The sequence below is a fragment of the Lepidochelys kempii genome, chromosome 3, assembly GCF_965140285.1.
Source record: "Lepidochelys kempii isolate rLepKem1 chromosome 3, rLepKem1.hap1, whole genome shotgun sequence".
Lineage (NCBI taxonomy): Eukaryota > Metazoa > Chordata > Testudines > Cheloniidae > Lepidochelys > Lepidochelys kempii.
This window is the reverse complement of record NC_136382.1, coordinates 81,553,508-81,841,865: the sequence shown is the minus strand read 5'-3', so window position 1 is coordinate 81,841,865 and position 288,358 is coordinate 81,553,508. Positions and strand designations below refer to the sequence as shown.

The window sequence follows — 288,358 nt, the reverse complement described above, 5'->3', positions numbered from 1 at the left end:
ATACTTTATAAATGACCTAGTTGTGGAGACAAGCTGTTATATTAATCTGTCCTATCCTTCACCTCATATCAAGGCAGTTAATTTTAAAAAGCGTATTTGTGGGAATAACAGGATTAACACAACAGCCATAAATAATCTCCTTGTCAGAACTCCGTGTCATTGCAGAGCATGATTTCTTTCTACCAAACCCCAGGTTTTTTGTCACGTCATTGTTAAATCACACATCTTTGACTCATGGGCTCATTGGAAATTATTTAGTTTATTAATGAATTTAAAACCATTTAACAGTTTGGGATTATTTTTATGTTATTTCGACATCTCCTTCTAAAGGTCTTATTCTCACAGATATTACAATTCGTTCTTCTAATATAAACCAAACAGGGTGATATCCTGGCTCCATTGAAGTCAGTGGCAAACCTCCAATTGGCTTTAATGAGGCCAGGATTTTGCCCATAAAATTCAACTTGAAAAAAACGTTCAAATAGGACACAGCAGCATACTCCATGATCATAAATTCACGCCATATCCTGCCATTCATACTGAGGCAAAAGTGCCTTTGAAATGACTGAATCAAGTCTGACTAAGAATGACAGGATTATATCCTTAAATTGTTGAAGGTTCATGTGCATAACTGAAGAACATTTCCTTTGAAAGCTAGAAGAAACCCCTTCTAAAGTTAAAAAAGTGAATCTGAATTGTGTATGTTTCTGAGGTCTGTATCAGAGCCTGCAGTTTTTGCCTTGGGTCTTGTTTTTAGAAACTCAGACTTTTGGATGTGGTCCAAAACTTTTTCAGCACTTCATCATTATTAACTCAGTGTTTCTGTGTGAGTGTAAATTTTCCAGGCCTCATTGACTAGACAGACTGACAAAGCTAAATCAGTCAGGGCATGTTTGACACATCTACTGCTACAAAGAGAAAATAGAGGGAGAGCTTTAAAAATAATATATCAAAGCACAAAGGAACTATAATGAATGCATTCTCCTTATATACTGGTGTCAGAGGATCAACTACAATGGTGCTTAACAAGACTCCATAGGAAGCAACAGTGAAAACAGCAAGTTTAAAGGAGAATGAGTTTGCTATAAAACTAGCACCTCGGTTTACCAGCAGCCATGAGAATTGAAACAAGAATGCTATTCATCTAAATAGGCTGTTTACCTAGAGTTTTATTAACCAGCCAGGATTTTTCTGTATTTATTGTTGCTCTGCAACAGCCACACGGTTTCTGACTAGAGCATCAAATAAGTGAACTCTAATCCACAAAAAGAGATATTCACCATCCATTTGTGATTTATTGACCCAGACAGATTTAGTTCAGCATCTGGTTTCTTTTTCACTTCCACATCTTACCCAGACTTCAAGCTTGGTGGGCTGAGGCACAAGGAGCTCAACTGACTTGACCAGTCACACAGTGAGTCAGCGGTTTAGGTGGGATGAGAGTCTAGAACTCTTCAGGTTCCCAGTGGTTTGCACTAACCACCAGACACTACAGTCTACCATTAGGGAGAAGTCTGTATCACTTAGTAGGGATGGTAACCATAGAAATTACTTAAAACATTTATCGTTTAAGAGAGAATGACAACTTTGATACAGTATTTTTAAAATCATTCTATTGAATTTAATAGATAATTATATTCTTGCTACAGCCTATTTTAAAGTTCTCATTATCAGTTTGGGTGTGATGCAAAGTCAATTGAAGTTAATAGAAAGAATCCCATACAAGCCCTCAAATTATGTAGGACTTTTCTGTAAGGGTCCTGGTCTTTACTGAGAAAAATCTCCAGATTGTGCTGTCTTAGTTGTAGAGATTCCATGTCACCTGTAGCAGTTGCCTCTCATCTTAAGAAAGACCCATGAAACAGCTTTACGTAATTATTTATTTAAAATGTATATTGCAGTAGCATCTAGAAGCCACCTAGATCAGGACCCAGTTGTGCTAAAAACTATACGAGCATATAGTGAATGACAGTCCATGCCCCAGAGTGTTTATAGCCTAAAAGAGAAGACATGGCAGATGGATGATACAAAAGGGGCCTGATTTTTATTTACAAATTACAATAAGGTCCCTGTGCACTGTTCTGGGTCATTTACGTATGCACTCATTTGAAGGCCCCTTTATTCTAAGACGAGGAGCATAAAGGGACCTGAGTATGAATAAGCAGCTAGTATCCAGAGCTCAGCCATGGCACTTGCACTATTGTGGATCAGCAAAACAACTCCAGCCCAGCCCAGCCTAGCCCAAGTCAATGAAGAGTGGCATATACATAAGCATCCATATATACTGACTGAATGAAAATAATGACAGTAAGGAACAGTTCTTGGAGGACTACTCCTTTTTATTATTTTTTTCCTATTGCTGATATTCTTTTCACTCCTTGTGCTCAGATAAGATCTGGTGGTTCACCATAGTCTAACCTCTATGCAGGGACTGACTGAAACAGAACCAGATGATCTGTAAGTATATACCGGGGTCTTGAGTAATAACTTAGCTATAATTCCTTAATATATGTTCTAATTGTCAATGCCGTTGGTCTTCCTGCTTATCTGAGGTTGCCACACCACTATTTAAGAAAAGATCCCTATTTCATTTCCTGTCTTTGTTTTCACCTATTTCTAGCCCATCTGTGTGCTCTGTGTTCCAGCATTGTCACTCACTGAGATTGGAAATGAAATACAAAAACACACCTCACACCTTCAAGAATTAAAAGATGGAAGAAAATCTATTAGGTCATATGGCGCAACTCTCTGATGATGCAGGATTGCCCCTACTTACTAGTGTTTGGTCAGATCTAATTCTACATGTCCTAAGGTACGGGCTTTTCACCACTTCTCTTGGAAGACTATTCCGCAGCTTAATAGATCTCACTGTTGGGAAATTTTCTGTGATATTCAGCTTAATTTTTCCCTTCTAATCTCATTCCATTATTTCTAGTTTTACCTTGCATTACCTGAAATAATTCTTCCTCCTTAATAGTTACACTTTCAAATATTTGTAGTGAAATATCAAAAGCTTTCCTCCTTTAGTAGGTGAACTATACATATTTAACTCTTTTAGTCTTCTCTCATATATCAATCCATTCAAACTCATAACAGTTTACCTTGTTGTTCTCTGAACTCATTCCAATGTATCAACAACTTTCTGGCAATGAGGTACCTATGCACATAAAAAAAGGGAATATTTTTGTGTGATGTTCTGTGGATGCAGCCTATAATGGTGTTGGCCTCAGCTGTAGCCGTACTGCCTTGCAAACTCATGCCTAATTTATTGTCCAGAAGAGCTGGTCAAAAATGTTAAGCATGTTTTGTGAAAAATTCTGGGGAAAATAAATTGGTTTTTTTTTTGTCAAACTGCCTACAATACACTCAAATAAAAAAGCTATGCCAATTCTTTATCATATCATTTGCTTGCATACTGTAACCTTATCTCCAACCTTTCATCGGTTTCTGTCTTTAGATTGTAAGGCATTCAGAGCAAGGATGGTCTCTTTTCTATATTGATATGGGGTCTAGCACAATGAGACCTCATTCTCAATTGGGGCCTTTGGATGCTACCCATATATTTACTACTACTACCGCTACTACTACTAATTATTAATTATCAGTACCTATATTCAGCATACCTAGACATTCCTCTTGCAGTCTTCATTAGCGATGGTATTATTCACTAACTGCTTTAAACTGCATTGCTGTGTACAGTAAAACAACTGATGTGTAGTCATTGACACCAGTGCAAAGTGAATGTAAGACATGATTATTCTGAAAGGGTAGCATTGTATCAATGTAAATGACTACACAAGGTGCTGGCAACAGAGGAGTATGTAAGGCCTGATATAAAACCAAAATCTGTTCTTTCTAAGGCACTCCTAGAATGGTGTCAAATAAGAAGCCCGATTGATAAAGGTGAAATGCCTTTTTCTGGTGAACTCTCCCCTGCCTGTGGCAGAAATGTGTGTTGCTACCACTGAGCAGTGACCCTAAACAAATAGTTTCTGCATGGAGACTACTGGGACTAGAATGGGCTAGTGATGGGTTTTGGGGTGGTCTGGTTGGTGGCCCTTTACTCCACCTGCAAACAAAGGAATATCACTCAAGAAATAAATGAATTTGTTTTTCAGTTTATACTTTAGAAAGTCAGGAGCTGAAATTAATATTTTAAAACATGACAAAATAAACTCTACAGATATGTAGTGATGTCCTTTAAAAACTACAGATTTCAAAAACACACATTTGTGAGAATTGTAACCCAGTACCAAGAAACATCCAGTGTTCAAAAAATGTCTATGTTTATAAACAAATGACTTCACCCATATTTTAGAACTACAAAGTGAAACTTGTCCCTAAATGACATTTTTGAAAACAACTGTGAACCATAATGTTTCACATATTTTAGACTTGGCATAGTTCTGTCAAAGAATTAGAATTCAGATCCTAGCACTAGGAATGGCTGGATCCTTAAAGTATTAGGGACATCTCTTTTTTCTGACCTCCCATTGCAGAGCTTTTTCTTAAACTATTGGAATCAAGGCTGATATAATTCTAGAACTGCTCTGAGAATTATCAGTGTAACTAGGGCTTTGACAACATTGGGAAAGGGAGCAGTGGCTGCCAAACGTTATTGTACCTGATGACTCATCTCAGTGAGCTCCAACGTGTCTAGGCAGGTATTTACCCTGTTATCCAGTGACTAATTGACCCTTGAATTCCTGTTCTGAAAAACAGGTGATCCAAGTGTAACAGAACCAAGTTTCACAACATTATGGGTACATCTATGTTTAAAAAGGCACGGTGTATCAATCACAACTCCCCAAGTACCTTCCTCAACGATGGTTGAACACAGTCTGGCCACTAGGGCCAAACTACATTCAACACCCTTGATAGAATCATGATCAACCAGATGGAACAAATAGTTGATCACATTTTCTGTTGGCCTAATTCTAACTCCAATGGAACCTGGATTTGATCCGTTAAGATATGTTCAGCCAAAATCTAGCAGCCAAATATATAACCACTATGCAGGGGGCCTTCAGAAACACTGACACTTGTTGCTGTCCATAATTGTAAATTTTAATGCAAACCCAAGTGTGAAACTTTATTTTGTTAAATTAGGCCTGATGTTTCTTTCCAGGGATGACGTGGCCAATCACTTTGCTTGGAAAGAAAGATAAACACACCTCTGGAGATTGGAAATTGGAAGTATGGGTCTTCATATCTGGTATAGGTAGTTGGAGATTATGACAGTTTGAAGAATGCAGTTTGCAGTTACAGCAGCCTAAACAGTGTGAAGCTGTAAAGTTTGATTTACATGTCACTTCTTTAGTGAGTCTTATGAAAATCGTTGTTTGGGTGGTATAAGCTTGTTCAACAATTGAAAGGTTTAAAGTTGAACTATGAAAGAACTGAGAGTGTCTCAGGGGTATATATAAAGAAAAGTAGAATTAGGAGGAATAAAAACAAAAGAGGAAATCCTTTCTGACAAACAGCCTTAGGTGAAGGAATAGGTGTTGTTTCTCTGAGAGCTTGGAGGGCCTTTTCCTCATCTCGCATTCCCAGTTTGAAAAGCCTGTGTTTTTGTTTGGTAGCATTATCATTCTTTAGGGGTAAAATAAACGGTAACTTCCATTGAAATGCTGATCTCAAGGGAATTTTGAAAGGTCCCTCTTTAGAACCATTGAGGTGAGTGAAATGAATCACAGACAGGTTCAGGCTTTTTTTGATTGGGATATTAAGCTAAACATTACCATTATTTCTGTCACTGTGCTATGTGTTCTGGAGATAGATGTGCAGGAAGCTGAGGGGTAGAGAAGAGAATAAAGAATAATATACTTCATGCCATTTTCTTTATTCCCTTCCCTAATTTTTACATATGAAAAATTTAGGGAATAATGGGGATTTCTTAAACAGACTTTAATCTTTAAGTAAAAGGAAGAAACCTCTTTGAAATGTGCTTTGTATTAGAGTTATCTGGTCAGTCACCAAGGAGCGTGAAAGGTTTAAACACAGAGAAAACTCAAAGAAGTTCAGTTTCCAGTGTGAAGGGAAATATGTGAATTTACAGTCTGAAGGTTCATCTGAAAATTAAATAAGTAACACAGGCTGCAAGGCTGTAGCTGGCAGCTTTTAAGAATATGCAATTTTCTGTTTCAATACAATTGAGATCTGTTAAATGCAGTGCCTCAGTGTAGAATAAATCCCTCATTTCAACAGGGTTATTCCTTACAGATACCTTGGGTTCACTCAGCTGAAACATTGACTTAAATTGTTGCAGAGCAGATTGATTTATGTAACATGGTGTTTCACAGAAGGTTTTGTGCTAATTATTGGATTTGGCATGCAGTATTACACTATCTGAGCAGATATTTTATTTTCCTTTCAAATATACTCATTAAGAGTCTGATGCAGAACAATCAACTTATTCATTTGGCAGGTTTACGTATCATGTTTGATTGCTGATGGCCAGAGATTCTGCACCAGTAAAACAGCTAAATCTGAACTACAGTACCATTTTAATGTAAATGATAAATTAAATAAGAGAAAGTGAATGCTAACATGGCCACCTTTCACCCCAAACATTGGTGCTCTGAACTGGGGAGGAGGCCTATATTAACCCCTTTAGTTAAATCGGTGCAACTTCTGTACGTTGACAAGCCCTAGATGCAGCCATTAAGCAGATCAGGTGTGCTATTTGTCCATTGTTTAGTCTTTGAAATGCATTGTGTTTTGCACTGAATCTGTTTCTTCAAAATCATCCCATTCCCAATCAAGTATCTGTGCAACTTTTGTCAGGGCATTAAATAAATTCTACTGTATCACATAAGTAAGAAACAGCTCCATGATATTTAGCATTACAAAATAAAATGTTATCCAAACTTAGGAGAGAGGCTTCTGGAAATGTCTTTCTCTGAATTTGAAATTTCCATTATGGGGCTATGGAAAGACTGTATGTATTAGTCATTATTTATTAGGCATATGGTTCTCAGGACATCACTTTTTTTTTATCCCACATTTTTATTTCGCTCTACAGCATTTAATTCCTCCTAAATTTTGACTTTGTTTTCTAATACATTGTCAGTGAAAGCAAAGTCTGTTTCTGATACCCAACATACGGTACTTTAACTATTTACAGTTACTGCATTTCCCAAGGGCTGCCAGGGTCTGAGGGCCTGATCCGAAGCCTATTGAAGTTGGTGGGACTTCCATTGACTTCAGTGAGCTTTCGGTCAGGCCCATAAGGCTTTAGAAAAACAGAGAATGTTATCAGTTTGAATCAAATCACAGCTCAACCAAATAAATGCAAAATATCTGTCAGTTTTCACTAATTGCAGCACATGGAGAAATCCATTTATGCCCATAAAGGTCAGATTGAATTGAATCCAAGCAATTTTTCTTTTCCTCATATGTTAACATCTCCAGTTTCACTCTGTTACTCACTTTTGAGAAATAAGTTGATTGCCTTCCTATGAAAAGAATAGCTTAGTACCGTAAGAGCCAAAAAAGGAACTGATATTTATGTTTCCAGAACAGAAATTCAACCTCACTTGTGGTATTGTCATAGCTATGAGTGTGTTCCCTTGTACAGAAATGAAAACAGAATCAACAATAAATACCAGATATTCTTTTCACATCGAACAACTTATTTGCCTTTGTTTGAACTCTCTATGCTCCTCCCCTCAGTTTACTTTCTGTTATGGAAGGGCTGCACAATGCTATATCAGTGGCACAGTGACACCAGCTGGTAATAAGAAAGACTGTAACTAGACAGGTTTCAGAGTAACAGCCGTGTTAGTCTGTATTCGCAAAAAGAAAAGGAGGACTTGTGGCACCTTAGAGACTAGCCAATTTATTTGAGCATAAGCTTTCGTGAGCTACAGCTCACTTCATCGGATGCATACTGTGGATAATCCATTGTCAATGCTCCTCATTCACCTTGGAGCAGGAACACAAAGAGGTTCTTGTTAATGCTTTCAGCTGCATCACTTTCTGAACGCAGGAGAAAGAGTATTGCCTTGCACAGTAAAATGCGGTCCTTCTGAAATCCTATCTAAAGGAACCAACTCTATGCGCAGTTACATTGTTTTAAATTGAATTGTATTAGAATAACTAAGATAAATATTTGGCCCTTGTTTCTTAAATGCCACACTGGTAAGCCTAAACGAAGTGATTTGTAAGGAAAATAAAATGACTGTGCAGGTGGGTGGCTGAGTATGTGTGTGTGTGGATGAATAGATGTGTAGCTATGTGTATATATATTCAGATAGAGAAAATTACTGTGTTAACTTTAAGGAACAACACACATAAAAGTAGCACTTGAAAATGAGTATAAATTTACCCCTTGGAAAATAAATGAACAAAACTCATTTATATCCAACAGGCCAGATCCTCAGCTCATGCAAAGCGGCATCGCTGGATCTATCATCTACCCTACTCTGCCTTAACAAAATTACTGAAGCAATCCACAAGACACATCCTGCCATTCTCTTGTATTTACTACAGAGGGAGTGGAGTGGAAATATAACGTATGAGACGACTGTGCGGGATTTAGGGTGCCCTTTTAACAGACCATGTTTCAACAAGTGTTTTGATGCACAGCCACATTCCAGAATTTCCCTTATGAAAGGGAAACATGCAGCAGCACATCCTTCTGAACGTTTACCGTAAAGCTGCAGCAAGCTCTTTGTCAGGGACTGAGGCAAGGGAGGGGGGAAATTGTTTTGCCTCATTTCAAACCCACTTGACCGTCATGGGTTTTAAAGTTCAACTCAAATGGTTCTTCGCTTTGCATTCTTCTTCGGTGAGACTGTGAGGGTGGTGGAGAGGAGGAGAGAGGTATAAGAATATGTAAGATTAAAAAATGGGTCAGAGAGTGGGAAGAGAGACAAACAAATTCAGCAAAACAATGAAAAAGGAGCAACGAGGAGGAAAGAGAAAATAGAGAGAGTAAAAAATATGCAGTACAGTATATTTATACCTTCTATAGCACACCTCTTTGCTGATTGCTCTTCAAAGCCTATCATTGTAACAAAATGTGTTTACTATGGTCGTGTCCACAGCACAACAGAAAATGCGACCTTGTGCTAGAATAATGTAGAAACATAGAATAAGAGACAGCCCCTGTTCTAAAGAGCTTACAATCAAAGGCCTTGTCTACACGGGCAAGTTTCTGTGCAATAAAGCAGCTTTCTGCGCTGTAACTCCCGAGGTGTACACACTGCCACGCCACTTAGCGCGCAGAAACTGCACAGTTTCAGGACTTTAAAAAACCCACCCCAACGAGAGGTGTAAAACTTCCTGCGCCGGGGTACAGTGCTGCAGTGCCAGTGTAGACACCCTGGTTGATTACAGTGTTGCAATTTGCCTCCGGGAGGCGTCCCGCAATGCCTGTTCTCACCTCTCTGGTCATCGGTTTGAACTCTACTGCCCTGCCCTCAGGTGGCCAACTGTGAGCCCAATCCCTTAAATTCCTTGGTAATTTTGAAAGTCCCCTTCCTGTTTGCTCGGTGATGCGTGCAGTAGTCTCAGTGCATCTTTCCAGGTGACCATGCCTACTCCACGCACCAGGCGATCCCTCACTTGGAGCAATGCCGAGCTTTTGGACCTCATCAGCATTTGGGGAGAGGAGGCTGTCCAGTCCCAGCTGCGCTCCAACTGTAGGAATTATGATACCCACGGACAGATTTCATGATGCATGACAGAAAGGGGCCATGACCAGGACACACTGCAGTGCAGGGTCAAAGTGAAGGAGCTGTGGAACGCCTACCACAAGGTGGGGGAGGCAAACCGCCGCTCCAATGCTGCACTCACAAGCAGCCAGTTCTACAAAGAGCTGGACGCGATACTCAGTGGCAACTTCACCTCCACTGCAAAAGCCACTGTGGATACTTAGGTGGCTCACGTGCCAGTCAAGAGTGGACCGAGCCAGGAGGAGGAGGAAATCTTGGATGAGGATGCGGAGTGGGAGGGGGAACCAGAGGCAGAGGATGACTCGGAGGTCAGATGCATGCAGCCAGGAGCTCTTTTCTACCCGGAGGAGGCTAGCCAGTCACAGCTGTCAGAGTTTGGTGAAGTGCAAACAGGAGAGGAGGCCCCTGGTAAGTGACTTTGATTTTGGGAATTGCTGAAGTGAGTTGTTGGGGGCAGGAGGGCTGCAGAAAGCAGGCTTGTGTCTGTTGAATGCACGTACCACCACATGCCTAGTCTGAGCAGTGGAAGAGGGTGTTGTTTGACTCCCTCACTTCATGGGAATCTGCCCATAGATCTCCACGAAACTCTCATGGAGATACTGGGCAATCCGTTGCCGCAGGTTCTTTGACAGAACTGCTTTGTTTCTTGCCCCATTAAGGGTAACTTTCCCGTGCCACTCTGCCATCATGTGGGGAGTAGGGGGACCATTGCTGCATGCACACGAGCTGCATAAGGGCCAGGGCGGAAGCCGCAGTCTTGGAGACGACCCTCCTTTGATTCTCTGCTCACCCTCAGCAGTGAGATCTCTTCTATAATGAAAACAGCTTGTGGAAAATTGTGGGGACAGTAATGGTTATAAGCAACGCTGGCTCTCCCCAAGCCCTATGTGCCCAGTGTACAGTATGGTCCTGGAACACTGATTACCCAGCATTTTTGGAGTCTTGTGGCTCATGTGGCCGTGCCTGGGGTCAGCCAGTTAGTGACAGGTATGTAAATAGTGGCTGTGTTTTAAATCACTGAATCAGTGGTCTGTGTGTTACAAATGATATTGCTTCTGTAAAATGTTGCATTTTGGCTTCACAGAGATGACCTTGGGAGCCCAGCCTCCATCTTTGTTATCGCTAGCTGAATGGCTGTGCAGAATTAGAAAGCGGCCACGAAGAACTGAATTCTGTGTAATGTCATGATACACTCTGTGGCCGAAAAACAAGAATTGAAGGAGTGGCGGGACAGCGAGAAGAGGGGCTGAAAGGAGAATGCGGCATACCAGAAAGAAGCCATGGAGCAGGTAGGCGGCGTCTCCTAGGATCACAATGGGCATTTCGACTTCCCCTACAGTGATCTTCTGGTCTGGGAAGAAAGTCCCTGCTTGCAGCTTCCTGAACAGGCCAGTGTTGCGAAAAATGCATGTGTCACGCACCTTTACAGCCTGTGTTAATGTCTGTGAAACGCCCACGGTGATCCACAAGCACCTGGAGAACCATTGAAAAATACCCCTTCCGATTAATGTACTTGGTGGCTAGGTGGTCTGGTGCCAGAATTGCAATATGCATGCCATATATTCCCCCTCCACAGTCTGGGAAACCCATTTGTGCAAAGCCATCCACAATGTCACACGTTGCCCAGAGTCACAGTCTTTCAGAGCAGGATGCGATTAATGGCCCTGCACACTTCCGTCAACACAAGTCCAACGGTCGACTTTCCCAATGCACACTGGTTAGCGACTGATCAGTAGCAGTCTGGAGTAGCCAGCTTCCACAGTGCAATCGCCACGCGCTTCTCCAATGGCAAGGCAGCTCTCATTCTCATGTCCTTGCCCCACAGGGCTAGGGCGAGCTCATCACCCAGTCCCATGAACGTGGCTTTCCTCATCTGAAAGTTCTGCAGCCACTGCTCATCATCCCAGACGTGCATAATGATGTGATCCCACCACTCAGTGCTTGTTTCCCCAACCCAAAAGTGGCATTCCACTGTGGTCCTCTGTAAATGCCATAAGCAATCTCGTGTCGTAACAACTACGCGTGGCGAGATCAATGTCGCGCTCCTCTTGCCTTTGTAGTTTTAGGAATAACTCCACTGCCACTTGTGACGTGTTAGTGAGAGTGAGCAGGATATTGGTCAACATTATCCAACAGGATCCATTCCTGCAGACCGAAGAGGCAGAGCGTGCAGTACACAAACCGTTGAAAGATGGCACCAAATGCGGATGGAAGCACAGGGATTGCTGGGATGCAAAGCAATGCATCGGGGGCATTGGGACAGGACCCAGCATGCCCCGTGACCCCCTCTGCTTTCCCACAACTCTTAGCGGCAGAAGAGGAAGAGATGCTCTGTGGGATAGCTCCCCAGAGTGCACCGCTCTGAATACTGCTGCAAGTGCCGCAAGTGTGAACACGCTATTGTGCAGGCAGCTGACAGTGTGAACACACAACAGCAGTTTCCCTTCAGGACTCTCTGAGAGGCGCTGTAACTGCCGGCGCTGTAACTCTGCCAGTGTAGACATACCCTAAGATGCAGGGTAGGGAAAAGAAATATAACATACAAGCAGAGTGAACAGAGTAATGTGGGACAGACGAAAAGGGAGGGAGCTCTAGAAGGAAGACAGGTGAGGGGGATATGAATGGAGAGAAAAGGAAAGGAGCATGGAGGGCAGGCAGAAGTGAGTTTCAGATAAAGTCACTGTGAAGGAGGGAACTGGAGGCAGGGGTGGAGCAAACAGCCAATCAGCACAGGACAGAGAATGTCCAGTTAAATTTATAGAAAGCAGTGGTATCGTCAATGTCCTCTAGTACCTACTGCAAAATCTGTTGGGCCTGTCTCTCTGCTGACTTGAAAGGTTCTCTAGCTCCAAAGCTGGCTCCTCCCTGGAATATTGCTTCCCAAAGTACAGGGTGGGGGGAGAACAGAGGCTTGTCTTTAGCTGGATAAACATGTTGTTATTATTAAATTACCCATGAAGAAATATGGTTTTAAATTATAACTAGTTTGCTTGAGCCCACCAGCCAGTATCAGAGCTTCACAAGAAGTCTTGTCATCACCACACAGCCCACATGAAGGCACAGTTCAAGTCCATAACTTTGGAAGAGCACAAATATTTCTTCCTCTCTATTCCCATGGGGGAACAAAGAGGATCAAATGGAGCAGGGAAGAATGGGGAGAAGGCAGGGCCATGATCCTACTCTCTTTCACATTGGCTTACAAAGCAGGACCAGAGCAGTGGATGGGAAGGAAAAGACTGCTGCACTCCCTAAAGTGGGTGCAGACACAGTTCCTCCCTCCCTTCCTGCACCTCAGGGAGCTGATGGCAGAATTCCTTCTCTGATACAGAATTCTTCCAAGCTGCCCCAAGGGTCATGTGGTTCTGCATCACCCTCATGCTGGCCTGTGCTTTAATAGTGCATTGAGTTCATACTTATTAAAGAAGGGGAATGCGGGATGCAGTGTATATCAAAGAACAAGTGCATTGTACTAGATCACCTTCTTTAGATAGAAGGAGTGACGTGCGACTGGACTAGTGGTATGGGTATCTTGTGTTGAAAAAGGAGGATCAGGCTCTTGCTGCTCTCTTCTTGTAATTCTTGCATGATATTCTCTCATCCTAGGCACTTGTCAATCCACACATCAGTTCAAACTGACATCCAGTCATCTCGGCCTTTCTTCACAACTCCATATATGGCAGAACTAGTGATGTAAAATTTCCAGAAATTTTGAAGGCCTGGGAAAACAAAGGGTGGGGGAGGGGGGTTTCTACTGGGTTTTTTTTCCTGGAAAAAAATGGAAATTTTGGGGAAAATGGAAATATGTGCAGCAGTTACTTGCTCATTGAAACTAAATGCTAGGTATATTTATGAAATAAATAAAATACTAAAGTAAAGAATTTATACTTATCTAGTATTGGAGACGGAGTTGCACATTAAGGTACTTACATGTATTTTTTATACCTGTTGACATGTCTGTAGACACCATTAATGATTACTTCTTGGAGCAGCTAGTCTAGAACCCAGAAGAGGAGAGGCAATTCCTGATTTAGTCCTGAGTGGAGCACAGGATCTTATCCAAGAGGGGAATATAGCTGAATCGCTCGGTAGTAGCGACCATAATTTAATTAAATTTAATATTCTTGTGCGGAGGAGAAATACCAAAGAAACCCACCACAGTAGCACTTAACTTCAAAAAGGGGAATGACACAAAAATGAGGAAGCTAATTAAAAGTCACAAGAGTGAAATGCCTGCAAGCTGCATGGAAATTTTTTAAAAAGACCATAAGAGAAGGTCATACTAAAAGAATATATTCCAAATTAATAAAAAAAAAAATAAGAGAACCAAAAACATGCCACCATAGGTAAGCAACAGAGTAAAAGAGATTGTTAGAGACAAAAAAAAGTCTTTAAAAATTGGAAGTCAAATATTATTGAGGAAAAGAGAAAGGAACATAAACTCTGGCAAGCTAAGTGTAAAAGCATAATTAGGCAGGCCAAAAAAAAAGGGGGGTGGATTTGAAGAGCAACTAGCAAACAACACAAAAAATTAACAGCAACATTTTTCTAAATACATGGGAAGCAGGAAGACTGCCAAACAATCAGTAAGTCCACAGGACAACCGAGGTGGTAAAGGAGCATTCAAGGAGGACAAGGCCATTGTGGAGAAATTCCATTAATTCTTTGCATTAGTCTTCACTGTAGAGGATGTGAGGGAGATTCCCACAGTTGAGCTATTCTTTTTAGGTGACAAATCTGAGGAACTGTCCCAGATTGAGGTGTCAGTAGAAGAGGTTTTGGAACAAATTGATAAATTAAATAGTAATAAGTCATCAGGACCAGATGGAATTCATCCAAGAGTTCTGAAGGAACTCAGATATAAAATTGCAGAACTATGTGATATGTAACCTATTGCTTAAATCAGCCTCAGTACCAGATGACTGGCAGAGAGTTAATGTAACTCCAATTTTTTTAAAAGGCTCCAGAAGTGATCCTGGTAATTACAGGCTTTCAACTTAGAAAAAAGACAGTTAAGGGGGGATATAATAGAGGTCTATAGAATCATGAATGGTCTGGAGAAAGTGAATAAGGAACTGTTATTTACCCTTCACATAACACAAGAACTAGAGGTTACACAATGAAATTAATAGGCAGCAGATTTAAAATATACATACGTAAGCACTTCTTTACACAACGTTCAGTCAACCTGTGGAATTTGCTGCCATAGGGTGTTATGAAGTCCAAAAGTATAACTGTGTTAAAAAAATTAGTTAAGTTCATGGAGGATGCTCAGGGACACAACCCCATGCTCTAGGTGTCCCTAAGCCTCTGGCTGCCAGAAGCTGGGACTAGACAACAGCGGGTGGATCACTTGATAATTGCTCTGTTCTGTTAAGTCCCTCAGCATCATCTGGCATCTGCCACTGCTAGAAGACAGGATACTGGCACAGTTGCCAAGTTTCATGCAGTAAATAAGCACCTCGACTTTCACAATAAGCCAAAAATCAAGCTAATCCCATTTCAAAACAAGGCCAAAACAAGCCAATCCGTAAGAACCTATGTGACTAGATCCCCCTAGTGTGCATGCAGTCTGGGACTGTGGTGGGCCAACGGTGCACCCATGACTCTCTCCCCACCCTTGGCCCTGCTTGCCCCTTGCCTCTGCTTGCTGGGAGCCGATCAAAAAAAAAAGAAGCAACAAGTTACAACAAGCAGCAAGCTACAAGCCAAAAACTAGCCAACAAGCAACTCACAAGACAATTAAGTCGAAAACAAGCTAAATTTCTGCGTTTTTTTTCACAGGTTTGGCATGTCTGGATACTGGGTGAGATGGACCATTGGTCTCACCCAGTATGGCCTTTCTTATGTTCTTATGTTCTAAAATCGGGAGGGAAATAAAATGTTGAAAATAGAAGATATCAATATTGTCGGCTTGTAAACAAAAAGGAAGGTTATATCCATGGGGTCAGAAATATTCTGTAGATAGAAACCAGATGTTACAATGCACATACAGAAAAAACTTATGTTTCTTGAGAAAAAGTTCAAAAAATGAACATCCCTATATATATTTGTTATAATGGAGTTAACACAGCACAATATTAAGGACCAACAGTAAATATGGGTATACAGCCAAACTTTATCATAAACACCAGACTCTTTAATAGTGCATTATCACCATAGAATCATAGAATATCAGGGTTGGAAGGGACCTCAGGAGATCATCAAGTCCAACCCCCTGCTCAAAGCAGGCACAATCCCCAATTTCTTTTTTCTTTTTCTTTTGCCCCAGATCCCTAAATGGCCCCCTCAAGGATTGAACTCACAACCATGGGTTCAGCAGGCTAATGCTCAAACCACTGAGCTCCCTCCCCCCCATATATAGAGTAAGTTTCATAACTGTAGGCAAAACTAGCCATCCTATACAATTTGAGCAGTTTAGTTACCAATATCATCTTGGAAATGCTAACATAATTCAAATTTTTCCTTGTGACTTATCTAGTCAGAATCGATGTGTGAAAGATTTACAACTTCTGATTCTTAACTTTCATTATGATCTTGGTGAGTTCACTTAATTAAACTGAAGACAGGTTTCTCAACTCTTTTACGTTAGCCTGTTTTTTTGATTTTGTGTATGTATTTCCAATCATTGACCAGTTTCTTTCGCATGCTACAGAAACTGGAGGAGTCTGAAGCAGATGAGAAGCAAAAGGAGTCAAAGGATCTTTTGAACAAAGGCTTTGCCACTATGTTGTAGAAAAAGCAGCTTCTCAGATTGTTCTCTAGGACCAAATACCTGAAGAGGTTCTGTATTCTGCAACATTTGAAAGCACTTGTCAGCATTTGGTTCTCAGTTTGTGACTTGTTTAGTAATCCAGTCAAATGCTGTAACAGTGCTATCATTACTAAGGCCTTGTCTATATTAATGCTAGGTTTCAGAGTAACAGCCGTGTTAGTCTGTATTCGCAAAAAGAAAAGGAGTACTTGTGGCACCTTAGAGACTAACCAATTTATTTGAGCATGAGCTTTCATGAGCTACAGCTCACTTCATCGGATGCATATCATGGAAACTGCAGAAGACATTATATACACAGGGAACATGAAACAATACCTCCTCCCACCCCACTCTCCTGCTGGTAATAGCTTATCTAAAGTGATCGTCAAGGCCCAACTTGATGATCACCTTAGATAAGCTATTACCAGCAGGAGAGTGGGGTGGAAGGAGGTATTGTTTCATGGTCCCTGTGTATATAATGTCTTCTGCAGTTTCCACGGGATGCATCCGATGAAGTGAGCTGTAGCTCATGAAAGCTCATGCTCAAATAAATTGGTTAGTCTCTAAGGTGCCACAAGTACTCCTTTTCTTATCTAAAGTGATCACTCTCCTTACAATGTGTATGATAATCAAGGTGGGCCATTTCCAGCACAAATCCAGGGTTTAACAAGAACGTCTGAGGAAGGGGGGGGTAGGAAAAAACAAGGGGAAATAGGTTACCTTGCATAATGACTTAGCCACTCCCAGTCTCTATTCAAGCCTAAGTTAATTGTATCCAATTTGCCAATGAATTCCAATTCAGCAGTCTCTCGCTGGAGTCTGGATTTGAAGTTTTTCTGTTGTAATATCGCAACTTTCATGTCTGTAATCGCGTGACCAGAGAGATTGAAGTGTTCTCCGACTGGTTTATGAATGTTATAATTCTTGACATCTGATTTGTGTCCATTTATTCTTTTACGTAGAGACTGTCCAGTCTGACCAATGTACATGGCAGAGGGGCATTGCTGGCACATGATGGCATATATCACATTGGTGGATGTGCAGGTGAACGAGCCTCTGATAGTGTGGCTGATGTTATTAGGCCCTGTGATGGTGTCCCCTGAATAGATATGTGGGCACAGTTGGCAACGGGCTTTGTTGCAAGGATAAGTTCCTGGGTTAGTGGTTCTGTTGTGTGGTATGTGGTTGTTGGTGAGTATTTGCTTCAGGTTGCGGGGCTGTCTGTAGGCAAGGACTGGCCTGTCTCCCAAGATTTGTGAGAGTGTTGGGTCGTCCTTCAGGATAAGTTGTAGATCCTTGATAATGCGTTGGAGGGGTTTTAGTTGGGGGTTGAAGGTGACGGCTAGTGGTATTCTGTTTTTTTTGTTGTTAGGCCTGTCCTGTAGTAGGTAACATCTGGGAACTCTTCTGGCTCTATCAATCTGTTTCTTCACTTCTGCAGGTGGGTATTGTAGTTGTAAGAATGCTTGATAGAGATCTTGTAGTGTTTGTCTCTGTCTGAGGAGTTGGAGCAAATGTGGTTGTATCACTGAGCTTGGCTGTAGACAATGGATATGTGGTGTGGTCAGGGTGAAAGCTGGAGGCATGTAGGTAGGAATAGCGGTCAGTAGGTTTCCGGTATAGGGTGGTGTTTATGTGACCATCGTTTATTAGCACTGTAGTGTCCAGGAAGTGGATCGCTTGTGTGGACTGGACCAGGCTGAGGTTGAGGGTGGGATGGAAATTGTTGAAATCATGGTGGAATTCCTCAAGGGCTTCTTTTCCATGGGTCCAAATGATGAAGATGTCATCAATATAGCACAAGTAGAGTAGACATGAAAGTTGCGATATTACAACAGAAAAACTTCAAATCCAGACTCCAGCGAGAGACTGCTGAATTGGAATTCATTTGCAAATTGGATACAATTAACTTAGGTTACCTTGCATAATGACTTAGCCACTCCCAGTCTCTATTCAAGCCTATTTCCCCTTGTTTTTTCCTACCCCCCCTTCCTCAGACGTTCTTGTTAAACCCTGGATTTGTGCTGGAAATGGCCCACCTTGATTATCATACACATTGTAAGGAGAGTGATCACTTTAGATAAGCTATTACCAGCAGGAGAGTGGGGTGGGGGAGAGAAAACCTTTTGTAGTGATAATCACCCATTTTTTCATGGTTTGTGTGTATAAAAACGTCTTCTGTACTTTCCACAGTATGCATCCGATGAAGTGAGCTGTAGCTCATGAAAGCTTATGCTCAAATAAATTGGTTAGCCTCTAAGGTGCCACAAGTACTCCTTTTCTTTTTATATTAACGCTGTAAGTCGATCTAAGTTACAGCTGGTTAAGTTACGTAAGTTATGTAACTTATATAGACTTAAAGCAGTGTCTACTCTCCTGTCAACATAGCTTCCGTCTCTCATTGAGGTTGAGTACTGAAGTCAATGGGAGAGCGCTCTCCCGTCGACTTAGCTCACCTTCACCAGACTTGCTAAATCGACGCCGGTTCATCAATGGCAGTGACACCGATTTAGCCCAGTAGTGAGGACAAGCCTTAACATTACTACCTCCAAACCCTGGATCTAAGAGGTTTGCATGTATGGGTTTGCAGCAAAAATATTCCCGTCTCTGAATAAACTCCTTAACTTTTACTCCTTCCTGACTTGTGAGTGGAGATGCACTTAGATTCTCAAAACCAGTTGACTTTATCTTGGCCATAAGCTGAGTAATGTCTGACAAAAGTACTTTGTCTGGTTCAGGTGAAGTGATTGCAGAAGCAATTGGGTGTTGAACTTCAGAGAGTTCTGCAGGTGAACCTGGAAGATCCTCCTCATCAGCTACAATGGATCATACACTTTTAACTACTTCAGTATCTTCAAATATCACTGTTTCTTGAAAAGCTACTTGGTTTTTTAATAAACTTTCAAAGGACATCACCACACTTCCCCATCTTGTTTTGCTAGAAAGTTTCAGTGTTACCATTTTATTCATACCATACTTTTCTTCCTACTTCTTCTTAAATACCGCATCTTCAATATGAATAGTTTTTCACATATTTTAGAACTTTTTTTCAGGGCTAAAATTCAGACAGAACTGTCCAGAGCGGAGCTCAACTAAATATTTTCAATGCCCCTGGAGTTCTCATAGCATGTTGGGACAAGGGAGGGTCTGAGGGGGCTCTGGGAAATATTCTATAACATTGGATCTCAACCTATTTAACTAAGTGTTACCTGGGCCACAGGTTGAGAACCACAGTGCCCCCCCACCTAACTCCCCCCATAAACCCCTATGCACAGTGTCCTCCATCCAAAGACCTCTCCATAGAGTGGGGTGTGGAGCGGGGCGCAGGGTGGACAGCAGGGACCTCAATTGTGGGCCCTGCTGCGTGGGGACCCCTGACCCCACCAGGCAGGGCTGGGGGGCAGCCAGACCCTGGCCTAACCCTGGACTCCGTGACCCTGTACCCCAACCCTGCTGTATGGGGCTAGGCAGCAGCCGCACCCCAGACCCCGATTCTGCTGTGTGGGGCTGGACAGCAGCCTGGAGCCCTCAGCCTGACCCTGCCATGCAGGTCCATGTGGCATCCCAGAGTCTGCAGCCTGACCTTGATGTGTGGGGCCGGGCAGCAGCCTGGAGCCCACAACCTGGAGCCTAGAGTGTGGGACCAGGTGGCAGCCTGCAGCCCACCATGCAGCGGGACCCAGACCTGCGGCCTTTAGCACAAAGCTGTTCTGGGCTACATCTGTGTGCTAATTGGGCCACCTGCTAATTGGTCTTTTATAGATCTTTTACAGTGTGCCCCATTTCATGAAATCATTAAGAAGCAACTTTAGGCCATGGGAAGATTATCCTACTGTTGTAATATGTGGATATTTGTCCACTATGATATCCCATGCTGCTTTCATATTACTGGCATTATCAATCAGTATAGCAAACACCTTCCCATTTCCAATCTTCTCTAGTACTTCACATATTTCACTACTAATATACTCTGCGGTATGTCTGTTCTCTCCTGTTTCAATGCTCTTGTAATAAACTGGTAAAAGTATTGTTATCACAAAGTTTATGATTTTTTTCCCCCTAAACATCTGTTCAACCATCTGTAAGTACTGCCAGACAAAGTGATTCATTGGCGTTTTTCTTGCACAGTTTGCATTGCGCATTCATACTCTGATTACATAAGAGGCTTGCTTGAAGAATGTCTGCTGGGTAACTGGTATAATGATTGTTAGGGGGGCTTATTCCTTCACCTGCTTCCTTCCCTGGTCCTTCTCGCATGAACAGAGAGCAACAATACCCAAAGTCCAAAGGTGCAAACAATTCATTGTTTATTGGGGTGAACTTCCAGCAAGCATGATTCCAGTTTCTTTCCTTAATGTCCTCCTTCCCAGCTTTGACATCACAGAGCCTTACACCTGTGTCCTTGTTTCCATTCCTGCCCTAAGCCAAACATGATTCTAATTTCCTTACCCCTGTTCCCATTTCCCCCTTTAGCAAAACATGATTCCAATTTTCTTACCCACATTCCCTGTTCCCATTTTCCCCCCACACACCCACCCACTCACTTTTTGATTGACTGCAGGCTATATAGTAAAACTTGAGTTCTGCTTTGCTATACCTTAACCAATCATTTTCCTGAAATTTAACTAACCAATCCTAACATATTGTAACATGATTATGTAACCAATTATATGCCACCACCTTAACTAGTTTACACCCAGGAAAATTAATTATACAGCAGACAGGAACAATCACAGAACCAGACAGAGATTATACAGACAGATGTAAGCAGTGTCAGGATGAGCTCCACCTTGACATCTGGTGGTGAGGTGTGGCAAGTTGTGGAAAAGAACTTCAGGGGCTGATCTCATTTGCATAGGCACACCCACCCCGCCTAGAATGAAGCCATAGCTGCCCAAATGGTCACTTTGGCTGCTGTGGGATCCCCAGTGTCTCTGTTATTGGGGCAGGAAGAATAAATTGTTATTACCCTGATTATGGGAACTGTGCTTGGAACTGTACTTGGCCTTTTGTTATGATGGAGGGACTCTCCATCAACTAAGTGGCACTCGCTAGGCCAGGGTCATGGGTTCCAAAACTCTGTGAATTGAGAGAGGCTGGGGACAAATATTAATACTTGGTAGCATGGGCCCCTTGGTGAGGGCCTTACATGCTAATTGCACTTCCTCCTTTCTCCACTGTGGAATATCAGAGCTAATTTTGATTTCATTAGAAGTCTAGTTACAGGTGCTAAGCTCACTTGGGGCTAACAGTGCACCAGCACTGAGGCTCCCCTACTAAAAGCTGAATTCACCAAAGAGCTGAACTGACTAAAAGCTGAAATCACTGAGCGTTGTGTTAAGTAGTGGAGGAGCCTGAAGATATAGTGTGGAGCAGTTTGCGGGATGGCTGGAGTGCCTTGCGGACAGGCTGGTGGAGCAGGTCGTGGGACGGCGGGAGCTACTTGTGGGCCGCGGAGCGGAGCTGAGCGAAGGAGTTCGTGGGGCGGCTGGCAGAGCGAAGGCCTATGGAGCTGTGGGGCGGTCAGCTTCAGATCATGTAAGGTGCCTCTTACCCCGGTCCCATCTCCACCCAGGTTGGGAGGTAAAGCTCTGCAGATAAACTTTCGAACTCTGGGGCTGCCCTGACCAGGGACAGAGACTTTTGGGTCATTGGACTTTTAGGACTTCGGGTGATTTGGGGTTGCTGGACTCAAGAACCAAAGGGAAAGGGGCATGCCCCAATTTGCTTGGGGTGGGATTTTTTGCTCATGGGTTGTGTTATGAATCCTGTTGGTGGTGTTTCCCCAACATAATGCCACATTGTTTCTCTCTGTTATTAAAAGGCTTTTTGCTACACTCAGACTACGTGCTCGCGAGAGGGGAAGTATTACCTCTTGGAGGCGCCCAGCGGGGGTGGTATATATTTGTCCCAGGTCACTGGATGGGGGCTCGAGCCGGTTTGCATTGTGTTATTGGAATGGATCCCCTAGATATTGAACCCGGCCCTTGTTGCTGCCAACTCTGACGGGCAGAAGGGTTACACAAACAATAGCAAAGTTGGAACTATAATGACAAGACAATACAGAAGTGAGGATTTCACATCCCAGCTATTGATAAGTGAGTTCTTCCCAGACAGGGTGCTATCAGACTAAGTTTCCTTTTACATTTTCTAGGCACTTCCCTTTCTCTGGAGGTGATAGGCACTATCAGGACAGGATTGTATTCCTAACAGCCCAATAGCACCTTATTTCAATGTGACTAGTTTGGAATGTGAGGATGTGACCGTTCGCTTCCTAGCTTATGGCTGCCTCTGCTGCTTAGCCAAAGGCCTTAGCCTAAGAACAGGGCCTCAGACTGTCACAGTAAGAGAAGGCCCTTACACCAGCAGACAGTGATTTTGATTCTTTCTTTTATACCTCAAGAACTAGCCAAGTGATAAGAATACACCTAAATTCTTAAAGTACAGGCCTTTGCAGACAGGCCTGAATATCTATATCCTAACACTCCACCCCTTTTTTTTCTTTTGGAATCCTCCTGCCCAGGTATCCCTGGAAAAGCATAGGACATATGGCGACACATTTCCTGAAAAGGCCAGGCATCAAGGTGGAAGGTGTCGATATTCCATTTGTCCCACTGCCCCTTGTGTAGTATAGCGCACTGCACCTTCTCTCGTACGGGCATAGCACACCTATTCCGATTAGTGTTCCAGACTTCCCATTATAGCGGGCCCGAGAAGGTTGGGTCCGGGTTGTCTAGTACACTGTAGGGTTTGGAGGGCTTACTACATTACTTATAGGTTATCTCCCTATGCAACGTAACACAAGTACAGTTAACAATACAAAATCCACAGCAACACCGAGTCCTGACCACTGCAGTATGGTCCAACATCCGAGACACCCCCAAAACACTGCCTCTCCTCCTTCAACAGGGTCACGATCTTATGTGTCCAGTTGCTGGCAGTTGCAACAAGCTGCCCTTGCAGGTTTTGCTTGCTTTTGTCCATATCATAAGTCCACTGAATGTTCACAGAGAAATGGGATATTGTCCAAACCAGCTTGACCACTTGGTATGGAATCAGGCAGTAGGCCCTGGCTTATTCACAGCGATAAGATTCACAGATCCATTTGTGCACCAAGTCCAGATAGCAGCATGTAGATGTGTGTAGTTTGGTTATGGGCTGGTATAATTGTGCCCCCAGTAATATGTACATTCCCAGCAAAACACCTTATACACAGTACATCCAATTGTCCACCACTTGCATAGGCCATTGATCCTGCTCCTCTATAGTCATAGGAGAGGGGCACATCCAAACATCTTCTATTGATTTACACTATTTTACACACCCCTCCATTGATTCCCAGTGAGCTCCTCCCCTTCTCATTATTTCCACAGGGCTTGTGGGGACCACCTTAGTTGCAGTTCCATTTCCAGGTACCATGGTAGCTATTACACAGGTGCTGGCCTTCTAGTTGAGCATTTTGCATTCCCATACACATCTTCCCCCCCAAGGTCAGCCTTTTGAAGCCATCCCCCACCCACGTCATGAGGTTTTCTGTTCATTAAAACACAACAATGCTAGCAACAAGACAAACACCACAGACAAACAACACAAAACACAGATCCATGGTATTCTGAGTTATTCTTCCGCTGGCACCAGCTTGCTTGTAGAGTGTCTGAAAAACAAAAGAAACAAACAATTTCCACCCCCCTGGTGGGGACAGATTATTGCTTAATAGTAATAATACCACTTTCTTTTACAAATTTCCTTGCTAATTGCAGGAAAAACAGAAGAATTACCTCCAGGCTGTCCTTATTTTGTTCTATAGTCATAGAATCATAGATCCAAAGATCTATGGATCCAAAGCTGTTAGCAGCTCAGACACTGTCTTAAAAGGGAAGCATTTTACTTCCGCCAGAGTTCTGATTACTTTCATCTCCTGCTCCTGTCACACAAAGATCTGAAAAAGAAAGCACAACCTATTGTGGCCTCTTTTGAAGTGCTAATAGGATTTTAATTAAGTACCATGTTTTATTTGCATTTCTTTTACCCCTTCTCCAATATACACTGCACATGTCCTGGGAAAATGCACATTCCTTCCATATAGTTTAACCTCCATAACATTATATTAGCAATATTAATTTTACACAAGGTGTAACTGCCTCCCCCATGCCCACAGAGTTTTCATGCACACCCACCAAAGCAACAATCTGATCCACCAGAGCCACCCCAAGGCTCAGTGTTCCCATAATTCCTCCCCTTTTCCTTTTCTTTTACGACACAGAGTTCTCTTTTGCCTAACATTTCTTGCACTGTGATTACTCTTTTTTACACAACTGTACCCCGATTACACTTCCATCTTGTACAACTAGACACAACCAGGGGCAGCCAAGTTAAGTTCCAATAGAAACCGCTTCCATCCTTTAGTGATTTTGATTACATTACCCAATAGTCAAATAATTTTGATCAGATTGTCTCTCTGCCTTCTGCCTGCAGCAGTCCCTTATAGACCATTTCTGTGGGAAAAGGGCCCATTTTCCCTCAGAATAGCTGTAAAGGCTTCTGGGGACAGAAGCGTAGTGGTGGTAGTAGCCACTCTACCTGACCCCCTTGGAAAATTTAATTACCAAGCTTCCATCCAATGTGACTGCACAGAGTTGCACATACAGTTACATTTATATAACTGGGTTTTACCATTAAACAAAAACTTCCTTCTTGACATTGCACATAAGTATCCAAAGTACCCTCCATTAAAACTTCAGAAAAACAAAAGAGTGTGGAAAGGCAGGTTGCACTTTGAAAGTTTTTTTTTTTTTCCTCTCCACTCCCCCAGGACCAAGTCCCAGCTCCAGTCTCTAAAGGTAGTCTGTTAACTCTGCTTTTGACTTTAAACCCTGTTGTGCCAAATCATCTTTAACTACCCCTAACTAATTTACAACCCTTCAGCAACCCTTGCTGAAGCAGCACCAAACTTGAAAGATTACTGGCAGCTTACCATAATGCTGCCCTTACTTGAAACCTCTCACAAGCAGACAGAAGTGCCTCATTTCCCTGGAAGGCATTCAGTCCCCATGGGCAGGGACCTTCTTCCACTACCCATATACCAAGGAGGGTGGGCTCCTCAGCCACCCCCCCATCCCTCTGGGTCCCCTAACACTTTCTCCATTTCCTTTTTAATCTCATCCCAGGTTGACCCCTGCATCTGTATGGGCCCTGGTTCTTCCTTATCCATTTATCCAAAAAATCCTTTATCCTGGCTTGCCAGAACCCGCAACTACCATCATGAGAGTTCACGATACACCCTCCGAGCAGCTGCGTGGACTGTTGGTGAGGGGGACTTACAGGCTGCCACTCATCTATCCAATGTGATGCATCCAAGTCACAGCACCAAGATGTTAGGGGGCTTATTCCTTCACCCGGTTCCTTCCCTGGTCCTTCTCACATGAACAGAGAGCAACAATACCCGAAGTCCAAAGGTGCAAACAATTCAATGTTTATTGGGGTGAACTTCCAGCAAACATGATTCCAGTTTCCTTCCTTAGTGTCCTCCTTCCGAGCTCTGACACCACAGAGCCTTACACCTGTGTCCTTGTTCCCATTCCTGCCCTTAGCCAAACATGATTCCAATTTCCTTACCCCATTCCCTGTTCCCGTCTTCCCCTTTAGCAAAACATGATTCCAATTTCCTTACCCACATTCCCTGTTCCCATCTCCCCCTTTAGCAAAACATGATTCCACTTTCCTTACCCGCATTCCCTGTTCCCATTTTCCCCCCACACACCCACCCACTCACTTTTTGATTGACTGCAGGCTATATAGTAAAACTTGAGTTCTGCTTTGCTATACCTTAACCAATCATTTTCCTGAAATTTAACTAACCAATCCTAACATATTGTAACATGATTATGTAACCAATTATATGCCACCACCTTAATTAGTTTACACCCAGGAAAATTAATTATACAGCAGACAGGAACAATCACAGAACCAGACAGAGATTATACAGACAAACAATAGCAAAGTGAGAACTATAATGACAAGACAATACAGAAGTGAGGATTTCACATCCCAGCTATTGGTAAGTGAGTTCTTCCCAGACAGGATGCTATCAAACTAAGTTTCCTTTTACATTTTCTAGGCACTTCCCTTTCTCTGGAAGTGATAGGCACTATCAGGACAGGATTGTATTCCTAACAGCCCAATAGCACCTTATTTCAATGTGACTAGTGTGGAATGTGAGGATGTGACTGTTCGCTTCCTAGCTTATGGCTGCCTCTGCTGCTTAGCCAAAGGCCTTAGCCTAAGAACAGGGCCTCAGACTGTCACAGTAAGAGAAGGCCCTTACACCAGCAGACAGTGATTTTGATTCTTTCTTTTATACCTCAAGAACTAGCCAAGTGATAAGAATACACCTAAATTCTTAAAGTACAGGCCTTTGCAGACAGGCCTGAATATCTATATCCTAACAATGATCTTAATAGTTTAAATGATATCTGCCAAGAACTATTTTCAGTAACTGATAATGGAGTGCTAGAGGTGAATATTGCTCTTGAGAGAGCTTGGTCAATTTTTTATTGATGTTCAGGTGTCATCCTGTCTATAAGTGAAGTAATTGCTGGTAGTATTTTGGATATAGTTGGTTGAGATGCCCGTTTTCCTGATGACTGAAGAGCTGAAAACTTGAGTGTACAACACTTCCAGATGGTGATGTCACAGAAGCAGAAGGACGTCTGTATCAAAAAAGTTTATTGTTATGTGCAACCACTGTCAGAGTCATTTACCTCATGCTCTTCTTCTTGCCCTTCATTTCCACTCAGAAAGGATTTATTAATGTCTGCAGGACATTTCATGCTGTCACGGAGTCACCGGGTGATGCTCTGGAACTACTCCATATGAAGCCAGTCAGGACTCTGGAGAAGCCTTCCCAGGGCAAGAAGCTTACCCAACTTCGACCTTTCTGGGGCTGACCTCGGAGCATTCAGCATCCCCGTCCACACCATGTGCTTCCCACAGCGAGTCCGCACAGGCGGGGCTCCTGGGGAAGCCAGTGGGTCCTGCACCGCAATTCCACAGTCAGATGTGAATGTCAGCCAGCCAGTAAAACAGAAGGTTTATTAGACGACAGGAACATGGTCTAAAAGAGAGCTTGTAGGTAAAGAGAACAGGACCCCTCAGTCAGGTCTGTCTTGGGGGACAGGAAGGCCAGAGCCCCATCTGAGCCTCCCCCCATTTTCCCAGCCAGCTCCAAACTGAAACTCTCCAGCCCCTCCTCTCCTTTGTCTCTTTTCCAGGCCAGGAGGCCATCTGATCTCTTTGTTCTCCAACACCTTCAGTTGGCATCTTTGCAGAGGAAGGGCCCAAGCCATCAGTTGCCAGGAGACAGGGTGTCAGCCATTCTTTGTGCAGACACCATCACACTGGCCCCCTAGGGCTCTGCCAAGTGAATTCTCCAGGGATACAAATGAAATCTGTGGCAGAACCAGAAATGTAAGCCTGGTCTCCTGAGTCCCATTCCAATGCATTTATCAACAAGACCATCCTTCTCTATTCTTCTCCTATTCAACATAATTTCTATGACTACACCATTATTGGCAGTGGTATCAGGAGGACTGTAGTGATGCAGAGTGGCCTCCCTCCAATGCGATGGGGAGGAACCACTCTCCAGCCCCTGGTGGGCAGTCAGGCCAGCCCCACCCCCCATTCTGGAGGCAGAGAGCCAGGAAGGGAAGTATAAGAGGTGGGGCCTCCATCTCAGTTGGATGAGAGCCAGGGAAGGAGACAGATGCCCCCTCCTCGCTGCTGAACCCTGAACTGAATTGTGCAGCGCCCAGGCCAGTGGGGGAGACTGATGGTGGGGAGGAGCTGCTGGGACTGCCGTCAGCTGAATACCCAGAGGAGCTGCTGGGACTGTCGTCTGGTGAGTACCCTGAGGAGACAGAGGACTCGCGGATGATGGAACCCTATGACTGTACTGGGGTAGGAAGTAGCTCAGGGAAATCAGACATTAGTATGGTTAAGTTAGTGGGAGTTGAGTCAGAGTGTTGCAGTGGGATCCCTGCTGACCCAGTGGCAGGATGACTCATCACTGCTAGTGCCCTGGGCTGGGACCTGGTGGACTAGGTTGGGCCTGGATCCCCCTCCCCCTTGCTGCCAACCCCACCCTTGGGGGGTAGCCTATCCCCCTGAAGCCAGAAGGCCTGTGTGTGCTTGCTGTCTTCCCAAGCTAGGAAGCTGGGCTAGACTGCTAACTGCTCTGCCCTGCCCAGCGGGCTAGAGCCTGACTGTGTTTGCCATCTACTCAAGCAAGGGAACTTGGGTGACAGTCTGCTGGTTACTCAGCCTAGCCCTAAGGGGCCAGGGCCCTTGACCATTAACAGATGCTATACCTTTCTAATCTCCTGTCAATTGACTATCAATAGCTAGGTGGCATAGTGAGACAGAGTGGCCTCCCTTCGCGGCTGACTGGGAAGAATCACTCAAAGCCACTATGCGCACCCACAGCTGTGTCACCACCAAACCTCCTGAGATGAAGGCCAAGGACAGGGTAGGCCACTTACTCAATAAGCAGGGAGGGGGGGGAACAATAACATAAAATATGGAAATGGCAGAAGTACTAAAAAAAATTTTTTCTTTCAGTAGCTATCTGATAGTGATATCGGATAATGAATGCCAGTGACAATAAGATAGGATCTGAGGCGCAAACAGGGAAAGAACAAGTTAAAAATTACTTAGAAAAGTGAGATGTCTTCAAGTTGCCAGGGCCTGACAAACTATATCCTAGAATACTCAAGGAGCTGACTGAGGAGATATTTGAGCTGTTAGTGATTATTTTCAAAAAGTCATGGAGGATTTTAGGGGACTGGAAAACAGCAAATATAGTGCTAATCGATCATAAAGGGGAATAAGGACAACCCGGGAAATTACAGACTAGTCAGCTTAACTTCAGTACCTGGAAAGATAATGGAGCAAATAATCAAGTAATCAATTTGCAAACACCTATAAGATAATAAGGTGATAAGTAACAGTCAGCATGGATTTGTCAAGAACAAATCATGTCAAATCAACCTAATAGCTTTCTTTGACAGGGTAGCAAGCCTTGTGGATGGGTGGAAATGGTAGATGTGGTATGTCTTGACTTTAGTAAGGCTTTTGATATGGTCTTGCATGACCTTCTCATAAACCAACTAGAGAAATATAGCCTACATGAGGGGGAGGGATAGCTCAGTGGTTTGAGCTTTGGCCTTTTGAACCCAGGGTTGTGAGCTCAATCCTTGAGTGGGGCCATTTAAGGATCTGGGGCAAAAATTGGGGATTGGTCCTCCTTTGAGCAGGGGATTGGACTAGACCTCCTGAGGTCCCTTCTAACCCTGATATTCTATTATTCTACATGGAACTACTGTAAGATGGATGTATAACTAGTTGGAAAACCCTTCCCAGAGAGCAGTTATCAGTGGTTCACAGTCAAGCTGGAAGGACCTATCAAGTGGAGTCCCACAGGGATCTGTCCTCAGTCCAGTTCTGTTCAATATCTTCATCAACAATTTAGATAATGAAATAGAGAGTACACTTATAAAGTTTGCAGATGATACAAAGCTAGGAGGGCTTGCAAGTGTTTTGGAGGACAGGATTAAAATTCAAAATGATCTGAATAAACTGGAGAAAGGGTCTGAAGTCGATAGGATGAAACTGAATTAGGACATATGCAAAGTACTCCACTTAGGAAGGAACAATCAATTGCACACATTCTGACTGCTTAGGAAGGAGTACTGCAGAAAGGGATCTTGGGTCATAGTGGATCACAAGCTAAATATGAGTCAACAGTGTAGCACTGTTACAAAAAAAGCAAACCTTATTCTGGGATGTATTAGCAGTATTGTTGTAAGCAAGACACGAAAAGTAATTCTTCCGCTCTACTCTGCGCTGATTAGGCCTCAACTAGAGTATTGTGCCCAGTTCTGGGCGCCACATTTTAGGAAAGATGTGGACAAATTGGAGAAAGTCCAGAGAAGAGCAACAAAAATTATTAAAGGTCTAGAAAATGACCTATGAGGAAAATTGAAAAAATGGGGCTTGTTTAGCCTGGAGAAGAGAAAACTGAAGGGGGACATGATAACAGTTTTCAAGTACATAAAAGGTTGTTACAAGGAGGAGGGAGAAAATTTTTTCTCCTTAACCTCTAAGGATAGGATGAGAAGCAATGGGCTGAAATTGAAGCAAGGGAGGTTAGGTTGGACATTAGGACAAATTACCTAACTGTCAGGGTGATTAAGCACTGGAATAAATTGCCTAGGGAGGTTGTGGAATCTCCATCATTGCAGATTTTTAAGAGCAGGTTAGACAAACACATCTCAGAGATGGTCTAAATAATACTTAGTCCTGCCTTGAGTGCAGGGGACTGGACTAGATGACCTCTGGAGGTCCCTTCCAGTCCTACGCTTCTATGATTCTATGAATTTTGGGGACTGATACAAGAAATTAAGTTGCATTTAGGCAATCATGCATTCTCAGCATAAAGAAACAGCTAATTTTTTGACCAAATGCATTTCAATGTACAGTTATAGGACCAAATACAACCAGTATTCAGATGCCCAAGTTAGAAGAGCCCACTTATTTTCTATCGTCTCATCAGGAAAAGTGCTGAGGCTCATTATTGTACCATCAGGATTTGTGTGTGGCATCATTCTAACACTGGAAGCAACACTAGACAATTTAGGAAGACCAGAATGATCACCTACGTCTTTCTCTTTCATTGTGTTAACAATGGAACCGCCCAATGCTTGTTTCCTCCAAATAACTGCCCAGTAATTGTTTCCTCTTGTCTAGCACATTTTTAGAACTATATTAATTTCTCCTCCTATTGTTGACCCTGTTAGTTTAGTCTATAATGTATATTTATTGCACACACATGGCACCACCTAACTTTCTGCCCTCCATTAGCTTCAAGTGCAACTTCAGGGTAACAAACGTAAGTAATTTAAAAAGAACTGTTTTGACCCATGTTACTATTTATCATGCCAATTTAGATTATTATTAAAATTCAAATGCACTGTTCATCACTTATGCCATTTGCTTGTTTTATGCATTTCACTTAGACAATGAGACTAGACTGACCAATTTCATTTTGTGATTCTGCTCAAGGATACAAATGTTGCCATATTTTGGTTACAAACACTGTAGTGTATTTACTATTATTATTATTTTTCATCCAAGCAAAATCTCTTTTCAATTAACTCTTTTTAAAAAAAGATCCTGAAATATTCTACAAATATTAGGATTTTATAATACTTAAATGCCGAGCCTAATACCTGATAGTGTCCCCTTTAAATGTTCTCTTGCCTCTGTCTTTGGGAAGAGCTCGGCACCTCCATTTTTTTATTTATTTATTGATCCCCCCCACCCCCCATTTTGAATTCAGTTTGCTTCAAGGAGATTGATACAAAGGAGAGCAGCTAGAATGGTGAAAGTTCTAATATCAAGATTTTCTCTGTTTCTCTCTATTCTCTATTTTTGTCATATCTTTTAATGTTTTCATAATGTACTGGCTTAGTGTTTCTCTCTAGTAGGTGGCCTGCACCGATGATAAGAGCCTGCTGCTTTCATGAAGCTAAGGGAGTTACTTCTTTAGCTGAAATGATCGGGGTTGTGCTTTTGAGGACTGCTCCAACACCAACTGACATCAGTGGAAAATTTCCCATTGAAGTCAGTTGGCTTTGGATCAGCTTCTGGATGATAATGAGGAATCCAGTGGCACTTTAAAGACTAACAGATTTATTTGGGCATAAGCTTTCATGGGTCAAAAAATATTTTCACATGCACGGAGAGAAAATTACAGATACAGGCATAGATATACTGGCCCATGAAGAGGTGGGAGTTACCTTACAAGTGGAGAACCAGCGATGTTGCTGACAAAAAAAATAATTTTACTGTCAAGAATAACTGTCATGATTCATAACCTTAATGACTCCTCTCATATATACTAGGGTGACAAGAACAAATACAGGAAACCCTGACCTCTGGTTTTCTGTATGTATGTCTCCTTTTAGCTTTTGTTCTCCTATTTCATTACTAAAACCATGAAACATTCAGACATTTTAAACAATGTTTTCTCTATTCTATTTTATTGCTTTAAATTCTTTCTAAATTTATGTATATTATTTTAAAGCAACACAGTTAGAAATATATATATGTATACACACACACATGCATGCACAAAAATTAGGACTGTAATTAGGGCTGTAGGGCTAAAAATAGCAGTGTAAACCTTCCTGCTTGGGCTGAAACCTGGGCTCCAAGACCCTCCCCCCTCACCGAGGATCAGAGCACAGGCTCCAGCCCAAGCCTGAACATCTACACTGTTATTTTTATCCCCACAGCCAGAGCCCTATGAGCGTGAGTCAGTTGACCCAGGCTCTGACAGTGACACTCAACCTCACATGCTTTTCTTTGCAGCATAGATACACCTCCACTTTCCCACAGGCTCTGTGCCAGGCAGGCAAACTAGCTATCTCCATTCAGCTCCTTCAGCTACAAGCTGTTTTGTATTTTCAAAGTTAGAAACCAGGACACTTTAGCATAAGCTTTCATGGGTAAAAAAACCACTTCTTCAGATGCATGGAGTCTTGTAAGGTAACTTCTTCAGTTACCTTACAAGACTCCCTTCTCTTCATGTGCCAAAATATATTTATGCCTGTATCTGTAATTTTCACTCCATACATCTGGAGAAGTGGGTTTTTTACCCATGAAAGCTTATGCCCAAATAAATCTGTTAGTCTTTCAGGTGCCAACTCCTCGTTGTTTTTGTGGATACAGACTAACATGGCTACCCTTCTGATACAGGACACTTTAGGGTGATGAAAGTCTCATTCAAAAGACACTTTTTTCAGTTTTCAGAGTAGCAGCCGTGCTAGTCTGTATCCGCAAAAAGAACAGGAGTCCTTGTGGCACCTTAGAGACTAACCCATTTATTTGAGCGTGAGCTTTCGTGAGCTACAGCTCAGTGTAGGCTGGTGTTCTACTGCCAGCCTCTGACTCAACACTAGCTAAGACATATTTCTCAGAACCAAGGATTTTTTCCTCTAGCAATTTAATGTTCTGAATTAGGTATTATGAAACCTGTGCCATTAATATGCAACAGGGAGTAACACAACAACTCTGATAGTATCTACGTACACTCATTCAGCTTTTCTCATCATTTCAAACACTGTTCATCACGCTGATGACTTATTCTACAGCAGGGGCTCTCAACCTTTTTCTTTCTGAGGCCCCCCCAACATGCTATAAAAACTCCACTAATTGAACAGACTAATAACAACTGCTGCACCAACTGGTTTTCTGCATTTAAAAGCCAGGGCTGGTGTTAGCAAGCAGGACAATTGCTTGGGGCCGCACACCACAAGCCCCCTCCCCCAAGTTGCTCACGCTTCAGCTCCATGCAGTGGGGCTATGGCTTTCTGCCCTGAACCCCACCAAGTCTAATGCTGGCCCTGCTTGGTGGACCCCTGAAACCTGCTCGCAGCCCCCATCCCCCCCAGGGGGCCTTGGACCCCTGGCTAAGAACTACTGTTCTACAGGACTGTTTGTTCAAAGCAACCTCTGTTCAGTATAGCACTATGCTTTGAACAAACATTTTGCTGTTATCAGAAAGCAACAACAAGCATTTATACTGATGAAATGAAAAACTGGATTTTTTAGGAATTCTAAAAGAAGTTCCTGGGACATCATATTTAAAGCCAGGACATGTGATCTCTCTAACCATTAGATAGGCTCCTATCCCCAGGGCAGTTATTGTACTTAAAGGAATCACTTAGCCATGACTAGTAACAATTAAAATATCCTGTTGAGATTTCCATAGAAAGAATTTAAAATAGACACAAATTTTGTACCTCATGTCCCTTGATATGTAATGTGTGTAGCATTTCTATGCTTTACTGTATCACCAGAGGTTTTTAAAATGGCAAGCATTGGCTTATATATGATCATTTTAAGGATTCCTTAAACTCCAGTAAGCTTTGGATAGCCTCCTAAAGAACAGAAGTGATACATTAGCTAGACTTGAGTGACAGAGTTTGCTAACATTTCCATTCATACAAAACAAGAGGAAACCTAACCTTAGGAAGACCCTGCCAATGCTTGTTGCCAGACATTTTAATCATGAAGGAAGGGACAGCTACTGGGTGTTAAATTGCGTGAGCCTGTGTACTGCTGTTTAGATTTGTCTGCAGTTTTCAAGCATGAGGGAAAATCCATTTATCAAGATATTTGCTATATTTCAGTTTGCCCTTAAAGCAAAGATATGGCATCTCCTCACTTACCTGGGAGCAAGTATTTGCACTGGAATATTGTTTGTTTCTGATGAGTTGAGCCCTGCTTGCACATGGCTCAACACGTTACATTGCACTGTGTTATGATATTAAAATAAAGGTGATGCTGTGTCACTTGAATGCTTTTTAGTGCATCGAATGACACAACGAAATGAAGCAGAAAGAATGCTGTGACATTTCTCAATAGGAAACATTTAACTCTGCTTCATCAGTGTTTAATTGACTTGCAAACCACTCAGGACTTCATGAATGTTAAGTGAACAGATCCTTAGCAGACAGTAACACTTTATATTAAGTGTCTCTAAGTACACTTGTTTATAGTGTAAATGTTCTATAAATAACTCATCTTAAATAACACCTTTCTGCATGTTAGTGACTATGTGTAGCTTGAGCTCTGTCCCCCCTGAAGTGTGCAGGGGTTTCATGTTTGGTACTCTAATAATTATTTTGTGAGTTACACAAGATCCCTGCTTATGTGTACCTGCTTGCATGATCTTTCTATCATTCAACAATTGTTACAAGAAGCCTGAAAGTCCATTAGCAGCAAACTGTGACAATTTTAAAAGCAACTTTCAAATAATAACTAACTTACCATGCAAGTTAGGGCCTGATTCCTTGGACTCAGTAGAAGTCTGGGGTGTATGAGAAATCTAGGATCAGGGCCTTCCCTGCCTTCTTTACTTGTAATATAATTTATTTTGAGATCCTGTTGAACAATTTATGCAAACCCTGGGGGAATTTAATTATAATGTCTGTGTAATTTTCTACACCACTTCATGCCATTTAAACTGTGACAATAATCTTCACCTCCTTGTTATTCCTCTATGTTTTGTGCATTTCTGGTTGCCTGTTCTGTTATTTCAAGTTTGAAATATTCTTTGGGCTATCATAAGCTACCCAGAATGTAACCCATTTCTAGGAAATGAGTTATTGATTAAATATTGACAGATTTCTTCCCTCTTTACAGACTGGTCACGATCAATATGCTGCTCCAGAACAGGGAAGGGGGCGGGAGGGTAGGACTCAATCCTTCCTAGCCATCTTTCTGTGAGGGGAGTAGTAGTCTTAGTGGGGAGAGAGAGGGATTTTAAGTCCTCGACCTTACAGGACTGGCCTCTCTGTGGATGACAATTCAGTTTTAGACCTTTCAGGCAAGACTGCTTTCTGTGAGCTGCAAAGGCCTTTTCGTCCCTCTATCTGTCAGTCATCTGGGCTAGAGCTTCATTCCTGGCTAGGATGGCCGGGAGCACTGACTGCTCTCATATCATTATCCCCCAACAGCTCCTAAAAGCTCTATGCATGGAAGTGATGTTGCCAAGGATTTTGGCCCTAAAAGCACATTGCAATTGGCTTTTATAAATTATCATGCTTGAAAGAAGTTAGATTTACAGGTTTGTCAAATTCCTTGGCACAAATGGTTTTTCCTAAACCTCGAGGTACTGGGTAAACACAGTTCCATCTGAAATTGCATGCTATAATTTCTATATAGGAACTTCAAGAATAAGTTGCATTCCAAATGTAAAGAGCTGCTTCTGCTACTTAATTATTTTAAACACTCCTCTTAACTTTCTGTGCCACAGTGACAACAAAATGGCCTCAAACAAAAGTCCCGGTATGAGAGATGAATGAAGGGTCATGAATCCTCAAAAACAACAATGCGACAGGTCTATTTTGGTAACTATCTTGGCAGACTAATATGGAAGCTTTTTGTTAAGTGAACTACTTCCAAGTTTCAAGGGAGTGGGTCATAAATAGATTCTTCAGGAAATTCACAAAGCTAGGGTCTGACATTGAGACATGAAATGATTTGGTTAAAGGCACATGTTTGCATTTACCCATCTGACTGAATTACTACAACTGTGAAAGTGTTTTTGTAGGACTCTGGAGCTTTTCTTCTTGGCATCTTATTTAGATTTTTTTTAAAATTAAACTCCCCTCCCTTTTTTAAAGGAGAATTTAAATGATCATGGAAGACAGCGATAGCCTTTGAGCAAGGTTAGGGGAACATAGTACAATAAAACACACAGAGGTCTGTGTGATGACAGCAGGAAAAGCGCAAGAAAAGAAAAGAGAGTGCTGCTGAAGGATATGTGCCAGAGAAGGAATGGAGAGCTGCAAGGGAGGGAGGAAGTGGGGGTCAGAGAGTGAAGAAGATGAAGGAGTCCTGGAAGTAACTGTTATTTCAAGAGATGGCACTGATAGGCACAGTGTAGACTATATAGCATGGCCACTGACCTTTAACTAGATTCATGTTACAGCAGCTGTCAATCTCTAACAATGACAGAGTTGGTCCCATCTTCAGTATTCTCCTGAAACACTCATACACTGTATTGCACCTAATTCTCCCAACAGTTACTTTCCACTGTGTGTTGTATTTAAGCCACTCATAAATACCTCAGCTAGTCAAGCAGACTGTGCTTTTCTGCAGATTAGAGATGGTAAAAAAAAAAAAAATTATCCAAACAAAATTATTAGGGGGAAAAAAGGGCATTGTGAAAAAATCAAAATGTTTCTTTGAAGGACTTGATTTCTTCACACACAAAAAGAATAAAAATTTCAAAATGAAAAAAATTGAAATATTCCAAATTTTTCTTTGATTTCAGTGAATATTTTTAAAAAAATAAAAAATATTTTTAAACCTTTTTAAAACACATTCTTTTACTTTTTTCCCCCACTAGAAAAACATTAAAATAAATAAGTCACAGAAAATGTGTGAGAGAAACCCTTCCTCTTACCTTTTTATTTTATTTTTTTCCACTGGAAAAAGATTCTCTCTCTCCCTCTTCTACCCACACTGACACACACACACTCACTCACACACAAACACTTTTTCACTATCTTTTAAAAAAGAAAATAGATTAGGGTACTTCCAAACTTATGTTTTGATTTTGGCTTAAAATATTTGGTTTTCAATTTTTTATTGAAAAATTAAAATTTTCCACAGACGGGGAAAAATATTTTCTGACCAGCTTTCCATGGAAAGCAAGCAAAATAGAAATGAATAGGCATAAAATCACTGGTGAATATAAAAGTTTTCAAATGATCACTAAAAGAAAACTAAGTTCAACCCATCCTTTATTATTAATAGGAAAAACTTACATTTATATAACACATTCCTCTCAAAGGATCCCAAAATACATTAGAAAGACATCTGAAGTACAAACTATACACAGGGATCACATAAGGTTACTGTCATGCCACTGCTCTGTGATGAAACTCAGCAAATAGTTAACACAGGAAGTGAAAAATATCTAATTGTAGGTGGAATAAATTTATGTTGACAATATAATATTTTACTTTTGTACCTGAGCATGTCACCACATTTAACAACTCTGTTGTGATAAGTGTTATGAAATCTTTAATGGCTCAAATGATCAATTGCATTTCACCTGCATGATGTCAACCCCAGGAGCATAGTACTGCCATAAGAATAGTGAGGACATTCCTGCCTGCTAAATCATGAACATCATTTTCTACAGCACTTGTGAGTCTCATGGACATCTCCTGCCCAAATACTATTCTGGCTTGACCCTGTTCATATTATGAGAGCTGAGGGGTATTGCAGCACATAGTGGCATGGAAGCTTAATATAAAGGGTTCACTCAGACTTACCACTCATCCTGAATTTTGTGAGACAATCCTGATTTAGGCAGCTCAGTCCTGGGGCCTTCAAACAGCACAAGACAAAAATTCTCAGTTTAGATTTTGTAGGAAACAAGATCTCTGCACAAATTTTGTTGTAAGCCCCTAAAGAAACTTGATTGAAATCCAAGTTTGCCCAACATTTTACTGAATTTTCTTCCTTTAAATCATGGGACAAATACAAGTTAAAACTGGTAGTTAGAACTTGTTCAACCTTTTATGCAATTATTTCCAGTGAACATACATACCTGCAGGTATCATGCCAAGCAAGTACAATCCAAATTCCTGGGTACTAAATAAAGGTGTGCATTCTATTTGTTGTTTTGAAACCTTGAATATCCTTTGATCAGCCTGCCATACCGGAACTGCTTTCTGAGGTATGTGGAGAGGAATGGCCTCTTAGTTACCCCCTGTTTTGTGAGAGTAAGACAAGTTAATTGGGCTTGACAATACAGATGACCCTTTCAAGTCATGTAAAATGAGACTCCTTTGCTTATCACAGATAGATAACCATTAATATTACTTGTACTGTCTATGGGAAGAGAAAGGGTCTTGTTTGTTTTAAATGTTTTCAAAGGCAGGTAACAAAGGGGTAGTAAGGGGGTACCAGTATGGAGGAGACAGTGCAGCCATACAAATAGCTCAAAAGAAATTAACAGACAGGATCCTTCAATAAAAATTGATCATTACTCCTAAAGATCTGGCTATTTTTTTACCATTGGATTAAGCCTGTTCATTGAGAAGAACAAATATTCGGAAACAGAATAACTTTATATTTTATTCAAGAGGAACTACTGGGCAGAGATTCCACTTGGTAAACCAAATCCTGAAATTTTTATCCACTTTTTACTCAATCCTTATTTATGCAAAACCCTTATTGCCCGTGATCTGCACCACTCAGGATTTGGACCAATAGAAATTTTGCCTGAGTAAGTGACTGAGTACAATGTGAGTAAGGACTTGAGGATTTACTACCTTACTAGCATGAGCATTTAATAGCAAACATCATAGCTCATTAAATGGGCATATATTTTGCAAATCTAAGCAATGCTCAACTATCTAACATAAAATGGAGGGGGAAACTAGTCAGTAGGGTAAGTGACAGGAGAATTTACAAGTGCAGTCAGTAGCCAGCCCAGACAAAGAGGGAAATTTTGCAAATACTGTAGCTGGCCAAATATTTTGTTCCCATAGCACTAGTTATAGACCTGATTCAAAGTCTATTAAAGTCAGTTGAAATTTCCACTAAGAAAAGGAGAGACACCTCCCTACAAAAACTGAAAGCACAATGTACATATTTCTTTGTTACATGTGGCTGTAATGCACCTTATGCAGTATCAGTCTGTTGAAGTCAATGAAAAGACTCCCATTGATTTGAACTGGCTTGGGATCAGGCCCTAGTAGATTTTTTTCAGAAAGATTCTTTGTATCTGATGGTAGAAGCTTATTTCAGCTCAAAAGTTAATGTTACAATCTAAAGATAGTGTAACCGGAGAGCATATGAGCTGCTGTATGAACTTGTAGTAAAATAATATGAAAAAGACTACTCTGGTGTTTATTTCCCATCAAATATATCACACAATGATCATTTTTGTATTATTTTAGGGACACCATTGTAAAATATACAAAGACAACTTCCCAAAACGGCAGCCAGGCATAGAGCTCATTGTTGAAAAGGAACTCAGCGGAGACGAGATATTTCAAGCATTACTGAAGATGCCAAACCCCCAATGGGCTAGAGTTCTTAGTTACCCATTTATTAAGGGTCGGGACACCATTTTGATTTCTGAACTTTTTAATGAACATCCCCAAAACAGAAACAACAAAACAAAAAGAAAAATTTTGCCTCCTCTAATAGGTAAATTTTCTTTAAAGAAATAAATGCATAATTTTTTTGCTTCAACTGAATAATGAATTAAAATACACAAAGTGACTTTGTACAAGAACAAACAAGAAGTTGGGTGCATCAGTAAAAAAGCCAGCAATTTCAAAATACCTTTTTAAAAACTTTTAAACTTTTAAAAAATAAATTCTATGAAAACTAGTAGAGTTGTTCAAAGAAACAGAGTTTCATTCTGCAGTAAATTATAACATTTTGAATTGGAATGAAAAGTCTAAACTTTGAAATTTCTCAAAAAAAATTGATTTGGAAACATTGAAGCATTTCATTTTGATAATGTCAAAATATTATAACGTAATATAAAATTTAAAATAAAATACAATCTTAAACAGAATATACACATGTAATACAATAACATTGATATTTTAATATAATATTAAAGACTAAACTAAATTAATTGAAACACTTAAGTTGAAACAAAATGATAAAGGCAAAATGATTCATTGAGAAATTTTTCTGGAAAAAAATTCTTTGAAATCTACACATTCTTTTGAAATGTTTTGATTTTGACAAAACTTCATTGGCAATGGAAAGCTGTGTGTTCCATCAAAAAAATTTTGATGAGCTCTAGAACATACCCTTCAGCATCAACTTCATCTGGGTATTTACAGTACTTTCTGTGTTCATCATTTGAGATATTCCAGTTTACACTCCTTGATGGAATGGCTATTTACAGAGAGATGGCACAAAAGAGATAATGAAGTTGAACAGTCACACTATATTATACCTCAAGGCGTATACTATAAAATATTTTAACAGTTTTTTTTCAGTGAACATATTTATAAAAGCTGCCAGTGCACAAATCAAATTAAGCACTTGTTAATGGGCAATGAATTTTTCCATCAGCAGATTTAAGTAGGATTTTATTTCAACAACTCTCTTACTCAGAGATCACAAAGTACTTTACAAAGCTGTGGAGTTAAATTTTGCTAGTACAGCAGCCATACGTACTGAGCTATAGCTCATATACAGTACTGGACAGTAGACCCTAGCTTGAGAGAGAATGATGCCAAGATACATTGAAGTTATTCTTTGTCCTTTGCAAGAAACATTATATGTTCTTTTGACTTCAGTAGCTAGCTGAGATTATCAGAAGAGAACTCTGTATAAAATCTCAAATGAAGGATTTATCCTCTTTGTAAAAGTCTTTCCATCGTAAGAATAATGCTCCTTGTCGACACTACAAAGTGTTGCTGACAGAGCTATGTCAGCTAGGAGTGTGAAAAAATCACATACCCCTAGCCAACACAGAAATGCCGACAAAACCCTCGGTGTAGATGCAGTTAGGTCGATCAAAGCGTGCTTATGCTGTCTTAGCTAACATCATTCAAGGAGGTGGTGTTAATATGCCGGCAGAAGAACTCTTTCTGTTGGCATATGCTGCATCTACAGTAGGGGGGTTACATTGACACACCTAGACCAGCATAGGGTCTGTAGTGGACATTTGGACTTCAGAACGCCAATAACTCCCTTCAACCTGGTTTCAGAGTAGCAGCCATTTTAGTTTGTATCCGCAAAAAGAAAAGGAGTACTTGTGGCACCTTAGAGACTAACAAATTTATTTGAGCATAAGCTTTCGTGAACTACAGCTCACTTCATCGGATGCATGTCCCTTCAACCACTAACCCCCTACCAAACCAAACCAAATCAACAAACTACTCTAAGAAGAGCTCTGACCCCATAATGGGAGAAGTGGCAGAGACTCCATGAAGTCCTCTAGGTCCTTCACTATAGCTATGATTTCATATAGATGGTACTCAGATACTTCAGTGTTGGTCGGTCAGATAAAACCCTAAGATTAGCTAGCTAGCTAGGATTGTGTCTCTAAATCCTCCTTCTCATACTAAGAGTTGAACAACTGCTATGGATAGTAGTACAGTAACAGGCTCCCCTGAGCCATTATTGAAAATAGTTTTAGCCCTCATGTAACCCTTCATTTTAATTACTTGAGAATCCATTCCCCAGACAATTTGTTTTGTCCTTTGGAAAGGCAAAGATTTTGTTTGCTTTCTATAATTTCTGCATGAGAAGTAATTTGCAAGGACAACACGATGTGCATACATTTTGAAGCAGGCCATAAAACCTCATGCACTGGACAAATGAGGCTATATTCTATAGAAAAAATGGACTCTGTCCATAGAGTTATCAGTTGGTCACTAGTTAATAAGTAACAGTCAATCTACAAACCCCAAGAAATGAACTCTTCATAATTCTACATCACCTGGGAAACTGTGCAGATATGCTTGCCTTCCATGATCTCATAAAATTTCCATTTGTTGTGTTAGCTTCATGCATACTAGCTTTAACAAAAATTAGTTATTGTCAATACTTTACTTGCTACAATGCAGTTTATAATGCAATAATACCCAGACAGAGGTAGCTATTAACGTAGAGAAATGAATTTGGAATATTTTATAAATAATACATGGAATTATTAAACCCTGAAGATATAGCTCTAAATTCAGTTAGTTTATGCAGGATCATATAACATAAAATATTTTGTAGGTTATTCAAAAAATCTGTAGGTTATTCACAAAAAGTCAAGCAAGTAGTTATTTATTTATTAAATCTTGATAAGTTTTTGCTCTGTTGAAAACATATCAGCTTTTTATAGGCGGTAAACAGAAATGGAGATGTTCAGGTTCTGTCTTGTTAGAACTAAATTTCAATCAAAAAGCCTTGGAATAAGTTTATCTCTGGTATAACTCATTGGTCCAGATCCTAAATTGATACATATTTGCATAACTCTAGCGTCTTATTCAGCTATTCTGATTTTAAATCTATTAAGATCGCTCAATCAGCTCTTCTGATTTCATCTGCTGAGGATCTGGCCCAATATTGACTTCAACACCAAGCTTAAATTTAGCCCATTCTTTTTTCCTTTCAAACGATGTTACAGGCACTTGAAGCTCTAAGGCATACAGAGATCAGCAAAACTGGGCTCACCCCACCATTGATGCTGAACCATTCGAGTTCCCCTGGAGTTCCACAAAAGCACCCTGGAATTGGGTAAGAATTATCCTTGCTATGAAGATGGTTATAGTACTCTCCCTCAACACAAAACATGCACACAACAAAATTGTACACGGACACCCAAACTGAGAACATTCCCATCCCTCAAACACACACACAAAGTTTTAAGGGGATGCTGTGTTCCCAGCTCCTAATATGCCCCTGGTAGAGCCTGATTCAAAAATACAGAGATTATTAAACTTTCATTGAACCTTAAAAATGTTTTGGCTCATCCCTTGGGCAATGGTTTGCATTGATTCTTATTTATATCCCTAATTAAAACATTCAGCTTGATTCTTGAGTTTGCTGTCAAATTTAGGAGAGAGCTGTTTTAACCACACATAGAATGTCTCAATTGTTTGCTAAAGGCTCCACAGGTTGTGGTCAGGGTCAAATACCCTTGCTTTCAACAGATTTTAACTTTGCATAACACTGAGTCCTGAGTTCATGATAAGGAGGTAAAGCAAACCAAGAATGAAATCTTCACACTGTATCTGAAGGAAATGCTGAATGTGCAGGGCCAGATGTGCAAAGCATTTGGGGTGGGGAAAGGGAACAGAGTACAAGGAGAGTGATCTTCCTTTGTATCTCTATGGAGGGGCCAGGCACATGATACCATGATAATGGCTGCAGTACAAATGCCCAGATAGACAGGTGTTTGGTGCTTGCACTTCAGTGAGCACAAAGACTCCACAAGATTAGTGGTACCAGTAGTGCACACCTTTCCAAGGGTATGTCTTCACTGCAGAGTTAACTGGGGCTCTTACTAGGTGTTGCCCCTAACCCACCTCCTGTCCATACACAAACCCTTCTCACCCGAGTTTGGCAGTGCTTTCAATCTGGGCTAGCTGGCTAGCTGGGCTAGCTTCCCTCAATTCCCCCCAAGTGCCCAGAAAGACAGGCAAGTTATCCCACAATTCACTGGGAAAGAATACTAGAGTGACCCAGTTTATTGCAGCACAAAGAACCATGGAATATGCCCCCAGAAGTTCTAGTGCTGCACATGGGTGAAACACAACACAATAACTTGAGTGTGGCTTTTGCAGTGTGTTTGCTCACACCTAAGCTAGGTGAATGTGGGTGCTCAGAACCAGGTGCCAATCACTTGAGTTAACTTTGCAATGAAGGCACATTCCAAGTGGGTGGGAGGGAAAACCATGGCTCAGGGGAGTAAAAGCAACAGAGAGTATTTTACTACCTTCATCACTGTGGTGTCTCTGCATAGATGTGTGTCTGTTCTCTGCCCTTGCATTCAGGGCCAGACTGTGATAGTCTCTTGTGTGGTTGCATGGGAATAGGAGGCCACAGCATCATCCTTTATATGGCCTACAACAAGGAATGATCATAATAGCAGTCCCTCTGATCAGGGATTGCTCATCCTTGTTCCCATAACGGACCAAATTACCCAGAAAGAGGGAAGAGGTAGGGGTTCGGATGCAGAGCCCCAACTCCACTCTACGTTGGCCTGGAGAGTAGGAATGGCACACTGAGAGAAGCAATCTGTTCCATTTTATTGACTTGCCCACAGTGTATAGCCTGACATGCCCACCAGGCAGCCCCACAAGAGCTTGAGCCCTCTGAGAGGAGAGGCATTATTTTAACCCAATCAAAGAAGAGTGCATCTTTCCAGTAAGAGAAGGCAATATTCTCTTGATATATGCTTGGAACAAATGGACCAATTCTGTTTATTTTCCCTTGGAAAAGAGGGATTGCCAGTTCGTTTCCATTGCCAGGAAGAAGGGGACTATCTTTGTTTATTTTCAGCACCCTCCAGGAAATTAGATTATTAGGTGCATTATCCTGAAGTTGGAAGACCAGTTTGCTTTCTTAAGTGGGTGTAAGAGCCTGGGTACTGAACTTGATGAAACTTTGCCAGAAGGTGGAAACTTAAAGCAACCCTATTATCTCTCCTGACTGCTTGGTGCCAGGATGTGCCTTGGCTGAGCTTGCCAAATTCAAACTCAATCTGCCAATCCTCTGCAGAGGTCCTAAACATGCAGTAACCTTCTTTTCAATTCACTCAAAACAGCTCTCCATAAAATTATCAGGAGCTTGGTGAAAATGTATGTCCTCACATAAGTCATAGTTGTGTTTGTGGCAACATTATCCAGAAGCTGCCAGCTTTGTATTAAACTTGAAATTCAGTGTAGTCATCTTACCAGAGAAAAAGAAAATCCAGGTAACATTACACAAGAGAAAGGTACGTTTCTTTATAGGATCGCTTTATTGCTAATGAGGTTTAGATAACATGCTTATCTTTAAACAAATCAAGATATTTTGCAAGTCTGACTTGGTGTGGTAACAACTATTACACTTTATACCTTAGTAAATATTGTGAAATTCACAACAGCAAGGGCACAAATAAAGTTAGCAAACAGATCCTAACTCTGAACATCTCTTGCCTTTTAACATGCATATTTAATTAAGTGTTGAAAATTAATGTTTGGAAATTTTGGTAATAAGACAAAAAACTCAGGTGACCAGAAAAAATTCCCATAAAAGATTTTATCATTTTTTGAAGTTTTTGATAAGAAATAATGAAAAATTTGAAGGGAAGTAATGAATGAATTCAGTGAAAGGCTGTCTACAGCATTAGCAAAATCATAATAGGTAGAGATGGAAAACACTTACTAGATAATCAAGACCATCCCTCTGGAAAAGTAGGAGATATAGCCCCCAATGTATAGTACTTGCATGTTTCCTTTAAAATATGAAAATGAGATATATTAATTAATTTATTATTATTATTATCCCTCAATATTACAGCTTGGGGATCATTTAAAAAAACAAAAAACAAATAGCCTTCACAACATATAAGATCTTTAAGCATAAAAAGGGAAAAGCTATTGTCTAAAATTTATCCTCATGAGTCACTAATAAATCTGGACCACCAACTGTCTCCTTTGAGTTGGGTAATCGGGAGTTTTGTTAAACCATCCGCAGAATTCCTACATTTTAGGTGCTCAAATGCACTTGCTCCTTAAAATTCTTGCAGTGCCTAAGAGCAATGTCTTCTGGAGGTCACTGATCATGATGTCTGGCATGCTGAATGTGTTTTTGAGCTGCTCATACACCCTCACAGATCACTCTGAGTGGTCCAAAAATCACTGGGCTCACCTTTGTTCTAGTTTTCCGTAATCATTCCACCTCGTGGCGAAGTTCTCCATACTTCACTTCTTGTTTCTTTTTTATGTGTCTTTCAGCCGGTATGACAATATCTCATTTAACGTGGTATTAATGATGATGATGATGTACTGGATTATCATAAAGAAACTGTGTTGCACAGACAGAAAATTTGATATTAGTGCCCTGAAGTTATAAAATGGAAAAATATGGGTTCTGATTAAGTAGTAACACTGACAAATGAAAAACGAATTAAAACACTCAGGACCAGCTCCTCAACTGAACTATGCTGATGTACCTCATCTGAGGAGGTGGCCCATGATTTCCTTTTCTCTGCCCTCCAGCTCTAAAAATCCTTGGGAAGCACCAATTGTTTCAGGCTGTTGATTAGGCTCCATTCAAATCTGACCCCAAAATTTTGGAGTATGTGAATTATGGGAGGGAAGGAAGCAATCTAATCATTCTTATTAGAATGTCTCTTATAAGAACACTCCCAAATAGTTTAGCTCTGAAATTCAGACTAAAAAAAGAAAAAAGAACTAAGAATTTGTTAGGATGTATTTATTGATTTTCAAAATTTATTTCAATAAAACTTTTTTTAGTTTTAAACCTTCCCAACAAGTATAGAAATCAAAACTCAAGACTATAGTAGAAGTACAGAAATGGAAACAGAGCAGTCTAATTTCACTGTCAAAGCTGAACAAAATGGAAAAGGTAAACCGTATAAATGGTTAAAAAGGAAATTAGATTTTTAAAAATATTTCAGTTCTAATAACCCAGCTGTTATTTGTTACACTTCAAAGGACAATTTCTTTAAATAGGATTATCTTGAAAATGCTCCTCTAGCCCTTTTGGAAGTTTTAGACATATACACATTTTATTAAGCCACAGTTAACTGATAGTGTGGAAGGTGCTAGTGTTTTCCAGGCTAAACAAAGTCCTTTATACCTCAGAGAAACTTTTGATACCAGTTAACTTTCCTGCTGAAGGACCTTTACTTAAGTGGCATAAACTGGGGTGCCCCTTTTCAGTCCTAACTTGGGGCAGAGGGAAAGGAGGATGGATGGCCCTGAATCACAACTGGCTCAGAGTGAAGAATCAAAACCTCAAATTCTGCTTCAAAGTAATTTTATTTACTATAATATATTTGTCATGGATCCTGTTATCAGTTTCCATTGGAGCTGTGCTGTCAGGGAACAGACAGGGTTGTTGAATGCTCAAAGCTAGTAAAGAGGCACTGATTGCCCTATTCCCTCTGGGATGCTCAGGGTTTAAGGGTGGCACTTTCTCTCTGAATGATTTGGGTGCAATTCTGTGGAGTTCCTCTTGTGGAGTTTTCCTCCCCCTGAACTCTGTCATGGGGGTATTTCTGCAAATACCATGGGTATTTCTGCAAATGGGCACAATCCAGTCTGAGGAACCTTGACCTAGGTTGACCAGATAGCAAGTGTGAAAAATCAGGCCAGGGGGCAGGGGGTAATTGGTGACTATATAAGAAAAAGCTCCAAATATCAGGACTGTCCCTATAAAATCAGGACATCTGGTCACCCTACCTTGAGCTGTGTCATTCTTCTTTTCACAATGTTGAGGAATTCCTTTCCATCAATAACAAAAAGAGTTTCCACTTTATGGAGTGCAGTTTCGCACCTGCCAGTTGAAAATCACCTAATGAAGCTAATAACTATATATATATATATATCAATCATTTAATTGAAATGCAAAATTTCCCTCCAAAATTATTTCCACCAGATGTGAAGATAGTAAAAATAAATAAATAGAAATATTAAAAAATTGTGAAAATTACATTAAAAAATTTAAAATTTGAAAACAATTGGGCTTGTCTAGTATCCAACACATCCTGCAATCTTTATGCAGGAGAAATTCCACACCCCTATAGTAAGGCAAACACAACCAATCATCTGCTATAAAAAAATGCATAATTGACATTGGATTTCAGCAAGTTTATCGTGTCTTCAGAAGCATAAAATTCATATCCATAAGAGGTAACTAATTTAGTAAATCATGTGGGGATTTAATTAGTTTAAATGCTAACCATTTAAAATTAATTAGCTTTTATTAACAATGAAATGCACTTTAGAATAGGAAAATAATGTCTCCATGTCTTCTCCAAATTTCTGTGGGAGATCCCTCTTGGTCCTCTTCCCGTCTCCCTCTACACCTTATATTGGGGTAATCTCAGGGTAATCTGATCTGCAATCATAAATTCAACTACCATCTTACTATCAGTGACTCACAGATCTATCTCTCTCTTCCAGAGCTGTCTCCTTCTGTTCAAATTAAAATCTTAGTCTGTCTCTCTGACATCATCTCCTTGTGGATGTCTAGCCATCAGCTCAAACGCTACATGGCTAAAACAGAGCTTTTAATCTTCATCCCAAGCACTCCCCGTTACCTCCTTTCTTAAACACTGTCAACAACACCACCATCCGGCCTGTCACTCAGGCCCATAACCTGGGTGTCATCTTCAACTCAGAGCCCTCTCTATGTTTTCACATCAAGGCTATGTCTAACCCGTGAAGATTATTTTTTCATAATATCTCTAAAATACGGCCTTTCCTATCTAGTCACACCGAAGGCACTGTGGTCAAGCAGCAAAGAGCAGGCTGGCCTGGAATTCAAGGCCGTGGAAGGGAGCTCGGGGCAATGGGTGGGGAGGCAGTGCAGCTTGGGAGCAATGAGGGGGGAAGGAAGTTTGGGGAAGCAATGGGGAACAGAGGGGATGGGAGGGTGAGGGACGGGGGAAGGCAATTGGGGACAGAGGTGGTGGGGATGGACCTGGGGAGGCAGCAGGGGTCAGGGATGCCAAAATACAAGTTAGCCCAAGGCACCATTTTTCCTAAGGCTGGCCCTGGCTCGTGGGAACTGCAATAATAAATAATAATAAATAAATAATTATTAATATAATGAATGTCAAGTACAATTATGAAAATATTGGACATTTCTAATTTAATTACAAAATTGTGTTTAGATTGTTTTCATTTAGAAGAGAATCAAACACTATAGAAATTATCCAAACCTATAAAAATCAATTTTGAATTCTTTATGAATGCACTATTTTTATTCTGAGGTTACCTTGTTTTTCTTAATATACATATTCAGATATTTATTTTGGAACAGAAATTCTTGTCTCCTTCTTATCATTTTCTCCCTTATGAAATGCCAATGATAATATTTAAAATAAATTGTTTTAAAAAGTGGGTAGAGAAATTTAACATGCAAAATCCTAGCACATTTCTTGATGTAGCACAGGGGTTGGCAACCTTTCAGAAGTGGTGTGCCGAGTCTTCATTTATTCACTCTAATTTAAGGTTTCGTTTGCCAGTAATAAATTTAAATGTTTTTAGAAGGTCTCTTTCTATAAGTCTATAATATATAACTAAACTATTGTTGTATGTAAAGTAAATAAGGTTTTTAAAATGTTTAAGAAGCTTCATTTAAAATTAAATAAAAATTCAGATCTTATCAGTTTAGTGTGATCCTTGCCCTTGCTTTTCCTTGCTGAGTTTTCCAATGTCTGGCATGTATTTGGATACTTTCAGCTGCACTTCTGACAGGCTTTGAGTGATCAGTTGTTAACCGGCTCCGAGAGGGACAGAGGACAGATTTCATGTGTGAAAATACCTGTTCACACAGGTATGTGGATCCAAATGCTGAAAGCATTGCAAATGCAATTTTCTTCAAACAGTTAAATTTCAGTGGCAGGGATGTCCAGCAAGTCGCCCCATGATCTCTCTCGGTAGCTTCAAGTGCATTGCACAGATCTCCAAACTTTGATGCCCAGAATTCTGAGCTTTTTAACTGAATGAGCTGCATTTCGAAATCTTCAACACCCATTCACTGAAATACAGACAAATCCAAGTCGCTTTCGTTGAACTTTTCAGGTTTAATTAGAAAAGAAAACATTGGGCCAAATCATTGGAAATCTTGAAATCTGTCAGAAAATTCTGATTCCAGTTCTTGCATGTACATTCTAATCTCAATGTCAAATGCAGTGTGCTGTTCCACGTGGCGTGATAGTGATGTAAGCAGGACTTAAAAATATCCCAGTACAGTGGCGCTGGAACAACTTTTAAGGTGGCTGTGCCCCCTCTTATCCCTGTCTGCACCCCTCACTGCCCCAGGCTGGGGCCAGTAGGCCACAGCTGCGAGTGACTGCAGAGCCACAGGCTGGTGGCCGGGACCCCAGGCTGGCAGCAGAGTCCCCCGGACTGGCGGCCGGGACCTGGGGCTGGCGGACGGAACCCCAGCTGGCAGGGGGCTGGCAGCCAGTACCTCAGGCCAGCAGCGGAGCCCCTGGGGCTGGTGGCCAGAACCCGAGCAGTGTGAGTTCCACTGAAAATCAGCTCGCATGCCGCCTTTGGCACACATGCCATAGGTTGCCTATCCCTGATGTAACATATCAGCTGTACTGATTCAGCAGTCACTGAACTGTGCTGGGTTGAGGTTGGGTTAGGTTTTTCACTTTTTTAATTGGTTGGTTTGGTTTGGGGGGGGTTATGTTAAGAAGTTCTTTTCAAAGATATTCAGTTGGCACTCATACAAGTTGAGCTTGGGATGGCTTTTCTGGTGTTTTTTATTCAAAAGTCTCTACTCTTCCTACAGAAATCTGGGGCATTGTATGAAATTATAATGCAAAATCAAGCATGTGGTGGTAGAGTGGGGTGTTGTCATAATGTATGTATGTAACAGAAGTCATTTATTTCTAAGACAGTTTGATAAATGCAAGCAAAGTGTGTATATATGCAACATATAAAATTAGACAATGACTTCCTGAAAAAGATCTTTCATGCTGAGAACTCTTGTAAACAAGACAAAGCAAAGAGAGAAGATTGTTTTTCTTTCCCAGGAAAATATATCAATTTTTCTATATTTAGTATATTCCAAACTCTGTCAACAAGTCACAACTTGTGAAAAGAAAGTTGACTTCTACGTTGCCTGCTAAAATTAGGGTTGAAATTCTGGCCCCATTGAACTCGATGGCAAAACTTCCTGGATATCATCCAAAACAACTAAATGTTTATTGTTAGCTTTTGAAGATTGAAAAGAACCCCCCCCCCCCATTCACACTTATCTACATTTCCAAGGACTGCATATTTAAAAGCAATTCATAGTCTGATCATTTTCAATAAAAAGGTTATTTTTATAGATATTGATGTTTGAAGATAGAATAGAGTTAAGCAAAAATAATAGCAAACATATGTAAAAATAAACACATCTGTACTCCCTTTAATATTTTTGTTCTGTATATATTTCTATAGAAAATCTGTGTTTACAGACATTTTCTTGTTTTTACAGAGTGATATTTGCTGAGCTAGGGTGTGATCCAAACACCACTTAAGTCAATGAAAAGACTCTCATTGCTGCCATGAGGCTATGTGTCAGGACCAGATGCAGTGTAAGACACGGCAGAGCAATATAATATAAACAGTTCCAGCTGCTCTGCAATAATTTTCTTTACAAAGAGCAGAAAATTTGTGTTTTGTTCATGATGTCATAGCTGAATTAAACTATTTAAGGGTTTAAAAAAGTACTGCTTTGAATTAGAGTGGGATAAGTTTCCAGAAATGCTGCAGGAAGTATAATTGTTCTAATGGCATACGTATATTGAGGGACCAGTCCAGCAAAGTGCTTGGCTCTTCATGGGAAGTAACGATTGTGCTCAACCACACTGAATTTTTCAGTGGGAGTGGAAAGTGTTCAGCAGCTCCTCAGAGGCACTGAGGCCCAATTTTTCATAAATGGCCTCTAGTTTTTGGCACCTCTATTTTTCAGTGCCCAAGTCTGGTAGAGTTGGGCATTTAAAAATTGAAGGACCAAAATTAGAGGCCCCTTATGAAAATTTGGTTGTAAGTGTCTTGCCAGATTGGGCTCTAGACTATTTTCTTGTTGAAAGAATATCCTATATTTCATTGCAAAAGAAAAGGAACAGATTAGGCCTTGTCTACACAAAAAGTTTTACCACTTTAACTAAAAGTACGTTTCTAAACCAAGTTAGTTAAACTTGTACAACTTTTTGTGTGGATATTTTTATATCAATTTAAACTTGGTTCATATTGCTTTAGCTTGTACCTGTGTGGAAACTAAACTGATATAAGATGCCAACAAGTTTGAATCAGTTTAATGAAATTGTTTTCTTAACCAGTTTAAGTTAAACCAGTGCAATTTCTATGTGTAGACAAACCATAAGCACTTCACAGGGTGACGGAAGTTCCACAGTTTATCTATATGGACACCAAAACTATCCAAAGTTATATTAAATACTAAAAATCCAGTTTTGGAAGAGATATACAACTTCATAATTCAAGGATTAAGCCAGTCTCCTGCTTTAGGAGAAGATTTTTCTGAGGGACAGTTTATCCTACTTCTACTTACTTTGAGGCTTTCCCCACCTTCCTTGGAAGCATGTAGTGCTGGCCACTGTCAGACAGAGACTACATGGACCATGAGTCTGATCCAGTGTAGCAATTACTATGTATGAGCACCTTTTTTAAAGAGAAGCATTTATTTTTAATTTAATGTATTACAAAATAAAAATTGGACAATTTCTTTCTGTTTGAGTTTTAGAAAAGTATTTTGCTCATAGAACTTCAGTAATTTCTGAGTCTAAACAAACAGCAAGTTAAAGTAAAAAGAATGAAACATTATTTTACCAATTACTTCCATTTTTAAACAATTGATATTATTGGGGATTTGTTGTGTACCAAATAATATTTATTTAATATGCTGTTGTACTATATGATACTAAAGACATATATAGAGATATGAATTTCATATTTCATCTCTACAGCCATGCAAGCTACCAATTATCCATAAATGATTTCAATGCTAATAAAATCTAAAATGTATATAGTGGGTAAACATGATTTAGGAGCTTAAGTCTCATTGGAAAACAATGGGATTTGGGCTCATAACTCATTTAGGCATGTTTGAAAATTTACACATTATACTATATATTTTCAGAGGCATATTTCCCCCGAACAACATTTTTCTGATATTATTAGATGAATTTCGAAACATTCAGCAAACCCCGATACAGATAAGAAGCTTGGACATTTAGCTGCTATTTGTGAGAATGTGAAAGACTGAGGGTTTGCTGCCATCTGTTGGTAAATATCTGAAAAGCAGGATCTGTGTTTTGCAATAATGAAAAAACACAAAAGTTGAGAAAAGCAAGAGTGAGGGTAGAAAGTTGACATCTGGCTTTGGGAGAGAAAAGTTTCAAGTTATTAAGTCATAATGATCAAATGGGGTGGGGAAAAGGTGAAAAAGGAAGGTAAAAACTGAATTCACAGGATTTTTTTCACATCTTTCTTTACAGAAGCAATGAGGTCATTTCCTACTGAGTCAATATACTACTGGAAGTGAGTCAGTGTGGATATGCTGAGTAAGTTGAAAGAATGTAGCTAATGACTGTATGATAGCCAGAAATATAATTATTAAAAGAACACAATGAACCAAAATATATTTTTGAAATGAACAAACTAGTACTAAAATGGGAGTGCAATGGAGAGTATAAACCACATGCAGTGTTTGACATTCAGCGGTTAAAAACCTTTTTTGACGTAAAGGAGAAGAGCCTTCCTTCACCCACTAAAAATAGAGTATTGTCTTCCATTTAAAAACTCAGGAACCATCTTGCAGGAACTGTTGTGTTGATAAAGGGGTTTCAGGCCCAACAGAAAATAATAATAATACCTAGCTCTTCTATATCATATTTTGTCAGTTGATCTCGAAGCACTTTACAAAGGAGGTCAGCTTCCTTATCGTCCAGGGGAAACAGAGATGGAGTGATTTGCCCAAGGTCACCCAGAAGGGAATAAAACCCACATCTCCTAAATCTCAGCCCAGTGTTCTATCCTCTAGGCAGCACCCTTCTTTACTTTTGCAACACTAAGGCCTGAGCTACACTACAAAGTTACGTCCACGTAAGCCACCACATGTCCACCTAGTTATGGCATGTGTCTACATTTGTCTCCTATTGATGTGTCCAGTTATAGTGATGCTGTAAAACCATCCCCACCCACCTTGGCATTGAGCCATGGTCAATTTACTGAAGTTGACTCAAAGCTAGTGTAAACACTGCATTACCTGTTTCAACCCTAACAGTCCTCCAGTAGCTGATCCGCAAGGCCCAACACTGACCACTGTAATTACAATTGTGAGTGCCACACTGCCCGGGGTCATGGAGACTAGAAGCCCCCTCTCTCCTTTAAAGCCCTGCAAATTTTTGAAGTGCCTTTTTCTGACTGCCCAGCTTGGCAAGCACACCTAGCAGCTCTCCATTGTTGTGTGCAATTGCCCAGCTGACTATGCCAGCTAAAGTTTCATTCAACCAAGCAATTCCCTCCTCAATTCCATTTCCCTGGTGCCACACTCACCATGGCTGATGCTGTGAGTGGCATTAAGCAGCTGCAGTCAGTGTATAGCTTATGAGCATGCATACTTGGCTCCTTGCATGAGAACTGCGCATTCTCCCCAGGATTGTGTTGATGCAGTGTGGCACACCATGGGTAGGGATCCCAGTGTGTAAAACCACCACTGTCCAGCGCACTGTCTTTTCGGAAGTTTTGGCGATGCATGATGGGACAGAAACAAGTCGCACAGGGTGACTGAGAGCAAAAGGTCAACTTCACAGCATGCAATTTTCTCCGTCCCCTACTGTCATCTATGTCCCATAATTTTTGTGCCTTTTTAAAAATCCCGTGAACCAGCAGAGCCCTCCTTGCTGTCCACCATCTCTGACAGAAACCTGGACATTGCTCTGCATTATTGTCATAAGCGTTGTAAGCACAGGACACACAATCCTCCGGTATTTGCAGAGCCACAAGAAGAAGCGAATCAGCAGGGAACATACCCTTAGTTTAGATAGTATAGAACTATTGTTGCCATGCTTGCTGAACTCTGATCCTGTTTTCTTTAAGACAAAACAAGACAAACACATGAAAAAGCAGAGGAAAATTAATGGCTAGTCTACACTGGCAACGCTAAAGGACTCCCGTGGCAGGCTTTAATGTGCCTCGTGTGGTCACTACGCAGCGCGGGGAGAGAGCTCTCCCAGCGCTCTAAAAAAACCCACCTCCACGAGGGGCGCGGCTCCCAGCGCTGAGAGTGCACTGTCTACACTGGCACTTTACAGCGCTGAATCTTGCTGCGCTCAGGCGTGTGCTTTTTCAGACCCTTGAGCCAGAAAGCTGCAGCGCTGTAAATTGCCAGTGTAGGGACAAGCCCTTAGCTTCTGTCTCTGGTGCTGACTTTCAAAAGTAACCTCACTACTGTAGAATTTCAGGCTCAGCGCATGGTCTTAATCAGCCTGACTCTGACACCAGACAAACTATAGGCTGTTTAAGGCATTGCTTTTAGTTGTCTTTCTGGTCAAGTGCTCGCAGCACAATAGCAAAAGCTGCAGTTGTCTTGGTGGCTAACACAGAAGAGGGCTATTAGAAGACAAAAAGAGAAAGATAGAACAGATTAGAAATAAAGTGGAGAAGGAAAATGACACACAAAGGAAAGAATGACCGAAGGAATACAAGTCTCACGTTTCAGGTGTTGTTCAAGATTTAGCTAAAGCTGGTGGAGGTGGTGATGTCACTTGGTTCTCTCTCTGTGGCCCAGTGTGGTCAGAACATCTTTCAGGATCAGAATGATGAAGGCCCAACCTTGTTATGGTAGATCTCAAAGTCCCAGAAAACTGTGCTGGTAGCAGCCACCTTGGCAAAGCTTGCTCCCTCCAAACCACCTGTTGCCCTGCTCCCTTTTGGTGCCTCCCACGGCCAGTTAAACAGTGTCCAGAATAGGTGGCAACTTCATCTCATTAAAATTAACCAGTCAAAGCACATTTCAGTGATTTCTACTATAAACATTCCCTCCCACTTCTAGAATCTTTCAGCAAATTGTCCTGTCAACCTGTGACAGGAGCCCCTTATCACCGTTCTTTAAACTTAATTCATCTTGTACCAGTTATTAGTTTCCAACTTTTGCTGATTTTTACAAACAATTTTATATTGCAGGCTGAGTTGAACTTCTGTTATCTTGGACAACTTAGATCTCTGCTCAACAGAACCTTGGTTGTGTGTGGGGCTAACACTGGTAATCCTCAACCAATAGCGATACCATGGCCAGAAATCAAAGCACCCTTTGTGTGTGGTCCTGCCTCCCATGGTGTGAGAATCCAGCTAATGGTGATTTGTAAGGCATCTCTTTCCACTTTGGAGCTGCTCCTCCTCCCACTTATACTGATTCAAATCACAAGTCACTCTGGTTAAATGGCTGGGACAATTGAAGGTAAGACTCAGGTGGCTGAGAAGGGAACTGGGCCCACTATCCTAATAGTTCAGGGCTGAATAATGTTACCAGATGCCCACTAACTAATTAAACAAACTAGCTACTACTTAAGAAAATTGGGTGTTGGGAGACACATACACAAGGTTCAAAGATAATAGCCTGATGAGAAGTCCAGCACTCCTGCCATGCCCAGCAACTGGGAATGGGAAGAGTCACAGTACTGGGTTTTCTACCAGATTTCTCCACCTTGTGCATCAGATGGAGGGCTTGTCTACACACAGAAGTTATTCCTGAATAAGGTAGGGTGTGAATTTAAAGGGGGGCCAGCTTTCAGAACTCCATATGTGGACACTCCTCAGTGCCTTGGTCTGGTTGAGTTCTATCCCCTTCCAAATAGCTCAAACTAATTTGGAAAAAAAGACAGGGTTATTCCGGGTTTGGTGCCCACACTTAGGAGCTGTTCCAGAGCAGCTCACCGTGGAGCTCAGGGGCTTAGTGCATGTGCAGCTCCACCTCCCATGCTGGAAGGGAAAGAGGTCGTCAGTGTTTTCTTCCTCCCCTCCCAGCCGCTTCTGCTGTGTGCACTCCGTGCACTGCCCCCTGCCCGGTAGCCGCGGGCGGCGCCCTGCGCAAGGATGCTACAGCGCCACCACGCGGGCAGTATCCCCGCAGCCCCCAGGCGAGCCGCGGCGGCCAGGGACCGTGCCGCCCCTTGCCTGCAGAGGGCGCTGTGCTCGCTGCGCTGCCGGCTCCCCGGCACGCGCAGCCCTCTTGGCTGCGGGCGGCGCTGCCAGCGCAGCCGCTTCTTGTCACCTGGGCGGGCCTTGGCTCTCCCCTCTCCCCCCTCTGCTTACGGCTACAGAGCCAGCCCCGAGCTACCCCTCTCGCCGGCCGCGCGCCCGCCCGCCCGCCTGCCTCTTGCGCGCCACGCACCATGCGGAGCTTCCAGTACCCGGAGGCCTATCGCGACGAGGCTGCGGTGAGTTCAGCCCTGACCCCGCTCTCTCCGCCTTTGTCTGCCGTGGGCGGGTGCCCCCCCCCCCCGAGCAGCGGCCCAGCCCCTGGCCGGCACGTGGGGCGCGTCTCCCGGCCGGCCCCGGGCTCTGCGCCTGACCCGGTGGGGCAGCGGCGGTCTCTGCTGCTGGTGCCCACGGAGGGGAGCGGGGCACAGGCCGGAGCCGTCGTTCCCTTGGGGTGAGGTGGCGGGGCAGTGCCCTGTGTTTTCGGCCACTCCGGTAGGGCCTTCCAGCTGGGGAGCCCCAAAGGGCTTGTAATCCGGAATGTCCCCTCCCCACGCTGTCAGTTAGGAGAGTATTAGCAACCCCATTTGACAGCTGTAGACATTGAGGCTCTCCCTTCAGCGGGAGGCTAAGTGACCTGCCTGGCATGCTGGTTAGCAGTGCTTGCTCTGAGCTAGCTGGACAAGGGTCTCTCCTTCGTTTTTGTTTTCTTTCAGGAAACTTTGTTAGCATGATGTTATAGAACTGTGCTGATTACTTTGGTTGGTAATCACAGTCTGTATTGTGTGTTGTGGTGCAATTTGTAGCACAGGTGTCCGTGAAAGGCAAACCCTGTCAGTAAGGGGTGTACTTCACAGTTCTGAACTGTGAGCTTCATCCCAAACTTGAAAATGTTTTCTCACAACCCACACCATATTTTTCAGCTAAGCAGGTAGTAATGCTTTGGGTTTCACACCCTTGATAAATAAAAGCATAATCTTTGTCCAGTAAATGGCACTTACATTTTGTTTTAGTTTTATAGAACTCAAGAGGTACTCGTGCTGGAATTCTGCACCACTGCGCAATGCAGAATTGTGAAGATTAGTGTTCCCCTGTGCTGCTGCGGCTGACTAGCAGGAGTGAGATTATATTGTATTATTTCTAGGGTTGTCAAGTGACTAAAAAATCATTAATTGTGTAATTAAACAATAAGAGAATACCATTTATTTAAATATTTTTGGATGTTTTCTACATTTTCAAATATATTGATTTCAGTTACAACACAGAACACGAAGTGTACAGTGCTCACTTTGTTTATTTTTTATTACAAATATTTATACTGTAAAAAACAAATAGTATTTTTCAGTTCACCTCATACAAGTGCTGTAGTGCAATCTTTTTATCATGAAAGTTGAACTTACAAATGTAGAATTATGTACAAAAAGTAACTGCATTCAAAATTAAAACCATGTAAAACTTTAGAACCTGTAAGTCCACTCGCCCAGTCGCTCAGATAAACAGGTTTGGTTACAATTTGCAGGAGATAATGCTACCTGCTTCTTGTTTACAATGTCACCTAAAAGTGAGAACAGGCGTTCACATGACATTGTTGTAACGTGTGTCACAAGATATTTACGTGCCAGATGTGCTAATGATTCATATGTCCCTTCATGCTTCAACCACCATTCCAGAGGACATGTGTCCATGATGATGACAGTTTCTGCTTGATAACAATCCAAAGCAATGCAGACCGACACATTCATTTTCATCATCAGAGGCTGTCTGCACTACAGCTGGGATCAACGCTCTGAGATTGATCCACTGGTGGTCGATTTAGCTGGTCTAGAGAAGACCTGCCAAATCGACAGCAGATCACTCTCCAGTTGACCCCTATACTCTACCCCCAACGGGAAGAGTAAGGTAAGTCAACGGGAGAGTTTCTCCCGTCGACCACCCCCTGCAATGTAGACCCTGCAGTAACTCGACCTAAGGTATGTAGACTCCAGTTATTCATGTAGCTGGAGTTGCGTAGCGTAGGTCAACTCACTGCGGTAGTGTAGGCACAGCCTGAGTCAGATGCCACCAGCAGAAGGTTGATTTTCTTTTTTGGTGGTTCGGGTCCTGTAGTTCTGCATCTGAGTGTTGCCCTTTTAAGACTTCTGAAAGAATGCTCCACAGCTTGTCCCTTTGTGGACAGCACTTCATATTCTTAAACTTTGGGTCGAGTGCTGTAGCTATTTTTAGAAATCTCACATTGGTACCTTCTTTGCATTTTGTCAAATCTGCAGTGAAAGTGTTCTTAAAACAAACATGTGCTGGGTCATCATTCGAGACTACTACAACATGAAATATATGGCAGAATGCGGGTAAAACAGAACAGGAGACATACAATTCTCCCCCAAGGAGTTCAGTCATAAATCTAATTAACAGATTATTTTTTTAATGATCATTATTAGCATAGAAGCATGTCTGGAATGGTGGCCGAAGCATGAAGAGGCGTACGATTTTTTAGCATATCTGGCATGTAAATACCTTGCAACGCTGGCTTCAAAAGTACCACGCGAATGACTGTTCTCACTTACTGGTGCCTGCTTCTTATTTACGTCACCTGAATCTCCCATCAGTGTAAACAAACTTGTTTGTCTTAGCGATTGACAGAATAAGAAGTATGACTGAGTGGACTTGTAGGCTCTAAAATTTTACTCTGTTTTGTTGTTTAGTGCAGTTATGTAACCAAAAAAAAATCTGCATTTATAAATTACACTTTCAGGATAAAGAGATTGTACTACAGTACTTGTATGAGGTGAACTGAAAAATACTATTTTTTTATCATTTTTACAGTGCAAATATTTGTAATAAAAATAATATAAAGTGAGCACTGTACACTTTGTATATTGTGTTGTAATAGAAATCAATATATTTGAAAATGTAGAAAAACATCCAAAATATTTAATAAATTTCAATTGGTATTTTATTGTTTAATAGTGTGATTAATCACTGTTGGGTTTTTTTGAGTTAATCACGTGAGTTAAGTGCTATTAATCAACAGACCTAGTTATTTTGATAAATAAAATATTTAGAATTTTGCAGAATTTTAAAATATTGTGCACAGAACTTTTAATTTTTTTTTTTTTTGTGCAGAATTCTCCCAGGGGTATAGAGGGTAACAGTGTTGTGTTAATATAATCATAGGACACATAAAGAAAGGAATCACTTTTGGCATTTTCCCCAAATGGTAATGTCACTGTTTGGGTACAAGAAATAAAAGCTAAACTAAATCTTAAATTTATGTCAACTTTTTTGAAGTTTACATATATAACATCTGTAGAAAAAACATAGATTTAAATTTTCCGAAAGTGACTAGTGTATTGCGTGTTTTTGGATCACCAACTTGAGACTTCTTAAAATAGCCTGACTCCCATAGTGCAGGTGCTCAGTGTGTCCAAATATCAGACCCTTTTGAGGGATCTCAAGCTTAGCATCCAAAAATGGAGGTCTCCAAAATCTCCAGTCTCTCTTGGAAAATTAAGGCCTTAATCTAAATGATGAAAGATGCAGAAAATTAGAAAGTTTATCTTATATGATGATGTATTTCTAAGACTCTCACTTCGCTTTCTGTACATCAACATTCAGAATATATATTTTGAAAACTAAACATCTCTGTGTTCAAATGGAGAAACTGATGTCCATTAAAAATAACCATGTAGGTTCTATTAAAACTGGTTGGTAGTTTCCCCCCCCCCACCCCCCCACTTCCTGCCCCACAAAGGCAGTGATTTAGGCCCTAATCCTGTAATACTAGGTATGTGTTTAATGTCACTCATGAGAAGTATTTGCAGAATTGGAGTCTTAGCTGACACTGCCAAAAAGATCAGCTTGATTTTCTACTTTTAAAGCTGAGTGAACTATAAAACTTGAAATGTCTGAACTAAATTCACACCCTGGCTTGCCATGCAGTAACTTGTCATGTAGACAAGTGGAGAGTGTTTGGTTTGTTTTTTTTTTTATGTTATTCACATTGTGCTTTTTTCTTCCCAGCTCTGTTGTTCCATAGAGCCTTCATCTTGATGTGGATCATTTGCTAATTTCAAAACAAAACAAAGTTTGCTTTTGTGTTTGTTAAAGCAATGTCTCTCTCTTAAATTCAGGTACATGATTACCATGGGTGTAAAATATGTGACCCGTATAGCTGGCTGGAAGACCCTGATAGTGAACAAACAAAGGTAACTTTTTATCTATAAAATTGGAAGTTTTGACATTCATCTCTTTGTAGGCCTGAGACATGCTTCCCCGTCTGCAAAATATTGGTAACTTTGTAAAACTAGCATATTATGTCCAAGGTAACAGTACTCTTTGATATCAATGAAACAATGGTATTAAGACACCACATCTTGTGACTTTGTTAATGTAGAGATAAAGATATTAAACAATTTAGATAGTTCACATCTTATTTATAGTGCAGCCCACATATGGGTGTTGAGGGTGTGGCAGTAGTAACAACAACAAAATAATGGCTTTTGCTTTCAGCACCCCCACTATAAAACTTGTTCCAGCACTCTTGCCCCATATCGACAGATGATTCCTGAATATCAAGGGTCACCGAACTCAAGTTTCTGTTTCAAAATATTCTAACACCTAAAATTACTGTAGCCAAAATAGTAGAAGGAGATTCTCTTTTCTTTGGTTTTACTTTGTGTATTTGACAGCACTTTGTGTAAAGTTTCATTTTTCCTCCCCTGTGTCACCAAGATAGCCGTTGATTTTGGGATTACCCTTGTGAATAAGGTTACACACGTGTATAAGTGTTTGCAGGGTTGATCCAAAAGTAGTTAGTCTATCATGTTAGAGTGGGTTTTTCATGTAGCACCAGGAGGGAGAAAACTATTTGATTAAAAATAAGAAATTGTCATAGGAACTCGGGGAGGATGGGACAGAAGTAGTGTCTGAAATGGCTCTTAACTTTTTTCCTTTAAGGTGACTGTTGTCACAGTTCAGGGCAACTGCACTGGTATTCACACCTCTGTGGTCCAACAAGGGCACATGCTCTCAGGCTTGCGGCTTCCCAGCTGTCACCTGTCTTGAGGGAAAGAGACACATCTTCATCCAAGACCAGGATTTTTGCAGATTGCTCAATTCCCTGCCTACACTGAATTCCCCAGCAAGTCAGACTGCCTCAGCAGGCCTGCTTTGCTTTTCTTCTCAGAGGCTGTAAACAGCGTAATTGACCATAGATTTAAGTTACAGCACAGCTTTTCCTAAGCAAGCACACTTATGCTTAAGATAAAAGCATTAGAGAGAATATTTTAAAATAATAAAAAAAATCCACACGCATGCTAATAATCTTACCAGATCACCCAAATTCTGTATAAGGGCTTTGACAGATGTACCGTCCTTTAAACAGCACCAAGGATTTTTTTGTGCGGTCACAAATTCACAACAGCTGTTAACTCAGAACAAGTAGGCCCATGAATCTGTGATTATTATTATTTTATTTTATTATTATTTTTTAAAAGGTTGGGTCTTTGACCCTTAGAAACAATGAATAAGTAATCCATCAGACAATGCGTTTTCCTCAAGATGTAGCTTTAATAGGTTGGGCCCAGAAGTGGGGAATTTGCATTCCCTCCCCCCAGGTATTTCTCTAGGTATCCCACTAAAATTTGATTATCCCAAAAGTTCCTTCTTTGTGGCCCGTTATTTTAAAATAGAGCTTTGAAGCTCATAATGCTTCCCAGCTTTTACATTAGTCATGTCTCCCTCCTAGAGATGTTACATTCAGTCCCCCAGTAATACGTAAATATTTGCATTTTTAATATAATGAACTCCTAAAATGCTTAATTCAATAAGGTTTAATTTAATTCAGTAAGGCTTAACTTAATTCAAGTAAAAGTATAAAAAGCAACTAGTTAAAGAGACAAAACCTAACAGCAAAATTTTTTTAAAGTACATCAGAAGCAGAAAGCCTGCCAAATAGTCTGTGGGGCCACAGGCTGATAGAGGTGCTAAAGGAGTACTCAAGGAAGAAAGGCCATTGTGGAGAAGCTAAATGAATTCTTTGCCTCTGTCTTCACTGCAGAGGATATGGGGGAGATCTGCACACCCAAGACATTCTTTTTAGGTGGTAGATCTGAGGAACTGTCCCAGATTGAGGTGTCGAGAGGAAGATTTGGAACAAATTGATAAATTAAACAGTAATAAATCACCAGATGGTATTCACCAAAGAGTTCTGAAGGAACTCTAACATAAAATTGCAGAACTATTAATTGTGGTATATAACCTATTGCTTAAATCAGCCTCTGTACCAGATGACTGGATGGTAGCTAATATAACACCTATTTTTAATTAAGGGTCTGGAGGCAATCCTGGCAATTACAGGCCAGTAAGCCTAACTTCAGTACCAAGCAAATTGTTTGAAACTATATTAAAGAACATAATTATCAGACATAGATGAAAATGATATACTGGGAAAGAGTCAACACTGCTTTTGTAAAGGTATCATCAATATTTTAGAATTCTTTAAGGGAGTCAACAAAAATGTGTACCAGGGTGATCCAGTGGATATAGGGTACTTAGACTTTCAAAAAACTTTGACAAGGTCCCTCACCAAAGGCTCTTAAGCAAAGTAAGCTGTCATGGGATAAGAGGGAAAGTCCTCTCATGGGTCAGTAAGTGCTTAAAAGGTAGGAATAAATGTTGTTTTTCACAATTGAGAAGGGTAAATAGGGTGTTTCCCCCAGCGATCTGTATTGAGACCTGTGATGTTCAGTATATTCATAATGATCTGGAAAAGGGGGTAAGCAGCATGGTGGCAAAATTTGCAGATATTAAATTATTTAATATAGTTAAGGCCAAAGCTGACTGAAGAATTACAAAGGGATCTCATAACTGGGTGACTGGTCAATAAAAAGGCAGGTAAATTCAGTGTTAAGTGCACTGTAATGCGTGTTGGAAAAAATAATCCCAACTATACATACAAAATGATGGGGTCTAAATTAGCTGTTACCATGAAAAATATCTGGGGTCATTGGAGATAGTTCTCTGAATACACCCGCTCAATGTGCAGCCGCAGTCAAAAAAGCTAACAATGTTAGGAACCATTAAGAAAGGGATAGGAAATAGGGACACAAAACATCAAATTGTCACTACATAAATCCATTGTATGCCAACACCTTGAATACTGCATGGAGTTCTGGTCACCTCATCTCAAAAAGGACATATTAGAATTGGAAAAGCTACAGTAAAGGACAACAGAAATGATTGGGGTATGGAGGAGCTTCCATACAAGGAGAGATTAAAAAAGACTGTTACTGTTCATCTTAGAAAAGAGATGGGTGCGGGGAGTTAAGATAGAAGTCTATAAAATCATGAATGGTGTGGAGGAAGTGAGGGAAGTGTTGTTTACCTCTTCACATAACACAATATCTAGTGGTCATACGATGAAATTAGTCGGTAGCAGGTATAAACACTTCTTCACTCAATTTGGAAGTGTTGGCAGAGTATGTTGTGAAAGCCAAAAGTATAACTGGGTTCAAAAAGAAATTAGATAAATAAGCAAGCAGGAGGCTCTGGGGAGCAGCTCCAAGGCAGAGGGCAGGAGCAGCACATGGCAGTGGGGGGAGGAACAGCTGAACTGCTGGCAATTGATAGCCTGCTGGGCGGCTGCTGCACAGGGAACTTAGGGCAATGGGGGGGCGGGCTGCCGGTCCACCCTGGTTCCAAGCCCCCACCAGCTAGCTCCAATGGGCTGCTCTTCCTGCAAACCATGGACAAAGCAGGCAGCTGCCAGATGTTGTAAGGGAGCATTGCACAACTTTAAACGAACATGTTCCGTAATTGATCAGCAACCTAACAACAAAACAATGTTAACTGGGACGACTTTAAGTGAGGAGTTCCTGTAGTTGTCTACCTACATTCCTCACTGGCTTTTTGCTCTGCAGCAGAGGGAAGAAGGCATGGGTCTGCTTTCTCTCTCCTATGGGGAGCAGCGAATTTGATACTCCTGTCTTCCTCCTCATCAAAAGGGGTAGGGCGGAAGAGGAGGGACAGCCACACTTCCAGTAGCAGAACAAATAAGCAGGGACTGAGATTGTAAGAAGTTTGGACTACCCAGGGTGCTTCAGGAAGTACCAGGGCTGGTTTCAGTGCAGCCCTAAGGTTTTCAGCATTGAGACCTGTGCCCATCCCTCCCCTTCTCCCAAAAGCTTTCCATTTCTCAACACTCCCAGGCCCCCAGGTATCTTGGGGGGAAATGGTATAAAATCTCATTCAGCTGGCTCCATAGATCACTTTTATGTCTTCTGCTTTGCTTTGAAGGAGCATCCTGTGTCATTTGTCTCCATAGAGTCAGTGTTGCCTGCTGCTGATGCTGCCACCCCTCCTTTTGATGGAGTGAGCAACCCCGGCAGGGAGGCTTAGTGTCCTTCCTAGAAACAGGAAGGAAAGAGGGACTCTTGAGTTGAGGGTAAGGTGGGGCAAGAACCTAATGTTAACTTTAAACAAACAAGATCAAAATTAGTCTCTTATCCAAATAGACCTTCTGTTATTTAAGTGGGTGCTAATGTGTATATATAGGTGACCTCTAAAAATTGTTTTTTTTTTTAACAGTGGTACTTACCCCTTCCATACCTCATTCTCCAATCCTGTTGTGCCTTTGTATGTTGTTTAGAAATGCTGCAACGTGTATCTAGACATATCTGAATCCTAGAATATCTTCTCTTTTTTTCTATATGATTTTCAAATTCTACTTGGGTCAGGCATGCTTATCCTTATTGAGGGTGGGGAACCTAACATTTCATCCAACCAACTCCGTAGATAATCTTCGCTGTCTTCTTTTTACACTTTGTACCCATTTAAGAGATATTGCTTTGAACTCTCCACCTTGGTGCTACCAGGCTATTATTGCTAATGCGGATTGGCTGAAAATACTGAGGTCAAATTATGTGAAGAGCCTACTTTAAATTCACAAGAGTAAAGAAATTCCAAGGTAAAACTGAAAACTCTGACCTTCTCTCCTACTAGTGCGACCAAAGCAGTCACCATTAAAATGAGGTCATGATTAAAATATTGATATCTACATCAGATATTGAATTATGTTCTTGTGAACACAGACATTACTGTGGTTGAATTTAGCAAAAGCGTAATGATGTGCTAAGGTGATCCTGAGTGCTTATACATCAATTCATAACATGCATGAAACTCTTACCCAGTGACTGGGTCAGGGAGATTATACTAAATGACTCACCCTTTATGTGGGCAGTTGCACCTTTTCTGAGCTTCCTTTGTAAAACAGCTGCACAACGAGGGTTGATGCCCAGGTTGTCTTGTTGTGGCCATTTCATCCCAGAGAAGGAACTCTGAACAGGGGGTAGAGATGGGCTGTTGATGGAAGGAACAGTTATCCTCTGTGCATTGAGAGACAGTTCTGAGGCTGCTGCTGCTTGGTGATGAGGCAATGGTGCCGTACCTGAGGTTTGCAGGAGGGACTTGCCTGTGAGCAATTTGAGACCATCTCTGTTCAAGAAACCAGGACTCATGTACACTTCTTAAGTAAATATAGTAGTAATACATTAACTCCATGTCACTGATTTCACCTCTGACACGAAACTGATCAGCAAGGTCTGAAATCTGCTACTGCTTGGCAAAGGGGCAAAAGTAATCGTGCATCTGGTATAGCAATACTGTGATTTTTAGACCAATACCCTTAGGAAATAGCTGAATACTAAGCTTAACCTAGTGGGTGTTGTCTTTGAAGGTGAATTGCAAGTGGTTTCTCCTGTTGGTTGGCTGGCTTTAAAGACCTAGCTTCAGCATTAGATGCTGAGTGCCCCAGGAATAGTTGGTGTATGAGCAGACATGTAACTTTAATTTATTTTCTACCTATGTTGTTGCAAACTGAAGCCTTATCGATCGCTTCTTGCTGTGGAATGCCTCAATATGTAGTCTGCTAGTAATATAACCACCACAAAACAGGACAGAAGAATACCCTACCCAAGGAAGGAAGGTCCTTCCCTTTCCAGCTCCAATATTTAGATAGTGCATGCAGGACATGAAATAACAGTAATAAAGGAAACCATATAGAATTGCTGAATAGTGGAGCCAGGGAGAAATGATACTTACTCCTTTGTTGTACTCCACTTTCCAGTCTGTTTATACAGCAGCTTTGACAACAGCAATAGAGCATGTGCTGGAACAAGTAATTGGATTGAGATTTGTGATCAGACTTTGCAGCTTAGGAAAAACAAATTAATTTACACACTTCCGATAATCCTTTCAAGTGTACATTTTAGGGACATTTTGCACTGTTGATAAACAAATTAAAATCACTTCATCAGCCTTCAGAATTTGAAGAACAATTACAGTTAATTCTTACTAATCCTGGTGATCTTCCAAATGTCTGTTGTTTATTGCTTGTGGGTTTTTTCCTCTTTTTTATTTATGGATAAGCTATGTACTCATGAAAATAATGGGCTAGTTGCTGTGTACTGTATCCACTTCTGTGCAATCATATGCCCACAAGCTTAAATCCTAACCTTCAATATGCCTTTTTTCTCCTGAAGCTTTTTTGATCACACCATATCCTATTTTATAGTATGATACCTTCATTTATGACATTGTAGTATGTTTTAGAGTTCAAAAAAAAAATCTGATTTATGTTACGGCATAATATATGGTCGGTGACTAATAATGTACTGGGTGGCATTGAGCTAAAATTTGTCACTTCATCACAGGGCTAGAACATCTTTATAATCCGGCATAAAAAAAGGCAGGAAGAGCGCTTCTCAACTTTATGGCTCCTTTTCTTATTTATCCCTCTGTTTCTACTGTATGAATTATAGTCTATGTACACATGAGGTTTGCTCATTATCTTTTGAAGGACAACAGAAGAAATACTATACATCTTATTTTTATGTAGTGGCTTTGATACCCAGTATTGCAAAATGTGTCACCAAGAATGTCTGTCTGTCATAAACTAAAGAGAAAAAGAGGATTGAAGGTGAAATTTAAAGTGAGGCTCCCGAGCCTCAGTCTGCATATCCCTGCGATAAGAAGGTTTTTGCCCACCTAAGTCGGTTAGGCTGGATTTGTCTCTAATTTTTTATTTATTTTTAAGTGTGGGCCAGGCCTAAGCCATGCTGGCAGAAGTCCAGTTTTGCCAGTGTAACTCCACTAGGGGCTTTTGCCAGGACAGCATTGTCATCACACCCTTAACTAATGTAGCTATGTTGGCAAAAGTTTGTATTGTTGATCGGGGCTGAGAGCAGACTGGGAATAAAAAGGACAGAGATCAAGCAGCAAGAGCAGTTAACTTGGGGCGATGGAAATATAATTTAGTTATAAGCAGAAGGTATGCTTGGAATAATAAACTAGAAGTGAAACTATTTTAAAAGAAAAGGAGTACTTGTGGCACCTTAGAGACTAACCAATTTATTTGAGCATAAGCTTTTGTGAGCTACAGCTCACTTCATCGGATGCATTCAGTGGAAAATACAGTGAGGAGTTTTATATACACACAGAACATAAAAAAAAATGAGTCTTTATCATGCACACTGTAAGGAGAGTGATCACTTAAGATGAGCTATTGTGGGGGGGGAGGGGGGGACCTTTTGTAGTGAATTAAGGTGGGCCATTACCAGTAGTTAACAAGAAGGTCTGAGGAACAGTGGGGGGGAATAAACAAGGGGAAATACATTTACTTCGTGTGATGACTCAACCACTCCCAGTTTCTATTCAAGTCTAAGTTAATTGTATCCAATTTGCAAATTAATTCCAATTCAGCAGTTTCTCTGAGAGTGGTTAGTCTCTAAGGTGCCACAAGTACTCCTTTTCTTTTTGCGAATACAGACTAACACGGCTGCTACTCTGAAACCTATTATAAAAGGACGCATTCAAATAGGTTTGTAGTAATATCTGATTGATCCTTCTCCAGTTGCACTTTGACTTGTCTCTTTCCCCTTAGAACTCTGTTTAGTTTTACACTATAATATTTAACTCCATCAGTGATACCAGCTCTGTTCTGGGGGATGGGTTTTGTTAGATTGATCGCCCTTTTAATGGTAGGATATATGTTTCTGTTTTACTGCTGAACAAATAGAACTCGGTATAGTTCACTTACAGAAACTCTCAGACCGCTGCTGAACACTTTCAAAAATTCCACCCCAACTCTGCTCTCACAGAAGCCAAAGATAAATCCCTCTCTGACTTCAGTGGGAACAGAATTAGGCCAGTGCTGCACACTTCTGAAAACCCCATCCTGTGTATGGGGAAATTATTATCCTGTTGAGAGAATAGCATACCTCTACCCAGAGAACTGGTGGGTCTGACAAAGGATTGGTAAATAACTTAACAAACTTTGCTGCATAATTATTTGAATACTGTTCAACCTGCTCTGGAGTGAGTCAAATATTTTATTAATAAACTATCAAAAATACATCCAGAATTGCTGAATATTTTTACCAGTTGAATATTCAAACCGCTACACACATTGTTTCTGATATATTTCGCATTTAGCCATTCAGCAAAAACTTCAGCATAAAGCCCATGACAAAATAAAATTTAAGTTGAGTTAATTAAAATAAAATTTAATTAACTCAACTTAAATTAATTAAGTTAATCAATTAATTGAGTTAATCAAAATAAAATTTAAGTTGAGTTAATTGCTTGAGTTAGCTGTGATAGACAGCCATAGTAAAATAAATATATATATACATTCAGTATGTTGAATGAATATTTTAAAACACAACTGTTGAATGTGTGTATATGTATATGTGTGTGTGTATATAAAAATATAAATAAATACAATTTTTTATGCTGGTTTTCATCAAACCCAGAAATTCTGAAATCTTCATTTTAAATTTTTTTCCCCATTCCTCCCTCCCCTCCCCTTTTTTCCCTGTTTTCCTTAATTATTTTTTGCCACTCAATGCAGTAGGATAAATTGTCTAGATTTTTTTCACCTTTTCTTTAATTGCTCTGTAATTTCTCAAAGCTTCCTCAAATTTGGAAATGATAGTTGCAAAAGGAGAAATGAAACTCTTTAACTGTTACTCTGTAACTCGTCATTGGAGAAGTTTTGAGAAATGTATAAAGAACTGAGAGAGGGAGGGAAAGGGGAAGGAATCGGGAAATAATTCCCAATCCCTGTGAGATGAAAGCTTTTTATTATTTTTTTGGGGTGGGGGGGATTTTGCTTCTTTTTTAACCAGATTTAGCAGTTCTCTTAACTACTGTTCAATTCCTGCCAGCAGATGATCTAGAACTGCCCCTTGTATCCTCTTGTGGTGGTTTGCAGACACTTGGGGATGTTCCGTAGCTCTGTAAGGAATTGTAAATTCACTCAGATCTGAGGGGACTGTCCCCCTGCAGAATGGCTGCTGTTACGCCCACCTTTTTCAGGGCAATTGGTAGAGTGCAGAGGAGCGTTGTTTTCCTCTCACTGTGCATTTATTGCATTCATGTTTGCCCTGCATCAGGTCAGTTGAGCGCTGACATGCAAATAGAATGAAGGCACTTCAACTCCCTTTAGATTTATGTAACAAACAAGAGATGGCAAAGCCAGCAGAGAGCAATAAATTTTATTTTTCTCTGGGTAACTTTTTTAATGCAGCTAGCACAGATTGCTTTATTCTTTTTTCCTCTTGACTTTCCTTGAAATTGGAGCTTCTTGGGGGTTTTTTGGGTGGCGATGGTTGTTTTTATTTTTAATAACTTCTTCCCCCCCCCCCCTTAGATGTCCCTTCTGTGTCTTGCACAGAAAAATTGTTTCCTCCAGTCATACTTCTGAGTAGATCCGTGGTAGAAGAGTATACTGGTGTGGCTTCCTTTTCTCTTGCTGCAGTACTGTAAACACCCTATTGCTGAGCCCTTTCTTTGCTGTCCGCCATCCTATAACTGTTTTTAGTGAACAGCTCACCTCTACAGAAGTGAGATATTGAACATTTGGTAGAGCAGGGCGCCAGGATACTCGGGTGGAAGTTGAGAGTTGATGTTGGTAGGGGGACAGAAGGAGGGGGCTGAATAAGGAGGAAGGTTGCTGGGAGGGTAGTCTAGTGTATTTAACTGATATGTAATTTTTAACAAGACACCTGCCACCATATTGTGTTTGCTTATATGTCATATCCCCAGCCTTCATCTGATTTTTGTCTTAATAGAATGTGTGCTTTTTGGGCAAGGACTATGCCTTCTTCGGTGTTTGGAAAGTGCCTAACGTGCTTTGGGCATTAACACAATATAATTAATTATAAAAACAGTATATCCTTCATTTAAGTTGCTGATATGAAACTGTGGAAAAATACATAAATACATTTGGACTTTTTGTGCTCTGACACATAAAGAAATGTGGCTATTGCTGTAATCTAACTGGATTTAAGATTAAACAAATAAGGAAAAATTATGTTTTTTTGGTGGGCACTGTGGTAAGTAGCAGAAGTGCTAGCAAACGAGTTATACTATTTTGAGGTTGAACACAGATACTTTTTTATATCTACTTATCTACCTACCTACCTACATATTCCACTACTGGATTAGTGAAGAAGATAACTGTAATAGCTTTCTGTATAGTGTCTCTTTTTCTATATCAAAAGGCAATCTAGTATGTTAGAAAAAGATTGTCAAATATTTAACCACACCTTCCATTTTTGTGTACATATGTAGAAGACACATGATGGGGTGGTACAATATTATTTATAAGACCTCAGTGCTATATGGGGATATGCTAGCACAGGTCTCTACCTACTCAGCCCTGACCTACACTGGAGGGGGGGGAGGGTGTTTTGATCTAAGTTACGCAACTTCAGCTACATGAATAACGTAGCTGAAATTGACGTACTTAGATCGACTTACTGTGGTGTCTTCACTGCGGTGAGTCGACTGCTGCCGCTCCCTCGTCGACTCTGCCTGCGCCTCTCGTGGTGCTGGGGTACAGGAGTCAACGGGAGAGTGCTTGGGGGTCGATTTATTGTGTCAAGACTAGATGTGATAAATCCATCCCCGCTGGATTGATCACTGCCCGCCAATCCAGCGGGTAGTGAAGACATACCCTCAGGGTCCCAGACCTGGAAGACTCTGCTCTGCCCTTTCCTTCATAAGCATTGGGATTCCTCTGATCAGAAACCAGAGGCCGGGACTGAATATTTCTTAAGTACAATGTGAGTTTGACTTGAGGTTCTAGCTAAAGAAAGAGAGGGATGGCAAGTGGAATATAAGTTAGAGGATCTGTTCAAACTAATGTTCTGAAAGAGAAAATTCAGACAAATTTAGTATGAATTCTGTAGTCCTACGATGTGATCAGCAGAGAATGAAGCTTGCTATTATGAATGCATTTGCTACAGTCTTTAAACATATGGCTGTTTCCCATTTTCTCCTCACTAACTGTGAAGCTTCACTTTGAGTCCTTCTACTGTACAAATCAATAACTTAAAATGGCTTTGTCATTTCACTTTTATTCAGGGCTTTGCGCTTGACTAAAGTAGTGCACTCTATGGTGACATCTTCATAAGAAACTGGCTTTCTTTTTTTCCCTTAAGCGCTAACTTGAAAAAAAGCCAGGTTGTTTGTATGAAAGACACAAATATTTTGTCTCCTCTTAACCTTTTTATTGTCTCCTTCTCTGCTATCACTCAATTCTGTACTTCTCCAAATCTAATGATGTGACATTTGTCGGTTGTGAATTTCAACAAAAAATACAGGATCCTTCTCTGTAGGCTCATGAAAGGAGGGGGAGGGTATAGAATAATGTTGCTGGTCTTTTATATATCTGTCCTGAATGGACTCTGGGTTGGAAGGAAAGTAAGCATTCTATTTAGTTCCTTTCGTTTGGATGTGGCTATTTAGTATTAATGTTTCTGTTGGCAAATTTAACGTGTTCAGTGTATGTTTTGTAGAGCAGTGCCTCATTTGCGTGCAGTCTTTTGGAAAGTCAGGGTTTTTTTTAATTCTTGAGGGTAATTGTCTGGATGTTCTCAACAAAACTCTTGCAGAACTTATTCATTCTTTAAACTCTGATAATATCCCATTTATAAATATTTTTGTAACTTCTGCGACATACTTGGTGATTGAGCAGAGGCAGGGGGAAATATAGTAAAGTATTCCATAATGGTAAAGTTGGTCTAATCCAGAGGTTCTCAAACTGGGGGTGGGTGGGTCCTCTTGTGTGGGAGGGGGTTGTGGAATGTATTCTGTGGGGCATGAGAAACTTTAGGGAGGAAAAAACCTCACTGCACACATTTTACCCCACAACAACAAATAATTAGCAGAGCTGATTCCTCCAGATATGTCAGGTCCTTAGATGGCGCTGTGTGTTTTGATGGATTTCTGTTAAGCTTGCATAGCATTATACAGAGTCTTTGCCATCTGTACCTTAGTCCGTTTTCTACAACACAACGTGCACAATTAATTGTAAGCATGCATCACAATCACAGTTTTGCTCTTATTAGAATGGCTCATTGGCTCATTCGTGCAACAGAAAAAAACTCAACTCAAGTAAAAAACCCAGAAGCCGAAACGGATTCAAGTGAAGTGCCTCTGCCGCTTTTATCAGTATATGTACTTGTGTTGCGGGAGGGATGCGGGGGGCGTGAACTACTACAGACACAAAGGAGGGGGGCGCGATCAAATAAATTTGAGAACCACTGGTCTAATCTGACAGTGAGCAGAACAGGTAATGTATAAGTATTACTCTCTTCAACACACCCTATAGAACATAAGAAGGGTCCTAAAGTGTTTACCCTGTTTCTGATATAGCAGTACAATTCAGGATAGCAAGTGGACTAAGTGTGTGGCTATTTATAATAATTTGCACATTTATGTTGTCCCTTTGATCTGAGAATCTTAAGCGTTTTGCAAACATTAATTAAATGAGTAGTCAGCGTGTTTGCTATCTACAGTCTCATGATTGGGTAATTGAAATAATCAGTTTGTTTTCCCTGAATTAATTTTTTTGTTGGGCATTTATAGCTCCTAAGTTAATACTCTTGGCTAGATTTGGTTAGTGCCTGTACTAGCAGACCAGGGGCTTATGTGAGTTCCTTAGCCATATGCAAGGTTAGAATGGTACTTTTTACTCCATTGCACAAGAGGTAAATGAGTACTCAAGGTACAAGGCAATGGACAGCTAGGATCCATTATGTTTGTATAGCACCTTGCTTTCTGAAGAATTGTAAGGTATTTTAGACTATGTAAGCTATAAAGGGCTCGTTTCATCTGCTGCTGAAAAGAAATCAACTTTGGAATAAAATACAGCACCTACTTAACAGCTCCCAGACACCCTACATAACAGTTTTAGGATGTGAAATGGAAGAATATCATTTCTAATTGAAACTGCAGAAGGAATTTAAATAGGCAAAAGATAATTGAGTTGGAATTTGGCCTTGAGATGTGGTTGACATTACTACTCTTTTGTGACACTGAAATTTGAACGTCCACAAGTGATCAGGGACTTGATCATGTATCTCTCAAGAACAGAGACCCAGCTCAGAACGTACCTTTATGCATCATTCGAGTCTTCTTCACATATGTGAATCTCACCTGCTGTCATGAGGATTTGGCTCAGTGCATTCTGAGAAGGGAAGAAGTGCTGTCTTCAGAACTAACAAAGCCAATTCCTGTTTGTACCTTGGACTTCCTGGGTTTACTGTCCAGACCAGTTCTATATAGCTTGTGAGATGTGATGGATTCACACAGCTCAAAGTGTTACGTATGTCTGCCAGTCACACGCTGCCATATAAATACTATTCTTATTGGGGTGAAATACTCTTTTTATTTTTCCTTATGAATTTTCCAGTTTTAGTCGTTGTAGAGTACCGGAGGCACACTGTACTGCAGCTCTATATACTTCTTGTGATGCAAGTGAAGCTAACACTATTTATATACACATTATAATCTGATTTTTACCCAAGCCTCTTGGACAAATATGAGAAGATTTCTTAAATGCTTCTTTTTGGGGGATGGGAGGAAATCTAGTTTTTGGTGGCTGTAATTTTAATTACACAAGTGAGCATCTGAGAGTCAAAATTGAGATCTACTATTTTATCTTGAATACTTTATTTTCTATCACTTTATCCTGATATTTTGGAGGTTGGCATTGAGACTCTTCATGGGTGACTCTACACATCATATACATAGAACAATTCTTTCTGTGCTACTTGTGTCAGATAGATAGTATTTCTTGTAGGACATATAGGTATGTTTGACTCAGCATGTGCATTTTTTTTTTTACCTTCAGGCTTTTGTGGAGGCCCAGAATAAGATTACAGTGCCCTTTCTTGAGCAGTGTCCTGTCAGAGGGTTATTCAAAGAACGAATGACTGAGCTCTATGACTATCCCAAGTACAGTTGCCACTTCAAGAAAGGAAAAAGGTATGTAAAGAAAGCCGTTGGGTGCTTTTTAGATCATAAAGCTGAATTCTCAGCCCTGGAAATTCAAAATAACTATTAACTTGATCTGTTCCATTCACTTTACAAATTATCAAATGTAGTAAATTAGGAAGAATGTGATTGTGTGGTCCAGTAGATAGGATCCTAGTCCTAGAGACCTGAGTTCTATTCCCATTACTCCTGATGCCCTTTTTTTGTGACCATGGACAAAACAGTTTTCCCTTCTGTGCCTCGGATCCTTTGGTAATAAATGCCATTTAATGATAAAATTCTTTCAGAGCTTGGTATGGTCATTATATTTAAATGGACATCCAACTTGAAAAATCACATTTTTTGACTGAATATTTTGTTTCTATTATAGTTATAAGTAATACCTAGGATTACTAAACTGGAAAGGTTGGGGGGCTGGAGGAAATTATGCTATTTTTTGGTTGGTTTACTTGGTGCAATTGACAGGACTTTACATAGTCATTTTCATTTTCTTTCTATGGATATTCTTATTCTAGGCAAGGAATTCCCCTATCCCTTCCATGCTGCTTCACAGAGTTCGGGAAATGAGGACTACTCAGAAAGTGGGGTTTTGCTACACAAAGCCACGGAGAGGAGCTGTAGCTCCTCATATTTCAGATAGGGATGCTATAGGTATTCACTATCCATTAGTAATGATCAACCTCATGTGAGAGACTAACTTCAAAAAAACTCTGATTGTTGTACCACTTCTAATCATATTTATCCAGATCTAGAGATTACATGATCTAAAAAAGGCTTTCTCATGTACATCTTACTCAGTTGAAATAAGGCCTATAAACTTCTTATGGTTATAATGTTTAGAAATTAATAAATCCTATCATTTCAACTATAAGATAAGAAATAGCAGCTGCAACTAAGCATCTCTGAAACAGCAGGTATTACAAATACTCTTTAAAAAGCTCAGGGAGCACAAAAAGTTTTCTGGGAAACAGTGGTCCAGTCATGCTAATTTAGTAAACTAGGAAGTGAAAATACCTGGCAACACAGAAGTGAAACTAACTAAAAAAAAAAAAAAAAAATGCAGTCAGATGGAAAAAATACACATAATTTACTTTTAAAAAATACCCTTCAACTTTCATAATCTAAACTGCATATTTTGCAACAGGGTGGGTGAGATAGTATTTTTTTTATTGAACCAACTTCTGTTGGTGAGAAACATAGGCGCTGACTCTGTGGGTGCTCCAGCACTGGAGCAGCTATGGAAAAATTTAGTGGGTGCTTAGCACCCACCGGCAGCCAGCTCCCTCCCTCCCTCCCAAGTGCCTCCCACCCATGTGATCAACTGTTCCGCGGCATGTAGGAGGCGCTGGATGGGAAGGGATGGAGAGGGGACGGTGAAGAGATGGGGTGTGGGTGAGGGGTTGGGAGAAGAGGTCCAGTGGGGGTGGGGCTTGGGGCGGAATGGGGAGTTGAGCACCCTTGGGACCCTGAGAAAGCCAGCACCTGTGGTGAGAGAGACAAGCTTTCAAGCTGATACCGAGCTCTTCTTCAGGACCTGTGTAAACTCGAAAGCTTCTCTCTCTCACCAACAGAAGTTGGTCCACTAAAAGATATTAGCTCACCCACTTTGTGTCTCTAATATCCTGGGATCAACATGGCTACAACAACGTTGCATACAATCTTGTGCAACAGTCAGTTCTGTCGGCTGAGGGTATTTACAAGCCCATTGTCTAAGTAGTTTCTAATCTCAGGGCTTTACTTTCATCACTGCTCCTAGAGTAACACAATAGTATATAACTGTTGGATTCCGAATTGTTTTAATTCATTGATGTCTGGAAGCAATGGAGAACCCCTCCCCCGAGAAGTTGTAGATTTGACTTGACCTCACTGGCAACTTAGTAATAAACTGCAGAGTCCTATACAATGAAACGAAGACACACACAGCCTTTGCAGGTTAGCTAGGTCCTTACTAGTTTGGAATAGTTTCACAATCGGCCTAAAGAAAACTGAAGTACTGTACCAACCTGTGCTGTGGGATGTACATGTCTAACTTCTTATTAAGATCAACAGTGCTCCGCTCAAGTCACTGGAGAAGTTCTGCAGCTTAGGGAGTATGTTGTCACAAAATGCCACAATTGATAATGAAGTTGCTCATTGCTTTCCCAAGGCCAGCTCTACATTTGGAATGCGGTCACACTGGCTGTGGAACAATAAGGGCATCAAAACAAGCCTTGCTTACAGTGCTTCTATATGGTTGTGAGATGTGGACAACATATCGCTGCCACATTGGGAAAACGTGTCCCACTATTTGACCCTGCAAACAGACTGAAGACAGCACATATGGAACAAGATTCCCAGTATCAAATTCCTTAATAGTTGTGGGATGTCTGGCATTCAGAGTATGTTCATAAAAGCGCAGCTGTGTTGATCTGGCTATGTTGTTTGTATGGCTGACTTGAGAATGCCCTAGGCTAGTGGCTTTCAAACTTTTTTTCTGGCTACCCAGTTGAAGAAAATTTGTGATGCTCATGATGCAGCGGAGCTGAGGATGAGGGATTTGGGGTGTGGAGGGGCTCAGAGCTGGAGCAGAGGGTTGTGGTGCGGGGGTGAGGGCTACGGAGTAGGGCCAGGAATGAGGGGTTCAGGATGTGGGAGGAAGCTTTGGACTAGGGGTGCAAGGGTTTGGAGTGCAGGAGGGGGTCAGGGCTCTGGACTGGGGGTGCAGGCTCTGGGGTGGCGCCGGGGATGAGGGATTTGGGCTGCAGGAAGGGGCTCTGGGTGGGGAGGTGGAGGGGCTCAAGGCTGGGGCAGGGGATTGGGGTGCAGGATTGGAGTATGGACTTGCCTCCAGTGGCTCCCGGTCAGCGGCGCAGCCAGGGTGCAGAGGCAGGCTTCCTGTCTGTCCTGGCGCTGCGGACCGGAAGAGGCCAGAAGCAGGTCTGGATCCTAGGTGGAGGTATGCAAGCAGCTTTCGTGGCTCTCGCCCACAGGCACCGGACCCCCCAGCTCCCACTGGCCAGTTCCCGGCCAACAGGAGTGCGGGGCAGGGGCAGCACGCAGAGCCCTGTGGTCCCCCCGCCTAGGAGACGGACCTGCTTCTGGCCGCTTCCGGGGCGCAGCGTAGTGTCAGAACAGGTAGGGACTAGCCTGCCTTAGCCGGGCAGCACTGCTGATCGGACTTTTAACGGCCTGGTCGGCAGTGTTGACCAGAGCCACGGTGACCCAGTGCCTTACATTCCAGTACTGGCTCATGACCCACAGTTTGAAAACCACTGCCCTAGGCCATACTGTGTGGTCAGCTAAAGCAAGGCACCTATTCTCATGGTGGCCAGTAAAAAGGGATATAAAGACGTGCTTCAATGTGCCAGGGTGACAAATGGGAAGCAACATCCCATGACAAAGCAAGATTTGTCATGTCGCCACTAACTGCTTTGAATCAAGGTGCATTAACATCTTGTGTGAAAAATGTGAACTGAGTAAAGCAAAGATGCGACAGTCTTCTGTCCCACATGCAATCGTGTTTGCAGTTCTTATCGTGGTCTGAACTTGCATACGCATCTTCACCTATATTGTTTGCTGAATCCTCGTACATGAGATTCTATCATCATCACTAATTTACGAAGACGAGATCAATTTCTTGGTTGAATTTATTAATTTCTAAGCACGCACTTCTAATACCCATTCCTCAGGTGGACAGCACCACTAATATAATTTTGTAACTCTTGGTTCATGCAGCTATCTCCTGACACTTATTACTGTTCTAGACCTTAGCAAGGAAATGCAGGGAAACAGTTTCAAATGCAGTTTCTTGTATTTAAAACTTACTTATCAGCCCCCAGATACAGTACTCAGGATGGAAGGAAAAATAAAGGAGTCATTCCCTCTAGGAAGCATATGAGGGGAAAAGTTTAGAGAATGAAAATTCTGAATTATTATTTTTAAAACTTAGAAAACCTTTGCACTCAGTATTACTGCTTCAAAGGTAAACAGTCCTGTGAAGCTTCCCTAACTTGCTAACATGTCAAGGTTGTCAAACGGTTCAGTGTCATGTTGTAGTGTGGAAGTTACTTCATCCTCTATTGTATATAGTTAGTCTGTGTGTGTTTGGGGTTTTTTGGTAGAGGGTGGCTTAGATGAATTCCACATTCCTCTATTCCAGAAGCATTTGGATACTCTTTTGTAAAGATGTTACTACTGTATGGCTTCTGTTTCTTTTATGGCTTCTTATCAATCTTTCACACCCTATTCTTCTTCTTCTTTTTTTTTTTTTTTTTTTTTTTTTTAAAAGTTGATCTGGAAAATTTAAAATAGTTCCTTTTTACTTATTCAGTTTGTGTTTTCCAGGTATTTTCACTTTTACAATACTGGACTGCAGAACCAACGAGTATTATATGTGCAAGAATCCTTGGATGCTGATGCCAAAATATTTCTTGATCCAAATAAGCTTTCTGATGATGGCACTGTGGCTTTACGAGGTCAGTGAGGCAGGAGATTTTTAAAAAACAGAGGCTACAAAAACTATAAAAGTTAGGGGGTTTTGTTTACATCAAAACATAATGTTCATAAGTATTTTTATGGGGAAAGCTGTGGTGTCTGATAGGGGTTTTGTCTACTCAAAATAAAAAAGCAAAAGATAAAAAGGTGAGTGCGAGGAATTCTCATTACTTAAAAAAATTCCTAATGATTATTAGTTTCTTATGTGTCTGCGGAAAGAATATCTAATGTCACTTGCTAACCTTGGGTAATCTTTCCTCGGTCTCTCTCTCAGCACAGGCTGTTGGCTTTCTGGATTGTTTATAATCCTCATATGCATTTGTGTGATGGACACCTCTAATACTCAGGTGCCTCAGCACTTTCTAGTGTAACTTCTTTCAAATGTCAGTTCAAAGTATTTGTCCAGCTTTATGCCAGAAATGGTAATTATTGGGCAAGGCAGAGTGGGAGTTCTACAGAGTAGTGCTTTGCCTCTCCACTGATTGTCTGTCCAGTACAGAGTCTAGTTAAAGATGCTGATCTACCTTTTACAAAAGTTTTTGTATGTTAATTAAGCTGTACCTGTGGCACTGTCATGTCAGCCTCATGCTACATCCATGCACAGCCCAGCTGCCTTGAACAAGCAACGAATGCCTCTCACTTGAGGCAGAATCCTAGTGAAGGCCAGACAGTATGTAGCTTTTACATGAGCTAGCAGGTTGAGTTAAAGAGTGTGTGAGGGAGCTATGGGCTTACCTTAACCTACTAACTCATGTGAAATGTACAAGCTGCCTCTGTAGGCTGAACTGTTTGGCAGTAGTGACCATAATGTAATTAAATTTAATATCCTTGTAGGAGGTGAAAATATCAAAACCTCCACCACAGTAACATTTAACTTTTAAAAAGGGGAACTACACAAGAATAAGGATGCTAGTTACATGGAAATTGAAAAGAGCAGTCACAAAGGTAAAATGCCTGCAACCAACATGGAGACAACTTAAAAACACTATAACAGGCTCAGACTAAATGTATACCCCAGATAACAAAAGACTGTAGAAGGATCAAAAGAATGCCACCGTGGCTAAACAGTGGAGGATGGTAGAGACAAAACGGCATCCTTTAAAATATGGAAGTCAAATCCTAATGAGGAAAATAGGAAGGAACATAGACACTGACAAGTAAATTTAAAAAAAATTTAGTAAGGCAGACCAAGAAAGCATTTGAGAAGAACTTGCTAAAGATGCCGAAACTAACAGTAACCTTTGGTTTTTTTTAAAAAAAAAAAATACATCAGAAGCAGGAAGCTTGCCAAACAGGAGTGGGGCCACTGGATGATAGAGGTGCTAAAGGAGCACTCAAAGAAGACGAGGCCATTGTAGAGAAGCTAAATGAATTCTTTGCATTCGTCTTCACTGTAGAGGATGTGGGGGATATACATCAGAGCTGATCTTTGGTAGTGACAAAATTTGAACTGCTGTCCAACTTGATGTGTCAGTAGAAAAATTTCGGAACAAATTGATCAATAAACTGTAGTAAGTCACCAGGACCAGATGGTATTCCCCCAAGAGTTCTGAAAGAATTTAAGTATAACATTACAGAACTACTATCACTGAAATCAGCCTCTGTACCAGATAACTGGAAGGTACTGAATGTAATGCTGTCTTTTTAAAAGAGGCAATCCTGGCAATTACAAGCAGGTGAGCCCAAATTAAGTACTGAGCACCAGTACTTTTGTAAAGGGAAGTCATGCCTCATTGATTCATTAGAGTTCCTTGAGGGAGCCAACAAGAATACAACCTAATATCTTTATCAGTTTAACAAGCCTCGTGGATAAGGGAGAAGCAGTAGATGTGACATATCTCAAGTTTAGTAAAAGGCTTTTGATACTGTCTCACATGACCCTCTTATAAGCAAACTATGGAAATATAGCTTAGAGAAACCTACTATAAGGTGGGTGCACAACTGGTTAGAAAACTGAACTCAGAGAAGTTATCATTGGTTCGCTCTTATCCCATGGCTACTTAGGATATGTCTACACTCCAATTAAACACCTGCAGCTGTCCCATCTCAGTGCAGGGGACTGGATTAGATGATCTATTGAGGTCCCTTCCAGTCCTACATTTCTATAATTCTGTGTGGAAAAGGGTGATCCAGTTGATACAGTATACTTGGATTTTCAGAAAGCCTTTGACAAGGTCCCTTTGAGGAAACTGAGGGCATGTCTACACTGTGATGAAACACTGGCAACTGGCCTTTGTCAGCTGACTCAGGCTCCTGGGACTCAGGCTATGGGGCTGTTTAATTGCAGTATAGAGATGCTTGGGCCTGGGCTCTGGAACCCTTCCCCTCCCGAGGTCCTCAAGCCAGAATCTGAACATTACACTGCAATTAAACAGCCCCATAGCACGAGCCCGAGTCAGCTGAGATGGGACAGCTGCAGGTGTTTAATTGCAGTGTAGACATATCCTAAGTAGCCATGGAATAAGAGTGAAGGTCCTTTTGTAGATCAGTAACTGGTTGCAAGGGAGGAAACAAAGGGTAGGAATAAATAGTCAGTTTTCACAATGGAGAGGGATGAACAGTGCAGTCCTCCAAGGATCTGTACTGGGACCGGTACTGTTCAGTATATTCATTAATTATCTGGAAAAGGGCACAAACAGTGAAGTGGTGAAGTTTGCAGATGATACAAAATTATTCAAGATAGTTAACTCCTCACAGTATGCTTTGGACTTAGAGGGATCTCACAAAACTGGGTAACGGAGCAACAATGTCAGATGTAATTCAACATAGATAGGCGCAAAATAATGCACATGGGGGGAAAAATAATCCCAACTATCCATATACAATAGATTCTAAATTAACTGTTATCACCCAAGAAAGTGATCATGGAGTTACCATGGATAGTTCTCTGAAAACGTCATCTCAATGCACCGCAGCAGTCTAAAAGGCTAACAGTACGTTTGGAACTATTAGAAAAGGGATAGAAACTAAGACGAAAATCATAATGCCAATATATAAATCCATGGAGCACCAATGCCTTGAATACTGTATCCAGTTCTAGTTGCCCCATCTCAAAAACGTTATAGTGGAACTGGAAAAAGTTCAGAGAAAGGCAAGAAAGATGACCACAGGTAAGGAATGGTTTCCACATGAGCAGGGACTAAAAAGATTTGGGCTGTTCAACTTAAAAAAAGAGACAACTAAGGGGGGATATGATACAGGTCTATAAAATTGTAAGAGGTGTGGAAAAAGTAAATAACACTTCGCTGTTTACCCTGTTTATTTACCTTTTCACATGATACAAAAACCAGGAGTTACCTGATTAAATTAAGAGGCAGCAGGTTTAATACAAACAAGAAAGTCCTTCTCTCACAAAGCACAACTAACCTGTGGAACTCATTGTCATGACATATGATGGCCAAAAGTATAACTAGTTTAAAAAAAGACCTGGGTATGTTCATGAAGGATAAGTCCATCAGTGACTATTAGCCAAGGTGGTGAGTGATCTCCGGCAACCCTAAACCTTTGACTAGCAGGGAGTGGAAGACTGATGGATCATTCCATAATTGCCCTGTTCTGTATACTCCCCCTGAAGCTCTGTTGGGAGACAGGATACTGGGCAAAGTTGACGATAGTCTGGCTCAGCAAGGCAGCTCTTATGTTCTTGCCTCAAGTGAGTTAACACTTTTTTTCCTATTGAAGACAAGGCCTTATGAGCTATAAAGGTAGGTGCATGTGCACAGTGGTGGAGGAAGGCTTTAAAAAAAAATCATAATCATTTAACTTGTAATTATATTGCTAGTTGAAACACCAGGCCAAATTCAGGCTTGGTGTAATCCATTTTTTTCAGTAGAGTTGAGCTTGTTTATAACCAGACTGAATTTGTCCCTGCGTGCCTGGGCCAACATCCATCTAAGGCCCTCCTGAAAGATGTTGCAGAATCTTGTTTTCCTCCCATGATTCAGATAGAAGTACATAAATCTCGGGTCTTTTCCAACTAATTCTATTAGGTCATATAATCTGTCCATCTGGTGGTGCAGAGTTTTTTCCAGTATATTTCTCTCTATTTTCTATTGCTTTGCAGAGTCTAACTTGAAATGACTCTCAGGAATGGCAATCGCTTTCTTTGAGGAAGTTTGTCTTTTGTCAGCCCACCTCTACTTCTTTAACTTCCTGTTAATTTAATTATAAGCCTGCCCCTCTGCTTTCCACCAGCATCTACAGGCAATTGAGGAAGAGGCTCACAGTTCAGATACTTGTTAGTAGATTGTCCTCAGCATTTGTCATGTGCCAGTCTTTCTTTGTGTAAAAAGGATGGTATGCTAAGCTAAACTCTCAGTCAGTTAGCTGTGAACTTGTGGAATCTCCAGAAACTCCAGAAAAGTGAATACCATGTGTTTGGGAACAGTTGATTGTACTAAAGATCCCTTCATATCCCCAGAACGAATTACCAACCAGTGGTCGTTAACTAATACTTGAATATTCTGAGTGAAGTAGTGTCTTTTACTGGAGCAAGTTCTGTTGGTGAAAGAGATGAGCTTTTGAGCTACACAGAGCTGTGTGTAGGGACTCTAATAAATTATAGATTTATTATAGGGTCAAACAGTGGGAATGTTGAAAGCCCCATTTGGAAAAAAAAGTGTTTAAAGATGTGTGCGCCCCTTCCCAATTAACAGACAGGTTTTTAGGAAGGAGCGACTTGAACACTGCAGGGCCCACCAGTCAAGTGTGATGCCGCCTCACTTCAGCTGTGGTTTACGCTAAGGCTTAGAGTCTAAGCATGGATTAGAAGTGATAGAAACACTAAATAGTTGCATCGGTGGCAGCTCTGGGAGTAGAAATTAACAGTCCTGCCTCTCTGTCTTTTGGGATAACCACTAGACAGCACTCCTTCTAGTTACTACATATGTGTATAAATAACTTGCGTCACCACTTCATGTTGAAAGATGGTAAGACGCTTCCAACCTAAAGATGTGCAGTAGGTGAGAGACGGCCAGCAACCAAAGATCACTGGTACTGCCAGTGCATTCGCTACTAGTTGCTGGCGGAGCGAGCCACATCCTACTTCGGTAGTTTAAAACAAACAAAAGAAAGTGTGCTCCAAACATTTATTTAAAAGTGAAAGTTATTTTTTTTAAATGCTTCAACTTTAAACTGGTAACATGCTCCTTCATTTCCTTTTTTCCTTTTCTTTCAAGTCGAAATAAACTAGCAATCTAAAATGTACTGGAGAAACATTTCTGTTAAGTGAACACAGTTATTGCATATATTTTAACTTTCCCTGGTTCAGATTTGGTTAATGTGTGGCAAATGTTAGAAAGTTGTGCAGCCAAATAGAAAGAGTGACCCGGGCATTTGTTTGGCTTTATCTGTAGGCTATGCGTTCAGTGAAGATGGTGAATACTTTGCTTACGGTCTGAGTTCCAGTGGCTCAGACTGGGTAACTATCAAGTTTATGAAAGTGGATGGTCCTGAAGAGCTTCCAGATATGCTGGAAAGGGTTAAATTCAGTTGCATGGCTTGGACCCATGACGGAAAAGGCATGTTCTACAACAGCTATCCAAAACAAGATGGGAAAAGTGACGGTAAGTATGTCTCGCATCAGTGGAGAAAAGTAACCCCTTTTTTCAACAGGTGGGTGTAATAGTGGCTAGAAAATTGTTTTACTCGAGCACTATTTAACCACATCCATGGTGAGTTGCCCCAGGAAATTTCCTTGGGCAGTTGAGATGTGTAGAGTATTGATTGACCTCTTGATACTCCTCACTCCCCTCTGAGATTGCTACTTCTATAACTACTGTACACTGCACTCTCCATTCCTGAAAAGACTTAACAAACATATGTGTTCCCCGATAATAGTGGGAAAGGTGTGTAAGTCTTTGAATGATCAGGGTCTAAATCCATATACATTATTTTTCTTTATAAGTATGTTTTTTTTCCTGTCTCTCTTGTTCTGGTTTTTTTGTGTTTTTGGTTTTTTTGAACAGTTTACTCATCTTTCTTTCCACAGTGAGGTTTTTGAAGATCTTGTACCAAGCACTTTTTGGTAAATATACTGGGAGCAAGTCTTTTATTTTTACACATTCAACTGCTATGGAACTATAATTTGGACAAACTTCCAAATTTGGTACCTTGTCTTGTCCTTTTTGCATTGAAATAATGCTCCTAGTTCAGAAGTTAAAAAATTACGTAGCAGTGCTGTACAGTAAATCTAGAAATATTTGGTAAGGATTGAGTTACTGACTAAACTGCATCTGTCCGTCACTCCTGAACATTTAAAACAAACAAATGTTTAATGAGAAAAAAATCAGGAAATGCAGCCTAAATGTTGCATGCCCAAAAATTACTGGGCCAATATTCTTTTTTTACCTTGATTTGATTAAACAAAATCTGATGGCATGGATTCCTATTTTCCTATCACAAGCTTCATCTAGCACTTCATGCAAAGCCTTAAAATATCACTTCTTGATTTTTAGCAACTATTATTATATGAACACTAACTGATAATATCCTAGTGATACCAATGTTATCTTACTTAGTTACTGTAAATTTACTAAATAGAATGACTATCAATGGCATCTCATGTTACATGATGCCAAAACCTACTCCGATATTTTGGACTCCTTGAATAATGTTTTCAGTTGCTGATGGTTTCCAGAAAATGGAGCATGAAACAATGCGTCCTGAAATTAGTAATATTTGTCATATGTGCATCTCCCTCAAATACACACCCTTCTTACTTGTGTAGTGAGAATAAGAATGGCTGCTGGCCGTTTCCGGCTGCAATCCTTGAATAACTCCTTTCACCACAAGTGTGTGTACGGAGGCAGAGAAGCTTGCAAAAAGTTTATGGTGTACATAAAAGTTGTCTTTGAAAATGAAATAATTCCCTTCTAATTATACCAGGCACTGAGACCTCCACTAATGTGCATCAGAAGCTGTTTTACCACTTCCTTGGGACTGACCAGTCAAAAGATGTTTTATGTGCCGAATTTCCTGATGAGCCAAAATGGATGGGTGGAGCTGAGGTAAATTACACACTTTATTTATCTTTATGCATGTTCAGCCTCTTTGATTAAGCCAAACTGTAATATTTATTACAAACAAAAAAATCTGAGAGACCATTATTAAGGTTGCAAAGTCAAAGGCTCAGAAGTTAGGAAGTGCCATTATTAAAGCTACTTGTGCAATTTTAATTCGGTCATTCAGTGCATCTGCATTATTATACAGACTTTAATTGCATGATCACATACTATTTTTTTTCCTTGAGACCCTGTGTCCTTCAGCACAAAGTTTGGACAAGCTCTGGGGATGAAACAGGGTAGTGTAGTGAAGGAGGCGGTTGTCTATAGGCTCCCTGGCTCATTTGTTGTGGAAGTTGGAAGGTGCACTACGAAAGAGGCAGATGATTGCAGGAAAAGAAGGGGGCGTTTCAGGGATAAAGCAGGTGAATGCTGTCCTGGAGAATTGGATTTTATCCTTCCCTGCCACAGGGAATGATGCTGGACATGTCATGTAAGTCACACTTTTTACAGGTGATCACTAATTGTGACTGCCTCATTGTCTGGAGCCTGACATGAGACCCGGAGGTCTGTCTTGCAGCGGTGCTGAGCACTCACAGCTGCAACTGAAGTCAATGGAATCTGTGATTTGAACATTAAGTATATGTAACATATAATGCTAAATACTCTGAAAAATCAGGTCCTAGATGTCTTAAGTTGGGTACACAATTAGTTAATACTTTTGACCTTGAACTCTGTGTCTCAGTTCCCATCTATAAAATGGGGATAATAATATCCTTCATCTCATAGCTGCCTTGTGAAGATAGATTAATGTTTGTGAAGCACTCAGATGCTATAGTGATGAGTACTCTAGAAAAGCCTGCAAGGAAATTAATAGTTGTCTTCAAGGTGGGATTTTAATAGTGTGAAGCAAATAAGCAGAGGGCCACACACTGAACAATAAATATAAAACAAAACATTGAATAGCTGCTTACTTAGTGAGCAGCATTCTATGGTACATGGAATGAGGCAAGGTTTTTGTAGAAAAAACTACGTGTGATTAAGTTAAAGACACTATCATAATTAAGGCTAAGATTTTGTTATGGATATTTTTAGTAAAAGTACAGACAGGTCACGAACAAAAAAGAAAAATTCACGGAGCTATGACCTGTCCGTGACTTTTACTAAACCTGACAAAATGGGTCTTTGGATCCCCACACTGTCTGAAGTGGGGCTAGGAGCCACCTGCAGCAGCTGGGGGCAGTGGGGAACCTGCGCCACCTGCAGCTGCGGGGGTCCTCTGTTGCCCATGGGGGCTGGGAGATGTGGGGTGTCCTGCTGCCCATGGGGGCCGGGAGTTGCAGCTGTGGGGTTCACGGATTCTGTGACTTCCATGACTAAATCGTAGCCTTAATCATCATGCATATTCAGAAGGTGCCTGAATTAAGGTTGCATAGGTAGGAACTGCCAGAATTAAAGTAAACTTTTGAGTGCTTAACTTTGCAATCGTAATGTTCTTTTAACATAGCTCTGTTGTAACTTTCTGGGTTGTGTGTGTGGAGGGAGAGGTGTGGAGGGGGCTTTTTTTGTTTGTTTGCTTTTTTAATTTTTTAAGGCACACGGAAAAAGCAAATGCCATCATGTGGCAGCATGTTGACACTCACATAGGTCATCAGCAGGGTTGGAAACTTGAGACCAACTAAACAGACCTCAGCCACATGAACAAACAGAATAACTGATAGCAGTAGTAGATTGTCATCCTCTATGTGGACCAACACCCGAGGGGGATAGAACACTGCCAATGGATTTCAGATACTTACTGACTGTAGAGTAGTGGTGAGACTTGGGATTCTTGGGTTCCATTCCATGCTCTGGTGAGGAGTATGGTCTAGTAGGCACAGATTCTTCTTCTAGCTCCACAAACTTGACTCCAACCTGTTCATGTCCCAGTCCTGTCTCTTCGCCACTCCAGCTCCCATTCTCCTCACCTAGCCAGTCCTAGGCTTCAGTCCTCAGGTTTCTTATCTATCTTACTGCCTAGCCAGTAGTTCCTGCCCCTGGGTGGATGGGTGTTATCTCAGTCTCTTCTCCTTTTCCTTCCCCCCCCACCCCTGTTTCCCTCCATGGCTCAGGCTATGTCTACGCTACCATGATAAGTTGACCAACGCTACGCAACAACAGGTACGTGAATAACATAGCTGAAGTCAACCTACCTTAGGTCAAGTTGCCGTGGGTCTATGCTGCGGGGGGTTTGATGGGAGAAATTCTCCTGTTGACTTACCTTACTCTTCTTGTCAGGGGTAGAGTACAGGGATCGACTGGAGAACGGTCTGCTGTCGATTTCGCAGGTCTTCACTAGACCCACTAAATCAACCGCCTGTGGATTGATCTCAGAGCGTCAATCCCATCTGTAGTGTAGATGTAGCCTTAGTTTCCTTGCCCAACGAGTTCCAGTCTTCTCTACCCATCCAGTCCCATTGTTCCATTCCCCACCCCTTAGTCCAGCTCTTACCCCTCCTGCATTCCAGTCAGGAATAGGGGAGATCATTTGAGAGCACTGGGGAGACAGGTTCCCATGCTCTCAGTTTAGGTGACCAGGCTTGGCACCACCAGGGCCTACAGTAGCCCAGAGCTGAAAGTGTGGGGGAAAGTCCTGCTATATGAGCAGGAGTGGAGTCTCTGATGAGTATGTGTAAAGTCTAACTTAAAAAAAAAAAAGTGGAAGAAAGCATATCCCTGGCACAAAGGCCACCCCTGCCAAATTTCAAGTTCCTACTCCAAAGCATAGCAAAACACTTCCCTGTCCTTCCACCCCCCAGTCTCCTCTAAAACAGCTGAACCATTTTGACTGAAATTTTCCAAAACAATTCTGCATAGACAGATGGCAGACACGGAAAATCAGTCCAAACAGTTGGAAAAGTTTTAAATACAACCTTTTAGTGGGATTATGACTGCTTGGGTCAGAGACCCCCTTGGGACTGCCACCTGGTGTGCTGAGACTATCTCTGAGCCTGTTTTCCCTGCCAGCTTGGGGCTTCAGTGCCCTGTCTTGTTGACCCAGACACGCTAGCCTGCTGCAAACACAGGGCCAGGTCTGAATCATGTCCCTCCAAAGCTACAGACTTAACTGGAAACAGCTTAAGAAGTGGTCTTGTCTCTAGCACCCAGACGCCCAGTTCCCAATGCGATCCAAACCTCAAATAAATCCGTTTTACTCTGTATAAAGCTTATACAAGGTAAACTCATAAATTGTTCGCTCTCTATAACACTGATAGAGCGAGAGATGCACAGCTGTTTGCTCCTCCAGGTATTAATTACTTGCACTGGGTTAATTAATAAGCAAAAAGTGATTTTATGAAGTATAAAAAGTAGGATTTAAGTGGTTCCAAGGAATGACAGAACAAAGTAAATTACCAAGCAAAATAAAACAAAACCATGCAAGTCTAAGCCTAATACAGTAGGAAACTGATTACAAGTAAAATCTCACCCTCAGAGGTGTTCCAATAAGCTTCTTTCACATGTTATACCAATAAAATAAAAACCAGCAGGATCTTATTAAAGGGGAAAAGGTAAAATGCCACATTTATTGTGAATACAGAAATAATCATAGTAAGCAGTTAGTTATAGCTATAACATTCCATTCAATTTCATATTTATTCACACACACACACACACACACACACACACACACGTTCTGCAAGATTGTTATCATAGTTACCAGGCTTAGAGTTGCTCATGCCAAGCCACTGGCCAGGTGGCCTGGACATGAGGAGGGAGCAGGGCCTTGTCAGATGCTCATCTGATGCTCCTGGAAGTTGGTTTGCAGAATCAGACCCCAAAGTTCTCACTTTCTAGAGTCCATTTTTATAGGAATTTCTTCCTATGCCAGTCTATGGGAATTGCTTCATGCTGTTGCTGAATCAATCAGCAGATGGCACATTCCTGACAGCTCTGTGCTGCCAGATGTTATCTTCTCTTTGGTTCTCCCATTCTTGAGGCTGTTGGGTGGATTCCAGTCTGCCCTCCCGGGGGTCCTCTGGTTATTTCCACTTGACGCCTTCTTCAGCCGATGGACATTGGATTCTTAGGCTGGCACCTCCCTGATCATTCAGTTGTTATCCACACCAAGCATCCATCCACATACATCCTCTATCTCTGTTTTAATCACAATTGTTAACAAAGCGAGATGAATACAACAAAAGGGCGGGGAGTCTCTGGGTGCTGTTTCTGTTGTTACAGAGTATTGCTTTGAGTCTCACTCTCTCTGAAGAAAAGGAGTACTTGTGGCACCTTAGACTAACCAGTTTATTTGAGCATAAGCTTTCATGAGCTACACGAAAGCTTATGCTCAAATAAATTCGTTAGTCTCTAAGGTGCCACAAGTACTCTTTTTCTTTTTGCGAATACAGACTAACACGGCTGTTACTCTGAAATCTCTCTGTGTGAATAGTTGTTGTTACAAAGAATTGCTTTGAGAAAAGACTCTGTCTTAGAATGTACTAGCACAATTAGCAGCTTGCAAGTTTCACACATACAGGGAGAGAAACAGTACCAAAAACCAAGAGACCTCTTAATTAGTAATACCCTGGAATTTAAACGATGGGGAATCAAACTCATTTGTGATTTTAATACAGAACTTCTTTAATATGATCCAACACACAGACTAGACTCCTTTCTAGTCTGTGCCCAATCCTTTCCCTGGTACAGTCCTTGTTACAGCTCAGGTGGTAGTTAGGGGATTTCTCATGACTGCAGCCCCCTTTGTTCTGTTCCACCCCCTTATATACCTGTGACACAAGGCAGAAATCTTTTGTCTCTTTGTGTTCCCACCCCTCCTTCTAACTGGAAAAGCACCAGGTTAAAGATGGATTCCAGTACCAGGTGACATGGTCACATGTCCTGTGAGACCCCCAAGCCTTCATTCTTCCCAGCCTGACTCACAGGAAGGCTTGCAAGTAAACAGAGCCATCTATAGTCAATTGTCCTAGTTGATGGGAGCCATCAAGATTCTAAACCACCATTAATGACCCACACTTTGCATAATTACAGTAGGCCCTGAGAGTTGTATCTGAAACTAGGAATATAAAATATAAGAATGATACATTCATACAAATAGAATGAACACACTCAGTAGATTATAAGCTTTATAATGATACCTTACAGGAGACCTTTTGCATGAAGCATATTCCAGTTACATTATATTCACACTCATTAGCATATTTTCATAACCTCATATGGAGTGCAGCGTCACAGGGATGTGTTGGGCAATCTTAATATTAGGTTGCACTACCAGTCTCACCTACAACAATTTAATAAAGAGCCACAGGCTTTTGTGGGTTGAAAATAGCAATGCATTGGCCACAGAGTAACTCCTACCTTGCATATAAATTGGCAGACAGAATCGGTGAAAATAGCAGTCATTCAGGTAATCATAGAACTGATCTTCTTAATAGTTGATATTCTCTTGGAATTTTCAGATCTACTCCAGCTACTGTGCTTAACCACTGTGCTCTACTGCTATTTATGATCTTTTTATTATTTTTATTTTTATCTCCTTTGTGATTAATAATACTACTTTTGTCCTACTTAATGTACTCAGCGCATGAAACTACAGTAGTTAAATATTTTTTAAAAATAGCAAGTCACTGTGAACAGAAAAGCTGGAACTGTTGGAAGACCAATAGTTTCTATCAAAGAATTTAAAAAATCAATTTAAGAAAAAGGCAGTGATCCAGATTTAGATCCCTCATTTGTGAAATTCCTTGGGAAGAAAAACATCCGTGAAGCAGGGTTGTTTTTTTGTTTTTGTTTTTAAATTAGAGCACATATGAATCATAAAATCTATAGATGGCAAAGACCTCTTAAGCTACTGGTTTCTCAACCAGGGGTCTGGAGGCCCCTGGGGGTGGGGGGCGTGAGCAGGTTTCAAGGGGTCCGCCAAGCAGGGCCAGTGTTAGATTTGCTGGGGCTCAGGGCAGAAAGCTGAAATCCCACTGCATGGTGGTGAAGCGTGAGGCCCTGAGCCCTGCCACCTGGGGCTGAAGCAGAAGCCTGAGCAATTTAGCTTCATGGTGCCCCCGTGGTATGGGGCACTGGGCAACTGCCCTGCTTGCTACCCCTTAATGCCGGCCATGGCTTTTAGATTCAGAAAACCAGTTATTGTGGCACAGGTTGGCCATGTCATTTTTATAGCCTGTTTGGGGCCCTCAGAAAGAAAAAGGTTTCAGAGTAACAGCCGTGTTAGTCTGCATTCGCAAAAAGAAAAGGAGTACTTGTGGCACCTTAGAGACTAACCAATTTATCTGCATCCGATGAAGTGAGCTATAGCTCACGAAAGCTTATGCTCAAATAAATCGGAAAGAAAAAGGTTGAGAACCCCTTTCTTAGGCCACGCAGTCCGTCCATGAAGTAGTTGTTATTCACTAGATCACATACTGTAAACTTTAATCTGTCACTGAAAATTAGACAAATAGTAAAAACGAGAAAGTTTATGGAGTTAAATTGATAAGAAAGGGATGTAACTTGAAAACTGTTGTCCTTATTTTCTCACTCTTGTAAATAAACTGATTCCTCTCAGTCTGTTGGTGACAGATGTCTTGTAGTGATGAACCCACTGATTCACACTGGTGACGCACGTTATTAGAGTACACATGTTGTTGTGAAAGCTAATTCATTTTCCTTTTGAGCACTGTGTTCTGATTTACCAATATGTACAAAACCTACGGGATCTTTTTATGCTAGCTAGGACAATAATATAAGGGGTGATGGTGTGCTCTCTTGAGGGAAATCTTGCCTCCAAACTCATAGTAGGAGCCTGTTGAATGATCTCTTGTGGGTTAATGGAGGGGAAACCTGCAACAGAGGCTTTTTCTATTCAAGTGGAAGAAGCAGGGCAGACATGTCTTGATTTCAGAAATGTGGAGCTGAGTGTGAGGAGAACTCATTGTAGAATCTTCATGATGAAAGGCAAAGAGTTTGCCATGCCAGGCTCAGTGTCGCTGTCACATCTTTGGCCTCTGAAGGCCATGTCCGTGTCAGTTCTGTACCTAGTGGTTCTACCACCGAGACAGGGAGCTTGGGGAAGATTTACATTAATGAAAGAAGTCGCTTTTTTTCTAAAATTTGCCTTCCGTGACATTTTGTATGTGATAATGACACAGTATGGTTGTTATGCTGACTGAGCAAACCACCTCTCTGTTTTGTAGCAAGAATTTATCTTTGTACAGCATGAAAACTAATATTAAGAGTGTAGGGACGCTGCCAGATCCCTTAGGGCCTGCAGATATTGAAAGGGGTTGCTGCTGTGAACCTTGGGGAAAGTAATGAAAAGAGAAATTTCTGGATAATGAATTAGTACTGCTTCCCTGGGATCTAGGAAGATTAATCCACCTGAAATTCTGATCCCATGGAGGGAGTGAGAGGACCTAATGGAGCTTGATTTGTTTTACAGATTTGAGGGTAGCCTCCCTGATTTTACTGAAGAGACAAATAGCTATGTACTAATCTAATAAAGATGCTTGAACTGGTGTAAATTCTAGGAGTGCCCTGGGCTCCTGTTGTGAAAGACTTTGCACTTGTATGTATTAAATGAAAAAAACAAGCTAATAAAAAAATGAGGACTCTTACAGGGAGGGTGGGGGTGGGACAGTGTGTGGAGCTTGCCCATCAGTTTTAGTATCTTTAATTGTAGTGTTTTCCCAAAGTCCCTTCATGGTAAAAGAGAAATTGCTGTGTGTAAAGGGTGGGAAAATAGATCAGAATTTCTCTTTATAATGAACTTTGTTTGTAAGACTTGACTGAATCTTGTCTGGCAAACTTTTGAAGGGGTATGTGAGAAAAATGGACCATACAAAGTTAATTGGAAAAATTCAAGAGACTTTGTACACCCATGGCATCTGTTATTAATTAAAATGTTTACTGGCTTTGCTGCACTCTTTAAATATTTTTGGCTGATTATTTTCTCTTAAGGTGCTGATATCCTATGAAATGTAACCATCTGCAATTGAACATCTTTTTATTAAGCAGATTTGTTGTGTATATCCAGAGTCTTATCTACTTCCTTAAGTGACAAAAAGTTTACGTAGCGCTTAGCTGTGTTGGCCTTGGAAGGCTGAGAGAGCTGGGTTCTCTTCCATTTTATACAGTTATAGCAGTGTAAACCCAAATAAATCCATTGGGTATACCAGGTGTAATTGAAAAGCTTAATCTGGCCTATAGAACCTTGCTTGTTGCTGGTGATACGTGAGATGGAAAGAACTCCTTTTGATTCTTGTATCCAAGGCTGAGTTTGCAGGGCTGACTCATGGAGGGTGGGGTGAATACCCTTCTATTTGCAAATGTCACACTTGAAAAGGAAATCCTTGGGATGACAGAGTAAAGCCACTGTACTTTAAAAATTCTCTATGGAAGATATAGACCTGATTAGGTATATATTTTCAAAGGAAAAAAATGAAAATAGGACAGTGACTTGGGAAAAGCAAAGTAGAAGAAATTTGGTCAGTTTAATACCTTTGAGAGACAATATACAATAAAAAGCTTCAATTCCCTGACTCATTACTCATTCAACTCTGGGGCTTGCATGTCTATCTGATACGATAGCTGTTTGATTTAAACATAATTGCTGATGCTGCAAATGGTATTGAAAGATTGCTTTGAAAGATTGATAGAAACAATTTAGTTTATTTCCAGTCTGTGTGTTAAAAATAATCCAGCTATAAATATAAAGATGATGGCATCAAGTCTCTTCAGTACTCCAGAATATTTTTGTATTGAATTTAAGATGGGAAGGGGCAAAAATCAGTTTGACTAACTTCCCAGTAGAGGGCAGTGTGGAATGAAGATTTCTGAAACAAATACAGTATTGTAGGCTATCTTCAAAAGAACAACAAATGCATTGTCTTAATTAATACTGATCTTTGTGTATTATGGCGTATTTTTACAAACTACTGCAGCATATATTCCTGTAGCATCCAGATTCATATTTTCAAAGTTAAACAATAAGTTATGTATAGCCTTTCACAGCTGGTAGAGTTGAAGAATCACTGTGTATTAGGAAAGCAAGCCAAACAAAAATTTGAAACCAAACCATTGTTTCCCAGATTTGCCAATGCTGCATCTTATAACATCATATATTGTTCTCTAATGCATTAGACTTGGTCTCAGGACTGCCATGGGGAATGTATTCCAAAGGCTAGGTGTGTAAGGTGAAGCTTTGTTTGCACTAAACAATTTTTTCCTAAGACTTGCCATTGTTGCTACCAGTGGTGGAGCTGAACTTGTGATAGGAGTAGGTGAGGAAACTCTGTGGGCTGCTGGAAAATAAGTTACATACAGCCTGGGAGGGCTCCGCCAATGTTTCTGGGGTGTTTTAACAGTGAGATCCACCTACGTGGATATAGAATAAGAGGTGGCTCTCAAGGCCAGGTCCTAGACTATTCAGGGTTTAAACAACTTTTAGTGTACTCAAAGGCAAACAGGAAGAAAGTGCAACATGCACATGCCAGTGCTAGAGCTCCAGGATGGGGTGTGGGAGGGAGTTTGGGATGCAGGCTGTGGCCGGGCGGCGCTTACCTCAGGCGGCTCCCGGAAGCGGCTGACGTGTCTGGCTCCTAGGCAGAGGTGTCAGGGATCTCTGTGTGTTTGTCCATGGCTACAGGCACTGCCCCTGCAACTCCCATTGGCCATGGTTCCTGGTTCCCTGCAGGGGCGGCGCTCAGGGCGGGAGAAGCGCACAGCGTCCCCGGGACCGCCCCTGCACCTAGGAGCTGGACATGCCGGCTGCTTCCAAGAGCTGCATGAAGCCAGGGCTGGCAGGGAGCCTACCTTTGTCCCACTGCACTGCTGACTGGACTTTTAGCAGCCTGGTCAGTGGTGCTCACCAGAGCCACCCAGGTCCCTTTTTGACTGGGTGTTCCGGTCGAAAACCGGACGCCTGGCAACCCTAATGACTGGGGGTGGGGTGGGGGTCCTAGGTGCTATAATGCAAATACTATGATAATGCAAATACTTATGATTTAATTACATTAACAAATTTTAGCCAAGCATTCATTTCAAGAGTATACCAGATCATTACCATAGAACCTCACTCCTGATGGGTCTTAGACTGTTACACAAAACATAGCATGTAGTGCAAAACAGTACTGATGTCATTTGAAAGGTGAAATAGTTTTGCTTTGTCCTTTCTGTTTGTCAGTTCAGCAACAGTCTTCCTCCTTCGTGCCTGCACTCTTTCTTTTGGTAATAGTGCTGGAAAATAACTCACTGTTGCTGTTGACATCACTACGGTTGCTGAGCCCCTGAGTATTGGTACCATGCTCGGCGCAGCTGGATCTCTGTTGCCACCAACTCTTCCTTCTCCGGAAGGTCTAACCTTCCCCTGCCTGGTTTACAGGAACATTGAGTCCAGTTCCTAACTCAGCCACTTGGCTCCACTTGAGTGCTTTGTTGAGTTTGTTCTGTTTCATTAGGAATGCATTATGTGATAATGACCATTATCCTCTTTGGAATGCAAAGAAAGCTAGTGTTTGAGGAAGAGCAGCAGTTTGTAAAAATAATGATCAGGGTTTCTTAATGACTTCAGGGTGAGAATTATAACAGCATTAAAAATGTTTGGTGTTACAGGCAAAGTGAATGTATCTTCCCTCGGACACCAATGTGTTCTCTAATCCCTGAAGTTTTCTGCATCGAAATATTTATTTATTTTTTTCATAGCTTGTCAGGCAAAATAATTTCTGAACTGATTACTTTTCCCTTGTAGTAGTACAACTAGACAAGATGAAGGGGGGTAAATAGGCTTGCTGGCTTGTATAGGAGTAAAATACATAGTTGCTTGATACAATGTGGCAAACTCTAAGGGCTGTCATTTGTGAAATAAAGAGAAAGTAAGAATACATCCATCTGGAGTGTTGCTGCAGTAACTATCAAAGTGATTTTAAAAGCACTATTTGTACTGTTGATGAAATCTTGGGCACTATCAATACTACTACTAAATTATTTTTTTTTGTTTCAGGTTAAAATCACTTTTATAGATGTTATAGCTGTGGAGAAATACATAAAGCCAAAAAAGTATGAAATTCTCAATCACTGGTAATTTGAAACACAAGATTGGATGATTTTCCAAAAGATCTATACTCCAGCCCCAACAGTAATTATTTTAGGGAAGTTCTGTGGCTTGTGTTATGCAGAAGGTCAGACTAGATGATCACAGTAGTCCCTGCTAGTCTTACAATCTATGCAAATCCTGCATTCTTCTTGTATTTTATTTTTTTCACACACACACACACACACACACACACACTAAATTATGTATGAAAATCTTGGTATTTTCTAAGCAATACACCTGGATTGAACTCTGTGGCCCTTACATAACATTTTTTGATTAAATTCAGTTTTGCCAGTGGATATGATAAACCATAACTGCTATATGTATTGCATTCATAAAAGTCCATCCACTTCTTTGGATTACTAATATAATAACAGAACTAATCTTTTCCTCTAGCAAATAACGTGTAGCCTGTTGGAGAATATATTTCACTGATACTGAAAGTTTTGAGTTCAAATGTTTTTTTCTCCTTGGATATTAATTCATCTGTGTTTCATGGGTAGTCTCATCTACCTCGTAACTATCTTCCTATATAGGCAATATCTGTATTTCCAAGAAACAAAGTTAGTGTGAACAAAAGAAAACAAAACAAAAATATCCACCAAATCCTAAATTAGAAAATGGAAAAACTCAGCCATCAAAAATGTAATGGCAAGAGCAAACAAAATAAATGTTTACTTTTGTCAAAAGGTGGGGTGCAGAGGAATTTGTGTGTTTGGGTTTGGGGGGGTAGCCAGCCCCTTGCAGGGGAAAGAGGCAGGGCTAACTCAGGGGCAGCAAGCAGGATTGCAGTGAACAGCAACAGCCTCTTGCGGGGGCGGCAGGTAAGGTTCCTGTAACCCCAGCCTCTTGGGTGGGGCAGGATTCCAGCAACCTGAGCCTTGTGGGGGAAGGAGGGGCAGGCAGGGTTACAGTGACCTAAGCCTCACGTTGGGGCGGGGCGGAAGGGCAGGCAGGGTTCCAGTGATCCCAGCCTGGTGGCGGGGAGGGAGGGGGCCTGGGACCAGCCCCACATGGTGTCCCGTTTTTCCCTTTGGGAAATATGGTTACCCTAGTGATTGTGAATGCAGAAGAAAGGAAGTCACACCTGTTCAGTCCAGACAGAAATTGCTTATTTCATTTAAACCCTAATGAATTTTCCACCTTAATTCCAGTCTCTCTCTCTCTCTCTCTCTCTCGTGGATTAAGCCTAGCTTTCATCCAGGGCCTCCCTTGACAGACCCTACACAAATATTGAGTTAGATATTGACAGTGCAGTGTCATGTGTTGGTAAATGTGGCTGTCACTAAGGGTTTTAGGAGTACAAATCACATTGATAGACAATGGGATTTATGCCCCTAAACTTCTTAGGCCCTACTGCCTTTCAATAGGACTCCTGCTCCTAAAATCCTATTAGATGCTTTTGTTAAATCTCCCCCTTAATACTCATCAATGGGTCTTACTGCTTTGAACATCAGGAATTTTTACTGAGAAAGGTTTGCCTTGACCCGCAATCCAGAGCTCTCTCAGAAATTGCCAGGAGATCTTTTAATTTCCACTCAGACTGATAGAGGACACTGGGAAAATTTACCTCCAATTTAAAATCTTATATAAATTGTCACCTCTTACAGTGCGGACTCCCCTGATTGTACTTGTGTTTCAGCATAAGATTTGAACCCAGATCCTAGTGTGAAACTTAAACTTTGTGGGCTAGCTGTGAGTTACTAATTGGTTTTTTCTTTAACAAGATTTGGCCTCCTGAAGAAAATCCAAATGTGGGTGTGGAGAATGCTACTTCACTTTTTTTCTTTTGGAAATCACACCCAATCGGTTTACAACACAAATTGCCAATGGCATTTTGAGAAATGGATGTCTGCCTCTCCAGTAGAACATTTGTTAGCGTTTTAGTGTGCTGCAGCCAACAGTGACTTGTCCTATTGCTGTTAAATTACTTTGGGTTACAGAACTCACTGATGTCACAGCAATTAGAGTGATGCAGACAGACCTAATTGGCATCCCACCAGCAATATGCTTTGGGAATTCCTGACTCAAACTAAACCTAAGCTGCTATCAGCTCTTCATCAGTCCATCTGGGAAATGCTGAAGGAAAATTCATTAGGTATGCTCAAATCCGCCGTCATCGGCAGTCCGAAATTACCCTTTCCAAAATAACTTGTTCGCACCATTTTTTTTTTATTTTCTATCAAGCATTAACTCACAACATAACTTCAAAAAGTAGGCTGGTGTCAGTGACCCTGTTCTTGATTGAAGAATCACAAAGCACCCTATCACTGAGTCAAAAAATTTTAATTTAAATATACACTAGTCCTATTAATACCTTTATGATTCTCTGAAAAGAAGAAAGCCAAATATTAGGCAAACTAGTTTATATTCATTAAGGCAAACATTAAATATGTAAAATATGAGCAGTAATCAAAAGTGTATAATTTTTTGTTTCAGTTGACTGCAGTGCACTTGTCTCTTACACCTTAAACATGCTCATCTCTGCAACAGATAATTTTGATTTCCATCTCTCTATGTAACCTTGACTTGAAATGGATGAATTTACCTGCTGTGGATAAAGACAGCTTGAATTAATTCATCTGTTTCAGTGTACTGATGTTAATGCAAAAATAAAGCATGTTGCCCTTTGCTGTACCTCTCCCCCTCTATCTCCAAAGGTGTTGCAACCTGTTAGAGTAGAATCAAAGATGGGATTTAGATATTCTTAAACTTATTGTGTAGCATCAGTTGCAAATATTAACGATTCTTATATCGAAGAAAGGATTAACATATTTGATCAAGAAATGTAGGGCCACATGAAACTCTTCTGTCACAAAGAATCACATTTCATAACTACAGAGCAAAGTTTGCTTTAGATAAGAGATTCTCAACTGTGGTCGGCGGATAGTTCCTTCTAACGTGCGCGCCCACACACGAGAGAAAGGAGGGCCACCAACCTAATTAGTGGAGCCAGTAAGTTTAAGTGAACTTAAAGCAAAAAGGTTTTGTCTTACCATATGTTTACAAAAAGAAAAGGAGTACTTGTGGCACCTTAGAGACTAACCAATTTATTTGAGCATGAGCTTTCGTGAGCTACAGCTCACTTCATCAGATGTTTACCGTGGAAACTGCAGCAGACTTTATATACACACAGAAATCATGAAACAATACCTCCTCCCACCCCACTGTCCTGCTGGTAATAGCTTATCTAAAGTGATCAACAGGTGGGCCATTTCCAGCACAAATCCAGGTTTTCTCACCCTCCACCCCCCCACACAAATTCACTCTCCTGCTGGTGCTAGCCCATCCAAAGTGACAACTCTTTACATAATCAAGTCGGGCTATTTCCTGCATAGATCAAGGTTTTCTCACATCCCCCCACCCCCATACACACACAAACTCACTCTCCTGCTGGTAATAGCTCATCTATTATAATAATAGCTATTACCAGCAGGAGAGTGAGTGTGTGTGTGTATGGGGGTGGGGGGATGTGAGAAAACCTTGATCTATGCAGGAAATAGCCCGACTTGATTATGTAAAGAGTTGTCACTTTGGATGGGCTAGCACCAGCAGGAGAGTGAATTTGTGTGGAGGGGTGGAGGGTGAGAAAACCTGGATTTGTGCTGGAAATGGCCCACCTGTTGATCACTTTAGATAAGCTATTACCAGCAGGACAGTGGGGTGGGAGGAGGTATTGTTTCATGATTTCTGTGTGTATATAAAGTCTGCTGCAGTTTCCACGGTAAACATCTGATGAAGTGAGCTGTAGCTCACGAAAGCTCATGCTCAAATAAATTGGTTAGTCTCTAAGGTGCCACAAGTACTCCTTTTCTTTTTGCGAATACAGACTAACACGGCTGTTCCTCTGAAACCTGTCATATGTTTACAGCAGTCTGTACTGACTGAAAAGCCTTCTAGTCAGTACCACCTCTCTGCTAGTTCAATGATGCTTTATTTGTGTTTCGAGAGCTGCCGTGAGCAGAGATGTAGGGAGAGAGGGGTGATTTGGAGGCCACTGTCTCTCATTCTTATACCACTTTCCCCTCCTTGAGGATTACCTCTAGCTGGGGTTCAGGCAACAGGCAATCTGTTTACACAGGAACACCCTTTCCCCCCTTTCCATTTTGTCAATATGTAAAGTCCTTGCTCACATCCTTCTTTCTGCCAAGGAATGGCTGTTTAACTAGGTAATAGTCCTTTAAGACCTGGCTGGATGTTGGTCTGTCCTTTGTTTCTGAGAAACTGGTTTGGACCTGCTGTTCTTAAACTTGGAGCAGGTTATGGCAGTGATACATAATAGAATCTTATAACTTCACATAGAATGTTGATAAGCATATTGTACCAAGACAATAATATTCAGAAGATTGACATTTCAACTGATACCTCACAAGGCAGACTGCACAAAATGTATCATAGTCTTGTCAAAGTGGTGAACGTAATAGTGTAGACCATCACAATCGGTTTCTAATGTGACTTCCAATTCCAGTGATTTTTGGAAGACTAAAAGTGTACAACGGCTCACTTAAACAGGAAAACTTTAAATTGATTACTTCCCACCACAAAAGCTTTAGGCGAAGGACTAAATATAGTTTTTTTTCTTCCCACTGATCAAGTTAATAAATACATTTTCTCTTACTACATTGGTACATGTTACCATGTGTCAAGGCTGAATCCCCACTCTGGCACCTTGAGTGCAGGAAGTGGGGGCCTGCAAGGATTTTAAAAATTAATACTTGCACTCCAGACTTGTATTAAACTCCCAAGGTTACAGCTTCTCTCTGACCTTGGCTTGGTAAACGCTGCCACCACCCAAATTTAAAAAAAACCCTTTGAACCCAGGATGGAGCACTTGGGAATTCCTCCCTGTGGGGTACCCTCAAGCCCTTTTACCCCACCCTCCGGGGAAGACCTGAGAGAGAAAACAAAGGAAATTAGCTGTGGCTATCAGCTAATCAAACATGTACAAATCTCTTAGGACAACAAAAATCCAATCCTGTTCTTAAAAAAGGTAAATTTTATTAAAAACGAAAAGGGAAAAAATACATCTGGAACTTAGGCTTTTTGTTAGATCTTAAAAGAAACCATTACAAAAATTAGGCACCCAAAATAGCTTTCTTGGGAGTTCATTTTAAAGATTACAAGCAAACAAAAGCATCTGGGGTTAGCACAGAGGAGATTCACAAGCCAAAATAAGAAATAAACCTGATAACGTCTTAACTAAAAATTCCCTATCCAAATTATTTCTTCAAGGTATGGAAAATACAGCAGCCCAGAGAACAACAGGCAAAGGGAAAGTTTTTTTCCCATTTTTTAAAAGTTCTAGCCTTCCCATTGGCTCTTTTGGTCAGGCACCCACTCCTTTTCTTTACCTGTGGGCTTGTTAACCCTTTTCAGGTAAAGCAAGCAGAGAACAGCTACCAAGAGGGATTTTATAGCTAACTGGCTGTCTGGTTGTCCATCAGAGGGAGCTACCCACCACTTGATTTATCACACCATAGCAACAGTTACCAGGAAACAGGACACCTATGAGAAGCCTGGATACAAAAGAGGACTTATTGGTGGCTTCAGTTATGCTTTCCCATTAGAGCAGCAGGTGTTGGAGGAGAAAGCCTCAGCTGGATATTATGATGCAGCTGTTGCTCCATAAGGTTGTAACAGAGTTCAGTTTTAATAGGAACTTTAAACCTTTATTTTGTGTAAATCTCATTGAAATGGCAAAAACTAAAACATAGAATGTAAACTTTGAGGTCTACTTAAGTTTTTCATGTTTGTTTGATGAAAAATGAATTCATAGAATAATAAGAGTTCAAAAATTTCTGCTGTGGGTGACTTTGCTTCTTGTAACATTTTAGCCATCCTGGAAAACCTATGTGCCAACTTGAATGAGTTCATTTTTAATATGAGGGCAAATCTGCTGTGGTGCAAGTGATGTCTGTCACTCCCAGAGATGCTAAAAATACACCTACAACCCTTCACTAATTCTCCCTACAGCCTAAAGCAAAGTTTCCTGAGCTGGTAAAGGAGCCCAAATTTCACCTCTGAGTTCTGTTTAAATTCCAGTGCTATTCATGCTACCATTATTAACTAAGGCCATGAACCCCCACCTAGAAGACAGTTAGGTAACAGCTGCTGACCACTTCTCCCTGCTCTACCTGCTTTTTATTTTATTTATTTATTTATTTTAATTTATTTTAAACACATTTGGCAGAGAGCTTTTGCAATATCATGGCAGACACAGAATGTAGGTCTCTAATGTGACAAACACCAGTCTTACCCGCTGCACCACACTGTCTGTCTTTCAGAGTGATCCAACCAGTTTGGTTCACCATGTATTGTCTGTAACTACTAAAAACCACACTCCTCTCCCAGAGTCAGTGATAGAATCTAGGATTCCTGGTCACTGATCGTCTGCTGCTGACTAGTTAATAGTTGTGTAACCCACTAGAAAAGTGTGTGTCCAGGAAGAGGCTCCAGTCTCTGCTCTGCATAGTGAATAGCAATTATTCCTGTAACTCTAAAGTCGGAATCGAAAAATCAGGGGGTTCAAACCCTGCTGCTGATCTGAGGGGATGGTGTGGTTGAATGTGAGTCTCTCAGTGAAAAGACCTCTTTAATACAGGTTTTGCACTGAAATTTGTATGATGATATGTAAATTATTGTGTGAATTGCCAAATACACGTTTCAGTAATATGTCACACATTTTGCTTTGGGTAAACCAGGTTGGGGAGGGGTGTATATATGGTGTCCCTCACTAATCTATAGCGGATCTGTCCTCATCTTGGGAACCTGCCTTTTTTGCACAAGGTTTAAAGACTCATGCTTTTAGTTCTGGAGGTCATCAGTTTAATTCCCAATGTTGGCTGAGATGGCAGATGTACACTTGCTGATGCAGGGCATCTGCATGTTTATAGATGAAGAGACATACTTGTATGATGCATCTGAAGAAGTGAGTTTTTTACCCACGAAAGCTTATGCCCAAATAAATCTGTTTAGTCTTTAAGGTGCCACTGGACTCCTCGTTGTTTTTGTGGATACAGACTAACACGGCTACCCCACTGATGCTTGTATACTTGAAGTTTGGCATGGGGTGCCCAGAGGAAGGATCAGCACAATAAGCAGAACTGCTTGTATAATAGAGGCACATGCCTCTTGTTTCTGCTGCAGCTTCTGTCTGTATCCAATTTCCACAAGTCCATGAAAGGCTATGGAGTGTTGTGGGAAGTGAGTCTTGACAGAATCAACTTCACAGAGGTTCTTTCCAGCTGACAAGTTATGTTGCTAATTCTAAACACAGAAGATTGCTCTTGATGGACCTTTTTTGCCCAGTAACTTTTAAACAGGGATAATCTTCTCTCTATCCCATGGTTATGGCCATGTTCAGCCCTTCTTAAAATATCTTTCCTGATTCACTATCTTATTACAATTCAAGTTTCTCCTTCTGAAATCAGCCTCTGTATCAAGTGACTAGAGGTTAACTAATGTAATGCTGATTTTTTTTTTTTTTTTTTTTTTTTTAAAAAAGGCTCCAGAGGCCATCCTGGCAATTACAGGCCAATAAGCCTAACTTCAGTATGTGGCAGATTGTTCTTTGCTATAGTTTTTACCAGAATTATCAGACACATAGATGACCATGATATGTTGGGAAGAGTTAACATGTTTTTTTATAGAAAAATCATGCCGCCTCTAATCTGTTAGAATTCTTTGAGGGGGTCAACAAGCATGTGGATAAGGGTGATCAAGTGATATGATGTACTTGGATTTTCAGAAAGCCTTTGGCACAGTTCCTCATCAAAATCTCTTAAGCAAAGTAGGCTGTCATGGGATAAGAGGGAAGGTCCTCTCATGGATCAGTAACTAGATAAGAGATAAGAAACAAAGGGTAGGAATACAGAGTTTTCACAGTGGAGAGGTAAATAGCAGGGTCCAAGGATCTGTACTGGGACCAGTGTGTTCAACATATTGATAAACAATCTGGAAAAAGTGGTGAACAGTGAGGTGGTAAAGTTTGCAGATGATACAAAATTACTCAAAATCCAAAACAGACTGCAGAGTTATGGAGGGATCTCTCAAAACTGGGTGACTGGGCAACAAAATGGCAGATGAAATTCATTGTTGATAAATGCAAAGTAATGCACATTGGAAAAAATCCCAACTATACATACAAAGTGATTAGGTTCTAAATTAGCTGTTACTACTCAAAAAAGAGATCTTGGAGTCATCATGGATATTTGTCTGAAAACATTTGCTCAATGTGGCATGGCAGTCAAAAAAGCTCACAAAATTAGGAACTATTAGGAAAGAGGTAATAAGACAAAAAATATAATGCCACTATAAAAATCCATGGGATGCCCACATCTTGAATATTGCATGCAGTTCTCGTCACCCCCTCTCAAAAAATGTATGTTATAATTGGAAAAGGTACAGAGAATGGCAACAGAAATGAAAAGGTGTCTGGAACGACTTCCATACTAGGAGAGATTAAAGAGAGCGGGACTGTTTAGCTTAGAAAAGAGACAACTAAGAGGGATATAATAGAGATCTATAAAACCTTGAATAGAGAAGTGGTATTTGCCTCTTCTGATAACACAAGAATCAGGGGTCACCAAATTAAATTAATAGGCAGCAAGTTTAAAACAAACAAAAGGAAGTACTATTTCACACAATGCACAGTCAGCCTGTGGAACTTGTTGCCAGAGGATGTTGTGAAGGCCAAAAGTATAACTTTGTTCAAAAAAGAACAGGGAATGGCTCAGTTGATAATTGCCCTCTTCTGCTTTCTTCTGATGCATCTGGCACTAGCCACTGTCAGAAGACAGGATACTGGGCTGGATGAACCATTGGTCTGACCCAGTATGGCCATTCTTATGTTCTTCTTTATACCTAGCTCTCGTCTTCCTTTCTGCTCTTACCTCCTTAAATTCTTCCTCACCATGCTCTCTTTTCTCAACGCATACTGCTCATGCTGAGGCTCTCCCTGTGACCTTTACTCATGATCACCTCCATGCCTGCTTTTATCCTGCGCACTCTTCCTAGAACTCCCTTGTGGACCATGTCTACCTTGCCTTCTCCCTGTCCTTCCTAAGCCCATTTTAAAAACCTCCTTCTTCAAGGCTCCCCATAGCCTCTTTTGTGTGTATATACATACATACACACACACACGTGTGTACGTACGTACGTGAATGTGTGTGTACGTACTTGTATATCTAATGCTTTCATATATACTAAATATATAAATCCTTTTTCACTTCCATCCAGATGTGAGCATTAGTCTACCAAGCAACAGAAATATCATATTTGTCCTCATTCTTCCCTCTACTGCCTTTCTACCTTTTTTGTTATTCTCGTCTAAAGTTTTCATTTCCTCTCTATGTTGAGTTTCAAGCAAGCTGATGGAGCAGTAATGAGAAAGCACTCATTGACTGTGAGGTGTATATTCTGTGGCTATGTGGAGGGCATCTGCCTCCTGTCCCATCAAATAAGTGCCTTTCAAGAGCACCAAAACTTGTTTGTTTAAAGTGTAAGATTATATATTCAATGAAAGGTGCAGATCTTATACCTAGAAGATATAGTTGCATGCTTTAATATTTAAAGTCTGTTAGAAACTGAACTCAGTATCTGCAGACTTGCCTTTTAATTTTTTTAAGAAGATGAGTAGTCGGTCTCCCATCTTTATTGTGTTGGGAAGCTAACCCTGATGGTGTATTAGCACAGATGACTATGAGAAGATGAAGTGTAGAGAGGAGAGTGTAAATGAGTGAATACTACCAAGGATAGTCATGGCTAGACTTTAACAAAAATAAGCCCAGCATTCTTTGTCTTTTCCATTATGTCTCTGTTGTAGTTCGAATGCTCTATAACCAGTATAAAGCTACTGGATCCTATACTGTCAGTAGAAAATGAGGACACAACAGAAGTATCTATTCTTGTTCAAATAGCACATATTAAACAGCCTTTCTTTTCAGTAAAAAAACAGAAAAATAATCCCATCACATTTTAATGGTGAATTTTATGTGCTCGTCTTACTTCCTAGTAAAGTTTAAAAAAAAAAATTGTGTTCCTTTTTAAATAATTATCTTGAATGTCTTAAATGTACATGTCACTGATTTTCCTATTCAGAAGTATCTCTCAAAATAATGTGTTGTCCTAATTTTCTGTCATTTCTTGCAGGTATCTGATGATGGTCGGTATGTCTTACTATCCATACGAGAAGGATGTGATCCAGTGAACAGGCTGTGGTACTGTGATCTACAAAAGGAATCAAATGGTATAACAGGTAATTTTTTCTTTTTCTTTCATCCTTCCCTTCTTTAGGTTGTTTTTCTATATCCTCTACATAAAAAGATACATAGCTAACATTCAGCTTCTTCTGCTTAACATCAAGGACGGTCATCATGTATACATCCCATTTTTGATTTATATGTCTAAAAGGATGATATGCATGAATGTATGTTTAATGTTTATGATTTGGTTTTACAGACTAACTTTTTTTTCCAGTGTTTAAAGACAATTGGAATATTTCTTCATGCCAGAATTCTGTGGTGCATTTAAACTCAGACTATCATGTTCATTTTCAAAAGTGCCTGACTTGGATATAACTTAGATTTTCTTTGTACATTATCAGTAAAAGAGTGAAATATTTTAATTCTTTAGACCTGTAGGTATAGTCACAAAAAATTTACTTTGTAGTATTGTTTCATCTCCAAAGGTAATTTTAGTAATTGTTATTCCATCAGAACTTCGAATATAGTTATATGCATTACTGTTCTAAGGGATAGTTCTCATACATTATAGCTGGATTAACATAGTTATTGTTTATGTAATAGCAGACTTATTTATCTTACTTTCTAACCACACAAATGAGGTGTAAAAAGGGCACAGTATGTCCCTGTGCTTTTTATGCCCATTGTGTGTGTAGCTGTAAGGTCTAATATCTCCATGTTGGTAGTTTTATTGACCAGTATTTTTGATACTTCCAGAGCATTAGGCTAGAGAAATCTCCTCATAATACGCTCTCTACTCAGAGCATAACAGGCACATCTTTGCTCTGTTGGATTCTTGTTGTGTTGAATTAGAAATTTAATGACAAACTGAATAAAATCTACAACAGCTGCCACATCAAATGTCAGAGAGTAAGGAAAATTGCATTCGTGCATGTAAACAGAGTACTAGGGGGATATTTTGGTGATTGGTACTGTTCAGAAACAACGGTGCATGGGATGGATTTTGATTTTGGTTCCTTAGTTACTGCGATTGTTACCCGGGGTTCTTTCAACCCAAAGCTCTTGGTAACTTTTACTCTGTGAGAGATAGTGTCAGGAAATAAATCGGGGAAGACACGGCCGTCCGACTGATAGATGGCTGGAACAAATAGGACAACACGAGTGCTTTCGCTTAAAGCTAAACTTTACTTAGTCTCAAGCACTTACACACACGTCCACAACAGGTTAGTAAAACACCCCCAACCCTTGATAATTACCAAAGCTGAGTGTGGCTCTCGAGTGGCACAGCGGCAGCCTGTCTGCTAGTGGGGAAAACAAGATGCATCCAGAGGGAAAGTCCAGTTCTGAAGAGTCCCCCTACCTCAAACTTTCCCCCCTTATTTATACATTAGTAATAGAATGACATGTCCCTTAAAGAAAACTTGTTAAGCAAGCAGTTCCAATGGGCAAGCAAGAGGTTCCTTCTGATTATCGATTAACCAGGTGTGGGTTTTTCCAGAGTTTGCAGCCTTGAGGCCCCAATAGACATTCCTGGGGGCACATCCTGCTCTTCTAAGATGCATGTATCAGCAACTTCAACACAATCCGTATCAGGAAGGACAGGGTGTCAAGCTGCCCTTTCTGTGGCACCCAAAACACCCCCTCCCCTTCTGCCTTGGTTAAGCTAAGCCTGCTGACTTGGCTGCTTTTAGCAATAAGCCATAGTGGTTTCAGGCACTTTACTGGTTTTCCAAAGTCTCCCCGTACACGACTACTATGCTATATGATTCCTGGGACATCCCTTAATTGATGCACATGTTGTTCAGCTTAGCTGGTAAACAAAACTGAATCATTTGAACTTTGAGTATTGCTGGAATTTGTTCCACTTTGGATACTTCATGTGCTTGTGCTAAACAATGCTAAGGTAAATGGGGTAGTTAACTCTTAACAGCTCCTTTCCAAGAGGAATACTCACTTAAGATGTGGGCACTCTTTCTGGAAGCAATGCGTTCTAACTGCTGTCAGTGTGCCCTTGTAATACCGTTTTGGACAGCTTAGTAACTGTTTAATGAGCTCTTATAGTTGTGATAACTATAGGATAGCAGGCCCAATGAAAACAAAGTGGAACAGCACAGAAAGGTTCTTTAGAAACATAAAGACAATGTAGAAGACTCTGAAAATGAAAGTGTTGAGTATAGTGGAGACCTATTTTGCTAAATAGAAAACCGTATGGTTTGTCATTTGAGTTCAAGAAGCTGAAGACGGAGGGATTCTGAAACTACATGCAAAACACCTTTCTTTCTCTCCCCCACATCATCCCTCCCACCACAAATGAATCTAACACACAGCTTACAGAGAGTACTGCTGTGGCATCTCAGAAGACCACATGGGCTAATGAAGTCTGTGTTATGTATAGCTAAGGCCACAATTTAGTCACGGAGGTCACAGAAGTAACGGAATCTGTGACTTCTAGTGACGTCAGCCTGCGGTGGTTGGGAGCTGCTGGGTCCCCCACCTCCAGCAGGGGCAGGGAGCTGCGGGGTACCCTGGTGCCTCTGGCAGCCCCTGGAGATCCAAGCTGTTGTGAGCAGCGGGGGAATCCCTGAGCCCCCACCGGCAGAGGACCCCTGAACCCCTGGCTACAGTTGGGAGACACCCTGAGCTCCCAGCGGTGGTGGAGGAACCCCTGAGCTCCGAGGGAATCCCTGAGCCGCAGCCGGCAGGGAACCCCTGGGCCACGGGTGAAGAAACCCCCGAGCTCCCAGTTCGTAGAGGAACCCTGAGCTCCTGGCAGTGGCGGGAGAATCCCCAAGCCCTTGCCCGCAGAGGAACCCTGGGCCACAGGCAGGGGAACCTTGAACTCCCGGTGGGGGAATTCCCGAGGCCCTAGTTGTCGCAGGCGAGGGGGGAATCCCCCAGCCCCTGGAGGGGAACCCCACAGTTTTCTCGGCAGCAGCGGCTGGGTACCCCGCAGCTCCCAGTGGACATGGGAAGCGGGAGCATCCACAGCTTCTGGACCCCACAGGCAGCAAGGGACCCCCAGAGCTGCAGGTGGCAGGGGTACCCCCCAGCTGCTGCAAGCAGCTCCTAGCCCTGCACAGCTACCCCGCTTCAGGTGGTTTGGGGATCAGCAGATCCCCATTTTGTCAGGTATATTTTTAGTAAAAGTCAGGGACAGTACCAGGCTTCCCGTGAAATTTTTTTTTCCAGTGACCTGTCTGTGACTTTTACTAAAAATATCCATGACAAAATCTTAGCCTTATGTATAGCTCAGTGTGAAGTAAAACTTACATATACTGAAGTTTAACCGTTTATAGCCTCTTCCTTAGAGTCAGGTTGAACACATGCTTACATGCTAGCAATAACATATATAATCCTGCTTTGCTTGACTAAGTTACAAGATATAAAAATAACAATTTAAACTCATAAATGAGAACTTCTAGAATAATAAAAGTATCATTTGTTAATGGGGGTCACAGTAATTGTGCATGCTGAGTGTGCCCTATTCTCACTAAACCTGCTTGAACCTGACTACCACAATGTTGCAGGGACTTCCATTCCTTTCATGTTAGTTTCTGGGGAAAGGCAGGATTTGAAAATGCTACTTTTCCTCTGGATTAGTGCTGCAATACTGATATGAAGCAGTAGCAAGCTTTATACCAGCTTTGGGAATACTATTTGAGTCCTAATCATCCCCTTGCTTTTTATTCTGACTGTATCACTTCACTCCTGTAATCACCATGCTGGCGTCTGTTTCTCCTTGTCAAGTCTAAGGTCCTGTCTACGCTGGCAAGTTTCTTCTCAGTATAGCAGCTTTCTGCATTGTAGCTCCCGAGGTGTGCACAGATACTGCGCAGTTGCAGCGCTGTAAAAAAACCCACCCCAACGAGAGGCATACACCTGTCTGCGCCGGGGTACAGCGCCGCAGTGCCAGTGTAGACACCCTGGTCGATTACAGGGTGCAATTGGCCTCCGGGAGGCGTCCCACAATGCCTGTTCTCACCTCTCTGGTCATCGGTTTGAACTCTACTGCCCTGCCTTCAGGTGACCAACCGTCATTCCTGCCCCGTACGTTCCTTTGGAATTTTGAAAGTCCCCTTTCTGTTTGCTTGTTGACATGGGCAGTGGTCTCAGTGCATCTTTCCAGGTGACCATGCCTGCTTCACACACCAGGCGATCCCTCACTTGGAGCAATACCGAGCTGTTGGACCTCATCAGCATTTGGGGAGAGGAGGCTGTCCAGTCCCAGCTGTGCTCCAACTGTAGGAATTATTATACCTATGGACAGATTTCACGATGCATGACAGAAGGGGGCCATGACTGGGACACACTGCAGTGCAGGGTCAAAGTGAAAAAGCTGCGGAACGCCTACCATAAGGTGGGGGAGGCAAACCACTGCTCCGATGCTGCGCCCACAAGCTGTCGGTTCTACAAAGAGCTGGATGCAGTACACGGTAGCAACCCCACCTCCACTGCAAAGGCCACTGTGGATTCTTTGGTGGATCGTGTGCCAGCAGAGGGTGGACGGAGCCAGGAGGAGGAGGAAATCTTGGACGAGGATGTGGAGTGGGAAGGGGACCCGAAGGCAGAGGATGACTAGGAGGTCAGAGATGCATGCAGCCAGGAGCTCTTTTCTACCTGGAGGAGGCTAGCCAGTCACAGCTGTTGGAGCTTGGTGAAGCGCAAACAGGAGAAGAGGCCCCTGGTAAGTGGCTTTGATTTTTGTGAATCACTGAAGTGAGTTGTTGGGGGCAGGAGGGTTGCAGGAAATAGGCTTGTGTTTGTATGATGTGCGGACCACCATATGCCTAGTCTGAGCGGCAGAATAGGCTGTTGATTGACTCCCTCACTTCACGGGAATCTACCTCAGATCTCCATGAAACTCTCATGGAGATACTGGGGAATCTGCTGCTGCAGGTTCTTTTGCAGAGCTGCTTTGTTTCTTGTCCCATTAACGGTAACTTTCCTGCACCACTCTGCCGTCACAGGAGGGGGGGGGGGGGACCATTGCTGCACACAGACAAGCCGCATAAGGGCCAGGGTGGAAGCCACAGTCTTGAAGACCCTCCCTTGATTCCCTGCTCACCTCAGCAGCGAGAGATCTTCCGTAATGGACACAGTACCCGCTGCACTCCAAAGGAGAAGGTTGGATATAATCCCTGGACATACACAAATCTGTAACCATCCTGGGACCTCCCCATCCCCCACAGTGCAATCGCCACATGCTTCTCCAAGGACAGGGCAGCTCTCGTTCTCATGCCTTTGCACCGTGGGGCTGGGGCGAGCTCATCACACAGTCCCATGAATGTGGCTTTCCTCATCTGAAACTTCTACAGCCAGTGCTCGTTATCCCAGACGTGCATGACTATGTGGTCCCACCACTCAGTGCTTGTTTCCCAAGCCCAAAAGCTGCGTTCCACTGTGGTCAGCTTCTCCGTGCCTGCAACAAGCAATCTCATGTCGTAGCTACTAAGCGTGGCAAGATCAATGTCACACTCCTCTTGCCTTTGTAGTTTAAGGAATAACTCCACTGCTACTTGTGACGTGTTAGTCCAAGCGAGCAGCATACTGGTCGACAATTGGGGATCCATTCCTGCATACCGAAGAGGCAGGGCATGCAGTACACAAACTGTTGAAAGATGGCGCCAAATGTGGACAGAAGCACAGGAATTGCTGGGATGCGAAGCAATGCATCACGGGGCATTGGGACAGAAGCCGGGGTGCCCCGCGACCCTCCCTCCGCCTTCCCATAAATCTTAGCGGCAGAGGAGGAAGAGATGCTTTATGAGATAGCTGCCTAGAGTGCAGCTCTGAATACCACTGCAAGTGCCACAAGAGTGAACATGCTCTTGCGCAGGCAGCTTACGGTGTGAACACACAACAGCAGTTTCCCTTCAGGGCTCTCTGAGCGGTGCTGTAACTGTTGGCGCTTTAACTCTGCCAGTGTAGACATATCCATAGCTGCTTGTTCTTACTTTGAAGACTCTGCATAGCTTTGCATCTCCCTCCCTTCTTATGCAGCCTTGTCTCTAATTGTATTGCTCCTCCAATCCTTCCACTTCATCAGTGCTGCCAGTCTCAGCACCCCAGTTGTCCTCTTCTGAAAATTGTTCCTGCGCTTTTCCCCATGCTGCCTGTGCCCCGTAGTATGCTCTACCTGAGCTGACCAGGAAGGCTACTACTGCTGCCTTCTCATTGAAATTCCTTTCTAAAACCTCCCTCTGCTGTGATGTGTACACACAATTAAGCAGGTAAAGATTAGCTAGAGAGGGAGTAGCAATTGGTCATTATAGAAGGACAGTCTGCCCCTTTAAAGGGCTAGCATGCCTTGGGCCAGTCAGCTCTGTTCAGTGAGCCTTGCCCTACCCCACTAGGGCAGGATGGGTGTAGGACCAAAGGAGGAAAGCCCGGCAGTTGAAGGCTGACTGGGGAGGAGAACAGATGGGCTGCTCCAACATGTGGCAAGAAGCCAGGCTTAAGCAAGGAACTGGCAGAAGACCACAGCCTGCCAGACGCCTTTGGACGGATGGGAGACCTGACCCAGATGGTGGTTTAACTGGAGCCCAGGAGCTTGTAGTTAGACAGTGGGAGTCCACCTATAAGGAAGAGGGCTGAAGTCTGACTGCAGCAGGACCAAGGACTCTGTTGTTTTGATGTTGTGTTAGACTTGGACTAACAGATTCTGTTAACCCAGAAGGGGTTGAACACTTTAAAGTGCAAACACATGTCTTAACAAAACCTTAATATTGTATATTGTAAGGCATGTTCCTTCATTTACTGAATGTAATGCTTTTCTACTTTGAGTAGTAATAGAAACTATACTTTACATCCCAGCAGGACTGAGCCTATATTTATTAAAGTATCTATATATTAAAAATATACAATATTCAGAGGAGGGGGACTCCCCCGCCAGCTAAGCAGAATCTCCAGCCTGCTTCTTTGAATGTTATCCTGATCCCTGAGTAAGTAATGTACAATGTAGTATGTTAATGTTTTACTGTAACTTTAAGTTAATAAAAAATTTGAAATTAAATATATATATAAACACGCACAACATTTGCTGTCCTCTGAATCAGTGGCTGTTTTAATGAGATAATTTGCATATTTTTATCATCTCAGTCACTTCATGCTTAAGTTCCTTCAGGACTCTTGGATGTATACCATCTGGGTTAGTGACTTATTGCTTTTTAAATTATCCTTGCTGCAGAATCTCCTTCTGGCACCTCAGTCTCTTGAGAGTAGCTCATCTTTATTACCAGGGAAAAAAAACAGGTCAGAGATAAATATCTTCCCCAACATCCTTGGTGGTGAGTGAAGACTGCTGTGGAGGGGAAAAAGAGCTTCTCAGCAACATTCTTACCTTTTTCAATTGCTCCTTTTAACCCATGGTGATCCAGCAAATCCACCAGTAGTTTTGCAAGCTTTGTGCTTTTCATCGATTTAGAAAATCTTAAGTTTCAGAAATGTCTTTAGACTTCATATTCAGAGTGTTAAATCATTCTGTGAGTATTTTTGTAGGGCAGAGAGGTTAGATGGTATTATTTCAAGTGATCTCCATAATCTATAAGGATTTTTCTGCCTGTAACTAAAACTAAATTCTAGAATACACAATGGATGAAATTCTGACCTCATTGGAGTTGATGGCAAAACTTCCACTCACTTCAGTGGGGCCAAAATTTCACTTTTTTTTCTATACCCTTCAAGTTGGAACACTGAATGGCAAGGATCTGAAAAGGAGTATTGGTAGATGTTAGTCTGTAGTGAACATAAGCTTATGCAAATAGCCTTTAAGGTATGAGAGAGAGATGATTCCCAAAGTAATTCATATTAAACAAGTTTATAGATCACTTTGTTTACAACCCTGTATGTACTACTTTGACGTTTTACAATCTACAAACTTAGTTGCAAATATGTTTACATGAACTATTTTAACTCTTTTCTTTGAATATTTGCTTTCTAAATAACTTTTTAGAGTTGAAAATCTAGAAGTTATGCCATGTGGTAAAGAATAATTATTTGAAACTAAAGAAATCAAGTGCTAAAGTGCTTTGAAATTCAGTATGTCAAGCTGTGAGAGAGAATTTGCTGTCTTTGCTTTTATGGCACACTACAGAAATACCAAGAACTGATTCTAATCTATGATTGATCTCTACAAAACCTGTTTTAAATATAATTAATTTAAAGTTACCTTAATTAATTTTTATTCACAGTGGTGTCCAATATGGTGAACATTTATGCTGGCTTTTCCTCCTTTTCCTAGGACAGGAAATACTCACATTCTTGAGCCATGTGTGGCAATTTTGTTTCAGCAGTAGATGTTCCGATAGTCAGGAGATATGATCATCACCAGTGGGTTTGTTTATTTTTTGGTATACTGAGCGCCTTGTCGAGCTAATTGTAGTGCTGTCACTGTTTCTTTGGACTTGATGATAAATGCAGCCTTCACGTCCTGAGTTCTTCACAAATGGTTATGAAGAAATATCATGAAGTTTAGTCAGCATGTTAGAATTTGAGGCTTAAGTGACACTATCATGGATTGTAGTCTGTACAGACACTTTGGTAAAACATGTCATTTGTAAACCCCCATAGTTACAGAAAAATCTTCTCTTCACAAGGTGAAGAAACTTAGCTTTCATTAGGACCTAACTTGAGAAATCTTTCCAAAACGTATGATTCAGAGAAGATAACCCATAGGCATTGATTTTTTTAGGAATACATTGTGTTGATTCATTGTAAGTTGAAATGATTTTGGAAAAGAGTTTCCCGTTACAGATTATTTTGGGGTGCCACAGTGAAGTAAAAAAAATACTAATTTTGTGAATAAAAACAAAAATTCACAGATGCTTTGACTGAGATTCTCAGTTCCTTAAACATCTCTGATTAAAATATTCCTTTGCCCTCTTGTTATTGGCAGCTGAAATAGCCAAAAACCCTGGCGAAAGGTTGGTGCTGCCGTCTGGGTGGAGCAGGCATGGCTGCTTAAGTGGAAGTTGAGGCAGGGGTAAATTCAAGGCATGTCTTTTCTCTGCAGTGCTGTTTTCTTCTAAAGCTGTGAAAAAACTCCGCAAGGGGAAATCCTGCAGAAAATCTGGGGGCTGGGGGTGGAAACAACAAATACAGCCACAAATTCAAATTCAAATGAGTATCTACAGAACATCCGTGTTATTTCAGGTTTGTTTAACTCATTTCTTCATATTTAATGTACTTCAAATATTGTAATCACTTTCTTGTAGTGTTTATAACAAGTCACGTTAGTTTCCTTCAAAGTAGTATCTCAAAAATATGAATGGCTAACTTCTTGCATGCACAATTTTATTACAGTGAGGCATGCTATTTGCAACTCCTTTGTAACTGCTTGCTTACTATATTATCATTCAGTATCTAGTCCAGTGTGATTGACTGTGTAGGTGAAGTATCCAAGGCTATCTTAATTAATAAAACTAGGAATAATATGTAAAAGTAGAGGTCGCACTCATTCTTCATTTCTGTTACGTTAGTGCCTCAGGACCCCCACAAGGGATCTAACTGTAAAGGCATTGTACAAACAGCTCAGTCTTTCTTTCCCCAGAGAGCTCCTAGCCTTAGATCTGCAGGAACCTTAAATAAGCCAAATATGAAATAGCCCAACTTGATTATCATGCACATTGTGTAAAGAGTTGTCACTTTGGATGGGCTATCACCAGCAGGAGAGTGAATTTGTGTGGGGGTGTCAAGGTTCCTCCCCCACTCTGAACTCTAGGGTACAGATGTGGGGACCTGCATGAAAAACCTCCTAAGCTTACTTTTACCAGCTTAGGTCAAAACTTCCCCAAGGTACAAAATATTACCCCCGTTATCCTTAGACTGGCCGCTACCACCACCAAACTAATACTGGTTACTGGGGAAGAGCTGTTTGGACGCGTCCTTCCCCCCAAAACCTTGCACCCCACTTCCTGGACAAGGTTTGGTAAAAAGCCTCACCAATTTGCCTAGGTGACTACAGACCCAGACCCTTGGATCTTAAGAACAATGAACAATCCTCCCAACACTTGCACCCCCCCTTTCCTGGGAAATGTTGGATAAAAAGCCTCACCAATTTGCATAGGTGACCACAAACCCAAACCCTTGGATCTGAGAACAATGAAAAAGCATTCAGTGTTTTACAAGAAGACTTTTAATAAAAAATAGAAGTAAATAGAAATAAAGAAATCCCCCCTGTAAAATCAGGATGGTATATATCTTACAGGGTAATTAGATTCAAAAACATAGAGAACCCCTCTAGGCAAAACCTTAAGTTACAAAAAAGATACACAGACAGAAATAGTTATTCTATTCAGCACAATTCTTTTCTCAGCCATTTAAAGAAATCATAATCTAACACATACCTAGCTAGATTACTTACTAAAAGTTCTAAGACTCCATTCCTGTTCTGTCCCCGGCCAAGACGACTACAGACAGACACAGACCCTTTGTTTCTCTCCCTCCTCCCAGCTTTTGAAAGTATCTTGTCTCCTCATTGGTCATTTTGGTCAGGTGCCAGCGAGGTTACCTTTAGCTTCTTAACCCTTTACAGGTGAGAGGAGCTTTCCCCTGGCCAGGAGGGATTTCCCCTTCCCTTTATATTTATGACGGGGGGGTGGAGGGTGAGAAAACCTGGATTTGTGCTGGAAATGGCCCAACCTGATGATCACTTTAGATAAGCTATTACCAGCAGGACAGTGGGGTGGGAGGAGGTATTGTTTCATATTCTCTGTGTATATATAAAGTCTGCTGCAGTTTCCACGGTATGCATCTGATGAAGTGAGCTGTAGCTCACGAAAGCTCATGCTCAAATAAATTGGTTAGTCTCTAAGGTGCCATAAGTACTCCTTTTCTTTTTTCCAAATATGAATGGCAACTTAGAGAATGTAGCTTCTTGAAAAAAATTCAACTTCCCCAAAAAGTACTCAGTTTTTCTTTTATTCAGTTTATACCTGTGACAGGGTTGGGGGGACCCCATCTAGTGCGGGGCTAGTGTACCCCATCTCCCTTAGGGTGTAGGAGCAGGGTGTAAGTCAGCTGCATCTCCGTAACCAGAGTGAATATGCTTGCCTCTGTTAGCAGGGCAATGAGGTCTAATGGTCAAAGTCAATGTATTAGCCCTGCTCCACCGGGCCACAAGGCCTGGGGACCAAAGTCACTGTGTCCACTCCTCTTAGCAGGGCAGGGTGGCATAGGGGCCAGAGTCAATAGGTTCACCCCTCTTAGCAGGGCAGTAGGGCCACATCTGAAGTCAATTAGAACTGCCTCAGTTTGCAGGGCAGTAAGGGCTAGTGATGAAAGTCAAAGGATTCACCCCCATTCGCAGGGCAGTATGGCCCGGTGGCTCCAGTCAATGGATTCACCCCCATTGGCAGGAAAGGACGGCCAAGTGCCTTCAGTCGGGGTAGGGGGCCACCACACCGAGAAAAGGGGGTAAGGGCAATCTCGGCCCTCCCTCTTCACTGGGCCCCAGCAGTGGCAGGAGCGCATGTCACTGTGTCAGCAGGCTGTCTCAATACTCTGGTTCACCAACCAGGCCACTGTTTGTTTCCCCTGGGCTGCTTCTTATTGTGTTTCTCACCGCTGTGGTCTGAGCATCTCGGCTGTCTCTGGATTCCACAGGCTGTGCTGTCTCTGGCAACTTTGGACACTGCAGGGCCTCTGTAGGTAGCCTGATGTCTGCCTGGGTTGTGGCATCTCTGGTTCCACTGGCCTCTAGCTTCAGCTGATCCTTGGCTGGAGCCTGCCGTATGCGTCCTTCCTCTCCAGCAGTCAGCCCCAACTGACCTGAGCTGCTCCCTTTTATACTGGTGCATTTGGAGTTGAGGGGGCGTGGCTTCCTCAGTCCACAATGTAGGGTTAACCCCTTCCAGTCCAGTATGGAGCAAGTGTGCCCCATCACAATACCATATAAAGCAATTTCTCTTAGCCACTGCACTAGCAAAAATGCCATCAACAGTTCCCTGCAATGAAGAGGAAACAAGCATGAAAATACCTGATTTTTCTTTTCCTGAGCTCTGAAATAATTAATTTTTTGTGGCAGATTGTCTTAAATCAGTATTAACCGAATTGGATCGGTATTAACCAGTATAGAGGACTCTGTATTGCACAGTGTATAGAGTTGCAGGTTTTTATTAGAATTTATTTCCTTCTCTACCTGACTGATTTATTCAAACAATTAAAAGTCCAATAATTATATTCTCTTTGCTGAAGAAGAGCACAATAACCAGCTTTCTCTATATTTAACCTGTATTAAGGATTTTTAATTACGATTTGGTTTTGTCAGTCCCAAAATGTTGCTTTTATTTTATAGGAGGTGAACAATTCAAATTGAAAAACAGCAGATGGTAGGGGGCAGTAAGGGAAGAAAATATGATCTGTTTAGCCTCTTCAATAAATAACGTGATACACTTTCACAATGCGCCTCTTTAATCAATGCTGGTCTTCAGAACTGACAAAACTCCATTTATCAGAGTAATTGGACACTCTTAAACTAATAACTTTCCTGAATGAAATAATAAATTTTGAACAGCTTTTATGTAAGATTCCACAGACAAGCTATGTGATTAATGGTGGTCAAGTTTCATATGTTAAGAATTACAGAGATTTGAGTGACTGTCTTGCCTTGCCTCCCCCCTTTCCCCCAAAATCCATAGGGGCAACTTGTAGCTATGCCCAGTACCTTATGCTATGTCTGCCAATAAAGAGTACAAGGCCCAGTAAATTTAATGCACTTTGGTTCTTTCCGCTATTACTAAATAAAAGGCCCAGCATGGAACTTCCTTCCCAAGGGAGGGGATAATGTGGCATTGAGCTACCTTTGTGCCCTCCCAGTCCTGGGCTGCAGAGGTTCCTGGCGTAATTGAGAGAGTCCTAGGGGCCTGTCTGAGTCACGGCAGCCTTTCTGGGCTGTGGGGCTGCTAGGAATCTCTACAATGTTGTGTGTGTTGCAGTCCTACCCCGGCATATGCTGCACACCTGGTCTTGTGATGGCATCTTTGGGTGTTAGCTTTGCTGCTGTCATCCACAGTGCCTGTACCAGGGGAAATCCTCCCCCAGCTGTAGACTTTTCGGGCCTCTTTAAGCTACTCTGGCTTATTTACCCATTGAAAAGGGTCAGGAACAGAGAGTGAGGAACTTGCCTCAGAAATTTAAGTGAAACTTACCTTGCTATGATAAGTACAGTCACAAAATGGAATCTCCGGAAACAAGGAACATAATGGAAGTGTTAGTATAATAGCAATGGCTATAATATGTCATTTGTACATTAAGGCTGTATTTGCTAAGGAAGGAAAGAGTTATACGCATGAGCAGTTCTCCATCTCTCTCTCAGTATGTACTAGTATACACATGCCTACATTATAGGCACAGCAGGTGGAGTTTGAAAAGCAGTCACTTGGAATAAATGTTGGAATATCACCTCAGCCCGTGTCATACTAGTGTGTGTGGATGCCGGGGGAGGGAAAGCCAGTACAAATCCTTAGTTTGCTTATGGTCTCTAAGTTGATTATCTTATAATGGAATACGGTTTGGGTGCACTTTTTGTTTGCATGGAGAATTGTGATGCTCCATTGTTGTCTTCTTTGGTGCCATGATGGTTTGCCAAAAATTGAGAAATTTAAAATACTGTTTAAAAAATTGAATCAGGTATCATCTGTAGCTGTCATTTCATGAATGTTTTGCTAGCTTTGGTGACTGACAGAAAATGTAATAATTCCAAGTGTCTTTCCTTTGAGTCCGTCCATATTAGAAACACTTATTTAATTGCTGACAGAGAAAATACCACTATTACTAAGTGTTTGATACCACGGCTACAAAATAAAAATGATTAATAAGGAAAAACTTTTTAAAAGGTTGTTCATGATTTCTTTGGAAAGGTGCTTTCTCTTTAAAGAAGAAGAATAATGCTCTTGTGTTTAAAAGACCCTGTTGGACTGGATGGGGGGAGGGAGAGGCCTCAGGAGATCTGGATTTAATTCTCAAGCACTGCTGCAGACTTTCTGTATGAACTTGGGCATATCACTTAATAGCTCTATCTCAGTTCTCCATCTATAATATGGGGATATAATAATCCTCCTCTCTCCTTTGGCTCTTGTCTACTTAGATTGTAAGCCCTTTAGGTAAGGGCTGTCTGCTGTTGTGTGTTTGTACAGTACCTGGCACAATGAGATACTACATTTGATTGGTGTCTGTTGGCACTACTGTATTCTCTGAATTATAATTTGAATTACAGTGGTTGGAAATAAGATGTCACTTTCAATCATAAAGTCAAAACTGAACAGATGTCAGTAATATTCATTTCCAACAACTGACCAGTCACTGGTTTCCACAAAGCTCCTTAATGAGCTATTAAAATGTTTACTGTGATTGTCTGCTCCTGAAAACAGTAGCACTGTAACTTGCACTGCAATTAACAGTGTGTTAGACAAAGGTGTGCTCAGAGCTTAAATTAGTTCTGACCATTCACACAACATAAATTATATCTTGTAGGCCTGGCTGGGCATTAGTAACCTGACATAAATAAGACCTCATTTCTTAGTGGGCATGATTGGGAAAGTAACTGGAAGGTTGAGTTGTAAAAAGGGTCTTAATAAGAAGTGTGTTGAGTCAGGATGTCTGTGCTAGCTAAGATAAGCAAGAACACCTTGTCAATGGACAAGATATACCTGGAATGTAAAGATCAGGTTATACGTGAACAACACATGCTGTTCAGGGTTTGGCTCCTGAAAAGTAACCAAGCCAGTCATGAAGTGTATGATGCAATGTACAGTGAAGCATGCATGTGTGTTAGTGCTAGCTAATTAGTGCTCACTTGGGATGTGCGGTACGCCCTACTCTTGCCCTCTATGCTTGACTCTGATCAACTCAGCATAGCTTTGCTGTATGCCAAATAAAGGAACCTGAGGGACAAGCTTGGAGTCAGACTGAGTTTTTGGGGAACTGGGTGGAAGAGGTCTCAGGAGAACCCCAGCATGTCTGCACTTATGGCGGTATGTCGAGTACGGAGGCTGCACACCCCCTAGCACTGGTGTAAACACTAGTGTAAATCGTAAGGCGCTGCTTAGGTGAAGAAATAGTTGACAGAACCTTAGGGGTATATACCTTATCTACTCTCTGCATATCCAAGCAGTGCCTCCCTCATCTAGACTGCTGTTTTTAGCAGTGTAGTGTCCCGCTATTGGAGCGTTTCCTGACTGCAGTGAAAGACTCCAGCAACAGGGAAAGACTACCAGAGCCTTTCCTCGCTGCCTACCCACATCAGAGCCTTTCACTACCGCATGTAGCTACGCACCACGGTGTGGACGCAGCCTGCTTTTTATTGCAGCTACACCTACTCTACATGCCGCTGCGACCTGTGTAGACAAGGGCATAGTAGTGAAAACCTATCGGAATTTGACAGTCAGGGGAACGTTTGAAGATGTAATTGTCCATGAACCGAAGAGCTCTCTGACTAGGGTTATATGTCCATGTTGTTGACTTAGCCAACAAGTGAGAAGTAGAGTGGATTTATGATGACTGAGCAGTGCCGCCACTATGCTATTTCCACTCGTGTGTGTTCATACTGCAGCTTCACTGCATTCAGTATTGTGAATGGCTGCAGCACTTCAGAAATAGTGGCATTCTTAAATTATACTGTATATGGGGAGTTTAATGACTGTAGGGCTCTGAGACGGTTCTTAAAGGTTACAAGAGAGAAAGGGAAACATCAGAAATAGCTGCTCAGGAACCTTATATGTGCTAGAGGAGACTAAAAGCCTACTGAAGAAAATTTGTGGAGGATGGTGTTTTTTAATTGAATTCAGTGATCTTTGGATAAAGCCCTAAGAGAGCAAAAGCTTGAATGATAAATACTAGATGAGGGCAAAAATGCCGTGTTTAAAAATAGGTGAGATGAGACTATGCATGAAAGTTCTGGGAAGAGAAAATAGATCTCAAAGAAGCAAACTAGTTACAGGACCTTCTTAAATAAGGAACTGTTTCCCACATATCAAGTTGTATAGTACAGGATTACAAAAAGGGAATGGCAGTTAATTTGAAAATTGAGGGAAATCGAAAAAAGGAAATTAGGGATGCAGTTTTATGAAGGACAGAGCCTCTGGTATGGGTGCCAGTAAAGGTGTTTAAAGGAGGACATTTCTGGTAGTGAAACGTTTATCATGCTATCTAGTCACCTTAAAGAACTGAGGGTAAGAGCCATAGTGTTCGAAATTGAGAAAGGTTATTAAGGTAGCACTGATGCACGCCCAGAATACAGGATGTGGGCCCTCGCTTGTCCTTGCCCCCACCTTTGTGACCTCGCACATGGTGTACATGAGATCACGCTACACAGAGGATGCTATTTTGCGTACGGAATGATGCTGGTGGGGGCAGAGTGACGCACTCTGCAAAATGGCATCATCCATATGTGATACTGCCACCCTTGGGGGGCCGCGTGGGGGTGTGGGCTCAGATGGGCTGGGTGAGCAGAGTGCAGGGGATGCCTGGATCCCATTGTGGTTGAGCTGAGCAGCTCCAGGGGAAGGGTTGCAGTGGTCCCGAGCTCTGGAGGGTGGGGGGTGGGAGAGAGTTGCAGGGGATGGGGAAGGGGGTGAGGACTCATGGGGAGGGTAGTGGGGAGTGGATGTGGAGTGTCCCCTGATCAGAATTAATTTCTTTTTACTCTGTTAGAATGTGTTTCTCCTAACTAGATTAGATTCACTGGGGGCACTCTAGCTCCTACGCAACATTTGGACAATCAAAAACCATTGTAAGCCTGGTCTGATCAGCCACTTAATTTGGGTTTATGGAGTGGTCCAAAGTAGCTGGAGCATAGCAGTGAATTTTGCCCCATATGGGGTAGGATTAAACCCCATCCAAGTAGTTTGTGTATCTTAGAGGTAATTAGAAGATGTTACAGACATTAGTGAGGGCTGTTTTTAATCTAAAGTAACGTTTCTGTGGTATAGAAGTAGACATACAGTAAGTGTCTGACTTGTGATGGACTAGGTATCATGATCTTTGAGAAAACCTGAGGAGTTAATGGTTGGTTGGTTGCCATTGGTTGCATTTGATGCCCACACCCATGATTCACGAATGCCAAGCAAGTGCCATTTGTGCTCAAATTGCAAGTTTTTCTATGGGCAAAACTGTGGGTTAAGGTACAAATATTTTGGGCTTGATTCCACATTTCAACACTCCTCTTTTACAGCCGTTAATTTAGTTTCAGTAGAGTTACACCAATTTGGTACTGGAGTAACACAGTCATAGAATTATCGGACTGGAAGAGATCTTAATAGGTCATCTAGTCCAGTCCCATGCACTGAGGCAGGATTAAGTATTATCTAGCCTACACCATCCCTGATGGTGTTTCTCTTAACCTGTCCTTAAAAACCTCCAATGACAGAGATTCCATAAGCTCCGTAGATCATTTGTTCCAGTGCTTAACTGCCCTTACATTAGGAAGTTTTTGCTCATGTCTAACCTAAATCTCCCTATCTGAAATTTGAGTCCATTACTTCTTGTCCTGTCCTCAGTGGTTAAGGAGAACAATTTATCACCCTCTTCTTTATAATGTTTTATGTACTTGAAGATTTGTTTTCTTGGGTTTTTTTTCCCTCCAGACTAGATGAACCCTTTTTTTTTTTTTTTTTTTTTTTTTTAAATCTTTCCTTGTAGGTTAAATTTGCTAGACCTCCAATCATTTTTTTGCTCTCCTCTGGACTTTCTCCAAATTGTCCAGATCTTTCCCAAAGTGTAGTGCCCAGAACTGGACACAGTACTCCTGTTGAGGCCTTATCAGTGCTGAGTAGAGTGGAAGAATTATTTCTCATGTCTTGCTTACAATAATCCTGCTAATATATCCCAGAATGATGTTTGCTTTTTTTGCAGCAGTATTACATTGTTGACTCATATTTAGTTAGTGATCCACTATAGCTGCCAGTTCCTTTTTTGCAGTATTCCTCCTAGGCAGTCATTTCCCATTGTGTATTTGTGCAATTGATTGTTCCTTCCTAAGTGTAGTACTTTACATTTGCCCTTATTGATTTCATCCTATTTATTTCAGACCATTTCTCCAGTTTGTCAAATCATTTTGAATTCTAATTCTGTCCTCCAAAGCATTTGCAACCCCTCCCATCTTGGTATCGTCTGCAAACTTTATAAGTGTACTCTCTATGCCATTATCCAAATCATTTATGAAGATATTGAATAGAACTGGACCTAGGACAGATCTGTGCAGGATCCCACTCGATATGTCCTTCCAGCTCGATTGTGAATAATTGATAATTATTCTCTGAGTACGCTTTTCAAACCAATTTTGCATCCGCTTCATAGTAGGTTCATCTAGGCTATATTTCTCTAGTTTGTTTGAGACAATCATGTGAGACAGTATCAAAATCCATATGGTAACTCAAGATCTTGGGTATTTTGACTAACTATGTGTGTTTTAGATGTGCCTTACTACTTCTTAAAGTTGGCATATAAAAGCTGAATTACCTGTGTTTTATGTTAATACAGTATGTGTATTTAGCAGTAATGTGGGAACTCTCATAATTGGTTTTGTGCAGAGTTTCAATTAGATAAAATTTACTGGTAAAATGTTAAGTTTTACCTGACAGCTGCAGCGGTACAGGAGCTAGCAAACAGAGCTCTAAACAGGGGAGTTTGCGTGGGAGTTCTGTTGGAGGAGAAGGTATTTGTGTGTGTGTTTGGTTTTGTATTGGTAGTATCTGTATGTGTAGGGGCTTTGTGCTGGGAGAGAAGCTGAGCCCTGATTAGGGGGCGGGGTTTCACTGACTAGGGGTCCTATAAAGGGAGCAGCCAGTCAGGCAGCGACACAGACAGCTGCAGCGGTACAGGAGCTAGCAAACAGAGCTGTAAACAGGGAAGTTTGAGTGGGAGTTCTGTTGGAGGAGAAGGTATTTGTGTGTGTGTGTGTGTGTGTGTGTGTGTGTGTGTGTGTTTGGTTTTGTATTGTTTGTATCTGTAAGTGTAGGGGCTTTGTGCTGGGAGAGAAGCTGAGCCCTGATTAGGGGGCGGGGCTTTACTGACTAGGGGTCCTATAAAGGTAGCAGCCAGTCAGGCAGCGGCACAGGAGCTAGCAAAGAGAGCTGTAAACAGGGGAGTTTGAGTGGGAGTTCTGTTGGAGGAGAAGGTATTTGTGTGTGTGTTTGGTTTAGTATTGGTGGTATCTGTATGTTTAGAGGCTTGGAGGGGCTTTGTGCTGGGAGAGAAGCTGAGCCCTGATTAGGGGGCGGAGCTTCACTGACTAGGGGTCCCATAAAGGCAGCAGCCAGTCAGGCATCGGCACAGACAGCTGCAGCGGCACAGGAGCTGGCAAACAGAGCTGTAAACAGGGGAGTTTGAGTGGGAGTTTGAAAGCGGAGTTTGTCTTGTGGTGCTTGTGTGGGGTTTGGTTTTGCTGTGGGTGGTGGTGTTTTGGTGTGGTTTGTGTTTCCCAGATTAACAGGATTTAGGTGGGAAGGCTATGACAGATTCAGAGGTGGCAGTGGGAGTGACCCATGTAGCAGATGACACAATGAAGATGACTGGATGTGGAAGCTGTGGTATGTACATGATCCTGGAGGGGGCACCTGGTAAGAGTTTTGTCTGCATGAAATGCCGTCTGATAGAGCTGATGGAGGAAAAGATCAGAGGTTTGGAGATGCAGGTGGAAAGTCTGGTAGAGTTTAGGAAGGCGTTTGAGCAGATTATGGAGCAAAGACATGAGGTATCTGAAGGGAAAAGCTCAGACTTGCAGATGGAAGCAGGACTAGGGAATTTTGAGGGGAGACTGGGTGAGGAAAGTGGTCAGTGGAAGCATGTGACTAAAAGAACTAGGCAGAGGAAAAGACGGGCTAGTGAAGGAGAAATAGAGCTTCAGAATAGGTTTGCAGAGTTGGAAAATGAAGAAGGGGCTCAGCAGGTAGTCACTGAAGGTGACAGGGCAAGGAAGAAGAGAAGAGCGGTTAGTCCTATAGGAAAAGGGGAAGAGTTAATGGAGATTACACCAAATATGAGCCCCAGGAGGATACAGGATGGGTTAAAAAGGATTACAAGGGAGAATGGGAATGGAAAAAACTTGCAGCCAGAGGGAACAGGGGATAGACTGGAGAATAGCACCGTCACTAGGAAAAGGCAGGTCTATGTGATTGGGGACTCTTTATTGAGAAGAATAGATAGGCCTGTAACCAGAGCTGATCCAGAAAATAGGAGGGTGTGCTGTCTTCCAGGTGCTAAGATACGGGATGTAGACCTGAGGTTAAAAAGGATTCTAAAGGGAGCGGGAAAGAATCCCCTAATTATCCTTCATGTGGGAACAAATGATACGGCTAGATTCTCACTGGAAAGTATTAAGGGAGACTATGTTAGGCTGGGGAGGACGCTTAAGGAAATTGAGGCTCAGGTGATCTTTAGTGGGATTTTGCCTGTTACTAGAGAAGGGCAACAAAGGTGTGACAAGATTATGACTATCAATAGATGGCTTAGGCAGTGGTGCTATAAGGAGGGCTTTGGGATGTATGGCCATTGGGAGGCATTCATGGATAGAGGACAGTTCTCTCGGGATGGACTTCATCTGAGTAGGGAAGGAAATAGACTTCTAGGATGGAGGCTGGCACAACTGATTAAGAGAGCTTTAAACTAGGAATTTGGGGGAGATGGTTGGGAGATGTCCAGGTAATCTCCACGCCAGAATTTAGCATAGAGTGGAAAGAAAATGAAGTAAGAGTGGATACAGCTGTAGGTAGGAGGAAGGGCAGTGTAGATACAAGTCTAATAGGTTATACTGGTAGTAAAATAACCGTGCCTAATAGGGTACAGAATGTGAGTGAGGCCAAACAGCAAAAATTAAGATGTTTGTACACTAATGCAAGGAGCCTAGGTAACAAAATGGAGGAACTAGAGTTACTGGTGCAGGAAGTGAAACCAGATATTATAGGTATAACAGAGACCTGGTGGAATAGTAGTCATGACTGGGCTACAGGTATTGAAGGGTATGTGCTGTTTAGGAAAGACCGAAATAAAGGTAAAGGTGGTGGAGTAGCACTGTATATCAATGATGAGATAGAATGTAAAGAAATAAGAAGCGATGAAATGGATATGACTGAGTCTGTCTGGGCAATAATTAAATTGGGGAAGAAAACTATTAGAGCCTCCCCTAGGATAGTGCTTGGGGTGTGCTATAGACCACCGGGATCTAATTTGGATATGGATAGAGCCCTTTTTAATGTTTTTAATAAAGTAAATACTAATGGAAACTGTGTGATCATGGGAGACTTTAACTTCCCAGATATAGACTGGAGGATGAGTGCTAGTAATAATAATAGGGCTCAGATTTTCCTAGATGCGATAGCTGATGGATTCCTTCAACAAGTAGTTGCTGAACCGACTAGAGGGGATGCCATTTTAGATCTGGTCTTGGCGAGTAATGAGGATCTCATAGAGGAAATGGTTGTAGGGGATAATCTTGGCTCAAGTGATCATGAGCTAATTCAGTTCAAACTGAATGGAAGGATTAACAAAAATAAATCTGCAACTAGGGTTTTTGATTTCAAAAGGGCTGACTTTCAAAAATTAAGGAAATTAGTTAGGGAAGTGGATTGGATTGAAGAATTTATGGGTTTAAAGGTAGAGGAGGCCTGGGATTATTTTAAATTAAAGCTGCAGAAGCTATCGGAAGCCTGCATCCCAAGAAAGGGGAAAAAATTCATAGGCAGGAGTTGTAGACCAAGCTGGATGAGCAAGCATCTTAGAGAGGTAATTAAGAAAAAGCAGAAAGCATATAGGGAGTGGAAGAAGGGAGGGATCAGTAAGGAAAGCTACCTTATTGAGGTCAGAATATGTAGGGATAAAGTGAGACAGGCTAAAAGTCAAGTAGAGTTGGACCTTGCAAAGGGAATTAAAACCAATAGTAAAAGGTTCTATAGTCATATAAATAGGAAAAAAACAAAGAAAGAAGAAGTGGGACCGCTAAAAACTGAGGATGGAGTGGAGGTCAAGGATAATCTAGGCATGGCCCAATATCTAAACAAATACTTTGCCTCAGTCTTTAATAAGACTAAAGAGGATCTTAGGGATAATGGTAGCATGATAAATGGGAATGAGGATATGGAGGTAGACATCACCATATCTGAGGTAGAAGCGAAACTCAAACAGCTTAATGGGGCTAAATCGGGGGGCCCAGATAATCTTCATCCAAGAATATTAAAAGAATTGGCACAAGAAATTGCAAGCCCATTAGCAAGAATTTTTAATGAATCTGTAAATTCAGGGGTTGTACCATATGATTGGAGAATTGCTAACATAGTTCCTATTTTTAAGAAAGGGAAAAAAAGTGATCCAAGTAATTATAGGCCTGTTAGTTTGACATCTGTAGTATGCAAGGTCTTGGAAAAAATTTTGAAGGAGAAGGTAGTTAAGGACATTGAAGTCAATGGTAAATGGGACAAAATACAACATGGTTTTACAAAAGGTAGATCGTGCCAAACCAACCTGATTTCCTTCTTTGAGAGAGTAACAGATTTTTTAGATAAAGGAAACGCAGTGGATCTAATTTATTTAGATTTTAGTAAGGCGTTTGATACTGTGCCACATGGGGAATTATTAGTTAAATTGGATAAGATGGGCATCAATAGGAAAATTGAAAGGTGGATAGGGAATTGGTTAAAGGGGAGACTACAACGGGTCCTACTGAAAGGTGAACTGTCAAGTTGGAGGGAGGTTACCAGTGGAGTTCCTCAAGGATCAGTTTTGGGACCAATCTTATTTAATCTTTTTATTACTGACCTGGGCACAAAAAGTGGGAGTGTGCTAATAAAGTTTGCAGATGATACAAAGCTGGGAGGTATTGCTAATTTAGAGAAGGACAGGGATACCCTACAGGAGGATCTGGATGACCTTGTAAACTGGAGTAATAGGAATAGGATGAAATTTAATAGTGAGAAGTGTAAGGTCATGCATTTAGGGATTAATAACAAGAATTTTAGTTATAAGCTAGGGACGCATCAACTAGAAGTAACGGAGGAGGAAAAGGACCTTGGAGTATTGGTTGATCATAGGTTGACTATGAGCTGCCAATGTGATATGGCTGTGAAAAAAGCTAATGTCGTCTTGGGATGCATCAGGAGAGGTATTTCCAGTAGGGATAAGGAGGTTTTAGTACCGTTATATAAGGCACTGGTGAGACCTCACCTGGAATACTGTGTTCAGTTCTGGTCTCCCATGTTTAAGAAGGATGAATTCAAACTGGAACAGGTACAGAGAAGGGCTACTAGGATGATCCGAGGAATGGAAAACTTGTCTTATGAAAGGAGACTCAGGGAGCTTGGCTTGTTTAGCCTAACTAAAAGAAGGTTGAGGGGAGATATGATTGCTCTCTATAAATATATCAGAGGGATAAATACCAGAGAGGGAGAGGAATTATTTAAACTCAATACCAATGTGGACACAAGAACAAATGGATATAAACTGGCCACTAGGAAATTTAGATTAGAAATTAGACGAAGGTTTCTAACCATCAGAGGAGTGAAGTTTTGGAATAGCCTTCCGAGGGAAGTAGTGGGGGCAAAAGATCTATCTTGCTTTAAGATTAAACTCGATAAGTTTATGGAGGAGATGGTATGATGGGATAACATGGTTTTGGTAATTAAATATTCATGGTAAATAGGCCCAATGGCCTGTGATGGGTTTTTAGATGGGGTAAGATCCAAGTTACCCGGGAAAGAATTTTCTGTAGTATCTGGCTGATGAATCTTGCCCATATGCTCAGGGTTTAGCTGATCGCCATATTTGGGGTCGGGAAGGAATTTTCCTCCAGGGCAGATTGGAAGGCCCTGGAGGTTTTTCGCCTTCCTCTGTAGCATGGGGCACGGGTCACTTGCTGGAGGATTCTCTGCTCCTTGAGGTCTTCAAACTACAATTTGAGGACTTCAATAGCACAGATATAGGTGTGAGGTCTTTTTTAGGAGTGGTGGGTGAAATTCTGTGGCCTGCATTGTGCAGGAGGTCAGACTAGATGATCATAATGGTCCCTTCTGACCTAAATATCTATGAATCTATGAATCTAAGTTTTGAATACGGGTACTGTATCTTATGGCGATATCACACACAAGATAGTCTCCGAAATCAATCTCACATGTGACAGGTTTACAATTTTGAACTAATTTCTGCAGGGCTCCTGCACTATAAAATTTAGCACTACATCACTGCCAGTGAGCATTTTGTATAAATGTGTAAATAGCCTGCATGTTGTGTATTATGGATATGTTCTGATTTTCCAAGATGGTAAAGCTAAGGAAAATTTTAGATTTTGGAATTGGGAGTGGGACCCCTAACCTAGTCTTGCCTCAGGGTCCTCTGCCACCTTGCTTTGTCTCTGTGGAAGTTTGCAGGGAGAAGTCTTCTGCCAGTAGTACAAATCTGCTAGTGAAAGGTGGCAATAGCCAGGGAGGAGTCAGGGGAGTTAGCTAGTATATTTTTAAACACAGATGTGAGTAATGGCCAGGTGGTATTGACTGAACTAGTTATTTGATTGCTAAAGGAGATTGAAAGAGAACAATGATTCCTATCAGAAATTGACAGAAATATGAGAATGATCTTCCAGTGAGATGAAACTGCCAATAGAGTTCTCCCTTTTCCACGTAAAGGGAACTATTTTCCCTTCTTTCCTCCCAACACCTATCCACCTGTGTCTGATACAGAGCACATATCTCAAACAAGTACAAATAATTTTGGAATATTATGGGGGAACTGGTAGCGACCCCCATATTTAGGTGACCTAACATTTAATTATAACAGATTCTAGTGACCTTTTTTTTTTTTTTTAAAAGAAGATTGAACACTTTGATTTGTTTTTAGCTGGCTTCTGAAATTTGGCAGGGGCAAAACCCTCTGGCTGCAGAAGTGTCTTTATCTCATGAAATTCCAGAGTTAAATTATTGAAAGCAAGTGACAGAATGGAAATAGCGATTTGTCAGGAAAATTTTGGCAGCATACCTAACTAATACCTGAACATTCTGAAGAGCCATGTCCATACTGCAAAATACTGTATTGGGAACATCTATAGTGATGAGGTGGGAGAGGGGGACGGAGCTAGGACAGGCTCCCCTCCTCCTATGGGCAACATAAGAGGCAGGAGTCACCCATTTCCTGGGAGTGTGCTGAGGAAGAAAGCCAATTGGGCTCCCCTTTGCTCTCTGGATATAGTACATGGTGACAGTAACCTATTTCTCTTTGAAGATTATGAATAGTTGTATTTGCCCATAGTTGTTACCACATAGCACTTTATAAGCAAGCACATTCATTTTTAAGGTGAAAGCGATACAAAGAAAATATATGAAGAACAATAAAAGAACCTATACGCATACTAATAAGCTTACCAGAGATCACACCCTAACTCCAACAAGGGTTATGGTGGCAGTCAGTCCTCCTAACCTCACAAGAGTTTTTCTGTGGTCTCCAGTTCATAGCAGCTTAGCTCAGAACTAGCTCCCAAGTTTAGTTTTTCCTTTACAGTAACTCCTCACTTAAAGTCGTCCCGATTAACGTTGTTTCATTGTTACGTTGCTGATCAATTAGAGAACATGCTCATTTAAAGTTGCGCAATGCTCCCTTATAACATTGTTTGTTTGGCACCACCTGCTTTGTCCACTGCTTGCAGAAAGAGCAGCCCATTGGAGCTAGCTGGTGGGGGCTTGGAACCAGGGTGTACCAGCAGCCCCCCCCCCCCATCAGCTCCCTGCTCCCCTAAGTTCCCTGTGTGGCAGCAGCCCAGCGGGCTATCAATTGCCAGACGGTTCAGTTGTCCCTTTCTCCACTGCCATGTGCTGCTCCTGCCCTCTGCCTTGGAGCCTCCTGCTTGCTGTGCAAGGGGAGGGGGGAAGAGGGGTGCTAATGTCAGGGTGTCCCCCTCCCCCTGCTCCTGGCCCCCACTCCTTTATCCCATCTCCAGAGGGTGGGTGGGGGACGACATGACAGGGCTTAGGATGTAGGGAGCTTGCTGACAGCAGCTGCTGTCTCAATTTGCTGATCTACTTAAAAAGGCAGTGTACTGAGAGTGGGGTTAGCATACTTAAAGGGGCAATGCCCATGTCTCTCTCACACACACGGTGTGTGTCTGTCTCTCTCTGTCATGCTGTCTCCTCTCCCTTCGTTCCTCCTGCCTTGTAGAGTGTGAGGGGCTCAGCCGAGTGCCAATTCATTCTTTAGCAGTAAGGTATTCCCTGGGAAATATCACACCCTCTTCCACCCTCTGACTTCACCACTTCAACCAAGCTTCACAATCATCATTGCTGTGTACAGTATTAAATTTGTTGTTAAAAACTTATACTCTGTGTGTGTGTATGTATGTATAGTGTCTTTTGTCTGGCGAAAAAAATTTCCCTGGAACCTAAACCCCTCCGCCCCCAATTTACATTAATTTTTACGGGGAAATTGGATTTGCTTAACATCATTTTGCTTAAAGTAGCATTTTTCAGGAACATAACTACAATGTTAAGCTGTATACAGTTTGGGCCTACAATCTTGAGGCTGCAGGAACAGGTATTGAACAGACAATGGTCCCCTCCTCAGGGTGTAACTTGAAAAGGCTGTGGTTTTGCATAATTGGAAGTGGGGAAATTTGCATTCAGATTCCCCAGGCAAACCACTTGACGCTGTCCCAAAAGTCCATGCTCATCTGGCACATTGTTCTATATAGTCCTTTGAAGTTCCCCACATGCAATCCCAGCCCACAGTAATTCATAAACCAATACAATGAACACCAAAGATACTTAAATTTATTTCAGTAAGGTCTCCCAAGGATATTGCAGGAAATTACCATATCTGTTACAGATAGCATGACTGATTTATAGAAATGAATCCTTCCTCCTGGAAACTACTGCATTTGGGAGTCTATTTTACAACCCTTACTCATCCATGTAGACCTGTTGAAGCTGATGCAGGATTAAGCCCTTTGTTTTGACTCTCCTAATGGTGTAGGTCTTGAGGCTTCATATTCATGCCATTTCTACAGATGGAGAAGTAGTGCTGAATTAAACACATTGCCACACATTTAAGTGCTGACAGTGTGCAGAGTAGTGTACAAGATACAAATATAAAAACAATCCTTGCCCCAGAGATCTTACAGTCTAAAAGTCCTCTCCATAAGCGTTGTCCTGTCATCGTTTGCTAGCCCTAAATTGTTTCTAAATATGTTAACACAGACCTTTCTTTACCTGTTGGTGGTCATGTTCCCTGAAATATGTTGACACTCTTTTTAAGCCTGTGGGGATATTGTGTGCTGTAAAGCTCACCACAAGTCATGTTAGTTTTCAGATTATTGAGCAGGAAATTTCTCTTGTAGCTTATGTGTTTTACAGAAAACCAAACAAATTGAAATTCTGGTAAACTGCTCTTAATCCTTCATTAGGGTTGAGCTTTATCAGAGTGTTTACATTTCTGTGAGGGAATGCTCCAATGAAGAGGTGTGCTCAGTCCCTCTGCCTGTTTCTCTCCCTGTTCCTTTCTCTCACAACATTTTGTTATTATGATTATTTAGTTATTTACATTGGGGTAGCTCTCAACAGTTTGCTAGGCAAACACATAAGACAGCACTGGTCACAAAGATCTTACCTTCTGAAAGATAAGTGATAGGCAGAGGTGGAGAAAGGGGATAAAGCAGAGTAATGTAGTGGTTGACAAACACACACATTGGAACTACCAATGTATATGTCTGCAATAAACAAAATGACCGCCAGCTGCCCTCTTACTCAACTATTATTAACTAGCTAACATTTTTGTAGGCTTCATGGAAGAAATAGGTCTCTATTATTACACTTACACTACTGTGTCATTGCTAGGTGGATGGGGAAATCTTTTGTTAATTTTTTTTTAATTTATAATTTATCGTGTGTGTGAAATATGCTGATTGACAGCAATAGCGAATGAAATTTTCTCTCCATGACCAGATTGCCATAGCATAGGCACTAGCAGGATGTGTTTCTCCATGTTATGTCTTTGGTTTGATTACATGGACTGTCTCTAGTGATTAGATTCCATGCCCATTCAATCACTGGCCTTTCTGCTGAGGCTGGTAGTCCCAATGTGATGGTTGACTGAAAAATCAGTCTTTCTCTTAGCAGTGTTACTTTGCAAATAATGGGAATAATAATTTATTAGAAGTTGTAAAATAGACAAGATTTCTCCTATGTTTTTATTCTCTTCATTTTTATCATATTTTAATATCTTAATTTTTGGTGAGCCACTTTTGGGCTGCAAGAGATATTGGTGTACTCTACTCAACTGAATCAAAGTCTAAAAATATAGCAGTTAAAACAGTTAAATCATGCTGGGTTTACATCTGGAAAGCATCTTCTGGAACACACATCAGCTCTGCTCTACATTTAGACATTAGAGACCTAGACATAATGTAATAGAAGCATCTGAGCAATTTTTCTGATTTAGCTTTTACACAAGTTAATATCTGTTATTTAAACTGTGTTCCGTCAGTTATTTGCCACTTCATAATTGCATCAGTAATCTTTACTCACGACATTTCGTGTACACTGTGCTTAGTATGAGTTGTGGAATTCTGTTACACGCACTTTCTGTAAATTTTAAGTGAAGAGATAAGGATATCGTTAAAGACTAGGCAAGCGTGACATTTTATTAGTTCTGTTGTAGAGAAGGCAGCTATGTCTTGCACATTCATTGATTCTTGATGTGTAAGTGCCTGTGGATTAGTTGAAGTTAACTCATCCTATGTCTGATAGAAAATGAATTTGATTCTAAACGGAAGGCACTTTGTGATTATATATTACTATCTAGTAGGGAAGAGTACGCTCTAGTTTAACTTATAGAGAATATGCTGGTTGTTTAAAAAATGTCTCTAGAAGACTTAAGATCAGAAGCATTTCTCTCATTTCTAGAACACTGATTTTAAGATAGAGTGACAGACAGCCTGACATCCTCAAAATGTTTGAATATTAACTGAAGAAAATTCATAACTTTTTGTCAATACCTGTAAAGCTAAATTAATTTACAGTGTGACGTTTTGTAATAGCCATTGTCGGTTTGTCTTCCCCGCAATCGTAATCTATGTGACACAACATTTCCAGTTTTGTGCTACTGGAAAACGGAAGGGAGCATCTGTTCAACTTTCCAGGTTAGTTAAAATGCCTTTCACGCTCAGTTTTTGTAACCTTCACACTGTGCAGTGTTCGTTTTATTTCTTGCATGTTGTGTATGTTTAATAGTTTTAACAAGGCAATCGTGAACTTCTTGATAAAAACCAGAGTAGAGCAGTGACAGGGTGTGTAAACGCCATATGGACGAGGAAGGAGTTCCTGTGTGCTAAGGTAGCCCCGCTCCCTCCGTTCCTGCCAATCGTGCATGGTAGGAAGGAGGACTTTAAAAGGGGGAATCTGCAGTCAGCAAAGGGGAAGCCTTAAGAAGGGAGCAGCTTCTGAAGCAGCAGAAGGAATCCCCCACCTCTGAGAGAGAGAGACACCGCCAGCTCTGCAAGGTGTCCATCAGGGCAGGGATAGGCTGTTTTGGCTAGGTGGCTGGAAGCACTCCAGTAAAGCTGCTACACAGGCACTCCTGAAGAAAGGTGGTGCCATTGACCTTTTCTCTTTTTGTTGACCCCGGGAAGGGCTTGGTCTCTGAGTTTGAACAAAAGCTTTTTCCCACCCATAAACAAGGCCTGCAAGGGTGGGGCCCACTGCAAGGACTAGGTGGCTGGGGCCTGAAGTGGGCAGGCTCTGTAGTGGTAACTGGACATGGCAAGGGAACCCAAACCTCTAGAGAGGTGCCCCAGAGAGACACTTTTACAAGTCCCTTTAAAATAGGGACGCTAGTTAAAATGGAAAACATTTTTATATAGCGAAAAAGAAAAGAGATGTCTTTCCTAATGTGAACCTTGATTTCGTGTGAAATGTCAAAGGTAGTAAAATTTGTAGGTTGTTTTCACTCCCCCAGTCCAGTTTTTCTACCTTATGCTGCGTGTAAACTGATCTCTCTTAATTTTGCTAATTGATATCTTATGGTTAAAACGAAAACCTACTGGGCACTAACATATATGGTCTCTTATAAAGAATTTGTCTCACGGAGACGCCTACCCACAACCCACCAGTTCTCGGGTTGTGCTGAGATTCCTACTAGGATGCTGTCTTTGGACCCTGCTTACAGGCTTCGCCTTACCTACTCAACTCAATGGCAATATGAATTTCATTAAATTGAAACCACACTGCTTCTTTTACCCTCACTCATGGCCGTTCAATAAAACAAAGATCTTCCTCTATGGACCACAGAGCTTCCTGAGTGAGTCTTGGGAGTGACAACTATGTTTCACTTCCCCAGCCCCTGGCCTGCCGTGCAAAGCAAGGAGTCTCACCTGCACACATCTCCATAGGCTGTTTGGGGGCCTCTGCCCTTGTGCTGCCTCCTCTGTTGCTTATTGTTCTGAGAAGGGAGGAGGGGAATAAAAATGTGAAAATTATTGACCATGTCACACCTAGGGTTTACCAATCATGAAATTGACTAATCTTGTTAATTTCACTTCGCTGCTATTTAGGAAATCTAAACAGTGGAGGCACTGGGAGCTGTGTGTTGACTCAGAAAGATAGAACTAAGGGTTCGTATTTGGAAGGTTTTCTTCACAAGCATAAAGCTATATGTTTAAAATAAAAACCTAAATTTTGCAGAAATTGAAGACTTAAAGGCTGTAACTTGAAAAAGTTTCCTAGTGCACTGGCCATTAGCAAGTAGATGTCTAAAGCTCTGGTTTTAAACAAACGTGTGTGAGCTAATTCTGGGATTTTTTTGTAATGGCTATTTTATCAAGCTTATTCTGACAGCACTCTGGAGGCTGCTTATATGTTGAACTAGCAGAACAAGAAAACATATCCCATTAACCATTTTCTTTTGGCTGTTGTCCTGTGCAAACCTGGGAGCATGTCTGATGGTTATCAGAATAAGCTGGACACACAACAGTCACGCACTTATACATTCGCAAACCTTCCTGGTACTCCTTCCTCTACCCTGTGGTGTTTTTCTTAGCGTGCCTGTTCATATTTCTGTGTCTGGTAGTAATTTTTGTTTTGTCCTTTAACTAGAAATGAGATTGTTCCATTTTATTAAGTTGTCAGTGCTGATTGTTCTTTTGAGCGTGTATTCATCTTTAATGCTTTTTGTTGCGTAAAGAGAGAAATCCAGGATCTTGAAACAGCATGTTGCCACCAAAGAAAAATCAGCATTGGGTAAAAACTTTAGTCACAGAGATGGCTGAGTAGAATTTTTAACTTATCTCCCTTGTTAAGATATCCTTTGCCATTTGAATACTATTTTTTGTGTTATGGTAGCATCTAGGATGGGGTGGGCAAACTATGGCCCGCAGGCTGGATCCAGCCTATGAGCCATTTTAAGTCAGCCTGGGAGCTCCTGCCAGGGACCAGGGTCGGGGGCCGCACCATGCGGCTCGGCCCTGCTCCGGCTCCTATGCACTCCAATGGCCTCCTCCAGCATTTCAATGGGAGCAGTAGGGGTGGTGCCAATGGACAGGGCAGCGTGCAGAGCCGGCTGGCTGTCCTCCACGTAGGAGCCACAGAAGGGACATGCCACTGCTTCCAGGAGCCGCTTGAGGTAAGCGCTGCTTGGAGCCTGCACCCCTGAGCCTCTCCGCATGCCCCAACCCTCTACCCCAGCCCTGATCCCCCTCCTGCTTTCCAAACCCCTCTATCCCAGCCCAGAGCATCCTCCTGCACCCCAAACCTCTCATCCCCAGCCCCACCCCAGAGCTTGCATCCCCAGTCAGAACCTGCACCCCTTCCCGCACTCCAGCCCTGATCGCCCTCCCCCTCTGAACCCCTCAGTCACAGCCCAGAGCACCCTGCTACACCCTAAACTCCTCATCCCCAGACCCACTCCAGAGCCCTCACCCCCTTCTGCACCCCAACCCCAATTTTGTGAGCATTCATGCCCTGCCATACAATTTCTATTCCCTGATGTTGCTCTTGGGCCAAGAAGTTTGCCCACCCTGATCTAGGAACACACCTCAAGGATCAGGGTCCCATTGTGCTAGTCCCTGTACAGTCAAGTTACAAAAGAGGCAGTCCCTAACTCGGGGAGCTCACAATCCACCTTCAGAAGAAGGATTCCACAGATGGATGAAACTGTAGGGGTGGGTTGAAAGAAGGAGGTAAAAATAAAATAAAAGCTTAGCAGAAAAGCTGAAGTAGCCATTTGTCTAACCAATGCCAGATGGATGTAGTAAAGACCAAGAAGTAGATTTAAGGTGGGACTTAAAAGAAAGGCAGCTTTATGAATTTTTAAGGGGCAGTTTTTCCCATGCTTGGGGGATAATTCGGAGGTGCTTGAGACAGAAGCAGACAAGCAGGTTGGCGTCATTGATGGAGCAAAGGTGAGATTTCACAGCATTTTTAGCTGGTAGATCCAAGTAAAGGATTTATAGGTATGCTGGTATCTGAGGGTTAGATGTGCAGCATAAAAAAATGCACAAATTGTACTAGATACAGATACAGTAACTTCACAGGGAGGAGTCAGAAGATGGCACATAAGCTAAAAAAATAATCAGAACATTCAAAATGAAAATGAGATACATAATAGCAGAGAGATGACAGAGGTACAAAATCACTAAATATCATTAAAGTGAGACATGGGGTGAAAAGAAAAATAATTAAATAGAGAAAATGTGAATGATTTTTTTTCACTTTATCATTTCAAGGTAAGTCTTTCAATAATAAATATTGAAACAAGGTCAATATATCCTAGTACTGTGACAAGCAGCAAAAAGAAACTTGAACCTTACGAAATGCGGAAAGGCATTTAAAAATAACAAACCCAAAGCTCACCAACCCTGGAATTTGATTTAGCAATATGAAGTAAAAGATTTAAATCTGAAGAAATTTTTCATAGCTTGATTTGTGCGATTTCCAAAGAGATTGAGTATTTATACTTTATAATCTGAGTATTAACTTTAGTCTACTAGCAAGAGTAAATATCTCCTTGTCAATATCAAATTGAATGGCAACAAAGAGAAGATTAGTATTGCTAATTTATGGCTAGACACTATATTTATTGATATTATTCAAAATCTTTCAAATTGAGGCATTAGGAAGATACATCTTCATCTAACTGATCTGCTGTGTGAAGAGATGAGTCTTAGTTTTATTGTAAAAATGTATTATTACATCTTTACAGAAGCAACATTTGAATAGAAACAAAATTGAAGCCTTGAAATCAAAGAACACTCTACTTGTAAAAGTACTTAATTTCTTTCTTTTATATCTTGAAATGTCAGGTCTTTTTAATTCAAAACAAAAGTTTTATATATGTATATATAAAATTTGAAATGTGCATAATAGATTTTGCTGAGAAAACTCTTAATGGGAATACAGCAAGGTTCACACTGCAAGGTGATGGATGGGACTCTGGCTCAGGCCCACCCTCCCCTGCATTGTCCTCAGGCCCGGTTATGAGGGCTTACTAGCCCCTGTCAGACAGATTTGTATGTGGATAGAAAGGGAGTTTGGGCTCGAGACTGAGCCGAGGCTTACATTTTAGTGTACACATACTCTTAAAATTGAAAAAAAAAAGTGTCCAAGCAATCTGAAGAGGAATCAGAATCACAGAACCCACCCAGATGGAGGGGAGGACCCCAGCAGATATAGGAAAAACTGTAAAGAAAATACTGCAGGTCTAAAAAGGTGGGGGGAAATTCCTGACCAGGTAGCAGCTTTGTCCACTATCTTCAGAGGTATTAAGGCTAGAATGGGTTAATTTAAGGAAAGATTTACATTAGTGGAGCAGAGGGTAAGTGATCTTTGAGGACTGACAACCAACCAGAATGACTTCAAGGGCTCTCTGTTAAGTAGGTGGTCTAAAAGATAGAATGTATAGATTAACTGTAGAGATGTGTATCAGAGGGGTAGCCGTGTTACTTTGTATCTACAAAAACAACGAGGAGTCCGGTGGCACCTTAAAGACGAACAGATTAATTTGGACATAAGCTTTCGTGGGTAAAAAACGAAAAACGTGGGTTTTTTTACCCACTAAAACTTATGCCCAAATAAATCTGTTAGTCATTAAGGTGTCACCGGACTCCTCGTTGTTTTTGTAGAGGTATGGTTGATTTGGGCTGCTAGTGGGAAAAGGAAACAATATGTTCACATTAATTTTCATGTTACTAAGATCTTTGCACCCAAAGGAAAAGCACATTGGACTTGAGATCATAGAATATCAGGGTTGGAAGGGACCTCAGGAGGTCATCTAGTCCAACCGCCTGCTCAAAGCAGGCCCAATCCCCAATTTTTGCCCCAGATCCCTAATGCCCCCCTCAAGGATTGTACTCTCAACCCTGGGTTTAGCAGGCCAATGCTCAAACCACTGAGCTATCCCGAGACAGAGCATATCCTAGGAAAATTGCTCCAGGGTGAAGGGGTATTTTAGTAGTTTTTTGTAACAAGAGCTCTGAGATAGGCCAGAGTGATGGGTTCAGTACTTGTAAGGACAGCCATGTAATGCACTTCTCTAACGTTGGAGTAGGGAAACCTCATAGAAGAATACAGTTGTTATGAAGAATCGGGAAGAAAAAAGCACAATGGCACTATCCAGCTAAACTGAGCACACTATCCAAAAGGAAAATTTGGATTCCTTAACATACCGCAAGCGGCAGTGGAAGCCAGTTCCTGGATTCTCTTGTATATCCCGAACCGCATGAGATACAATCTGTTCTGTGATAGGATGAGAGGGAGAAAAAGGATACAGCTGATAAATGTAACAGGTACTGTGAGCAGATTATTTGCTAGAGAAAAGTAGTAACAGTTCCTGCTGATGGGGTTAGTCTAAAGACAGGAACAAGAGAAAATTTGAATGGTAGAGAAATGAAATCACATTGGTGAATTCTAGATAAAATCTCATGATACAATTATATTTATTATTTATAATGGAAAGGCTTTGTGTATCCTATGCTTGAGGTTTTAGAGGATGTGAAAGATTGTCAGCTCTGGCTAGCCAGCTAAACCTAATCTTCAATATGCAGTGTTGTTATAACCATCAGGATATTGGAGAGACAGGATGGGTGAGACAATATCTTTTGTTGGACAAATGTCTGTTGGTGAGAGAGACAATCTTTTGAGCATATACAGAGCTCTTCTTTAGGTCTGGGAAACTTGCTTAGGGCAAGTCTCGACTACAAAATTAAGTCGACATAAGTTATGACAACGTACAGCCACCACAGTAATTAAATCAGATTTGCATGTCTGCACTTTTGTTGACAGTGCGTGTCCTCACCGTGAGTGCTTTCACCCATTTAACTGTCATTTGGGGGGGGCCCGCACTGACAGCCTCCTGAGGCAGTGGGGCTCTGGCTGTCCCTCTGTGGGGGGTTATTAGGGTTGCCAATTTTAGTTGGATGTATTGCTGGGGGTTTCATCACATGACATAATCTTTAATTAAAGATTATTCTTTAATTCCTGAAGACTCCAGGACAGTTTTTGAGGGCTAGCGATCCTAAGGTTGTTAGTCGGTTATAGATTGTTGTAATAAGCCATAAATTCAGTGTCTCTAATCAGTCCATGATTTTTAGTGTCAGGCAAAGTTATGACGCGAAAAATCATGGATTGAATAGAGACACTGGATTTATGGCTTATTACAACAATTTATAACCCACTAACTACCTCCCTCCTTTGCTTCCTTCCCTCCCTGTGACTGGAGGGGTGTTAACGGGCCACTTCACCTTGAATTTCCCTTGAAATATGTGTTAACTGCTTATGCTAAACAATTTGTTCCACCTTATATTTAGCTGTGACACCCTGAGGCCTGCTCTACCCTACTGGAGCTCAAACTTTTTCAGTCAGACCTCCCCCTCCCAGTAATGGAATCTGTCTACACACTCCTCTATTACTGCACAGCCAAGGCTTCCTCAGCAGCAGAGCTAGGGCTGAAGGCAGAGCTGGGGGTGGAGCTGGGCTGGAGGTGCAGCAGGGGAAGGAGTGGACCTGTGGTTGGGGTCGGAGCTGGGCTGGAGGGGGGCAGAGGGAGAGTGAGGGCAGAGCTTGGCCTGGAGGCAGAGCGGGACTGGGGGATGAATAAAGTTGAAAGCGGAGCAATTTACATGAACCTAACTCTGTAAGGATCTACACTACAATGTTGCTCCCGCCAATGTGAGTCACCCACTGCACTGAACTAATAACTCTACCTCAGCCTGGAGCCCTGTCACTCGGGCTGAGAGCCCAGAGCCTCGCCACCCAGTGCTGACAGCTGGGGCTCCAGGCTGTCAGCCACGGGCAGTGGGTCTCTGGACTGTCAGTGCTCCACAATGACCCACACTGTCCATTAAATCAGTGGTAGCACCCCACCGACAGAAGGAGCATAGTGTGGCTATGAAAAATCAATGTTATTACTGTGGTGGCTGTACGTCGACGTAAATTAAATCAGCTTAATGTTGTAGTGTAGACTTGCCCTGAGTAAGTTTCCCAGACCTGAAGAAGAGCTCTGTGTAAACTCAAAAGCTTGTCTCTTTCACTAACAGAAGTTGGTCCAATAAAATATATTACCTCACCCACCTTTTCTCTCTGATCTTCAGTAATAGAGATTGGCATTCCAAGGACAAAAGAGTTTTCTCAGTTATATAAAATGTGTTAACTTTTAAACATAAGCACACTTTAAGAAATATATTAAAGGTTATGTAGACCACTAATCATAGTAAACTGAATCTTCAAAGAATGATGCAACTTTTAGAAAATGAAAATCTAGAGGCAAAAGATACCTAGATGTCAGAGATAATGAGTGGCTCTTAAATAGGGCAGGGGTGAGAGGGGGAGACAGAAATGATGTGGGAACAAGATAATTCTGAATTGTTTTCCTGTAATACAAAAATGTTTAATAATCTACTAACAAAATTCTAAACTATTTGGAGTGTAAGTATTGCTTTCCTGCAAGACGTACATGCAGAAGGAATATCTAGATCTCAGAGGATGGCTAAAAAAGTGGCTTACAAAGTTTAGTCTTTAAAAAATGAACAATGGGCGTGCATTGGTGTTGCACACTGAGGGACAAGCAGTGCATCCTAGTGGTTGGAACAGGAATATTGCCTAGTGGTCTGAGAAGAATCAGAGGGTAGAACCAGAGGAGGGGTCAAGGAACAAGCCAATGGTTGGAGCCAGGAGTTCAGAGGAAGGTAGGGACTAGGTTTGGAGCAGGAGCAGGCATTGTTTGGAGCAAGGGCTGGTATAGGAAGCATGTCTGGCATAAGCATGGAACACATTGAACAGCCACTGTGCTGCTGTTGCGACAAGCCTTAAGTGGTGATTTGTTGACCCTTCTGTCCACAGTCACTTAGTGAGGGCTTATTGGGCCCAGCTAGTTGCTGGGCAACTGAGACAAGTCAATTGAGTTCTTGACAATGGGTGGAGAAAGAAGTGAAATGATTTTTTTTAATATAATTAAAATGGGATTTTTGCTCCTAGAGGAACAGGGGTGGCTTTAGATAAAGAAGGGAGGCATAATGGTGTGAGGCCTATTGCATGAACAGAAAGGAACTCTTATATGCCCCCAATGTACAAATAACTTGCATAAATGGATGAATTCATCTTAATTGCTTGAGTACTGCAAGAAAGTTTCACTTAAGATTTGAAAGTAACACTTCAGTGTTTATATCCATAACTTCCAATGCCTTTCACAAGGCTTAAAAATCAAATTGGATTAAAGTCTGGGAATTGAAAAATGGAATAAAGTTTGGTACAGACTTAAGTTTCTAAATGTGATTCTTGAGTATAATTTGGCCTATTTAATGTGCTCAGAATTGTTTAGATGTTAGTAAAACCGCCCAATACTAAGTTTAACTTTAGCCATCCATCAAATGTTGATTCTTTCTTGCTGAGCCAGGCATTCTAGTTTAAAGTCTGACTGTCCCCAGTACTTTGTGGAGAAGCAATCGTTCTTACACAAAAATATAAGTGGCAACAATTGAAATAGAACATAACTTTATTGAGATTAAAATCTGTATCCTTGCCAGTTAACATCAAGTGCTACAGTACGTAAAAAGGTAATTGATATTTTTTACATTGTTCATACAACTTGCTTTCCCTCTGATGATGCAAAACTCCAGAGGGAGCGTTAGCTGATCGATGGACCCTGTCTCTTCAACTTGTACATGTGAGAAGATATTTGCTACAAAATATATGATGTACTGACTTCTCACAAAGTGTGGAGTATAATGGGAATTGCTTCGAACCTCCTCAAACTGATGAGTAGTGACTCGCTCCCAATGCATCATCTCTCCCCCAAAGTGGATGGCATTACTATGAGACAAGCAATGGTGAGGGTGGTGGGGGACCCTCTGTAGCCATTCTTGCCATCATAATTGCATCTTGATCAAATCAGTTTTTCCATCTGTTGAATCCACAGCCCTTATCTTTCAGTGAGCCTTGGGTACACACATGTCCTTCCCTATTGTGGCCTGTTCAGAGTTCATAGCAGAATTAGGATCTGAATTTGTATACTTCACAGATGTGATTTTTTTTTTCCTTTTAGATTCAATACAAGAAAAAAATTATTAAACTTTTAAAAATATTTGTCATATATGTTGTGGTTTTGTCCCTATCATTTTTATTGGTATGCTATTGATTTCCTGTTCTGTTAGGTTGATTGATGTTTCAATCAAATGAAGAAAATAATCTAACTGTAGTTCTTATTAGTATTGTATTAATTTGAAGATAGTAACAGTGTAACTTTTCAGTTCAGACACTTATATGTGCAGGCATATATAGCTCTTCAGCATTATACCTTCTAATGTGAAGACTAGCAGTGAGAAGGATTCAGGAAACTCTGTCAAGTGCTTTGCCTCTCCCTCACTATTTGTCACTGAATAAACAAGGAAAGGAAGGAAGGAATAAACAAGGGGAAATAGGTTACTTTTTATAATGAATCAACCGTTCCCAGTCTCTATTCAAGCCTAAGTTAATTGTATCCAATTTGCAAATTAATTCCAATTCAGCAGTCTCTCGTTGGAGTCTGTTTTCGAAGTTTTTTTGTTGAAGGATAGTCACTCTGAGATCAGAAATTGAGTGACCAGAGAGATTGAAGTGTTCTCTGACTGGTTTATGAATGTTATAATTCTTGACATCTGATTTGTGTCCATTTAGTCTTTTACATAGAGACTGTCCAGTTTGACCAATGTACATGGCAGAGGGGCATTGCTGGTACATGATGGCATATATCACATTGGTAGATGTGCAGGTGAACGAGCCTCTGATAGTGTGGCTGATGTTATTAGGCCCTGTGATGGTGTCCCCTGAATAGATATGTGGGCACAGTTGGCAACGGGCTTTGTTGCAAGGATAGGTTCCTGGGTTACTGGTTCTGTTGTGTGGTATGTGGTTGCTGGTGAGTATTCGCTTCAGGTTGGGGGGCTGTCTGTAGGCAAGGACTGGCCTGTCTCCCAAGATTTGTGAGAGTGTTGGGTCATCCTTCAGGATAGGTTGTAGATCCTTGATAATGCGTTGGAGAGGTTTTAGTTGGGGGCTGAAGGTGATGGCTAGTGGTGTTCTGTTATTTTCTTTGTTAGGCCTTTTTGCGAATACAGACTAACACGGCTGTTACTCTGAAACCTGTGATAAAGTATATGAACTAATGAACAATCTGAGAAGGTAGATCAGGAGCTCCTGTTGTCTGCATCTCATAACATAAGAACAATGTGCCATTCAATAAAACTGAAATATGGAAAATTCAAAACTAATAAACCCACATTTAGATCGTGGAACTCTTTGCTACCAGATGTAACTGCGCCCAAGATTTTAGCAAGATTCAAAGAGAAAATGGACATTTGTATGGATAGTAAGAATAGAATTATTAACTATTATAACAAACACTTTGGAAGGGATATTAAACCTCAGGCATCAAGCTTTAAAACAATCCCCAACTATTATCATAAAGCATTCCATAAAACACAGATTATTCCACGACATCATACCTGCACCATCCCAATTATGCATCTGGGGTGAAATGTTGGCTCCCATTGACTTCATTGGAGAAAGGATTTTTCCACGTGGCGCTGGCCACTGTCAGAGACAGAATACTGAATTGGACAGAACACAGGTCTGATCCAATATGCAATTCGCAAGCGGCCTTCATTTCACTGTAAGTTATTTAATATAAGTTAAAGGTAAATGATAAAATAAAAACATTGTATTGTTGTGATATAAATAGTTGGATTTAGTTGGTGAATAGATTACCTTTCATGTAAAGAGGAGGAAGGTTTCTCAAACCAAAATGGCAGTTAAGAAGAGTTAGCTTTATTGTTGTATTTGAAGGCTCTGATAAACTAACGTTATATTTAATGGGATTAAAATGGCCTGAGCCATCCAATAGCTCTCTTAGTGATTTTTTTGTTTTTTTACTTGCAGCAATTAAAGCTCAACCAGAATATCTACTTTTCTTGCATTATTTCAGTTCATATTACTGAATGGGGGGTGATTTAAAAATAAATTGATTTGGTGTTTTATGGAGTCAGTACGTTATATATCAACTTACCTACACACACGGATTATCTGTTTAGCTTAACAAAGAAAAGGCTAGGTCTGTAAATACCTACATGCGGAACAAATATTTCAGTCTAGCCGAGAAAGTCTGACACAATCCAGTGGCTGGAAGTTGAGCTAGACAAATTCAGACTGGAAATAAGGTGTAAATTTTTTAACAGTGAGAGTAATTAACCACTGGAACAGTTTGCCAAGGGCTTTGGTGGATTCTCCATCACTGACAATAGTAGATCAGTATTAAGGTTTTTTTCCTAAAAGTTATGCTCCAGGAATTGTTTTGGGGAAGTTCTGTGGCCTGTGCAATAGAGGAGGTAGGAGTACATGATCACAGTGGACCCTTCTGGCCTTTAAAATTATGACAGTCTTTGTCCTTGACAGGAAAAGAATCAAGCCTCAGTTCTTCTGAGTGTTTTTGAATCCCCAAGTAGGCAATTGGTGATGTTCTTGTATCCTCTACTTTAATAAGGGACCTGATTTTCAGTGTGGCAGATGCTGCATCTATGAAGTGTAATTGATTGGTTAGGTCCTGGACATAGCATAAGTATTATATACCTGGTTTATTCTTGCCTCCTTTTCTTTCTAGGGTCCTATAAACATAGTAAAATGTGAGAGGAAAAGTACTGGAATCTGTCATACAGTCTGTTCCCATCCCCAAATGTATTCAATTCTAAGGTTGTGGTACAAAGTGACAAAACCAAGCCAATTCAGAGTTAAAAGCAAACTGCCCTCATTTTACTCAGTGAAGCACTTTCAAAAGTTCGTAGGAAAATCAGATTCATGCCACACAAACTTCAAAATTACTTTTTAATTAATATTGATATGTCTGATCTTCCTTTTGGTAACTACCAAATGCTGTAAAGTAACAATGCGTTGGAATTTCATTTCTGAATTGGTCAGATTGCTGCTGCTATTCATTAAGTATTCACCACCAGGCTTGTTTGCGATTATATGCAGGAATAACTAATAGTCAGTATTGTAGAAGGAGGAAGAAGCAACAGTGCAGTCAGAAGAACTTTATTGTAAAGTATTAAAATAAAATGTTTCTTGTTTTAAAGAGTAAGTAATTAATATGAATGATTTGTTTGCTCTTAGGAATTCTTCAATGGGTGAAGCTGATAGACAACTTTGATGGCGAGTATGACTATATCACCAATGAGGGAACAGTGTTCACTTTCAAGACAAATCGCCATGCTCCAAATTATCGATTAATCAATATTGACTTCAGTGATTCAGATGAATCCAAATGGAAAGTGCTTGTCCCTGAGCATCAGAGAGACGTTCTAGGTAAGACTATAAACCAAGTGAAAGATGTCCTGTTTTGTTTTTTTCCAAGTGAAGTCAGTCTGCTAGTTATTGAAAAGGGCTGGTCTCTTAGACCCCCCCCCTTTGTTTTTTTTTTCCTATTTACATTTGTAGGGATTCTTTTGAGTTGAAAGATAACTTTGGTTACGGCACCAGACTGAGACTTGAGAGATCTAGATGCAGTTCCTACACTTGTCACAGACTTCCTGTGTGACCTTGCTCAAATTGCTTGTCTCTTTGTGCCTCACTTCCTCATTTATAAAATGAGGCTAATACTATCCCCATTTCATGGGACTTCGTGGAGATTGATTTAACATTTGTCAGGCACTCAGATATGTTAACTGGGGCCCTGTAAGCAGACAAAAATAAGAGCTAGACTAGCAGTGGTACAGTACACTACAAACCAGGGGATCAGATTTTGAGAGTCCGGTTTGATCTGACATTCTTGAGATGACAGGAATTGGGAGTGCTGAGAGGCAAGGCAAGATTTGATGGCATGAAAGAGGTGGGTAGAGTATTTGATTTTTTTGAATTTTGTTTCTTAAGGAAAAGTCAAAGCAGGACCTTATTATAATTAACTGAAAGTCATAAAGATGCAATACAATAAATTCCTGAACTTTGCACTAACTCAGGAGTTTTTTTTAAAAATGCACTCATTTGGGGGAATTCTTAGTGTTTATGTGACTGAATTAATTGTAGAAAAGCCTATCCTGATGCATCTTTGTCCCAGTGTTTCAAAGATGCATTTAATACATTTAGGTGCTCCATGCTCCCTGCAGTACATTGTGTAATTATACCTGACTAGCATAATAATGGCTGTTTGAAAACTACACATTTGTTTACCAGTTTTTTTGTTCAAATCCCCTCACTGATTCTGTGCAGATTTTCCTGTGCATAGCTTTTTACATTGGTGATGAAATCATAGAGTCCTGTATACTCACAAAGTGACTGCTGTATCCCAGCTAACACAGCCTCTGCTCTCTTTTCTTCCAAATCACTGTTAGATCACTTCTTCCATGACACCCAGAAGCTGTGAGTTCATGAGAATAATTTTTTAAGAACTCTGTGGATGATTCCCTCCTTTGGATTTCCCAGTGTATCCAGCAGTCTCTGTGCCTAGCTCTACCCTGGCTTCTGTGTGCCACAAAAGATGCTGTAAAGCTGCTTTAAATTGGCAGCTGAGAAATTCTCCAGCATGAGGAATCCTTAACTGGCATAGAACCACCTTAGCCAGCTCTACACCACCATTTTCTATCTCTATCCCTGGTACAGGGATTATTTGGGGGGGGGGGGGGGGGGGAGGGGAATGGAGCATGACTGGACTATGCTATTCCAAGTTATGCTCAAAGTCAAATTTGGCTGTCACAAGGTTTTAGGGTTGCAAAGGTGGCAAACACAGCTTGGTCATACTCGAATATTGAGACCTCTAGGTCTCTATTTTAGATTGTAAGTGCTCTGATGCAGGGACCTCCTTCATCTTTTACTTGTGCAGGGTGGAGTACATTGTCAGTGCTATATGTGTGATAAATAATAGAAATGACACATTATCTTCCGTTCTGGTCATCTGCTAACTGTTCATCAATCTCTGAAGTTATATTTAAGTCATAGGTAACAGCAATGTAAAATATGGGTTTGAGTTAAATATATAGCTAAAAGTCTGAAGGTGCCAAAATGCTATGGATCTTGGCATTAATAAATTTTGTTACTACTTTTCTGAAATGAAAATCCTGTGCTCTACCTTGATTTTTAATTTTAGCACATGAGGGGTTATTTCTCAGCAGATTTCTGCTTCAGCTTTTCCATTCTATAGGCAAAGTCAAATTGAGTATGTGTGTATAGTCATATAATAATTTTTTTTAATGCATCAAAAACCTCTTTAAGGGATTATATTTGGCAACCTTGACTATTCAAATGGAACTAGGACTTCATTTAGATAACCAAAAGTTCAGGTAAAAGGGAGTACTGAGGGCAGTGCCATTAGAGACTGAAAAATTGCTCAAACACTTCAACCCAAACATCGGTGGACATATTTTGACCTGCATTGAACTGAAAGTTTTGGGTGAGTGTGGGCTGGATAATCAAAATTTCACTACATACAGAGCAGCAATACACAAAATATACAATGTCCAGATCGGAGCTCCAGTAAATATTTTCAATTCCCCTGGAGTTTTTCCTAGCATGTTGGGAGTGTAGGAGGCTCCAGGAAATACTCTGAGAATTTAATCTCTGCATGTACTCTATCTATATTTAGCTTTATAGAGATAGCTATGTAAAGTAATTGTTACAATGGGTGAGTGGCTTCATGAGATAATGGGAATTAAATATATATTAAAGCAAACGCTAAAATGAAATAATCTAAAACAGTTTGATTATATATGATGGCACCTGTAAATTAAAGGGCTGTATTCCTCTGTGCAAAAGGAACCATGAGTGCTTGTAACAATTTTGAGACATAGCTCTGAATAAAAGAAAATAACACTAGATTGCAGCTGATGAAACTATAATCCTTCATTCCTAAAGAGCAAGATATTGTAGTGAAGAAAGACCAGCTTGCCATTATGTCATATTGCTTTAATCCTTCCAAGATTTGGTTTGGAAAGACACAATTGTAGCAGAAGGCAGTTAATAATTTATTGCCGTGAAAGCCTTAGAGTCAAGTGAATTTGATACAAAGATGACATGGTAATGAAACACCTCCTACAAAAGCTATGAATATAAGAATTCAAAGGTTAAATGAGTATTTGCTGCTTAGAGAGACAAGCTGGGTGAGGCAATATCTTTTATTGGGCCAACTTCTGTTGGTGAGAGAGACGAGCTTTCGAGACACACACAGCTCTTCTTCTGGTCTGGGAAAGGGCCACAGCAAAATCAAGCTGACCAGATTATTTAGCATAAGTAGTTAGCACATATTGTAAAAAGAAAAGGAGTACTTATGGCACCTTGGAGAGTAACCAGTTTATTTGAGCATAAGCTTTCATGAGCTATAGCTCACTTCATTAGATGCGTATAGCTATAGCTCACAAAAGCTTATGCTTAAATAAATTGGTTAGTCTCTAAGGTGCCACAAGTCCTCCTTTTCTTTTTGCAAATACAGACTAACAGGGCTGCTACTCTGAAACCTGTCACTTATTGTAAGGGACCATTCAAGGTAGAGTGGCCTGTTAACACCTCTGCAGCCTTAGAACATAAAGAGGGGTTTAGTGGGTTACAGATTGTTGTAATAAGCGATAAATCCAGTGTCTCTGTTCAGTCCATGAATTTTAGTGTCTAGAAGAGTAATGAATTTAATTTACCAGGCTTGTCTTTTGAGAGTGTTGTGCAGGTTTCCTTTGAGGATGAGGGTTGATAGGTCAGATGTAGTGTGACCGCTTAGTGAAAAGTAATAGGTAATAGGGTGTTTCTGTCTTTTTTCATTTTCCTGCGTGAGTTCATTCAAGAGCATAAGTATTGCCTAGTTTCACCCATGTAGTTGTTATTGGGGCATTTAGTGCACTGGATGAGGTACACCACATATTATAGTAGGCAAATGTAGGATCCATGGATCTTGAAAGGTGTGTTGTGGGGCTGGGGGGATGGCTGATCATTGTGGCAGTGAAGATATGTGGTTTTGCATTTGTTGTTCTGTCAGGGTGCTGCTTTGGGTTGGTTTGTCCAGACTCCTGGTCTGTGGGGAGCTTGCTTCCGATTATGAGCTTTGAGAATTTGTGGGGGGTCTGCTTGTCCAATTGGTTGTATATAATAGTGATTATGTACCCAGATATAATTAACAGTATTGGAAATCACTTCTCAAACATTTTGGCAACTGATGCTCAAAGTCACAAATGTTTTTCTTGCTTAGAATGGAATATGGAAATCTGTAACTCAACATTCTGCTACCTTTTCATGATCTACTTGTTAGCCGTATCTTCTCCTTTTCTGGATATGAACATAGTCTGAATTTGGTAAAAACAACTATCACATTATAATGGAAATAGATTTTGTGAGTCAGGATTAATAAATATGAAACTCTGCCAGTGTCCTCCAGTAGCAAAAATTTTCCACAGAGTAAAGGGTAATACATCATACTGCATTTGTAGTGCAGCTAACAGCCTAACAAAAAATACACATACCAAGAGATGAGAGAATTTAATTTGGCTTCACTGACCCAGTCCCCCAGGTACAGTTGGCTGTGGGCTTTAACTTGTGTTTGAGAACCCAGTCCTGCATTACAAGTTCCATGAAACTTTGAAAAAACAAATGTATTACAATAATATGGGGTTGTAAATATGACAGATGTTTAAAAGCACAGAGCATAAAGAATTATTCATCTGCATTCTTATTTTGAATCAGTCTCTCCCAAACAGTAAGCAGTGTCAAGGTTTACTTAATTCTCAGTAGGCACTTCACACAAAGTAAAGATAAATTTAGAACTCTAATCAGTGAATGAAGGGGAAAAAAACAAATGACAACTATTTAAAATGAAAATAGTTAAGTAAGGGCCTCAGGACATCTGCATTTGCCATGAGATGCATTCCCACCCAGGCCCCCCCAACTGGAAAGCATTTGTATTGTATTACATTTAATTCTCAGAGAGTCTAAACCTTGGCAAATGTTTGTGAATTAATTAATATTAAAGTGCAAGTTTAAAAGCCAACAAAGGCAGTATTGAGTGTGCCGAGGTCATTCATCAGAGGGATCTCGGAGCAATGTAAGAACTTGCATACCACAGAGCTTGTTTAAGCACAGCAAGGTGAGATCAGTATGAAGTTTAGATTATTTCCCTCAGGATGGCTGGTAACTGGATTCCTAAGGCCACTCCCCCTTCCCCACCTCTTCCCCCAAGGCCCCATCCTTGTGCTGCCTCTCCCCCCAAGGCCATAGATCCTTCAGTTTGCTGTCTTTTATATTTTGGGGATAAGGAGTTAGTGTTCTCTTGCCACCAGTGTAGCCACCTCCAAAAGTATTTTTTTTAATGCATATATTCAAATATATTGTGATAGCTCCCAAAGGCCCTACCCAGGATCATGACCCCATTATGATAGGAGCTGTAAGAACAGATAGGAAGATTGAATATGCCGTTGAAGCAGGTTATGCTAGATTTTTACTGCTGGGGACTGGCAATGGTATAGTGAGACATAGGGGGGAAGGTAAAAATATGAATTTTCACTGGTTGAAATTAATTTTTTTCTTCTCTAGACACTACATATCACTAATTTCCCCCCTGCATGCTTGACTGAGGGAGTTTCAAGCTATCCTTTTGACAAAGTATTGTTCATTTTCCTAGGGCAATTATATTGATCTTTGTCAAAATCCTGTTGAATTTAGCTGTGCTTATAGGGCCTCCCTGCACCTGGCATACAGGGGATTGTTGGAGGAAAGGGTCACGCTGCTTAGGCCTTCAGCATTTCACCAGCAGCGAAGGAAAGAAGAGTAGACAATAAAGCCACAGAATGTATTTCAACCCTTAGTCCAGAGCACAAGATGTGAAATGGCTTCACTCCCCCTCTGGAATGTGTGGAGGAGGATTCCTCCCTTTTGGAGCTCACCTGGGGCCCAATTACTTGCCCCTAAGCAAAGGCTGTAAGAAGCAGATTTTAGTAAACTTCAAAAGCAGTTATACATTGCAACTCAAAAGAGAGGATGGAGTTACTTTAAAAACAGTTTCATAGGGCTCCATGTTTTATATGCCAGTGACACTGAATCAGATGTGCTCCTTTACAGGTGAAACAATGGTGGTTGATTTATTGTTTTGTTTCTCCCTCCTCCCCTTTACTGATGGCCTTGCAGAAATTCACCATGCACTGTGAGAGTAAAGCAAGATTCATTCCGTCATGTACATCTTCACTATAAATAAAGGTTCTGCAGGCCAGATTAGGCCCTCAGTTACATCTATGATACTGCTGGCTTCAGGTGTCGGGTTGCCACCCATCTGTGTTTTAAACCAGACAGTCCATTTTTTGGCTTCTATGTCCGGGTACCATTTAGGATTGCCAGGTGCCTGGTTTTCCATGGGAAAGTCCTAGCAACCCTAAATGGCACCCAAACCAAAAGTCCAGCTACTGCAGGGTCATTGGAGGTATCAGGTCATTAACCCGCGCCAGCCCCGGCTCAGCTGGGGCCACCTCCTACCTGCAGACAGGCTCCTTGAGATGATCCAGCAAGCAACGGGGGAAAGTGAGGAGAGGAGTGAGTGATGGGGCTGGAACCTTTCGGGAAGAGGTGGGGCCTTGGGGCAAGAAGTGGAGAAGGGGTGGGGCCTTGGGGAAAGGGGCAGGGCCTCGGGACTCCGGTTACCAGCCATTAGAAAGTTGGCAATCCTCTTCAGGTGTAACTGGCTGAAACTAAGTAAAGAATCATTTTGGTAATGCACAAGCTACAATAGAGCCCTCTGTTCATTCAGTCATAGAAAGATATATTGGTTTTGCAGGGGTACCAAGAATAAAGAGCAGTCGTTAAAGTGAATAGATAGGACTCTGAGTTTGGAGTTACCTGTAATGATTTCTAAATATTCTATCTTGAACTGGGTATTGTGGTGTTTATTGTATGTATATATTGAGTTTATTCAATAGCAGGGCTGACAGGAAATGCTCCCAGAAAGGCAAAGGGGGTTCCTGATATACCCTTCACCACAAACACTTGAGACTGTGCAAGAGCTATTCACGTTGGTGCCCTGGTTTGACCCCTTGCTAGGCCTGCCAGCCATGTCTCCCTTGAAGTTACTCAGTCTTTGGAGGAATGAGGAGTTCAAAGCAGCCTGGAATGGTTAAGAGAGACGTTAGACAAATTTTTGGGGAGACTAAGACCCATCTCCCCAAAAGATAGGAGTCTGGGGCAAGATACGCTGTGGGGTAAAACAGACCTTTTGCTGTTTTAAAAAGCTTTATTCTCTTATGCTATGCTTTGTTCCTATGGTTGGATAAAGAAGACTTTTGTTTTAAGAAGGCTGTTCTGAGGTATTGTAATCTACTGGTTGCAGATTCCTGAAGGGAAGAGCCAGACTCACTCAGACTTGCTGGGCAAACACAGGATACTGTAGCCCAGCACCTGGTCTGATTGTGGAAGAATTGCATGGTTCCACCTCAGAGAGGTAAAAGTCATGGGGCCTGATACCTGTCGGGTGGCTGCAATCTGGGAAACTAGAGAGGGGACAGAGGTACAGCTAGCCCAGGGGTGGGCAAATTACGTCCCGTGGGCTGGATCTGGCCTGCCAGCCATTTTAATTCGGCCCTCGAGCTCCTATTGGGGAGTGGGGTTTGGGGCTTGCCCCACTTCGGTGCTCCAGCCGGGGAGCAGGGTCGGGGGCTGCTCCACACGGCTCCCAGAAGCAGCGGCATGTCCCCTCTCCAGCTCGTACGCATAGGGGCAACCAGGGGGCTCTGCATGCTGCCCCCAGCCCAAGTGCCGCCCCCTGCAGCTCCCATTGGCTGGAAACTGTGGCCAAAGGGAGTTGCAGGGGCAGCGCTTATGGACGGGGAAGCGCACAGCAAAGCCACCTGGCCATTCCTCCGCATAGGAGCCAGAGGGTGGACATGACGCTGCTTCCAGGAGCCGCTTGAGGTAAACGCTGCCTAGAGCCTGCACCCCTGAGTCACTGCCCCACGCCCTAACCCCCTGCCCCAGCCCTGATCCCCCTCCTGCCCTCTGAACCCCTCGATCCCAGCCCAGAGCACCCTCCTGCACCCCAAACTCCTCATTCCCAGCCCCATCCTAGAGCCCGCATCCCCGAGCCAGAGCCCTCACCCCCACATACGCCCTCTGCCCCAGCCTAGAGCCCACTCCCGCACCTTGAACTCATAATTTCTGGACCCACCCCAAAGCCCACACCCCCAGCCAGAGCCCTCATCCCCTCCCACACTCCAACCCCAATTTCATGAGCATTCCTGGCCCGCCATACAATTTCTATACCCAGATGTGGCTCTCGGGCCAAAAAGTTTGCCCACCCCTGAGCTAGCCCTATAACTGACAGACTCTGAATAGAAGTATTGAATGGGTCTGTTGGGTAAAAAGGTGCTCTTTTTACATAGTTATTTAAGACTTAGGACTCAGAGATGAGTTATGTTCCTGGCTGTCACAGATTTAAGTGACCTTGAGCAACTAGGTTAACATTTTTGTGCCTCAATTTCCCCATCTCCAAAATGAGAATAGCAGCACTTCCCTACCTCACAAGGTCTTGTAAGCTTTAATTCAGTATTTTAAAGTGCTTTTATTCCCTCATGTAGAAGGTTGTATACAAGTGCAAAATGTTATTTATTTTATCACTTTTTTTCTCAGTTTTAAGCTTCAGATTTGGAGCCTGTTAACATTATAAATACCTAAGCCTTGTCCTGTAGGCATCTTTTTTTATGGCAAAGTTTAGTAATAAAATAACCTTTCTGTCATTATTTTGCTGTTGGTATAACAGATTTCTAATGGCATTTTTTATTTAAATTCACTATAAAGCACCCTTCCAAACCTCTGGGCATTGTCCAATCAATATAAAACTTAAGTGCAATATGTAAAGAAGTCTGTACATTCTTGCAGAGTTTACTTGTTCAATGCTTTTAAGTATATAGTGCATTGCAATGGAGAGAGAAGAACAGAAAACTAAAAACTCTATAATCAAATATATTCCAATAAAAATAAGATTATAGCAAAGTTAGGTCAGAGATCAAAATCAGACTTTGGAATCCGGATCACAAAATTGTTGATCCTGATGAGAAGGGATTGTTATCTCTGTGAGTAATAACTATATGTTTATTCCAACTATCAGGAGACTTATGCATTCCATTACTTTCATGTTGTCTTTAAAAATATCCATGACTTCTTACACTGGGGAGTTTTCCATGCAAATGGAAAGTGGGTGAGTGAATGGATGCATGAATATTCTTGAGGAACAGTAGCACAAACTTTGTTCAGAGCCTTAAGAAAATACACTGCGAAATGCACGTAAGGCTAGTAGGGAGCAGGGAATTGGCAGCTACCAAAGGACCAGATTGGTGAGTTTGTAGTAGAAACCATTTAGTAGCTGGGGGTGTGGCTTAGCCCCAGAGTTTCCTAGCAACAACTCTGAGCTGTCTTTGAGATGCTCATACAACCAGAGCATGCTCAGACCAAGAGACAGTCCATGAGCCACAGGAGGAGATGCTCTAGTCCAGAAGCACATCTTCGTCTGACTTTTCATGACCAGGGCTACCACAGGTCCATCATGGCCTTTTTCTCAAAAGATACCATGGCAAACCTTTACCAGTCATGACTGACCAAGGCATAGCCCTGGGTTTCTTGAGAGGCTTAGTTCTCCAGTGTTTGCAGCTTCAGAACAACTTAGCACTTTTTTCCTCTCTCACACATGTATGGCAATATGGGTTTTCTGAGAGGAGGGGTACAATCCTAGCCTTGTTGAAGCCAGTGGGAGTTTTGCAACTGACCTGAAATGTGTTAGGATCTTATTTTTAGGGTGTCCATTGCCTCCTTTTTGTGTGTTTATTAGATAGGTCCATTTATAGTAGTATACATATACAATGAGTAATGCTTTATTCTGTAAACTGTTAATATTGTCTTTGCAGGTCTTCCTACACATAAATAACTCTAGGCTTATTGTAGTGGGAAAAAGTGTTATTTTCTGTGAGTTCTACAAACATGACTGTTACTCTGAAATGTGGACTAACTCACATGGCAGAAGAAAGAAAAATTACACATGAGCAGCTGTCTTTGAACTCAGGCTTTGAAGCTCCATCAAAATGTATCCCTTATTAATGGAGTTGAGACATGTGCTTGCTCAGGAAGTGAGTTTGATGTTTCCTCTTAGGAATTATTTGCACATGGATCTTGTCTTCATTTTGGTTCTCTCTTCTCCTCCATCAGTGATTCAGCATAAGAATGTCAGTATGCATCTATACAATTGGATTGCTTGACATGATGTGTCTAGCACTGCAAAAATAAAGTGTCAGCACTAATCTCTTGTATCTAAAGTTTTCAGGATGGATTTTTGACATGAAGGAATTCAACATACTGTACCTAAAACCATATTAAAATTATTAGGAGGGAAATTTTGTTGGTGGAACAGACACATCCTTGACTCCAATGAAATCCATTGTACTAGAGGGGCTCTTTTTTGGAAAATATCAACACGTATTTATAAAAATATGGTCTGGACAATCTCTCCTAAACTGGAACTGTTGACACATTTCTGAGCTCCTGGCATTGTTCATGACTAATATTCTACTCTAAGCCTCTCTCCAAAGCCTAGAAAAAAACAGCTCAGTGCTGAAAACACCTTGTAGATTGGTTGTGAGAAAGTCCACATAATCCCCAATGTACAGGCAGTGTGTAGAGTTGCAACACAACTCCTCTGTGCTCTCTCTGTAGTGGCTTTGAGTCACTGTCCCTGCAAAATTTAATATTGTGTAGCCATTCTTACAGCTCACCTCCAATAGTCCCCTCATCTTACGTAACCATTCCCACCCCCAAAGTAGGCCGGGGGGCCTTGAAAACACAACTTTGCCCTTTGGGAGAATTTTATCCAAGGAAAACAGCATTCAGTGTCATAACAGCAAATTCAGTTCTATAACCATTTGCAACAGCGTTATAAAATGTGGTTTGTATGGGTTTGTTTAAAAAGTCCTTAACCCACTTCATCTTTTTCTTTTAGCTGTAATATATACAGTAGTTTGTGTGAATGTTAATAAATATGTGCCGGAGAATATTATGATGGCTACATACTGGTTAAAAAGGAAATTTTATGGATATACAGTCTAGACTCTAGAAGTTTCCTTGAGGTGGAAAGAAACCAGTTAAAGCATTCTGGATACATGCTTTGCTTGGAGTGTCAGCAAAGGAGCTGAGGTTGTGGGCTTGACAACAAAGTACAATAGTGTCTTGTGTCTCCAATTCTCAAAACAGAGATTAGGGTACAGAGAAATTCAGTTCATGGTTTTATATAGAGAAATGGTTATTATTAACAATTCAGCATTATTTTAGTTTGATAATTTAGCACTTCACTTAGATGTGGGCTCTTTACTGTTCTTTTAAGTGTGGTTCAATTTTTTTCTCTTTCTGTACCTGTATAGCCCATATCTAGTATTTATTTTCTGTAAATACATTGTGGTGGAGACTTGCAAAAGTGCCCTATGCATTTATGAGTATAAATCCTGTTGACCTTCCATGGGACTTGAGCTCCTCAGGCACATTTGAAAATACTCCCCCTCCCACCCCCCCATCTTGTCATCTGTTTTCTCCATCTTGTGGAGATTATTTATAACCACATAATATACTAAAGGGATGAATAAGAGCTAATATCACCACCTTCAAAGCATGCTCCTCAATATTTGTAAGAGGCGTCAGTGGAAACCAGATGCCTTTGCCCTGAAAAATGGAAATGCTCTTTAAGAAAAGGGAAATTTGGTGGAAGCGTAAAGCTAATTAATTTTAATCTGTATTGAAAGGCTCCATCAAATTTCATTGTGTGGCCAACTAATCAGAGACAAATCAGTGATTGTCACAACTGTATTTTAAAATGGAGAGCTTTCGCTTGATATTTTTGATGGGGGGGGGTAATATCTTCATAAAGAAAAGACTAAATAAATATTTTTGCATGCATGTTATGGATTGTACCCAATTCTGAAGTTAATCTGTGGAGCTCTTTATATATCATTTTATACAGCTTTGAGATGCAGAACATTTTTAATATAAAATTTGAGAATATTTTAAGTGTAGAAGTACGTTGTCTACTGGGAACACAAATTGCACTTTCGCAGCCCATACTTGTATTGCCTGACCATTACTTGTGTTGCCAGAAGTAGAATATTTCCCTTATTGCATTTATGCTTTTTTCTTGTTCATATTTTTATTAATAAACCAATCTGCAGCATGGGGCACTGGTCATTTGCTGGAGGATTCTCTGCACCTTGAAGTCTTTAAACCACGATTTGAGGACTTCAGTAGCTCAGACATAGGTTAGGGGTTTGTTACAGGAGTGGGTGGGTGAGATTCTGTGGCCTGCGTTGTGCAGGAGGTCAGACTAGACGATCATAGTGGTCCCTTCTGACCTGAAAGTCTGTGATTCTATGATTCAGTTTGAACTCTGGCATCTTGCAGATTCTCCAGTTTTATTCAAACTGCCTATTGTGCAGTGTAAAAAGAGGCTATATAATAATGTAGTATTTCTTATTTTAGTTAGAGCTACATATGATGCTATAACTTGAAATGCATAAGAAGATGTAAGAAATTAAAATGTAAAACTATATTTCATTATCCGTCCTCACTTATAAGATTTATTCCCCACCACAGCAATGATTACATAGCAACTACTATTTTATAGAGTGCCACACTTCCCTCTGACAGTATCGTGTTATTCCAGGTCATGGCTCCATGATTAAAATTCCAGTTAGTATTCCAGTATAAAGTGTCTGGTTTTGGGTTTGGCCTGAAAGTTGCCAGGTTTACATTAAAAGAACAGGAGAATATTTTTCCCCAAAATCTGAAGAAAATGGGTCAATCACTTGAGTTGCATATTTAATGTTTAAAATAACATAACTAAAAATTTAAACCAATGTCAAATTTTCATTGGCCCTTTAGGAAAGAGGGTGAGGGGAAAGTGAAGACTTTGTATAGTCATTAGGATTCAGAGGTGAGCAGGAGCCAGGGTGTCACGGCAGTGGAAGGACAGATCTGACCCCATATAAGGAAAAGAAACAGTTAAAGAAGTTAAGGCTTTATGGACAAATTAGTTTTGACCTACGATTCTTAGAGTTTGTTATCCTGATCTAAAATTGTGAAGACGAGGAAGAACATAACATATCCTGGAACTTCTGTTCTGAAAATTAGATGTGCAAACATGTTTTTAGTCTGTGTTCAGCTTTACTCTAGTTGGTTTATAAACACTGTTGGGGGAACCCTGAATTCCCATAGAGAGTTTAAAACCCAGGGTAACCTGTAAGATGGGTCTTTGTCATATTTTGGTTTGTTTTGTTTTGCTTGCTTTGTTTCTGTGTTGATTTTCTTTGTTTTCTGTTTCAAGTTATACAGCAGAATCTCAGAGTTACAAACATCTCGGGAATGGAGGTTGTCCATAACTATGAAATGTTTGTAACTCTGACCAAAACGTTATGGTGGTTCTTTCAAAAGTTTACAACTGAACATTGACTTAATGCAGTTTTGAAACTATAATATGCGGAAGAAAAATACTGCTCCCTCCCCTTTTTTTTTTTTTTTACTAGTTTACATTTAACACAGTACTGTATTGTATTTGTGTTTGGTTTTTTTGTCTCTGCTGCTGTCTGATTGTGTAGTTCCAGTTCCAGTTGAGATGTGTGGTTGACTGGTCAGTGCGTAACTCTGGTGTTCTTAACTCTGAGGTTCTACTGTAGATGCAAAAACTGTTGGTCATGATGTTACTTGGGTTTAACAACATACCCTTACGCAATCCTAGGTCTAGTCTTTGTCTGCTCATTTAATGGCATTTCTGCAGTTTCTTGAAACCAGGAGCCAGGAGAAAACTTTGTCCAACAGTTGGACCTTGACTGTGATCCAGCCCTCCAACCTGACCCAAATTAGACCAGGTTCTCTTCCTGCCAGGGAAAGAAGCCACAGTTTTGGCCTGAAGAAGACAAGAATCGTTATCCACTTATCACCTGGCAAGAGAAAGGAGAACTTGATTTTATATTTTTTCCTCATCTCCTTTCTTATACTTTACCACTGTATGCATTTTGTCAAAATTTGGTTGAGGACTTGGCAAAGAAACAACTGTAAGTGATAATGTTTTAGTAAGTTGCCGACTAAGTAACCCTTTTCCTAAATGACAGAAATACTTAGCAAGAAGCTGGTTTTTGTAAGCTGAATTTTCCCCTCATGTGTAAGTTGATAAAGAAAGGCTTATTATGTGGTTAATAGGGATCTAAAGCCTATGGCATGAGAAAACCCCAGGCATTTTAGGACATACTAAGAATGGTGTGCCCCAAGCAACATCTAATCTGTAAGCCAAGGCAGAGCATCCAAGTACCCAGGCGAATGTCACATGATAATATGTGATGTGGGAAAATTGGCACTGTAAAGAGCTCATACCCTTCCCAGGGTAGGAGGTTGGAAGGGTAGAATAGGTACCTTAGAGATAGAGCTGGTCTAAGATTTTCTGACAGACCAGTTTTCTGTCAGAAAATGCTGAATCAATTAAGTCAAAACATTCTGCAGGGTTACTAGCCCAGAAATTTTAGAAAATTCCATTTAGGTTCTTCTGAAACTGAATGTTTCAAAATTTCCATCCCGTGAAAAATTTTGCATTTCTGAAAGAATTTTCATTCTAAATTGAAACAAAATCAGAAATGCAAAATTTTCCACGGGATGGAAATTTGGTTTCTGCCCAGCTATCTTCCCTGTCTGGGAAGTCATAAACGCTGTACTGGCCTTATATTAGATTAAAATGTACAGACACACACGTGCTTGCTCGGAAATTAACTTTTATATTCTGATGATACCTAGAGGCCTCAACCAGGTTGGTACTCATTGTGATATGCACTGTACAACCATGATAAATGACCGTCCCTGCCTCTGAGAATTTATAATCTGAAAGCCAGTTTGTATAAGCAATCTGTGTATGTACCCCGTAAGAGGTGAATGAACGGCAGTGTGGTCTGTTAGTTATATGTTGCAGTTCAGTGAGGATTTGTGAAGGTTTGTAGCTCAGGTTGGAAATGTAGCTGATGTATGCTGGATGGTTGTAAGAGTATTTCTCGATCATGTTTAGACTCATTGGAAGGGGCAGAGTTAAAGTTGGTTTTAACTGCAATGTAATATTTTACATTTGTACATTTTAAGAGATTATATTAAGTGTGAAGATGTTTGAATATTTATATTTCTTTGCTTCTAAATGCTTAGGTTTTTCTTTTTCCAACACCATTGCTTGGTATATTTTAACTAATATCAAAGTAACAGCATTAACTAAAAATTAGCTCTTGTCCTTTAATCTATATACTTCAAAATAGTTCTCTTCATACTTAAAGGTTTAGTACTTTTCAATATTAAGTATTAATAATCTGAAAAAGAAGTTTATGATCTTTGTCTTAACGTCATAACATTAGTGTTCTCAGAACACAAGCTTGGGACTCCATGGATTCCATTAGGCATCCTTAATCACATTGAGTAGTACTTATTTATAAGAATACTCTAGTGAATCCTTTAAAAGATACAAAAATGGCTATGTACTGTACACAGCTGTTTACCTTTTCATTCTCATAAATTATGTTTGCACAAAAGCTATGGTTTAGTTTTCTATCTCATATGCTTCCATAAATAATTTTCCTGATATATTTTTGACAGAAGGATTACCCTTTTATGAAGAAAAAATTGTAAATTTTGTCGATACTTTTGTTAGATATAGCTTTGAAACACTGGACATACAATAGCAACATGAACCATTAAACACTGAAAACAGAAACACTTTTTAGTTTGTGTACATTAATTGCAAGGGGTTTGAAAACATATTTGTTCGAATGTATGTTCTGAGAATGTAAGTCTTATGAATATTACAACTCTTTCCTGGAATAGTGTCTTTCATATTTATATATAACTTTTGCTGGTATTTTGAAGAACTGTTTATTTTCAGAGCTGCAAGGAAACTCTGAAGCCTGCAGAATTGTAATCAGATATATTCCATAAGAGGTTTTGTGTGTTTTTAAAGCAATTTTTAAAGTTAGTTATATTTAATTATTTAGTTCCCACAGTAGTTGCAGGATTTTGTTTCACTTTACTTTTTTTTTCTTTACCACTTTTACAGAATGGGTTGCTTGTGTTAGGTCCAACTTCCTGGTTTTGTGTTACCTGCATGATGTGAAGAATGTTCTACAACTTCATGATCTAGCCACTGGCACACATCTCAAGACTTTTCCTTTGGAAGTTGGCAGCATTGTGGGATATAGTGGCCGAAAAAAGGACACAGAAATATTTTATCAGTTTACGTCCTTTTTATCTCCAGGTAAGGTTGTTTATTTCCTCAGGTGTTGCCCCTTTTACAGGGTACCTGCCCAATGGATCTTTAATTTAGGAAGTACTGTACACATAATGAGACTGAATTGTGGCTTGATCTTTAGAGACATAGAAAAAGGTGCTTTGCCCTAAATAGTGTGTTGTAGTTTGGACTGTGCATTTAAAATATATTAATGGAGAAAACTCTTGGATCTCATGGGTCTACAGTGAGTTAATATGTTGGGGATCTGGATTCAGAAATGACTCAGTATTACAGAGAGTTCTATGGAAGATTACAACTTTTTGCTCATTCTGTCCTCTCAAAGAAGGGAATTAGTGTTGCTTTCATAGCACCAATTAGAGGCTGTATGAATGTGCTTTGAGCAGAGCTGCACGATCATGTAAAAGTGGTCCAGATAATATCTTTTGACCAGCCCACAGATACCTAATAAACTGTCACAGAGTTTAGGGCTAAAAGGAATCTAGTATGACCTCCTGTATATTACAGGCCACCATCACCACCCAGCACCTGCACACTAAACCCAACAACCAAAGTTAGACCAAAGTATGACAGCTCTCAGGAGACTAAACTATTGTGTGCCACAGGCAGAGAATAGGAGTGATCAAGGTGCACCAAAGCCCGAGCCCCCTGTTATGGTAGGGAATTGAATAAATGAGAGAGACCCAGATGCTCTGGGCAAATGATTCATGCTGCAGAGAATGCTAGTGACCTTGCATTCTTTTTGCCGATCTGTCCTGGGTGAAAATTCCATCCTAGTCCCATATCTGGTGATCACTTAAACCCTGAGCATGTGACCAAGAGCCAGCCATCCAAGCACCCTACAGAGAGAATTCTCACTATTACCTCAGAGCATCTCCAGCCATGTCCATATAGGTTGTTCAGAAGAGGGAGACCAAAAAAGAAAGAGGGCATCCCTTCCTGAAGCCCTGAAACATGAGATTTGAGGAACATAAGACATGAGCTCTGCCCCTGTCACCACAAACAACCCAGTCATATGATCCCACTCATAAATTTGTCCACCTCTCTTAAAATGAATTAAGTTTTGTCCACCCTCCCTCACCTTCTCCCCCACTGTACCACCTTACCCCCCTCCCCCATCCAGTCGGGAGGCTGTTCCAGAACCTGATTCTGATTATTAGAAACTTCCCAATTTCCAGCCGAAATTTGTTCATGGCCAGTTTATATCCATTTGTTCTCATGCCAACATTGTCCTTTAGCTTAAATAGCTCTTCAGCTTCCTTGGTATTTACCCTCCTGATGTATTTAGAGGAGCAATCTTATCCTCTCTCAGCCATGGTTTGGCTAGGCTAAACAAGCCCAACTCTTTTAATCTCCTCTCATAAAATAGGCCCTCCATTCTCCTGATCATCCTTGTAGCTCTTCTCTGCATCTGTTCCAGTTTGAATTCATCTTCCTTGAACATGGAAGGAATGACAGAGCCCTTACTAGTGGGGCATGAGGTATTTAATTATACCCTTGGAAATGGCTATGAAAATATCCCCAGTCTGTTGAATTTCAAATTAAAACTAAAATTCTTCAGCAGCATTGTTGTAAATCAGAGATTAATCAGTCTTTGCAGGGACAGTCTTACCAGTATCTAAAGAGGGGTACGAGTCTACCAGTGATATTCCTCCTCCATATGAACCATGCTTACTGCCGTACGACTATCTTCCTTCTTCCCATTTACTTTACTATCCCTTCACTTTTTTCTCTCCTTCTATAGAACTCCCCGTCAATCTCCGATAATATAAAAGCAAAGATTAAACACAGAATAATGGGAGCCCAGAATGAAGCAGTGGGTAAAAGATGAAGAACCCCACTCAGATCATTCCCCCTTTCAGTTTCTGTCATTTGGAGATAGGTACCCATTTTGGCTTATTCTGGAAGTGGGGTACTAAGCTGTGAAGTCTAGCCTTCTCCATAGCGACTGCCCCATTCAACCATCAGTAATTTTTTAACAGGTATCGTAGATCATCTATGCTAAATGTAGAGAAATGTTGAGGTGTGTTTCTTTCAAGAGCAAATCAGAAAGGTCCTGGCTGATAGTTAAATTCAAGTGAAAGCTTATGGACTAACTTTTTTTCCCCCAAAAGGTATCAAGCACTCACAGCTTCCATCAAAGTGCTCATCATCTCTGAAAATCAGGTCATTAGTGAAGCGCAGAAAATGAACAGTTTGATGCTAAAACAAGGGTGTGCTTTTCCATCATATATAGAAGAGCAAGCAGCATTTATCTACTTTGTATGGTCCATGATGTGCTACTGACCCAAACTTCTTTCTTCTGAATAACAAAATATCAAGTAGTTGGATCTGGAGAAATGGTTAAAATTCATAATTTTGCATTTATCCCAGTTTCTGCTCTGCAGTTCTTGTTGAAGTAATACATTGGAGCACTCAGTGCATTCTGATTGTCTCTCACTAGTGGCAGTTTACAAGTTGGCCACACAAAACTTACTCCAAAAACAGTTTGTGTATGACAGGCCCTACACTCCACTGTGCTACGTAGACCCTCCAGTCACTGTCTAAAGTCCTGGCTTTCAGAGGTATTGAGCACACATAACTCTCATTGACTGAAAAGGGAGCTATGGGTGCTCAGTAAACCAGGCCCTGTGCAAACAGATTAATCTAACAGTGTCCACAGAGTGATATAAATACATCATGCAGCCAAACACGTTTTGTTTTTACTGAGTTTTCTTGATTACCCAAATGTCAAGCAGAAGTTAATCCCTGGAACAGTAAGATAGGTGGAAGCGGGAGAATCAAGGTCCCTAGAAAAATACTGATGCTTTCTAAAGGCAAACTTACTGGCTAAAAACTGATCATGGAGGTCTTCGCTTCCAAACTTAAACTATATTTTTTCTGCAAGTGGCCCTTGCTATATATGCCAAATTTTAACAGTGAAGTATAACTTTCACACAAACAGTGCATGTGCTACAATAGAAGATAATGTGCAAACAGTTGTTTGGGAGGGAGTGGACTTCATTAGCCTGGGCGGAAGTCATGCTGTGGCCTTTTCATTTAAAAAAACTCCCCAAAATATCTGAGATGGAGCATGGCTTGTTTGGATGGGATTACTGTCAAAGTGGGCTTCCCCTGCTCTTAATATCCTGAAAAGTACCCTTTTCATTTTGTCATCCAAACTCTCCCTACATTTTACACTAGAGTAAGAAAATTAATCTATAAAACATGAAATATTTTCTTAAAATAAGTTCGTTTTTTTTCTCAGTTTCAAGCATAAAGAGAGAGGCAGGGAAGACTGTGTATCCAGTTTGGAACTGATCTGAATATATGCTCTCAACATGAGTGGCGGTGTTGGGAATGTTGATAACTGAGTGTGGAGCCAGAAAGGAAAACCCCCACCAGCTTCAACCAGAAAGATCATGCAAGTAAAACCTTGAAGTTACCTCAACAGACTGCAGAACAAGGCTGTGCATAAAGGCTTAGCTATGTAAACTAAATAATTGCTGGATAAGATGGGGAAGAATGATGAGTGCAGAATAGGATGACTCATCCTGAGTGTTAATAAAAGCAAAAGTCCCAAAAGGCCTTTAAGCTTCTGTCAAGCAAAACCATGTGTCCAGTTATTTCTGCAAGAAGCCGTAGTTACCTTGTGAAATAAACAGCCCCTTTGTCACAGTGTATAATGAAGGGGTTCAGAGTAGATGCAAAATTGTTCATAGTAATAGCCAGAGAGACTAGGAGAGAAATATGACTAGTTTGGTGTTTGTAAGCAAATTATATAATTTAAGGAAGGGGATAGATTTCTTGCTGCTTTTTCCTTTTTTGAGCTCCCTGCTGTTTAGATGGTCCTTGCTTTTTTACTTCTATGTATTTACGTTAATACAGTACGATGTTTAGGTTAGGAGGAGCAACTTGGGTTAAGAAATAGTTAGATTTTCTTACTGATACTTAAATCATAGGTGTCTGTCCTTTAATTATATCAGATTTAAGTCTTGTATTATTTCCTCTTTACTGATAGGTAGGGAGATCTAGTACTGAATGTTTGTTGGATACAAACTCACTTTGTATTAGTGTACTGTGCTCAGAGCAGCCAAGAGAATCTGAAAGCTGGTTATGTGCATCTTATTTTTGGCAATGTTGTCAAGTCAATCACTATACAGATAGACGGGCAATTTGGGCTGACCTTGCTTTTGTTCTGCTTACTGGCTCTGTACTACAGTTGCACTCTCAGCCTCTGCTGTTTATACTCTGACACTGCGCGTTTCTCTGTGTTGATGGTATTGTACCTATTAGAGAAAATAAATCATAAAACAATGTTGGAAGTCTTGGTACTTCCATACCTAATTCAGTAAACAGGTCTAAATCTTATTCATTCTCATTCTCTCTCTCTCTCTCTCTCACCCTCACATTGTGTTTTCCTCTTTAATCTTAATTTATCTAAATCTGAAATGGCAGTGCTCCACTGGATCAGGAATAAGAGGTTTTACAAAAAGCCCTATCCTAGGTTTGTCACTGATCCTGATTTGTTTCCAGATTTTGACAGAATGATCCTCTGTCCTGCAAGCCTATCGTAAGGATATTGACTGCTGGCTGTTGAAATTAGGTTTATTTGTATCACACTAGGATTCCCAACCAAGTCTGAGGCCCCATTATGATAGGGACTGTACAAACATATGTTAAGGCTCTGTCCTGATGAGCATACAATATGAATAGACAAGACAAAGGGTGAGAGAAAAGAACTACTATAATAATTATACTATAATATACTTTTACATCTGAGGAACAAAGGCACAGAGAGACAAAGTGATTGTCCAAGACCACACGGGAAGTTTGGGAATTGAACCCAGAACTCTTGAATTGCAGTCCAGTTCCTTGGCCACAAGACTGTCCTTGTCCCTTCCTACCAACTGACCATCTTGGAGAGCATTGGGGAAGAACTTAACTTTCTTGGGAAGTTTAGAGAACTGAATGGGAGCAGAGAGTTTAAACACATGGTTAAATATGTGCAGGACTGGATCCTAGAAAAGGAGATTACAGTCTAAAAGCCAGATCCTGCCTGGCCCTTACGCAGGTGCGCAGTGACTTTTCCATCCATGTTCCTTTAGGGGATGGGCTAGGTGAAGAGGAAGTGGGTGCATGGCTCTGCCCACTCCATAAATGTGCAGTGGATAGAGAGGTGCTCCCCACAAAGGGGCGTTGCAGCAGGTATGCTGTCACTGGGCGATGGATGTCCCAGAGGGCCTTCTGCTTCCCTGAGCAGAGTGCCTCCATTCCCACCAGGGCAGTGCGGCTCTGCCTCAATCACACCCTTAAAAACAAGTTTGTCTACCAGCTTCATCATGGTCATGTGCTTAAGCACGTGAATAATTTTATTCATATGAGTAATCCCACTGATTTCAGTGAGCATACTCAAATGAGTAAAATTATTCACGTGCTTAAGTGTTTGCAGGATCAGGCCCTAAGTAAACGTATTAGGCTAAATTCTGTTCAACTACATTGGTATAATCTGTATTAACTCACCATATTTCCAAATAGACTCCTAAATCTTTCCATTGTCTGAATTCTGTTAGATTTATCATTCTTACTAAATGCAAAGCAGTTTAATTTTTTTTTCTTGTATTTAGTTGGCTGTGGGAATTCTAATTTCAAATGTTTAGTATGGGCAGCAGTAATTGTTCTTTGCATACAGAAAGTCTCTGCTTTCTTCAGTGAAGAAGTGCATGTTCTATGATTCTATGTCAATTATTAAGTGTAAGGATTTATTAAGGCTGCTTTTTTACCCTACTGGGTTAACTTTGCCATTCGTTACAGTCTTTCATGTTTTTAATCCAATGTCTTTTTAATGATGCATGTGCACTTAATTGACAAATTTGACTTCTGTTTCAGGTATTATTTATCACTGTGATCTGACGAAAGAAGAACTGGAGCCAAGAGTTTTCCGGGAGGTGACTGTGAAAGGATTTGATCCTTCGATTTATCAGACGGTTCAGGTAATAACAAAACATTAATTTTTCTACCTTGTTTTAATCGCTTTTGAAGCAGGCTAACAACAGCTGGAGTAAAATGAGAGTAAGATCACTTTCAAGCAACTCCTGTGTAATTTTCAATATCAGAAGTTTTGAGGCAGGACTAATGTGCTTTTTGGGGGTAAGTTTAGTATGTGCCATGCTATGTAACTAAGAGGCAAACACAAGTATGCGTCTTCTCGTGTTGTGAATTTTAAAGGTATTAGTAATGTTTTGCATCTGTCTCAGTGATGTAATTGCTTTCCATGTACTGTGCAGTTGTTCCACTTTACTTAGTACAGTCATCCAGGTAAATTCTTTTGGTTGGGAACTGTTTTGTTTTTGTTTGTACAGCATCTAGCACAATAGGGTCCTGGGCATTAATACATTACAAATAATAAATAGGTGTGTACAACATTTGGATTCTGACAAGCTAATTCCTAAAACTCCAAAATAAGAATGGCCATTCCAAGTCAGACCAATGGTCCATCTAGACCAGTATCCTGTCTCTGACTGTGGCCAGTGCCAGATGCTTCAGAGGGACTGAACAGAACAGAGCAATTATTGAGTAATCCATCCCCTGTCGTCCAGTACCAGCTTCTGGCAATCAGAGGTTTAGGAACACCCAAAGCATGGGGTTGCATCCCTGACCATCTTGGCTAAAAGCTATCGATGGATCCATCTTCCATGAACTTATCTAGTTCTTTTTTTGAACACAGTTATTCTTTTGGCCTTCACAACATCCCCTGCCAACAAGTTCCACAGGTTGACTCTGTGTTGTGTGAAGAAGTACTTATGTTTGTTTTAAACCTGCTGCCTATTAATTTAATTGGGTGATTCTAGTTCTTGTGTTATGTGAAGGGATAAACAACATTTCCTTACCTGTATTCCCCATACCATTCATGATTCTGTAGATCTCTTATCTCCCCACCCAACACCCCACCTTAGTTATCTCTTTTCTAATCTGAACAATCAGAGTCTTTTTAAACTTTCCTCATGTAGAAGCTGTTCCATACCCCTGGTTGGTTTTGTTGCCCTTCTCTGTCCTTTTTCCATTCTAATATATCTTGTCTGAGATGGGATGACAAGAACTGCATGCAGTATTCAAGATGTGGGTGTACCATGGATTTATATAGGAGCATTATCTTTTCTGTCGTATTACTTATCTCTTTTTCTTAATCATGCCTAACATTGTGTTAGGTTTTTTTTTTTACTGCTGCTGCGCATTGAGCAGATGTTTTTTTAGAGAACTATCCGCAGTGACTCCAAGATCTTTCTGGAGTGATAATAGCTAATTTAGACCTCATTGTTTTGTATGTATAATTGGGATTATTTTTTCCAATATGCATTACTTTTCACTTACCAAAATTAAATTTCATCTGCCATTTTATTGCTCATTCACCCAGTTTTGTGAGATTCCTTTATAACTCTTTGCAGTCAGCTTTGGACTTAACAATTTTAAATAATGTAGTATCATCTGCAGACTTTTCAACGGCACTGTTCAGCCCCTTTTCCAGATCATGTATGAATATGTTGAATACCACATGTCCCAGTACAGATCCTTGGTGGAACCCACTATTTACCTCTTTCTACGTGAAAACTGACTATTTATTCCTACCCTTTGTTTCCCATCTTTTAACAAGTTACTGATCCATGAAAGGACCTTCCCTCTTGTCCCATGACTGCTTACGTCGCTTAAGAGCCTTTGAGGGACCTTGCAAAGGCGTTCTGAAAGTCCATATACTATATCCACTGGATCACCCTTGTCCCCATGCTTGTTGACCCCCTCAAAGAATTCAAATAGATTGGTGAGGCATGATTTCCCTTTACAAAAGCTGTGTTGACTCTTCTCCAGTATATTGTGGTGTTCTTCAAGTGCTTGCTCATGTCCATTCCATATTAGGTGTGTGCCTGCCGTGTACACTGTTGCCGAAGATTTTCCCTCAGTGGTATCTGTCGGGTCAGCTGTTGTGCCCTCTAGAGTCGCACATTCATGTGCTGGTATAAGGGGCGCGGCCAGCTACGCGCCCACTCAGTTCCTTCTTACTGCCTGTGATGGTTGCTGGAATGACTCTTCTTGCTTCGGCAAGGCTTTTTCCCAGTGGTTTTTTATCTCTGATTCTTTGTCGTTTTAAATATAGAAACTCACGAGATGAACGAGTGCCAGATTTGTCGGGATTTTAGATCCCGCACTAAAAAGGACAGAGAAATAAAACTCAAGGCTATCCTAATGGAAGCTGCTCTCAGACCAGCCTCAGAGCCAAGCCGCACTGATCCTGCACCGAGTACTTTGGCTTCAGTGCAAAGCACTCCTCTGGCATCGCGCTCTTACCAGCACCATTCACCATCTTCGGTGCAGAGGAAGAAGCACAAAAAGCAGTACACCGACAGTGCAGAAAAAGGACAGGCATGGGGAAGGTAGTGCGATGCGATCCATGTTGGGCCACTCCTCCACCCGTGGTCCCATGGTGCACTGTTGACTCTGTCCAGATCATTGAGTCCAGTGCAGGACCCTCCACTGACACACGGAAGCCACTGCGGTACCAGCGGTCTGACTGTCCCTGCAACCCCAGAGGCTTTCACAGCAGTCGGGGATTTACTATTAAGGCTAAGGTTTTGTTATGGTTATTTTTAGTAAAAGTCATGGAAGTGTCATGGGCAATAAACAAAAATTCATGGAAGCTATGACCTGTCTGACTTGCTGCTATGGCTCCATGGTTTCCTCCGCCACCGTGGTGGCTGGGAGCTGTGGGGTTCCCCCACTGCCCATAGCAGCTGGAAGCTGTAGGGTGACCACATATCCCAAAGAGAAAATGGGACGCTCCCAGCCTCTCGCCCAAGGCATCCCCTCCCCACCCCTGGGCAAAGCTGTCGCCCATTGCTGGAACCCTAAGGAGGGCCCCCTCAGGAGGTTGTCGCCTGTCTTTGGAGCCTTTCAGGGGGCCCCCTGTCACTGCTGTTGCCTGTTGCTGGAAGCCTACCAGGGCCCTGCTGGCTGCAAAGTCCAGAGTTCTGCAGCCCCTGGGGCTGAAACAGGGGGAGGTCTCTGGAAGTCACGGATTCCATGACTTCCATGACCTCCATGATATAAACATAGCCTTACTTACTATCACTCTGAGTCCCTCCAGCTTCGATGGGGCAACTACTTGAGCAGAGAGTGTTGAACTTCCTGGCACTGGGCCCACTGGCACCTTCTAGGGGCAAGCCAGCCCTGATCCCATTGTCACGACCATCTTCGGTCCACCACCAATCTCCGGACCCTCTGCACTGTATGAAGGCAGAGCACACTACTGTATGGAGGCAGAGAGTGGTCACTGAGAGAGGACTCTGAGTTTGAAGGAGAACCCTATGTGCCATTGGACTTCAGTGTGGGTCCCCCTGCCGACACCTGGCCAACGGGTCAGTGGCCTATGCACTGGCCATACTGGAACCCTTGGGGTTTTCCCCTGGTACCAGGTCCTCCTTCCCATTGATCCTACTTGGTGGTTTCAGAGAGGTGGGCTATCGCTCCTTCCTGCTCAGCATTGGACCCTGAATCCAATACTGACCCCAGTACCAACGTTCAGAATGTGGTTCCCATGGATGTTGTTGAGAAAAAGGAAGGAGCCCCTCCTTCGGTGCAAGCTTCCTCCTCAGCAGATGAGGCCATCTCGGGGCCCAGTAACTTGTGTCTGCAAGACGACTTCAGGGCCCATCAGGACTTGCTGAAGCGGATAGCTGCTAACCTGGGGCTGGAAATTGAGGCACTTAAGTAAATATCTCACAGCCTTATTGACGTTCTGGCTGCAGCAGCTCCCTCCAAAATGGCCTTACCCATTAATGAGGCTGTAATGGGTCTGGTCAAGACCCTTTGGAAAACTCCGTCTCTGCACCCCACCTCAAAGGGCAGAAAAGAAACATGTGCCAACAAGTGGGTTTGAGTACTTGTACTCACAGGAATTCGCTGGCAGGAATTCGCTGCCCTCTTGGAGGAGGGGAAGAATGTGACTAGGACCTCTCTCCAGGCAACTCTCGATGCAGCTGATGCGGCAGCAAGGACAATGGCCTCTGCTGTCACAATGAAGTGGTGTTCTTGGCTCCAGTCCTCAGGACTTCCTCACGAGGTCCAACAGTCCATCCAGGACCTCCTCTTTGAAGGCTCCTCACTATTTTTGGAACAGAAAGACATGAGACTTCACAGCCTGAAGGACTCTAGATCCACCCTCAGATCACTGGGCCACTACACTCTGTCTGCTTCCAGGAAGCACTTCAGGCCCCAACAGCCACCTTATTTCTCGGCGCCCCCTCTGGGAAAGGAGCCCTACAAAAGGGAAGGGAGAAGTTATAAATGGTGTCAGCCACTCCCGTCTACCTCAACCTCCCAGTCAGAGTCTGATAGGCACTCTGGTGGGCCCGAGCAGGCCTTTTGAAGGTATACCCAAGGGCACTATATCAGATCCTGCCTGCCCTTTATTTTTGGACCATCTGTCCCCATTTCAGCGCGGCATGGTCCTGCATAACATCAGACCACTGGGTGCTAAGTACAGTGACAATCGTCTATATCCTTCAGTTTTTATCCACCCCTTTCTCACACTCCCCAAACAGACACCACTTGGACTCAGTGCTCACTGTTCCTCCCCTGGTCCTCATCTCCTGGACTGGTGGAAGGACCCGGGGTCAATAATGATGGGAGTACCCTTTGTTGCCCCTCAGCCATCTATCTCGCTAGTCTCAGATGCATCAGATGTAGTTTGGAAGGCCCAGCTTGACTGTCTCCGGTCTCAGGGCCTATTGGTCAGGGAATTCAGGGCTGTATGTTTAGCCTGCCAAGCGTTCCTCCCTCAGATCTCAGTGAAGGTCGTGCAAGTTCTCACAGACAATGCCACCGCCATGTTCTGTATTTATGAATAGGGATGTGTTCGATCCTCTACCCTGTATCAGGAGGACATCCATCTGTGAGAATTCTGCCTGAAACACTCCATCCACCTGGAGGCAACACATCTTCCAGGAGCCCGGAATGCACTGGCAGATCATCTCAGAAGATCCTTTTCCTATCACAAGTGGTCCCTTCAGCCAGAGATCGCCAGGTTCATTCCTAAAAGGTGGGGGTCTCCCAAGGTAGACCTGTTCGCGACCAAGCAGAACAGGAAGTGCCATCAGTTTTGCTCACTTCATGGGCACAGTCTGGGCTCCCTGTCTGACACCTTTTTTCTCCGCGGGTCAGGACCCCTGCACTACACTTTTCCCCTGATTCCTCTTTTTCACAAGGGCCTCCTGAAAATCAAGCAAGACAAAGCAATAGTTTATTCTTATAGCCCCGGCGTGGACACACCAGTGCTGGTTCAGCACGCTACTGGATCTTTCAGTAGTATCCCCTCTTCCACTTCCACTCTATCCAGACCCAATCTCAGAAGACCACGGCTGGTTGCTCCACCCAAACCTTGCCTCCCTTCACCTAACAGCATGGATGTTAGGTGGCTGAACCCTGCGGAGCAGGCCTGGTCAGAGCAAGTTTGTCAGATCTTTCTAGGTAGTAGGAAACTGTCCACTAGGGCTACTACCTAAATGGAAACGCTTCTCGATATGGGCATCTCAGTGAGGTCCCTCTCTGCTTTGTGCTTCCCTGTAGGCTATCTTGGTCTACTTGCGCCATCTGAAGCAGCAAGGTCTGGTCTTTGCATCTATTAGGGTGCACTTAGCAGCAATCTCAGCCCTCCACTCACCAGTGAAAGACAGGTCAGTATTCTCCCATGAGATGACCATCTGATTTCTCAAGGATCTGGAGAGAGACTACCCTCATGTCTGTGAGCCAGTCCCTCCATGTTAAACCTGTTTCTGTCAAGCTCATGGGTCCTCCATTCAAACCGCTAGCACCGTGCCTGCTACTATTTCTCTCTTGGAAAGTTACCTTTCTGGTGGCTATCACCTCAGCCAGGGTCTCTGAATCAGGGCCTTTACATCAGAACCACGGTACAAGGTCCAGCTGCACCGCCACCTAGCCTTCCTGCCAAAGTAGCATCACAATTCCATAGCTACCAGGCTATTTTTATTCCAGTCTTCTTTCCGAAGCCTCACAGGAACTCTAAAGAGTGGTGGCTTTACTCCTCGGATGTTAGACGTGCTCTTGCCTTCTATATTGAGAGGACTCAACCCTTTCGCAAATCCACGCAACTCTTTGTAGCAGTAGCAAAAAGGATGAAAGGGCTCCCAGTGTCAGCCCAGAGTATCTTGTCCTGGATTACTGCCTGTATTCTAGCTTGCTGTGAGCAGGCAAATGTCCCACTGCCAGCCATCCTAACCACTCACTCCACAAGAGCTCAGGCCTGTTCAGCAATGTTCCTTGTGCAAGTGCCCATCCAAGACATCTGGAGGGCTGCAGTTTGGTTATCGGTGCATACCTTTGCATCCCACTATGCCATCACCCAACAGGCTCGAGACAACGCTAGGTTTGGAAGAGCAGTGTTGCAGTCAGCATGTTCATGAACTCTCAGCCCACCTCCTGAGGAACTTGTTGTGAGTCACCAAACGTGGAATGGACATAAGCAAGCACTCGAAGAAAAGGTGGTTATTAACCTTCCATAACTGAATGCATCCAATTAAGTGAGCTGTAGCTCACGAAAGCTTATGCTCAAATAAATTTGTTAGTCTCTAAGGTGCCACAAGTACTCCTTTTCTTTTTCCATAACTGTTCTTCAAGATGTGTTGCTCATATCCATTCCACAACCCACCTTCCTACCCCTCTGTGAGTTGTTCAGCAAGAAGGAACTGAGAGGGTGTGTGGCCGACAGTGCTCCTTATACCTGTGCATGAGCGTCATGGGCTCCAGAGGGCGCAAGAGCTGGCCTGACAGAGATCACTGAGGGAAAAATCTCTGGCAACGGTGCACACACTCCTAACATGGAATGGACATGAACAACAGATCTTGAAGAAAAACATTTACAGAAGGTTAGTAACCGTTTTTTCATCTATGTGCTGGATAATTCTGTTCTTTACTATAGTTTCAACCAGTTTGCCTGGTGCTGCAATGAGGCTTGCTGGCCTGTAATTTCCAAGGATCGCCTCTGGAGCCTTTTTTAAAAATCAGCATTCCATTAGCTATCCTCCAGTCATCTGGCACAGATGCTGATTTAAGTGATAGGTTACATAACACAATTTAACATACAGAGAAGATACTATCTCTCTCTGCACAAGGCTGTTGTAAATACCCTCATTCATCTCTGATTGCTTCCATAGATAGAAAGATGAGCTTTGCAAAGGCCAGTTTGCTAAAGATGCAGTTATCGAAAATTTATCTCTTGGCTTGAATTCATCAGGGAGGCTACTTCTTTCTCTGTTTTATTATGTATATACACACAAACTTCAGAGGATATGGAGTTGAAGGAAGAAAATAGCATTCTCTTTGAGAAAGAACATGATTATATAACTAATACTATCAAGTTCAGTGAGATAACAATAATGGGATCAATATTATTACCAATTAATATTATATTAATAATGGGATCAATATTATTACCAATTATTACCAATATAATACCAATATAATAAATATAATTAAGAGGTTTAGAAAGAATTATTGTAAATTAGGAATATTGTATTTTACTGGCAAATCAAGTGTTTTATGTAAGAAACAATTGTGGAATCAAAAGCCACTTTTACATATAAATCAATTACTTATTAAATTAGGCTAATAATTAAAAATAAATTCCTTAAGTTAAGAGAGCTCTTCTCATCCAGAAGGATCCCAGGTTTTTTGGTTGTATATAGAAAGGGATTATTTTCCCAACACTGAGAAGCTGCTACCTTTACATTGCTTTAGTGATGTAACAGTGATTCACTTTCAGCAATGCTCCACGTTTTGAAAGCAAGAAAAATAACCATCCATTTTCACTACAGTTGGAATTCGATTAGCAATGTTGAGTTTAACTATAACACAGCAGTTACTACAGCATTATAATTCTGATAAGTGCCTTTGGATCCTTAATTACATGGGTGGAGGGGGGGAGGAGGACAGTCCTTGCAACCTTGTACACCCCAAATACAGCACCTGTAATAACAGAAGTGGTGCCCCTGTGCAGTGGGATATTGTTTTTTTGCTGACTTGGAAGGAAAGGTGCCATATCCTGAGACACAAATGCCACTTCCTACACCATCCTCTGTGTGTATGCTTCCTTGTATTTGAGATTTGAGGAGACTCCAGCATCAGAGAAGAAAGATTTCTTACCTTTGATCTGGCCAGTTTATTGTACATTTAAATCTCAAATTCTTTTGAAATTGCTCCTTTAAAATGACACCTATATACTTGAATTGCATTGAGTTCAATCACAGCTTTGCCATAAGCCCTGCATTAGTGTCAAAGTATTGCTGCAGTGACCCTAAAGCTGCCTAAATCACAGTTGCCCATCCAGCCCATCTCTGCTTCCACTCCAGGAAAGGGAGCCTGGTGTGTCAGGGCTACCCAGGTTTCGTATGCTCTCCAAGATGAGGGTGAAGCTGCACCACTGGGTGTTTTGTGGAGCTAAACCAAGGTTCCACCCCATTCCTTGCCTACTCCCCACCCACTTGCAGCAGTGGGGAGAGGGAAAAGAGTAGATGCTCTGCAAAGATCGTGTTCCCCTCCCACAAGGAATCTGTGTGTGTATGTGTGTGAATCTAAATGATAACCTTGCTCCTCCTCTTACTTCTGCACCACCCCAGAGCCCTGGTCATGACTCAGGCATTTGAAAAGGAGAAACTGAAAATGGATGCAAGAAAAAGTAGTTGTGCAGAAAGTCACAGGTTGAGGTTAATTTCTTCACTATAAATAACCGTGTATAGTAACCTCGGTTTCATTATTGTGATTTATATCAAAATTGCTGAGTGCTGAAGGGGAGAAAACCGAAAGCTTGCTTTTTCTTTTTTTCTTAGTGGACTAAGGCAAGTTTGATTCTGCACTGAGGGATATCCTTTTTTTCATAAGATACAGATGAAAGGAATATCCCGTACAAAGCTTTCTACATTTATTCTCTTCCACTTGAATGAACAGAATGAATGAACGCACATCTGGGGGTTTCCTAGATTTATTTACATATATATGAAACTTTAATGAGAGTTGTTCTCTAGTAGTCTCTGCACATAATTGAGCAAAAGTGTTAGAAATGAAGTGTGCACGCATGCATGTGTGTGTTAACCTAAACTGCAATAGTCAAAGTGACACATCTGTGCTCTTTTGGGCACATTTTCAGTGTTGCATGGATTTTTAGTGCAAGACTCTACATGACTTCAAAAAAAAAAAAAATCCCACTGCTAAATCCCCATGCAACATATCAAAAATGTACCCTACATCCTGTGGTTAAAGTATGTATTAAATAGTGTTAATAATCTTTAACTAAATAATGCTTCCTGGAAAAGGTGGAAAGGAGTTTTGATTCTCTGGATAATTTCATCATGTGATATTTTACGGGGAGTAATAGAGAATAATGGATTTATGAAGGGAAACTTTGGCACAATTTTGTTTAACTGAGCAACTTATAAGTTTCAGAGTAGCAGCCGTGTTAGTCTTTATTAGCAAAAAGAAAAGGAGTACTTGTGGCACCTTAGAGACTAACGAATTTATTTGAGCATAAGCTTTCGTGAGCTACAGCTCACTTCATCGGATGCATTCAGTGGATGCATCCGATGAAGTGAGCTGTAGCTCACAAAAGCTTATGCTCAAATTTATTAGTCTCTAAGGTGCTACAACTTATAAGTAAAATTTATCAGAAGCTGTTTACTGCATAATAACTCAAATGCTCCTTTAGTTAAAGGTCATGAATTTTAACTTTATGAACTTGCCAACTGAGTTCTTATGTGCTCTTGTTACACCTCATCGTGAAGGTTAATCACTGATAAACAGGCTGCTGTCCTGTCTCTGAATTAACCTACTTTTATGCTGGTATGCAAGATTGCAGGTGTTGAAACTGTAATTGCAAAAGAAGTTGTTTGGATCCCTTTGCCATTCTTTTAATGTCTTCCAATGTGTTTAAAATAGTTCAAGATTGCAAAAGAGTATATGGGCCTAGCAAGGGTTGTACTTTGTTTAGCTACTGTTTGTAAAAGAACTGTGAAATTCATGGTATAACTTAGTTTGATTTAAAAGCAGCTGCCATTTTTTACATTGTATCAATAAATGACCAGGTGGAGGGAGCGCAGGATTAATTGTATCCTGTGTCTTTTATAAAACCTATCTTTGTAGGAACTAAGTAGCACTATGAGTTATTTCATTTTTCAGCCTCCTGTGGAGACCTGGGTTCAAAATATTGATAGTTAACAAATGAAAATGAGGTTATTGTCATTCTAATTCTTAACAAATTTATCTACACTATACAGGTTGGCACAATCGGTGTTTCTGCTTTAGGGATGTTTAAAACTAAGATGAGTCAGAATTGAGGTTGATTGGTAGAGTTGTAGGAGAAACTTGTGCACAACACCTGCCAACGCTATTCCTGGATCTTGCCATTACTATTAGTACATCCATTTATGAACATTAAATTCACTCATTAAAATTTTTATTAACATCCTTATTCAGGGGCATGTACAAGGGGAGGCAAGCAGGGGCTTGGGCCCCCCAATAGTCAGCGTGGGCACAGAACTCCTCCACCCGCATGGACACAGTGGGGGAGAGTGAGTGAGCCTCAGAAAGTGCCTCTCCAAAAGCAGTCAAATTTGTATTCCTGCCTACGCCCCAGGCCTTATTAGTTGCTGTCCTATGGATGTCCTTATCTTTTTGGATCTGCCTAGCAAAATATGAGCTTCAGTTGTAATATTTTAAAGTGGATGTGAAGAAGGACTTACTGTTGTTTCTTGTCTTTTCCTTAGCACAAATGAATGGTTCCCTGGTGTTTAGAGAGAATTTTCAATGGCTCTGTCATCTCAGCTAAGATGTAACACCCTCAGAATAACAGACAAAAGGCACGTTCTTCAGATGAGCGTTGTGTTAGGAAGCAGAATTAAAGAACACTCTCTCCTCTTTCTTTCGTCAGTAAATAAATTACTCTGTACTATTTTCCATCCTCTTCCCTCTTCCCCTTCCCCCTTCTCTTTAACATGAAAATGCTTTTAAAGCTGGAGCTTTTAAAGGTGTGGGTAAAGAATGATGAATTTTGAAGAATTATACACTATTATATACCATACTGGTTCTGTGGATGCTTGGACTGTTTGATTCCACACGATCTCACTGTAAAAACATAAATTTTAATATTAGAAAGGGCAAAACAAGTCAGTTGTTCCTGTCTCCTTTAGTTTTACTGTTTTTAGTTCCTCCTGGCTTCCCAATTCGGAAAGATAGAACATTTAGCAAACCTTGTTTTATGTAAAAATTTATCGTACTTTTTCGAGTGCTTGTTCAAGTCCATTCCACATTAAGTGTGCACGCGTTGCGTGCACGAGTGTCAGAAACTTTTTCCCTTAGTGGCTCCTGGCGGGCCCCCCAAGTGGCACCACTGCGCCGTGCATATATACCCTTGCTTGTCCGACCCCCTCCAGTTCCTTCTTACCCTCCGTGGCGGTGTTGGAACAACCTCTCTCTCTCTCTCTCTCCTGGAAGAGCAGTCCCTTAGCCTTTAGAGTAGCTGTTATCAGTTAGTTTACATACAGATTGTGGACACTTAAGTCATTAGGTGCTTGGAGGCCTCCTGTACCTGCCCCGGGCCCATGGCTTCAAGGCTTGCACCACATGTCTCAAACCTATGCCAGTTAGTGACCCCCACAACTTGTGTCTACGTTGCCTGGGGGATGGACATCAAACTGAAAGGTGTAGGATTTGCTAGGCGTTTAAGCCAAGGACAAGGAAAGAAAGAGACTTTCACCTAAAGCAACTGTTGATGGAGGCCGCATTGCAGCTGCTGGGCCCGGAGCGCCTGACACCAGCCAAGACTTTCTCGGTGCGTAGTGCCCCGGAGCCATCGAGAGACCCGGCACCGGCTAAGCACCGTAAACTGTTGGCCCCGGAGCACCAGGCTAGGCCCCGGCACCGCTCGTCCTCCCCGATGCAGCCCCCGGCGCAGCCGAAAGGAAGGCGCGGTCGTTCCCCGCACAGGAGGCCGGCGCCTCCCAAGGCCCCGAGCGCCGACAAGAGCGGGAAGGCCGTGGTACTGGCGCTGACACCGGCGGTCCCGGCAACGCACGCCCCACCAAGCCCAGAGCTAAGTGAGCTCAGTGCGGACGATGGGCTCGAGGGCGTAACGGATCAGCCCTCCACGTCTCGCACCTTTGAGGCTGCAAAGACTTCCTCGAGCTGTTGACGGCAAGCCCCCTCCCGTATGGGGAGAACCCTCTGGCGCCCATGCCTTGGGTGCCGTCGAGGAGTAAGCCGGCAATGGTGTGCTGCTCGAGGACACTGTTCTAGCCCCACTCCCGGAGTTAGTCCCGGTTGAGCTCCAACTCTGCAGACTCGCACTTGCCGGCGGCCCAGAAGGAGGTTGCGGCACCGGCAGCGGGTCGACACGAAGAAGCACCAGAAAGGACACGCCACTCTCCGGCACCGCCCAGAGACCGGCACCAGGAGGAGTTGAGATGGCCCTCGCCAGAGGTCTCCTGCAGATGGTCCCGGTCCAAGGAACGCTGGCACCGGTCCCGGTCCCACTCAGCCAGGAGCCACTCATTCTCCTGCCGGCGCAGATTGTTGGCACTGGCTCTGGCCGCTATAGCTACCTGCATCAGGCCCGGAAAGCAGGGACCCTCAAGGAAGCTGGCAATGTCAATGGGGGCCACCAGGCCATTGGCCCTTCTGGACCCCCGGGCCTATCAGGAGTGCCAAGGGGCCCTGTCCAGGGCAAGTTACTCGGTGCAGCAGTCCCGGCCCCCGCACCGACACCAGACGGTGCCGGAGGCAACAGTATCCAGGCCTCAAGCTTACCCCCAGCATAGACCGGAGAGTCCGGCACCGAGCCCGGTGCCGTCCCATGGACTCCCGCCCCGGCCTGAGCCAGAGGCCCCTACCACGGGAGATGGGGAGCAGGAGGACCAACCAGAGGGGGTCGAGCTTACAGGGCTTAACCTCCTCGTCTTCCCCCGATGAGGAGGTACAGAGGAGTCTGGCCCTCCGCCGATAGACCATAGAGCCCACCAGGAAATGCTGCGCAGAGTCTCCCAAAATTTGGGGTTGCAGGCCGAGGAGATGGTTGAGCAGGAGGACCCCATGGGTTTTGGGGAAAAGACCATTACCATGGTGGACATTTTGAGCCCTGAAGGTCCATCCAGAATAGTGCTCCCACTCATTAAGACCATCCAGTCTAACTAGAAGACTATATGGCAGACCCCGGCCTCCAACGGCTAAAGGAGTGGAGCATAAATACTTTTCCCCATCTAAGGGCTATGAGTTCCTGTTCTGCCACCCGAGTCCATGCTCTCTAATGGTTTTGGCGGCGAACGAAAGGGAGCACCATGGTCAGCAGGCCCCGGCCCCTAAGGCCAAGGAAGCGAAATGCCTGGACCTTTTTTGGAAGAAAGGTGTGCTCATCTGGGGGCCTTCAGTTGAGGATTGCTAACCAGCAGGCCATCCTCAACTGGCACAATTTCAACTCCTGGGCGGCAGTGGGGAAGTTTTAAGGACAACCTCCCGCAAGGTTCCCAACAGGAGTTCACAGCCCTGGTGGATGAGGGCAAGGAAGTTGCCAAGACCTCTCTCCAGGCCTCCATGGATTCGGCAGACGCGGTGGCTAGAACAGTTGCATCAGGGGTGGTCATGAGGTGCTCGGCGTGACTCCAGGAGTCAGGCCTGCCCCTGAGATCCAGAATACACTCCAGGACCTCCCCTTCGAAAGGTCCGGGCTCTTCTCGGACCAGATAGATGCGAGGCTGCATAGCCTCAAAGATTCACGAGCTACGCTCAAGTTGCAGCGTATGCACACCCCAGCGACCCAGAGGAAGCCCTGTAAGCCAGAGCTTCCCCCTCAGTGCCAGTACCAGCCTCACCATAGGCATGAGCCTTACCGTAGGCAAGGCAGGGATTACAGGCGACGATGCAATAATAATAATGATAATAATGCGCCGGGCCAGAACCAAGGCCAGCACAAACCCCAGCCGGGCACTAAGCCAGGCTTTTGAAGGTGCGCTCGAGGACAGCATACCAGACCAGTCACCGGATCCTTTCCCTTGTTTCCTGAACCGCCTGTCCCGTTTCTCCAATGCGTGGTCTACCATTACATCAGACTGTTGGGTCTTACGCATTGTGTGGAATGGGTACTCGCTGCAGTTTGCCCCGTCCCTCTTCAGGGACCCCTCTCATGAGCATCTCCTAGAGGAGGAAGTCCGCTCGCTGCTAGAGGCGGGGGTGATAGAGGCGGTGCCTTACGGCCTAAAGGGAAAAGGATTCTACTCCCAGTACTTCCTCATCCCCAAAGCCAAAGGGGGCCTTCGCCCCATCCTAGACCTGTGCGGGCTCAACAAGTTCCTGGTCAAGGTCTGGTTCCGCATGGTCTCTCTGGGCACCATCATCCCTTCCCTGGATCCAGGGGACTGGTACTCTGCCCTCGACATGAAGGACGCGTACTTCCATATCGCCATCTTCCCAGCACACAGACGGTTTCTACGCTTCGCTGTGGGCCAAGAACATTAACAGTTTGCGGTTCTCCCGTTCGGACTAGCCGCAGCCCCAAGGATGTTCACGAAGTGCATGGCAGTGGTGGCGATTCGGGTGTACCCGTACCTCGACGACTGGCTCCTGGCGGGCCGATCTGAGGAGGAGGTGCGGGGCCATGTGGAGGTGGCCCTGAGATTGTTCCGAGAACTGGGGCTCCTGGTCAACCTCCCCAAGTCTACGCTCATACCCATGCAGAGAGTGGAATTCATAGGGGCAGTCCTGGACGCGGTGCAGGCCAGGGCAAGCCTTCCTGTATTCCGATTCCAGGCTATCCAACAAGGAGTGGCCTCCCTGCGCCAGTTTCCAATGAGAACGGCCAGGTGCTGCCTGTGGCTGTGCTGCATGGCAGCATGCACGCACGTGGTCAGGCATGCCAGACTGAGAGGACTCTGCAGGCGTAGCTCGCTCAGGTGTACCGCTCAGGCAGGGACCCCCTGGACTTGGTAGTGACAGCCCCAAGGTATGTGCTGGACTCCCTGCTGTGGTGGCAGTTCCAGCCTGTGGTTTGCGAAGGCATCCCCTTGCCGCCTCACAACCAGACCTGACACTGGTGACGGACACGTCAGACCTCTGATGGGGGGCTCACCTGGGGGACCTCATGACGCGGGGTTGTGGTCCGAGACAGAAAGGTCGCTCCATATCAACGTGAAGGAGCTCAGGGTGGTTCGTCTTGCCTGCCAGACCTTTCACGCCACTCTGAGTGGTCACAGCGTGACAGTTCTGACAGACAACACTACTGCCATGTTTTATATAAATAAGCAGGGCGGGGCTCATTCCTCGCCACTCTGTCGTGAGGCTCTCCTCCTCTGGGACCTTTGCATAGCCCATGCAATTCACCTCAGGGCATCCTATCTCCCAGGGGTGCGGAACGAGCTGGCGGACTCCCCCAGCAGGTCGTACCTCATGCACGAGTGGACGCTCAGTGCAGACATCTTGCTTTGCTCTTCCCCGGGTAGATCTTTTTGCCACCAGGGCTAACGCCCAGTGCCTGCGGTTCTGCTCATTCCAGGGCCGCAGCCCGGGCTCACTCGCGGATGCGTTTGCGATCCTGTGGAGAGGGAGCTTGATGTATGCCTTCCCCCCACTCCCCATGGTGCACAAGGTCCTGCTCAAGGTGCACAGGGACAGGGCAGCAGTGATCCTCAACGCCCCAGCTTGGGCCCACCAACACTGGTACCCCTCACTCCTAGAGCTGTCAGTGGAGGCCCCAGTAGCCCTGCCCCTACACTGGGACCTCATTACACAGGACGGCGGGCAGCTTCTCCACCCCGACCTGCAGCCGCAGCACCTGACGGCGTGGAGGCTCTGTGGCTAAACGCCCTGGAGAGCCAGTGCTCCTTTCCTGTGCAGCAGATTTCGCTTGGCAGTAGAAAGCCCTCTACCAGGGCGGCCTATATGGCCAAGTGGAAAAGGTTCTCGTGTTGGTGTGAACCCTGACAGGTGCGGCTGGGCCAGGCTCGGGTGTAGGCCATTCTGGAATACCTCCTGCACCTCAAGCAGCAAGGGCTAGCCCCATCCTTGCTCAGAGTGCACCGGGTGGCCATCTCCGCCTTCCATCAGGGGTTCTCGGGGGGCTCGGTGTTTTCCCACCCAATGGTGGGATGGTTCCTTAAGGGGTTGGAGAAGGTGTTCCCATACTCCCGCCCCCCGGTCCCTCCATGATCCTTTCTAAGCTCATGGGACCCACTTTTGAGCCCCTCGCTACCTGTTCTCTCCTTTAACTTTCCTTGAAGGTGCATATCTGGTTGCCGTTACCTCGGCCAGAAGGGTGTCCGAACTGAGGGCCCTCACCTCTGAGCCACCGTACACAGTATTTCACAAGGACAGGGTGCAGCTCCAGCCGCACCCCAAGTTCCTCCCTAAGGTGGTCTCCCAATTCCATTTGGGCCAGGACATTTGTCTGCTGGTGTTCTTCCCGAAACCCCATACGGACTCAAGTCACCGCAGCTTGCACACTCTGGATGTGCGTCGAGCACTGGCGTTCTATTTGGAGCGCACCAAGCCCTTTTGCAAATCCACGCAGCTGTTTGTGGCTGTAGCCAAGAAGATAAAAGGCCTCCGTGTCGGCGCAGTGGATTTCGTCTTGGATTACAAGCTGCATCCGGGCGTGCTATGAGCTCGCAGGTGTTCCGGCCCCGGCGGTCACGGAACACTCGACCAGGGCGCAGGTGACTTCCACGGCGTTCCTGTCACAGGTCCCAATCCAGGAGATCTGTAGAGCAGCCACCTAGTCCTTGGTGCACACCTTCACGACCCACTATGCGGTCAACCAGCAGGCCAGAGAGGACGCGGCAGTTGGCAGAGCGGTCCTTCGAGCAGTTGTTCCGTGACTCCTACCCTCCTCCAGAGGTAAGCTTGTAATTCACCTAACGTGGAATGGACGTGAACAAGCACTCGAAGAAGAAAAAACAGTTACTTACTTTCTCGTAACTGTTGTTCTTCAAGATGTATTGTTCACGTCCATTCCACCACCCATCCTCCTACCCCTCTGTCGGATTCGCTGGCAAGAAGGACCTGGAGGGGGTCGGGCCGGCAGGGGTAGATGTGCACGGCGCAGTGGCGCCACTCGGGGGGCCCACCGGCCCGAGGGGAGCCGCCAAGGCGAAAAGTTTCCGACGCTCGTGCACGCAGCACACGCACACCTAATGTGGCATGGATGTGAACATCACATCTCGAAGAACAGTTACAAGAAAGTAACCGTTTTTTATTTAATGCCTGCCACAGTATGGCAGCAGCATGCCCCCATCTAGTTGCATAAGGAATATTGGTATTTTAGTTGCTTCAGTTTTCATTAGAATTCCAAGAAGAACACAGAAGGTTTCATCTCTGATCTCTTCCTGCAGTTTGGCAGTGACTGTATTGTTGGCACCAAGACAACAAACAGTCCTGCTCTGGAGGACATTAACAAATTCATTTTGACAACTCTGGCACTATTGGCTACATGCCTTCTGAATTCAGTGTGGGTAGTAACTTCTTACTCCACAAACATGGGAATATGGCAAATGCCACTTTAATCTGCCATTGCTTTCTCTAATTGCAGCTCAGTAGAGAGGTGCAACTCAAAATGCATTGTTCCAATTTTAGGATCCTGTATTTTTTTTTAAGCTCTAGAGAAATATTTTAAAAGGTGACAGGTCTTTGTAGCCACACTGAGCACCTTTTAAGAGGGGTTCCTTCAATATGAAGAATTGTAAAACTAGAAAGAAACTTCTAGAGAAACATCCATAAAACTAAATGGAGGATTTTGTTTAGTGATCTCACACTTTTCTTGGGCTTTGAATCCCAGACAGCTAATTAGATGAGAGGCAGCTGGGTCTCCTGTAGTAATTGTCAAGGGTTAGAGCAACTCCATGTAGCATGCTTTAAATAATTAACAGTAGAAATCCTAGTTGATGACGTCATTCTCTAAATATCTGGACTAGTAGGTAGATCACCTTGTTCTTGATTGACGTATGGCATGGTGGGCTATTGCACTAGTTTTCACCTCGAGAGTTCAAATGCACGTTGAGGCCCCAAATTAAGGTGGCTGTGGTAGTGTCTCATCCTAACCTCCATTTGTGTCAGAAAACAAACGATTGGCAGCGTTTGCGCAATAGGAAGTAGAATAGTGGAAATGCTGTGGGTCAGGACTGAGGTGTGCATAGCACAACTATAAGTGGGAGTTTGCACAGCACCAGACCATGCCTACATCTGAAACTAGTATTAAAATACTAATCTCCCAGTCACCTGGACTACCACATAGTCTATGGGGTTCACCAATCCCAGCCTCGTAATTATAGTGTTTCCTTTCTGTTTAAGATGCAGGGAAATGAGGCAACTATAGAGGGGGGCGGGAGAATCCTCAGACACAAGGCGTTATAAATATAAAGGGAACGGTAACCACCTTTCTGTATACAGTACTATAAAATCCCTCCTGGCCAGAGGCAAAACCCTTTCACCTGTAAAGGGTTAAGAAGCTAAGGTAACCTCGCTGGCACCTGACCCAAAATGATCAGTAAGGGAACAAGATACTTTCAAATCTGGATGGTGGGGGAACAAAGGGGTCTGTCTGTCTGTGTGATGCTTTTGCTGGGAGCAGATCAGAAATGCAGCCTTCCAGCCCTTGTTAAGTTAGTAAGTAATCTAGCTAGAAAATGCATTAGATTTCCTTTTGTTTAATGGCTGGTAAAATAAGCTATGCTGGAGGGAATGTATATTCCTGTTTTTGTGTCTTTTTGTAACTTAAGGTTTTGCCTAGAGGGATTCTCTGTTTTGAATCTGATTACCCTGTAAGGTATTTACCCTCCTGATTTTACAGAGGTGATTCTTTTACCTTTCCTTTAATTAAAATTCTTCTTTTAAGAACCTGATTGATTTTTCATTGTTCTTAAGATCCAAGGGTTTGTGTCTGTGTTCACCTGTACCAATTGGTGCGGATTATTATTAAGCCTTCCCCAGGAAAGGGGGTGTAGGGCTTGGGGGGGGGGATATTTTGGGGGAAGACGTCTCCAAGTGGTCTCTTTCCCTGTTCTTTGTTTAAAACGCTGGGAGGTTGGCAGCAATAAAATCTAAAGGAAAAAAGAAAATAGTTTGTACCTTGGGGAAGTTTTTAACTAAGCTGGTAAGAATAAGCTTAGGGGGTCTTTCATGCTGGTCCCCACATCTGTACCCTAGAGTTCAGAGTGGGGAAGGAACCTTGAAACAAGGTCTTACAATAAATATTCTTTTTTTTTCAGTCCAAAGAGGTGATGATGCAGAGCTGCTTAGTAGTCTAGTTAAAACCAAGAGAAATATAGTCTCCTTTTTGACTTAACACTTTTAAAACTTTTTGCTTTAAACTACTCTTCACTTTTTATTCCCACTGCTAATGAAGAGGAATATTGAGGTGGTGTATTTGATTCCAATTCAAGTGCCTTTGTTTCACTTAGAACCTCCCAAAACAGAGAGCTAAAATAATATAGATCAGTTCTAATCCATAACCATTTTTCCTAGCATATGTGAATTACTTACTACATGTAAGAGTGATTAGGAACTAGCGCTTAAATCAGTTTTAATAAGAGTTTAAAGGATTGCTTTTATATCCTCAGATATCTTAAGCAACTGCATAACTACTGGCAAAAAAATTAGTTTTACAGTAAATGGGTGAATACAGTTTTGCTCTCAGGAAGAAACATAAGCCATTAGGACACCACCACCCCTTTGTTTTTAAAGGCAGTGTGTATTTAAGCCCCAAGTATCTTAGTGGGGTCGGGGTGGGGGGTTGGTAAGGACAGAGACAGATTAAAATGAGAAACATCTTCATTACAAAAATAAGTTTCCTTTTTGTTAGCTTTCTAAAGAGATTACTGAAGACTTTTTTTCTTCTTTTTCCTTCTTTCTCATAAACACTCATCCCTAAGTTTGATTTTTCCCTCCAGTACTTAACCATTAACACATTACTAATTGACTTAACTCCCTTGGTCAGAAAACAGGGAAGAATTTTCTAAGTCTTTCTAAATCTTCTAAGTCTCAGCGGGTATTTTCTTCCAAACTTTCATTCTGTCTTTTCTCTGAAGATCCCAAAGTACTTCCCAAAGGTAGAGAAGTATGTTTAACTTTATTTTACAGATTGAGAAACAAAGGCATTGATAGATTGTGTGACACATTTCAGTGATCCGTGGCTGAACTAGGAATTGAGCCCTGAACTTCCAGTTCACTGTTTTGACTACAAGACTATGCTGCTTCCCTATGTATTAATTTAGGAAAATGAGTCTTCAAAATGTGTTTAAAAGTAAAATTGCAATCTAATCGATTATTATAAAGTCTGTTCTATAATCAGCATAGCATAACATTTCAGGACCAATATAAAAACAAATCTCTCTAATATAAAACATTAAGATTCAATAACTGTAGTATCTGGATGTGCTTTACATAATTTAGATGAGCAGTAACATTTCACAAATATAGAGCTTTATGCTTTGCCCACTGAAGTTAATGATAGAGCTCCTGTTGTCTTCAGTGGGGCATGATCAGGCACATAAGCAGTTCCAACAAAACAAACAAAATAACATTGCATTTTTTCCTGATGATCACCTGTTCTGTTCATTCCTTTTGAAGCACCTGGCATTATTGGCCACTGTCAGAGGACAGGATACTGGGCTAGATGGACCTTTGGTCTGACCCAGTATGGCCATTCTTATGATTCTTCAGTCCTTCCTCAGACAAACTGCCATTGAAATCAGAGAGTTTTACTGAAGTAAGGACTACAAGGTCAGGCCTGATGTCACTGTTTCTTGCAGTGAAAGAGATAAATGATAACTGGCAAAATATGTCACTGTTTCTTCTGTCCATATTTTTCTGTATTTTATTTGTATCAACAGATCAAATCAAAATATAAAACTTCCCTGTGGTTGCATGCCAGATTTGTTCAGGAAGGGATCGTTTTTATGAATATCAGTCCCCCTGCCCATTCGTTTCTCTGCTGAGTCTACCAATAATGGTGTTAAATTTTGTGACATCTCTTTGCAGGACTGAGATCTCCAGCCTTATTTTGCACAGCTGGCAAAAGGTCTTTAGATGGCTCCAGCTGTCAGTTATCATTGACATGAGCCAAATTCAAACCACTACTGTCGAAGGGAAAGGCACTGTATTACCAATCCCTTGAGACATCCAGCCTCTTTGGAAGGCTGATTCTGAGTTTATTGACTTCTTTTAGTGCTACATTAAGGTGCTGTACAAATCTGCTGAATAGTATTAAGTAATGTTAGGTCCCCAAAGAATCAGGGAAGAGTAATACACACAGAAAAGTCTATTACATCTCTTACAGCAATAGACTCAGAAAGCTAATGGTTCTGAAATTACATCTGATTTGGAGAGCAACAGCAATTGTGTTTGGCAGTGAAGCTCACATTTCTTGTGTTTGTCCCAAGCTTGCATAATACAATGAGTTCCCTGCATTAATGGGCATATGCTATTTAATGTGTAGTTTATGTGGAAGTCTCTCTTGAATGCTGAATAATACTCAATGTAAACAGTTTCTAACCCTGGTTGTGGTTAGAAAGGACCAATGTGCATTCCAGAATTTTAAGGGAGAAATAAGTTTTTGGGGTTTCTTTGGTTGCCAATCCAGTGAAAGATAGCACTTTTCTGTTTCCTTTCCCAATCTGTTTCTCTCACTGCACATTGGGATTTCTTGCATATATCTCTATTTCTGGCCATTTTACCTCAATGCATAAAAGCTATTTCTAGGTGTCTTCTCTTTTTAATATATGGAGGTTTGAGGGAGAATAGAAGAAGAGAGGAAAGGGGGGACACTTGTTCTCTTTCCCGACCCTTCCAAAAAGTTTGAGATTTCTCCCCTTTCCTTACTGCTTCAGGACAGTATCAAAATGCTGTTCATAGATTCCAAGGCCACAAGAGACCTTATGATCATCTACTCTGACCTATCTCACACAGGCCATAGAACTTCCTCAAAATAATTCCTAGAGCAGATCTGTTTGGAAAACATCCACTCTTGGTTTAAAAATTGTCAGTGACAGAGAATCCACCACAATCCTTGGTAAATTGTTCCAGCAGTTAATTACTCTCCCTGTTAAAAATGTACACCTTATTTCCAATCTGAATTTGGCTAGCTTCAGCTCCTAGCCATTGGATCGTGTTATTACTTTTTCTGCTAGATCGAATAGCCCATCATTAAATACTTGTTCCCCATGTAGGTACTTACAGACTCATCACCTTCTCTTTGTTAAGCTAAATAGACTGAGCTCCTTGAGTCTATCACTGTGAGGCTTGTTTTCTAATCCTTTAATTATTCTCATGGCTCTTCTCTGAACCCTCTCCAATTTATCAACATCCTTCTAGAATTGTGGGACACCAGAACTGGACGCAGTGTTCTAGCAGCTGTCTGTTGCTGATGCCTTTGCCATATTTGACTCTGAGTCTCGCACTGTAGGGCATCTGTTAATAATTATAGGCAGGAGGGATTGTAAGCTTCTCCACAGTACCTTACCCAATTTAAACCAGTATGTAGTGTACAGAATTTCTGATATAGCAGGATATTCCAGTAGCCTACCAGAGCCTTCAAAACAACCATTGCTCAAAGGTGGTTGGTTTGGTTTATTAATTTGCTTCAGGTGCAGATCTACAAACCCCAGACCTCTAAACACACACTTCAGTAGTAATCAGTAAATGATTGGGGTCTGATGTGCAGCTGATAAAACGGTGTGTAAGGTAATTATAATTACAGCAGCTGAGAGAGGATAAAATTGGAATAATTCCAGTGCCTGAATCAGTCATGGGTATGGATACGATTTTGTCACAGTAAAATTAGGCAAAATTCGTGAGGCGGTCATGGTAAAAATGTACAAAATCAGGGTATGATCACACCGGGTCTGGCTGAAAAAGTCAGAGATCTGTTAAAATCACAGAATCCGTGACTCTAAGTCTCTAAGGTGCCACAAGTACTCCTTTTCTTTTTGTAAAAATGGTTTGTTTCAAAATATGGTCAAAGATGACTATTATCTCTTCGCACCCACCCCCAAAATCCAGTTCAATTGCTAATTACAAGAGTTTGGGTTTGGTTTGTTGTTTTCATTTTTTTTCCTTGCTTGTTAGTTAGCTGTCTTTAACACAAAACAAATTCATCAGTGCACAGTCTTATTAAAGATACTTTAGTTAGCATCTTCATTTGGGAGTTGACTTAATTCTGTCAACATACATTACCCATAGGTATTTAGAATATATTATTTTTACTTAGATTAATTATTTCTGTTCTGTCCTTGAGACATTTTATGGAAATTTATGGGGTAGGGGAAGCCTGTTGAAAGTATCATTAACATTCATAACAACCAGTGTTTGAACTGCTAAGATGAATGATAGCAAGAAATCAAAGGTCTCCATAGTCCTGGACTGCTGTTCTCACAGATAGGAGAAAATATGTATTCGTTTTTCAGCTAATATATGAACCAGCATCAAAGGTGACAGATTATGGTAAACAATGGTAGCTGTTGACTGTGGGAAAGACTGATGTAAAGTGGTATTCCTCATTAAGAGTCATTGCTTATGTGAGAAGATTGCTAAGTATAGAAGAGCTTCAAACATAAGGCTATCTCTAGACTGCAATAAAAACCCACAGCTGGCCTGTGTCAGCTGACTCGGGTTTGTGGGGCTTGGGCTGAGTGGCTGTTTAATTGCAGGTTTCAGAGTAACAGCCGTGTTAGTCTGTATTCGCAAAAAGAAAAGGAGTACTTGTGGCACCTTGGAGACTAACCAATTTATTTGAGCATGAGCTTTCGTGAACTACAGCTCACTTCATCGGATGCATCCGATGAAGTGAGCTGTAGCTCACGAAAGCTCATGCTCAAATAAATTGATTAGTCTCCAAGGTGCCACAAGTACTCCTTTTGTTTAATTGCAGTGTCTATATGGCTGCACTGCATTTCAACAGTCCCTTAGCCTGAGAGCTGTGAGCTTGAGTCAGCTCACCCATGTGTTTTTGCAGGTTTTTGATTGCAGTCTATGCATACCCTAAAAGGCCAGGACCCCTGAAATCAAGGGATGCTTCACTTTAAATATTCCCCAGGTTTCTCTTCTACACTTTAGTGTTTATTGAACTCCATTAGAACTCCTAGTTCCAGAAGCTAAACTACCCAGAGATCTGCTGAGTTACCATCATTATTTTTTTCTCTTTGGTGATTTAACAGTTTTGGGAATTAGAAAGAGACGGGGTTTTTTGCAATGTTGTTTGCAGACGACCCAAGGAAGAGATCTCTATAAACTACCCATTAAATCCACAGCATCATGACATATTTTAAATTTTTTACCATTCTTTTGGGGGTTTTTTTCTCCCCAGCCCCAGAAGTATTACTGCTCTGGGTCACTGTACTTTTTGACATTAATTTTATCAGACTGAAGAGCCAGAAGTCATAATATGTTGTCCTTCTGTGAATCAGACCATAAACTGATATTGCTACCAGGATGTATTATTTTGAGTATCTCCAGTGCCATTTTTTCCTAAATATTCCTACAGTGATGTTAGAGGAAGTCATTCTTAGTATTCTTTTGTGCTTTCTACTGTTTGTTGGGTTAATTTTCTTCGGGTTCATCCATGGTTTTCCGATTTGTAAACAATGAAGTGTCATCTCTGCAACATTCTAACACAGAAGGTGGTCACCAGGAGATGCTGGTGAAATCAAAGCACCTGATCCTTAGTCCTTTTCTAATCTAACACCCTGGGGGTTACTTGGGAGGGTGATTTAATTTATCTAACCCATTAGCAGGGATCATTAAGTTTTTCCATTTTTGCTTGTGTAGATTGAAGGAAACAACCTAAACTCAAACCCAAGTCTAAGACGACATGTTGTCCCTGATTGAGAAACCTCAAATGGAAGGGCATCACAGGCTTTTAAGTCAGTTACTTCTCAGCAAAGTCTTTGGTATAAGCATTTGCATGCGCTGGGGTAAAATCTGTGGAACTGGTTTTGAAGCATGTACTGGCAAATATAGCAAATCCCTGCACATTTCTTATAAAGAAGTAAGAACAAAGAACCTCATAATTATTACTTGTAGCCACCTCCTCTCCTTTGTTTCAATATTTTTTAAAGCACCTACCTTCTAGGAAAAGGGTATCGCATCATTCAATCTGCTATCCATTACTGTTGCCAGCTCTTTAGCTGTATCCCCTCACATGGAGAGTGTTGAGAGAAGGACAGTGAAGGGGAAAAGGGAGTTACCAGTGTTGTCTCAGCTGAATTCTTGTCTACATTATTATAAGTTGAGCTGATTTTCTACATGGAGGTGATTGTGGTTGTTTTAGCTTTTTATCTGTCAGTATAGTATTATAGTAAATCTCTTAGAGCAATCGCCTCATTGAAGTAAAGCCTTGTTTTAATTAAGGGAATTGGGCTACCAGCTGTTAATTACAATTTTGTTTTGTTGTAATAGCTTGCTCACACTTGTGTGTGTGTGTGAGAGAGAGAGACACACACACACACACACACACACACAGAAATCATGTAAGAAAGACATAGTCATCTTCATTTGGGCTAGAAACTTCAAATAGCTTGCCCCTTTTTGTTCCAAGTGCAAGGCTTACTACTTCAACCTTGCCTTCACTAATGTCAACACATAGCACGTGTACGTTTTAATTTATAATAAAAACAAAAATAAGACAACAAAACACTACACTGCACACACAATTTTCCCTTTGGGGAAACAGTGACACAGAGAGAACAAACCAAACATGACAAGTGTTAGTTGCATTACCGGGAGGGTCCCAGATACCACCATGATGAGGGCAGTAGTAGAAAATTAAACTATTCTATAAAGGTTCTATCGGATTGCTAAAAGCATCCTTCATCTAGTGGCTCTTAAAAGGGACTGATTTGGTGCATTTTGCCACTTACACCTTTGACACTTGGTATTTATGCAAAGGGAACAAAACCTTTCACTTAACCAAGTAAATGAATGATTCAAAAAGAATTTTTCTATGCCTTCCCTGTAGGATTTCTGAACTTTGATTTATTTTTTTCTCAGTTTCTCCCCATTCCTTCTATCACCTGGTGAGCTGCTTCCCAGCAGCCGTTTGCTGCTATGTTGCTAAGCTCACTAACAAGGAATTTTTCTAAATGACTATCTTCTGGCACTTAGCCTCCATCAGCATGAGTCCCAATGGGTGGGTGGTAAAATGATCTCTTCTAAAGAGCTTCTTGATTATTTCTGTAGTGATTTTGCAATTATCTGTAACAGGTGGTCTTTAAGGCTTTTACCTATATGAATTTTTTACTATACCCAAGTTACTTTAGCTCAGGTCCTGCCCCATGTTAGGGCAGCTTTGCATCCATCTGCCAGCACAAAGTTGTCTTAAAGACAATGTAAGAGGCCACTGTACAATTCCTCCTGCATAGCAGGAAATCTCAAATAGCATGGAGCTACTGTAACAGCTCTCCCCCACCATTCCTCCCACCGCCTGGTACATGTGTGTGTACAGAGAGAGAGAGCAGGTCTCTTATAATCTGTCAGTTTCTGGCTGTGAGAATGGCCACTTGGTCCATTGGCTCCTGACACAAATTTATGCTGAGGACTGGACTGCTGCCAGAATTGCCCCAATTTTAGTTGAGACATCCTGTGATGTGCTAAGCACTCCTCAGTCACAGCCCAGAATTTAGGCATTCATGATACCACAGTGATGAGGGCCACATAAGAGCTAGACTAGAACAGAGTGTTGAGTGGTTTTCTCAACGTTAAAACTTGGAAACCAGAGCTGAAATTGTGGCTCCATGGAACTCAATAGGAGTTTTACCATTGACTTCAGTGTGGCCAGGATTTCACTCCAGGTGTCAAAAGATAAAAGCCAAAATTTCAAACTTGGCTACTTAAAATTAGGCGCTTGTGGTCTGCTTTTCAGAGGCTCTAAGTGTACTGGAAATTCTCATTAAAGTCATTGGAGCTGTCTGTGCTCAGCACCACTGAAAATCAGGTCACTTTTATTTATGCATCCAAGTATAGATTTGGGTTCCTAGCTTTACCCACCATAGTGTGAAAATTTTCTCCAATGTTAAATTTCTATAACTGTATTCCTCCAACTATATTTGTGTGGGTTTTTTAAAAACTTGGCAGGCTTTATTAAAGGTACTGTTGGTGCCTGATCATGGTAATTTGGTGTATAATATTATACCACAAATTTCAAACTGTACACCTCTGTGGTCTTCAAACAGAGTTAATTTAAAATCCAATCAAGGTTCTCCATTTCATGGTTAATCAGGGAAAGGTTTTGTGTCAGGTTGAACAGTTGAAATTAAATTTAAAAAAAATGAATTTAAAAGCAATGAATATGGCCTATTCAGATTGCTAGTGCATTAATTATAGGGCCCAATCCCATGTGTTTCTAAATGCACTCATCTCACGTTGATGTCAGCAAGAGATGAAGGCTTTCGGTGCTTTACCTGATCAGATGCTTAATATATTTTTAGCTGCACTTACTTCATTTATACCTACACATATTAGTATTGGACTTATCATGGTGCTTCTCTTTCACTGTGGTAATTAAGACATTGGTGACCATATTCTCAAAAACTGATGATGGTGGGTCAGAAGTTTTTTTTCTTTATTCACAAGTAAAGTACACATTGCTAAATTTAGCTTGGTGTTTGATACCTGAGTTGTGGTAGTTATTAATTTTGATTTGTTGCAAATTAGGAAGTGTTTTTCAATATCTGAAGAGTGGAAAATGTTGGAATAAAATTCATTTTAAAGGCATTATTTTGATACTACCTTACTATTAAATATGCATTACTTAACACACTATTTTTCTGAAAGGAAAGACTATTCATTTATTTAGTTATTTATTTATTGGTAATAGTTCTGCTTTAAGATTCTTTTTCATTTGAACTATAGCAGGTGACAGTCCTATGACAAGTTTATCCATTATCTGTTTTTGATCAAGCACACAGGTGCATGGGAAGAACAGATTCACTTTGGCATGTAGTAAGTGATCTTGAAACAGGTTGTGTGAGACATTTTTGTAATCACTGGAGGCTTTCTAAGAATAATTAGTTTGGCGTGGCTTGCAGTTTGTTTTCAAATACAATGAATTAATATTTCTTGTTGGATGAGAAAATCACATTACCTGTGGGAAAGGGTTCTAGTTGAGAAGCCAAACCAATCATTTTTAAATTGAATTTTTATCCTCATTGCCATGGTTAAGGGAGTCAGCAAAATTATATAAACTTTTTTTAGATAAACCCATAGTTAAAGAAATATGCATTAGACTTCTTCAGATGGGATTATTTTTGGTGGTTGTATCTATTGCAGTAATCTGCAATCTTTACTGTAAAAACTCTCTAACTTTTTTATAACATCATCTTGAAATTTAATCCTTTATTTTCAACTTTAAAAAAAAAAATTCAGGTTCTACACCTTCCCATTTTTCCCTTGACAATTTTTGTGGGTTTACGATCAGATTTTCCTATTTAAAAAAAAATCTTTTTCATTCATGCTGTGTGTGAGAGACCTACACACACAGGAGAAGGAGCTGGGTGTGATTAAACAGGGGAAACAGTGAAGAGGACTATTCATAAATTGCTGTCACATGAAAGAAACAAACATGTCACAACAAGGAAAAACCTGAAAATAAGGTGATTTTCTTCCTCCTGCCCCTTAGTTCACTTTCAGTTTTAGTAATTTTAGGTATTATAATAGTATTGAGAGGATGGGGGGGGGGATTCAGACAGAAGTATGACTTTTAAATTGATGGTGTCCCTTGAGGTGCATGAACTGGAACATATTTTATAATTACTCACAGGAGAATTGTTTCGGTTAATTTGGGAGGTTTTTTTGGTTCAATGTGTCTATCTCAACATCGGCACCGTTTTATTTTATTTTTTTTGGTGAGTGACGGAAAATAGTTGTCTACATTCATTCTATCCTGAGTCCTTGTCGTATCACACCAAAAGCTAAAGTACGTAAGCAAAGTCTGTACTCTTGCACGGTTCTGGAGGAGTGGAGGAAAGGACACTACTTGTCACCTTAGCTGTTGAGTTGGATAACCATAGACTTTCTTTCTCAAGGACTATCTGCGTTTCATATATAACTGAATGACAGGTCTCCTGTGCTCTAAGTGAATCTTAACCAAAAGAAATCAGGGCTTTCTACCTATTCCCCATATATAAAAAGCTTTCAAAATAACAACAATAAAAGAACAAAGACATATACCAGAAGTAGGGGCAGAGTCCCGGAAGCCCCATGTGGTAGTGTGCCTCAGGCCCCAGATTGCCTTAAGAAAACAGAACTTATGTAGTGCTGAAATGCGTCCTAGAACAGGTGGTATTTTTGGTGACAAAGGTGTGCTCTATTCGTGCATTATTTAGGGGAGCCTTCAAAGCCTAAGTGACAGTGTAAGAAAAGATACAGACTGATGTGTGAATAATGGGAGTTCTAGAGAAGCCAGGGTGGAGAGTGAAAAAATTATCCAAAAAAACAGACTTAGCCAAGTTGCCTTCTTCATTGAGGATGGTGACTATGCAAGGTTTTAAGTTGTTTTAAAACAAAGCCATCTCTGGAATGCCAGTTTCTTTAAAAATGAATATTTGGGGTTTCTTTAACGCTTGGATGACTACGGAATGGCTCAGAAGACTTTCTTAAAATATTTGTTTGATTTGAAGTCTTTTGTGCTTACTACTTATGCTTTTCTTAAGTGATAGGGGTCCTGATTCTCATTTACGCTAATACCGCTTTGCACTGCTCCAACTGCATAAAGGGTCCTTAAGGGCAACAGAAGATACATTTACAACCAAAGCTTCTTTACACGGCCAGAGCAGCACAAAGTGTTGTATATAATAAGAATGCTTTCTCAACAATATAGCACCTTTTGCTGCAGGGCTATAATTTTGAGTGGTTGTTTTCAGTCTTACCTCCACCCCATAAATTAGTCATATGTGCGTTTATCTCATAGTGTAAGGAGACTTGATTGAAGCTTTGTCATTGTTTTTTCAGAAGATTTTTATTTATTTGCCTTTTTGGTATACTATAGCTGCAACAAACTTATACTCTGTTATTATTAAAGTATATTAGCAATGGTTAATACACTGTAACTAGCACAAGTGGATGTCTCCTAGCTCTGATCAAACAGAAACCAGTAGTACCCTTTCATAAACATTCTCCAGTAAAAGCTGTCAGAGTCTAAAATTAGACGTGAAATACCATCGCTAGACATTCTTCCCTCTGTAGGGCTTGCCCTTTCCAGTTTACCTTAATCTCTCAGATAGAAGCCCTTCCCATTATTGGTCCTATAAATAAACTGATAGACAGTTACTTCAGAGAGAGCACCAAATTTAAGGTGAGATTGAATCAGTCTATTTGAAGAAGCGTAAATTGCTTCACATATCTCAATGTCTCCTGAATTGATTCCCACCCTTTGTTTGTTCATCTTGGGGGGTGGGGGCAGGGGAGTAATCATTATTTTAACAGAGACAGTTGGAGTGAAACACTTTTAAATTCTGAACAGCAATGTCACCTTGATGTGCTGTTTTTTCTTTGTTGTCTTTTTATTTAAAGTGTTTAATCTTCACTGATGATAATGATAAAAAACCCCTCTTAAATCCGTCTTCAGACAGTTGTTAGAAAAGCACATGTTTAGAAAGGGGCAGGGAAATTACTGTCAAGGGAAAGTAACTGATCTGTCAACAGCAGTCACTTGGTGGAAAAATTTGGAGGGCCAGATCCTCAGCTGATAGAAATTGGTGTAGCTCCATTGGAGTCAATTGATGAAGTTTTTGGGAAGCGTTTCCCCTGAACCTCTTGATACTGGTCTCTGCCCAAGCAATTTTATCTAAACTGAAATACTTTAACTCCTGGGAGTTCTTAAAATAAGCATCTCCCTCCCCTCCCCCCCCCGCAAAAACCCCACCCCAAACGAACAAATAAACCAAAACCCTTTTGATAGCTTTATAACTTTCTAGTGATTGCTGGTGCATGTTTCATGGGTGACTGCTATGGTCATGCCAATAGCTAGAAACGTCATTTTAAGATGGGCAAAAACGATGTAAAGCTTTGTCCCTAAATTTCACAAGTAATATATAATATGAAATGGAATAGTAAATTAAAGAAAACTTTTGTAAATTTCCCAGAGGCAAAGTTCCTGGAGGTATGCTTTATTTGTTTGTTTCATTTGTGAAATTACTTGTATTTGCTTAGCCCTGATGAAACAAAAATTGTCGGGTTTTTTTTAAGTGAGATGCCATGAAGGCTTTGTATTTCACTTTGCAGCTAGTGCTCGTGATAAAGATACTTACTAAATACCATGTGTTGGAAAGGATCATATTTCTGTTGGGGCTCATCAGAAAGCTGTAAAAATAACTCCTGTTTAGTGTTCAGTGTGGTGTCATAGACATGAGGGTGTCTCACTTTCCTTTGAAAGCAGAAAGATTGAAAAAAGGAAGCCGTGTAACAAATGTCATTCTGCTTTTGTTTCTTTTTTGTTTTAATTAGAATAGAAGCTGTAAATAATTATGCTAAAAAGCTCAGCCATGCAGAATAACTTCTTAAGTTAAATTGTCACTAGCTGAAAGGTTTAGGACAGCTGCTAACTGGAGATGCACTCCTAAGAAGGATTTTTAAACCAAATTTGTTTAAATTTTAGAAATGTGGATTAATTACAAGCATCATCACCAATAAAATGGAAATTAAAAATCCTTTTAGAAACACTACATGCTTGTTAGAACAAACCTGATTGCATTCCTGGTGATTTAAATCTTCTATTTATCAATAGAACAAATACAGCATAGGTAGAAACAGTGCAAACTGCCACACCAACATGTCCCAAATCTAATCTAGTGGGGCACTTCTGGGAACTAAAATACACCAAAATAACTGGTTTTAGGTTACGCTTTTTGTTGTTTTGGTGCAAGTCTTTGTGTGAATGCTCTTGTTTTGAATTAAGAATGTCTTATATCAATTTGGCTAAATTTGGTTTTCATTTAAATCAAAATAGGACAGGCTTAATGCTAAGTAAGAGTGTCCACAGGCAGACTTGCACTGAAATAGCAAAAGGCATTACACTAAAACAACATAGCTGGGTTTTAATTATGTTAGTGTGTAGACAAACCATAGGAGTGAGAGAGAGTGCATGAAGTTCAGCTTTCAGGTTCATACCATCCTTTGGCATTCTCAGAAAGGTAGTTTTTGTGATATGGACACTTGTCTGCTTGGGAACAGACATCATTAGACTCAGTTCATAAAGATCAGTGATTTTCAGCTTGTATGTCAGAGCTCTTATGGGTGGTCTGCAGAGAGCCAGCTGGTTCTCTGGTATTGGTACTCTTTGTTTCCAGCTGCTAAATTTAAAAAAAAAGACAGCTGAAATACATTAAATACTTACCTGATATTACTTTTACAAGTTAGTAATGTGTGTAGTTGCTACCGTAATATGCAATCAGAAATGGAAGGGGAGATAGTCTGTGCAATTGAAAGGGAAGTGGTCCTCAAGAAAATCTGTTAAGATTTGGTACATACTGTGAAAAACTGAGAACCCGTGATATAGTCTACTGAGCAGCAATTGGATTGTAGCAACATTTGATCTCTACCAAGCTGAGACTTGATTTGAAGCTGCCATCAAAAGCCTAAGAGGTTCTATCTCCCATTACCAATGTCCTGGCTCATCCAACTTCTCATGAACATTTTTCCAATAAGTTTAACCTGTTTTTGTTTTTTTGGGGGCGTTTTTTTGTCAGAAAATTCTGAAGTCAAGGATGGCACTCAATGGTCAGCTTCTACCCTGGTGGGAAGTACAATAGCCAAGACTGCCAAATATGACCAATTTTGCACGACATTCCCACATTTGTTTGCCCAGGCATGCATTCCCACATGTCAGCAGAATGCCCGTGTATGTGGCTGAGGTGTGGGAAGGCAGCAGACGTTTGCCAGCTGTTCTGCCTTTCTGCCACATCACATGGGGCAGGTATGGCATCTGCTGAGTGAGCAGATCCTTGAGTTTCCCTCATGCTGCCCATCAGCTCATTAAGTGATTTTCATAAAATGTCACAGGTGAAGCTGCACAGAACTTGGCAGTAATGAATAGCACAAGGTTATAGTGGAGGGCTTGATCTTATTCCTTAGTCTGTGGAGACAGTTGACATCTGAAAGGTAAGTCAGCCAAACTGATACAAAGGTATGCTCAAAGCCAGTTTGCAGCAGCTGGGAAAGCTCATAATGAATATGATACACAGCAACTTAGAACCTTTGAATCCCTTAGCTAGGGGAGCTGGAGGGAAGGGATGGGTACAACTTATTACTAGAGAGCCATAAAATTATTTTTATTTTTTTTTTTATAATTTTGCATTTTATTTTTTCTGAATTTCTTGTTATATCATTTTATCCAACACCCCCACACACACCCCCAATGGGAGGGGGCAGGTCCTGAGCGGCACTGCAGCCCAATGTGTCAGGTCACAATGACACTCGCTCAGATTTGGAGCTGCCCTCCCATCATCGTGACAGAGGGGTGGCCAGGCCAGACGTGAGCCACACTGTAATCCCATCTTTAAAAAAGGGAAGAAGGAGGATCCTGGGAACTACAGGCCAGTCAGCCTCAGCTCAGTCACTGGAAAAATCATGGAGCAGGTCCTCAAGGAATCAATTTTTCAGCACTTAGAGGAGAGAAAAGTGATCGGGAACAATCAGCATGGATTTACCAAGGGCAAGTCATGCCTGACTAACCTAACTGCCTTCTGTGATGAGATAACTGGCTCTGTGGATGAGGGGAAAGCAGTGGATGTGTTATTCCTTGCCAGTAAGTTAAAGTATGAGCTGGATGAATAGACTATAAGGTGGATAGAAAGCTGGCTAAATCGTCGGGCTCAAGGGGTAATGATCAATGGCTCCATGTCTAGTTGGCAGCCGGTATCAAGCAGAGTGCCCCAAAGCTCAGTCCTGGGGCCGGTTTTGTTCAATATCTTCATTAATGATCTGGAGGATGGCGTAGATTGCACCCTCAGCAAAGTTTGCAGATGACACTAAACTGGGAGGAGAGGTAGATATGCTGGAGGGTAGGGATAGGATACAGAGGGACGTAGACAAATGAGAGGATTGGGCCAAAAGAAATCTGATGAGGTTCAACAAGGAGAAGTGCAAAGTCATACACTTAGGATGGAAGAATCCCATGCACTGCTACAGACTAGGACCCAGTGGCTAGGCAGCAGTTCTGCAGAAAAGGGCCTAGAGTGGACAAGAAGCTGGATATGAGTCAACAGTGTGACCTTGTTGCCAAAAAGGCCAATGGCATTTTGGGCTGTAGAAGTAGGAGCATTGCCAGCAGATCAAGGGAAGTGATCATTCTCCTCTATTTGGCATTGGTGAGGCCTCATCTGGAGTACTGTGTCCACTTTTGCCCACCTGCCCCCCCAGCCCCGCCCCCCCCCCCCCACACACACACAGAAAGGATGTGTACAAATTGGAGAGAGTCCAGTGGAGGGCAACTAAAATGATTAGGGGACTGGAGCACATGACTTATGAGGAGAGGCTGAGGGAACTGGGATTGTTTAGTCTGCAGAAGAGAAGAATGAGGGGGGGATTTGATAGCTGCTTTCAACTACCTGAAAGGGGGTCCTAAAGAGAACGAATCTAGACTATTCTCGGTGGCAGATGATAGAACAAGATGTAATGGTCTCAAGTTGCAGTGGGGGATGTTTAGGTTGGATATTAGGAAAAACTTTTTCACTAGGAGAGTGGTGACGCACTGGAATGCGTTACCTAGGGAGGTGGTGGAATCTCCTTCCTTAGAGGTTTTTAAGGTCAGGCTTGACAAAGCCGTGGCTGGGCTGATGTAATTGGGCATTGGTCCTGCTTTGAGCAGGGGTTTGGACTAGATGACCTCCTGAGATTCCTTCCAACCCTGAGATTCTATGCCCAGAGCAGGGATCTAGAGGCAGGAGCTGCTGCTGCTCCAGAGTGAGTTTTTCATCATATGTTGTTTTAATCATTGTTTTTTGTTTTATTTCATGTTATTTCACATTTGCAAAAAACACAGGGCTCTGCTTGCCACTAACAACATAAAATGAGCTAAGCTATTTGGTGGATTTCAGAATAGTGTGCAACCATATGGTATGTGTTGTAATACTCATTCACACTGAAGTGAATGGCTTAATACAAAGCCACTGCCTTGGAATATCTGTGCTCTTGTGAGTTGAATCAGCACCATCAGTTTAAGGATGAGATACCTCCAGCTTTACCCCCAGATTTAGCAGGATCATTGTAGCCACAAAATCCTTGTCCAAAAATCCATTACAATGGTACTTTTAGCCTGTTTGCAGCTTGGGGGAAGATTCAGACAGGACAGTCAATGATAGCAGCGAAATACCCCATTTCCTAAATTTCCCTCCAGGATTTTTCTGCCTCCACGACCGCTGGCGGCTTAGCAAGGCCTCCCTGAGGCAGAGCTTTACTGAAGGAAATTCCAAACAATTTAAGATATCTGAGTAACAGCTCAGCTTTGTAATTTTGTCTGATCCCCAGCTCTGTCCCAGGACTGCATGGATTTTAGGGGTGATTGTCCCCTCAGCTGTGCTTCCCCTTTTGAGGTGTTTGCAGCAGCTGGTACCCCTGCAGGCTTAAGGGAGAGAGTTAGGCTGAGAGAACCCAGGGGCAAAAGGAACGGTCTGTGTCTCCTGCTTCAAGCCCTTGAGTGTCTTGTTGGAGAGCTTGGCTGACTCTGTGAGCAGAATACAGTTCCACCCCTCTGCACAGTTCAGGCAGCACTGACTCAGCTCCTCTTTCTCCCACTCTCAAACCACCCCCACCCCTGCGGAAGAAAATAAGCCAGACAGGATTGGATAAACTGACTCCTGGGCACCTGGCTTCAGTCCTGGACCCTGTGTAGTAGTCCCAGGAGCTTTCGTAGCTCTGTTCTACAGTACAAACTTTGTCGGTATAACTGTGTCACTCAGGGATGTGGAAAATCTGATCTAACCATCGGCATAAACTTTGCTATGTCAAAGGAGGGCTTCTCCCGTCAACAAAGCTACTGCCTCTTGGGGAGGTGGAGTGCCAATGGGACAAGCTCCTGTCAGCACAGGTAACGTCTTCACTAAGTGCTCAGCGGTTCTGCTGCACTACTGTAAGTGAAGAGAAGCCCTTTAGAGATGAGGCTTTCATTTCTGGATGTAGATTGCTATTTCTATTTATATTTTTATATTTCTGCCAAATGTCTTGTCCTTGGTTTCAGTACATTATTCATAAATCTTAAGAATTCTTCATGGTTTGTCTTCTGTATTAAAATTTTGTGAGATTGTAACATCCACGGTTATTTAATATCCTCCTGTTCTTTCTTACTCCACTGAATAGCATAAGCCATTTTTCAGTCCATTAACCTTACCTAGTCAAATTACTTTAGATTTGTTTTGTTCCTCTATTCTGTATTTTCTGCCGAGTTCTTTCCCACCAGACTATACAGCACCATCCTATTATTCATAGTTAGGTATGTACAGTACAAAGCAAACAATGGGTTGCATGCTGGCCATTTTGTCACATCCCACCTATTTCACCACTTCAGCCCTTTCACGCACCACAGTCTTGACATTTGTGATTCTTTAATAACCCTCTCTGGTTTGTATTCCCAAACCAATTTGAATTTGTTATAATAGTTTCCTATTATTTTTTTTAACCTTGCAAGGTCAGTCAGTTCTAAGGGCAAGTGTAAATGCTTTGTCTGAAATCCAGATGTATGTTGGTGTGTGTGTGTCCCTTACTAGATTGTACATTTAAAAAATGTTCAGTAGTCTCTTTCCATCTCAGTGATTTCATTACTGTAAAAGTTTAGCATTACTACAAAGAAACTCTTAGACTGGTCAAAGATCACTCTTTTTTGCCTAAAATATGATGTGAAAGTGACTCTTCTTCTAATTGGTGAAAAATGATGTTAATACAAATGTAATAATGCTGTTGTGACTAATGATGGAACAACCGTGGGCCAACCCAATAATATCCACAATAAAAATAAATAAAACATGATGTTTTTCAAACATAAATATTCCTAGATATGTTACCATGGATTTTTAAAATGCTGCAGTCTGTCTCTAACGGTTAAAATTGTGCTTTTAGGTCCCAAACTCCAGTTGACTTCAGTAATCAGGGTCACGCCCATACAGGGCTGCATTTTTATTTTATTTTATGATCCTTGTTTAAATACTCATATGGTTCATGAAGCCTCCAGTTATCTAGAACTAACCTAGTCCTTAATGGGCTATCACTTAAGCTTATCAGTTTCTCCTGCTGCTAGTGCAGCAACAGTCTCTGGAAGTTTGAGATATAATTCTTAAAAGAATTATTTGTCAGCTTCTGATAGCTCTAATTCCTACTCAATCTTTTGGGGAATTGCTGAAGCATTAAATTCATCGATGTCAATGACACTGGTCAACGGTATTTGTCACAAGCTTCCTTCTCCTACCTCTCAGTTACCCTGCTTTCCTTCTTGTGTGAATGTCTAGTTCTAGTATTTTAAAAATATATATTTTATCTTAAATGGTAATTTATCTTTCTTATTACTGTCTTTCCTGTTTGTCTGTGTAGCTTATCATATTCCTTTCATAAAGTTTTCAATGATCATTAGTCTTTTGAGTAAGTACTATTCGGAGTGAGTAAAGGTAGCAGAATCATAATAAGGTGTTTGGTCTTATTTTAGTATATATTTTTTAAAACTGTCAGTGAAGTTAGGGAGAAGCCATTTCACACACCTTGTGGATGATGATAGCAATGGCCTTTCTCTATTTTTGCAGTAATAAACTATTAAATACAGGGAAAAGGCTACAGTTCGACAGTTCCCAGGCTTGTATCCATATAAAATAAAAGTGTAGAAATAACTACTTGTGACTTGTGAGTTCTCAAATAGTTCCCAGCACTAACAGTATTTCAAATCTCTTTCCTCTGTGTTGTCCTAGGTTTTCTACCCCAGCAAAGATGGTACCAAGATCCCAATGTTTATTGTCCACAAGAAGGGAATTAAATTGGATGGTTCTCATCCTGCTTTCTTGTATGGTTATGGGGGTTTCAACATATCTATTACTCCAAGCTACAGGTAAGACGGACATTTTTGACAGCTACTGTTCCAGCATCTTCCTCTAAAGTATCTGGTGCTGGCCACTTTTAAAGACAGGTTTCTGGGCTAGATGAACTTTGGGTCTGATTCAGTATGGCAATTCTATGGGAGTTTTTTGTGCCTTTGTAAACAGGACCAATTGTCTCATCATCCGGGGGGAGGGGGAGAGGGAGAGAGAAATTACAGGATGTGTCCAGTCTGTGTTTTCCTTAAAAACATTTGCAGCTCTTCACTTCCTTTAAACTAATGATGTACCAGCTACTGAAAAAGCTTTTCCTAGTGCTAAGTCCATAAATGGATACACATGGTCCTAGAAGCTTGTCAGTGGGAATATTCCTTATCATTCAAAAAATAAAAGATGATCACTGTAACATAATAAAAGTACAAACTAGCTTTTAATAAAATATGGCAATATGTGTAGGAAGGCAAGAACTGCCAGCACAAGCTACTGGTACAAATTTTCCTTCACGGATACTGTCTATAGCTTCCTTAAACAATTCTGGTACACTATTTTTAACTGAGACGTTAGCTAATTTCTGGAATCTTTAAAAATATGCAGGAAATGCTGTTCACTTGAATCTGTTATAAATGAATTAATATTGATATAATAAAGAAAATATCAGCCTAGCATGAACTGTCTTATTTTAAAAAAGAGAGAGAGCAAGAGGCCCAGCTAGGAACCCAATATTATTAAGCATACCTCACAATATTCAATATGTTTGTTTTTGTCACACCCTTATGAGACAGGGAAGTGCTATTATTCCCATTTTGCAGAGGGAGACAGGTGACTTGCTTGAGATCACACAGAAAGTCTATGGCAGAGCAGGGAGTCAAATCCCAATTCTCCTGATTGCCTGGCTAGCACCCTAACCATTGGTGTATGGATTCACTTCCTGAGTGGTTTTCTCATTGCACTCAGTGGGATTGCTTATGGGTTTAAAATAAATTGTGTTTAAGTAATTTGCTGAACTGGGCCCTTAGAACGTATCTTTCCTGCTCGGTAAAATATCAACATGTGGAGAACAGAGAATAAACATGTAGGAGGGTTTCTTTTCATGCAAATCAATGCATCAGAGATCAAAAGTGGTAAGTTTAAAACAGGACTTCCAATCTATTCTATAGTTCATGAGCCACAAACAGCAGCCTACTTGACCCATTAATAATCTTGTAAAAGGGAAGCAATGTTTATTTCACCAGCAAGTGAACTCTTATTGTAAGCTTGCCAAGATATGACACTGGGATTATTTTACAGCTTTCAGTACAAAGCAAAGCCTGCTAGACACAATTTCATAGAAAAAATAAATAAATTGCAAGTACAGGATAAAGGAAGATTCTTCGGACAGTAGGTTTGCATCTTGTCACAAAAATAATCTATTATTAAACTGTCCTGTTAAATTTACATGCAATATTAAGAGCTACAGCAATTTGCTGCCTGCTATAATTCTTGCATTAAAGTTTGCAAATCTCATGAAATCCTTTGCAGACCTCATCCTTAATATATTGTCAGATAGCATTTACAGTTTTCTGGTCCTTCATATCAAATACATTGTGTAATAATGGACCGTACTCTTATGATGTATCATGAGATTATCTGAATGCTCTTTTCAGCTGTCTTCCAGAAGCTACATTTTTAATTTCCGGTGGTTTGTATAAAACAGAATTACATACACTAAATAGTTTTTTAAAATATTTATGTAAAGAAGGTTCAACCAGTGATTTATTAGTTTCTAGTAGGATGTGATGTGATGTGCTGTATATATTGGGGAAGAGAGGTGGAGTGGGGGAGATAAAAACCAAATGCTGGATATATTTAACTTAGAGTCTCACAGTGTACAGTACACATGCCTGCCTAATGCTCTAGGCATTTTTGACAATGTTTTAAGAATACACTAATTAAAGAGACCCACCAATTCCCCCAGATCAAATAAAATACCCAGTAACAATGCTAATATAATAGAAATTAATTAACCCACACACAGTCCCACACTAGAACCTTACATCACTACTACCAGCCCTTCCCAATATCTAGCTCCTCATGGGGAAAGGAGGAAAGGAGTGACCTTATAAAGTGCACCCTGGAAACTAAAAAAAATCTGGTTGTTACGGAGTTGGGGAGGAAGTGAGTTCCAAAGGTCATGGAGAATGCCAGCCATTCACTTTGTCATACTGAATGAGGAGATTCACCTTAGGTGCCTCTGCTGACCACAACTGTGACTACATGTCACAGAGAAAACAGTTTTAGGTTCCAGGCCACTTACAGATTTTATATATGGAGAGAGTTATTGATAAATGATGGAAATAAATAGGTCATTGTGTTAGGTGAGTATCACCCTGCAAATATATCCTTCCTCCTCCACTAAAAACATATCACTGACTTCAGCTTGTGATGCAGAGTATGTGTTTCCTATAGAGTAAATTGATAAACATATCATAATGATTTTAATTATTCACAGAGAATCCGATTCACAAGACCTCACAAGATTATTTATTATTTACATTGTGGTGGTGCTTAAGAACATCAATCAAGGACCAGAGGCCTGTTATAGTAGGGGTTGTCCAGACAATAACAAAGGAGAGTTTACAGTCTGTATGTCAGGACATGACAGGTGGATGAGACACACAAACAGGCTGGGTTGAGAGAGTGAAATTACACTACAACGATTTAACAGTAAAACAAAACTCGGCTCCTTTGCACAAAATATGTTGGAGATTGTAGTACTACATAGCCCTTGCCTAAGGTATATACAGAAATAAAACTAAATTTAATGAAAAATTCATCATAGTTTTCTACTTTTTTTATTATTATTATTTCTGGTCTCCACTGAATAACGGTCCTTTTGTCTAAAACAGAAGGGGTATTTTTGTGAAGATAAATACTCCAGATTTTTGTTTGATCTCAGTGCTCCTGCAACGTATCACAAATCCAAGTTATTCCAGTTTCTTCTTTTCTTCCTGGGGACTCTGTTTTTTCCATTACCCTTTGTTCAGTTAAGTAAGATGTCACCCAGCTAGTGTTTTGTATTACTGCCTCTTAAGCCTGAGGAGCTAGCCTTGTAGGTTTGTTTCTTTTTGAATGAGAAATTATAATGAGATTCAGAAATATTCTTGATGCAGTCTTGTTAGTTAATAAAAAATGTACATGAATATCCTTTTTCCTGACCGCAGTAGAAACAAACGTTAGCAGGTCACTCCAGCAAACTATGCCCAAGAATCTCTGTCTCTGTGCTACCCTTCAGTCACACACTCACAACTCTTGCAGGCTTGCTCCCTTCAACACACAGTTTCCACTCGGTCTCTCCTAGCCCCGTTGCATTTTCAACCAGGAAAACCCTTATTAAGCTAACCTGGTCGAGCGATGCCCTGGCTATTTGGCCTGGTGCTTTGGGCAGTAGCTACATTGTGTACGTTGGCATTGTATTTTGTTATTAGCAATCTTTTTTAAATGTATCCTACCCAAAAAGGGAACTGCATCTGTTACTATGGTAACTGCTCACTCTATGCTGTTGTAGTTTCCTTAAAATGTAAAGAGTTTAGGTCAGTAGATCCAGAAATAAATACAAATAAGTAATAGCAGACCAAAGTCATTAACCCAGTTAGAGTAGTACTTTATTTTTGGATATAAGCATGCATTTTTTATTTCTCTCTCTCTCTCTGGACTGAGCAGTTGGATTTAGAACCAACTCTAGTAGAATACATGCTGTAGCATTGTCATCAATTATACAGCCTTCATAGTCTGTATAGCAACACCACAGTTAAAAGGTGTGGTAAAATTGGTGGCATTCAGTGTGGGCTTGGCAAAGCTTCTGTGAAAATATTATTGAAAACCCACCAGTAATACCTCAGATTCTGCACACCATCCTGAAGAGGTGCCATGTTTTACCCTGTTGCTCTGTATGTGCCTTTGTAGGTACAGTAGAACCAGTTTCTAGTGTATACTGAAACGTTGATTGTGAAGTAAGCCATAAATCTAAATTGGTGTTCCTGTTACAGGGCCAAATTCTGCCAGGCCCTTAAGCAAGAGCATAGTGTGGAGGAAGGGCATAAAGACTCCTTTCAGAGCACACATAAGGGTCAGGCAAAATAGCAGCCACTGTGTTCTGAGAAGCACAGGAGCTGCTCCTGCCCTACTATCTCTACAGCGCACAGCCCCCCAAAGGAAGTAGGGAGAAGGCAAGTCCATGGCTTTTTCTTCCTGTCTCCCAACACAATGGCCCGCTGCACAGGAGAGAGAGTAAGTTGCATCCCTCAAAAGAATATCATCTCAGACATGCAGAGTCTGTGCATCCAAGAGTTCTTGGAAACATTTTGCCTCCCTGGAGCAGAATTCCTTACAGTCTCCCTCCTATACGCTGTGGCTAAAGGCACAGTCTTTCCCCTAATAAATATCCACTTACAGTGAAGTTGTTCTATGCACATGTGGTAAAATGTTCAAAATTTCTAAGCAACTTAGGAGCCTATGTATCACTGAAAGTGAATAGGACCTAAGCCTTTGTATACCAAGGGCAATTGACAGAAAAGCTAATGCTGAATAACTTAGATGCTTTTTGAAAATTTGAATCACAATAACTGCTCTGTTAAAGTTCCAGTGTTTGTATACTTTTGTCATGGGATGAATTCTCAGTTTGGATTTGAGTTGTACAGAAAAAGGCATTGATAGTGAAGTATTCAGAAATTGCTTGGGGGAGGCGGGGGAGAGGGTGGTGTTTGTTTTGGTTTGAGTTTTTTAAATAGCTGTGAATAACATATATTGAGTTAGTGATCCCATGCTCAATCAGCTGTATCCTGTGATAGGCTGCTTTTGAATGCTAAGTGACCAATCAAGCAGGTTTGGACATAAAGACATCCCTTTTGATTTTGTTTGGGATACAAGGACTGAGAAGAAATACAATAAAATCTAGGAGTTCTTCTTTCTGTGACTATAATCCACCAAAAATTGATTAAAAGAAAAGGAGTACTTGTGGCACCTTAGAGACTAACCAATTTATTTGAGCATGAGCTTTCGTGAGCTACAGCTCACTTCATCGGATCCGATGAAGTGAGCTGTAGCTCACGAAAGCTCTTGCTCAAATAAATTGGTTAGTCTCCAAGGTGCCACAAGTACTCCTTTTCTTTTTGCGAATACAGACTAACACGGCTGTTACTCTGAAACCAAAAATTGATTGTGGTTTTTCAATCTCTTGGATCAGTCCAGTGTCAGGCTATTCCACATGAACTATCTCAACCTCTAGAAATTAGTCACTCTACAGTTTGGCAAAACAGTGCACTGTGACCCTGTACACAGTATATGTCTAGAATATAAATCTAGTCTCTGACCAGGACATCAGAGACCTAAGCCTTGAAAATTGATTTGCAACAAAAAAGAGAATTCACATTGCCCTAGGTGAGCTGATGGGTGTAGATAACAAGCCTATTGTAGAGGATTTATCCTTTGGGTGGATGATGAAACTACAGGAGCCTCTTCTCAATTCCCCTTCTACAAGGTACCCCCCCCCCAAAGTTTACCCCTGTACGTACTGTGCAAGAGAAGTCACCAGCAGGTGTTAATTGTTTTTAGAGCTGTGAAAATACTGCTTCTCTTTGTAACTACAGACTTATGGACACACTGTAACATTATAGTCTTTTCTGTAATTAACAAAGTAACTTGGTAGGTGAGTTCACAAGAATAATTGTGCTTCTTTAGGAAGCATTTGACAGCAAATGCATGGGAAATGACTTTTCAGAAATATTTTTGAATGAGTCTCATAAGTGGCATCAGGACTTAAAGACATAAAGACCCAATTCTTTCTTATGTGAGCTGTTAAGACTGATTCATGTAGGTATGGACTTGCCTAGGGGGGGAAATCTGGTTGGGGTTAATTCCCATGTTTTACTATTCTCCTTGGTGTACTCCTGGTTTGCCACCTAGAGCTCTGGCTACATTAAGCTTTTGCCTCAATTGATGGGAGGCCTGCTTCCTTTTTGATTGTCAAATATGATTGAAGTGACTTTTAATTCAAACTCTTTTTAAAATATATTAATGACACTAATATCTTAGTAATTTAATATTGAGATATTTTTATATTATATTAGCTTTCATCCAACCTCAGAAAATACCAGCGAGGTCAGCTACTGAAATTTAGATTTTAATGTTCTTTTGTTTACTTACATTGTTCAGTATAAAATAGTTTTGTGTTGTCAAGAACTCAAATGTATAACCACTGGTACAAACATTTGATGTAAGAACATGATCTCTTCTGCAAATACAGCCTTGTAAGTGTCAGAGGCGAGCAATATTAAATACAAATTTAACGCCTATTCAGATATCTACAATTCCTAAACAAAGCCAGACCAAATGGTGGCCTTCACTTTTAGCCTTTAACATCTTTGCTCTTGTTCTTTGGTTAACAAATAGGTTGCTTTTCTGAAGTAACAGATGGCTCTAGACACAGTGGAGGAAGAGTTTAGAGAGTCTATATGGGGGGCATAAGTGCTGCAGAGCCTAGCTCCCCAAACTGAAGAGTTGGGAGACTGTCAAGGAACAGAGGCATCGCCAGTGGATCTGTGGTTACATAGATCTGCTGGCCGCTGCCCTTGAGGAGGGCTATAGGAGGAAGATTGGAGTAGCTTTGCTTTCTTTACGTAGACTTACAGTAGTATCCCCATGGAACACTACTGAGACAAGTCTGGCTACTCGGGCTTGGCACAGAGGGAGGATTTAACCCTTTATGTTGTCACATACGTTATGCCAGACTCTCTCCTGCATCTAACATACACACAGCATTGCGGGGAGAGGGGGGAGAAGAGAGAGACATTGGGGGGCAGGAAATCAAAAGTAATCTACTAGCTTTCTGTTTTTCTCCTTCAGTGTATCAAGACTTATTTTTGTGAGGCATCTGGGTGGTGTTCTAGCTGTGGCTAACATCAGAGGAGGTGGTGAATATGGAGAGACCTGGCACAAAGGTAAAGGTTCTGAGTACAAGAACAAATGGTGGTTTTAGCAGTGATACTGACAAAGCCCGTGTCTACATTGCACAGTTAACCCACATTATTGGCACCTGGGTTTAGCCTCACCTGGGTATGTGTCCCCCTATAGCAAAGCCATTCTTGTGTCACTGTGTCCTCAAAGTTTGTGCACCTGCCCACGTTGGGGGCATATCCTTTGGTTCTTTGTGCAAGGACGCTCTAGGATTCTTTTCTAGTCAGTTGTGTCAAGTTGTGGGAGAACTCGCCTGCCCTTCAGGGGAGAATGTGGGAAGGCACTTGAGTGATAAGCCTGTCCTCAGTACAAAGTGAGCAGCTTGGAGATCCCATGTTCTAACCCACATCTCCAGCTGGATAAGCTAGCATGGGCTTAAAGCACCTCCAGACCTAGGTCACAGGCTTTTCTGTATGGATGGGAGCAAGCTTGAGGCTAAAACTCTGATAAGAGCCCAGATTAACTGTGCATAGTCAACATACCCAAAAATTGTCTGCCTTTCTTCTCTCATCTTTTGTTTACCCAGATAGTTATGAAAGTCAGAATTTATTTATTTATTACACCTGTAGCTCCCTCATGTTATTTGATCTTAGCAGTTAGATTGTTTTGCTTGTTGCATCCCACTTAAAAATATTATTTTACAACATAGTGTAAAAATTTTATTTTACAACAAATATTGTGTAAGTTTTCTAAGAAAATTATTAGCATTTTAACAAAACAAGATCAACTTTCTGGATTCAATGCAATATTTATAAATACTACTATTTATCTCGAATCTGCTTTCCAAATGTATCTGTCTGCATACTATTTCTATTGTTAACCTACGGTAAAGTGATTTTGCTCAGTATTGCTCTTTCATCTCTTTCTGCTGTAACACCTGTCCAGGACATTTCCTTGTAATTGACTTAAAGATGTAACGGTTTCATAAAAAGAAATAGCATATGCTCAGGCATGCATAATGTCACTGCTAAAGACAAAGTATCCTTCCGTAATTTGGATTTGGCCATCGGTTTTTAATGAGATTTTATCTTGCTATGAAAATGCTTCTTTAGTCTCCCTATTTCCTGTTTAGTTTAATTTCAGCTCAAGTCTGTTATCTCAATTAGGTATATATCTGTTCTTTGTTAATTTCAGAGACAGCTAATACAGATGTCTTTTTGCATAACTTTAACTTCATGGATAGGATCCTGATCTTAGACCAGACCAGAATTGTTCAGTTTTCTGAGTAAAGCACAGGATGTCTCTTCACTTCTATTTCTCCTCCACCATTGCAGTTTGGGGGATTAGTTAATATAAAAATATCCAACATTCCCAGGTCACCTCTTGTGTGGTCTTTGTGTTGGATGAATTATGTATTCTGCATTTTTAAGAAGTTTTACATTTTAAGAAGTTATACATTTCTGCAAAGGGATCTGAACAGGTGTAAAGTCTGCCCACAAGAATCCCTTTACAAGATTGGAACATAGCCTTTGCTATAAGGGTATTAGTACTTAATTCTCAATTCCCACCTAAGTACAATTCCTAATTAGTATTTAATTACCAAAGACAGAACCGTCCAGGTTAGATAGGGGTGGTATGCATTTACAAAGCTTTATGCCATCTTTGATCAGGAGCCATTTATAGTCTCTCATCAAATGAACTTCTTAAATGGGGAAATGTAAATTGGTGTTTTGGTCAGTTTTGAATCCTTCTGTGAATATCATAGCTTGGCAATTAATTATCTTTATTTTATATAAAAAGGTTGCAGGGCAAGACTGCCTCCCATATGGGTTTTGACATTAGAATTAGAATATCTCTTGCATACAAAATTCTTTCTTCCCCAGTTTTTTAAAAATTGTACATTTATTTCCCCTTACATGAGCCTTGTTAAAATTTTGTCTAAAAAGACTATAGTAGCTTCACTATAATAGATTAATAAGACAACAGTAGCTTTTCAAAATTTGAGCTATCTTAATGAAATGCCAATTTAAGATCTGGCTCTGAAGTCACATTTCTATCATAGTTGTATATCATCAGATTTGAAAACAAATAATAATAATAAAACCCTGTAAATTACCAGTTATGTATCTGATGTCCAGCAAACATTAGTGTTAGCTTATTTTTTACAGCAGTAAGTTTGAAGTTTTATCTTCTTAAAAGGTCATAAGTGAGCTTAATTCTGTTAAAGTTCCATTAAGACATACCTCAAGTGGAACTATGTGTGGTCATTTTGTGTAAAATTGGCAGTGCAAAGCTTTTAGCTGGAATCTCGCTGGTAAAGAGCATCACCTGTTCGATCCTCAGCATAGATATGTATTATTCAAGATTTTTGAGACCATTAGAGTTATTGGCAGAACCATCTTATAATTTCTGTGTTGGAAGAGTTTTTCGTTTTCATTTGTCTTTCTCAGCTGCATCAATTATTAAAATGTTCATGAAGCTGAAATTCATCCTACGCATTTCTGCATACACCTCTTTCTGAATAGGTGCTGTCAAATGCATTTTATAGAACTAACTGTTTTTTGTTTTCCTTGTGTGGTAGGTGGTATTTTAGCGAACAAACAAAATTGCTTTGTTGACTTCCAGTGTGCAGCGGAATATCTTATCAAAGAGGGATATACATCTCCAAAGAAGCTGACTACTAATGGAGGTTCAAATGGAGGTCTCTTAGTGGGTAAGAACTATTTGTATATTTACTGTTATGTGGATGTTAGTACGTGGATCGTTTTTCATAAGCTAAGCAGAGGGAAAAATTTATAAGAGCCCCTGGATATAAAAATTGGTGGCATGTCACTGTGTTAATACAGATAAAGTAATTAAATTCCACTTCAGTCTCTGGTGGCATGGGACATTGGCATTCTGTAGCCTTTGGAAAATGCCCACCATTAAAGCCACACAGGCAATTGCTACGCATAGTCAAATGCATGTTCTTCATGTTTGTTGGAACCTGCCCTGCGCAGAATGTGCGACACAAACTGAGCACAAACTGGTGGAGAAACAGGGGGAGATGTTCACAAACAAATATTCTTTTTATTTTTTTAAGTCCAATTGTTAATGACATTTTTCATTAAAAATAAATTTATGAAACTTCATCCAGATTCGCTAACAGGTCTCCATGGTAGTAGCCACAGACGGGTTAGTTGACCATTGGATCTGCATAGTTTACCCCAAATCCTCATAGTTAGCCAAGCCCCTAAACCAGGGGTGGGCAAACTTTTTAGCCTGAGGGCCACATCGGGTTTCTGAAATTATATGGAGGGCTGGTTAGGTAAGGCTGTGCCTCCCCAAACAGCCAGGCGTGACCCAGCCCCCGCCCCCTATGTGGCCCCCGTCCCCCCGCTTCTCGCCCCCTGACCGTCCCATCCCCCCCCCCGACTCCTGCCCCATCCAACCCCCCTGTTCCATGTCCCTTGACCACCCACGGACCCCCCCGCCACCCGATCCAACCCGTCCTCTCAATCCTGACTGCCCCCCCGGGACCCCTGCCCCCATACAACCCCCCTGTTCCCCAACCCCTATCCATACCCCTGGCCCCTGACCACCACCCTGAACTCCTTGCCCTGTATCCAACCTCTTCCCCCCCCCCTCCACCCGCTCCCTTACCACTCTGCCTGGAGCACTGGTGGCTGGCGGTGCTGGAGCTGAGCCGCCCAGAGCACCAGGACAGGCAGCCGTGCCACCCAGCTGGAGCCAGCCATGCCACCGTGCAGCACAGATCACCGGGTCAGGCCGTGGCTCTGCAGCTGCACTGCCCCAGGAGCTCGCAGCCCCACCGCCCAGAGCATTGCACCGGCGGCGCAGTGAGCTCAGGCTGCAGGGGAGGGACTGGGGGCTAGCCTCCCGGGCCAGGAGCTCAGGGGCTGGGCAGGAGGGTCCCGCAGGCCGTATTTGCCCACCTCTGCCCTAAACCCAAGTCTGTGGAGAGAATGGCTTCAAAGTTTCATACTCCGCCTTTCTGTGGTCTGTTATACACACACACAAAAATCATGGCAATTCTGCTGCATTTATGGCCTTTGTGCACAGATGAGTAACTGCAACATTTGGCCCTGTATTCATTGTAATCAGTTGATGAAAAGATGATCACAAGAAACAAATACCTCTGACAATAATACATAAAAGAAAAATTAAGTCTAAATAATGGAAAAATTTTGATTCTCAGAAACAATATAAATCTAACACACCGTTTATAAGTACACCTTATTAATGTGTAATTCTCTAACTCATCTTTACTCAGAACAATTTAATCTTAAATATAGAAAGTCCATCTCCAAAGAAAAATTTCTCACATTCTAAGAAAATTTTTAAGAGCTGCCAACTTTGTCACTAAATAAATCCTTACTCTCTCGTGTGCTCTCATCCTAGGTAGCAGAGGGAACAAAGGGGAAAGGTTTTTTACCCCCACCCTAAATGGGGATACAATGACAAAGGAATAGCGGGATGGGGATGGGGGTAACTTTGAGAGGACCATGTTGCAGTTTGACAGCCTAAGGCTACTGAAATAAAAACACCCAAGGATTTAGAGAAAAAAATGTTTTATAGAATTAATGTTTTGGTTTCAGCATCAGTAAAATTAGACTTTTACTTTCAACTTACTTTCTTTTTGCTAGAAGATATTGTGTATTGCAAATGAGAGCATAAATAGAAAGATAAAGAGCTATTGGGCATTGATCTCTCTGCGTTCAAGCACAAAAAAGTCCATTTTACAGGTGCATTGAGCACCTAATTGAAAGCTCAGTTAAACATTGAACTGGCCATCCACCTTTTCTGATTTTTATTTGAATTTGGTGGTTTAACTGCTTATGAAAATATTACTTTGTTTTATGCCTGACTGAACTTTAATGAGCATTTTAAAGCTCTGTTTTGAATATAGTTTAAGGCCTGTAATTAGAGTTCTCCAGTTTGATTTCTTTGATGCACAAGGAACAAGAAGGGTTTTTCCTCTCCTTCAGCAGAATCCAACTGCTATGTTTTCATTGCTCCTTTATTTTGAAATTCTTACCTGTGCTCTTTCTTCAAAGCAGAATGGGGTTTTTTCTCTCTTGTTACCCAAGGAATTTCAAAATAGCTATTCATGTCCTTGTACAACAGCTATCATTTGCTACTAATAGCTCAGACGCAAGGGCCCAATGCCATATTTCTTCAGTTTGCATTCATTGAAGAAAAGATTGTTGGCATTCCTCCAGAATACTGTGTTCCCTTTTAGTCTTAATTACTAAGAGGTGACTCTGAATAGGCTAAAGCCATAGTTTCTGGCTCATTCAACTGCAAAACAAGATTTCCTTGTCCTGCACGATGGAATGATAGTGCGAGGCAAAGGTTTAGTTAGCAGCACAGCTGTGGGCTAAAAAGGCCTCTTCACACAAAGAGGATCCCTGTACTGTACTATTTGACCTCTTGTACTAGCTTTAATAAACAGTTACAGGATTTTGTGGTCTTTGGCTTCTGTATCTGAGATTCAGGAATTCGTTAGCGAAAAACTCTAAGATTCTGTGGAGAGGGAAAAGCCTGTAGAGAAAGCTCTAATGTCAGAAACCAGAGTGCTTTAGTTCTAGTGATTAATCATATGCACTCCTTAAAGTGGGGCAGCCATTATTCTTTAAAAATGCCCTATAGTAATAGGAAGATTGGTTCCATTTTGTTTCCTTATGCTTCCATTCTATAAAAAAATGAGGTCCTCCCTCTGCGATTACAACTGAGGCCAGGTCTGGACTATGGGGACAATTACATCATAGCTACAGTGCCAACATAACCCTGTCATGTAAGTGCAGCCTAAAGTAAGGGAAGGGTTTTTCCCACTCCTGTGGGAATGCCACCTCCCCAAGTGACAGTAGCTAGGTCAATAGAAGCATTTTTCCATCCCCCTAGCTGCATCTCCATGAGGGGCTAGGTCAGCATAGCTACAGTGGTCAGGGATGTGGATTTTTCACACACCTGAGCATGAAAGCTATGTCAACCTAAATTGTAAGCGTTGACCAGGCTTAAGTCAGAAATGATTATTTATCAGAGTTCTTTGGCTTGCATATAGCTGAAAAATGAAGGAACTACTACGTTCATTTAGCAATAAAAGAGCTTTATGGTTCCATTTCACCCATGGAGAGCAATAAATACAGATTTGTGCTTCGTCCGTTTCTTTTTCCTGACAGTGATATCAGAATGTTGGCGAGTGCCAAGCTGTAATTCAACAAACCAATATTCAACAAACCACAACCTCCCTGTGGAGTTTGTGGAATCTCCATCACTGGGGATTTTTAAGAGCAGGTTGGAGAAAACCTGTCAGAGATGGTCTAGATAATCCTTAGTCCTGCCTTGAGTGCAGGAGACTGGACTAGATGACCTCTCGAGGTCCCTTCCATTTCTATGATTCTCTGAATATCTTTACTTATGTTCCTGATAACACTATTGATTGTTAAAAGTGAATTTCTTGTTTGAATCCAGTGTGTTTGTCAGTCGTGACACTCTTGGGCTGGAATTTACGAAGGAGCAGCAAAAGTCAGGTGCCAAACTCTATTGCAGTGGTATGTGGGCACCTAACTCCCTTAGACTGTTTTAAAAATACTGTTCTTTGTTTACACTGCTCATTTGCCTCTGCTTGGACAATGAGAATTAGTGAAGTGACTTACAGGCTTGTTAAATCAGTTTCCCTTTGACTTTATTTGCACCTAAACCAAAGCCCATTGAAGCTATTGGGAGTCTTCCCTTTGACTTCAATAGGTGTTGTCAGGCATTTTTAGTCAGTGTTTGTGTTTCAAGCACTGCATGGGGCTATTTATTTTTTAAAACAATTGTTTTAACTGGATTTTTTCCAAAATGTGTAAAATTGCCATCCTTAAGTTTTACAAAAGCTAACATTACAAAATTTAATGTTGAGCCAAATTTATGTTGACTGTACCTTTTATTACTGCCCTTGATTTTTCCTTTAAACTTCAGTGTTAATAGAATTGTCTTGCTGTTTTTAAGCTGCTTGTGCTAATCAACGCCCTGACCTGTTTGGTTGTGTGATTGCTCAAGTTGGAGTAATGGACATGCTTAAATTCCACAAATACACCATTGGTCATGCCTGGACAACTGATTATGGCTGCTCTGACTATAAAGAACAATTTAAATGGCTGTTGAAGTAAGTGCCTTTTGGTGTTTTTAATGAACCGACTGGTGTGAATGTTATATTATGCTGTAGCTGACTGGTAATTACTGAGTCAAGTCTCACTGCTTTAAATGGCAGTCATCAATAACTAAGTATTGTACAAATTATTTTCACCCTCACCCATGTGAACTAAGTAATGGTATGGATCAAAATGACTCCATTAAATGAAAAAGACAAAGTAGGTGAGGTAATACATTTTATTGGCCAACTTCTGTTGGTGGAGGGAGAATCTTTCAAGTTTCACAGAGTTCTCCTTCAGATCTGGGGAAGGTATCCAAAGTGTCCAAACTAAATACAAGGTGGAACAGACTGTTAAGCATAAGGGGTTCACACATACTGTTAGAGATCACTTAAAATGAAATAGGCAGTTCACACTTAGTTGTAGGACCGCAGAGGGTTAGTAAGCAGTAGGGTGTGTAACAAAGTGTGGTAACGAGCTGTAAAACCATTTTGTCTTTTAAGTCCATGATTTTTAGTGTCCAGCAAAGTTATGAATTTGAAGGTATGTCCACAGGATTTGAACTCACACTGAAACCTACCCACCCACCCCCTTCTGCCTGTGTACAAATTGCACTAACCCAGGCCTTGAACCTAGGGTCCCCGGACTACATGGGGTGGAGAGTCTGAGTGTAAGTCAAACTGAGACCAGAAGTTCAAACTCTGCTGCTTTCCAATGTAGATATAGCCCCACTGGATTTGTGTTCTGAGAGTCTGCCAGAAGTATACCACAATCCCACAGGCTGACTTTCTGTGTCCTCTGGACAATCAAGTTTTCCCACACTGCACCACGAACAAAAGGCTAGAGCCAGCCACATTTTGGGAGAGCACTAGAAAGTCTGGGATATGGATGGTTGGACTTGGGCCCACATACTGCAGTGTAGACACTACAGCCCCTGGTTGGGACCCAGGGTTCAACAGTTTCTAACCTGGTATTTCAAATGAGTATAGATGCTCAAGCCCTAGGTTAACAAACCCAGGTCTGCTATCTAAAGTTCTACGAACCCTGGGCTTATATTGCATTGTAGACTTACCCTAAGAATATGTCCACACAGGGATAAAAGCCCTATGGCTTGGCCATGGCTGGCCTGGGTCAGCTGGCTCGGGCTCAGGCTGCAGGGCTAAAAATCTCTGTGTAGATGTTCTGGCTTGGGCTGGAGCCTGAACTCTGGGACCCGCCACCCTCTCAGGATCCTAGAGCTTGGGTTTCTGCCCAAGCCCAAATGTCTACACGGCAGTTTTTCAACTCCGGAGCCCATGCACTGTGAGCCCAAGTGGGCTGACCCATGCTAGCCGTGGGTTTTTTATTCTCATCTAGGGGCATACCCTAAGTTCCCATGTTTGACTTTTTGAGGGTGTTCTGCAGATTTCTGTTGAGGACGGGGACTTAGAGGTCTGATATGGAATGATCGCTTTGTGAAAAGTGTTCACCCATGAGTGACAGGATGTTTTTGTCTTTTTTTCTGTGTGAGTTCATTCCAGAGCTTAGCGATCGTCTGGTTTTACCCACATAGTTGTTGTTTATGCTTTTCGTGCACTGGATGAGGTACACCACATATTGTGATAGGCGTGTGTATGACCCAGGGATCTTGAAAGGTGTGTTGTGGGGGATGTTGATCATCATAGCAGTGGAGTATGTCTGTAGGTTTTGTATCTGTTGTTCTGGCAGGGTCCGGTGCCGCTTTGAGTGGCTGTGTCCTGGTCTTTGGGGAGCTGTGTCCTGGTCTGATGATGAGCTGGGTGAGGTTAGGGTGTTGTTTGAAGATCAGAAGAGGGGATTTGGGAAAGACTTCTTTCAGTATTTGGTCCCCATCAAATGTGGGTTGTAATTGTTTGATGTAACCCCATATGGGTTCTAGTGTAGGGTGGTAGGTGACAGATAGGGGTGTGTGCAATCAGTGGGACGGGGGGGGGGGTTTCTATATTGAAGCAGGTTCTCCTGGGGTATTTGGGTGGCCCGTTCCCTGACATGATCTACTTCTCTGGTGGAGTGTCCTTTATTTAGTGAAGGTGATGTTAAGGTATGTAGCCTGGACTTTCTCTTCAGAGCAAATTCTGGTATCTGAGTGCCTGGCTGTAGATAACAGCTTTCTTGGTGTGTCCAGGGTGGTTGCTAGATCTGTGGAGATCTGTGTGGGGATCCATGAGTTTCTTGCATATAATCATCTGTATATAATCCATTGCTGAAACCGATAGTGGTGTCCAGGAAGTTGATAAACACAGTGGACACTGAAAGTTCAAAATTAACTTTTAAGTCACTTTTATAAATAGTAGATTTGTACCTTTCTACTTTTTGGAAAAATTCTGTAAAGCCAATGGGCCATATTTTCAAAAGTTACATACCATGCAAGATTGGCTTTTTAAGTAATGACTACATTTTCCGGTAGGCTGTCAGAACAGAGCACTCAGCCCCACAGCTAAACAAATAGTGTTTTTAATTATATGGGAGAGCGGATTGCTTTTCTAAGTTATATTTTGAATGTAGATAGGGTTTATTTGTATAAATTGATTGGGAGTGGGGCACAAAAGGAAATTAATTCAGGTTTAACTTCTTGCTCAGAAGCCTAAAAAGATTCGTATTTTCACAGATTTTTTTTTTTTAATGTGCTGCAAATTGATAATGGATAATAAAGAGCCTGTTAAATATGTAACCTCATTTAAAAAGTACTTCTGTAACACTTGCTCTACTAATGCTGAATTTTCATTTCTTTAACAGTGAAGACTAAGAATGAGGATTTCTCACAAGTATTAAACTACTATGTAAGATTTAATACTAAATCTAGATATTAGATACTAAAATAATAGCCCCATTAGATGTAGTGTCTAGATACTAAAATAATAGCCCCATTAGATGTAACTGAATAGATAATCTAACTCTCATTTGTGAGCTAAAGCATTTATTTAAAATATCATAGAGTTCAAAAGAAAATTAATGCAAAATGAAAATACCTTATGATCTATTAGGCCTATTGTAAATCATTTGCCTCTTGATTGCCATTTTATCAAGACAGTATAAACTTTCATATGGTGATATTGATTGCAAGGTATTTTTACAGCATTACAGTGCACAATAAAATTTGTTAATTGTGTCAAGTTCATATTTTGAATTTTGTCAGAGGATTTTTCCCACAAAATGCATCTACTGTAGATACGATACAAACATTTGTGTGTAATAAAACTTGTTTATATATGAATGAATTCAGATACAATGAAATTTGGAACATAGAGAATGAAAAGGAGAATCTTAAATTTGCTCTGTGTGTGGGGGGAAAATACACATAGTAAGAAGGTTCCTGTATAGTCTGTTGTATATATGTCCATTGTAGGCCTCTCAAAATCAAAACAGGTGTTGTTTTAGAAACCGTTTTATCTGATGTTAATGTGAAAAGTTAGTCTTTTTTTAGACTGACAAACTAGTGTAAGCTACTGTACCATCGTATTATATCCAGAGCAATGAGTGGTTCCCTTTGTCTAATCAGCTAACAATGTTAGGAACCATTAGGAAAGGGATAGTTAATAAGACATAAAATATCGTAATGCCACTATATAAATCCCTGATATGTGCACACCTTGAATACAGAATGCAGTTCTGGTTGCCTTGTCTCAAAAAAGATATATTTGAATTGAGAAGGGCAACAAAAATTATTACGGGTATGGAACAGCTTTCCTATGAGGAGAAATTAAAAAGACTGGGACTGTTCAGTTTGGAAAAGAGATGACTGAGAGGAGAGATGATAGAGGTCTATAGAATCATGACTGGTGCGGAGAAAGTAAATAAGGAAGTGTTATCTAGCCCTTTGCATAACACAGAGGAGGTCACCCAATGAAATTAGTAGGCAGCAGGTTTAAAACAAACATAAGAAAGTACTTCTTCACACAGTGTGCAGTCAACCAGTGAAACTCATTGTCATGGAATGTTGTGAAGGCCAAAAGTATAAAAGAACTAGATAAGTTCATGGAGAATAGGTCCATCGATGGCTATTAGCCAAGACGGTCAGGGACACAACCCAATGCTCTGTCTCTCCCTAAACATCTGACTGCTAGAAGCTGTGATTGGATGACAGGGATCACTCAATAAAGTGCCCTTTCTGTTTACTCCCTCTGAAGCCTCTGGCACCAGCCACTGTCTGCAGACAGGATACTGAGCTAGGTGGACCATTGGTCTGATCCAGTATGGCTGTTCTTGTATTATAATCCCCTATGTTTTAGTATTGCTGTAACGTTAATTTCTAATATAAGAGGAGTCTTGAGAGAGTTCATGGTATGTTAGTGTTTAGGGCTATATGGTGCCCAGTGGGAGTGAAACAAATTATTGGAAGCCAGACTATCCCTCATTCAGAGGATCACCCACGAAGGGGTTGGTCAAAGAGGCAGGAAAACTTCCCCTCCGTTTCCTGCACAGTGTCCCCTGAAGGCAAATGGGGGCTGAGAAGGGGTCCAAAGATTGGAGGGGCCCAACCTCCTAACCCCATGGCTCCTGGAGACAACCATTTCTGGCTCCATAAAGGCCAAGAGCCATCCCTATGGACAGGTCAGCTGCTTCTGCACAGCACTTGGCTGATTCCCAGGAGCACAGCACCTGGAATGGATGTGGAGTGGACGCTCCAGCCTGTTAGGTTTCCCTGTTTCATATGAGTACTATTGCAGTTGCTGATAAGTCTGATGTCTGTCTAAAATGTTTGCATATTTACTTCCAAAATGGAAGGAGTTTACTAAGGGCTCCTACAGGGCTGAGAGCCAGAATATTCAAATAGAGAGATAAGTGGCCATTGTTCGACTTTAATAGCACACAAGTGATAGAGAATCACTACCTACATCACATAAAATTGATTTTATACAAATGGGGGACTGACTTTCTGAGTGCTGTCAGGCACCACTCTGATGGCTTGAATGTTAAATGGCCTTGTGTCCTCTTTTCAGGTACTCTCCACTTCATAATGTCAGACTACCAGAAGAGGATGGAATCCAGTATCCCTCGATGTTACTTCTCACGGCAGACCATGATGATCGAGTGGTCCCTCTGCACTCGCTGAAATTCATTGCTACTCTGCAGTATGTGGTGGGCCGAAGCCATAAACAAACGAACCCACTTTTCATTCATGTTGATACCAAGGCTGGGCACGGAGCAGGAAAGCCAACAGCTAAAGTTATAGAAGAAGTGTCTGATATGTTTGCCTTTATAGCACAATGCCTAAATCTTGATTGGATTGAATAGGTAGAATACACATTACTGTCTCAATTAGAAATCAAGGGCTTTTATACTACGTGAAAACAACCGACCACTTGGTGTAGTACTTACATTTAAGAACTGCAGTTTAATATTTTATTGATCCCATCTGCTGTGGAGTTTTGGTCTTTTAAGCTTCCTTCTTTTTAATATTTACTTGGGTTTCTTTTCTACTAGGTACATGTTTTAGATAGCACCTTTGAATAGATAGCTGAATTGCTAGCAGTGCTGTTGTGAAGATTTAGATTCCCGAGTTGGTGGTAGTTGAGCTTATTTCATATAAAATAATGTTAATGTGTTTTGCACCTATAAACATATCCGGTTCACCTGGAATTAAATGTAAGTATTGTTCCAGTACAAACACTTGGAGCATAATATCAGTTATTTAAGAATGTTATGGGTATTACAAAATCTTTTCAATTAAAATGCTGAAGTACAAATACGCTGGGTCATTTGAAGTCAAATATTGCTGTTAAAAAGCTTACACTTCACGTTATTCATAACAATGTATTACAGTCCATCGTACTTCTGTTGCTTAACTTCATCAGTTTCTTGCAGATGTCCAATACTTCACCAGCTTAGTATCAGGTAATTTATTTCCCCATGTAATAGAAACTCAACCTGCAGAATTTAGATCATCTCTAAGATTTTACTGTGTTCTTTTCAAGTTGCACAGATAATCTTGACAATGTTGTCCCTGGATCTTTAACTACTTCTGAAGAACAGACCAGATATCACCAGTGTCGCCACAGAGCCCTGATAGAGCTCCCCCAAAACTGGACACTCACCAGGTTGTTGTGTTTTGGGCCCACCTCACTGGGTCCTGTGTGGTCTTTAAGCCTCCTGAGTCTGAACAGAATCCAGGTACTGCCCCTGGCTTACAGTCCCTATGCGTACTCAGGGTGAAGATCCTCTTCTCTGGCACTCCCTCATGAGAGATGAGATCCTGCAGTACAGCTCCCCAGCCCTTCAGACTAGTGCTGACCCCTCAGGCTCATCCACAGCTTAAACACATACTTTCCCCGAGTTCCAGCCATGTGAGCATTCTGGATTTACAGTTTAGCTCCATATGGTCATTCAACAGTGAAAGCAAACAGACCCATTAACTTTGCATAGGATTCTAAAATAGCATTACTCTTTTACTCCTGGGCGAATTCTGGACCACGGTGCATATACTGAATTTATGTCCCCTGCAGATTTCTGTGCTTCCCTGCAGAAAAATGACTTTCTGATGGGGAAACGAAAGGAAGCCTCAAGAGCAGTTATGTGACCCTCCCCAGCAGTTTTAAGTGCCAAAGGTAGCCGGCAGAGAGGTAAATCACCGTGGGGCCTGGGGCATGACTGCGGAAGACCTAGCTGGTGGCTCCTACCCTGCACCGGGCTCAGCTGCTAGTTCCGGCTGGCTGGGAAGGAGGGGACTTCCTCTTCCCCTGCATGGCACCCAGGGCCATGTCAGACCCACCCCCAGGTTTCTCCCCTGGCTGTAGGAAGCTCTGCAAACTCCTCCCTTCTCCCCACTGCACTTCCTGCACATGTCGCTCCTCAGCTGCAGGGGGAGGGATCACTGTATGGGGAGCTACTCCCCTATCAGCCCAACCCCCATACATCCAGACCCCCTCACACCCAGACCCACCCGCCGATCATCACCCCCCCACACACCAAGAATCCCCACCCTGACGAGCCCCACTCCCCCTGCCCCTGGGCCACCCCAATGAGCCATCTGCACCCGGATTCCCACCCTATCAAGCCCCAACCAGTTGCACCTGGATCCCCACCCCACTGAGCTTCACTCCCCCAGCATCTGGACCCCCCACTCAGCTCCCCATACCCAGACCCCCCGCCGCTGAGCTCCAGTCTCCCCACATACCGACCCCTCCCTGCTGAGCCCCAGCCAACGTCACCTGGACCCGTCTGCAGAGTCCCATTACCGTTGCACCCAGAAACCCCCAACAAGTCCCTGTATATCCAGATCCACCCTGCACCCGGATCCCCTACTGAGCCGCCCACACCCAGATTGCCCCACACAGAACCCGCTCAACCTACACCTGGATCCCCACACACTAAGCCCATCCACACTTGGATCCTGACTTGCTGAGCCTGCCTGCACATACCTGGTGCATCTGGCATGGAGGGACAGAGCCCTAGGGTCTTTCTGGGGCAGGCCTCGTGCTTGAGTTGTGTCAGGGTGGGTGCAGCTTCACTGCTGAGTCCATGTCCTGGGGCAGGGGTGCTGCACAGTGATCTCCCACTCTGTGCAGCCAGTGGCCTGTGCTCTCCAATGCCATGCTGGAGCCTCCACATTAATTTGACACACAAAATTTGCAGAATTTCAAAATATTGTGCGCAGAATTTTTTTTTGGCACAGAATGTCCTCAGGAGTAAGGCCCTTTACTTGTGTAGCATGAGAAATACACAAGTCTAGACAAAATAATGAACACATTTGTATGCATTTTCCCTGACTCGGTTTCCTTGCCACTCTGAAGAGTTCTTTGGGCTTGAGCTGAGTTCTCTGGGTAGTTCTCGGAATCGTGGCATCACCCTTTCTCCTGCAGCTAGCTTCCTTTGCCTTTGGCTGGTCCCACTGTTAAACAGAACACCCCTGTGTACAAAATCATGCCATTCTGTCCTGCCCAAAGCTTCCTGCATATCTGTGTGTGTGTGTGTCTCCTTTGAGTTTATATAGCCCACTATCACCACCTTGTTTGGTTTGGCGGGGGGGAGAATGGGGGTTATTTTTTTGTTCTGCTGCTGAGGATTTTCCAGTCTCCAGTTTTCCAGCCCCTTGCAGAGAAACTTGGTCAAACTGGTTTCCCCAGGGTCCAGCCAACACATAGTCCCAAGATGCTTTCACCTACACTACAGCCCTGACAGCAGGTGGCTGATTCCACATCTGCATTGAGTCACAGAGTCCCCAAATTGTCTCAGTCTGAAAATGGTTTCCAGTTTGGTTGGATTCACCTTGTCCTGATGTCCAGAACACATGTATACCCCCGCACTGGCATTTAAATAAGGCAGTGATAGCTGGGTTCAGTTATAGCTTTAATATGTGCACTTGCACAGTATTTGAGCTGCCATTTCTTATCTTCTAAGCCAGTGGTTCTCAAACAGCAGGTTGGGACCCCATTTTAATGGGCTTGCTAGGGTTGGTGTTAGATTTGCTGGGACCTGGAGCCCAAGCCCCACTACCCGTGGCCGAAGTCCAATGTGGCAAGGGTCAAGTTACAGACCCCTACCTTTGGCTGAAGGGCTTTGCTACCCCCGCACCCAGGGAGGCAGGACTCGGGGTTTGGCTTTGACCCCCCTCCCGGGGCAGTGGGCCTCAGGCAGGCTCAGGCTTCAGTCCCCCCTCCTGGGATCGTGCACTAACTTTTGTTGTCAGAAGTGGGTCATGGTGCAATGAAGTTTGAAAACCCCTGTTCTAGGCTGAATGGGTATTAGTTAAATAGATGCAGAAGTTTGGTTCCAGACTGCCTAAATGTCCATACTAACCATGCTGGAACTAACTTTTGACTTTCCAGAACAAAAACATGTTCCTCAGATTTCCCCCTCTCCCCTTCCAAAAAGTAGAAAGCACTGTTATTTTCCAGTTTTGGATAGCCCAGAAACACCCACTTCTTGTTATTAAAACTTCATTCTAGAATCTTTAGAGTAAAATTTGCTCTTATATCTGTGTTTTTCATTGACTTTTGTCATAGCCATGCATACATCTGAGAGCAGAATTTGGCCTTTAATGTTGTTAGCCTACCAAAACTATGTTTATTTTTAAAATTCAAAGTACACCGGTCAATTACTGTGGGCTAGACTGTGAGGTTAGGTACAATGCTGAGAGAGGCAGTGTGTAAGGCCTGGTCTAAACTACAAACTTAGGTTGACATAAGCCGCGTTAAGTCAATCTAATAATATATGTGTCTACACTACTGAGTCCCTTCCGCCAACCTAAGTGGCCTGTAAAGTTGACTTCTGTGCTCCACCTCCGCAATGGGGGATAGTGTAAACACTGTGTTGTGTAATTCGAATGAATTGGCCTCCAGGAGGTGTCCCATGGTGCTCTGCTGTGACCACTGGAGAGCACTTTCAACTCCACTGCATGTCAGCCAGGTACACAGGAAACAGCTGCTCCCCTGTTAAAGCCCCGGGAACTTTCGAATGTTCATTTCCTGTTTGATCAGCATGGAGAGCTCGTCAGCACAGCCGATCATGGAGGCTCAAGGCCACAAATGCACTCCAGCATGGAGTACACAGGAGGTGGTGGCTGTTATTGCTGTGTGGGAAGAAGAGTCTGTGCAGGGAGCGCTCCGATCCAGCAGAAGAAATACTGACATCTATACCAAGATTCTGCGGGGCATGGGGGAGAAGGGCTACATCGGGGACACGCAGCAGTGCTGCGTGAAAAGGAGCTTCAGTAAGCGTACCAGAAGAAAGGGAGCTGAACAGTCGTTCTAGTTCTGCCCTGCAGATATACTGCTTTTATGAGAAGCTGCATGCGATTGTTGGCGGCGACCCCACCACTACCCCAAAACGCTCCGTGGATACCCCCCAGGAGCCCCAGGTGACCTCAAGCAACAGTGAGGAGGATGTGAGGCAGTCAAGCGTTGGGTCCGTTCTCCCCGACAGCCAAGAACATTTTTTAACCCTGGAACCCATTTGTCATAAATATAAAGGGAAGGGTAAACACCTTTAAAATCCCTCCTGGCCAGAGGAAAAACCCTTTCACCTGTAAAGGGTTAAGAAGCCAGGACAACCTCACTGGCACCTGACCAAAATGACCAATGAGGAGACAAGATACTTTCAAAGCTGAAGGGGGGAGTGGGGGGAAACAGGGGTGTTCTCTGTCTGTGTGTTGTTTTTGCCAGGAACAGAAAAGGAATGGAGTCTTAGAACTTAGTAAGTAATCTAGTTAGATATGCGTTAGATTCTGTTTTGTTTAAATGGCTGATAAAATAAGCTGTGCTGAATGGAATGTATATTCCTGTTTTTGTGTCTTTTTGTAACTTAAGGTTTTGCCTAGAGGGATTCTCTGTGTTTTGAATCTGATTACCCTGTAAGGTATTTACCATCCTGATTTTACAGAGGTGATTCTTTTACTTTTTCTTCAATTAAAATTCTTCTTTTAAGAACCTGATTGCTTTTTCATTGTTCTTAAGATCCAAGGGTTTGGGTCTGTGTTCACCAGTGCAAATTGGTGAGGATTTTTATCAAGCCTTCCCCAGGAAAGGGGGTGTAGGGTTTGGGGAGGATTTTGGGGGGAAAGACGTTTCCCTGCTATATATTTGTTAGACGCTTGGTGGTGGCAGCAATAAAGTCCAAGGACAAAAGGTAAAATAGTTTGTATCTTGAGGAAGTTTTAACCTAAGCTGGTAAAAATAAGCTTAGGGGGTTTTCATGCAGGTCCCCACATCTGTACCCTAAAGTTCAGAGTGGGGAAGGAACCTTGACACCATCCCTTTACAGGACCAGTTGGCAGCAGGGTAAGGCACCTCTGGAGAGTACACATTTCCAATCAAACTGTAGGGGTTACATGCTATTATTTTTTATGTTTAATCTGAACAAAGAAGTAGGTGTAGTGGGTGTCGGTGGCCACTCCAGCTATGCAGAGGGTGCTCTCCAAAAAAGACTGTTTATGTACATGAGGATGGTCCAGGAATCCTCCATGGAAATCTCTATGAAGCTTTCATGGAGGTACTCTGCAATCCTTCACAGAAGGTTTCTGGGAAGGGCTGCCTTATTTTGTCCACCACAGTAGGACACTTTCCCACACCACTCCAGTATTAACTCTGTTGGCATCATTGCAGCACACGGCATTGCAGCATTAGGATCAGGTCTGTACCCAGAAGCTTGCAGCATCGGCTCCCTTGCTGCCACTGTTACCCTCAGGAGAGTGATATCACATAGGGTCACCTAGGGGAAACGGGGGAAGTTTTGAATCCTAGCCCTTAAACCACAAAAAATTTAACAAGTAATTCACCCCGTTTGGTAAAATCTGGGTCATACAACCACTCTTTCCCAAACGTGCTGTGGTTGTGGTTGGAAGGGGTCACTGTATATTGCAAGCAGCACTGAAGAAAAGGGTAGGTGGCAGCTTCCTGTTTGTCTCTCTCTCCCCCTCCCCCCCCCCAACTCAGTGCCGCTTTTATAAAAAAAACAAACTCTTTGGGGGGCTTTACGCTGGTCCTGTCCTCAACACCATCCTGGTTACTAGGGGAAAGGGGGCTTTTCTCAAGTTCCAACTTGTGATCCCAAAGATGTCTTCACAAAAGCAGCAGCACAAGACCTCTCGCCCATGCCACATGGCCTTACTTACCATGGCTGGAGCAGCAAACCGACTCTTGCAGTAGCCAGCGTTTGTGATTACATTGTGGCTGGCAGTGAAGTGTATTGAGGGGTTTTTTGTTTTTTTTTAGTAAAAAAACTTGCTCTAGAAACAGTGTATGCACTGTCAATGCTACCCTTGTGCTTTGCATTCCTTGCGGCTGAAATCTTGTCCATCGGCACATCCTCCACGCTGGGACAGAGACTTTCCCAAATTAGAAGGTGGAAAAAGAAGACTCGGGAGGACACGTTCAGTGAGTTAATGTGCGACTCCGAGAGTGACTAGACGGAGCTCAGAGCATGGAGGATTACACTGTCTGACAGCCTGCACAATGACCGCAAGGACAGGAGAGCTTGCAGGGAACAAGAGCATGCCACGCAGGAAGAGATGCTGCTGATTATGAATAAGCAATCAGACATGTTGAGGCATCTGGTTGAGGTTTGAGAAAGGCAGCTGGATGCTAGAGTCCCTCTGCAGCCTGGGCTGAACCTGCTGCCATCATTGCCCAGTTCTATATCCTTTCCCCAAATGCCCTGAGGCAGGGCGGGGGGGGGGGGAGAGAGTTTGGTGTCCCACGCACTCAACACCAGGGGAGGGTACAAGGACCAGAAGGCGCCCATTCCCACACCTTTGGTTGTTATTGCAGTGCATCTGTAAACAAGCTGTCCTTGTTTCTCCCCGCCACCCCACCCCACAGTGTTATCAGCCCTTTTGCCCCAGGATATCTTACTTTTCTTTGCTGTCTCTGTGTGTTTGTATGCAATACACAGAGCTTGGTGGTGGTGGAGTTTACAGGGGAGAAAATGCACTGGAGGGGACAGTTTGGTAAGGAACAACATAGATAAGTGTCACCTTACTCTGGCTCATTGCTGGTTTTCAAAGCCTCCCAGAGACGCAGAGCCCCTTGATGTGCTCTTCTTATTGCCCTGATGTCTGGCTGCTCAAAATTGGCTGCCAGGTTATCTGCTTCAACCCCCACACCCTGGTGGAAACTTTTCTCCCTTTGTTTCACAGATATTATGGAGCACACAGCAGGCAGCAATAACAATGGGGATATTGCTTTCACTGAGGTCTAATCTCGTAGGCAAACAATGCCAGCGACCTTTTAAATGTCTGAAGGCACATTCTACTGCCATTCTGCACTTGCTCAGCCTACGGTTGAACCGGTCCTTACTGCTGTCCAAGCTGCCTGTGTATGGCTTCATGAGCCATAGGAGCAAGGGGTAGGCTGGGTCTCCCAGGATCACAATTGGCATTTCAACATCACCAATGGTTACTATGCAGTCTGAAAGAAAGTCCCTGTTTCCAGTTTTCTGAACAGACTTGTGTTCCTAAAGATGCACACGACATGCTCCTTTCCTGACCATCCCAGGCTGATGTCAATGAAATGGCCCCTGTGATCCACAAATACTTGCAACACCACTTTCAAGTTATGTACTCTTTGGAAGGTGGTCTGGTGCCAAGATAGGGATATGCGTTCCATCTATCACCCCACTGCAGTTAGGGAACCCCATCGCGGCAAAACCATCCACTATGTCCTGCACATTTCCCAGAGTCACTACACTTGTTAGAGGAAGTCTGTTGATGGCCCTGCAAACTTGGATCCCACGGTAGATTTACCCACTCCAAATTGATGCCCCACTGACCGGTAGCAGCCTGGCATTGCAAGCTTCCACAGAGCTATCACCACTCACTTCTCCACTGTCATAAAAGCTCTCATTTTAGTATTGCTGCACTTCAGAGCTGGGGAAAACTCTTCACACAGTTCCTGGAGAGTGGCCTTATGCATTTGAAAGTTCTGCAGCCACAGCTTGTCATCCCAGAGCTGCATAACGATGCAGTCTCACCAGTCAGTGCTTGTTGCCCAGGCACGGGCCACTTGGTGGTTTGACCTAGAGCAAATGGTGGATTCTCTGTAACTTGAAGTCTTTAAATCAAGATTTGAGGACTTCAGTAACTGAGCCAGAGGTTATGGACCTATTACAGAAGTGGGTGGGTGAAGTTCTGTGGCCTGCAATGTGTAGGAGGTCAGACTAGATGATCCTAATGGTCCCGTTGGGCCTTAAAGTCTGTGAGTTTATGGATGCAGTTATACAGGTAATGAGCAGAAATTATGTTCCCCAAATGGGGCCTGATCCAAAGCCCACTGAAGTTGATGGATGGACTCCCATTAACTTCCTTGGGTATGAATCAAGCCCGTGATCGTCTAGTGGACATTCCTTGTATCGGGGCAAGGAGTTTGCTCCTACACCTAAAGTTCCCCTGAGATATGGAAGAAGGGTCATCCATTTTGCTGACCATATAATGATAATTTGAGCATAGTAGTCCTACCCATGTCTAAGCCTAACTGAGGGAAAGTTGATAAAAATAATCAAATGCCACAATAACCCACAACAATAAATGTTGATGAGAAAAGGTGCAAAAGGGAGACAGATACTTAACTGATCTAAATAGAAAGGCCTACTAATATAATTCAAGGTCTGTGTTAATATCATGCCTGGCAAACAAGAACAGCGTGGGACTGGAAATCAAGGGACCAAAATTGATGCCTTAGAAATTAGGCCTAATTGGTGGACAAAATAATGAGAGGATGAGCTATTCCACCCACCATTCCCTTTTGGGGTCCTTAACAGAAAAGACTTTGGGGAGAAAAATGGGAGGATGTGAACACAACAATTACTGACCAACAAAAGGGGGAGACGCAAGCTTTACATCGTGGCTGCCACCCGTGCTGTCTCCTGTGACCCTAGGATTCCCCCGTAACCCTGGGCCTTCATTGTCCTAATCCTGCGATATGTCCTGACCACATCGGGTCCCAGAAAGGGATCCAGATGACATTGTCACCGTCACCAGCTATGGGTAAATCCTGAATACCGCCATCCCCCTCTTTCCCCATCTTGTCTCTCCTCTTTCTCATCCTTCCTCTTGTCTTCTGTTTAAAAAAAGTCTGGTTTCGCTAGCCAAGACTACATATTTTGCAACACTGCTGTAAAGCTTGTGGCCAGTAAGGCAAGTAAAAGCAACACCTTATGCAGCCCAATGCTGGGACAAGTTTGCCAGTCTCAGAGTGGCTGATACAACCAAGTGCCGTGCCTGTATTTTGCCAGCAGTGAGGTTAGAAGTGAAAGTCAACACCAGAGACAGAAGCTACATTTTCCATCTTTGCTGTCCTTTTCTTTCCCTTTTTGTGTGTCTTGTTTTGTCTTTTAGGAAGCAGGATCAGACTTTAACAATAGCAGCTCCAGCCCATTTCAACTAATTTCTCTTAAGGACAGTTATTACTATTTTAACACCATCTAAAAGGCTGTGAGATGTGGGGGAGGGGTCCTTCTGAATAAGGCAAAATGCCATGTTTATTGTAAATACAACAGTTAGCATATGCTTTTCAGTCACACAACACCCACACAAACACACACACACACAAGTCCTGCAGATGGTCTTTATATTTACCAGTCTGTTGTAGCTCCAGTCAATCTAATGGCCAGTTAGATTGAGCACGAGTGAGGAGCAGGGCTCTGTCAGTTGCAATCCGATGCTCCGAGGCTTTGCAGGACTGAACCCAGAGTTCCATGGCAAAACACCCCATCTTTATAGTTGTAAATTCCCATTTGAGTCCATGCATTTTGCAATTTCATCCTGTAATCATTAGTCATTAAGTGATGTTAATCTTGGGGTTTTCTGCTGTTATCATTTATTTGTTGTCTCTCCTTCGGAGTTGCCTGTCTCACTTCTGAGGTTGTCAATGCTGCTAACATGTTTAGCATGGATACAATGGATATTTTCTGATTGTCTCCTGCTGTTTCCAAGTCTCTCACTTTTTCTTGACCGTCTGGACATTTGTGATGGCTTTTATACCTTATCTTTTCCTGATGCCTGCATTCCTCATTCACACAAACAGTGTCTCACAGAAACCTTCAAAGGTATACAGAATACATTGTAAATTAAGCCTTTCTAAATCTTATAACTAAAAGAATTCACATTGGGGCTTCAGGCCCTCAACATTTCTCTAATCTATTTATCATAGACACAATACAAAATCCTGTATTGAATGTTGTTACAATTAAAGCCTTACTTAATACTTCACATTTCAAATGTTTGAACTGTTCTTTCTTTTCTGTATTGTTAATAAATGGCTAAAAGGATTTTTAATGGAGGTAGCCATGACTAAGCAGGCTGAGGTCTGTCTACCATCTCGTTTAACACTGCTTAATGTTGCACAGTGACAGGGTCATGTTACAACTTAACCATGCTGCTAAGGACTTCCATGCTAAACACTACCTGGAAGTCTCACCAGCTAGGGGAAAGTGTGAACTCCACACTGTAGCGGGGACACCTATCCAAACTAATGCTTGTACATTATTTATTAATCTGTACCAGGTTTGAGCTTGCTGAGTGATAATGTCACTGCAAACTGCCATGCCCATCTTACGCCCTACAGATTCAGGTAGCCGGAAACCCAGGACATATCCATGAACAGGCTTCTGCTGGCTCAGAGGAAGGAAAGCAGGAAGCAGGATCGAAGCCGGCATATCCCACTTCCTTGACCCCTGTCTTGTGCTCCTCTTTATTGCTAGAGATCCACGTTGAAGAGGAGAGGCAAAGCACACCAGGTAATATTTGTGGGGAGGTGGTTTGAGCATTGGCCTGCTAACCCCAGGGTTGTGAGTTCAATCCTTGAGGGGGCCATTTAGGGATTGGTCCTGCTTTGAGTGGGGGATCAGACTAGATGACCTCCTGAGGTCCCTTCCAACCCTGATATTCTTTGATTCTATGAAAAGGTTTAAAATTCTAGATGTATAATGTCCCCATGTTCACCCTCAGGGGCTCATGTTTTTAATATGACTTTCAGAGTTTGAATTTAAGCAACTTATGTCACAATCATCAGAGCAAAAATCTTTTCCTTGAATTGTATCAGCAGTTGGCTCCCTTGAAGCTCTGTGCTCCTGAGACTGAGTTTGTGGCAAGTGTAACAGCTGGATCCTCCACAAGTAATTTTCAGTAGCAGAAAACATAATTGTTTATTGGGTTTAATAAAATATATCTCAATTGCTATTTTTCTTCTGTAGTCTTCTATCAGAAATGCTGTCTGATCTTAAATGGTCAAGGAGTATATTTGTTTTCAAATGTTTGTGTATCAGGGTTGTTAAACTATCACTGAAGAATGTATTGGGCATGTAGAAAGATTTTGCCCACATTCAGTATCACAGGCTGGCAGTGTTTGCTGACACATTCCATTGGTTGATCCTTCTGGGAAAGGTTTAAGTGGTTGTGCTGACTCAATGAAGGAGGTGATTGTTAGTTTCCTCGCTTAAGGGAGGTGCAAGTGGCTGGAGTGGATCTGAGCTAAGAAGTCCTGAGGTGGGAGCAGCAGCCTGCCCAACTGAGAAGATCTGAGCTGAATTTTTATGTTGTTCCTGCCAAAGCTCAGGAAGGGAATGAATTGTTGACTCTACCCAGTATGAGGTGTTTATCTGCTTTTAAAGGCACCTGCTCACCGTAAAGTGTTCCCATGTGTATCATTTCTGGAAGACAATCATCTTGATGAGGATCAATCTATTTCTGAAGCAAGATTTTGGTTCTGATTTTAATCAATCTTATACTTACTTCTGATTGACTGGTGTGACTAATGGTTTCTTAGGTCTGGTCTGCACTACAGAGTTAGGTCAATGCAAGGCAGCTTACATTGACCAAACTATGGAAGTGTCTACACTTAAATTTCGCTCCTGCCGGCCTAACTGCGCCACTACACTGACTTAATAACTCCAGCTCCATAAGCGGCGTAGAGTCAAGGTCAATGTAGTTAGGTTGATGCAGTGTCAGGGTAGACACTACAAAGCTTGTGTCAACTGTTACTGGCTTTCATGAGCCACCCCACACTGACAGTACAATCGATACAAGTGGTTAACTTAATTTTGTAGTGTAGACATGGCCCTAGAGCTACCCTAGTGTTATACCAATAAATTAAAAACCAGCAGGATCTTATTAAAGGGAAAAAGGCAAAATACCACATTTATTGTGAATACAGAAAGAATCATAGTAAGCAGTTAGTTATAGCTATAACATTCCATTCAATCTCATATTTATTCACACATTCATTCATACAAACACACACACACACACAGGTTCTGCAAGGTTGTTATCATAGTTACCAGCCTCAGAGTTGCTCATGCCTAGACACTGGCCAGGTGGCCTGGACATGAGGAGGGAGCAGGGCCTTGTCAGATGCTCATCTGATGCTCCTGGAAGTTGGTTTGCAGAATCAGACCCCAAAGTTCTCACTTTCTAGAGTCCATTTTTATAGGAATTTCTTCCTATGCCAGTCTATGGGAATTGCTTCATCATGCTGTTGCTGAATCAATCAGCAGATAGCACATTCCTGACGGCTCCGTGCTGCTAGATGTTATCTTGTTCTTTGGTTCTCCCATTCTTGAGGCTGTTGGGTGGATTCCGGTCTGCCCTCCGAGGGTCCTCTGGTTATTTCCACTTGATGCCTTCTTCAGCCAATGGACACTGGATTCTTAGGCTGGCACCTCCCTGATCATTCAGTTATTATCCACACAAAGCATCCATCCACATACATCCTCTATCTCTATTTTAATCACAATCGTTAACAAAGCGAGATGAATACAACAAAAGGGCGGGGAGTCTCTGGGTGCTGTTTCTGTTACAGAGTATTGCTTTGAGTCTCTCTCTGTGTGAGGAGTAGTTGTTACAAAGAATTGCTCTGAGAACAGACTCTGTCTTAGAATGTACTAACACAATTAGCAGCTTGCAAGTTTCACACGTAGAGGGAGAGAAACAGTACCAAAAACCAAGAGACCTCTTAATTAATAATACCCTGGAATTTAAACTATGGGGAATCAAACTCATTTGTGATTTTAATACAGAACTTCTTTAATATGATCCAACACTAGATCCCAAGTCACTCAAGACATCTCTAGAAATACACTGGTTTTGCAGCCTTTTGGAAGTGATTGAGTTTGAGAGTTTCATTTGCTTGTAGACTGAATAGACTCCGTATAGCAGTATAGAACAAATGGGGATGTTCTTTTGTGGAACTATATGTGGATTAGAAGTGCTGCTTTAGATTCAGTTTATTGTAAAGATGCTGCTTCTATTCTCTTGAAGTAGTCATAGACCTTGAGATAAGGGGATTTGTCAGGTACTAGTTATGCTCTCATCATAGTATAGTATTTAAACCTGAGTGTTGATGGTTTGGCTTAAGTAGACCTGGAACCAAGTCATCCCTAACGACATAAAACCAAAACAAGTTCTCGGCCCCTCGGGGGGGGGGGGGGGGTTGGTTGGTTGGTTTTTAAAGTGGAAGTGCTAATTTCTGTATGGACAAATCCTATATGCACTTCTGGTTGGCTTGTGCCTACTGATTCTGGAGGATGAAGCAAATTCTTCTTCAGTGAGGAAGTTAACCTGATCTGTACCAAAAAGCTACTTTTAAAAAAGGGAATCTGTTCTTTGCAACAACTAAAGTTCAGTTTTATTTGCATAGACTGAAAATATTGCCTTGTTTGTATTATTTTTATTAAACTTGTGCAACAGGAATCTCTTTTTAAAAGTTAAAATTTGTCTTTCTGCGTTTCTAGCCTTTTAACATTCTTCACAACTAATGAATAGATATAATAAATTAGACACTTTCCAGTGAGAGCATGTTATTGATAGAATTGGTTTCTGTGTGAGAAAAGTCGAAAGGGTTGTTGGGTTTTTTTGAAGACAGGAGGACAAAATAAATGTCAGAAAGCAGTTAAAATAGCATCTCAGTGGTTTTAAACTGTTTTTAAAATGGGGTTAATTTAAACTTTTCATTACACAGCATAAATATGATCTTACAGGTGCCCCTTGCTCCCCAACAACACAAATACACAAGTATAGCAAATTGGGGGAGTGAGGGAGTTGGCTTGTGGATGTGAGAAGATGAAAGAAATTCCAATACAAGTAGGATCTGGAGCAGGTATATTACTGACCGTGGGGATTTATCCTGCCACACCAGGATTTCCTTGAACATGGCCCTTGACTGAATCTACCTCCTCCCTTCCTTGCAGGAAAGCTTAAGTACGTGCAGGGATGACTCTGCATCTAAAGCTCTTCACAGCTTTAAAAACATCTGTTTCTTCAGCTCATTTATTTAATTTTAGGCACAGGGGCACCTGCTGACTTCAGAAGGGCCTGATTGTGGACACTTTTTGACAACCTCTGCTTTCAGAGGGCTTTCTGAGTTGTTTGGGTAGGATGTTCTATTTGGAGCTGGAAACCATCCTGATAAGCAACTGTCCCATCTCTTGCCAAGCTCTTCTGCTCTGAAATTGTTTAATAGACACAGCTTCTCCGCAGTCTCTTCATTCAGCCAACCACTATTATTATTTACATAATGCCACATGTATGCTAGGCTAGGCCACTGCTTTCTTAGCAGCCCTTCCCAGTGTCTTCATCTCTCTAATTTTTCCTCAGAACACTTTTTCTTTCCTGCTGTTTTGGGGATGGGTGCTTGGTTTGCCTCTATTACTGTTGGATATTTTTCCAGTCTATTTTTTTTTTTTTTGGGACAACCCAGAATGTGTCTACCTCTGGGCAGTATTGATATTGGGTGAATTACTCTTGCATCTGAGACAGAAGGTCTATTGGGTTGAAGTCCCAAAGTAGAACCATGGCTAATTACTCGCAGTCAGCCAAATACCAGAGGAGTGCTAGTCAGATAAATGAGTTAGTACTTAAAAGCCCTATTTCCCATTCTTTGTTGCTGTCCATATGAAAGTTAAGGGTCATCTGTAAAGCTGAAGTTTAAAAATTGTGTTCAGCTCAGCCAAAAGGTGAGAGAGAACTTATCAGAGGGATTCTCCCCTCTTCCACAACCCTCGACGCTGCTGTGAGCAGTATAAAGCCTCTTAACCACACAGAATTTGCTTCATGGTCTTGCTCTTTGTTTCAGTCTCTTCATCTGTAAAGTAAGGACAATTCTGAAGCTACTTATTGGCAACAGAGCCACTACAAGGCCACGATTACAGCTTGAGGGCTATTGTAATTTCCACAGTTGCTGCACCCTTGAGAAGTTTAGCTAATAAGTCCATATAGCTGCAGACCTATTAGCCCCCATAGCAGGAAGCCCTGTAAAGCACTGCTTGGCAGCACCTAGGGTCTGTACTGAAGGACGACCCATCACTCTCACAGATCTTGGGAGACAGGCCAGTCCTTGCCTACAGACAGCCCCCCAACCTGAAGCAAATACTCACCAGCAACCACACAACAGAACCACTAACCCAGGAACCTATCCTTGCAACAAAGCCCATTGCCAACTGTGTCCACATATCTATTCAGGGGACACCATCACAGGGCCTAATAACATCAGCCACACCATCAGAGGCTCGTTCACCTGCACATCTGCCAATGTGATATATGCCATCATGGGCCAGCAATGCCCCTCTGCCATGTACATTGGTCAAACTGGACAGTCTCTACGTAAAAGAATAAATGGACACAAATCAGATGTCAAGAATTATAACATTCAAAAACCAGTCGGAGAACACTTCAATCTCTTTGGTCACTCGATTACAGACCTAAAAGTGGCAATTCAACAAAAAAACTTCAAAAACAGACTCCAGCGAGAGACTGCTGAATTGGAATTAATTTGCAAACTGGATACAATTAACTTTGGCTTGAATAAAGACTGGGAGTGGATGTGTCATCACACAAAGTAAAACTATTCTCCCCCTCCCCCCACTGTTCCTCAGACGTTCTTGTCAACTGCTGGAAATGGCCCACCTTGATTATCACTACAAAAGGTTTCTCTTCCCCCCACCCCCCGCTCTCCTGCTGGTAAAGCTCACCTTACCTGATCACTCTGGTTACAGTGTGTATGGTAACACCCATTGTTTCATGTTCTCTGTTTATATAAATCTCCCCACTGTATTTTCCACTGCATGCATCCGAGGAAGTGAGCTGTAGCTCACAAAAGTTTATGCTCAAATAAATTGGTTAGTCTCTAAGGTGCCACAAGTCCTCCTGTTCTTTTTGCAGATACAGGCTAACACAGCTGCTACTCTGAAACCTAGGGTCTGTGGACACCCTGCATGGGTTCTACTCATCCCACCTGATCCCAAATGCACCACTTTCACTGCTTATCAGGTCTTCCATGCCCAAGGAAGTGGTAAAGCTTTGTCCTTACCACACTGAACTGTTGCTTTTTTGCTGTTTTTTAAATCATGCACACAGGGCCGTCCCTACCCATACGCAAAGTACGCGGCTGTGTAGAGCACCAGAAAATCTGGGGCACCAAATTTCCTGCCGCCATGCGCAGCTGCGTGCTGCTCCAGCCCCTGCTCCGCCTCTTCCCCAAGCCCACTTCCCTGCTTCACTCCAGCCCCGCCCCCACTCTACCCCTTCCCCAAGCCCCCACCCCTGCTTTGCCACCAGCCTGCCTCTTCCCGCCCCTGCTCTGCCCCCACTCCCCTGAGGACTGCTGCATGGGTCGGGCCTGCACTCACCACGTGGTAAGTGGAGCGACCTGGCCCCAGCCTGCTCCGCTCCCCTGGCTCCCAGCTGCACCACCGGCAAGTGCTGGGAGGCGGTTCCCCCCTGCCCTCCAAGGCTGGGAGCCAGAGGAGCAGAGTGGAGCGGGCTGGGGGGTGGGGGGCAGTTTTCCCCCCGCTCCCAAGCCCCTGCCCCATGGAGACCTAGGGCCAGCCTCCCACCCCATGGAGGCCTGGGGTCCCACACAACCCCCCCCCCCCCCGTGGGGGGGCTGCGTAGGGCACCAAAATTGCTAGGGACGGCCCTGCATGCATACAAAAAAAAGATCCTTTAAATGTCTATAGTTCTGTAGCCTGCAGACAGTGCTACCTGAAGTACTAAACCCTATGATCACTGTGTAACCTTAACAAGAACATGTCAGTAGTTTAGAAGCCAAAATATCATCTGAAACTGAACATTATATCTCAGCATTGTTTTTCAAACGTATGAGGGGAAGATTATTAAAAGGATAGCTATGAAAAGAAACAATTTCTGAACTGTGTTTAACCCCTATCATACACATGTATTATTTAACCTCTTCAAACCTAGCTTGTCTCTTTCAATATTTTAGGGTACAAGACGCACAGTCATAAGGACCTTAAAATGAACATCCTATTCAGCCTCATCCTGCCCAAAATAAACCATTGGGGAAATACTTACAGCAATGCTACAAATCCCACACCCTGAGTTGAGTGAAATATCTTCTCACTCCAACACAAAGGCGAAAAGGATTAGAGGTGATTGTTTCTTTTATTTAGTGGCATGATCTTTCTCAGCTGCTTTCTTTTCTCTGTGAAGAACTATGCCTAATCTATAATATCTCCTCACTACAGAAGCAGACAAATGGTTTTATCAAGATATACTGCATTTCAAGGATGCCATGCTACTTTCTGTAACATCTGACACTAACACTAGCCCTGTGGGAATCTGAAAGTGTCACAGGACGACAGTAAGTATCCAAAAATATTGCTAGCTTTGGCACCCAGTGGTCATGGAGCAACAGCAAGTATATAAAATAACTTTATCCCTTAGTTTAACGCAAATTGATGCAATTTTTCAGAAATTCTGATGGGAATTCTTAACAGATGAAGAATTTCTCTGCTTCATTAAGTTTTTAGGCTACTTCCTAGCATGAGGCAACAACCTGTCATTTTGACAGCAAATGGCAAAGTGCAGTGGTGTGGGCTGGCTTTCTTTTGCCTTCCCGGTAAAGAAGTTGAATAAAGAATTCAGCTATTTAGAACCCCTTGGAGTTGTGACAAGAAGAGAGAATGTCTTCTGCCTCTTTCAATCTAAACAGTACAATTCTCTTACCAGAATCTGATGCTTGTGACAGATAGTGCAACCAGGTGCCGTACTTTTGGGGACAATTGTATTAATGTTATGGCTTATATGTATTGTAGTGGGATAGGATTGTATTCTACTCCATGAGGGAGGGTTACCACAGTCCCTCCAGGAACGATGAACAGTGGAGAGTAATTCCTGCAAACCCTGGGACTGTAAACCAGCCCCTGGGGTTGTTTATATATACTGTACTCCTTCAAGCTAGGTTTCCGAGAGAGGCAGGAGATAAAGCAAGAACATGGGGTCTAAAGATCCTGACCGATTCAACAGATGAACATGACTTTTTGTCCAAGAGAGGCCCCAAACCTGCAGAAGGGTTGGAAAGACTGGAGCTTGCCCGAGTCTCTGTAGGACTAATGGGGCTGCTGGTGAAACATTTAGGTGATGTTATTGTTTGTTTTCTCTGTATAATTTTGACCTTAAATAAATGTTCTCTGCTTTGGAAGAGCTGTGTGGTCCCTCAGAACGGCTGGCATTCCCTGGTCCTGGCCTTTGGAGAGAAAACAAAGTGCAGGGACTGATCTTTAGTCAGGCCTTCCTTAGATAATCATAGGGCAACTGCAGACAGCTGCATGGGCACATGTCCCTTCTCAGAGAGGCATGACCTGAGAGGGCATTTCTCGAGTAGACCACAGAGAGGGGCTAGAGGTGCAGTTACCCCAAAACTGCGATAATGCTTGCATAGGGCAAAGAGCTATATCCTCAAAAAGAAAAAACTGCTCTGGTATTGACTCCATTAAAGTTTATATGTGATCAGAAATGAAGTCCAGATTGGCTGTTAATGATAAACCCTCTGATGTGCCTACCAGCTTGGCCAACATAACTTACACATTGAATGTTGATACTTACAATTTTTCTAGGTTATATTGAAAAATGAAATTCACCTTGCAGTTTTTTTAAAACTGTGTGTCCTACAGAAAATGTTGTTGTGGTTGAATTCTTCTCTATAGAGAAGGCAATAGTCTGGAACCATGAAAATGCAAAGGGCATGAATTTGTAGCTGCTGATATGGGCCACAACCTCAGCTGGTGTAAATCAGTGTCTCTCTTGTCCATTGTATTTAACAGAAAGTCTCTCTCCAGCTTGATGGTGTAGTTTGCAGAACCTTACCTTTAGTACAAAAAAGGGGAAATAAGCATTTGTAATCAGTGTGGTATCTGGGAAATGCTTGTTACTTCATTCATGTATAAACACCCTGGTTGCTTTTAGGGGGAATTAAAATAGGGGGTGTAATAATTAAAGAGGTTCAAACTTTCTTGAGCATTGAAGTTCAGATCTATTCCTTAACTTCATGCTTTGGTCTATCTCTTAAAATACCTGAAGACAACTTTTGAGAACTGGTTTTTATAGTGTGATTATCCTGCAGAAGTGACTTCTAGAGCTTTGGCAGCCAAGGACAAACTGAAAAACATACTCCTCTCACAGATGACAATCATTCACACAACAACCCAGCCATTAAACAGTTTGCTGCCCTAGGCCTGTGGGCTATTCTTCCTGTATGGTAGAGCTTTCCAGCCTTTCTAGCATTTGCTAAAGAAAATAGATTGGGGGAGCGGTTTCTTAGTAAGAATAGGAATTTTCTGTTTCAAAGTTGTTTCTAACTAATGAATCAGAAATTCCATTGAGATGTAACTAGTTCATTAGAATTTTCTGGCAGTATTTGTTAATTTTGATACTTGTTCCTTTCATTAGGATTTAGGCAGCCTGTTCTTTTGCATGCTAGGCACGGCTCTGCTGGGGTAGAGAGAGAACACGGGAATTATTCCATTATTATATGGTTCACATCACATGTAGAGAGATTCTAAAAAAAAAAAAACCCATGTTTTTAATACCAAAACGCATTTATTTTTGCCTTATTTATCAAGTTAGATTAGATCATTTCAAGGGAGCTTGTGCCATAAATATGACTGAAGAGAGAAGCATAATCCTATTTGGTGTACAAAATGAACATTTGGTACCTGAATGAGGCATCTGTTTGCAACCGTACATGGCCACATACGTACATAAAATGTAATCACTGGCCAAACATAAGTATTTAAGATCAAGGGGTGGGGGTGGGAATGTAATAGAATTAGAGATTTGTGCCTCTGTGACCAGAAACACAGATCTCAACCCAGGAAACTAAGAGCTGTCCCCTAGCTGTCAGAGGCTACTGTTATATAAGCTGATCTATAGTAGCCAGTCAACTGTAGCTTATCCCAAGTGCCCAAACCAGCCATTGTACTAGCTTTGGTGCTTAAGTATTGGCTTTGAACTCTCATAACTTAGAATGATCTGTATCTGTCTGTCGCTTTGCTGTTGGTTTGGGAGCTGGGGATAAAACACAGATGACTGGAGGAGAGATGTGATGAAGTGGATCATAAAAAAGGTTCCCTGCTCAGATATTATTCAGACAGAATTTATCTGAGACTTTAAATTCAAAGTGCCAAATTATGCCCACAGTTAATGGCTACAGTCGGTGGGGTTGCAGGGACGTAACGGACAGCAAATTTTGGCCAACTGGCTTTTTGTCTCAGCTGATGGATCTGGAAAGGTTAACGGAGATTTTCTAACCGAAAAGAAAGTGCAGACATGACCGCTCGCGCGCACACACACACACACACACACAAATGTCCTTTTTCTGCATGTATCTTATTTAATCAAACGTGGGTAGAAGGAAAAACAACTGAAAGTGGCCTGGAAGCCACATGTATAATGAAAATTGTTGTGAGGTGTATGGTACACATGCCAGGTGTGCTTGTTTCATGAAACCCAAAGCTTTGGGATATGTTGATACAGTTGGAAAAAATGATATATTCTCTCAAATGAATTCACAAAGAAAAATGATAAAAGCATACCACCCATGCGTGAATACCTTTCACATAAAGATCATCCCATATCTGATCAGCCCTAGGCATCAAAGGAAACTTGCACAAATCTTCAAAAGATGAGCCTGGGAGCGTAAATTCATAACTTTGCTACACACTAAAAATCATGACCTCAATAAAGACACTGGATTTGTGGCTCATTGCAACAATCTGTAACCCACTAACCCTCCTGTGTCCTATGATGGTTAGGTGTTAACTGCCCACTTCACCTCAAATGGTGTCTTTTAACATGTTTGTTTAACAATCTGTTCCACCTTGTATTTACCTGTGACAGTCTGGGTACCTTTTCCAGACCTGAAGAAGAGCTCTGTGTAAACTGGAAAGCTTGTCTCTCTCACCAACAGAAATTGGGCCAATAAAAGATATTATCTCACCCATCTTATCTCTCTAATATCCTGAGATCAACACCTCAAACATTTAAACGCATATGTGATGCCCTTTAGTCTGATGTTTGCAAATGTACCCATTAAAGGCTATTTTCTGTTCAAAGTTATTGCTGTGTGTGTCAATTTTTGTGGGTTTTCCCCTCTATGCAAAATGACATGAAATGTGTGATGGGATGTACCTACCCACACCGGTTCAGCAAGGGTTAACTGCACACAGTGGGCAGAGGAAGCCATGCCCCCTCATCCGTGCTGGGCATGCTCCAACTGGAACCAGGGGATAAAAGAGAGTAGTTCAGCTCACTCTGGGCTGGCCACCAATGAGAGTAGGCGTGTGTTGCAGGCTTCTGCTGGGAAGCTACTGGAGTTCCAGGGTACAGAAACCCACTGGACTGAGACTCCAGGAGACCAACCACTGATTCCAACAGAGAGACAGCAGAGGCCGCTAGACTACCAGTATTGGAAAGAAGGGTAGGAAGCAGCCCTGGGAATGGGACTGTAGTTATGGGTCACTGAAACTGTAGTTATGGGTAACTGAAACTGATTATAGAACTACCGGTTCCCTAGGGCCCTGGGTCAGGACCCAGTGGAGAAGGGTGAGCCCAGGTCCCCCTACCTCGGCCCAGTCCCACCGCCAGAGGCAGCTAATGCTTGGAGGGGTGAACTTTGCCACTGAAGAACAGCCTTACTGACTGGCCATTGGGACATACTACCCTGGGCTGCAGGGCCGCTACATAGACCCTGGCCACTTGGGCTGTCAAATACCCACTTGGATAACCCCCAGAATCCGACACTCCATGATGGGGTGCACCTACCCCACAAGAAGATGTCAAAAAAGAGTTGTGTGAGTAAAATCTGACATCTCATGTTCAAATGTAATTATTCAAGTCTTAGAAGTCTGTACAAGCCTTTTGTGAGGTCATGTCTCCTGTATTTCTAGCAGGAAATGTGTTGTAAATGCTGTTTGCATTCATGAAAAGCTCTTTCACTGTGTCAGAAACAAAGAGTGAGGAGGAAAAATCTTACTAACAAATCTGCAGAAAATACCCTAAAGTGCTATTCCGTGCAGCACTGATCGGGTCAAGAGTTAAATTTTCTTTATGTTGGCCATGGCATTTCTCAAAGAATGAGGGAGTGAAAGGAAGGGGCGGAAGATGGGCCCCCCTCCAGAGATATCTCCTTATCACAGTGCCCTACAATAAGCACCCTGGAACAACTCAGAAGATTCCGTCTCTGTGTCTTTTCAAGAGCCTTTCCTTCCCAAAAAGCTCTGTTCACAGCCCTGCTCCTAAACTCCTATACTATGAGCCCTGCTCATCTATACTGTCAGGTCATGTGTGTTTTCTGGCCCTCACCTGAGGCTGTGTCTCTCCTGCTCTCATGAGCTTTATCCCAGTGCTCGCTCTCCACAGTGCAGTTCTTTTCTCCTTGGCATTAAATGTGACAAATGCATCCCACTTCCTTTAGCTACTTTTAGCTCCACAAAGTGCCCTCATTTACTACTCCTCAGCTGTAGTAATAACATGACCTCTCTTCATTTTTCATCCTTCGGCTCTCCTGCTGTTTTAACCTTGCCTACACCTTGCATGATCTGGAGCTTTAGTCTGCAGGATTTTTATACAACCCCAAGTGCAAGGAAACCTGCATTGTGCACAGTTTTCTTTCTGCTCTGTTGCAGGTCACAACTTATAACTCCATATATCCCTAATAGCAATCACTGCAAGGACAGCAGCTCACTTTGGATGACGGATTATGCTCCACTTGAGTCCTGTTTCTGAGTTGTAAGTGATGTCCAGACATTGTACTAGCCATCATCACAGAGATGAATTTCTTTCATTGAGAATTCTTGGTACCAATGTGACAGTTCCTGGTTTTCCATCTGTTCTTATCCTTGCTTTCATTGTATTTTTTTCAGCTCTTTGATGTTAACTCTACCAGCCATCATCTTGACCAGCTGAGCAGTGGACCAGCTGAGCAGCGAACAGCAGAGCGGCTTACAGAGGGAGTTTGCCTGGGATCTGCCTGAGAGGAGGTACGCTAAGGGCTGCATTAAGGAGGCTGTGTTGGTGAGTATCTGAGTGCCTGTTGTGGAGACAGTTTGACTGTGTGCTTGACTGGTGGTTTGAAAAGTGTGAATAGGGAGTGCTTTGTTCCAGGTGAGCCTTGAGTGGGCCTGACTGTATAAAAGCCAGTCAGCCAATGAGCTGCGAACCAGCTGAGCAGCGAACAGCAGAGCGGCTAACAGAGGGAGTTTGCCTGGGAGTTCGCCCGGGGAGAGCCTGCTGAGGCTTACATCTGGCCGGCTTCTCTGAGTAGTTACTACAACTCCTGAGTGAGCTCGTGGAAGGAAGGTAATATGGATGCGGGGTGTTCAGCTGTTGTGACCTGCACTGGATGTGCCATGTTTGTCTTTCTTCCAGAGGACAGAAGCGACTTTGTCTGTACAAAGTGCAAGCTGGTCTCCATATTGGAAGAGAAGGTTCAAGGTCTGGAGCAACAGGTATCGACCCTGCGTTGCATAAGAGAAATTAAAGATTTCCTGGACAGGTGTCAGGATATGCTTCTACGGGCACAATGTTCTGAAGATTCAGAGCAGGCTGCGCAGCGGGGCCAGGAGGACAGTGAAGAAATTTGGCAGCATGTGACCTCGAGAAGAAGAAAGGGGAGCGTCCATGTACCAGCAACGCAGATACAGGTAAGTAACTGTTTTCATGTTCTCTCCACAGGTACTAATGCGGAGAGTGGACTAGATGATACATCTGAGGGAAGGGAACAGAAGGAGACTCCGCTGATTGGAAGGCATGAGATGCACTGTCCTAGGGTTGGGGGTTCCACGACCACCGCTCCCAAGAGAAGGAGGCGGGTGGTGGCGGTCGGGGACTCCCTCCTCAGGGGGACTGAGTCATCTATCTGCCGCCCCGACTGGGAAAACCGAGAAGTCTGCTGCTTGCCAGGAGCTAGGATTCACAATGTGACAGGGAGACTGCCGAGACTCATCAAGACCTCGGATCACTACCCCTTCCTGCTTCTCCACGTGGGCACCAATGATACTGCTAAGAATGACCTTGAGCGGATCACTGCGGACTACGTGGCTCTGGGAAGAAGGATAAAGGAGTTTGAAGCGCAAGTGGTCTTCTCGTCCATCCTCTCCGTGGAAGGAAAAGGCCTGGGTAGAGACCTTTGAATCGTGGAAGTCAACGAATGGCTACGCAGGTGGTGTGAGAGAGGCGGCTTTGGATTCTTTGACCATGGGATGGTGTTCCAAGAGGGAGGAGTGCTAGGCAGAGACAGGCTCCACCTAACGAAGAGAGGGAAGAGCATCTTCGCAAGCAGGCTGGCTAACCTAGTGAGGAGGGCTTTAAACTAGGTTCACCGGGGGAAGGAGACCAAAGCCCTCAGGTAAGTGGGGAAGTGGGATACCGGGAAGAAGCAGGAGCACGTGAGAGGGCAGGGCTCATGCCTCATACTGAGAAAGAGGGACGATCAGCGAGTTATCTCAAGTGCCTATACACAAATGCAAGAAGCCTGGGAAACAAGCAGGGAGAACTGGAAGTCCTGGCACAGTCAAGGAATTATGATGTGATTGGAATAAGAGAGACTTGGTGGGATAACTCACATGACTGGAGTACTGTCATGGATGGATATAAACTGTTCAGACAGGGCAGAAAAGGTGGGGGAGTTGCATTGTATGTAAGAGAGCAGTATGACTACTCAGAGCTCAAGTATGAAACTGCAGAAAAACCTGAGTGTCTCTGGATTAAGTTTAGAAGTGTGAGCAACAAGGGTGATGTCGTGATGGGAGTCTGCTATAGACCACCGGACCAGGGGGATGAAGTGGACGAGGCTTTCTTCTGGCAACTCACGGAAGTTACTAGATTGCAGGCCCTGGTTCTCATGGGAGACTTCAATCACCCTGATATCTGCTGGGAGAGCAATACAGCGGTGCACAGATAATCCAGGAAGTTTTTGGAAAGGGTAGGGGACAATTTCCTGATGCAAGTGCTGGAGGAACCAACTAGGGGCTGAGCTATTCTTGACCTGCTGCTCACAAACCAGGAAGAATTAGTAGGGGAAGCTAAAGTGGATGGGAACCTGGGATGCAGTGACCATGAGATGGTTGAGTTCAGGATCCTGACACAGGGAAGAAAGGAGAGCAGCAGAATACGGACCCTGGACTTCAGAAAAGCAGACTTTGACTCCCTCAGGGAACTGATGGGCAAGATCCCCTGGGAGAATAACATGAGGGGGAAAGGAATCCAGGAGAGCTGGCTGTATTTAAAAGAATCTTTATTGAGGTTACAGGGACAAAACATCCCGATGTGTAGAAAGAATAGTAAATATGGCAGGCAACCAGCTTGGCTTAACAGTGAAATCATTGCTGATCTTGAACACAAAAAAGAAGCTTACAAGAAGTGGAAGATTGGACAAATGACCAGGGAAGAGTATAAAAATATTGCTCGGAGATGCAGGAGTGAAATCAGGAAGGCCAAATCACACCTGGAGTTGCAGCTAGCAAGAGATGTTAAGAGTAACAAGAAAGATTTCTTCAGGTATGTTAGCAACAAGAAGAAAGTCAAGGAAAGTGTGGGCCCCTTACTGAATGAGGGAGGCAACCTAGTGACAGAGAATGTGGAAAAAGCTAATGTACTCAATGCTTTTTTTGCCTCTGTCTTCACGAACAAGGTCAGCTCCCAGACTACTGCACTACCCCATGCTGCACTGTGGGCAGCACAGCATGGGGAGGAGGTGACCAGCCCTCTGTGGAGAAAGAAGTGGTTCGGGACTATTTAGAAAAGCTGGACAAGCACAAGTCCATGGGGCCGGATGCGCTGCATCCGAGAGTGCTAAAGGAGTTGGCGGATGTGATTGCAGAGCCATTGGCCGTTATCTTTGAAAACTCAGGGCGATCCGGGGAAGTCCCAGACGACTGGAAAAAGGCTAATATAGTGCCCATCTTTTAAAAAAGGGAAGGAGGAGGATCCTGGGAACTACAGGCCAGTCAGCCTCACCTCAGTCCTTGGAAAATCATGGAGCAGGTCCTCAAGGAATCAATTCTGAAGCACTTAGAGGAGAGGAAAGTGATCAGGAACAGTCAGCATGGATTCACCAAGGGCAAGTCATGCCTGACTAATCTAATTGCCTTCTATGACGAGATAACTGGCTCTGTGGATGAGGGGAAAGCGGTGGACATGTTGTTCCTTGACTTTAGCAAAGCTTTTGACACTGTCTCCCACAGTATTCTTGCCAGCAAGTTAAAGTAGTATGGGCTGGATGAATGGACTATAAGGTGGATAGAAAGTTGGCTAGATTGTCGGGCTCAACGGGTAGTGATCAATGGCTCCATGTCTAGTGGCAGTCGGTATCAAGTGGAGTGCCCCAAGGGTTGGTCCTCGGGCCGGTTTTGTTCAATATCTTCATAAATGATCTGGAGGATTGTGTGGATTGCACCCTCAGCAAGTTTGCAGATGACACTAAACTGGGAGGAGATGTAGATATGCTGGAGGGTAGGGATAGGATACAGAGGGACCTAGACAAATTAGAGGATTGGGCCAAAAGAAATCTGATGAGGTTCAACAAGGACAAGTGCAGAGTCCTGCACTTAGGACGGAAGAATCCAATGCACCGCTACAGACTAGGGACCGAATGGCTCGGCAGCAGTTCTGCGGAAAAGGACCTAGGGGTTACGGTGGACGAGAAGCTGGATATGAGTCAACAGTGTGCCCTTGTTGCCAAGAAGGCCAATGGCATTTTGGGATGTATACGTAGGGGCATTGCCAGCAGATCGAGGGACGTGATTGTTCCCCTCTATTCGACATTGGTGAGGCCTCATCTGGAGTACTGTGTCCAGTTTTGGGCCCCACACTACAAGAAGGATGTGGAAAAATTGGAAAACGTTCAGCGGAGGGCAACAAAAATGATTAGGGGACTGGAACACATGACTTATGAGGAGAGGCTGAGGGAACTGGGATTGTTTAGTCTGCGGAAGAGAAGAATGAGGGGGGATTTGATAGCTGCTTTCAACTACCTGAAAGGGGGTTCCAAAGCGGATGGATCTAGACTGTTCTCAGTGGTAGCTGATGACATATCAAGGAGTAATGGTCTCAAGTTGCAGTGGGGGAGGTTTAGGTTGGATATTCAGAAAAACTTTTTCACTAGGAGGGTGGTGAAACACTGGAATGGGTTACCTAGGGAGGTGGTGGAATCTCCTTCCTTAGATATTTTTAAGGTCAGGCTTGACAAAGCCCTGGCTGGGATGATTTAGTTGGGGATTGGTCCTGCTTTGAGCAGGGGGTTGGACTAGATGACCTCCTGAGGTCCCTTCCAACCCTGATATTCTATGATTCTATGATTGACGGGAGACTTTCCCAACTAAGGAGTCTCACATGTTTGATAGGTCTCTCCTTTAGATGTTCAGCTAGTATCCCATGCTCATATTTTCCATTCAGCACCACCAGATGCCCGCATTTTGCTTCTTTGAATGTCATCCTGGCCCATTTAATTAACTCCTCTAATTGGAATTATCTGTGATTTAACTTGCATTACTGTGGTTTTTGTCATTATTTCATCAGTGTAGGCCATCCCTACAGACTACTTTACTCTCCTGTCCTGTGTATACTCCTTCATTATCATATTAATTGAAGCTGCAAGCAAAATCACTTCACATGACTTTACCTTTTCCTTTGCATGCTTAAAGGATATAGGGCTAATAGAGTTTGGAACTAACAGAGATTTAGCCTCTACAACTGTTACTTGTCATTATAATTGTTTCAAATGTATAAGCTCTAGAGACTGCTCTGCTATCCTCCTACTACAGGCTTGGTGTAGTTTTCATTATCACATTCTTTGTAGCTGCAAAGAGAATTAATTTACCTGACTTTACATTTCCCTTTTCACATTTAACATGTATATAGCTAATAAGGTTTAATAGTCAAATACAATCCAATTGACTGATGGAGTCTTGTGCCCTAAAAATGTTGTTGTACTGTTCTAGCTGGCCAATAGTTTTGGGTATTGGAAGCTGATTAACAGGATAACTTGACCCTCTGGGTACTTGATCCAAAGCCTATTGAAGTCAATACACATCTTCAGTGAGCTATGGATCAGACCCTGTGATTGGGTATCTGCCCCCACATAAGGCCTGACGATGTAAAAAGGGTCAGTTAACCCTGCAACAGGCGGAACCTGGAGATGAGTCAGGGCTGACAAGTTCTGACTGATGATGAAGCCTAGCTGGGCAGGGGCAGGCTGAGCTAGTATAAAATCAGGAAGTAGAGAGCAAGAGGGGCTGTGGGAAGGAACTTTGAAGTCACTCCTGAGAGAGAAGGGAAGTTGGCAAGAGATGAGGAATCCTAGCGGGGAGTAAGCCCTGGGATCCTGCCTGGGACTACAATCATAGAATCATAAGCTTTAAGGTCAGAAGGGACCATTATGATCGTCTAGTCTGACCTCCTGCACAATGCAGGCCACGGAATCTCACCCACCAACTCCTGTAACAAACCCCTAACTTATGTCTGAACTACTGAAGTCCTCAAATCATGGTAAGACTCTCTGGCAAGAACCTGAGAGGGGGTGAAGAAGTCATGGGGAGCAGAGGAAGCTTTAGTGGCAATCCAGGGGAGCAGAAGATAGGAAAAGTAGGAAGGATGCTGAGGAAATAGCAACAGGATCTGAGATTGTGTAGACCATGGTTGCTAGGCATAGGGTCCCTGGGCTGGATCCCAGAGTAGTGGGTGGGCCTGGATTCCCCTACCAGCCACTGGGGAAGTGGAATCCAGAGAGAGAGAGAGAGACTCCCGCCCACCCCCCCATGGTGAACAAACAAAGGAGGGAGTGTCAGACTGGTTGAGAGCCACCAGGAGGTGCCACAACAGTGAGTAGTGAACCCTTTGACAGATTTTAATAGAGAAACTTCAGCAGAGTCATTCTGATGCTGCAGAATGTATAGGGCAAAAGCACCCTCTATTTGAGATTTTCACATAATACAACAGCTCTTCTGTTGCGCTTTCATCTTTATACAAGCCATAGAGGATCCTGGGAAGTATGGACCAGTGAGCCTTATTTCATTAATTATCATTCCAAACAAACGTGTTGATAAAGAGAGAATTTTAAAACAGCTAGATGAATATGTGCAAATAAGTTTATTTAGCCTCTGTAAAGGAACATTTTGCCTTTCCAATCTAATAGCATTCTTTGACCTAGCTACTATTTTGTTGACAAAGGGAGAATCCCTGAACCAGCATGCCTCAGCTTTCAAAAACCCTCTGACAAAGTCCATCTCAAGAAGCTATTAAGGAAACTAAGCAGTGATTCGAGGAAGTGGTCTGACATGGATTATAAACTGGCTAAAAGACAGCTGGCTAAGAGTAGGAATAAAGGGACAAGTATCAGGGGGTAGCCGTGTTAGTCTAATCCACAAAAACAACAAGGAGTCTGGTGTCACCTTAAAGACTAACAGATTTATTAGGGCATAAGCTTTCATGGGTAAAACACCACTTCTTCAGATGAATGGAGTGAAAATTACAGATGCAGGCATTATATAATGACACATGAAGGGAAGGGAGTTACCTCACACGTGGAGAACCAGTGTTGACAGGGCCAATTCGATCAGGGTGGGTGTAGTCTATTCCCAATAATAGAGGAGGTGTCAATCCAGGAGAGGCAAAGCTGCTTTTGTAATGAGCCAGCCACTCTCAGTCCCTATTCAAGCCCAAATTAATGGTGTTAAATTTGCAAATGAATTTTAATTCCGCTGTTTGTTTCTGAAGTTTTTTGTTCAAGTGTAGCTACTTTTAAATCTGTTCTAGAATGTCCAGGAAGATTGAAGTGTTCTCCTACTGGCTTTTGTATGTTACCATTCCTGATGTCCGATTTATGTCCATTTATTCTTTTACGTAGGGACTGTCTGGTTTGGCCAATGTACAATGACAGAGGGACATTACTGGTACATGATGGCATATATAACATTAGTAGATGTGCAGGTGAATGAGCCTCTGATAGTGTGGCTGATGTGGTTGGGTCCTCTGATGGTGTCGCTAGAGTAGATATGGGGACAGAGTAGGCAACGAGGTTTGCTATAGGGATTGGTTCCTGGGTTAGTGATTCTGTGGTTTGGTGTGTAGCTGCTGGTGAGTATTTGCTTCAGGTTGGGGGGCTGTCTGTAAGCGAGGACTGGCCTGCCTCCCAAGGTCTGTGAGAGTGAGGGATCATTTTCCAGGATAGGTTGTAGATCATTGATAATGTGCTGGAGAGGTTTTAGCTGGGGGCTGTACGTGATGGCCAGTGGTGTTCTATTATTTTCCTTATTGGGCCTGTCCTGTAGTAGGTGATTTCTGGGGACCCATCTCGCTCTGTCAATCTGTTTCCTCACTTCCCCAGGTGGGTATTGTAGTTTTAAGAATGCTTGATAAAGATCTTGTAGGTGTTTGTCTCTGTCTGAGGGATTGGAGCAAATTCAGTTGTATCTTAGGGCTTGGCTGTAGACAATGGATCGTGGGATGCGTCCTGGATGGAAGCTGGAGGCATGTAGGTAAGTGTAGAGGTCAGTAGGTTTCCACAGATATGCACTGGCTGAAATTATGAACAAAGGGCATCACTTGCCCCGTAACCTCAGCCGTACAGAATGCAATGCCATCCACAGCCTCAGAAACAACCACAAGTACTCCTTTTCTTTTTGCGAATACAGACTAACACGGCTGTTACTCAGAAACAACTCTGACATTATAATCAAAGGGACTGACAAAGGAGGTGCTGTAGTCATAATGAACAGGTCGGATTATGAACAGGAGGCTGCCAGGCAACTCTCCAACACCACATTCTACAGGCCACTCTCCTCTGATCCCACTGAGGAGTACCAAAAGAAACTACACCATCTGCTCAAGAAACTCCCTGCTACAGCCATGGAACAAAACTACACGGACACACCTGGAGAGCCTCAACCAGGGGTATTCTATCTGCTACCCAAGATCCATAAACCTGGAAACCCTGGACACCCCATCATCTCAGGCATCAGCACTCTTACAGCAGGATTATCTGGCTATCTGGACTCTCTCCTCAGACCCTATGCTACCAGCACTCCTAGCTGTCTTTGAGACACCACCGACTTCCTGAGGAAACTACAGTGCATTGGTGATCTTCCTGAAAACACCATCCTGGCCACCATGGATGTAGAAGCTCTTTACACCAATATTCCACATGAGGATGGACTACAAGCTGTCAGGAACAGTATCCCCAATGAGGTCATGGCAGACCTGGTGGCTGAGCTTTGTGATTTTGTCCTCACCCACAACAATTTCAGATTTGGGGACAACTTATACTTTCAAGTCAGTGGCACTGCTATGGGTACCCACATGGTCACACAGTATGCCAACATTTTTATGGCTGACTTAGAACAACGCTTCCTCAGCTCTCGTCCCCTAGTGCCCTTCCTCTACTTGCGCTATGTTGATGACATCTTCATCATATGGACCCACGGGAAGGAGGCCCTTGAAGAATTCCTCCTGGATTTCAACAATTTCCACCCCACCATCAACCTCAGCCTGGACCAGTCCAAACAAGAGATCCACTTCCTGGAAACTATAGTGCAAATAAGTGATGGTCACATAAACACTACCAGAAACCTAGTGACCGCTAAACTTACCTTCATGCTTCCATCCAGGACACATCATACGATCCATTGTCTACAGCCAAGCCCTAAAATACAACTGAATTTGCTCCAATCCCTCAGACAGAGACAAACACCTACAAGGTGAAGCACTTGCATGAGAGGAAAGTGATCAGGAACAGCCAGCATGGATTCACCAAGGGAAGGTCATGCCTGACTAATCTAATCGCCTTTTATGATGAGATTACTGGTTCTGTGGATGAAGGGAAAGCAGTGGATGTATTGTTTCTTGACTTTAGCAAAGCTTTTGACACGGTCTCCCATAGTATTCTTGTCAGCAAGTTAAGGAAGTATGGGCTGGATGAATGCACTATAAGGTGGGTAGAAAGCTGGCTAGATTGTCGGGCTCAACGGGTAGTGATCAATGGCTCCATGTCTAGTTGACAGCCGGTATCAAGTGGAGTGCCCCAAGGGTCGGTCCTGGGGCCGGTTTTGTTCAATATCTTCATAAATGATCTGGAGGATGGTGTGGATTGCACTCTCAGCAAATTTGCGGATGATACTAAACTGGGAGGAGTGGTAGATACGCTGGAGGGTAGGGATAGGATACAGAAGGACCTAGACAAATTGGAGGATTGGGCCAAAAGAAATCTGATGAGGTTCAATAAGGATAAGTGCAGGGTCCTGCACTTAGGACGGAAGAACCTAATGCACAGCTACAGACTAGGGACCGAATGGCTAGGCAGCAGTTCTGCGGAAAAGGACCTAGGGGTGACAGTGAACGAGAAGCTGGATATGAGTCAGCAGTGTGCCCTTGTTGCCAAGAAGGCCAATGGCATTTTGGGATGTATAAGTAGGGGCATAGCGAGCAGACTGAGGGACGTGATCGTTCCCCTCTATTCGACATTGGTGAGGCCTCATCTGGAGTACTGTGTCCAGTTTTGGGCCCCACACTTCAAGAAGGATGTGGATAAATTGGAGAGAGTCCAGCGAAGGGCAACAAAAATGATTAGGGGTCTGGAACACATGACTTATGAGGAGAGGCTGAGGGAGCTGGGATTGTTTAGCCTGCAGAAGAGAAGAATGAGGGGGGGATTTGATAGCTGCTTTCAACTACCTGAAAGGGGGTTCCAAAGAGGATGGCTCTAGACTGTTCTCAAAGGTAGCAGATGACAGAACGAGGAGTAATGGTCTCAAGTTGCAGTGGGGGAGGTTTAGATTGGATATTAGGAAAAACTTTTTCACTAAGAGGGTGGTGAAACACTGGAATGCGTTACCTAGGGAGGTGGTAGAATCTCCTTCCTTAGAGGTTTTTAAGGTCAGGCTTGACAAAGCCCTGGCTGGGATGATTTAACTGGGAATTGGTCCTGCTTCGAGCAGGGGGTTGGACTAGATGACCTTCTGGGGTCCCTTCCAACCCTGATATTCTATGATTCTATGATTCTAAGGTCTTTATCAAGCATTCTTAAAACTACAATACCCACCTGGAGAAGTGCGGAAACAGATTTCAGAGAGAAACAGCAGAACTAAAATTCATTTACAAATTTAACACCATTAATTTCGGCTTGAATAGGGACTGGGAGTGGCTGGCTCATTACAAAAGCAGCTTTGCCTCTCCTGGATTGACACCTCTTCCTCTATTATTGGGAATGGACTACATCCACCCTGATCGAATTGGCCCTGTCAACACTGGTTCTCCACTTGTGAGGTAACTCCCTTCCCTTCATGTGTCAGTATATAATGCCTGCATCTGTAATTTTCACTCCATGCATCTGAAGAAGTGGTGTTTTACCCATGAAAGCTTATGCCCTAATAAATCTGTTAGTCTTTAAGGTGACACCAGACTCCTTGTTGTTTTTAATAAATGGACAGTTTTCAATATAGCACAGTGGGGTGACCTAAATATCGTCATTAATTATCTGAAAAAGGAGTGAACAGTGAGGTGACGAAGTTTTTAGAAGATACAAAGATACGGGGATTTTCTAGTTTCTTCAATACTAGAGAAAACTTCAAACCAATGTAGCAAATCTATGCAATGTGGCACATGAAACTCAGTATTAGCGAATGAAAGATAAGTTATTATTAAAAGGAATAAGGTGAACTGTTGGGTTCTCAGTTAGCCATCACCATTTGGAGGGGGAAAAAACCTTGGTGTTATTTGTGGGCAGCTAAGTAAAACGTCTCCTCAGTTCACAGTGGTGATGAAAAAAGCAGACAAAATGTAGGGATACATAAGGATTGAGAGAGAATTCTGAAAATATTGTGTCCAAGTATAAATCTGTAATAAACCATCCTCCAGAATCCTATCACCAGTTCTGCACATGAAATATCAAAAAATCTACAACAGAAATGGAAAGATCTAAAGATGGGTAACAAAGATGATTGGATGCATGAAAAGATTTTCATTTGAGGGAAGAGAGCTAAGATTATTCAGAGGGAGAGACGGATGGGAGCACATGACAATGAATGGTCTAGAGAAGGTAAATCAGGTACTACTATCTATGCTGTCTCATAAAACAAGAAGGGGGCACCAAATGAAGTTAAAAGGCAAGAATTTTAAAACGGATAAAGAGAATTAGTTTAATACAACACATAATTAAGCATGGAACTCATTACCACAAGATGTTGAGGCTGAGTGCTTGGCGTGGTTTTTTAAAAATTGATAGGACGCTTGCATGGCTAATGGAAACGTTCAAAGGCTTCAGTTGCCTTGCTGCAGTGTAACCACTGGAATTTAGAAACCAGTTCTGCTGATGGTGCAAAAGAAGGGATAGAATTCAGATTGCACTCTTATGGGTGTGGTTGACTGGGCTGGGACTAACAAGCGGTCAAATTTACTACTTACAACTGTAATCAGAATCCTCTCTAAATGCAAAGAGGGAGCAGATCTTTTGCACTGATAGTTACTTTTGAGAGTAGAACTGAGCTTTGAGCTCTGAAGGGGTGGCCAAGAATATTTAGAGTGTGGGGAGGGGACTCAAATGTGAGAAACAGTGTAAAAATAGAGGAAATATTTTCACTTAGTTATTCAAGTTGCCTGTCCCTTTTACTGCTGGTGCTACATTTTGAGCCAAATTTAAGCCATAGCAAAGGCTAACTGATGCCATCTACATTTAGGTAAATATATATATTTCAAAGGGAATCATCTGCAATTTTGCCTTAAACATTATATTCCACCCTTGATGAGTTTTTCAATTCAGGAGATAGTCATTTTCACGATAACCAGTACTCCAGTGCTTCAGTTTCTCTCTCTCTCTCACATATGATCAATATATATGTGTACACTCACTGGGGTAGTTAAGAAAACCAGCATTTTGATTCATTTTGAATCTCTCTAGTATGGAATATTCCAAGGAGTTGGAAATAGTTAACAAGCTGCTAACTGTAAATTACAGATAAAACTTACCTTTTATTGTAAAGAGCTTTGTGATTTTTGAATATAAAACGCTATGTAAGTGCTAAGTATTATTGTTGTTTATTATTATTTATTATTCTCCTGAGTTCTTCCAGTTCTCTTTTGGTCAGAGAGACGCTTTTGATGCCAAAACTTGTTATTGCAAGTATATAAGGCTACATCTACACTAGTACTTTTGTCGGTAAAACTTTTGTCTGTGAGGGGTGTGAAAAAACCACACCAAGCAACATAAGCTTCACCGACAAAAGTGCCAGTGTGGACAGCACTGTGTCTCTAGGAGATGCTACCACTGTTCATTGGGGGTGGTTTAATTTCACCGGCACAGGGCTGCCAGCTCGAGGCGGGGAGGCTCTGGTGGCAAGGCTCCAGCTGTGAGTCCTGTGCAGGGCTGACAGCCAACAGGTGATGTAAGTAACACAGTGTCTACACGGACACTTCATCCCCCTAACTACATTGATCTAAGCGCTGCACCTCTCATGGAGTTATTAGGTCAGTGTAATGGGTGATTTACATGGCAGAAGCAATGTTGCAGTGTAGACGCTTACAGAGTTAGGTCAACACTGCCTTATGTCGACCTACCTGTAGTGTAGGTCAGGCCTAAATTACCTAACAATTCTTTTCCATCTGTAATTACTCTGAATCTATGGGTGGTAGGTACCTAGCTAAAGAACATTTCTTGAAACATTTCTTATAGACCAAAGGTTGTCACACTGCAGCTGATGGACCTTTAGTGGTCCATGAAGAGCTGGCTGATCACACGGCTCTCTCTTTCTCTGACTTCCAGCTGGTCAGCTGCATTAAAAGTCAGCGACTATATTAAAAATTTCCTAATACTACTTTTCCTTCTAAGCAACTGCCAAAGATGTTCTGCAATGACCAATGGGGACTAGACCTGATCCAGAGAGAAGCTCTGTATTCAAATGTGGTCTACATTAACCCAAAAATTTTCATAATCTGTTCTGGTCTCTTTGGGCCTTATTTTTCTCCCATGTCAGTTTTACTCCATTGACTTTAGTGGATTTACTCCTATGTACACTATTTACACTATTGACTCAGGCCCTCTATTTCTGTCCCGCCTAAAGTAGGAAGTGCAGCTCTTTCTCTTTCTGTGGAAGACAACAAAAACTTATTTAATGGACAGCAGATTTATTTCCTGTGATGAACAGCTTGCTTTGTAGTATACCACCTCTTCTCCCATGCCCTCCAAATGACAGAAATTAATTCACAACCAGGTGAATGTGTTGTATACTTTCCAAACAAGAAAAGGAATTTGGAAGGTAGGCAGTCCTAGCAGGAATTTAGCAAGAGACTGACTAGCCTTTCCTCTAAAATGGATGACTAGATCTGGCCAAATTTCAGCAATTAACTTGGACCCAGATCCTCAAAGTATTTAGATGCCTAATTCCCATTGTTAGGAGCTGGGTGCCTAAATGCCTTTGAAGATCTGTGCCTTGAAGATCTGTTCCTAAATTTTTAATCTATATTTTGCTAATATCTGCCCCAGACTATTCCCAGCCATTGACATCTCTGTTAGGTCCCCTCATCAGACAACCAGCAATGCTGTTTGGAAACCCCTGTTGACAGAGGGGAAGCATGAGCCCAATGAACAGCTGTAGTAGTAATAACAGCTTCTTAACTGATTTTTGTACTGTCTCTCTGACATACCAGCCTCCTTGTAGTTAGGTAAGTTTAATATAGAGCTGGGCTTGAATGTTCAGATCAAAATTTCCCCAATGCTCGGGGGTGTTAGAGGTGGGACTTTTGGTATGGCTCCACTTTACTTTTACTTTATTAAAAATACTCTGTATATTTAATTCTTCAGCCTGACTTTTCTACAGAAATGCTTTTGCCTCATGTATGAAAAATGTTCTAAATACCTCATCTAATTACTTCTGTACATCCTGGGTGGTGGTAGTTTTTTTTTTTTTTTCAATTTTATTATTTATTTCTCTTCCCCCACCTCACCCCGACAAACACCAACTTCCTTGCTGTTTTGTTTTCTAATCCCGTTCTTGTCTCATTAAAGGAACTGGGAGATCTACCATTTATTTTCAAATGGGATCTAAGATTTCCCCTTTTCTCTTTTCTTCCTTTCATTTTGAAGGGATATGGGTCCTGCAAAAAAATTGTTCCTTCAAAGAAAAATGTATCTTCCTGCCCACCCACTGTTCTCTCAAATATGGGTAGTGGCTAAACCACTGAACTACTCACCTTTCATTTGGGGCCCTGAGTTCAAGGTTACCCTAACAGGCTGAGAAGCAGAGTTCATTTCTCACAGGTCCTTCTCATGACTTTCACTTTTCAGAAAGCCACAACTAAAAAAGCTGGGTCACAAGTGGCAGGAGCTGTAATGTGATGGTCTGGCACAAACTGCCAGCCTCTATCTACTGAGGTGCACCTCTGGAGTATATGCACATCATCTGATCTCTGTCATGCTGGTAAACGACTTTCAGGGCTCAGAAGGGTAGCCCTTATGCTGGTTAGTATTTACACAAGTGGTCTCGCTGACCTGAGTGGGCCTACATATGAGAATAAGTGCTGTCTAATAAGAGGGGTTTCATTACTGGCCCCTTAGCTAGCAAGATAAAAGGTATGAATTCCAACAGTTTTGAGAAAAATCAGACCTAGTGATACAAGTTCCCTTCACTGCAGGGTTGTAATTCCTATTTACATTAATGGGAGCTAGTATATGCATTAGGAGCAAAGAGTATATGTCTCAATCCATATTCCATTTCAGATGAGACACCTGCTGCCCAACCACAAACAAATTATTAGGAGCCTATTGAGAGAGTTCTTTCTCTTTTATGTCACTTGGATAATTCAGTTTATAGCATTCCATTTTTAGTCAATTTTCGTTCACTTACTGTAGTGGTACAGTGACTCCCAGGAAAATTACCTGAAGGAATAATCTTCCATTGTTGTTTGCTGTGTTGTTGCAGCCATATTGGTCCCAGAGTATTAGAGACAAGGTGGGTGAGGTCATATCTTTGATTGGACCAACTTCTGTTGGTGAGAGAGACAAGCTTTCAAGCTTACACAGAGCTCTTCAACTTCAGGTTCTCCTCTTCTTCCTGAAGAAGAGCGCTGTGTAATCTGGAAATCTTGTCTCTTTCACCAACAGAAGTTAGTCTAATAAAATATATTAATTCCCCAACTATATCTCTTTAAGGGGGTAAGGCAAGTACTTGCTTTTCCATCAGACAGTTGGGCAACAAAAACATTATGATTAACAGCTGTTGTCAGCTCTGTTAACAATAAATCTTTTACAGGTTTGAGTGATTATTTAATGTATTTTAAGCATAATTTATTACCTATGGTGCCCTGTTCACCTCCTTCATCAAAATTAAAATTCCCACTTCCTTCACAACATGCTGTAGCTGGAAGAAAATTTGCCCTACATAATTCTAGTCAGATTTTAATATACTTTAAGAGGAAGGTCATCTTGGGGTTTACTTACCCTCTCCCCCCCATACACCCCTCCAAAAAAACCCAAAACACATCTGTCACACAGAAGAAGTGGTGTACTCCATTTCACTGCAGTTCCTCTTAGAGAATGTTAACTATTTCTTGCTGGCTCTTTCATTTTGTGTATGTGTTTGTAAAATAAAGGCACAGGCTGACTTTCATGCTGTTTCAGAGTTAATCAAAAATGCCATATACAGTGTAAAAAGAATTATTTTGACCAATTGGTTAAACATAAGAAATTTCAACAGAAGCCCTACCTCATAAATAGATTGATCCTTCCTAAATTTACATAAATTGCATGATATTCATTCCACATAGAGCTCTGGTTCTCTGAGACATTGCAGTGCAGGGTGAAGTGTATGAGAGCAGAAGATAAAGGGACAGATCCTTAGCTGGTGTAAATTGTTATAGCTCCATTAACTTCAATGAAGCTATGACAATTTAACCAGCCCCAAAGCATTCTCGGTTAACTTTGTTGGAGGTCAGGCTAACTTTAAGGCACACTGGAAGGCCCTCCCTTTGAGAGAGCCTTCCTACTGTAACTGGAATGATATGGAAGGAGAAGAAACAAATGAAATTATGGATATATATCCCACACAGAGCCTCCTATAACCAGGAGTGGGAAGAGCAGAGACAACATGATATCAGCCAGGGACTTCACCATGTGGACTCTAGTTTTCCTAACAAGTGCTTACATACTGTAGTGCTGAACACTATAGAAAACCCAATGACAGATCAGAATCGAGCCTTTACAAGATTTATATAACCTACTGTAGATATGTCTATTTCAGATAGGCCAATCAGTGATTGCTAACAAATACTGCTTCAGTGATGTTTTTAAGACATTAGAAATTGATTATAAAACATCTTATAATGAATTACCTGTAGCTGGGATAGCTGTGCAAAATGCCCTTTGTGAGACCCATGAATTGGCCAGAAGGGGTCATACAAAGAAAAGGTCAATTATTTCTGTTCCTCTAGGGATTCTGCCAAACTGGAATTTATATGTAGTATTGTTGTAGCCATGTTGGTCCCAGCATATTAGAGAGACAAGGTGTGTGAGGTAATATTTTATTGGATCAACATCTGTTGTTGAGAGAGACAAACTTTCGAGCTACACAGAGCTCTACCTCTGGTCTGGGAAAGGTACTCAGAGCCCTGGTCTACACTACAAGTTTAGGTCAAATTTAGCAGCATTAGATTGGTTTAACCCTGCACCCGTCCACATGACGAAGCCAATTTTGTTGACTTAAAGGCCTCTTAAAATCGATTTCTGTACTTCTCCCCGATAAGGGGATTAGTGCTGAAAATGACACCGCTGGGTCGAATTTGGGGTAGTGTGGACGCAATTCGACAGTATTGGCCTCCGGGAACTATCCCAGAGTGCTCCATTGTGACTGCTCTGGACAGCATTCTCAACTCAGATGCACTAGCCAGGTAGACAGGAAAAGCCCTGGGGACTTTTGAATCTCATTTCCTGTTTGGCCAGCATGGCACAGGTGACCATGCAGAGCTCATCAGCAGAGGTGACCACGGAGTCCCAGAATTGCAAAAGAGCGCCAGCATGGACCGAATGGGAGGTACTGGATCTGATCGCTGTATGGGGAGACGAATCCGTGCTATTAGAACTCTGTTCCAAAAGACGAAATGCCAAAATATTTGAAAAAAATCTCCAAGGGCATGAAGAACAGAGGCTATAACAGGAACCCGCAGCAGTGCCGTGTGAAAATTAAGTTGCTCAGCCAAGCCTACCAAAAAAACAAAGAGGCAAATGGCCACTCCAGGTCAGACCCCTAGACATGCTGCTTCTGTGATGAGCTGCATGCAATTCTACCCTACCACTGCCCCACCCCTCTACGTGGACTCCTGCAAGTGGGGAGTCTCACGCAACAGGAATGAGGATTAGGGGCCGAGGAAGATGAGGAGGAGGAGGAGGCGGATGAAACCATTCTCCCTGACAGCCAGGAACTGTTTATCACCCTAGATCCAATACCCTCCCAATCCTCCGAAGGCAGGCTCCCAGACCTTGAAGGTGGAGAAGGCACCTCTGGTGAGTGTACCTTTGAAAATATAATACATGGTTTAAAAGCAAGCATGTTTAATGATTAATTTGCCCTGAAGACTTGGGATGCATTTGCGGCCAGTACAGCTACTGGAAAAGTCTGGGGATGGAGCAGAAATCCTCCAGGGACATCTCAATGAAGCTCTCCTGGAGGTACTCCCAAAGCCTTTGCAAAAGGTTTCTGGGGAGGGCAGCCTTATTCCGTCCTCCATGGTAGGACACTTTTACCACGCCAAGCCAGTAGCACATAGTCTGGAATCATTGCATAATAAAACATGGCAGCATATGGTCCTGGTGTTTGCTGGCATTCAAGCAACATCCGTTCTTTATCTCTCTGCGTTAGCCTCAGGAGAGCAATATCATTCCTGGTCACCTGGTTGAAATAGGGGAATTTTATTAAGGGGACATTCAGAGGTGGCTGTTCCTGCTGGGCTGTTTGCCTGTGGCTGAAAAGAAATCATCCCCGCTTTTAGCCACGCGGTGGGGGGAGGGGTGAAGCGATCATCCCAGAGAATTGGGTTTGGGAGCGGGTTTAGTTGGGTTTGTGCTGCACGTTAACCTGAAAACTGCAGCCCCTCCTTTTAAATGGCCAACCCAATGGGTGCTTGGTATGGGAAATGAGGGCGCTGCTGTTTGAAACCATTCCCATGTTATGAAGGTTAAAGAAGCCAAAAGACTGTGGCTTACCATGGCCGCCTGCAAGCCGAATTCTGTTGCTTGGCCCTGCATGTGTGATCTCTCACACCAAACTCGCAGGCCTCAATAAAGGAGGCAAAATGAGACCTTGTACCGAAAGCACATGTACTATGTAATGTTAACAGCTTGATTCACCATGAAAGAGTCTACCCATTGTTCTCTAAAATGTGTCTTTTTTAAAATACTACTCTCCCTTTTTTTCCTCCCATAGCTGCAAATGTTTCAGCGCTTCCCCTATCATCTCCATCCCAGAGGCTAGCACAGATAAGAAGGCGAAAAAAAACGCACTCACGATGAAATGTTCTCTGAGCTCATGCAGTCCTCCCACACTGAAAGAGCTCAGCAAAATGTGTGGAGGCAAGCAATGTCAGAGTCCAGGAAAGCACAAAATGAACGTGAGGACAGGAGGCGGCAGCATGATGAGAGGAAGCAGGATGCAGTGCTGAGGCTACTGGAGGATCAAACTGATATGCTCCGGCGTATGGTTGAGCTGCAGGAAAGGCAGCAGGAACACAGACCGCCGCTGCAGCCCCTGTGTAACCACCCGCCCTCCTCCCCAAGTTCCATAGCCTCCTCACCCAGATGCCCAAGAATGTGGGGTGGGGGGGAGCACTCCAGGCACCCAACCCCTCCACCCCAGAGGACTGCCCAAGCAACAGAAGGCTGGTATTCAATAAGTTTTGAAATGCAATGTGGCCTTGTCCTCCCCTCCTCCACCACCCCACCTGGTGCTTTCCTCATCCCCCACCCCTCCCAGGCTATCTTGGCAGTTATTCACCTATTTGTGTGATGAATTAATAAAGAATGCATGAATTTGAAACAACAATGACTTTATCACCTCTGCAAGCAGTGATCGAAGGGAGGAGGTCAGTTGGCTTACAGGGAAGTAGAGTGAACCAAGGGGGGCGGGTTTTCATCAAGGAGAAACAAACAGACAAGTCACACCGTAGCCTGGCCAGTCATGAAACTGGTTTTCAAAGCTTCTATGATGTGCAGCGCACCCTGCAGTGCTCTTCTAACCATCCTGGTGTCTGGCTGCGCGTATTCAGTGGCCAGGTGATTTGCCTCAACCTCCCACCCCGCCATAAACGTCTCCCCTTTACTCTCATAGAGATTGTGGAGCGCACAGCAAGCAGCAATAACAATGGGAATATTGGTTTTGCTGAGGTCTAAGCGAGTCAGTAAACTGCGCCAGTGAGCTTTTAAAATATCCAAATGCACATTCTACCACCATTCTGCACTTACTCAGCCTGTAGTTGAACAACTCCTGACTACTGTCCAGGCTGCCTGTGTACGGCTTCATGAGCCATGGCATTAAGGGGTAGGCTGGGTCCCCAAGGATACATATAGGCATTTCAACGTCCCCAACGGTTATTTTCTGGTCTGGAAAGTAAGTCCCTTGCTGCAGCTGTTCAGACAGACCAGAGTTCCTGAAGATCCGAGTACCTTTCCCGGCCAGCCCATGTTGATGTTGGTGAAACGTCCCTTGTGATCCACCAGTGCTTGCAGCACCATTGAAAAGTACCCCTTTCAGTTTATGTGCTGGCTGCCAAGGTAGTCCAGTCCCAAGACAGGGATAAGGATATGTGTTCCGTGTATCGCCCTACCACAGTTAGGGAATCCTATTGCAGCAAAGCCAATCACTATGACCTGCACATTTCCCAGGCTCACTACCCTTGATAGCAGCAGCTCAGTGATTGCATTGGCTACTTGGATCACAGCAGCCCCCCACAGTAGATTTGCCCACTCCAAATTGATTCCCGACTGGCCGGTAACTATCTGACATAGCAAGCTTCCAGAGGGCTATCGCCATTCGCTTGTGAACTGTGAGGGCTGCTTTCATCTTGGTATTCTTGCGCTTCAGGGCAGGGGAAAGCAAGTCACAAAGTTCCATGAAAGTGCCCTTACACATGCGAAAGTTTCACAGCCACTGGGTATCATCCCAGACCTGCAGTCCCACCAGTCTGTGCTTGTTTCCCGGGCCCAGAATCGGCGTTCCACGGCATGAACCTGCCCCATTAGCACCATGATGCCCACATTGCCAGGGCCCGTGCTTTGAGAGAAGTCTTTGTTCATGTCCTCATCACTCTCGTCACCACGCTGCCGTTGCCTCCTCGCCTGCCTTTGCAGGTTCTGGTTCTGAACATACTGCAGGATAATGCGTTAGGTGTTTACAATGCTCATAACTGCTGCAGTGATCTGAGCGGGCTCCATGCTTGCCGTGGTATATTGTCTGCAGGAGAGCAGAGTTGCAGCGGAAGCAGTGGCTGATGATGGATGCCACGAGTGTAGATATTTATAGAGAACAATGAGAGGACCCACGAGGTGGATTCAGGAGAGCAGGGTTGAAGCGGAAGCCCATGAGAGACAACATGGAGAAATTTGCTATCGAGACAAGAGCAGGAGAGCAGAGTTGCAGTGGAAGCGGTTGTTGGATTACCAGTTTTTCTTCTCTCAAAGCACCGTCTGCTGCCAGCAGCACCAGGACACAACAATGGCGGTGAGCTGAGCTGAGCAGGCTGCACGCTTGCCATTGTCTGGCGAGAGAAGAGCAGGAGAGCAGAGTTGCAGTGGAAGCAGTGGATGACGACGGTCATAGAGAGGACCTGCGAGGTGGATTCATGGCACCAGGAGAGCAGAGTTGCAGCAGAAGCGGTGGTTCGATGATGACGGTTAGCAGTCCTACTGCACCGTCTGCTGAAAGCAGTATGGCATCCGCTCGGGGAAAAAAGGCATGAAACGATTGTCTGCCATTGCTTTCACGGAGGGAGGGGCGACTGACGACATATCCAAAACCACCCACAACCATGTTTTTGCCCCATCAGGCATTGGGAGTTTAATCCAGAATTCCAATGGGCGGTGGAGTCTGCGGGAACTGTGGGATAGCTACCCACAGTGCAATGCTCCGAAAGTCGACACTAACCACGGTACTGTGGATGCACTCCACCAACTTAATGTGCTTAGTGGGGACACACACAATCAACTGTATAAAATCGCTTCCTAAAAAAATCAACTTGTATAAATTCGACCTAATTCCTTAGTGTAGACATACCCAGAGTGTCACAGCCAAATATAAATTCAAGCAGATACTTTACCACAAGTAGTTAGCACATATTCTAAGGGACCCTTCAAGATGAAGTGGCCTGTTAACACCCCTGTAGTCACAGGACAAAAAGAGGTGTTAGTGAGTTAGGCTATGTCTACACTATAGCTTATGTTGGCATAATTTATGTTGCTCGGGGGTGTGCGTAAGCCACCCCCCTAAGCGACATAAGTTACACCGACATACGTGCCGATGTGGACAGCACTGTGTCAGCAGGAGAGCTACCACCACTCGCAGAGATGGTTTTATTATGCTGACAAGAGAGCTGGGCATAGGGCATCTTCACCAGACGCACTGCAGCGGGAGAGCTGCATCGGTGCAGGACTGTATGTGTAGACATAGCCTTAGATTGTTGTATAAGCCATAAATCTAGTGTCTTTACTAGGACCATGTTTTTTTTAGTGTCTAGCGGAGAAATTAATTTAAGCTACCAGGCTCATCTTTTGAAAGTGTTGTTCAGGTTTCCTTTGAGGATGAGGATTGATAGGTCAGGTATAGAGTGATGACTTTGAGAAGAGTTTCAGAGTAGCAGCCGTATTAGTCTGTATTCGCAAAAAGAAAAGGAGGACTTGTGGCTTTAGGACCTTAGAGACTAACCAATTTATTTGAGCAAAGGTGCCACAAGTACACCTTTTTCTTTTTGAGAAGAGTGTTCGCCCACAGGGGATAGGGTGGTTTTTTGTCTCTGATCATATTCCTGTGCGAGTTGATTGGAAAGCATAGCAGTGATTGTCTTGTTTCACCCACATAGGGTTTATTGGGGCATTGACTGCACTGGATGAGGAATTTGGAGGTTATTCTCTGCTATAGGTCTGCTGCTTAGCATGCATGATTGCTGGAGCTAACCCAATATTCATATAATTAAGTATGCTTTAACACTACATTGTTGCTGTGCCTATGTATAGAATCTAAACATTAGCCTGAGAGATCCTTCAATTTCCGAAAGAAAATCTGTCCTGCAACAATAAATAAAAACACGGTTCTGATTATATCATGGCATTTCATTCATCTCAAATGTTTCATGTCCTTGGATTATAATGAAGGAGCCTATATGCCAAATTGATTAAAAAAAATCTCTAGTAGCAGAGGCTTTATTATGCAAAGCTCTTTGGTTAGCACTGAACGTAAGTGTGGAATTGATGGTGGCTTCAGAGTTACTTTGCAGATCTGGAGAGTAATTAAGCTCTTGAGAAGCTGTCCCTTTGTTTCTGGAGCCACTTTTTGATTCAGAGCATTTGTGAATTAAGAAATTCAAAATAAATTCTCTTGGCAGTCTTTCCATGGAATCTCTCTGTAGTTATCTTTGAACTCATAAATTGTTTCTGCATTCATCTTTTTCACAAACATCAGCATGCCAAGATATTTTTCTTTAGGTGCAGCGGTAACACATGTTTCATGCTAGATCTCATTTAAAATTCTCTTGCACTCACGCCCCCAAACACACGCACATTTTGTTTCATTCAGGTTATGATCAAATATAATTAAACCAAACACCTACAAATACTTAGAGGAGACCCCTTGCTTTAGTTTTCTGAGAGATTGAACTTGCAGAAGTAATGACAGTTCTGTTTAATAATTATTGTAAAGGGCATCTGCTGTCTTATGAAGCAAGTCTATTTATAGACCATTCTGCATATGCTGCTTGTTCCATATTTTCATAATTTCTTTTTATTTTTTTCATACTTATGGACACTTTAAAGGATATTTTGCTTTAAGAGTTCATCTACTCTTACTTGTCATAATCTGGAAGTTTATATCCTCTTTGTGATATCACACTTTCATGGCAACCCCCTATGTCAAAAAGAGAATGGTATAGCTTTAATTGTGTGGAATATGAATAAGGAATAGTGCACATCAGCTTTTAGAGACAATGAGCTATTTTGTACCTTTCTTTAGAAAAACCATCAGGAGAAGGACAGAGAGCCCAGGAGACTCAATAGCCTGGTCTATACTAGGGAAGCTTTATAAAAATTTCCCACTAATGGTAACACGAGAAAATCTGGTCTGACCAAAGAAATATGTGCAGTAGGAAAATGTACTTGGTTAAAAGATGTTAACATGTTTTAACTAGCATAGTGTTTATGTGCAACAGCATGTAGGGACAAATCATGGTTAACCCTAGGTTGTTCCTACAGTTAACCATGACTAGGACCTTACCAAATTCACAGTTGATTTTGGGCAATTTCAGTCATAGAACTTTAAAAATCTTAAATTTCAGTTTCAGATACTTAAATCTGAAATTTCACGGTGTTGTAATCATGAGGGTCCCAACCCAAAAGGCAGGAATGAAGGGGTCAAAAAACTATTATAGGGGAGAATGGGGTATTGCCACCCTTACTTCTGCGCTGTTCCTGGGGGAGGTGCTGCCTTCAAAGCTGGGCAGCTGGAGAGCAGCAGCTGCTGGCTGGGTGCCCAGCTCTGAAGGCAGCAACACCACCGCCAGCAGCAGCAGTGCAGAAGGGAAGGTGGCATGCTATGGGGAAGTCCTTACTTTTGGGGGGGGTTGGTATTATGGGTGGGAGATGTGGGTGACCGCCCAGGGTGCCATGGTGTGTGGGGGGGAATCTGTGATCACCCCTCATACACACAGCCAGCCAAAGGCCCCTTTAACTCCAGAGCGCCAGATCCAGGGAGGGGCAGGGCTTGGGGTGCCCTGGCCAAGGTTTCCTACCATACACCAGATGCTGGTGAGGGACTGGACTTCCTCTTCCCCTGCAGGGGCTGCTCCTGGGCCCAGGTCAGACCCACCTCCAGGAACCTCCCCCCGAGCTGCAGGAAGCTCTGTGGCTCCTGGCCGGGAGCCCAGCTCTGCAGGGAGCACCGCATAGCCAGCAGCAGTGCAGAAGTAAGGGTGACATGGTATGGGATCGCCTCCCTTACTTCTGCGCTGCTGCTGGCTGTGCGGTGCTGCCTGCAGAGCTGGGCTCCCAGCCATCATCTGCCTCTTTCCAGCCACCCAGCTCTGAAGGCAGCACAGAAGTAAAGGTAGCAATCCGCTCCCCCCCTAGAATCATAGAATATCAGGGTTGGAAGGGACCCCAGAAGGTCATCTAGTCCAACCCCCTGCTCAAAGCAGGACCAATTCCCAGTTAAATCATCCCAGCCAGGGCTTTGTCAAGCCTGACCTTAAAAACCTCTAAGGAAGGAGATTCTACCACCTCCCTAGGTAACGCATTCCAGTGTTTCACCACCCTCTTAGTGAAAAAGTTTTTCCTAATATCCAATCTAAACCTTCCCCACTGCAACTTGAGACCATTACTCCTCGTTCTGTCATCCGCTACCATTGAGAACAGTCTAGAGCCATCCTCTTTGGAACCCCCTTTCAGGTAGTTGAAAGCAGCTATCAAATCCCCCCTCATTCTTCTCTTCTGCAGGCTAAACAATCCCAGCTCCCTCAGCCTCTCCTCATAACTCATGTGTTCCAGTCCCCTAATCATTTTTGTTGCCCTTCGCTGGACTCTCTCCAATTTATCCACATCCTTCTTGAAGTGTGGGGCCCAAAACTGGACACAGTACTCCAGATGAGGCCTCACCAATGTCGAATAGAGAGGAATGATCACGTCCCTCGATCTGCTCGCTATGCCCCTACTTATACATCCCAAAATGCCATTGGCCTTCTTGGCAACAAGGGCACACTGCTGACTCATATCCAGCTTCTCGTCCACTGTCACCCCTAGGTCCTTTTCCGCAGAACTGCTGCCTAGTCATTTGGTTCCTAGTCTGTAGCTGTGCATTGGGTTCTTCCGTCCTAAGTGCAGGACCCTGCACTTATCCTTATTGAACCTCATCAGATTTCTTTTGGCCCAATCCTCCAATTTGTCTAGGTCTTTCTGTATCCTATCCCTCCCCTCCAGCGTATCTACCACTCCTCCCAGTTTAGTATCATCCGCAAATTTGCTGAGAGTGCAATCCACACCATCCTCCAGATCATTTATGAAGATATTGAACAAAACCGGCCCCAGGACCGACCTTTGGGGTACTCAACTTGATATCGGCTGCCAACTAGATATGGAGCCATTGATCACTACCCGTTGAGCCCGACAATCTAGCCAGCTTTCTACCCACCTTGTAGTGCATTCATCCAGCCCATACTTCCTTAACTTGCTGACAAGAATACTGTGGGAGACCGTGTCAAAAGAATACTGTGGGAGACCCTACAATAGTCTTGTGACCCCCCCATACCCCTTTTGGGTTGGGACCCCCACTTTCAGAAATGCTGGTTTCCCCTGTGAAATCTGGTCTTTTGTGTACTTTTACTCTATACTATACAGATTTCACAGTCTGTGATGTCTTTTTTTCACAGCTGTGAATTTGGTAGGGCCATGTCCAATGGACACATTTTGAAACAAGAATGACCCATTTTCACATCACATTAAAATGTTAGTTAACTTGATGCCTTTTCGTATTGCAGACAGTACTGTAGTCTCAGCAGGTTTACTGATGTTAGCAATGGTGGGGAATCTTGACAAGATCTAGGAGCTAATCAGTGTGGCGTTTAAAAAAGGCCGTGACCACAGGAGTCTTGTCTTTATGCCGATCCTAAGGTTGCTAACACCACTGCAGCTGCACTGTTGTTAACAATGGAAGGGGGAAAAATTTTAATCAAGTGTTCTTAGCGTAAACAAGTCTTCTGAAGGGTCCCCTCCACAGAGCTTTCTCTGTGATCCCATGCATAATATCACAGCATGTAACTAACAACTGGCAACAGTCCAAATGGTATTTAGTTCTTGTGTTCTTTTTCTTTCATGAACAATTTGCAGTCTGATGTGATTTTCCACATTATTCAAGCCTGATCCTATGATATCCTGTGTCTTCCTTTGCCACTGAAGTCAGTGGCAATTAAGGACTCAACTTCCCGGGTTGTTATAACATTCCCTTACAATGAAAAACATAGGAACTGATCAGGTTCTCCATCCATGACATTGGTGGTATGATGCCATTGTAACTCTGATTTCATTGGGTTGGCTTTAAATCAGTGTAACACAGAGGTGAATCAAGCCCAGTACCTCTCTTGTTTTCATCTTTGTTGGTGGACGAAAAAATCCCCTTAGAATCAGCACATTTAATCTGCCTCAGCCAGAAGTGGATTTCTGGATTTTGGCTGGCTTCTTACTTCTTCCACTGAATGTGAGCAGGATTTACGTTATGGCAGCAGACTGAGGCATAGTGTTACTCCACAGGGATAAAGTTGTCCATTTTCTTCACTATTATTTCTTTATTCTTAAAACCATTCTCTGTCTTAGAATATGTAATCTTAAAACATAATTTATGTTCCTGTGCAATATTTTATATCCACTGAAGATAGTAACCCCAAAATAGAATACTATGCATAGTACTAGACTGTATGTTACTTGTTTAAAACATATGGCTCCAAATTCATTCCTGGTGTAACTTTATTAATTTCAAAGAGGCATCTAATACTTAGCATATAAATTGGGAAGAATTTTAATATAAGATATTCTCTTCGGTTCTGGTTCTTATATTGTGTCTATCACTATGGTACCTGAGCACCTAAATCATGTTTGGATATACTGATTATAATTTTCTGTTAATACAATTCACTCAAAAGCAGTGATTTTTCAACAGTGCTGTCACAAAGTGACACTGGCCATTTAAGAGGGAGCAGGGCCAGCATGCCTATGCCACATCAGCTGACCCAGATGAGGCTTTAAAAGAGGGCGCTTGAGGAAGGGGAAGCTGACCTTGATGAGTCAAAGCTAGGAAACAGGAGGACTGCCAGAGTTCCCTTGGGGGAGAGGGGAGGAGAAGCGAGGTGAGGCATCAGACCCTGAAAGGTAAAGGGGAAACATACCCTGGGGATTGTAGACCAGGGTGAGCTGAAGAACTGTTTTCATTTGTTGCGTATGTTTGAAAAATAAAACTAACTAAAGAGAATGTGGGTGTGGCAACGAGTCCCTTAGCAAGCTGGGGAGAAGCCCTGCCTTGTTGCAAGTTTCTTGTTTATTTGTATTGCAGTAGCATCTACATGCCCTAATCCAGTGGTTTCCAAACTTGTTCCACTGCTTGTGCCGGAAAAGGGCCGGGTCGGTTTGTTTACCTGCCATGTCGGCAGATTTGGCCGATCGCAGGTCCCAGTGGCCGCGGTTCACTGCTCCAGGCCAATGGGAGCCGCTGGAAGAGGCGCGAGCTGAGGGACATACTGGCCACCGCTTCCAGGAACTCCCATTGGCCTGGAGCAGTGAACTGCAGCTACTGGGAGCTGCGATCGGCCAAACCTGCGAAAGCGGCAGGTAAACAAACTGGCCCGGCCCACCAAGGGCTTTCCCTGCACAAGTGGAGGAACAAGTTTGGGAACCACTGCCCTAATCAAAGATCAGGGTCTCATTGTGCTAGACCCAGTACAGACATGCAGTTGGCCAACTATTTTACAACCTTACAAATAAAATTTAGTTTGTTAATTTCTAAATACCTCAATCTAACTTCGGCTGTTATATCAGTGTAAGTGAGTGTAACTCCATTTGCTCTGTAGTTAAACCTATGTAACTGACATTGGAATCTGGCCCCTGATATTTTATCTGTGAATGTTTTTAGCCAAAATGTGTGCCATAAATGACAACGTTCATGCCAGAAAAGACTAGCAATAAAAACATCTTTGAGTCTATAAATCAATGTAGCAAACTCAGAAAAATGTTCCTAAAAGTAGTATTTCAGCTTTCTTTTTTTCTTAAGTAAGCAACTAAATGTGTGGGGCGGGGAAGGAAATCAGCTCTGCTGAAAGATAATCTCCTTGTCAATCCCAGAACAAAGGAAAGAAGTATGTTAACATGAATTAACTTGTCAAAAAGAATGAACCAGGCAAGATAACTGATATTCTTGATGTCCCAGTAATCTTTGGTATAGTTCATTGTTCATCTCTCTCTAAGCATTGGTATGCGTATGTATAACCTGTTGTATTAATTTAGATGAAATAAATGGGGCAAAGGTGTTAACATGATGCAGTGTCCAAAATTAAACAGTGTTAAACAAAGTCTGGGTTCAGTATACAGAGACCTCAGCCAGCTTAGAACCATGGCAAACATACCATTACAAATCAATTGTAACTTTTTTTAAAAAAGATAAAGAAAAGAAGGAAAAACAGTTAAAGCATTTGAAATGCCAGGTAATAAATAAGGCCTGCATTTTAACGACATCTCTTGTTCCTTTCCATTTAGCTGGAGGGAATTTTTGGAAGGAAAACCTCCTGTGTGACAGCTGTAGATGACATCAAAGATAACTGTCCTTTTGGGGAAAAGAGAAAGTTAGTTAAAATGAGTTAAAGCTGTTGCTGCTGCTGCTGTTGTTTATGTCTGATCCTGTTGCATCCTAGATGGTGATGATTTAGCTGGAGCCAGTGGAGGTGACAATGTCATCTGGATCACTCTCTCTGGCCCATTCTGGTCAGGACATGTCTCAGAATCAGGACGATGAAGGCCTTGCATCCCAGGAGATGGTGGGGGTGGCAGCCAGGAAAGTGAAGCTCACTCCACTGGTCCATATTTCTCTCCAGAGTCTTTCTTTAAAGGCCCACAAAGGGAATAATGGGTGGAATAGCCCATCTCATTATTTTGTCCACCAGTTTGGACTTCATTTCTTACACACCAATTTTAGTTCACTGATTTCTGGTTCCACGCTTTTCTCGTTTACCAGGTATGATCTTAACACAGCTCTTGAGTTAGATCAGCTGGCCTTTTTGCTTGGACTAATTCAGTCTTTGTGTCCCTTTCAGTCCTTTTCCCATCAACATTTGTTGTTGTAGGTTATTGTGACATCTTATGTGTTTACACTCACTTTTTACAGTTGAATTCACAAACGGTAAATTGGTAGGCCCAATTATCACAACATTTCTAAGGTATCTGGGACATCAAGAATCCATTATCCTGGTCAGCTGATTCTTTATATAAACATCATTATGGCTTAGTCTACTGATTTTTTTTCCCCTCCCACCCCCATCATTGCTAATTGGCTATTTTATTGGTACTAGAGAAGCTGCTTATGTACATGCTGTTCTAAGACATTTGTTCATCAGAGGCATTTGCAATAATGAGTAACACAATGAAGTGGAAATCAGCAAGTTGGTGAATCCAAGAGCCAAGTAGGGGCAGAAAGAGTTAGGTTGCAGGAGGCAGTAGAATAGAGGGCATCTGGAAGCTGGAGAGAATCCCTTCTGCAATTTTCAGAAATGAGGTGCACTCTGATGCCTAATTTCTAGGGAAGCCACAAAGTGGCATTTCAGAGGTAAAATAGCAGCCAATGCAACACTACACCAAACACACAGTTCACTAGCTAAGAACAAAGAATATCTTTTGTACTCTATACTTACTTGAATGCGAGTACCAGCAAATTGCCAGCATTCGTTCACAAATCAAATATGAACTGAAGATTAGTCACTGTTATAACCTTGTGTGTAAAGGACTCCTTTGCAGGTTGAGACAAATTACCCCACCTACCTCGTCTATAAAATAAGAAGTGAACTGTGAGGAGAAAAGTTCGCAGATAAATATATTTTCAGGTACTAGTAGTGGAAACAGCAACCCTAATTCGTCCATCAAGTAGGGCCTGATCTAAAGTCAAGTGAAGTCAATGGGAGTCTGTCCATTGACTTCCATGGACTCTGAATTGGGCCACATAGAGATGCATTGCAGATTAAATTCAGGAGAAGATGCACCTGTGTGAAGGTGGTCAGATATGGCTCAGAAACAGGACCACAATTCTAGCCAAAACAAACGTCCTAGTCTATAAACGTTTCTTTCCTCTCCCACTCCCCTGGTGTTGTCTTCTCTTTTCCATGAAAAAGTCAAATTTCAAGGGAAAGAGACTCCCATTGATTTCAGTGGGCTTTGAATCAAGCCCTCTGTGAATTCTTTTTGTCATCCAAAACTCCCATTGACTTCAGGGGGAAATTTGTCTTCTTTCCATTGTTTGCTAAAACACTCATAGATGTTAATGCTCATGAAACAATCATTACTATATTTTTGTTATTGTTTTTGCCATATCTCACTCTTCAGACAAGATGCCTCTTCATATTCCTTTCTACTGAACATTCATTATAATGTACTTTTTTAATAAAGGAAGTATATAAAAGAGATTGGTGCTAGCTGTGCTTCACGGTGGAAACTAGTGCTATCGTGTACATTTTATTTTTTATTTTAAAACATACTGCATCCACTTTCACTAAATCCTACACTCTTTAAGGAGGTGGCATTAAGATAGCTGGAATGTTACAGCTCTCTCTACTCTTCTATAACTGCTCATCTTTTTCTTCTGCTTTAAATTGATCCTCTACATGGCTTTGCAAACTGCAATATACTAAACTAATCATTTGAGTGTTTCTCAGCAGGTAAGGAACAACTTTTTAAAAATTTAAAAGGGTCTTAGAAGGCACACGGTAATGACAGTCATTTGCTCTGAAGATGATCCTTTCTTTGAGTCTGAAGGACACTCTAAAATCAACAAAACAATGGGGACCATGAAACTTTAAATACCTGCATTAATTTAAGCCCCAAACTGCTTTTCTTGCTGCCAAAAAATGGGTTGGTGCTCAGCACTTTCTGAGAATCAGGCCCCTCTAAGGTGTCTCAGGTTGGATCCCTGAAACTTGAGGCACCTAAAATTATTGGCCACTTCTTTAAATCCTGGCTAATAGCATTCTCCTTGCTTTATGGCCTTTCGTCACCTCTTCTGCCTTTCCAAGAATGCTCTGAATCCCATTGTGTAAATAAATGATTGCCATTGAGACTTGCAAAAAATGGTGTCATCTATAGAAAGATTGGAGGTGATGATGCCTTGTAACACTGGCAGTTACTGAACTTCATAATCACTAAATTGTAACCACTGAAACTGGCAATTATTATTTTAATGTGATGTTGACCACTTTTAAAGGTATATCTTGAAGCTCAGAACTAATGACACATTTAATATTCTGGAATAATTCACCTACCTGCACCAGAATCTAGTAAAAAGGATCCCCTGTGATACTGCCTGTGGCTGGCATGGCTTGCTGTACATTTATCACAATGCTCCAGATAATATTAGTATTTAATGACTGTACTCTGATAAATCTGAAACTGGATGAACAGAATATCTTCCATCTAGTTGTATTTAAGGTAACATCAACTTTCATTTGTATCATAGCCACTCTGCTTACATCCTTGAATGACAGCAGAGTCAGGATGAGCTCCACCCTGACATCTGGTGGTGAGGTGTGGCAAGTTGTGGAAAAGAACTTCAGGGGCTGATCTCATTTGCATAGGCACACCCACCCCACCTAGCATGAGGCCATAGCTGCCCAAATGGTCACTTTGGCTGCTGTGGGATCCCCACTGTCTCTTTTATTGGGGCAGGAAGAATAAATTGTTATTACCCTGATTATGGGAATCAAGGACAGTGGAACTGTATTTGGCCTTTTGTTATGATGGAGGGACTCGCCATCAACTAAGTAGCACTAGCTAGGCAAGGGACATGGGTTCCAAAACTCTGTGAATTGAGAGAGGCTGGAGACTGGTGGTGTGGGCCCCTTTATGAGGGCCTGAAACATCAATTGCACTTCTGTCTCTCTCCATTGTGGACTATCAGAGCTAATTTTGGGTCTATTAGGAGTCTAGCTACAGGTGCTGAGCTGAATTTACTTTGGCCTTATGGTGCACCAGCACTAAGGCTCCCACTACTACAAGCTGAAATCACTAAAGGGCTAAAATTGCTAAGAGCTGAAATCACTGAGCACTGTGTTAAGTAGTGGGGAGCCTGAAGATCTAGAGCGGAGCAGAGCCGTTTGTGGACCAGCTGGTGGAGCAGTTCATGGGATGGCAGGAGCTGCTTGTGGGACGCTGAGAGGAGCAGTTTGTGGGACGGCTGGTGGAGCGGAGCAGAGTGGCTTGTGGAGCAGATCGGAGTGAAGCCCCATGGAGCTGCAGGGCAGTCAGCTTCAGATCACGTAAGGTGCCCCTTAGCTCTTCCCCTCCACCCACCATGTGCACATTCTCACCCAGACTGGGGAGTAACACTCCTGTAGATGAACTTTTGAACTCTGGGGCTGGACTTTTGGGTTGTTGGACTTTGGGTGATTTTTGGATTGCTGGACTCAAGAGATGTTTGGGTTGTGGGACTCAAGAACCCGAGGGAAAGGACATGGCCCAAATTGCTGGGGTGGGTCTTTGCTCATGGTTTGGTTGATGAGCCCTAGTTGTGGTGTTTTCCCAATTTAATGCTGATGTCGTTTACCTCATGTTATTAAAGATTCTCTGCTACACCCAGACTCTGTACTTGCAATACTTCCCCTCTCGCCTCTTTGAGACGTCCCGGGGTGTGTGTAAGATTTTCCCAGGTCACTGGGTGGGAGCTCAAGCCAGTTTTGCATTTGCTTTGATGAGAGGGAACCCCTGTGTACTGCTGCTATCAACTCGGCCTTGCAGAAGGGTTACAAGTATACTCCAGAAATGCTGAAAGGGATACTCTATCAAATCACAGCTGAATGAAAGACCATAACAATGAGTCAGTCTTTCTTACTGTCTTTGGATTACTTTAATAAAAAGCATTTGTATTCCAGAAAGGAAGCAAAAAATATAATTAATCAATGACACAACTGAATAGGCACACTGTCTAAGTGATTCATTAGGAAGTAGTTTCAAGAATATTTATTTTGATATACACTTTATAATTCATTAGCAGCATAATAAAGTGAAGACACTCAAATGGATGCATTTCTATTTTAATACTTTTGAATTAAATATAACAATGCCCCAGATACCTGCAGCTATGCTGGAAACAATGGGTGTATCTGCAGTAAGGGCAATAATCATGGCGGATGCAATTAATGCAACAGGGAGCCTTGTATTGACAGGAGACCTTGTTGTACTCATAACTACCAATCAGGCCAGGAATCTGACACACAAAATCCAACATCACTACTTAACATCCCTGGTGACAGTCTCAAAGAGACTGATAACTGAATGTTTGTGAATACTGAAAAGACAGTTATCTCAAAGGACACCAGTTATGGAAAAAGGTGTGTTGCTCATGTGCACTCAACTTTGGTGTGTGTGCTCACCACATGCACCGATGCCAGAAGTTTTTCCCTCAGCAGTATCCAGAGGGACCGGCTCTGGCGCTCCCGGGAGTAGTGCGCACATGCTGCGGTATATAGGGGGCCACCGGCTCCCCCCACTCTCAGTTCCTTCTTGCTGGAAACTCCGACAGTGGGGAAGGAGGGCGGGTTGTGGAATGGACATGACCAACACATCTCGAAGAACACCAGTTACGGAAAAAGGTAACTGTCTTGTCTTCTTCAAGTGCTTGCTAATGTCCATTCAACTTAGGTGACTCCCAAGCAGTACCCCTTGGAGGTGGGTAGGAGTTCATGGATGTGTAGATTGCAACACAGCTCTGCCAAACCCAGCGTTGTCCCTGACCTGCTGAGTTATGGCATACTGGGCCATAATGTGTGCATGGAGGACCACGTTGCGGCTCAACAGATATCCTGGATCGGGAAGTGTGCCAGGAAGGCTGCCAAAGATGCTTGTGCTCTGGTCGAGTGGGCTCTGATGATTGGCAGCAGAGGGACTCCCACTAACTCATAGCCTGTTCGAATGCAAGAGGTGATCCAGTTAGCAATCCTCTGGGTGGTCACCAGGAGGCCCTTCATCCTATCAGCTGTAGGGATGAAAAGCTGAGCTGACTTACTTTCATTTGGAAAGGCTTTGTCTGATCTGGGTAGAAAGCCGGGCCCTTTTTATGTCCAAAGTGTGGAGGCACCTCTCTTCACTAGTCTCATAGGGCTTAGGGCAGAAGACCAGAAAGAAGATATCCGCTTTCCATATAAACCAGGACATCGCCTTCGGAAGGAAGGCGGGTGGGGCCGGAGCTGAACTGGGTTCTTATAGAAGACCACATACGGTGGTTCTAAGGTCAAGGCTCAAAGACTCGCCTCACTGATGTCACCACCACCAGGAAAGCTGAAGATTTAGTGAACATCCAAGATATTCTAAGAAAATAAAAAACATAACCTCCCACTAATTTGTCAGAGATACAGGAAATGAAGCAACTTGACAGTGATAAAGGAAGAGAAATAGAGTTGTGAGAAACCAGTTAGTGGATATAAATCTGAGAAACCCAGGGGAACTACTTTCTAAAGAATTAAATCAAGCATTATGTTAATGACCCCATCATGAGGAAATCCAGTAATTCTTCTCCAAGGGAAGATAGGATGCGAGTATCCCTTAAATGAGCAGTGTTTAGGTCCTTGCTCAAGAAACCATCTCTTGACCATAATGATATCACCTAATTACTGCTCTTTAGTTTGGAGGCAGGGCTGTTCAGAAGGAGATAGCAAGACAACCTTGGCATTTTATGGAGTAATCAGATTTCCTTGATGTTGGTAAGATGAGTCATGGTGGTGAGTCTCTACTTCTTTTATGTAGCCTTATGTCTTGCCCATCACTGTCATAGGTGGGCTCTGTTTCATGGGTTGATGCTGATCCTCACTTTCATATGTCCATGCTGATTCTGTTAGCTCTAACAGCACGAAAGCTTATGTTCAAATACATTTGTTAGCCTCTAAGGTGCCACAAGTCCTCCTGTTCTTTTTGTGAATACAGACTAACACGGCTGCTACTCTGAAACCTTTGATACCACTGAGTTCTAACTTGCTCTTGGCTGCCAAGAGGTTGTTCCTGCAGCTGGGAATAGCCAAATCACAGGATCATGCCATTACACCAGCAGCTGGGAAGTGGAAGGATAAAATATAGCTGCTGCACTGGCTCTATGCCACCTAAGGAATTCCCCTACACTGTGGGAATTCCTGGGTAGATGGTTGTCAGCACTACTGCTGCTTTATGCTGCCAGAACTGTGCAAAGGCAGCAGTTTGGAACCAACAATTAGACCCTTGATATCATTCATCTGACTTTCCTTTGTATACTTTCTTACAAGTGCATGAAATTTTTACAGTTAA

At 42.2% G+C, this 288,358-nt stretch overlaps 1 protein-coding gene and 1 long non-coding RNA gene across 5 annotated transcripts; both read left to right on the top strand.

The window, feature by feature from the left end:
- The first annotated feature begins 57,528 nt into the window (after positions 1–57,528).
- Positions 57,529–234,734, top strand: PREP (prolyl endopeptidase). Of its 4 annotated transcripts, XM_073336889.2 has the most exons (16): positions 57,529–57,688; positions 61,577–61,651; positions 75,646–75,779; positions 80,112–80,242; positions 85,616–85,825; positions 87,147–87,268; positions 108,492–108,597; positions 150,130–150,321; positions 166,064–166,261; positions 172,121–172,224; positions 210,196–210,332; positions 217,177–217,292; positions 219,830–219,961; positions 224,245–224,401; positions 227,142–227,185; positions 229,346–229,436. In XM_073336889.2, the coding sequence occupies exons 1-15, from the start codon at positions 57,644–57,646 to the stop codon at positions 227,149–227,151; spliced, it is 1,869 nt and encodes a 622-aa protein (XP_073192990.1). In that variant the 5' UTR covers positions 57,529–57,643; the 3' UTR covers positions 227,152–227,185; positions 229,346–229,436. The 4 variants fall into 4 exon arrangements, with proteins under 4 accessions (XP_073192990.1, XP_073192991.1, XP_073192988.1 ...); XM_073336887.2 differs by lacking the exon at positions 227,142–227,185 and having other exon boundaries at positions 57,531–57,688; positions 229,346–234,734; XM_073336888.2 differs by lacking the exon at positions 227,142–227,185 and having other exon boundaries at positions 57,531–57,688; positions 217,198–217,292; positions 229,346–234,733.
- A 5,532-nt stretch (positions 234,735–240,266) lies between these two features.
- LOC140908206 (uncharacterized) lies at positions 240,267–248,181 on the top strand. The gene is made up of 3 exons (XR_012157804.1): positions 240,267–240,572; positions 247,052–247,217; positions 247,314–248,181. It is a non-coding gene; the product is annotated as an uncharacterized LOC140908206 (long non-coding RNA).
- Positions 248,182–288,358: the final 40,177 nt, after the last annotated feature.

Excerpts from the sequence above, each read along its gene's own strand:
- PREP (XM_073336887.2), top strand. The coding sequence starts at position 57,644 with ATGCGGAGCTTCCAGTACCCGGAGGCCTATCGCGACGAGGCTGCG. Across the intron at positions 172,225-210,195 it reads CGATTTATCAGACGGTTCAG|GTTTTCTACCCCAGCAAAGA; the intron begins GTAATAACAAAA and ends GTGTTGTCCTAG. Across the intron at positions 224,402-229,345 it reads CAATTTAAATGGCTGTTGAA|GTACTCTCCACTTCATAATG; the intron begins GTAAGTGCCTTT and ends TCCTCTTTTCAG.